At 38.6% G+C, this 247,306-nt stretch overlaps 5 protein-coding genes across 6 annotated transcripts; 1 reads left to right on the top strand and 4 right to left on the bottom strand.

Moving 5' to 3' along the window:
• Window positions 1–12,705: 12,705 nt before the first annotated feature.
• On the bottom strand, window positions 12,706–20,697 carry LOC148160909 (lactase/phlorizin hydrolase-like). The gene is made up of 13 exons (XM_088008399.1): window positions 20,555–20,697; window positions 19,887–20,481; window positions 19,143–19,791; window positions 17,495–19,048; window positions 17,132–17,397; window positions 15,962–16,252; window positions 15,689–15,887; window positions 15,304–15,506; window positions 15,112–15,218; window positions 14,827–14,958; window positions 14,449–14,672; window positions 14,018–14,284; window positions 12,706–13,351 (listed from the first exon to the last, which is right to left on the bottom strand). Exons 1-13 carry the CDS (start codon window positions 20,695–20,697, stop codon window positions 13,155–13,157), a joined length of 4,827 nt encoding a protein of 1,608 aa, XP_087864525.1. The 3' UTR covers window positions 12,706–13,154.
• An 8,592-nt stretch (window positions 20,698–29,289) lies between these two features.
• LOC106920698 (lactase/phlorizin hydrolase-like) lies at window positions 29,290–38,501 on the bottom strand. Its single transcript, XM_088008393.1, has 16 exons — window positions 37,526–38,501; window positions 36,964–37,233; window positions 36,797–36,890; window positions 35,978–36,062; window positions 35,258–35,873; window positions 34,514–35,162; window positions 32,865–34,418; window positions 32,511–32,776; window positions 31,775–32,065; window positions 31,505–31,703; window positions 31,111–31,313; window positions 30,919–31,025; window positions 30,639–30,770; window positions 30,283–30,506; window positions 29,889–30,107; window positions 29,290–29,501 (listed from the first exon to the last, which is right to left on the bottom strand). Exons 1-16 carry the CDS (start codon window positions 38,225–38,227, stop codon window positions 29,290–29,292), a joined length of 5,823 nt encoding a protein of 1,940 aa, XP_087864519.1. The 5' UTR covers window positions 38,228–38,501.
• A 19,108-nt stretch (window positions 38,502–57,609) lies between these two features.
• Window positions 57,610–183,004, top strand: hdac4 (histone deacetylase 4). Of its 2 annotated transcripts, XM_088002372.1 has the most exons (27): window positions 57,610–58,003; window positions 67,572–67,677; window positions 118,881–119,081; window positions 119,932–120,077; window positions 120,524–120,674; window positions 122,670–122,790; window positions 126,199–126,317; window positions 137,048–137,176; window positions 139,522–139,628; window positions 140,388–140,507; window positions 140,806–141,019; window positions 141,801–142,021; window positions 147,165–147,446; window positions 150,041–150,227; window positions 150,587–150,720; window positions 151,759–151,861; window positions 153,856–153,902; window positions 158,105–158,212; window positions 159,440–159,495; window positions 159,574–159,661; window positions 162,713–162,832; window positions 162,906–163,003; window positions 167,922–168,040; window positions 168,644–168,777; window positions 176,870–176,954; window positions 177,894–178,035; window positions 178,463–183,004. In XM_088002372.1, exons 2-27 carry the CDS (start codon window positions 67,656–67,658, stop codon window positions 178,500–178,502), a joined length of 3,294 nt encoding a protein of 1,097 aa, XP_087858498.1. In that variant the 5' UTR covers window positions 57,610–58,003; window positions 67,572–67,655; the 3' UTR covers window positions 178,503–183,004. The 2 variants fall into 2 exon arrangements, with proteins under 2 accessions (XP_087858498.1, XP_087858502.1); XM_088002376.1 differs by lacking the exons at window positions 57,610–58,003; window positions 67,572–67,677 and adding an exon at window positions 110,518–111,302.
• Window positions 183,005–192,492: 9,488 nt separating this feature from the next.
• Window positions 192,493–196,638, bottom strand: twist2. Its single transcript, XM_014991869.2, has 2 exons — window positions 195,888–196,638; window positions 192,493–193,164 (listed from the first exon to the last, which is right to left on the bottom strand). The coding sequence occupies exon 1, from the start codon at window positions 196,421–196,423 to the stop codon at window positions 195,917–195,919; it is 507 nt and encodes a 168-aa protein (XP_014847355.2). The 5' UTR covers window positions 196,424–196,638; the 3' UTR covers window positions 192,493–193,164; window positions 195,888–195,916.
• A 12,248-nt stretch (window positions 196,639–208,886) lies between these two features.
• Window positions 208,887–211,922, bottom strand: LOC106920701 (protein Fer3). The gene is made up of 2 exons (XM_014991870.2): window positions 210,833–211,922; window positions 208,887–209,117 (listed from the first exon to the last, which is right to left on the bottom strand). The coding sequence occupies exons 1-2, from the start codon at window positions 211,416–211,418 to the stop codon at window positions 209,080–209,082; spliced, it is 624 nt and encodes a 207-aa protein (XP_014847356.1). The 5' UTR covers window positions 211,419–211,922; the 3' UTR covers window positions 208,887–209,079.
• Window positions 211,923–247,306: the final 35,384 nt, after the last annotated feature.

The following is a 247,306-nucleotide window of genomic DNA, read 5'->3' as shown; positions in this document are numbered from 1 at the left end:
TCTTCCTGCAGATCCACCATATTGTAGATTTAATGTCTCGGATGGAGGCCCTGGGTGTCCTATTCCGTAACCATTGTAGCTCATGAACTGTACCCCCTCCAAAAATAGAGCTGCAGGGGAAGCCTGGTGGGTTGATCTGGAGGTCATAACTCAAACTGTTGCCCCTGTGTGCTAATTTTTACTCTGGGTTAAATAGATATATACTGGAGAATTACCAGGTGTTAAGTTAATATTTATACTGGGTCATGTTGTTTTCAAGATTACAGAAGAAAGCTCCCCTACAAAAATGGGATTTGAAAAATAAATTCCAGTTGTTGTTACAAAGAGCAAACCATTTCTAGCAGAGATGTTTTTATTATTTCTTCTACTTTCTTCTACATTGTTTATTTAAACAAAATTCCTCACATATCGCAAACACCTTTTAGGCCAACATTTTCATCTGGTTGTTGTGGATACCTCTCGACTTCCGCCTGTTTGTGATTCAATGTTAGTGGAATTTTAGCAGAACTTGACTCCACATGATTCACCTTTTGACAGAATTATTTTGTTGCACTTATCTAAAAATATTTAAGAAAATAGCTGACACACTATTGGCTGGTGGTCACAAAGCACTCCAAGAGGTCATTCATTTTCCTTGGGGCTTATTGACTGTACCCCCAAAAGCGGAGATGAGACAGAGAGATATGTGGATGCAGGCTTCTGCAGTAGTTCTAAGACCTATTATATTAATAATGCTTGTTAAGGTTTGGCCTTTTAACTTTTAAAACAGGCAGGTAGCTATTCATCGGTGCTTGTAGTTTCTAACAACGTTACATGAATAACCAGGGACCTTGAAACACATAAAAGGGATGGACAGCACCTTGCTACTGGTTACATAACTTAACAGATTAGAAACAACCAATATATTTTCTGTTGAGCTAATATTTCTGCTGTATTTATTCAATATTTTGGCAGTAAATAGAGTAAATGGTAGTAAATAGTAAATTGTTTTTTGAATGGAAAATGTTTATTTTCTCAACGTGTGGATTTTGATTACAATTTGATTAACTTAAACAGGAACAATTATATTTGTTGCTTCCCTCATTTGTTTATTCAATAATTTAGCAGCCAAACAGGTTTTTGAATTATATGCTTGTTTTGTCGATATAGGTGTAGCAAAGAGAAAAATGCATTCCATCAAAAATCCATCACTTGTTAAATTTATTTATGTATTAATTCCTTAATTTTATTGTCTTTCATTGTTATCTTGAAATTACTATTTAAACAAATTGTATAGTAATTTAGGGAAAGTTTAGTTATTTTATTTTTGTGTCCATAACGTGACGCCACTTCCTATGTTTTTGCACTTCTGCTTCGTGTTCGGCTCGGTGGCTTCCGGTCTATTGAAAATGGCATTTTACACTAGGTGCTTGCAGGGCTTGCCCAAGGTAACAATTAATGATGTACATCTATCCGAAGCTCCAACAAGTCAGCTGGAGAAAGGTTTTAAGATGTACGCCTCGTTATACATTCACGGATACAAAGGTGAGTTTTACTTTCTTTAAACTTTGTGGCTAACATTAACTTTAGCTTATGCTAGTAGGCAATATTCTCGGACATTTTTCTTGTAAAAATGTGCTATTTAAGTATCTAAACATTTTAATCCATTCTGACGGACACTATTTTTACCTTTTTTGTGCTTCTTCTCAAGTATATTATGTGTGCTTATTGTCGTTGGTGTCAAACAGACGAAGTAAGGGGGGAGGTTGTGGTTCGGGCTTTTTCCCTCCGAAGCATGAGGAAGCACAAAAAGCCCTATAGCTTAAAAGTAGGGCAGCACTGGTGTCAGAGTTTGAGTTCAGCTGACTGTTCAGGTTCAGAGTTGTTGTTTTTAGAAAAATATGGCCGTGTTCCTTAAGGTCTCAGTGTTATTTAATTTGATTACTTTTGCATGCTTTTTGTTTAGAGCTCAAATAGGATGGTGTTTAGTCTGCTCACTCATTCCCATACACTAACTCTTTCAGGGTGAATACTGAAGTGATTCCATGGAAATAATACAGGGACGGTTCCTTTATTTACCATCCGTCTCCCCCCGTCCCCTGTTCCCTTAGTTTTAGACTGAATAGGCTGATCCCGAGTGAAGTGAAGGCCACAAACTTTGCTGTGCAGAGTGAGCTTTAACTTGTAACAACGAATATTTACAAGCCACCAACTTCTTAATTCAGGATCGCTTAGAAATCCATGAAACTTAAAAGCCCATTATATTTGGAAGATAACAGTCTTCATGGTATTGCTTTATTTGCTTCTGAAATATGACTTTGTCTTTTCTAGCTGTCACGGTAACTCAAAGTGGAAACAAGAAAACCAGATTTCGCTTTTGCGGATGTGACATCAGCACCCTACGTGCATAGAGCCCATTGGTGAGTTTCTCACAGAGCTTATGTTTAGTTACGATCAAGAAGTTGTAAAGGACGAAATGTTTTATAGTCTTTTAGCTAACGTGCTTGTAAGATGTTCGTTTAACTTTATATAGTTGGGAGGAGAATGGAATGTTTATGTTGACCGTGAACAAGCCAACTGCTTTTCCCGCTGTGCTGCAGGGTTTTTTTTCTCTCTCCATTTTGTTAACAGAATTGTTCTACCATGGCTGGACAACTACGCCTGGCATGTAAAAGAATAGTCTTTTTGTCTTCTAGAGTTGTGTGCAAACATGAAATTTCCAGATGTAAAAAAAATTATATGCAAGAAGTTTATATTTGCTATATATTCCCTTACCACTTGTGCTGCATTCATAGTTCAAACCGTAGTTTTCTACATGCATTCTGACACCACCATAATGTTAATATGTACTAGTGGACATAAAATGTGACAGACAGACTTTGCGGACAACAGTAGTCTTCTCCAGATTGTTTTTCAGGCAAAAATGAATTGTTTGCAAATTTTGCATGTGCGTCAGATTGATGGTTGCACCGAAACATGTAAATACAAAGGTATTTATCAGACGTTTGTAAGTCAAAAAAAAAAAAGAATAAATAATTCTTAATGTGTTAAAATCTAAGTAATTAACATCTAAATATACTTCACTACAGTTTTTTTTTCCTGGCTTTTTGTTTAAGATTTATTTTCTTTGTACATAACTTTGTTCATTCTTTTATTACACTGCATTCAAGAAAGTCAAATTCAAACTTTTAATTATTTGAAATTAACATGTTACTGGCCTTAGTCTTATTTAGGCCCTAGGACTTAATCTTTATTCCTATTGGTAACTCTTCATTTGGTTCTTGTTAGGGGAGCCTGGATGCCTGTAGAGAAGTATGGATACTTTTCTAAGTGCCAGTTAAAGAAAACAGGAATATGTGGTAAATCAGCTGCTACTGAGTGGTTGAGATAAGTCCAACCAGTGAATTTAGGCTGGATAGAACAACAGCCGATAACTGTCCGGTTCATCTGCTTCTCCCCTCATACATCAGCAAGCATACAGAGAAAAGACGACTCCTTGTGTTTTGTTCTGAACAGTGCAGAGACAATGTAATAAAGTGCAGCAATGGGGTATCTATTTAGGACACCAACCATGTATGTTATAAAATGCTATGTATCTGTTTAGGTAAGGAAATAACCATGGACCTAACACGCTGTTTAATTTTGCTTAACATCTTTTTAAGATATATAAGTAAGATCTGAATGTTAGATCATTGCCTTTACAACGTGAGACTGACCTTTGACCTGTACCACCTGCTGCACATAAATGTCCAGAGAGGAATCAGCAGACTCATGTCTCCTGAATCAGGAAAGAACACACAAAGCTTTTGATTACAGAGCTTTTTTGCCCCTCGGTCTTGGGGGTTGTCGACGTGAATGTTGAAATCACCGACAATTATCAAACAATCGTAATCAATGCATATGAGAGATAGGAGTTCATTCAAATCTGTAGAGAAATTTTCCACATATGTTGGGGTTTTGTATAAAGTTAGTGTCATAGTTCGTTTGTGGCCTTTTACCTCAATTCCAAGATATTCAAAGGACATAAAATTACCCAAAGAGATTTTATTTCATGGTATTCTTAAATATTGAAGCCAGGCCTCCTCCTTTTTGTGATTTCTATTTTCACTTAAAAAATTGCATGTAGGAGGCGCTGATTTCAATTAGTACGATTGCTTCATTATTGTCATTCAGCCATGTTTCTGTCATAAATGGAACATCAATATTATGCTCAGTGATGAAATCAGTAATTAATAGAGCTTTAGCACAGAGATCTAGTATTTAAAAGAGCCAGTTTTAGTGACTTGGAGGCTGAAAGTTCTTCAGCCTTAAGTTCCTTTAGGCAGGGGATCATTATGAGATTTGAATTAAGACAGTTGTTTTTGTATTTCAGTTTTTTGTAACTTGTCTTGTAGTGATCCTGACAGGTATTGTCCTGCTATGAAATGTCGGGGGGCCAGACACATTCTGGTGGATGACGGTTGTAGAGATAATATCTGGACCCTGGTCTCAGACCTCAGAAACGCAGAGTGCTGGATCCTCTGGGAAGTCAGAGGCAGGTGGCTTAGATGAAGTGAGGTCTGCTATGTTAACCCTAAGGAGAGTCGTGCCAAGGCGAACCTGTTGATCCATACTATCCTGCTGGGAGGAGGAGGAGTCCGTCCGCCTTCCTTTCTGACCTGGATCCTCCACCAGCATCTTCAGGAGGCTCAGGTGCAGCCCGACTCTCCTTAGTGATTGACTTCCTGAGAAACTCTGTTCTTGTGAGTGAGTGTAGGAGCAGAGAGGGAGGGGGGAAAGAGGAGGGAGGGTGGAAAGATTAGGGAGAGGGGAAGGAGGAGGGGAACCAGTCATTCTGTCCCCAGCACTTTGTTTTAGGACACTGTGATTCTGATAAGCGGAGGGTTCCATCCTAGTCAGACATCCTTGAGCCTGTTCTTCTGAAGCGATGGTCACATTGTTGTTCTTGTTGATAAAATGAAAAATGTTTGCAGCGAGTAACTTTATTCCATGTTTGTTAAGATTGCGTCCTCCTCTTCCAAAGAGGTGAAAGCGCTGCCAGTAGATCCAGAGGTTATCGATGAAGGTCACTGAGCTGGCAGAGCAGGTTTTAATCAGCCATTTGTTTATCATGTCCAGCCTGGAATGTTTTTCGTCTCCCCATTGAGGCGATGGAATTGGACCACTGAGAAATAACTTCATTTTTTAAGTTTCCCACAGTGTCCAGAAGAATATTAAAGTCCTTTTTCAGAATCTCCGATTTTTGCTTTGCCAGATCGTTGGCTCCAACATAAACAACTAAAGTCTCCATGTTTGGCTGATCAGTGGTTAGAGAGAGCACTTTGAGAGTCAAATCAGACACAGTGTCACCAAGAAAAGAAACCACTCTGGTTTTCTTGGGATTGCAAACATGACTGATTCCATTTACTGTCTCATCTCCAACAATAAGCACTCTTGGCATACCTTTTGTTTTCCTGGTGGTCACTTTGTCCTTCGGAGCTTTGTGGGGTGGATGTGTTGGTTTAGCCTCATTGCTGATGTTTGAAGGTGGGTTTTCACTCAGAGGCTCAGACTGGAGTACAGAAAATCTGTTTTTCAGTGGGATTCCCACGGAGTCGGAATGTTTTGAGGCTTGGCTGGTCGCTTTGACCTTGGGAGCGGGTCGGTGGGGCCGTTTTGGCTCCAGCTGCTTATTTGCTATTCTTTGGCGGAGCAGGTGTTGAAGTTGAAGGTGGGTTTTGGCTCAGAGCTGGCCACACTGTTTCGTCCAGGTGAGGGGTTCTTGCCGTTAGTCGTCTCATGGGATCTGCAGTGTGAGACTTTTGTTTCGGCTTGGCGCCCTGAGCGATCCAGGGTGAGCTGCTTGGTGCGGGGCGTACGACCTCTCCGCTGATTTGAGGAAGAGTTGTTTCATTTCCACAGGTAGCGTTGATCTCAAAGTTCACCTCCAGCCGTTGAGTCTTTGTTTCTAAAAACTGAAGTCGTCGTAGAATACTTGGGGTCGGACGGGGGCATTTTGCCCTAGTTCAACTTGGAGGTGAAGAAAAGTAAGGTAAAAATAAAATTGAGAAAAACTCCCGGTCCTTAGGTTTGAAGTAATCCAGTTATGATGTCGATAATGTAAATATAACCATAAAAATTGTGACTTTAAAAATAATTCATAGGCAAAGTTATCAGTAACGACGGAGAGAGCAGGATAAGCTGTTCCTCCTTCAGCTGCCAGATTCAGGTCTGGCAGCTGAAGTTTCCCTTTGAAAACAAGGGACACAGAATAACAAGAATTAAAGCTCTGCGGAGCCTCAAGCGGCCCTCGCAGCCAAGCACTGCGAAGGCTTGGCCACCGCGGATGTTCCAGCACCGTCTCCCCTCAGCAACACCTCCCCCCAGCCACCGCTTCCTCTCAGCACCTCCTACCCCCCAGCCACCGCCTCCCCTCAGCACCACGTCCCCCCAGCCACCTCCTCCCCCCAGCCACCGCCTCCCCTCAGCACCACCTCCCCCCAGCCACCGCCTCCCCTCAGCACCTCCTCCCCTCAGCCACCGCCTCCCCTCAGCACCTCCTCCCCTCAGCCACCGCCTCCCCTCAGCACCACGTCCCCCAGCCACCACCTCCCCCCAGCCACCGCCTCGCTCTCATGGAGCTGCCGAACCCGCCCTTAAGATGGTCACTCTGTCATGTTCGACATTGCTCCCAGACAATGCACAAAAATCTGGTGCAGATCGGCTGATATCGCAAGGAGACACAGCTGTTTGATTAACCTGGGTGCGCAGTGGAGTCAAATTACAATGTAATGCTTTTGGACTCTGTAGAGGTTCTCCAGAGTCACCGTTAAAGCAAGACATCCAGCAGAAAAAATGGCTACTTTCTGTTGGATTGTGGTGGGGCAGAGTTGATGTCATCACTTGGCCTTTGTCAGTTTGATATTACAGGCATTGATGCAATTTATTTCTCTGAAAACTAAGCTTCTCCCTCAATCTCTTTCTCATTGGTGGAGTAACGGTGACCCCTACTGACTTATTTTACATACTGATCAATTTATTTATCATCTTTAGCTCTGTGATCCAATTTAATGATCCTAGAATTCCATCAACCCATCCATGTATGTGTCATTGGTGGAGCAATACTGACATCTGTTGGAGAATTACTGAAATAGCTTCTAAAATAGCGGTTCTCAACGTGGGCGGTACCACCCCCCAGGGGCGTTCAGAGGACAGCAGGGGGCGCTAGCGGGCATTTTTACAAAAGGGGGGCGCTGGGATGCCTTTGGGGGGCGTTTGGTCAAAGGTAAACTTTACACCTTAAATACACAACAATGCCAGTTTAGACTTTGAGCAACTTGGTAAAACTGTATTGTGTAACATTAAAACATGGTTGGCTGCAACTGTATCGATGGCAGCTCTCCTTCTATTCAGTGTTTGTAGCTTCTTGGCGCAGCTCCGTTCTGCTGCTACTGGTAGCTAAAATCACCTCACTGTGTGTCCCTCTGAAAAATGACCCATTTAAATAAAGAAATAAAGAAATCCCTCCATGGGTGATACCACGATAGAGAGCGTTCATTTTATAGCGTTAACACCGGTGCTGTAAGTGGTCCGGTATGAAACGGGTGTGATGGAACAACGGTACCACAGCACTTTTAAATTTCAATAATCAGAATACCGAAATTGTTTCCGTTGCTTTAAAAGGTTTATGTCAGTCTGCCTTTTCCCCATCGATACGTTTCCCGACCGCTGTGCACCTTTGGGGGCTAAAAAAATAAATAAAAACAACACGCACATTGCACAAAACTCTGAAACAGGGGAAGCGGGACATAAAACGGAGTGACGAACTAGATGTGAATTATGGCATAAAAACAGAGAATCCGACGCTGGACAGTGAAAAAATTAACACATGACGTGAAACACATGACGATTAGGCGGCGCAGCAGGGGATGAGTGAAGATTAATGATGGTCAATAAACGATAAAATAAATCTAGCAACAGGAAAGAAACTAAAGTGGACATAGCAATAAACCAAGAGAGGACAATATTAATCAGAGAAAACTAAATAGAAATGAATGAAGAACAAAATGCAAGAATAAACTAAGAAACTAAAGTAAATACAGAGGAATAAACTGATATGGCAAGACCTTTCGAGCAATAATTAATACAGAGGACTGTATGGCAAGAATAAACAGACACTATTTCCAGATAAAAGGTAAAATAATATTGTTGAAATGTCATGGGTTTGTTGAGACCATATTTGATACTGAGAATAAATATATGTTAGACCATAACAGTAAAGAACTTATCACTTATGTTTTTAATTAGATGATATATTTCTTCAATATTATTTTTCATGTCAGTGTTAATGTCATGAGGCTGATGACTCCATGACACTTTCAATTTGACTCATTAGGATTTGATTAAGAACCAGATTTGTTCTTTGTAATTTCTGTCCAGTAAAACTATTAATCTTTAAATCAATAGACAGGTCTATATAAAGATATAATCCATGTTTCTGTTTCATATTTATACGGCATTAAAAGGATCTGGAACTTTTGTTTTTCCACTGAAAGCTCTGGTTTGCACACTAAATGCCATGTGGGTGAAGTTTTATGGATGATACTCTGATGTCCCATTCTCCTAAAGGCAGCACAGAGCTGCACCACCAGAAACTGACAAACACTGAAGAGAGGAAGAGCTATGATTAATGTAGTTACAGTTCTATCCATGTTTTAATGTTGCAGAGCTCAGTCGTTTTGCAAATAGTTCAACGTTTAAACTGGCATGTTGTACATCTTTTATCTGATCATTTTGTGGAAGATTTAACAACTAGAAAATGGCACAAAATAAGAATATTTTTCCACTGATTGGCTGCTGTTAGGTCTACTGAATTTAACTTGAATGTTCATTGCATTTTTTGTAAACACCTGTGAAAATGTCTATTCCCATTACTTTTTTGTTCTTTGGGAAATAATTTTTGATGATAAATACAGAAACAATCATAAAAATCAAAACATCTACAATAGTGACAGTAATAATGATAAAATAATGGTCAGTGCAAAGTAGCCTGCAAATTCTTTGGTTGGGGGCAGTGAGGGACCTGGATAAAGGCTAGGGGGGCACTGGCCCAAAAAAGGTTGAGAAACACTGTTCTAAAAGGTGACTTCTGATGAATGTTGTACTTCATCTTTTTTTAAACCAAAATTAGTCAATTTTTGTACTCTAACTGAAAAAACACAATTATTTAAAAAACCATAAATCATATAACAATGTATATTTTCATACATATTATGTTAACATGGCCTGGATGGATACAAGCCATGTATCCTAGCCTCCCAAATCCTTTATGTTTAATGATTTGGGAGAATGTATGTGTATCTGAACAGCTGGATTAATGCTTTATCTGGTAACATAAGTTGCATTCTTTTCAGCAGTCTCTTTGTCATTGGTGGAGCAATACTGCCCCCTTCTGGTGAATTAGTGAAAAAACTTCTAAACAGTTGACTTTTTATTAATGACTTAATCTTATTTTTAACCAAAATTAGTGAATCTTCGTACTGTAACTCATAAAAAGACCATCTGTAAAAAACAGGAAACATAATTTATATTTAAATAATTATTTTCTTAGCATAATAATGGATGGATACAATGTTCTGTATTGCATGGACTGTTTTTATGTTTAAAGTTTTGGGAGTATATATGTGTATATGGACAGCTGGACTGATATTTTATCTGGTGACTTATCTTGACATTATCTGAATTGTCTTTTCAGCAGCTCTTCTTTGTGAAGCACGCAATATCTTGTGCAGATTAGGCAATATAGCAAGGAGATACAGCTCTTTGATCAACCTAGGGGGCACAGGAGAGTCAAGTAATAATGTAATGCTATTGGGCTCTTTAGAGGTTCACCAGAGTTGATCACATAAAGTCTGGTGCAAATCGGATGAAGCATGTGTGATTTAGAGATGATCGTAGACATGGCGAGCATTGCTATTCGCTATTTAGCCACCCCCACATGGTTCAACCAGCAGCCAACATTCACAGAGGGCTTCACATGTCATTTTCTATCAGTTGGCACAGGATTTAACCCATTTCAATCATAGAGTAATAGTACGACATCCAGCAGAAAAAAACAGGTGACTTCCTTTTGGAGGGGGGTGTGGTTTAGGTGACCAGCCTTGATCACATTCACATGGTCAATTAATGAATTGACCATGTGAATGTGATCATGGCTGGTCTATAATGAGACATGGAAAGTCTGATTCAGCTCTGACCTGTCCTGGAGAAGTTATTCCATTCTAATGTTTCATGGCACAAAGCCAAAGTTTGACGCTTAGCCACGCCCACATGCTTTGATGTACGAGGATTCTTTTGATAACATTTCACCTTTAATGTCTCACCTCTCTGCTGAGTGAGTTTGGAGTCTGTATCTCAAAAGGTGTGGGAGGAGATAAATCAGATGTGACATCTATGAAATAGGGGAAATTATGGCTGTGATCCAAAATGGCCGACTTCCTGTTGGGTTTGGACCATGGCTCCAAGAGACTTTTTTGTACTTTCTGAGAAGCTAGACATGTGTACCAAGTTTCATAATTCTAAGTTAAAGCATGGCTTGGGGCTGATCATGTTTTGGGTGAGAAGTGTCATTTCACAAAGCCAAAGTTTGACCCTTAGCCATGCCCACATGCTTTGATGTACAAAAATTCTTTTGATAACTCTTCACCTTTAATGTCTCAACTCTCTGCTGAGTGAGTTTGAAGTCTGTATCTCAAAAGGTGTGGGAGGAGTTAAATCAGATGTGACGTCTATGAAATAGAGGAAATTGCGGCTTTGATCCAAAATGGCCGACTTCCTGTTGGGTTTGGACCATGGCTCCAAGAGACTTTTTTATACATCCTGACAAGATACACGTGTACCAAGTTTCATAATTCTAGGTTGAAGCATGGCTTGGGGCTGATCATTTAAAATATGCTAGGGGGCGCTGTTGAGACATTAGGCCACGCCCACCAAATATTGCACTGGATTCCTGTCCGGGGTTGGACAAAGCTCCATCCTAGTGAGTTTGGTACAGCTGGACCCAAAATTGTGGAATTCAGAGCCAAACGTATGGGCACGTTCTGACAGGTCACTTCGCCATGCTGCCACGGCCACCTGCTACATCCAAGCCAGATGGGGTTGGAATCCAATACACACCCACTTGTCTTCTGTCTCTGGACACAGTTTCATGTTCATTAGGTCAGAGGGGTCAGATAGCAACTGTTCACAGTAAAACATGACACTTCCTGTTCTAAGGGGGCGTGGCTTATGAGATCTGAAAATTTCACTATACCATCTTGTAGAGCACTCAAGGATGATCAAACACAGGAAGTTTGATGCCTCTCTGACTTTTTGTGTAGGAGATATAAAAGTTTTATATTTCTTGGTGAGTCGGTGAACTTTGACCCCTGGTATCACCCCTTCAGCATGCACGAAAACTCACCGTTTTGATAACTTTGAATCGGGCATGCCTTATGAACCAACTGACCAAGTTTGAAGCCGATCCATCAAAATCCCTAGGACAAGTTCGATCAAATACGAAGGCTGTAAACAACCAAAATGGGCTCAAATTCACATCTTCAATCCAAAATGGCCGACTTCCTGTCATACTTGCACTATGACATTAATTGTAAATTCTGAGCATCTTGGTGAGCTCTACCAGTGTACCAAATTTCATGTCTCTACAATGAACTAAGTGAATAGGAAAGGGTCTTTTGAAAAATTCTAGGGGGCGCCGTTGAGCCATTTTTTTGCGATTTTTGCGTCGACCTTAAAATACGTAAATTTTAAACAGGATCTATGGATCTGCCAAGTTTGGTGACTTTTCACATATGTTAAAGCCCCCAAACAGCCAATTCATTTGACGGGAGAAAATAAATAAATAATAAATAAATAATAAATAAATAAATAATAAATAATAAATAAATAATAATAAATAAACATTTGAAAAACAATAGGCCTTCACAGCACTTAGCTGCTCGGGAATAATAATTTAACACTTCTCTCATGCAGCACTTTAATGCAATGAGGACACAGAGTGCAAAAGCCCTCAAGTGGATGATTACGCGACCAATCAATCCCAGAGAGGTTTACTAGCTGCCAGGTGGTTTACAAATCGCAATTTCCTTAAATGAGATGATGCAAATATTAACACAGGAAAATTAATAACTTTTCAAGAAATTTCCCACTGTATTTACATTTTTTAGGAATATACCCAGTAGTATCGATTAATATTTATTTTAAACCCCTTTTTACAGTCAATTATTTTAATGTCAACATTTTTAATTTGACATTGACTTACAAATACTGCACTGGAGGCATAATAGTCTTCCAATCTATCAAACTATCTAGCTTCAAAAATACTACGTCAAATTTTAAGAAATATTTGGAACATGGCACAGTCAAACGAACAGAGCAAGTCCCACCAGGTGGTGCAAAGCAACACAGAAAGCTGGACTTCAGTGTAAAACAATTATGTGTGGTAAAATAGCAGAAGCTGGTCAGAAAGTAAGTAAATGGAGAAGATGCTAAACTTAAACATGGTTGACATTTTTATGCTGTGGCAAAGGAGACTGTTGTCTTCAGCTTCTGAAAGTAACTAGCAAAATAACTTCTAAGTTACTTTTTCAAAGGGTAATCAGTTACCAGAAGTCCAGGTACTTTTCCAAGATAACTATGCCGACACTGTTGGAGGGGAACCGAAAGGCACAAAATCAAAACATGAACAGTGTGATAAATTACAATATGTTTATTGAACAGAAGCTTCACAGGACAGGCAACAGAAAGCAGACAATAGTTGGCTGTTTTAAGTTACTGGTAGACACAAGAAACATTTTATAATAGGTAGAACAAGTCGAAAGTTTCACAAAATGGGTTTCCCCACTGGTGGACTTCAGTAAGCTTAATATTTTTACACAAACAAACTTTCATTACAAGGTGGACAGAATGGTTTAAAAAGCATAAACAGCAGTGCAAATCAAAAATTAGATCCATTCATCTCAATGTCACTGGATATACATTTTTCATTTTTAAATACAGTATAACTACAACATACATTGTTGGTGAACTCTGACTTCTTTGTTGAAGATTGTTTATTGCAGAATGTTTATCATCCTCAAATTTAAATATGGACTTCACATGTTCATATGTCTGCATTAAAAAAGTAAGCCAAACTGAAATCAGGGTCTCTTGTCCAGCTCTACATTGTCAGTTTTTTTGTTTTTTTTGGGGCGCTTCTTTACTAAAAAGAAGCCAATGGACAAACAAATTGCTCCAGTGACTGCTATAATTAGCAGAGCAAATGTTGCATTAAATCCGGTTGCGGCATCTTCGGCAGAGAGCTTCATACCCAAGAAGTTCACATTGTTTATTGGCTCTGTGGAAAACATAAACACATTTATTAGTAATCTATAACAGGTTAACTGTAAAATTAACTTTATACTTCTAACAATTCATTCTGAAACATTTAACCCTTCTAGGCGGGATGTGTCGGCGCCGACACATCGAAATTTGCAGTACCGTAATTCCGCCACACGTAGCGCTATCTGAAAAATTCCAACGGTTTCTGAAAGGGGAGGCGTTGCCCTTTCCAGCAAGTATCGGGTTAATACGGCAACTTCACAGCTGCAGCTGCAGAGAGGTAATTAATCCGGGGGGCACTCGTTTTATAGACGGCATATTGCGAAAATAACTTGCTGGATATTGAAAGTTCCAGTTGTTATCGATACATGGGTAAGTATATCATCTCACAGGACATTTAACGAACTACTTACAGTTAAAATAAGGAACGTTTATTTAGGCAGACGCTTGAAACTCCGGCGTAAAAGGGTTAACATATGCTTTTGCATAAGTTAGTTTTCTAACTAAACTAGCTTGTGCTAGAACAGTTTCTCACTTCTGTTGTTGGGTTTATTTTGAAAAATTAAAGTCAAACATATCAAAGTTGGATATGTCTCGATTTGTATTTTTATTTTTGAGAATTTTTTATCTGACCTGGAATCAGAGACACTAAGGTTACTTTCCAAGAAGTGTATCTTTTTACCTTCAGGCTTAGGAGTAGGAGTAGGGGTAGGGGTGGGGTTAGGGTTCCAACACTCATGAGGTCCAGTTGTTGGGTCGGGAAACCCGTTGCAGCTGATGATGGAGGAGTAAAAGGACACAGAGGCTTTGGGGGTTCGAGGGAGATCAGGGTCTGAGCGATTGACATAGAAAAGTCCAAATCTCTCTGTATAGCCAACAGCCCATTCCAGGTTGTCCAGCAGAGACCAAGCAGTGTAGCCAATAATATTGACATTGTCAAGCAGATAAGCTGCAGAAAACAGAAAATGTAATTAAGCACACAAGCTGGTAAAAGGTATTAATTTATGCAAGTTTTCAGGTTTGAACAACTGAAGAATGCTATAACAGATTTTATTGTAAACATGATTTTCTCTCATTTTAGATACTCTATATTCCACGAAGTTGTTTTAATACCTTTGAGCACTTGGTTGATGTACTGTTCATAATAGTATTTCCTGTGAACGTCATTGAGATCAACTGGCCCATTTTCAGAGACACCGTTCTCAGTGATGATAATCGGAGGATTTCTGTACTCATCCTTGATGAATTTCAGCAATCTTCGGAGACCAAATGGTGTCATCCTCAGCCAGACAGAACCGGTTTCCAACCAGGTCCGATCACTAATAACCACCACACCCCTGTGACAAGTGAATAATTATGTAATTTAGAGTTTAAATTAAAAACATGGACACTTTTTAAAAGAATATTTAGGAAAAATGTAATGAGCATATAGTCATGATTTCCACATGAAGTTAATTTTAAATTGCTTTGTGACAAAGCTAATGGCCTTACCTGTCTGCCTCAAAGTGTTGAGTAGTTCCAAAGTCTACAGGGAATGCCAAGACACTGCAGTAATGGTTTAATCCGAAGTAATCATAAGTGCCATTAATTCGCTTAATTTCCTCAGGAGTAAACTCAGGAAGCCTTAAGAAGAAAAATTTGAGAAGAAATTATATGAGAGAAAACATCAGTGGATGTAATAAGTTGAAAATAAAATTGAGAAGAATCTGCAGAGGGAGGCATTCGTTTGGCACAAACTATAGTCAAGGTATTTCAAGATGTACCCAAACATTTTACCTGGATTTTGTCAATCCACCTGCAAGACTTTGCTCTAGAACAGATTTCTTCACCAGTGGGCTGTAATCACCATTAAAAATGGGATGGACCCACCAGCCAAGATAAAACTGTGGACAGAGTTTGACACACAGCAATCGTCAACTACATCACCACACAAGGTTTTGTGTTATACAATCACAGGACAATGTATACCTCAACCACGTTTCGCGCAGCTTCATAGTCCTCTTGCTTGTAGGGGTTTCTGGGTTCTGCCCAGTCTGAGTTTACAGTGATGGAGACCAGTCCTCCCTGTGAGGCTCTGTATTTGTCATTGTAGACATGCCAGGCCTCTGCATGGGATCTGATTATGTTGTGGCCTACAATGTATGGAAGAGTATCTGGTCTGTCGTTGAAACCTGGAAAATATAAAATTAAATATGGTGATACAGAGTTTATCATGCAAGTATAATTAAATATACATGTTTGAAAATGCAGCCTATTTTCTTCCTTAGACTTATGGACTTTAGTCAATGCAAAACTCCTGACATCTACCATGCTTAGCATAAAGTATAATTCCAGTTAAAAATACCTTACATACCTGGGGCATGTGCACCTTGGACATGGCCTAATACAGTTATTATGAAGGGCTCGTTAAAAGTGATCCAAAGTTTCACTTTGGGACCAAGATTTTGAAAGAGGACATCCGCATAATCCCTGAATCGTTGAATGATGGTCTCATTTTCCCAACCTCCAACATCCTGCAGAGCTTGTGGGAGATCCCAGTGGTACAAAGTGACCTGATCCAAAAGAAAAACAGTTCGTAAAAAAGGTAAAACATTTTTCCGAATGATTATTTTTGAGAAATACTTACTTGAGGATTAATGTTTGCTGCAATGAGGGAATCCACCAGTTTTTTGTAGTAATTTAGACCAGCCTGATTGATGTATTTGGTAGTACCGTCAGGCAGGATCCGTGGCCAGGATATGGAGAAGCGATAGTGAGACACCTTGACTTTCTTCAGTGCAGCAATGTCATCTTCCATCCTATTGTAACTGTTACAAGCCACATCCCCAGTGTCATGCTCAGATATTTTTCCAGGGGTGTGTGTAAACTTGTCCCAGATACTGAGACCTTTTCCATCTTCTCTCCATGCCCCTTCAATCTGGAAAGAGGAAAATCGGATAAGAGGTTATGTATAATTTCTTGTTGCTGGACTTTTGGAGGAAATGTCTTTTTTTTTCCACAGAAGGAGCTAAAAAACAAGGACTTAAACTGAAAAACTTAAATTAATCGATTTCATTTAATTTTTTTTTAAAAATATTAACCATTATTTGTTATTTTTGTAAAAACAATAGAAATGAAAAATATAAAATTAAAACTATTGTTGACCATAGCTGTTTAAATCTCACATTTTTTCAGTTGAACTAACAACTGAGGGAAGAAACTAAAGTATTTTGGGTATTGAAGGATAGATTTTGTTCATGTCGCCAATTGAAACCAGAGATTAAGACATCGGCACATACCAGGAGGCCTGAATGATTTTAACAGGAAGTTGCTCTGTTTTGTAAGTCTGGGATTTGACTGCATTGTCCAACGGGAACAAAAACTGTTTCAGTAACTAAGGCTGATCTCACTTTGAGCTGATAAATGGGTATCTCAATCACTTTAAACTGTAAACACTGACATGTTTGCATTTGGTTTGGAATAGTAGTACAGCCATTAGAACAAAGAGATGTTTTGACTTTCCCTTTGGCCCTAATATTAAATGTTAGTCCAAAGCTAAAACATGGAACAAAATGTCATCAATTATAGCTCATACAGAAAAATTGGAACTGATTTTTTTTAAATTTATTTTGCAACATACTAACTCTTCTGTAGCAATTTTCATTAAATAACAAATATGTTAGCCATGACCAAACATCTTGCTGAAACCACCTGAGCGCAAAATCAGTTTGTGGATTTAACTTGACCTTAACTTAGATTGATCTGAAAATAAATGATCAAAACATTTGGATTATATTTGTCATGTAAGCTTTTTTACCTGGTATGATGCTGTTGCACTACTCCAAATGAAATCCTTTTTGAATTCTCCATATATCATCTTTTCATCTTCTGGCAACGGGAAACCATTGTCTTTGATAATATTGTAGTAGAAATGAGCCGAAAACTTAGGTGTTCTGGGTCGGTTTGGGTTATTGAAGTCTACGTGGTGCAGACCATACCCAAAGAGGTAGCCATAAAGGAACTGAAAAGAATCCATGAGATATGTTGCATAGCCTTTTACCTTGACTCCATCTAGTTCATAGGCTGTTAAGATAGACATAAGAAAATAAACAGAAATTAGTTGCGAATGATATTGAAATATACAAAATATGTTTGTTAATGTTTGTTTATAGTATTGCACCTTTAAGAGCCTCATCAATGTAGGTTTTGTGAAGGAAAACTCTGTCAATTTCATCATAAGCCCATTCCCTGGGAGTGGCAACTGAATTTTCAGTAATGTAAATATCTGGATCTCCATATTCTGCCTTGATCCAGTTGAGGAGCCTTCTCATGCCAAATGATACAGCTCTTGTGAATCCAATTGGTGTAGTCGGTTGATCAAGTATCTCTTCTTCTTGATAGTCCCAGTCACTTAGATAAGATGCTGGAGAAAGTGCACCTGTAACATGGGTTACTAGCCTGGAGGTGTAGTGATTGGCACAGAACATGTCAGCAGTTCCTTTGATCAAGTTCTTTTCCTCGTCTGTGAAAGATGGGAGTCTTGACTGTTTAAGACCTTGAAGTTCACTTTTGACCAAAACTTGGGCTTTCAAGGCCTCTGGATAGTCCCCATTCTTGAAGATTGGGTGGGCAAACCAACCCACATTGAACTGCATTGCACGGTCAGCAGCAACAAGATCACGAGGGACATTAATATCTTTAGGTTCAACCCATTCAGCATTGAGGGCAATGGAAACCATCCCTCCTTGAGAAGCGCGGTATTTGTCATCATACGTGTGGTATGCTGTAGCGTGAGCTTTTATTAAGTTATGTGCAACTTGGTATGGTGCTGTTCCTGGCTCCCTAATTTTTGGAGGAATTTGTCCAGTCCCATATCCTAGCCATGCAAGTCCTTGAGGGTCATTCATGGTCATCCAGAATTTTACTCTGTCACCAAAGGTGGCAAAGCAGAAGTCACAATAATCATTAAAAATGTCAATCATCTCTACATTCTGCCAGCCACCAATGTCTTGTAGAGCTTGCGGGAGGTCCCAGTGATAAATTGTGACCATTGGGGTGATTTTTCTGGCCAAGAGGCCATCAATAAGTCTGTTGTAATAATCGACACCCTTTTGGTTCAGGGATGCACGTCTACCATTGGGAAAGATTCTAGACCATGACAGAGAAAATCTGTATGACTTCACTTTCAAGGCTTGCAGCATGTAAAGGTCTTCATCAAGTCTATTGTAACTGTCACATGCATCATTTCCATTCACATCTTCAGGAATACCACTACCTGGGTTATTACTGACTACATCCCATACACTGGGTCCTTTCCCATCCTGGTTATATCCACCCTCAATCTGGTAAGCTGAAGATGAGACGCCCCATAAGAAGTCTTGTGAGAAATGACCATAGTGATACATTTGTCTGTCTAACCTTTTCTGTGGTGTGAATTTTTCCCAGACAGCCTTTGATGCTGATGGGACCTCTGAGGGTGGCAGTGGGGTGGAGCGGCGAGGTGGTGATATTTTCACACCTTCAAAATAATCTTGTTTGCGTGAAACAAAACCATTTTGCTCAATGATCTGAGCAAAAAAATATGCTGATTGTTTTGGTGTCCTCGGTCTGTATCCATCTACAAAATTAACCTGGTGAAGTCCAAATCTTTCACTGTACCCTTTGTTTCCCTCAAATCCATCCATAAGTGATTGCACTGTGAATCGCTGCACATCCACTTTATCGGTTTCAATGGCTGTAAAATGAAAACAGAAGACAATATTAAAAAGTTATGGTTGGTTTCTTTCTGCTAAGCTATGGCAAATAATACAGAAATTACAAGCACTAACCGTTTAGGGCCTCACTGATGTAACCCCTCATGTACTCTATTCTGCTAACATCATTCAGGGTGTCTCCACTGTCATTTGTTGGCATGCCATTCCCAGTTATGTAAATGGGCACATTGTTAACGGCTAGATATTTTGTTTTAATGTGGTTCAGAAGAGACCGTAGCCCCTCCGGCATGGAGTAGATCCAGTCTGATGCTGTAGCAGGCCATGAGGGGTCCACTTTAGCCTGGAAGTCTCCAACTCCTTCAGGACCAGGGGTGCACCCACCTACACTGCTGCTCACTAAACGGGAGGTATAATGATTCAGACCAAAAAAGTCAGAAGTTCCTTTGATCCTCGCCTTCTCTCCTTCAGTGAAAGATGGAAGCACTGCTGGTGCAGATGAGGGACACTCGTTTCTTTTCTTTTCTATCTGTGTTTTGAGAACTTCAGGATAATCCCCATCTATGAAGATAGGATGGGCAAACCAGCCTAGCATAAACTCAAGGTAGCGCTCTGCAGCTGCCTTATCTTCAGGTTTGTTAGGATCAGCTGCCTCTGCCCAGTCAGAGTTTAGTGCAATGCCCACTTTCCCTCCCTGTGTCTTTCTGTAATTGTCATTGTAGTCATGCCAGGCTTCAGCATGGGATTTCAGTATATTATGAGTGACCTGTAGAAATAAGAATTAAAAAGTGAAGGGTTATAGCCTAAGCAAAATTTAGACATGTTTAAAAGGTTTTGATGTGGTGATACCACTATGTTTACCTGATAAGAAGTAGTCGCATAGTCTTTTATTCCAGGAGCATGCTCACCAGTTCCATGTCCAGCATGGCTCACCACCCAGGGACTACTGAATGTGTTCCAGCTCTTGACCCTGTCTCCATATCTATGGAAGCAGAAGGCTGCATAGTCTTTGTAAGCTGCAACAATGGACGGGTTGGTCCATCCACCCTTGTCTTGGAGAGCCTGAGGCAGATCCCAATGGTAGATAGTGGCAACAGGCTGTATGCCAGATTCAATAAGAGCATTGATCAGATTGTCATAGTAGAGAGCTCCTTCTTCATTCAGGCTGTCTTTCTGACCTGAGGGGAATATACGGGCCCAGGAAATGGAGAACTGGTAGGTATTGACTCCAAGACCTCGCAGGAGGTAGACATCTATATCGACCTTCCTGTAGCTGTCAGCAGCTGTGTCAGCAGTATGATTATTAAAGGCTTGGTTTTCATGACCAAAGCGATCCCAGATGGTCTCGCCTTTCCCTTCTGCTGCCCATGCACCTTCAACCTTGAAAGACTCTGTGGATGTAGCCCATTGGAAGCCAGCAGGGAATGCTTTAGTGAGAGCATCTCTCTCTCCACTGCTTAAAAACAGACATCAAATATAAATAAAAATGAAAAAGCAGTCAATGTATGTGTTACTTAAACAAGTCTTACCTTTCACTGCTGGAGGTTCTCAGCTCGGGTTTTGCCAGGGAGCCTGCAAGATGCACAACGTCATCCTGTCTTTTCACCCCCCTACCTTGACTTCCAAGGATGCACAGAAAATACAAACACCCCAGCCACAATAGCTTCTGCATCGTGACCCAAATAGGATGCACTGAGGATTTTCTCTGATTGGACAGCTATTTAAAGAATAAAGCTCCTCCTTTTTGGCATTTTCTCTATGGCTGTTATGATGGTTATGAAACCCAGTTTATCAAATTTTACTGTTTTATTGCACATATCTGATATCCTCAGGAACACTATGAACTCACACGTGTAAAAAACGGCCTCCTTATCATATAACCATGGTTACTTTTATGGTGAACAGTCCTTGTCAATATGAATGTTTCGGAAGGAGTGTAGTACACTTCACTAAAGATTAGTGTTATAGAACCATCAGTGTGGAAGTGAAACTTCCACATACATTATTCAGGTTCACAATTACTGGATTTAGTTTTTTTTAGAATCAGCTTTAAGTACATTGTCTCTCTGTTTGAAAACATTACAAATACACATTTAAATATATCATCACTTCCCGCTCTTTACTGTATGTAAACACCACCTTAGATAAGTAGTTGTATAGCATGTTTGTTTTGTCCAATACTAGACAAAAAACAAACAAAAAACATTTGAAAACGTCTTTTGCATTGTAACTTAAAGCAATGTTTTCATTACCTTTTTTATAGCAATAATTGTATGATTTAGCTCTGGCATTCTTCTGAATTGTTATCACCTTGTTTTTTCATCTTCCTCACCCTTTTTATTTGATTTTTGCAGTCAGGGATTATTGTCTTTTTTCATGTTTGAGCCAAGCCACTTTGAAAGGCATCAGCCCCTTCAGCCATGTGCTATAGCTCATAATGTATAGTTCATATAGGGTAGTATGACTTTGTTAAGGATAAGTGGATGTAGGCAATGAATAGATGTTTTGAAAATAGTCTCGAGGTTTAGTCTTTTCAGCTTTGCAAACATACCCTAAGAAAAGTACACAGTTTCTGCTTTACCATTATCCATTTACTTTTATTATAGTTTAGAATATTTCCGATGACTGCTGTGTCTTGTGATGTAGCTCACATGTTTTAGGCTGGGTTGTTTTTAAGCAACTCATGGTCTGATTTTAAGTTGAATCAACCTCAAGAGAAAGGTTTATACTATCAATATAATGATACTATTTTTCCTCCTTGTATACACATGGTAATAGTTTTATTAACTTTTACACATCAGTCCATCTAATATTTGTTAAAGTTGAATAAACCATTGATTTCATTTACAACTCCTAGCAGCTTTTTAACATTTTCTTTATCACCTCCCATTTTGGGATTCTTTAAAGGCAATGAAATAGATTTGTCATTCATTATGGATTTAATATTTTGCTTCATTTACTTGACTTGTAAGACATCTGTGATGTGCATAAGGGATTTAAAAATAAAATATTCGGATATCCTATTGTCCATGAGGGGCCGAATGCACTATGAACATTTCAGGTATGAACCACACAGATCTGCTTACCTGATGCTCCCAGGAACTAAGCTTGGAACCAACTGAATGAAAACCTATAATTATGTTCTGAAATCATTGGTAATTTTAAATCAGGTATACAAACCTCAGTGTTTACTGCCTATTTCCTATAAAGGACAGTTTTATCTGCTGACCTATGTTCTATTAGATGTAGAAAAAAATAGCAATTGTCCATATTTCTTCTGTAGGAAAAAATGTATAAGAATACCTAATGTAGGCCATAGACCACAGGAGTTGAGTAGAGTGGACTGTTAGCACTGATGTAGTCATGGTCAGTTTCCTCGATTATGATTAGCTTTATCCCCAGGAGTGGCAATAAGGAAGACTGTGGATTTTATCCTCTGCATTGTTGCCAAGATAGTTTTCACTGTTCATGTTGGTGCATATTAAGAAATATTTTATATCTTAACTGTTAAAAGAGGCAGGTATAAGTGTTTTTCAAGGTGGTCTAAGGTACTGGTGAAAAATAATGCTCACTTTAGTATGAATGTGGAGGACAGAAATAACGCATAAGGCATCCAATTCCCACTTATTTTTACTTTTTATGAATGTACTAGAGTTTGCACTGGAGCACAGCTAGGTATGAAAGGACTTTAGAAAAATGGAAAATTTTAAACTATTTAAAATTACTGCTTTTAAATAGTGCCAGCTTTGTGCCAGCTTGCAGGAAACACAAGCTGGCACAAGTTGTGAAATATGGAAATTTTGTATTCTGTATGTCTAAATACATTAGTTTTATTATTTTAATCTTGTCAACAATATGCTGGGCAGAGTAACCGTTTCCCAATGCTAATTTGATGAATGTAAAGGGTATTTCGATGTGAAAATAAGCCAGCACCATTACCCTATTCTATTAAGTACGTAGGTTATCTCTTGCAGAGCAAAACGTGAACACATTTCACATGTTCTAACAACACTGGCTAATAAGTGCGGAAAAATAACTTCCCATTTACTGCCGTCAGGCTGTGATAAAGCCTCACATGTCTTTGTGAAAAACATTTTAAAAACTGTTTAGTCTACCTTTATGCTCAAACAGGGACTCAATGAAAATGTACCCGTGAGCTTTTACACGTCATTACTAAGAGAAACTTTCCAACATATAGATATCTTCACTAACTCAGGCTCCTTATAACAATGTTTTTTATTTACTTGAGTTATGCCTTCTGTGATTAACCAAAACCAAACACTTAACACCTATTCTAGAAAAATAATTTTGGTATAATTTTTTTTGTTTTTACATAAGTTTATTTGATTACTTGGCTGTAATCAGTATGGTAAGGTCAAACTTTAAAGGATTTTGTTATCTTGTTTGCGTAAAGATCGTTTCCTTGTTGCCTGTGTTCATTAGCAAGAGTAATAAAGGCAGTATTTTATAAGTATGATAATATTTTTCATAACCTTTTACTACAGACCCAAAGTTCACTGTAACTGAGATAAAAGTGACACAGCCCAAGAGACTTTGATTTATTGACTCAGATTTCGAAAAAGAAATGTTTAATTAGATTTATTTAACACGTTTTGAAATTTATAGCAGGACGGTGTTTTTTTTAAAGTCTAAGAATTTTCTAACACTTTGCAAATTAAACAAACTCACTATGAACACTGAAAATATTGTTTGAGAGGACTTGGGCTAAAAAAGAATATCTCTCTAGCACAAATGCAACATACCAACAGATACTCAAATATTTACCGAACTAAGATCTGGGATCATGGAATCAAGCAAACACATTAATTACATTTATCTAGATATAAGCATTTTTTCCCCACTTGTAAAATGCTTTAGGAAGAACATGAATTTACATCTTTATAATGAAGCTAAAATTATGAAACTTTTTCTTTTTCAAATGTCCTAAAATTCTCAGCAAAGTGTAAAGAAAAAATATTTACTACTTTAGTTTTCAATGGACACTAATGATAAGACAAATCTAATTACAAAGTTGTAAATTGAGTCACAATTTGAATTGAATGCCTTTATGGTCATTGTCTGGTTGACATACAGTGAATTTGATTCTCCAATGAAAGGGGTTGTTGTCTTTCTCACTCTCACTTTAAGACACACACACTTAAACAATGGAGTAAAAATATAACTTAGGTATAGGAATAAATCAAGAGTAAAGTGCAACTTTTACTGCGAGGAATCCACAATACCTGATGAATGGAGAGCCATTCCCATTGGATCTTATGCTGCTTTAACTGTCACTCATGGAGGTTAACATGTTATCCAAATGAAAGCAGCAAGTGATCATCATGTAGCGTAACAGCAGATCACTAAGAAGGGTTTAGTTTAATTTAAGTTACAGGTGGACTTGCACTGTTTACTTGAGAATCAGATGGATAGTTTTAGTTTGGAGGGTGCAGTGGTCTACAAGGTTTCTTTTCAATATGAACTCAGACTTAAAAAGGGGCAACAGTTCCTCAGGAATTAAACGATCTGCTAATGATGGCCATCATACCCTTCTGAATTATGAGCATATTGAATCAGCTTAAGATTCCCAGCCCTCCATTGTACACAAATATTGTTGTGGATGAAACATTGACAGTTAGATCACTTGGAACTGAACAATTCCATGCTGCACATTAGGAACTTGAACAAAGTTCGATACTCCTTTTTGGGGAGGCCAATGAAAAATCTGAGGTGTATCTTCATGCTAAATGTTGTAATATTTCATGGAGAAAGAGCTTCAGCCTTTGCTATAAATGCAATATTGCGCAGACAGCAGATAAATGGTTCAGGTGTAGCAGACATGCCAACAGTTTTTGTGAGAACCTTTATTGGTAATGTAACCTATTGGTTTCCAACCTCTTTCGTGGATTGCTCCAATTCTTGCACCTACGCAAATTCTTGTTTATTGTTAAAACCATTTTAAAAATGTTTCTTTTGTATTTAACCTGAAAACTAAATTTATCATAGAGGATGTATTTAGTGATCAGGCCTACTTAGTGTAAAATCAGTAAATCAGCACTCCTTTATAATTCCTGTTTAAATGACACAGGAAACTGGTTCTGAATAAGGCACTTGATTGGATTTTCTAGTAATTTTCTTAATTTCGTCCACAATGTTTTATTTGGGATGTTTCGTCTTAGTTTCCTTTTAGCTATATGACTCTTTTCTAATAATAGAACTCTGCGGGTGTCTTAATAATTATTTGTGAATGGGACATGTCTCTCACAATTGAAAATGATTTGTTTGGACCTTCCCAATATTTACAATAAAATAATAATATTGTAAATAACATTTACAATATTTTGAACATTGGGAATGAGGAAAATGGGCTCTTGATAGAATCATTTTACCTGTAAAATTCCTCTCCTGGCTCTTCTAGTTACCAACAACTCCTCACTGCACAGTATGCCGTTAATGATAAATACATGATATCATCTTACAGGTGGTTACAGTTGTATTGTGTGCTGAATATGGCCCATGATAACTTAATCACAAGATTTAAAGGTCATAAGGGAGATAAAATAATGCACTGTATCAGAAGGGCCATAAATTACAAACTGAATTAAATTTGCTCAGAGAGATAATCAGTGGGGAGAGGACAGCAATATTTATATCTCCTGCTGCATTCAGCTTCTGATTAAAGGTCAGAAACGTAAAACAAACCTCAAAAAACTAAGTCTTGGTTTGTGCTACAAGATCTATCTTTAAAATGCTGTCTTATTGTTGTGGAGACATTTCTAACAAATGAAGAGACCATATTATCCCTGAATTAAGTAAGTATAGACCCTAGGGCTGAAACGATTCCTCGAATGATTCGAGTACCTCGATTACTAAAATTCCTCGAGGAAAATTTACCTGCCTCGAAGCTTCGTTAATTTATGTTTTATTAGTTAGCGCACCGTGTTCCGGTCGGGACTTCATTTGCGTTGCGCGGAGCTCTCACTTCCGCCTCTGAGTTGTTGACAAAAGCTAAGTCTCAGCGGCATAAAGTCCAATCTTCAAGATTGGCCCGTGGGGATTTTATTGATTGATGATAATGCCGACTTTTTATCGTTTTTGGGGAACCAATAAGCATCCTTAAAATGACTGGGGGAATGCCTGGAGTACGGCAGCATTTCTCCTCCGGGGCTGCTGGTTGAAAGCGAACGGCGGGAAGAGCGCTGAGGTGAGCGGATAGCCTGAACAGGGCGGGCGGCTGAGTAGCTGATGCTTACCGTGTAAATGTAGCTTTACCGACGAACCGCACAATAAATTTCATATCCCGGTCTGAAGAAACGGGTGGCGGAGCGCATCGTACATGGCTGGTAGATGAGTTTCTGAGTGACCAGTGAAGGTGTCGTAAATATCCCGTATTGCTTCCCCCCGTGTTCGTCCCCCGGTCTAACGGTTCGTCAGTCCCCTGGTCTATTTCCTCCCCTCCACCCCATCTTACGTTCGTTCATTTGCCCTCTCCTCCCACTCCAGGCACATTTCGCGTATTTTCAAACCCAAAGCGTGACAGGTTAGGTGGCAAGGTGAGTTTAATTAATCTATTAAACTCACTGAAGATTAATACATAAACTAAAAGCTGGATTGTAGACATTTTTATAAGCATATTTGTGAGCCTGCCTCTTTGTTATTACATTCAATATAATTTCAGATTTTTCTATAACTTTTCTTCTGGTTAACTTAGAAAGTGAGCTATTATTGTTACAGGTTAGTTTTCTAAACTACAAAAAAAGCAACTGTTAGGGATGCTCAAATATGAAAAATTGGACTGATACTGATATCTGATAGTAACACCGGTATTATGCCAGATTTACCAATATTTCATTTTATAATTTTTTTTATCCGATTACTCGATTAATCGTAAGAATAATCGATAGATTACTCGATTACTAAAATATTCGTTTACAACAGCCCTAATAGACCCTAGAATTGGTGCCAAGATAATGCAATTTAATAATCTCTATGATAAACTTAATAAAAAAGGTAGGTATATTGCCCACATCAAACAGATCAGTGCCTTATCCTGAAGCCAAGCCTGTTGGAAAGATTTGGCAGTGAGCACCTGCTTGTTGGCACAAACAAGCGGACTTTCCTCTCAGTATCTCATTCCTTGACCACTGTGGCTCATGAACATGCTCCCTTGTCCTTCTCCAAATCATTAAGCACTTGACTGAAATTTTCTACAATGCATATTGTGAAGCCACCAATTCTGGGAGAATATTGTTTGGACAGATGAGACAAAACTGGAACTTTTTGGCACCTCTATGTTTGTAGATGCAAAATTGAAGCGGAACAAGAAATGAAAACTCCCCCTACTGTGAAACATGGAGGAGGCTCATGTTTGAGGCTCCTTTGCTGCGTCTGGCGTAGGGTGTCTTGAGTCTGTCCAGTGTTTGATAAAATCGCATGACTATCATAGCATTCTGGAAAGACATATGCTGCCTAGTGTCAGAAACTGATCTGTCACGTCTTCCAAAAGAACAAAAACCCAAAGCACACAGTTGTGAATGCCTAACCAAAATATTAGGCTATTTTGAACTGGTTTTGTATGAACTCTGTTTTAAATCCTATTGAACATTTTTGAAAGGAGCTGCAACATGCTGTCTGGAGAAGGCTCCATTAAAAATGGACACAATTGGAGCAGTTTGGCCATTAAGAGTGGGTCAAAATACCTGCGGAAAGGTTGCGCAACAAAATATTAAGTTACAGGCACTGTCAGCTTTATTCAAGCCTGTTCCACTTGTTTCTTAAAATGAGTTTGTTGACCATAATTCAATCATAGTACCTGATTTTTATTCATTAATTTCAAATTTGTTTTATTTATTATTACCTTTGTAAGTTTCATGTTATATCAATGACTTGTGGGCATTTCATTAACAGAAGGGTACCACCCTTTTTGTCTGTGTGTGTATCATTGGCAAAATTTAGTAGCTAGTGATGTCACACAGCTACATTAACAGGTTCTTTAGATTTTATAGCTGACAAGACTTTGACCTAACCTTTGACTGCTTTCTCCTACATGTTTTTACCTTATTCCCGTATTTGCTAAAGCGTTTAATTCTTATGTTTTAATGTTTTAAAACATTAGTGTTTTAATGTATTATTCTCTGTTCTGAAAAGTGAAATTATAGCTGTAATGTGTGTGTGTGTGTGTGTGTGTGCGTGCGTGCGTGTGTGTATGCGTGCGTGTGTGTCTGTGTGTATATATATATATATATATATATATATATATATATATCTTAAAATGATACTGCGCAGAACCCTCAAGCTCCCAGGTCTCTGGTAGAGGACCCGAGCTCAGAGGATGAGAGAGAGATCACCTGCGGAGGGTGAAAAGGGAATTTTTTTTTTTTTTTTTTTTTTTATATAGAGTATTAATTTAGCTCATGAGCTGTTCACAAATAAAAGAGGCACAAGAGAGAATCAAGTATGAAGATCAGAAGGTGACTTATGGATATAGAGCAGTAAAAAAAGAAAATGCACAAACTCAGAGGTTCTTTCAAAATAAATAAAAAATAAATATAATTGGAAGAAATGGATTAGTACAAAACAGTTTGGTTAATTTAAATATTTTTATTTATTAGAAGCTTGATAAGCAACACAAATCTGATATTGGTTGGTTGTTATGTTGTGCTTTGTCCATTTTGTCTAACAAAGATTCACAAAATTGTTCTAAATGTTACAATAAGTTATTATGACAGTAACTTTAACAGTCGTCTTTTTATTTGACAGTAAAATTTTCACACACAAAGAAAGCTTATAAGCTAACATTATTTTACTTTTATATTACTTTTACCTACACGACACAAAAACATCAACAATGCAGTTAGTAGAATGAATCTGAAGTTTTACACAGGATTGAAATGGATTACACCATTAATTTACTTAAGTTAGCTTAATATTTTTCACACCAAAAAATATCATTATGAAGAGGTAGAAAATTGTTTGAACAGCACAAACAGCAGGGCAAATGAAAACCTGGTCCAGTAATCTCAGATGGTGAACCTCATCTCCAGAAAGCTCCTAGCAAGAGATAAGCTCTTCTCCGCATATGATTATTAAGCAATATAATTATTATGTGATTATTATATAGAATAATTATGTTTATTATTTTAAATATAGAACTATATCAGTGTTGAACTGTGGCTTCTCTCTTGAAGATGAAGTTTTTAGCAGAATTTACTCCTTTAAATTTAAACTTTGATTTCACATGTTTCTATGTTTGCGTTAGCTGTTATCACAATTTTCCGTCCAACTCTATATTTTCAGTTTTCTTGGATTTTTTGGAGCGCCTCCTAAATAAAAAGAAGCCAACAGTCAAACAAACTAATGCGGTCTCTACAATCAGCAAAGCAAATGTTGTGTTAAATCCAGTCTCAGCTTCTTTGATGGAGAGCCTCATACCAAGGACGTTCAGACTGTTGATTACGGTGATTGGTTCTTTAGTTACTGCAGGAAAAGATAAATACATATTTTAATTAATAACCTTCAACAGACCTTTAACAGTGAAATATTTCTAAACTTTGCAACGTTGCATTCTGAAACAAATACAGAGGCTTCCAGATAATCTAGCTTGTGCTAGTAAATTTGCCCAAACCTATTGTTGGGGTTATTTTGATCAGTAAAGTTGATATCAATCACATGTCCAACTTTGCATTTTTATTTAAGAGCATTTTGATCTGATCTGGAATCAGATCACCTTACCTTCAGGTTTAGGAGTTGTGGTAGATTCAGTGGTAGATGTAGTGGTAGATTCAGTGGTAGATGTAGTGGTAGATTCAGTGGTAGATGTAGTGGTAGGGGCAGAGGTAGGGATAGCTGTAGGGGTAGAGTTCCAACATTCGTGAGGTCCAGTTGCTGGATCGGGAAACCCGTTGCAGCTGATGATGGAGGAGTAAAAGGACACAGAGGCTTTGGGGGTTCGAGGCAAATCAGGGTCTGAGCGATTGACATAGAAAAGTCCAAATCTCTCTGTATAGCCAACAGCCCATTCCAGGTTGTCCAGCAGAGACCAAGCAGTGTAGCCAATGACATTCACGTCATCAAGCAAATAAGCTGCAGAAAAAAGAAACTTTTATAATACACAAAAACTAGAAATTGATATTTATTTATGTAAGTTTGAATATTTGATGAAGGCCTTAACAGATTTTATTCAGACCATAGATTTGCTTTCTTCTTAGACAGAAGTATCTTAGATGTCCTTAGATATTCCATGAAGTTGTTTTAATACCTTTCAGCACTTGGTTGATGTACTTTTCATAGAAGTATTTCCTGTGAACGTCATTGAGATCAACTGGTCCGTTTTCAGAGACACCGTTCTCAGTGATGATTATTGGAGGATTTCCGAACTCATGCTTAATAAATCTCAGCAATCTTCGGAGACCAAATGGGGTCATTGTCAGCCAGTGCGAACCTGACTCCAACCAGGTACGATCTCTAAGAAGTACCACGCCCCTGAAACAGGAATTAGTCCAGGATTTAGCTTATTAAAAATCCTGGACACTTTTAATAACAATTTTAGAAAATTTGGATAAAAGTATATGAAGTCATTATTTAATTGTAAAGCTGGCTTTTAAAATCCATTACCTGTCTGCCTCAAAGTGCTGAATTTCCCCAAAGTCTACAGGGAATGCCAAGACACTGCAGTAATGGTTTAATCCAAAATAATCATATGTGCCATTAATTCTCTTAATTTCCTCAGGAGTAAACTCAGGAAGCCTTGGAAAAATGTAAGAAGTTGTATGACAGAAAACATCAGTGTATGTAGTCAGGGTAAAACAAACTTAAGAAGAACCTGCATAGAGATTCCTTTGGACAAACTTTATGGTTTGTCCACAGCATTTAAAAATAGAACCCAAGTTTTTACCTGGATTTTGTCAAACCACCTGCAAGACTTTGCTCTAGAACAGATCTCTTCATTAGTGGGCTGTAGTCACCATTAAAAATGGGATGGGCATACCAGCCAAGATAAAACTGTGGACAGGGTTTGACACACAAAAATCGTCAAAAACATTACTTCACAAGGTTTTCTGTTAAACAGTGACAGAACAATATATACCTCAACCACACTTCGTGCAGCTTCATAATCCTCTTGCTTGTAGGGGTTTCTGGGTTCTGCCCAGTCCGCATTTACAGTGATGGAGACCATTCCATTTTGTGAGGCTCTGTATTTGTCATTGTAGACATGCCAGGCTTCTGCATGGGCTTTGATTATGTTGTGACTTACAATGTAAGGAAGAGTATCTGGTCGGTCACTGAAACCTGAAAAAACACAACAAAAAAAAAAAAAAACCGAATGTTGATTTTCTAATGTAGATGTAATTCAGACATTCTGCCAGTAAATGCAGAATATTTTCTTACTTAGAAGTACTACATTGACAAAAGTTTGACCTTCGATATGTTGAAACTTTCTAAAAGTAAAGTGCAATTCTGGTTAAGAATATTATACATACCTGGGGCATGTGTGCCTTGGACATGGCCTAATATTGCTATTATGAAGGGCTCATTGAAAGTGATCCAAAGTTGCACTTTGGGACCAAGATTCTCAAAGAGAACATCTGCATAATCCCTGAATCGTTCAATGATGGTCTCATTTTCCCAACCTCCAACGTCCTGTAGAGCTTGTGGGAGATCCCAGTGGTACAAAGTGACCTAATCCAAAAGAAAAACAGTTCGTAAAAAAGGTAAAACATTTTTCTTAATATTTTAGGAGAGATACTTACTTGAGGCTGAATGTTTGCAGCAATAAGGGAGTCCAGCAGTTTCTTGTAGTAATTTAGACCAGCCTGATTGATGTATTTGGTAGTACCGTCAGGCAGGATCCTTGGCCAGGACACGGAGAAGCGATAGTGAGACACCTTGACTTTCTTCAGTGCAGCAATGTCATCTTCCATCTTATTGTAACTGTTACAAGCAATGTCCCCAGTGTCATGCTGAAGTATATTTCCAGGAGTGTGTGTAAACTTGTCCCAGATGCTGAGACCTTTTCCACCTTGTCTCCATGCCCCTTCAATCTGTAAACAGGAAAATCAGAACTGAAGATGTGTCTAATTTCTTGTTGCAGAATATCTGGAAGGTTTTTTGTGTGGGGTGGCAAAAACAAGGACTAAAACCAAAATGCAAAGCTTGTTATTTGTGTTAATGCAAACCATTAACACAAATGGTTTGCATTTGTGTAAAATGAAAACATAAGACAACCTATCAAATTTATGGTTGGTTTCTTTCAACTAAAAGTATGCCAAAATAACCTCTTGAAAAATGGAAAAATAACTTGAAATGCGTCTCTGATGAACAGAACATGAATGAATGATTGGAATACATTTATTGACCTTTTAACCTCTGGTTTTAATTTTCAGATCACCATTGTGATATCAGTCTGGGTAGTTAACCTGACATGAACTTGATTTGATATAAGTGATAATAGCATTTGGATTATATCTGTCATGGAAGATTTTTTACCTGGTATGATGCTGTTGCACTACTCCAAATGAAATCCTTTTTGAATTCTCCATATAACATCTTTTCATCATCTGGTAATGAAAAGCCATTATCCTTCATAATATTGTAGTAGAGATGTGCCGAAAACTTAGGTATTCTTGGTCGGTGTATGTTATTGAAATCTATGTAGTGGAGACCAAACCCTAACTGGTACCCATGGAAGAACTGAAAAGAATCCATGAGATATGTTGCATAGCCTTTCACCTTGACTCCATCAAGTTCATATGCTGTTAAGATAGAGGTAAAAATCAAAAATTAGTTGTGAATGATCAAGACATTGTAATATACTACATCTTTTGATATTTATTACTGTACCTTTAAGAGCCTCATCAATATAGGTTTTGTAAAGAAATACTCTGTCAATATCATCATACGCCCATTCCATAGGAGTAGAAACTGAATTTTCAGTAATGTAAATATCTGGATCTCCATATTCTTCCTTGATCCAGTTGAGGAGCCTTCTCATGCCAAATGATACAGCTCTTGTGAATTCAATTGCTGTTGGTGGCTGATCAGTCATCTCTTCTTCTGTATAGTCTCTGTCATTTTGATAGGATGGTGGCAAAATTGCACCTGTAACATGGGTTACTATTCTAGAAGTGTAGTGATTCACACAGAACATATCAGCAGTTCCTTTGACCAAGTTCTTTTCCTCCTCTGTGAAAGATGGGAGTCTTGATGTTTTAAGACCTTGGAGTTCACTTTTGACCAAAACTTGGGCTTTCAGGGCCTCTGGATAGTCCCCATTCTTGAAGATTGGGTGGGCAAACCAGCCCAGATGGAACTGCATTGCACGGTCAGCAGCAACAAGATCACGAGGGACATTGATGTCTTTAGGTTCAACCCATTCAGCATTGAGGGCAATGGAAACCATACCTCCTTGAGAAGCGCGGTATGTCTTATCGTACGTGTGATATGCTGTAGCATGAGCTTTTATTAAGTTATGTGCAACTTCGTATGGTGCTGTTCCTGGCTCCTCCATGTTTGGAGGGATTTGTCCAGTTCCATATCCTAGCCATGCAAGTCCTTGAGGGTCATTCATGGTCATCCAGAATTTTACTCTGTCACCAAAGGTGGCAAAGCAGAAGTCACAATAATCATTAAAAATGTCAATCATCTGCACATTCTGCCAGCCACCAATGTCTTGTAGAGCTTGCGGGAGGTCCCAGTGATAAATTGTGACCATTGGGGTGATTTTTCTGGCCAAGAGGCCATTAATAAGTCTGTTGTAATAATCAACACCCTTTTGGTTCAGGGATTCACGTCTACCATTGGGAAAGATTCTAGACCATGACAGAGAAAATCTATATGACTTCACTTTCAAGGCTTGCAGCATGTAAAGGTCTTCTTTAAGTTTATTGTAACTGTCACAGGCAATGTCTCCAGTCACATTATCAGGAATACCACTACCTGGGGTCTGAGTGAATGTATCCCATACACTGGGTCCTTTCCCCTCCGCATTCCATCCACCCTCAATCTGGTAAGCTGAAGATGAGACGCCCCATAAGAAGTCTTGTGAGAAATTGCCATAGTGATACATTTGTCTGTCAAACTTTTTCTGTGGCGTAAATTTTTCCCAGACAGCCTTTGATGCCGATGGGACCTCTGAGGGTGGCAGTGGGGTGGAGCGGCGAGGTGGTGATATTTTCACACCTTCAAAATGATCTTGTTTGCGTGAAACAAAACCATTTTGCTCGATGATCTGAGCAAAGAAATATGCTGATTGTTTTGGTGTTCTTGGTCTGTTTCCATCTTCAAAATTTACATGATGTAGTCCAAATCTTTCACTGTACCCTTTATTTCCCTCAAATCCATCCATAAGTGATTGCACTGTGAATCGCTGCACATCCACTTTATCGATTTCAATGGCTGTAAAATGAAAACAGAAGACAATATTAAACAGTTATGGTTGGTTTCTTTCTGCTAAGCAGATGGCAAATAATACAGAAATTACAAGCACTAACCTTTTAGGGCCTCACTGATGTAACCCCTCATGTACTCTATTCTGCTAACATCATTCAGGGTGTCTCCACTGTCATTTGTTGGCATGCCATTCCCAGTTATGTAAATGGGCAGATTGTTAACTGCTAGATATTTTGTTTTAATGTGGTTCAGAAGAGACCGTAGCCCCTCCGGCATGGAGTAGATCCAGTCTGATGCTGTAGCAGGCCATGAGGGGTCCACTTTAGCCTGGAAGTCTCCAACTCCTTCAGGACCAGGGGTGCACCCACCTACACTGCTGCTCACTAAACGGGAGGTATAATGATTCAGACCAAAAAAGTCAGATGTTCCCTTGATCCTCGCCTTCTCTTCTTCAGTGAAAGATGGAAGCACTGCTGGCGCAGATGAGGGACACTCTTTAGCTTTGTTTGCAATCTGTGTTTTGAGAACTTCAGGATAATCACCATCTATGAAGATAGGATGGGCAAACCAGCCTAGCATAAACTCAAGGTAGCGCTCTGCAGCTGCCTTATCTTCAGGTTTGTTAGGATCAGCTGCCTCTGCCCAGTCAGAGTTTAGTGCAATGCCCACTTTCCCTCCCTGTGTCTTTCTGTAATTGTCATTGTAGACATGCCAGGCTTCAGCATGGGATTTCAGTATATTATGAGTTACCTGTAGAAATAAGAATTAAAAAGTGAAGGGTTATAGCCTACACAAAATTTAGACATGTTTGAAAGGTTTTGATGTGGTGATACCACTATGTTTACCTGATAAGAAGCAATCACATAGTCTTTTATTCCAGGAGCATGCTCACCAGTCCCATGTCCAGCATGGCTCACCACCCAGGGACTACTGAATGTGTTCCAGCTCTTGACCCTGTTTCCATATCTATGGAAGCAGAAGGCTGCATAGTCTTTGTAAGCTGCAACAATGGACGGGTTGGTCCATCCACCCTTGTCTTGGAGAGCCTGAGGCAGATCCCAATGGTAGATAGTGGCAACAGGCTGTATGCCAGATTCAATCAGAGCATTGATCAGATTGTCATAGTAGAGAGCTCCTTCTTCCTTCAGGCTGTCTTTCTGACCTGAGGGGAATATACGGGCCCAGGAAATGGAGAACTGGTAGGTGTTGACTCCAAGACCTCGCAGGAGGTAGACATCTACATCGACCTTCCTGTAGCTGTCAGCAGCTGTGTCAGCATTATGATTATTAAAGGCTTGGTTTTCATGACCAAAGCGATCCCAGATGGTCTCGCCTTTCCCTCCTGCTGCCCATGCACCTTCAACCTTGAAAGACTCTGTGGATGTAGCCCATTGGAAGCCAGTAGGGAATGCTTTAGTGAGGATAATATCTTTTTCCTGAGCACTTTGTTCACCATTTCTGCTGAAATGTGCTGTACCACTTTAAAAAATTAGAAGATCAAATATAAATAAGAATGAAAAAGCTCTCAATGTATTTGTAATTGTTTTACTTAAACTACTTCTTACCTGTCTACGGCATCCTGCATCTCCAGCTGCAGCAACACATCCTTCATGTCGCATCCAATAATATTCAGATCATCTTTCCATAAGACTGTTTGAGAGAATGACCGTCTTATGACATTGCAATAAATCCAAGAATACTTTTCCTCAATTGTGATATTTTAAGGTGAGTTATTGCACTTTTCACTTTATTCAAAACATTTCATTCACTAATAATCCTTTACAAATCCTTAATTCTTAAGCCTCATTAAGGTACTCTAATTATGTTGTCATTTTTCTTTTATTTCATGTTTGTTTTCAGGTGTCATTACATTATAAAATAACATCTGGAGAGAAATACTGAATAGTAGATACATTTCAAGATAATTCTATTGCCTTTCATATCTAATGGTCTTTTTTCTTTATCAAGTGTGAACGTTACAACATCAGTGTTGTAGTAGCTTTAGAAAATATGGCCCTTATAATTGTAAATGGTGGGTTGCCATTAAAAAAGAAAAATTTTGTACATATGTTGTGTAATGCTTCATAAAAAGTTGTTACTCCATTATAAAAAGTAATTGTAGCAAAATTGTTTTCACTGATTTTAATTATGAAATGAATTTGTAATTTTGACTTCTCTGCTCAAGTTCTTTTACTTTTTGCCTTTACACAATCTTGTTTTTAATCTGCTGATCTTAAGGTGTGATGCTGATACAAAGACCCATTTATTACATTAAAGGTAATGATTTACAAACTAAGCAAAACAGCTCAGTTATAATTTTTGGACTAAACTTTTGTTGAGCTTTTTTGTTCATGTCAGCCTGGTTGGTAGTGAACACCACATACCATTCAGCAAGTTTCCAAGAGGCTCTTGTTCATTGTGTGAACAGTCGTGAACTGTCAGCCTGTATATCAGGATTGGCATGTTTCCAGTGGAAATCTACAGCATAACAAGAGGCTGCAGTTTAGCTTTAATGTAAAACATAAAAAAACCCTCTATGAATGTAGTTTACCTGTAGGTTCTTCAACTCCTGTGCAAAGTTTGCAGAAGAAATGCAGCTGAAATCCATGTCCACCGACAAGAAATCAACCTGTATTGATCCGGAGATTAATACAGCAATGATAATTAGCATGGGAAGTGAGGAGATAACAGGGTTGCAGTCATAAAACACAGAAGTTATGTTTTTCCTGAATAAGTTGGCAAAATGCATCCAGTTTTTTTTTCTTTTCTTCTTTTTTTGCTTGCTTTCAGTTTTGGATTTCAAATAAAGACACAGAGGAATTCACACCTACGACGTTTATAAGAAGTGCAGACATCAAGTAAAGTTAGTCACAGCAAATTATTTCTTATTCACGTCTAACTCATATTACACTATAACTAATATTAGTTGCTCACTTCTAACTAACAGACAACTTACAGTTGTTGAACCTTTAAGTTGGGAAAGTGCAGCTTCATCTCTTCCTTTCAGCACAATTGACAGACTTCTCCCTGCACAAATGCAAATGCATTGAAGAAATACTTTTAAATAACTTTGACTGTAGTCAGTAATACAATAAGAAGCATGGATAATTTGCAATTCTTTTTCGATCTTTCCTTGTGATAGATATTAAGTCAATATAACTGTAGTGCATGTCATTTTTGTAAACAAATAACTCACCATTCCCAGGAAAGTTGTGATGGTAAAACTGGTAAATCTTCTTGTTGAGCTGGAGGATGTTTTGCAGATTGTGGTCACCTGCAGCCTGGCCCGCATGCAAAACCTCATCCAGGTCACTAAATGTCACCCATGACTGTGCCAGTGGCCCAAACTCCTTCAGAGCGAACTCGGCATACTGCTGAAACATCTCTAGCAGCCACTGACTTTCCCAGCCGCCATACCTGGACCTCAAAGACTCTGGAACATCTGACCCGTGAAGGATGACGAGTGGCTGCAGTCCTTCCTCCAGCAGCTGCTTCAGGAGGGTCTGGTAGCATCTAACTACGCCTGGTTGGGGTTTGCTTGAGAGGCCTGTTGGAAGGAGCTGGACCCATGACAGCGGGACTTTGAAGTGTGTCACCCCTTTGCTCCGGAGGTACTCAAAATACACTTTGGAGTTGGCTGGTATGGGCTGACTGCAGTCAAAGGCAGTATGTTCCCCATTGCTGGAGGTTCTCAGCTCGGGTTGTGCCAGGGGGCCTGCAAGAAGCACAAAGTCATCCTGTCTTTTCACCCCCCTACCTTGACTTCCAAGGATGCACAGAAAATACAAACACCCCAGCCACAATAGCTTCTCCATTGTAGCCTGACAAGGATGCACTGAGAGTTTTCTTTGTATTGCTATTTAAAGAAAATTATCTCTCAAATTTATGACATCTGTTTTTCTAAAGCTCTTCATGATGGTTGGATGGTTGTTCAAGTTATCTAATTTTACTGTTTTATTGCACATGTGTGATATTCTCAGGAACAATGCACTCACACGTTCAAAAAATTCCTCCTTATCAGTTATAAGACCATGTTTGAAGGTCTTCAAAGGTGAACATGAGTACTTGGTAAAAGAAACATTCAGGAAATAATGCAGCACATCCTTTAGGAAACGATCAGAGTTATATAGCTGTTTGTGTGGAAGCATAAGTTCCACATAGATTATGTGTCTTTACAACTCCTGGATTTAATTTATTTCAGACTAGGTTTCAGATCAACTCTTTACTGTTTCAGGGTTTTATGTACGAGTAAAAACCCTGAAACAGACTTTGCAATTCTCCAAAGTCTGTAAACACAATATTAGATGAGGTTGTATATCACCTTTTACAATAATTTAAAGCAATGGTTAAAGCAGAGGGGATAGATCTTTTACAGCGGTTGCCTCCAGTTTGTGAAATGCTTTGGAATGTCTTGATCCTGTTGATTCTTCCAAGAAGCAGTAGACTACTCATTTAGTCAGTGTGGCTTTTAACTAGTTTTTATACTGTATCATGTTATGTGTACTCTGTTTTATCACTGTTCTTCTGCATTTTCAAGTTTGTTTTCATTGTAAAGCACTGTGGTTTCTGACCCATTAAAGGTGTCATATAAATCACGTTCATGCACATACTTACTAATTAATTATTTTATTTCAGTCTTGTATCTTTTATCACAATCCAGAAAAAAATGGTCTTGGTATGTTTTTTTTGTTTGTTTTTTTTTTAACATAAGTTTTATTGCAGTACTTATCTGTAATGAGTGTGGCAAGGACACATGTTAGTTTGCAACCATGTTTTGGTGAAGACTGCTTTTTTTCCCCTGCTGCCAGTGCTTTTTAGCTGTGGAGTGATATAAGCAGTGTTTTATAAGTTTGATAATAGTTTTCATAAACATTTACCACAGACTCAAAGTTCATGATAACTGAGATAAAAGTAATGCAGTCCAGGGAAGACTTTGATATGTTGCATCAAATTGGAAAAAATGAATAAACTTAAGTTAAATTTATTAAAAGCATGTTTTGAAATTTAACATAAGATGTTAAAGTTCCTAAAATCAAAGCCTTTCTAAATCAACTACATTTTTTCCCTTTCCCACATTTTAAGGTTTTTGCAAATGGTGAAATGAGCTGCAAACACATGAATGATGCAAGAAAAAAAAAAGAATGCTCCAAAAAATTAAATGCTGCAATTATGGAATGCGGAAGCAAAACTCTTAGAACCAAGAAAAACAATTACAAATTAAAAATGTTGCAAACCACAGATGAAATCTGCAGTCACAGGAAGTAGAAACATGAAGGAAAATTGCACAAAAGGATGCACAGAATCTTTGCATCCTCAGTTTGAGGATGCATGCATATATGTACACACACACATCACACTGCAGAAGTCTGGCTTTGAACTTTTGTTACAAATACAAAAGAAGAGATAAACAATATGATGCCTGTGTTTGCCTTCACTGTGTTAGATATTTAATACTTTCAGTATTCTTAATAAATTGAATGTGTTATTATCCTGCCATGTACCTGTAACTATTATAGATTATCAGACACCTTTATTATGTAATTGGTGAGTTAGGTAAATTTAAACATGAAGGCTGTCACTATTAATTCATGCTGTAGAGAAGGTGCTTCAAATTCATTTTCATTTTGTGCCATATCAAGATCATGGATGTCATCAAATGGCCAGTTATGCCTAAATATATTGATAAAACTACTCATTAACAAACAGTTACAATACTCATAGTTATCTGTCTCTGCATTCAATGACTACTTTAATAGTGAAAAAAATTTCACATTGATGTAATTTGGCACTATGCAGAAAAATTCTGATTTGATTGATAAAATATCTAAGCACACAACTTATCTTGAAGGATGTATTTATGTGATGCAGACAAACTCACAGCAGGTTGTTTGGCCCTGAGTTTTACAAACGTGCTGGAGAGGATTATAGAGTGGGTTAATGTTTACTGACTGTAATAAACTCTAACACGGTTTATGGATATAAAGACTTTTAATCTTTGCAACCAAATAACTTTCTCTTCTGTTATCTTTTTTATTAGACACTAAGAATGGGATCTTTTAGTTTACTTAACATTACCATGTTTTACAAATAAGCAAAAAGGTTTTTCTGTCTCACACCAATAGAAAGACAAATCTAGAAAGTGAGAGTTTATGCTTTACATAGTTACATCATAAGAAGATTTAATACTTCACATTGTTGGAAATGTAAACAGAAGAAAACGTTCTCCCATTACAGTTTAATTACAGAGGAGTGTCAGAAATGAACCTAATCTAGATTGTGATTAGGTTGTTAGGACAGATATAATTTGGAAGATAAGATAGAGATATACCTTTGAACTATAACGCTTACAAATTCCTTTTCACATTAAGTATCATGATTTAAACTTAAACCATGACGATTCAAAACTTATAATGTGTCATGCTTCCTGTTCAACCCAAAACAAATACTGGAAAAACAAATATGTGGTTCATCTATGTGTACACTCATAAACTGTTACATGGTGGACAAAGGTTGTTTTTATTTTAGCATGCATTCTTGAATTTACATAATTATAACTATGCATAACCAGAAATAAAGCTCAAAACTCAGTAGGCTTTAGCATTTGCTTATTTGCATCCATTAATAGAAACCAACTTTTGCAGAGTTATTGAGAGTGTGGTGCGAAAAAACAAAACTCAGCAGTTTATAATATTTACCATAGAACAATAAGCATAGTCATTGACAAGCTGAGGAAGCTGAACATCCACAAGATTGCAAAACTTGAATTTTCTTACAAAAATGATGAAAATAATGAAAGGAAACTGCCCAGGTGGGGTCCCAGTCGGTCAAGAACAATGCTGAACAATTCGCAGGATATTCTAGCAACTAATTTAGTGCAATGTTCATATGTTAAAACAGAAGAGTGGATTGATTTATTTAAAAAAAAAAGTAATACAGGTTGGTCGTTATTCTTCCAAAACTTTATTTACAGTAAATGGTAAATGCATAATGCTTTTTCTTGTTCAGAGGACATCAGATGCTTTGCACTACATTCATTCATTCACCCATTCATGCACACATTAACGCTCTGCTGGTGTAATGACATCAAATGTGAAGTTTTTCATCGCAAAGACAACACTGGTTAAAAGAAAACATATTGCTCTATATAATTATTAACTGTTCTAAACACCATAAACAGGCATTTTGCATGACTTTGTAGAGCAATTCCCTACAGATAAATTATTTTATCTGTACTTTTATTAAAACTGCTCTTCAATAATATCTTCTGAAATGCATCATAGATAAATATTTTTGTGCTTGCCACAGCAATAAATGCTTTTATTGTGCCTGTTAGTTTTGCTGTGTCATGTATCTGTTAAATGATTAGTCATCAGATTTTTTGCTGAGTCTTTGAGCCACAATTAAAAAAAGTTGACACCAGCACATGGAATGTGATTATCTGCATGAAGATAATTTTTTTTTTTCACTGAAGTGTACCGAGGCTCTAAAATGATTACTTTGTATTCATCTATGTATCATTACTTCAGTTTTATTCTGTTTAAGTGGACATATATTTATAGGGTGAACTTTCATTTTTCTACTTTATAGTTTCGTATACTTCTGCTTTATAGTGTTTCCCTCTTACATAATTATTCTGGTTTTGGTTTTTTTGGTTTTGATTTTTGTATCAGTTCATCAAACACATTTTAATACTGGATGAAACTGAGTAAAAAAAAAAAAACACTTCAATTTTTTATTTTAAAAGAAATCCAAAACTAGTTAATCCAATGTGAAAAATCAGTTTCCACACAAATATAAGTACTAATGACACAGCCAGCAGTAACGGCTAAGATCAGGAGTTTGAAATAATCTGAAACTTTTAATTTTAATACAGAAAGAAGACTTGTAAAGCAAAGTAAATCTGACACTTCCTCCACATACCAATAAATGGTAGTAGGGGTTCTTATATGATTATGAATAGTAAATAGTAATAGTATAGTAAAAAGTTTGACTAGTAAATAATAGTTTTTATTTACCTGTGTTTGGATTGTATAAATGTTTTATTTTTTTTATCACAAACCTGCCGCAAATGATCAAATTCATTAAAACTATAATCCACAAAAACACATTTGGTGTTCTCTAAATCCTTTGTCTGCAGCAATTTAAAAACCACCTGCTGCTTTCCTAACACTAAACCCAAGTTGGAACCCAACCTGTTGATGCTCCTTGTACCTAACATCAGTAGAACTTTGAGGAACTGGGTCCATGCTAACTTTCTTTAAGGTTTTTAGATCTGCAAAGTACAAAACAGCTTTGTTGGGAGATACATAGTTCAATACTCACTGAGACACCGAACATCAAAGCAGATCAGTAACGGGCAAAACCTTCAGAATTTCCACTTTCATAGCGCTGGTGTAATAATCTGACCTTCTAACAACATTTTATATAACTTTATTGCCCTCCTGAAACATGATGGTTGACAAAAGTTCCCTACATAAAAGCAGCGATGATCAAAAGAACACGAGTACAACTTAAAAGATCTTAAACCATTTTCATAGTCATATAAAACCACATTAAATGCCAGTGACAAACAAGGATTTTAAAAAAGTTTTAAAAGCAACAAGACAGTGTGTAAAGATGGAGCAGTTCAGGACAGAGGAGCTGATAAACCCACAATAAAAGATTACATCAGGTAATAAAACAAATTATACCGCCATCCGGTGGAGCAGGGCCAAAATGCAAGGAATATACTTCTGTTTACACATTCTGTTTAAAAACTGAACTGCAGCTTTTTGTGCCATCTGTAGGCAACCATCAGTAGTCCGATGTTAAGTTTGTTAAAATATTTTCCTACTTCTCCACACTATTAAGTTTGTCGAAGAATTTTGGCAGCCGAAGAGGTGTGGACGTAAGAGTTAAAGGACTTTAGGTAGGATACTGTGAACAAATTTATGGAACCAGTTGTTGATAGAGGCATGGTGATTTCTTGGTAGATTCAAAACAAGAGAACTGGAGAATCTGACATCAAATCCTAGAAAACTTTAAGAATTACTTATGATGATTCTGTTACCCAAAGTCCAGCAAAAAGGTTTTTGGCCCCAGAATGTGACTTGTAGCAATTGACTATTTAAAACTGAATATTTTTAAAGCTGACATTATGGTTAAACTTCAGAATAAAGTTTATTCTGAAGACAATTTGTAAATGAGTCGGATTTTTAAAAAAAGTGTGTTTCTGTGTTGTGATTCCGTTGAACGGCCTCTGGAGGGCGCCAGTATATTGTTTTTAGAGGAGACAAAGCAGGTAATTGTACGGATGCACTGATTTATATGACAAATAATACAGTGCTTCATATAAATTTCAATACATAATTTTGCACATAATCTTTGCAAATATTCTTTGTGCTTTCTCTACTCATGCACCATCTCTGTAATCCTGTTTTTAACCCTCCAGCCTTGGAGAAGTAAAGTAAGTAAGATGATCCACATAAATGAGAGCTGACAGCGCTAACACACATCTCCCCAGCTTCCACCTGCTGGGCTACCCACTTCATGGTCTGCAGGTTGACCTGCCTTCCCAACAGGACGCAGCATTATCTCACGGTGGGAGTCTGTTCTGCATGCCTCCTCCTCCCAAGTCCTCAGTGCCTGCGAACAACAAGGGGCCTGTGCAATATCTGAAACTGCAGAGGCTGCTGGGGTGGGGTGTGACTCGAGCTTCAGGGAAGCACATTTGTTCCAGATTCAAGAAAGGTTTTGAGGTCAAACTGAAGAACTTGAATAAAAGTTTGATGAGTTGCACATGTAGCAAGGACATAGCGTAAGAACCAGCCAGACGGATGATGTAACTTGTATTCTGTTTATTTACTTAATATTAGGTTTATGTCAAAACATAAAACATTGGGTCCGTATTCCACTCAGTCATTAAAATGCTGCAAAACCAAAAGTACAAATTCTTTGTGTCACTCTGCAGTGTCAGTTCTTTGTTACTTTAGTTAAAAGGTGGAATAAAGGAAGAATGCAAAAGTTTTTTGGGAGATATGTGTGACCAGAATCAGCAGTCATTCATTAGGAAAGCCTAAAACCTCAAGAAATAAAAAGAAGTTCTAACATTTAAATACTCTGTTTTATATATTTGATCTGTAAATTTAAATTAATATGAAGTACATAAGATGCAGAAATTTGGGGTGAAAATATTTTCCTGTGAAAGAATCTCGAGTAAAAGAACCCAGCTTTCAAAACACATAAACCAGAGACACTCTAATTTTTAACACATTACATTTCTTTTACCATTATAGCCTGTTAAAAAAAAAAGACAAAATGAAAAACATTTGCTGATGACTTAAAGTCTGCACAATAAATTATATTATTAATCAGCCAAGAGGCTGATGGTAACTGTGTGGGAGCTGCAATCAGGCAGGAGACGGAGCAAACGTGGAAGATGATGTTCCGGACAATTGAGATCAAAGTTGATCTTTGCGTCATACACAGAAAATGACCATTTAGGAGAAAAACACACCATCACCATGGTGAAAAACAAAGGTGGTAGCAACATGCTGTGAGGATGCTGATCTCATTTTAAAGTCGTGCTTTCTCAATCACTTTTATGTTGCATCTGGAATCGTAAGACCCCCGGTGTTGGTTTAGAGACCATAATGGACTGTGACTCCTTAGAAACTACTCCCTATTCAGGCCTTTGTCCAAAATGCCTGAGGATGAGTTACTTCTGATACATTTTTTTTATTATTATTATTATTCAAGTCGGGTTCTTCCAAATAGATCTTGTTTGTGCTGAAAGTATACACTTGATTTATTAGATACACCTTACTGTCTTTGACCCCTTTTCAACTTCACGAAGGTCTCATTTCGTTGTGGATTAGATTAAATAAAAATTCCTTAAAGATTTTGCTCCAAATTGACATGACAGCATCTCATCATTTTGTCAACTCCACAACCACAATGAAAAAAAAATTCTCCTGGTCAAGGTTGAAAATCCCAGCAGATCAGTAGTTTCTGTAACACAAACCAGCCCATCTGACACCAGCAAACATGTAACGTTTGCAGTTGCAAGCAGATGTCGTCTTGATGGACTTTGCGAGACTGAAGGATCTATTCTGCATAGATTAACATTATTTCAGTTCAATGCAGTCAGGTGTAACTTAAATCCCTTTTTATAATCATTTTGATACTCAGTTTGAACTTTATCAACTAATTTTTGCCACTTAACTCCTGAATTGAGCTACCACCACTTTGTTGGCCGTTTTGCTTGAACAACGATTAAACAGCCATACCTAATAAAGTGGCTGCATGGTGAGTAATTTCTCCTAAATTCCTACCAATCTAAGGTCTTATAACATTTTCCCAGGTGTGCCAAAATGACTGCACCGTTTCTTTGTTTTCCAGGATTGTGCAACAAATGCATCAAAATCACGATTCTGGGTCCAATTATGGTTCAATGATCCAAATGTCAGCTGAAACTTTTTGCATGCTGACTTCATCACAAGAACCATTAACTTAACAATAACACACCAGGTCATTTCTGTTTTGCAACCTTTTTTTCCTTCTTATTGTAAAGTGCAGCAGATGGAGTGAAGTTCCTCATTATGTCTATATTAGCCTCATATGTACAAATAAATAAAACGGGGAACACATTTGCTGCTCTGCAGAACTCCATTCTGCACTGATGCAAAATTCAACTTGATGCTCCACTGTGGCTTTAATTAAATTCTTGCTGGGTGAGAGTCTCCCCTTTGAGCCATGAAAGGAGAATGATTGTGATTGCAAACCACAGCGTGCCATCTCTTCTCTCTGTAACCTCTGCTGAGAAACCTCATGATGGAGCACCAACTCTGGTGAGGAGTTGTTTTTTTTTACCACACAAAATGTCTGCTGTTCCTGTGTTTGTTAGTTTTGTTTGTGATCAGATCAAATTTTACACATTTGGATCCAGATCAATCTTTTAAAATTCAAAATGGATTCAGGTCATTAGATGTTGTATTTACATCCCAACTCAGGAGGAGGTTATTGTTTAAAGTAGATGGGATTCTGGAATTAGTTCCAAATAAAGTAAGAAGGATTATTTTTGATCCAAAAATTGAAATGTGATACTTGAAGAATGTCTCCAGCTGAGCTGTTGGAACCAGAGCTTTCTGCTTCATAGATCAGAAAGGATGTTGTATTCTAGGGCTGTATGTAAGGCTAATAAACGTGGGAGAAATACTTTATGGTAGGGCTGTCCAGTATACCAAAAATATCTTGCTGTTTCAAAACATCTTCATTGCAATATCAGTTTGTGCAATATTCATATCAGAAAGTAACTGTTCCAGTCTGAACTTGTATTTATCCAGTTTGAGAGAGTTTTAAAGCAGGAGATGTTTACACCGGTCACTAATTACCCAAAATGCTGAAGGCCACAGAGTGATGGAAGCAGATGAGAAGGAGAGGAAAGAAGAAAATAAACAAGCAAGGAAACTGATATTATCACAATAGTTACCAATATTATTACCAGTGTAAGATTTTCTAATATCATGCAGCTCTACTAATAAGAAACATCAGTGTTAGAGCATCATGGCTTATCGCTTTCATTGTGTTTTCACATTCATCTGCTTTATAGACAAGCCTTTATCTTGTTTGGTAAAGATGCTTTTCTGAAGACATTTTTGTAAACTTTCAGCAGTCTGTCATGGTCGCTCAGGTCAGCCTTGGCAAATATAAATGACTTTCAAATCCCTAAGTCTAACATGTTGGCAGAGACTATCTGAACTTTTGATCATATTTTATAAAATAAAACCTTCAAAATAAATGTGTTTCTTGGATCTTTTGGCTTTATGCTGATAACCATTTTTTGTATAATTAAGAGTATAATAAATGGTTATTTTCTAGTATTTTTGTATTAGTCATATGTTCCCTTTAATAATGAAATATATGCTGAGAGACTTAGAGTGAATTACTGAGAAAAAAAACGCTTTTTTTCTCTCAGTAAAAGTCAATTATAAGTTAATATATTACATCTGTGATGAAAATCTACATTTTTAATTCAATGCATTTTGTTTTTAAATATTTCTTCTGGTTCATGGCAATTGACAAACTTCTGGTGCCATACCACCCCCTGGTGGCAGCAATGCCACATTACATCCAGGTGAACCCACAGGCAGCCCAACCAGTAATACGAAAGTCTTCCACCCCTGCAACAAACTTTCACTTGCCCAGGAAATGCTTTGAGCTCTGTACAAACCTAGATTAATTAGTTTAAAAGAAAAACAAACAAACATCTCAATTATTTTTATACCCAAACTGTCCAAAGTTGTCACCTTAATGTAAAAGAAAAGTGGTTACAAGACTGCAATTATATTCACAAAAGTATGTTTGAAGGAGTTAAATTTCAGCTTTCAGGATTGGCAGCGTATAGCTGCAGGGCTCAGTGTTCTGTATTCCCATATTGATACACAAATCACAAAAAAGAACTTCTCTAATGTGGATAAAATGACAAACGGCATGTGTTGTTCATTTTAAAAGCCAATTTGCATCTAAATGTAACAGAACCAGTAAAGTCTCCAATAATGGAATGTGTGTGAGTGTGTTTGGGTGAGTATATCTGTAGTGTAAAGGGTTTTGAGTGGTAGATCACTGATATTCAGTCCTTTAATATCACAACAGAATAGTCTTTTGTTTTTAACATTTATTTATTTTAAAAAATTGTTAACTTTTTATTTTTTCTACTATCTTTTGTGTTTTATCCTGTTTTATTTGATGTATTTTAGATGTTTTATTTTATTTCACCCGATGCATTTCACCTTGGTTATTGTAAAGGTCTATATAAATAAATTTATTATTCTTACAAAATTAATTTTTAAATATATTCCTTTAATTATTGAAATCTGAGTTTGGCAGAATGCTCCATGTTATGAGTGGGAATCATCTGCTGTTGCAAACAACTATCATAGTGAAAGATATTGGCTGGCATCACTGTTTCCTTTTTTTTCCATGCAGAGTAAGTGGTAGCTCCGCTAACAGGATGTTGTTCGGCTCCAGTTTGAGGCCACTGCTGCGTTAGGAGGCACACCTCCAGAGGGAATCCTTGCATGCATGTCTGAAATCCCTCTATGCTTTTATTGAGATCATTATCGCAAATATTGCCTCTGACAGAATCAATTTCCTTGTTTTGAGCTCTGCAGCACCGTATCTGTTAAATGTCGGCTTCTTCCTCTGAGAATCCCGCTTTGCAGGCCTCTGCGCAGAATAAAGCAGGAATGGAAAGTGGAGCAGGAAATTGAAAAGAGGGTTCCTGTTGTGTTGTGGAGACTGCTGTGCCTACTGCTATTTCCTCTGAACATGCCAGCATGGTGGATTTGCCAGATGTATGAGTTTGTGCCCCATCTAATAACCCTAACGGCCCTTGAGGGGAAAATTCTGGTCAGAGACGTTCTCCTGCATTGTTGCCGTTTCAAAGCTCCATTACATTTTATAGCTGTGGCACTGACGTGGTGTGTAATTTGGCATCTTTGGTCCATCTTGGCTGCTTCTGTGCAGGCTGGTTGGCGGCGGCACTTCAAAGGACATGAAGGAGGATGCACAGAGCAGCTGGCGTGCAGCTTGGTGTTTCCATGTGGCTTACAGGGAGCTCACAAATGTTTACCGAAGGCCACAAATGGTTTAGAGCTTCTGCTGATTATAACACTTCATTTTTAGAAGTGGAAAGATGAACTCGCACAATCTGTTTTTGTTTCGGGTTTTTAAGCAAACAGAGGCAGCCACAATATGAGAACCAGAGTGAAGTCGGATCAGACGAAGGAGAAGTGTTTTATGCAGAACTCATATAAAAAGTTAAGTCTTGTGTGAGGCTGATAAAACTCTCCCTGAAAATCGCACGCACCGAAAAGGTCTGAACAACTTTGTCTGGAAGGTCGACTTGTTAGACACTTCTAATTAGGTCTGGCTGTTTGGTGTGCCGCTGGTCTCCAGGAAACAATTTGCAGCAGCTCCACCATGATAGGATGTAGACCTCTATTCTCCCACCAGGCCCACTCACCCTGCTGGGTAAAACATGTGCTCCTGGCTCCTCACGTTGCAAAACAAACCAACAAACAGCGGCTTCCAGGCTCACCAGGTACATCCAATTCATTCCTGCAGCCTCAACTGAGGAACATGCAAAAGTTTTTGTAATAAAACAACAATAAACTATTTGTTTCCTTCATGACCGGGCCAGGTAAAATAAAATCATTCCAGTCTTTCCCTCCTGTTTTATTCTTTATTCCTGTGTAAATAAATATGTATTAGCTCATCTCAAATAAATTGAATGTTGTGTAAAAGTTTCATAATTGAGGAGGTGACACTCATGTATTATGCAGAATCATCCCTCATCGTTTTGCTGATTGTTGCTTACAGATGAAGAAACCCTGATATTCAGTGTCAGAAAATTAGAATAGTGTGAAAAAGGTCATTAATTGAAACTCATGATGTCACACCTTAATCAGCTAATTAACTCAAAACACCTGCAGAGGTTTCCTTAGCCTTTAAACTGTCTCTCCCTCTGTGTCGGTAGGCTACATAATGATGGGGAAAACGGCTGACTTGACAGTCATGGACCCTGTTCACAAGGACTGGGAGCCACAAAAGGTCATTGCTGAAGAAGCTTGTTAGTCACAGAGTTCTGTATCTAAGTGTATTAACAGAAAAGTTGAGTGTAAGGAAGAAGTGTGGTAGGAAATGGTGCGCCAGCAATAGGGAGAAGCACAGCCTTGAGAACACTGTCAAGCGAAATTGACTCCAGAAACACAGACTAATAGAAGACCTGGACAAATGTCAAATTCTCCGTGTCAAGCACTTAACTGGGCTTAGGAGAAAACGGACTTGGATTAATGTAAATTCTGCATTTTATTTGGAAATCAAGGTCCCAGGGTTATTAAATTTTGGGTTTCCTTTCACTGTAAATCATTCTTTTAAAATAGCAAAATTTAAAAGCTTAAGATATTTCTCTTCATGTGTGATGAACATCTGCAAAATGCCCTTTTCACTTTCTGAGATGACTGGCGAGAAATATTGCACTTTATTTTTAGAAATGTACAAGTACGTATCCAGTGCATGTCAACAGTACACACATTATTCTCAGTGGGACATTAGTCTAAAAATATGTTTATGACATAAATTGCTCCTATGCTTGTATAATAACAGAAACACAAATAAAAATTTACTGTAACAAGAACTACTGACACTTCACATTAATGTATCCTATTTACTCAGAAATTTGATCCAAATCAATGCATCAGTTTAATAAAACAACATTCACTTGATTATTTCTTTTATGTTGTTTGAGGTCCACTCCAGAACAAGTGCAGGCAGAAGTTGAGTTCTCATTTTGCTAACTGAAGCACTTATTTAATCAGCAACAAAAGGTGGAACCTGCAGGGAAACTTTGGATGAAATTTACTCGAGTGGCTCTCAGTTTTATAGGTCAGATCTCAAACCAAACACCTGATTTACTGTGACGGCTTTTACAATTGAAGCGATAGATTCTAAAATGCTAAATACTGTCCAGTATGTTGATACAAACAACAACAAAAAATAAGATTTGCATAACAAAGGTGTTATTCTCTCTATTAGCTGCACTGTTTTCTTGCAAGTTCGGTCTCAGTCTGGGATCCCTCTGCATGGAGTTTCCATATTCTCCCCATACCTGCACTGTGTATCTCAGGGTACTCCGGGTTTATTCCACAGTCCAAAAATATTCATGTTTTCTTTAAGTTTCCCTTAGATCTGGATGTGTCCAGGTATTTAAACATATAGAGTATATGGATTTTTAAAAAAAAGTCTAATATTCTGCAAATATTTTTGGAATCCCCCTTTAGTCTAATGAGCATCTAATTGGTGTGTAATAATCTCAAATGTTTACGGAGGTTTCTGAATCCGACATGAAAAACCCAATTCCTCCAAATAACATCAAATGAGGCCCGACAGGCTTTCTCTGCTGACCTTCTGATGATGAGCAGGTGAACAAAAGTATAATCCTTCTTAGTTCTTGGTTTCATACATTTTTTATTTTATTACTTGAGTCATCCATCAGTGAGCTATTCCCTATGAGTAAAACCAGCACAATGTGACTCCTTATTCAGCGAAAGTTATGCAATAGAAGATAATCCACTGCTTCCACAGTAATGCTGCTCACGCATAGTGTGGAAATCACCTTTTCCACCTGGCTGTCGTTCCTCAGCTTCCCTGTTGTTGTGTGTTGAAGCATTAGAGCCGAATTCTGTTTAGCATACAGTCGGAGGACTTTGAGCTCACATTTAATTCACTTTCAGGTTTTTCAAGGGGGATTATTATGCAAGTTTGAAGTCTGGAACCCAAAGCTGATTGTTTCAGGTTCCATGAAATATTAAGTTTTTTGGGGAGACAGAGCCCCAATTTCAAGGTGCTAAATTGTGGAGTCAAATTTCCTTTAAGTCACATTTGACATATACGGCATTTTAATAACATCTGAAGGGAACATAGTTACTTGATTGTGCTATAACATGGAAGTGTGTGGCTGAAACACATGTAATGCTGCCCCTTTAAGCCTAATAAGTAAGAAACTGACAGTTTACAATTTGTGATTAAAAGAAGGATTTGCTTCATGACTTTGGAAGAAAACCGAATCACTTGGATCATTGTTATCTAAATGTAATCACTCTTGTGACATGTGTATGACTTGGACATATGACCTGGCACATTCAAAGCAACCCTTGTTGTCTGGAGACTGTTGGAATCCCTGAAGTTGGACACATTTGAGCTCCTGCAGCCATGGTTGGCTTGGTTTAACAGGATTGCCAGGCGTTTTGTTCCTTGGATACTGATAATCCTGCTTATCCATTCGCTGCACCTGAAGCTTTGGTGGAGGGATCTTCAGTACAGCAAGCTGTTGCTGTCGTCTGTTGGTTACGCCTCCTTTAAGCCTGTTGAGAGGCAAAAGGAAAAGGAAATATTACAAAATTCTACATCCTAAAACACTTTTTCATGTTGCATGCTTTTTTTTTACTTACAACAGACTGGAGAATGGGTCTGATGATGAAACCTCATCTACACAAAAGCACTAATCCTGTGGTCTGTGTACATATTGGTTGTACGTCCCTCTACATCCAAAATGGGCTGTCAAAGGCAATGCAAAACTTTCAGTCGGTCAGCTTTATCACCTTGTTTGACTAACCTGAGATGTTTATGAAGGATTCCTTCAATGCTGTTAACATGTCTGAGTGGCTGGTCTAAAAATGCTACCACATTATAATACCATTTTGCTTGATTAGCTGGCAATAGAAATGGTTTATCTGTCATTATCTCAAAAGATGACTTAGTTTAGTGTTTTCTTATTTTCCTATTGCAACTAGAAAAAGTAAAAAGACCAAAAAGTAGACAGTCAGGTAGGCAGAGTAGTTGCAAGAAAAGGAAATCCTCAGAAAGTTTGGGGACAACAGAGAATCCAGACAGAAAACCAAAAGCTTAAAAACGTAAGAGTCATGGTCACTGGAAAGCTTCACAAGTGGGTTAATTAACCCATTTGGGGAGAAAAAGGCTAAAGATTCAGGAAACTTGACTAGAAGAAAACATGCAAGAAGAAATGGAAATGTCTGATAAGAGATGAATAACCAGGAATACAACTAAACACAATGAAACTCTAAGAAAACAGAGATTCCAGAAAACACAGATTCCTCATGATGGTAACCTTTTCAAACCAATATAAAGGAATCAGGCACATGGCTCAATATGCAGCACATTCCCACTAACATCTCATAGCTCCGGTGGCACTACACCTGGGACCTCAACCTGGCATGTTTCAGTCAGGAGGTGCAGCCATCAGGCCGCATCAGGATAATGCTACCGCCGCGTTATGACAAACCTGAGACATGAGGCAGTGGCAGCAGTGTTGGAGCTCCTCTGAACGTCTACAGGGATTTTCTTCATGATCTCCTAAACAATTTCAACTTTCATCTTATCAAAGTTGGAAGACCTTATTCTAATTTCAGGCCTGTGTGTCATCATGCACAACTCGCCACATGTTCTGAAAAGTCAGAAAACTGTCACATATACAGGAAGTAAGTTCCATATGACTCATAAAACTTGATACTCCTAAACAGACAATAACTTTGGGCTGTCAAAATAAGAGCATACCCTACAAAAGAAAGGCCTTCATATTTTTCACGTCAGGTAATTCCTGTTTTGGGTATTTTATGACGGTTTAAACCAACTGCTGCTACACATGGGATTAGTGTGGCCCTTTAAAATGAAGCTTACTAAAATTTCAAAATAAAAGTCTCAATATCCCTCTCATGTCTCAATATTACCCTTCTCCATAAAATAAGCATTTTAGCTATTTCCTTCTCCCAGGTTAGTGTATTGGTGCATTAACACTAGCAAAAATATTCGCATTTCACTGCTTAAGTAAAACTTAGCATTTCATTGCCCCCCACTAGTGAACTTCCTTGCAGAGCAAGCATTTTAGCAATTTTTTTTTATTGATTTACTATGTTTAGTATTAGTTTATACACTGAATGGAATAAGTCCATGTTAGTCAACATGGTTGTAATTCTCCACATAGTATTGAGTATAGGTTAGCTAAGTTTAGCATCAATGCTAATTTTTAGCATCTGAACCTCTGATTCGGGTCCAGCCGACAAGCATATTTTGGCAGGCCCTGTTTAAAGTTCTTCAGAAATTTTCTAGTATTACTTGTTATTAATTTATTAATTAATGTGTTAAAAGATTTGCGTTTTGTTCTGGTAACCAAGTGCCATGAAGTATAAATCAGATTGTTACTTTTGTGTTGAATGTCTGTTTTTGTTTACCACCAATGGCAATGTTAGTATAAGACAGTGTTTCAAAAGAGCAGGAGAAATCTTATGTTCTTTGAACAATAACAATATTTGTTGTTGATCTGTTGCTAAGAGATAAGTGTGTTTTCTGGTAACCAAGTGCCATGAAGTAAACATCTGATTTTTACTTTTGTAAAAAAAAGAAATGGAGGAAATCAATAGAAGACAACATGTTAGTGATATCCCACATGCCACTGGCAGCATTTTGGCCAACATTAGCATTTTGGCTAATTTTAGCTTATACACAAATTTTAACATAGTGAATGGAGTAAGTCCATGTCACTCCACATGCTTGTGACTCTCCACATGCTATTGTAGCTTACTTTAGCATTGATGCTAATTTTTAGTAGTAGAACAGTGGGTCCTATGTGACATTCACACTTTGGCAGGCCCCGTTAAAATTTTTTCAGAAGTGTTCTTGTTTTATGTTTTGTTCTTACTGATTTAGTTGTTTTTATTGTTGTTGCTTTTACTTTTTGTGAACCACCTTGGTCAACATTGTTTTTAAATGTGCCGTATAAATACATTTGACACTTGCAGAGCACAATGTGTTCTTGATGCACCCCACAGGACCCTTATAAGACCCCACAGACCCCATCAACACACATTTCTGATGGATTCCTAATGTAATGGTGCGCTCTTGTTGCCCCTCACACAGGAGTTTCCAATCTCTTGATAAAGAAAATGTTAGAGGTACTTCTGAAAGTGCAAAAACAAACAGTTTAATTTCAACATTACTTTTAAATTGTATTACAGAATATAAAACACTATATTCTTTTAGACTGCATTACTCTTATGTTGCACTCTTCATCATACATTGGATGCCAAATTGAGCTACAATTCAACATTTCAGCATCTTGGTGGATTTGTTTGGCTTGATGGAAAATTATCTCTGTGCTGTACAACTTAATTTAATCAATCGGCGGACAAAAAGGACTAAAACCCTGGGCGCTAATTAGGTTATCTGAATGCACAAACACTCTCAATTGTAGCTTTTTTTCCCTTTCTGTGGGTGGATGAAATCTTACAATTAAATAACATAATGGAAAATAGGAAGATTATTCGATTATTCCTAAAGGATACAAGTAAAGCCCTGTTGTTCTTGTTGCAATTTGCGGTTGTTTTCACCATTTCCCCTGTTTATCATCATATGTGCTGCATTTGCATAACACTAGAATTTAACCTCAAGCCTATCCTTCCCATTTTCATTGCATTAGCTTACAGTTTTTCACAAATGCGCTAACGTTGGCTTATCTCCTGAAAGATAATGCTGTGCTCTCTGGAGTATGTTCTGCTATCACTTTGCTGGAAGAATGGGATCTTCCCGTTATAATGTGCAGGAAATCCATCCTCTGCTGTCAAAGCAGTTTTACAATGGGGGCACAGAGTGGGTGTTTCCTGATGAACTTGGCTGACTGAGGCACTCAAACAATTTAGGTGAGAAACAAGCATGCTAAAACTCCTGTGATAATGAAGCTGATTTATTATCAGAATCGTAAATTATGTATTTGTTGATAAAAGATAATAACTGGTAGTTCTCTCTTTCCATCCATCCATCCATCCATCCATCCATCCATCCATCCATCCATTTTCTTATAGCCTTATCACAGTGGGGTCAGGAGGGGTGCTAGTGCCTATCTCCAGCTGTCAGCGAGTGAGAGGCGGACTGGCGCCCTGTGATGGACTGGTGACCATCACAGGGCGCTAAACATATATATTTATTACTTAATTTTTTAAAATGTGAAACATTTTGGTTTTAGGTAATGCAGTCAAAAGACAGAAATATTCACACATGAACATAATTTAAAATAGATTTCCAAATAAAGAGTAAAATGCACATTTTCCAAATGAATGTTATGTGGCTCCAGTGTTTTAAACCGTCTGGCTTAACACTTTAACTCCAACAGAACGTTGGCCAGACGTGGTTTTGTTAATGTGGTTTAGATTAAGTCAACCCAATCATTTGAAAGAAGCCCGATCTGATCACAAGCCCTCTCAGTACGCATGCAAGTGGAGTAACATTCTGATGGGGCTCAAATACACCGAGTAACTGAATTAGAATGCAGTGTGTTGATGATATTTGCTTCACAATGAGCACAGAGGAAAGCTAATTTGTGTTGTGGTTAGCACTTTAGCCAAGAATGTTTATGATTCAAATCTTGGGCATGCGGCTCTCATTGTGTTGGTTGAGCCTTTACTCCAGAATCAAACATGGCCAGTGATCAGGGCTTTCTGATTAGCTACAAAACTGTCTTGTCTGTCTTTGTGCAGCAGTCAGACATTTTAAAGACAATTCTAACTTGAAGCAGCAGATCACCTGAAACCAGAGAACAGTCACACTTTCCAAGACATGTTGGTGCAAGTCATGAATACTCTGCGGGTGAAACGTGCAAGACAATGTCTGAAACTGCCTCTTACTAACTCTGGTTGCTGTGAATCTACTAACAACAGATTTAGAACAAGGAAAACACCAAAAATAAACCAGCTGGGTGAGAAACAAGCTCAGAAAATGGTTTGATTTGATAATGTTCAGCTAATGATCCACCTGCAACAGTTCGTCTTTAGTGTCTACTGAAAAGTGAGAACATTACCCATTAAAACCAATCAACCCAAATGAGATGACCTGACCACACAAGTTTGTAATCTACCAGATAGTTTCACATTTGTGCTCAGAAGCTGTTTAGCTCGCTGTGTGCCTGTTCCAACAAGCAGTTTTAGTCTTGCAGCAAATACAGTCGGGGAATTTGTTTGCAGGAGTGTTAAATCAGAGACAAGATTACACTCTTTAGCTGCCCTGTTTTACAGAGCTGTAGACAAATTTGGAACAATACTAATTATGTTGTCAGCAGAACGTGTTGCTGGGTCGAGCCGTCCCATCGTTGGCTTTCTTCTGCTGCGAATGTGGACAGGCTCAGCTGAGTGGATACTTATTAAACTGTCAGTGTGTGTTTTTTCATCCAGAGAGCGTTTACACAAGGCTGAATTGCCCCATTTTCTGTTCAGATGAGTGCCGGTGTTTATGTAATCTGTGTTTTACTGCTGCTGCATTTCTGCCAACATCAATTCCTTCTTCAGGCCTGATGGTAACTAGTCTGGTCACAGGTGGTTAACCCATCTACCTCCTGGCTTGAAATAATCCCATTTGATCATCATGCTTAGCTATTTTTAAATGTATTATCTCTTTAAACTTGTGTGACTTAATAAAATCCAGCTACAATAAAAGAGGACACATTTTTAGTCTCTTTAATAAAACATGTCTGGATCTGTAAAATCCATCTGACTTTTGATGGACATGATTTTTTTTTGTTGTTTATATGAGGGAATAGTTAGTTATAATTCAACCTATATAGTAAAAGCTCTTTTATTGCAATTAAAGTCTTTTAGGTATTGAACATAATTTCAAATCAGTAGTACTGCCAAGATCTGCGCAAATTAAGATGTAAACAAACTATATCGTAGGTTATATTAGTTACATTCTAAAGTTTTTTTTTTCTTACTGGTTCAGCAAAACATTAAAACAAGCAGAAAACCAAGCCTATCCAGAGTGGACTCAGACTGACGGCCTTCATTCATGGATCCTGTGTTACATTTTTCCTCCCAAACCATCTGTGGACCCCGCCCACTACGGAAGCACTGGAGGCTGTCAGACACGTGATTGATTCAGTATGGAGGAGCTGCTGTCTGAATGAGTTGATGTTTTTGCACCGACGGCTCCAGTATCTCCGCGGATGCTTCAGGAGAGCAGCGGGGTGGAAGCGCCGCGCAGTCCGCCTCCAGGTGTGCCCCGTCCCGGTCTCCTTCCGGTCTCTGTGAATCCGCCAGGCGGCTGTTGGGCTGACTCTCTTCGTCCGCGCTTTGACTTAGGCTCGAAGTTTTCATTGCCCTTTCAAAGTCAGCAGAAAGAAGGCAAACTTGTTGCGAAATAGCCCCGCTGTTAAAAACTAAAGAAAGGGTCGGCCGAAATGAAACAGCTTATCTGTACGGCTTAAATTGAACGCATTAGTGAAGCTCGCCGCTTTTTTTAAGAGGTGTGCATTTTCGGGACAGTTTCCCTGACCTGTCTACTCGGTAGGTTCTTCTGTTTTGTGAGAGAAGTTTGACAGTGGTTGTTTGGGATTCACAGCACGCATTTCTTCTCCTTCATGTTTGCCCACCGTGCCTGTGTGTGAGGTAGGAAGCTGTTTGTGTTGCGGAGCTTTGGGTGTAAACTTGTGCCTTCATGCCGTGTAAACACAGGGCTGTGGCTCTGCTCTGTTATCGCGCCTCTTTAACCCTTTACAAGCGGAAAAATGCTCACAGACTCCTGCTTATAAACTCCAGACCCCACAGGAACAAAAAGTCACAGCAGACCTATATGTCTGAGTCCTAATTTACTGGCTGCAGATGTTTGTTTTATAGATTCAAACGAAGGGTAATTGGAACCAAACATCGACAAAACTTCAGCTCAGTCTGGAATATTATCTAACTAGTAAATTCTTTTCCTGGTCAGTTCAAACTTCTCTGGTTTTCTTGTGAGGTTTGACCTGTTGATTCCCTGTTTTATTCTCTTTATTCTGATGATTAATAGTAATAGGAACATCAAATAGCTATTTAATAGAGGTAACTTGATTCAGAAGATTTTACATAGTGACACTTTTCAATCATTCTTTTTGTTAGTTTTGGTGAGTTAAAAATGAATCAGTTACCATATAAATTTTCGCCTGGCTGTCGAGGGAGGTGGACACTTTCTTCTTATTTTTAGGGCAAGAAGTTAAAATCTATATGAAATGGAAAATTTGAACTACAATTTGAACCAAGCAGCTTTTACTCCAAAGCAAACCTCTGTGCTCTCAGTCGTTAAACTTGGCCCAGAAAGAAAACTGCTTTTAAAGAGTGATTAACTCATATTCTGCACTGGTTGCTGAGCAAAAAAAATGGTTAGAACAGCTTGTGTTAGTAGTCCAAACAGAAAATACATATTAAGATGCATTAAAAAATGAAATAATGAGAAGTTTAAAATTATGTAAATCATATAATCATAAACTTAATATCACAATTCTCTAACAGGGGAAACCATCTTGGCATTTACATTTGTGTTTTGATATGTTCTAAAAAAATAATAATTTGGAGTTATGTTCTGCAGAAAAATCCACAAATCTCAGCCACAATTAGGGGGGGTCCACTGTGTCGTGCTCACCATTACTTTTTAACTTAGTGATTTAGGGTGCGTTCACACTGCAGTCTGAAGTGACCCAATTCCGATTTTTTTTGACGTAATGTGACCTCTATCCGATCTCTTCATGGCAGTGTGAACAGCATCTTTTTCGAATGTGATCCATATCCGACGCGTATCCGATTCAAATGCGACCTAACGTTCAGGTCGCATTCATCCGAACTGAACATCACTGATTCTCAACAAATCTCACTATTCTGCGTCCTGATAGGCGCAAGTGGGAATAAAAACAACAACCATGACGGAATATATGAGGATTAAGTTGTTAATATGCTGCTCTGGTTGGACAACAACTTCAAATATGTAAGCTAAGCTCCACCGTTGTTTACTTCCGCAAACATTGAGCACTTCTTCTTTTTATGGCAGTTGGCAGAACACTGAGAACGCTAACGCTATTGCGCCCTCTACTGCGCACGCGGGTCACTTTCAGGTCGTTTGCCCGTTCACACTACAGAATGCATACAGGTCGCATTTACTGATGGTGTAAACGGCCCCGGCAAAAAAATCGGAATTGGGTCACTTCAGGCTGCAGTGTGAACGCACCCTTTGGTCCACGTAACAAAAATGTAAATGCCACTGGTCTTCAGAACCATAGCAACAAATCACTTACCAGACAGCGACGAGGAGATTGATCCGAAGGAAGGAGAGTTAAAGGCCAAAGATGAAGTGAGAAAAGTTGGTGCTTTATACATATAACATCATAATGTTCAAGGACAAACCAAAGAATTAGATGAAACTTGAATTGCATCAGATGCTGCTTTTATGCTCAAACAGAGATGAAAATTGGAGCAATAGATATAAAGCAGTAAAGTGAGCTACAAACTGTAGATTTAGCTGCAAACCTTGTGTTACTGATATTGGCACCAAGTTTCTCTGTCAGAAGAAATGTTGCACTGGGTCCGGTGTGATGAATTCACCCGTTTTTAGATCGAGTTAAAGTGAGAAACATCTCCAGACATTATGGCTCATTGAAGAACACATTGATTCTGATTACATGCAGAGAATCAAGGTGGTAAAATATCTGAACGTTTTCACAGATAAATCATCAGTTGGCCTACTTTCTGCATTTATACACACACACACACACACACACACACACACACACACACACACACACACACACACACCTACACACACACACACACACACACACACACACACACACACACACACACACACACACACACACACACACACACACACGCATACATGTTTACTGTCTGATACTCAATACCCGAAGGACAGCAGCCACAGTTTTTCAGTTTCATATCTAAGTCTACGGTTAGTTGAGACCTTAATGTTTTGCTTGGAAAGTTTTTTGTGACGGCTTGGAACTAAGAAAGGAGACCAACTTTTTCCACCGGTTGCTCAGTATCTAAAAGTCACATCTTTAAGAAAGAGGACAGAAAGTCCATTAGCTGTGTCATCCATCTAATGTATGCCAAGTTTTCAGCTAACAGCTCTTTAGGAATCAACCTTGCTGATGTCTGGCTGTCTTAGCTTTGATGTTTTAAAAATGCTTAACTAAAATATTGGAACAAATTGTTTGTGCTAACGTGACTGCGGTTTGCGATTTGCATTCCTGGACGTCTTTGACGAGTATGTAAATCACTTCCTTATTTTTGTCTGGTGATCGTGCTATTTCTGGAATGTGAAGTATGTCTTGCAGCTGTGGTGCAACTATTAAGATTTCTCTAGGTGATTATTGAGTTGATTTACAGAACTGAGGTGAATGCATAACCCACCGCACACACTCTGAGATCTGTTCCATACTAATTTGGTATTTTGTTCAAACAGGATCTTCTCCTGTGTTTTAATCTCATCATAGATGTGTAAACAGAGTTTCTGGTCATTGGAGGTTTTTAAAAACTCACTTCGTTGTGTGAATTATACAGAGATCACAAAAAACCACGGACCTTAAGGCCTCGTTCAACCACTTTCTGCTTTACACACCCAAACTGCACGTCAGCTTGTCCACATCTTTCTTTCTCTTTCTTAATTCTAATCACTGTTAAAGTTTAGATGCAAGCTGAAAAAGCTAAAAAAAAAAAAAAAAGAGAGCAAAGAATAAGTAATGTCATGAGCTACAATCTTGGGGAGATTCCTCTGCCCAGCCCACATTTCAATTTTCTTAACTTTGACAGAATCACAGTTATTACCAAAATATTGCAAAAGTGTCAATATTACTTCAGAGATGCAGATTGTTTTATATTTGCTTAAATTTACTTCAGCATGAACTATTGAAATTATATGTACTGCATAATTTTAGACGAATACATTTCTGTTAATAGTGGATCTATCAGTGTAAAATCTCTTGCCCCTTTTTATCATTGGCTCTTCCTTCTTTTTAGATAACTTCTTATTTGTAAAATATGAATGAAATGCATTTTTCAGTGCATGAATTTGTTTAATTGCTAAATCGAAATCTTCCCGGTGGACGCTGTGTATTTTATTGGACAAAATTAGCTGAAGATTCAGAACCTTTACAATGACTTAGTGGAATAACTTGGTTTTAATCCGGGACACTCATGTAAGCATAACCTACGACATATTTGTTGTTGTGACATATGATGCCCACTGAGCAGTACAGTAAAACTGATTAAAAAGGTATTTGTTTTTAACTTGATCAAATTTTAACCTGGATGTATTTTAATGTTTGTACAAACTTCAATAAATTTCCACACATTTTTCTGCTTAAAGCTCTCAAACATATTAAAATTAAGTTCAACGTTAGTTGTTTTAAAAAATAATTTTATTTTTTTCTAATTTTGCTTCAGTTCAGTTTGTTGTGTTCTAATTCCATTAACAAGATAATTTAGCTCAGTTCCACTGTGTTTGGTCTGGCCCAAGCTGGCACCGGGGAGGTTTACTTGTTTGTGGACAGTTTGTTGATGTTATCACACTAATGAACTCTAATGGGGTCCGTTAGTGCCAGTGTTGTGGTCTGGGACAAAAAAGGTGGCGAGACTCTGTCACCCAGCAGGAATTTGTAAACAGTTTGGCGGGGTCTCCCATTCAGCTCACCATGCAGGATATTAAAGTACTTTTGTTTTTCTCTCTGTCTGTTTGTCTGCCCCTCGATTACACACAGTACTTTAGAAGACAAGCAGGAGAGTCTGTCGAGTACCTGCAACTCTTCCTGGTGGTATAGACACGTGTGTGTGTATATATATATATATATATATAAAGGTCAGCAGGAGCAAATTCTCTTTATTTCTGTTGGTTTTTGGATTTGGCTTTCATCCAAGTTAGTGAAGAAAAGGAAGCTGGACGTCAGCCAGAGATGCAGTAAAATTAGACGAGAGGAAGATCCAAGCAGTAAAACGGTCTCAGACCTCTCAATGAGCAACTATACAGACGCTCTCAGCCTCAACTGATCTGATTTGGGGCCTGATGGGTCCTTGTGTCAATCCTTGTAGGCATCCAGTGAGTCCGTGGCTGCGAATCATTCTCCCACGTCCAGCTTCTTCCATCCTGTTGGACTTCACATCCTGAGTAATAAACCCATTTTGGCTCCTTTGTGCCCTGTCCTGACTTTGAACCCACCCTGGAGCTGTAAAATCAGTTGGTGTTTTTGGGGAAGGTTTCCTCACTTGGATGTGCAGAGCCTGCTGTCACGTCTGCTTTAGCACTTTACGGTAACCAGAGCAGACATGAATCTACACGGTGATTGGTTTTTACTCATCTGATTTTAGAGATGATGTATTTTTAATGTAAAAGTAGATTCTGATTAAACCAAGTAAGCAAATGATTTGATTTTCTTAAGAAGCAGATCTTCACCACTGTGTGATTGACATGAACTCATCAATATCGTTTGGATTTTGTTCCAAAATCTGCCTGTGGCCACCAAAACACTTAAATGTAAGTTACTGTACTACAGTGGATCTGTAGAAATCTCTGGCTGAAGATAAACTTGTGTAGAACAAAGTGTGAATGTATAACATTATAAGATCAGCGGAAGTTGGAGTGATTGTTGCTTTTCTGTTTTAAATAAGATTATGTCGTTGCTATAGTTTTTGTTTTTGTGTAAATACTATATTTTCACTGTAGATGAGAAACCTGAGAGCGGCTCATGCCTTGCTTCACATAGTTTTATGCAACTCCCTCTGTCAGCATTTAAGCTCCCAAGCAGCAAGAGAGGCTCACAAAACAATTCCACTTCCTCATATTTAAAATGTTTTTGCTGTTATTGGTACTCATAGTATTCATACTTCTGATTTTTACTCTTCTCAGTGTCTTGGACTTGAATTCTTTTTCCCTGCCCACAATAAACGGATCTTACAAATACTGATCTCTGGTCATTAGAAGTAGTGGAATCGAGTGTTTTTACCTCTTAAAACTGTCTGTCATTGCAGATTGCTGTGTTTGCTGATGAAGGCTGTTAGATATCAGTATGAACAAGAGAAGAGCTCTTGATTTGAACTCGGTATGGGATCCGTCTGTTAGTTTCTTTTTATCAACAACTGATTCCTGAGAATTCATCATCGATCCTGTGAAATCCAAAATAGCAAAGTTATTATCACTCTTTGTTATCCATTTTTATTCTTTTATCACATATTTCACTTTGACTTTTGGCATCTAATCAATAGTTACTCTGAGGAATCTTTATTCTTTCATTTTAGGTAGACTATTCTCCGTTTTTACTTGCATAAAAGAAAAATGAAGAACAATTCAGTCCTTGGCACACGACCAGTCTTCTCTCACCATCTGAATAATTCATACTCAATCAAGTCTGAGAGGCTGAAGCAGTCTTCTTGGCATACACGCGTTTTCAATGATTCATTTCTCAAGCTTTGCAAGGGGTGTGCTTAATTGTTGTTTACTTCTCGCTATCCGACCGCACGTTATTTTTATGCCATGGAGATTACTCCCGACAGCGCTTGGAGTGCCTGGGAAATAAAGTCCATTAAGAGGTCCTCGGAGCTGTTTTTCTGTCGAGCATCATGAAACTTTGCTTCAGAGGAACACGATAAACCACATCCAGTTTAAAGTCTCAGCCTGTCAAAATGGAGAGTTTGAAGAGACGCCGAAGATGTATTTAATGACTCAGTGGTGCTGGAAAAAGTACTTCTACTATACTTGGATGTGATTAAACTGCATCCATTCATGCAGTGTCTACACCCGCCTATCCGTGGAAGGTCGTTGGTGGCTATCTCCAGCAGTCATTTTACATCACAGGGCAAACTCTATAAAATAAATAAAACCTACGCATGCATGCATGGGCATCGTGTAGCAAATAGAGCCACTGAATGGACTAAATGTCTGACGTCAGCGCTGACATATTCCTGCAGGTTGTATATAATAAGTCTGTATTCCTTAGTGGGAGATTGTTTCTTTGATAATAATGGACAGTGTAAAAAGTGTAATATCAAGATTTCAAAAGTGAAGGCAATCCTTTTAGAATGCCAGCTTTTGAGATCAAAATAAACAATTTAAAAACTTTTTCAAAATCAGTTTGAGAATAGCTAAATTAAAAAAATGGAGTAACTTTGTTGGATTGTTATTCAGCCTTAAACTAATTCTTTGATGAAGCTGCTGTCGATTTGTAAAGAAAGTGCTTCAATCTGAAAATAAGTTTAGCTAATGTTGTAGGATTTCTTATGCCTTTATTTGTTCTGTCATTAAAGGCACAGTTTGTACAAGAAAACTGAAGATGGAAAACATTTTGTAATAATTTATCATTTTCTTTTGTCTCCTGGAATCGTGTGTTCACTTTTGAGAGGTGCTGTATTTGGAAATACATTTCTGACAGTTTAATTATAGCCTAAGTTAAAAAATTTAGTGTTTTCATTGAAGAAATTAGACCTTTTATTTGCTCTTAGACAAAAGCACATATATGAGGAGGCTAAATTACACGACGGAGTAAACAAGCAGCTGTCGTCATGTCCAAGACCTTTGCTCTTCATCAACAATTTCCATCTGTCAGAATATCTCACCAATGTTTGCTTTGACTTCAGTTGCCTAAAATTCACTTTTCTGTTTGTTTCTGTCTTTTTTTGGTCTCTTCTTGCGCATGAAGAGACCAAACTTTATTCATTTTTATTTCCATACAGACAGTACTCGTGTGACAACAACTTTCTTCTTCCTAATAGCTTTTTTAAAATCACCTTGTTGGTGCTACAATCACTTCATTGCGGTTGACTTTATTTATATGATGTCAATTTACAACAAATGTTAGCTTAAGGTTCATTACTAGACAAACTTCCAACATTAACTTTCAATTAAATTGACTTGATTTGAGTCTGAATGTAATTCAAACTGACCCAGTTCACTGCAGTGCAACCCAGACTCAGATCTAATTATAAATACTCCTATTCAGTCTAGTTATAATTTAATACTGTCAATTAATACATTTATAAATTATCACCAGAGCTACAATCTGGCACAGTTCATCTTTCCTCCTTGCAGTTCATGTATTGTCCCTGTTTTAAATAAATCAAAGTAAAGGTAAACTCATCCCTACTGTACTCCATGTAAAAAAAAAAACAATGGCTGGGGCGAATATGTGCTTTACAGCTCTGGAGTGCCAGATTCACCTCCTTTAAATCCTGTTTCTTATCTTTTTAATGACATGCCTTGGAGAAAAAGTTCCTCAGTGGGAACAGATCACTGGATTGAAAGAAAATTTCGTCAAGACAGAAACTCAGTACTTGGTGCTCAGCTGCACATGGGAGATTCTCAGCCACAAACTGCTAAAATCTGCTTTCATGCAGCTCATAGTCTTGTGGTTAGCCTGATAAATGTTCTGTAGAGACAGTTGGTGCTTAATCAAACACCCTGTCTGAATTCATACAGTTAAACAGCAATTATGATTAATTAACCATAACTCACAGTAAACATAACCCCCTGATACTTTGGGCCTGTTGAACATAATTTTGAAATAGTTGTGATGAATAATTCTCTGACAAAGCTTGTTTTTCTCTGCTGCATCACAGGCCAACAGTGATATTTGCATACAGCGGTCTCTATGCAAACTTCCAGAGAAATACATTCTGCAAAGAAAGAAAAAATCCCCAAACACTAACTTTTCCTGCCCTCTGCATCAGCAAACATGAGCTGCCATCTGCTGCAACATGGAAAGGACAAACAGAAAGCTCTGAGCCTGCAGCACTTTCTAAAGTATCAGAACAGGGAAAGAAAGGAGAGGACACCAGTGGTAATGACTTTAATTGCTCTAGTATAAATGGTTAAATTAAAATGTGGTCAGGGTGTGCTTTCTGTAGCAAAGAAAACCAAGTGGTTAAATAATCGGATTCCTCTGAAATCCTCAAAAACTAGAATAAATATAAGCAAAAGAGCATCAAAATGAAAACCTGTGAAGAGCTTTCTGGAGAACTGTTAAGACCACTTTAAATAAAACAAAGTCTGGCTCCTTGGAAGAAAAATATGAAGAAATGCAAGATGATGTAAAAAGAAAAAGAATGCAAGTTCATTCAAAGTCTCAGATTATTTCTCAGACTGATGATATACTGAGAAATATGCAGGACTGATTCGATAATAAAATTCTATTGGAATGATGTTAGTCGTGTTTCTGTTGAACTCTTAGATTCTTTGATATATTGTAAGTGAATTAAGCAGCGAATGCCAGAATCATGTGTCTGTTTTCAATGAAAAGGTTTGTTCATCTTTTTGGACTGGGATTTTGAAACATTAGATGTCTCAGGCTTCAGGAAGCCTGTTTATAGATTTAATTACGCGATCCACTACACATAAGAGCCTTTTAGTTCTGCACTGACCTCCAAAGCTGACCTCTGAGGCTTTATTGGTTATGCGATGGATGCAGAATCCATAAAATTTTACAAATCCTACTTTGTAATTCGATGGCGATTAAAACAGCTTCAACAGAAACGTGCAGATATGTATAATTATTTTGTTCATGTGGATGTGAGACTTTTCTTGAGCAAACCTTTTCTCTGTTGGGTGTGGTGCAGCCAGAGCAGAATTGAGTGCTAGAATAACAAACTCTGACTTTCAGTAAACCCAGATGTTTTAAAATGAAACCAGATTTGCTTAATAAATAAAACAGGCTTGCAATTTACTTCTTATGGTTGTACTATTTATTAAAAAATTCTGTCACACAAAACAAATATAAGTGAAAACGTCTAAAACGCTGCCCTGTTTCTCTGCTCACAGTCCTGAGAAGTCTCCTCTGGAACGGGTAGAACATGACGATCGCTCCATCCACTGAAGAGGTGCATCGAACGAGCCTGTGAAACAATGAACTCTCACAGTCGCCAAGGTAAGATCTACTGTTCATTTATATATTTTTTATTTATTTTTTACCTATAAGTTATTGTCTGTGACTCGTTGGAAGTGCGTGCATTTTACGAATGGGTGGAATTTTTGCATGACAGATTATACGTCATGCAAACAATTCAATCATAATTCGCAGAGCCAGTGTTGATGCTTTCGTTTTGGAGCTTTGGTTTTAATGAAGCAGAAGTATAATTATCATATAGTGTTTATAGTAGGAGGGAGTTACTGCTGTGTTGTGCATGTTGCTGTTTTTGTGTTAACAGAGCTACATTTGAACTGAGTGCACTATAAACTTTTTAAGATTGTAGTGCACTCACTACACTGGCAGCCAGTTATTTTGTAGTGGTTTTCAAAACTCCATCTGTAGTTTTTTATTTACCATTTACTGCACCAGAAACTGGTCAAAGCACACCGTTCTGCTCAGTGGCCTACGTGCAGAATGGTGTGTTGCGTGATCCACAAGAGCTGAGAAATTACCTCATTAGAACAGATTTCAACATGCTGGAGTCGTCATCAATGCTAATTTAGCTGGGTAACCTAATTGGTTAACATCTTTATAGATTTTGTGTCTGGTCAGCGACACGCTGCAGTATTTATTTATATAGATAAGTTGAGAGGGATAACGTTTGAAGCTAATATTCTGGCAGATGTGTGAACCAGAAGGGATTTACAGATTTACAGTCTAATAGCGTTCACAGTTGAGTAGCTTCCCTCAGTTTAACATTAGCCTGCTAATTATTTTTATTGCTTTGTTAAAAATACTTGAACCAGTCGGTTGCTGTGGTGGCGCAGGGGCAAAGCGCGACCCACATAAGGAGGCCTTAGTCCTGGTGGTGGCAGCTGCAGGTTCGATTCCCGGCCTGGCGACGTTTGCCGCATGTCTTCCCCCTCTCTCCTTACCCTGTTTCCTGTCAAACTACATTCATACAAAGGCCACTACAGCCAACAAAACCTTTAAAAAATATATATATATTTGAACCACACATTTTTTCCAGATATGATAAACTGTTAAACTGCTTATCTCATCTCCTCACTGAGCCAGTCAATTTGTATTAAAACTTTATTTATGCTTTATTTTTGTCTCCAAACAGTTCAAGGTATGTCATAAATTAGATTTTAAGCAGCATGAAGTGCCACAGCATTCAAGTAGAGTTCACAGTTGTGAACCTTCTGGCTGTCTCAGAGTAACTTCTCTGACTGGAAAAGAGACAGAGAAGGAGTGAATATTTTTTATTTTGTCTTTTCATTTTCAGTTTGAGTGTTTGTGGACGTGGCTGAGCAGATTCAAATCCAGTTGCTTTTATTTGACTGAATGTATGACTTGGAGCATCTCAAGATGACGTTTCAAGGTTTTTCTCCAAGTCTGCTTTTAAATATTTGACCTAACTTACTTACTTGCAACCATTAAGAGCTGGATTTTCCACAAATTCTTATCTAAATAAAGACAATGTTGAACAGATTCTTCCTCTCTGTCGTGCTTTGGTTGTTTTGCTCATGTTCTCCAGATGCCTCAGCTGTTTGTTACTTGTTGGTCCAATAACGATCCTTGCATAGCACAGTGTAGGTTGCTTGCACCATTTTTTTTTCTTTTTTCGCTTGAACTGTGCTGGGAGTTATGCTGTCAGAGTTTAAAGCATTTGCGTCAGAGGACGCTGGCAGAGGGCAAAGATATCTTCAATTCCTGTCATTATGTTCCTCTTATTTATTTCTTGAATACATCATGTTACATAAGCGGAACGACGATGTGGCCATATTTTCCTCTTTTCATTTCCCTCCCTGTACTGATCACTTCCATGCTTTCCCTTTGCACAATTCTCACAACTGATGCAACTTTAGTGTACATTTTAACTTTTGATGTTATGTTTAATAGAAATAAGAGGGCAGTTTCCACAAAAAGAGAATATCTGCCACTACTTTAAGAGGCCTCTGCCTTTCAAGAAGTGAAAAAAAAGTTCAAGTTTTTTTTCACTTAACCTTTATGTTGAGCATAAACCTCTAAACCCTCTGTTCTATTTTGGTAGCTTGAAAACTGGGAAAGAAGCTCACTTCTCAGTTTTCCTTCCAGTTTGTGGCTCATTTTCTCCTTGTCGCCTTTTAGTCTGAGCAGTATTACTAAGCCGTTTTTCCACATTTGACAGATCATAATTTCCTTTTCCAAAACCACCATGTCATAGCACTGAAGAGCCCTTTTGTCTGATCCAAACTTGGGTGGCAGTTGCTACCATGTTGTCATGCTTCTTGGTATTTTGGAGAAGGGTTTATACCCCTGGAGGCAGCAGTAAAACAAAACAGAAGGACTCTCTTCCCCATAAGACCCCTGCCCTTCTGTCCTCTGCCATCATTGGCTCATCTCCTTTCTCCAGCAGCAATAATCGCTGTCCTGTCCTGCCTGAGTGGGGAAACTTTGTCAGTGAAGAGCTCATGCAGAGCGACTTTCTGCATTAGAGCTCGCTGGAGGCCTCAGTTCAGAACTTGTCTCGCCCAAATAAAGTACTGTTGGCTTTTACGGGTGTTTCTTTTGTGTCTTTGCATTTTAAGGACTTCAGCAAGTTGTTGTACACTGTAGCTCCATATACATTGTTACAACTTTTTTATGGGTGTAATATGTCATGTTTTGGTGGCAGACTACCTAGAATTGTCAACACTACTAAGAAATGAATCACAGTAAGTCCTCTCACTGATTTTCATAGCTGACTTTTTAACATCCTTTCTTCACATGATGAAAACCTCCACAAGGTGTCCTTCATGAACCAGAATCTACGATGTGAACATGTGTCACCTGGAACCATAGAGCATGATTGTCCATTCTTTTAACTACATTTAGAGCGAATGTAATGAATTGGCATCAAAACATGTTGTTTGAACACAGCTAAAGTGGTGTCCTAGTTGATATTTGTGCCTCCCATACAAAGTAATACATTAGTTGTGTTTTATAAAGAAAAGTTGAGCAACTCCAGTTCTCGGGTGCTACTGTTCAGCATCTTTTGGATGCATTCCTACTTCAAACCACCTGAACCAAATGAGTGATTAATGAATAGGTTTTGGCAAATCTTGCCGGCATGCCAAAGAGGTGATTCAGCTTTTTAATTCAGATGTGTTGGAGTTAGTGCATCCAAAAGTTGCAGGAATGTGACACGGGAAGGAATGCACTTGGGTGAATATTTTGGGAAATAAACTCAGGAAAATGTCATAATCAGAGCTTCTCTAATGTCTTCTTCTATTTGTATATTAAAAATGCCAACATGTGAAAAAATCTGGTTGTAGTTTTTGGTTGAATACATTTTTCTGACATTAGGCAATGCAGTAAAAATGAGTGATATATGTAATAAAATTGTAGAATTTGCAATTGTGCATGCTAAGTGTTATTATGAGAAGCTAGATTCACCTGGGGCTGCAGAGTAAAGGGATTACTTAGTTGTACTTGAAATACAGTCATATTGAAAAAGCATAGCATGCTCCAAACCATATGTTATAGTCCAAATTGAATGTTCTGTTTGAGCAATAGCCACATCATTGAAATAATCTACATAGTTCAGATTAGTAATTCTTTTTTGAGTTTTGTTCCTTATGTCCCTAATGTTGCTAATTAGCACCATACCCTAATGTGCATGAATTGTTTATGTAATATTTAAGTTATCAATGCTTAATTCATTCAGAGCTTGACTGACAGAAAACATTCTTTCTGCATACTTGACATAAATTCAGAAATTATGGCGTTAAATGGAAAACTGACTTAAGAATCGTTGTAAGTGGCTTAATGAGAATCGTTGTGATGCTGAAGGCGGAGTGTTAGTCAAGTCATGTTTGATATAAACAGCATTTTTCTAAAAACTCAAGGTAACATATCTATTTGATTGTGCTATAAAATGGCACTATGTTCCTGAAAAATACATAATACTGCCCCTTTAAGCACCAAGTCTGCTGCTTAAAAGCTGAAGCTTTAATTTTTTTTTTTTCACTTGACCTTCCCACACTCTCCTCTGTCACTCTCAGCTCCCAGTTTCAATCAGTAGCTATAATAATTCACGGCGGGAGCTATCAAAAGCCTGTGGTGGTAGATTAAAGGAGTTAATGTCTGGAAAGTGTAGCATAATCTTCAAAAGGAAGTTTAACACCTGCTGGCCCACAGTGAAGGCTCCTCATTCAGAAAGGCCAGGCAAACGAGGAAAACGCAGGATGTTAAATGAGAGGTTTTAGTCTGAATGTCTTAAAAGCTGGAGGTAAGAATGATTGAAGACGACGGAGGTGAAAGGCAAAATGAAGTTGAGAGGAGAACATTAAGAAGAAATTAAGAATTTAAAGTCAAATGTAACACTGCTGGATTCTCTCTTCTCTACCCAGTCGCTGCTTTTTTCATGAGGTTCCCCCCCCAAATTGCTCGAGCTGTACAAATCATTTTCTCCTATCTGTGTTGGACTATGGCATAAATATTATCATTCTGATTCATTCTTGGCACAGCAATTATTCCTCAGTGGAGAGATGGATTGGAAGGAGTTGATTCAGACCAAAAAGAGGCCTTTCTGAGAGAACAATGGAAGCTGCTGTGGTTAAATTAGATTACTGCTTCATCATTGTTTTCCTTTCCACAGTTTTCCAGAAGATTCCACTCAAGTAATTGCATTGTCAGATGAAACTGTGCAGCGGAGTCTTTGGAGGAATTTATGAGGCACTGAAAGCTTCTTCGGGAAGAAAAACTCAGAACTGAAACATTTGCAGTTAAAAAAACAAAAAAAAAAAACTTCTTTGTCATAAACAATTGTAAAATATTCTCTAGTTGGCATTTTTATAATTGTTTGGCTTCTTGTTCCTGCATTTTATTGAAATCAGTCTGGCAATCTATCTTTCTTGACAACAGTCAGTGCTATGTGGAAATGAAGAAAGGCTTTGAGTACTTTCAGTGCCTTCCTAAAATATTCATAACCCTTAAAACTTTTATGTTTCGTCACATAAAAACACAAACTTCCATGTGTTGTATTGAGATTTATTGTGGTAATCAGTTCTTAATTACTGAAAGTGAAAGAAAAAGGCTGAATGTTTTCAACGTTCTTTATGAATAAAAATGTGGAAAAGCCTCTCTGAGTCAATACCTTTACAACCACCGTTCACTGAAATGACAGAGTATTTTGGGGATACTGCTACCATATTCCATCTTTCCACATCTAGAGACTAAAGATTTGCCTATCATCTTTGAAGAACAGATTGGAAATGATGGTCAGTTCTCATGTGTTGCCACAGATTTTCAATTGGATTTAGTTTTGAACTGTTATTGGGACATTTTAACATGTAAACATGTCCATGTCCATAAACATGCCCAGCTCGTCATAGAACGAGGTTACAGTTAAACATATAAGTATTTGCATCTTTTGTCTCGCTTCAAAAATCTCATTTTGCCAAACCTCATTGGTAAGGTAAAGCAAAAACGAAAATCACTTCACATTCCTGCATTTCCCCCATCTGGCTAGGAGGTTGCAGTCAGCCGTTGGGGTTGATCACGGGACAGTGAAGGAGAGAGAGAGAGAGAGCCTGGTCAGGTGGGGCTCTGAGGGTGTAATCCTTCTGCTTCTATAAACCAAATAAAATCAAAAGTTCACTGCAGTTACACAATCTCTGCGAGGAAGGGCTCAGTACAACATGAATCTCTGAGGCCACAATGAACTTTCGCAGGATTAATCCGAGTTCATGGCTTCAAACTGAGACCTTTAAACTCCCCCTGCGTGCCACATTGTGCTAAAATGCATAAATGCCCCTTGGAACCGCTGGGTTGACTACAGCTGGTGTCTCATGCTGGTTGCGTGTCAAGAAAAGTAATTTCTACACAAACTAAATGTTTTTAAATGTGATGTTTGTGTGAATGAATCAAGTTCAAAGATAGAATTGAAGTTGGCTCAGAGGAATAGATATGATGTAGGGTCTGAAAATAACATTTTAGGGTTTTCCTACTTGAAAAAGCACCATTCATTCTTTTTTTCTTTTGTAGCATGAACAGAGTTAAGCAACAGAGAAAAGATAAAAGCTGGATTAAAATATTTCATAACATTGTGGGACCGTTACAGAATCGCATTATGCCCTCTGAAGGTTGTTTTTGTTTAAAACCTGTGTAGCAGTCGTGACCTTATCAGATTCAGCCCTGCATGCTGTCAGCAGAGAGAGAATGAATCTTACTGCATGTTACTCATCTCCATGTTACTCATCTCCATGCAGAAACTTCATAATATCGTCATGATATCTTTCAAGCTTTGCTTCTGCTCTTTCTTCTATTGTACCATCCATACCTGCATCCTAAACTTGTCTTTAGTCTAGCAGGTTTGAATGGTTTCTTGTTCTTCAGCCTGCTTGTTTCAGAGCTGAAGATCAGCTTCCAGCTCACACAGAAGCAGGTTTTGTCGCAGGGCTCTCTCAAAAATCCAGTCAGCTTTGCTATTGCTAGATTTTCTTTGTGTGAACCAACGCCTCCACCGTATTCACTACTTCTCTGTCTAGTTTGTTTTATTTTCTAGAGTTGTCTGCTTTATCATCCTTTCTATTTCAACCTATTCAGGCTGCTGCACTCTTGTGGATTTTGTTCAGGTGTGATCAAAGCAACATGTTTCTGCTTACAAAATTTACAGAAGTAATTTATTTTAGTCATTTTTTTCAAACTAATGAGTTTCAGTTCTGAGTTTGAAAACGAAAAAGGTGAAATTAACCTTTTTTCATGTTTGTATTTTTATACCATTTTTATCACACATCTGCTCACTGTAAAAATGACTTTATATAATAGTGTATAATAACACTTCAGAGCTAAATTAAATTTTTGGGTAGTGCTGTTCTTGTTGTTTCTCATTTTGTGTTGCTTACTTTTGCAATATTATGGTTGTGGGCAGTTTCAAGGTCTGAAACACAGACTTAAATTAAAATTCAGCTAGTGGTTTGACAGGCACTCCATTTGAACAGCAAAACCCTCCCAGGCAAAAAGCCCAAAAACTCAACAGCAACAAAAAAAAAAAAAAATGTGTGAAGCAAACATGAGAAACTTTAGAAGCAACCATACATAAGTTAACTTTGCGTGAGAAAGTTAACTGGAATAAATGCAAAGAGGAACTTTTTATATAAAAAGAAGATGGGAGAGAACCCAGAATGTCAGGAAACTGTGAGAAACTTTGCTTTTAAAGAATATCAACATTTGAGTTTCCTGATAGGAGAGTTTTAAAGCATTAAAGTTTTTCTGGAGTCAGCTCTCTCTATGCCAGAGTCAGCTTTTTATTTTGGAAATTTGAACTCCTTTCCTTCCTTTCCCCACAGTTGACAGTTTATATTATTTAAAATCTGCTCTTCTGCATATTTCTGCATAGTTTAAATGACATTTATCGATTTCTAAGTTATAACTGCTCTGAAATGATCTGATGTTATTGCTTTGTTAATCTCATTTTACCGACTTTGGTTCAATTTTAGATCTGCTGTTGATTAAAACCTGAAAGCGCCTCTCCTACCTCCCAGTGTCAGCTTATGTAATTTATGTACACAGCCTTGTTTTGGACCCCACCATGCAAACACACAGCTGATGGCCGGGTTTAAAATGGAAGGTTCTGGATAATTAAGCTCCAGGTAAAAATATGTTTTAAGTTGCGTTGTCGAAAGACACTTTTAAAGCTTTAGAAGTTACCAAGGAAACAAAGTTCTGAGGAACCTGAATTAATTTATTGAGTATATTCTTGTACTTTGAAGGAACTTGTAAACTCAAAACCGTTTATTTGCTTTTTGTGGTTCTACATTGTATTTATATTGAGTCTGCAACTCAACCTGCCTAATAAACATGAAGGGTCTGAAATGTACAGACATGGATGACCCATAGCAAGACGGAGACATTATCACTGTTTTGGATAAACACGCGTGCTATTTTGGGTCTTTACTGATAAGCAGGTGGGTGTTTCCTTCTCAAAATGCCAAGTTTATGTTTCAGGTAAATTTAGACTGTACTGTAGAAGACCTCTGAACTTTTAAGCAATCAAATGAAGATAAAAAGCACAAACGGAAAAGATGGTTTACTTGGTTTATCAGTTCTTGTGATACATGTAGGAGAAAGCAAAGCAAGGAGAAAAACATGCAGAAACCTCAAAGAGCATGTATTATTAGGCATATGAAATATAGTAATTATTGAGCTTTTTATGCCGTATTTGGTGATACTAATGATATTTGGCAACCCAATTTTCTGTGGTCTACCACCAATGATTTATTCATGTAAGCTCAGCAGGACATATTTTCCCATTAAAATAAACTGCTTCATGTTGGGTTCTTTTAAAAACAGCAGAGTATGATGTTTGTGGTTTCAAAGTATCAACAGTTTAGTGACTGGGTTAAGGACAGAAACCAGCTGATTGTGTAATCACATCCTCAGAGAGATTTTAAGACGGAAACAAAACACAATTTTAAATCCCTTGATCCTCATTTAATTTGGAAAACACAATGATTTAATATCACTAAGGAGATTTATAGCAAACTTCTGGCAGACGGTCTTAATTTAGAAAAAGATGGCAGTCAAAAAAAATGACAATATGTGGACACCACAGGAAGGGTTGCAGTAGGGGCATGCAATAAAGCTGTAAATCAGCTCGTTAAATACTGTGATCTGAGTTTCAGTCTAAACCAATATTCCTTTCATTTACCAGAAATGTCTGCAATGAGTTTCTTTGCTAGTTTGACACCCAGAATTAAGCAGAGCTTTGATGCAGTTCTGCATCCCTGGTCATGTTGTTTGTTCTTGCACAACATGCCTCAATAAAAACTATTCATACCATTTCTTGGCTTATTGTATTCATGTACATATATTGAATTAATTGCTGCTATCTTAGAAGTTGCACACAGCCACAGTTTTATTCATTGTCAGTGCTTGCTCTATGTTGGCATTACAGAATCAAACCTGGGAACTTCCGTTAATGTCTCTTAATGTGACAGCTGCGGAAACAGTAATGTTTACTATACTCACTGTGGGATAGATGATTGGAGCTCAAATGGAACGATACATCAGTGTTTTACTGAGATACACTGGTCAGTGTGGCTATTTTAGACAATTTTCAAATCTGTTCTGTCTGAAGCTTTGAGCTGCCGACATCAGTTTCAGTCGGTTCTAAATTCTCTTCAAGAATTTCCTTACCAGTTAATTCTTTCCAACCTTCTTGCCTTGAGTCAGTGTTACTGTTACTTATATTTATATTAGATGCAGAGGTGATGTCCCACTGTGTGAGAAAGAAGAGTCACAATAGTGAAGGGTTTACCAGTTTTCTAAAGCAAATACTGTCAAAAATGACTGAAGTTGACATTTTCAACTTCAATTGGACACACAGACACAGAATCACTGAGGATCAATGTTGGTCTTTTAAACTGAATTGTGTGTTTCAGTCCAAATTGTATCCATCACCCAAAGCAGTGATGCAAGCTGTGTTTTTATCAAATTGATCTTTTTTCCTGTTCCATGAACTTTCCAAGCAGTTTTTCGAAGGTGCTTTGTATAACATCATTGTTATTCTTTATTCTTGCGTAGCCTTTTGAAAACCAGTTTAAATGAGACATTTTATTTGCTCAGCTCTTACTTTTGTAGACCTCTGTGTTGCTAAAAGCCCTGCACAGCCACTTTGACCTTTAGAACCCAGGTTAGAAACCAGCATTGTGCAAAAAGTGAGTGTCCGCCACCTTTATTCATTTTGTTTTTTGTGGTTCATGTAAAAATTTCCAGTGAAAAGCCCTGAATTACTGTAAAAATCTATACAAGATCACGGAGTTCAGTTGCACTTGTCATCAGTCAAATGGCAGGAAAATTAGGTTTGTTGTCCTCCCACTTCGTAATTTGCCAGACTTCTCCTTCATCCATTAGCACAACGTAGTGAGCTCATTTCTCCAGCTTTCAGAGGCAGTGGCCTCTCAGATGGATTAAACAGCAGACTTAATCCTGGGAAGAAAGAAAAATGAGGTGGAACAAAACAAGTTGCAGGACTAGAATAGATATAGCTTATTGTGAGCTGTAATTCTAGAAACTTCTCCTCAGTGATAATTGGGATTTGTCGTATGCGGTTCTGTCAAGTGACCAGTGCAAAGATGACGATACTTTTTCAAACTTTAATGGAAAATAGACTTTAAATTCCTCGCTTTTCCCACTGGCGGCACATATCCCTGATGACCAAGCAGACCTTTGCACACAATTGAACTGGGATCTAAAACTAATGAGCATCCGTGCAATGACGATGGGCTGCACAGCAAGCATCTCGGTCTCATGGAAATGGAAGTTGCTGACACTCTGTTCACGACACGCAAACACTGGTCCATCCGTGGGAATGTTTATTTGACCTGACAAAGATGCACGCTCAGGAGGTTGGATTGAGTGGCACACTGTGGGTGCAGAAAGGAGAAGCAACACTTGGGATACTTCTGCAGCCTCAGTAGAGTGTATAAAAAATATACTTCAAGTGCATGGCATGGTGTCATAATGTCACTAAATGTTTCTGAAAAATAATAAGAATATATATATATTTTAATCTCTTTCCCATCAACAGTGTTTTAGAAATATTAGATATTAGAAAACTGAACCTCCTCTAGCATCTAAAAATTAAAATGTGGACCACTTGCCAAAGGTTACCATAATTCCTGTTGAATATATTTGTTAAATGAACAATAGGTCACGGGGTCATCAGAGCTGCTCCTCCAGTTTCATCCCTTCCATCCTCTACATCCTCGTTTGTCACGCCAGCCTTCATCTGCCCTCTCACCACGGCCAGCGTTCATGACTAATTGCTGGGAAATATTCATGCTTTCAATCTATTTTTAGACACTATTAAAAGATGCCAGTTCGTTCTCTCCCGTGTTTTCTTCTCACAAGTTTATACTATTTGGAGAACAGAGGAGATTTTGTTGCAGGCACTGATCTAAAAGGGCCCCCGTCCTCTTTTTCTTTTTGTCTGTAGCAGAAGCAGGGTTTCCTCTACTGCCAAAAAGATACAAACATACTCACTTCATTTTTTTAATTTTATTTCTATTTGGATCAAGTCATTGTCAGATTTTAGAGTCACTTTCTCTGTTTTGTTGCAAAAGCAATTAGATGTAATGGCTGTGGTGCGATGCACCTTATTTTTGGGAATACAAGTTTCTTTTTTCATAGTTTGGGTGGCCATGCGACTTGTAGTCATGTGCGACTTGCTTGTGTTTTTTCCCTCTTCATGTCACATTTATTGACTGATGAATCAATCAAATTTTATTTGTATAGCTCCTTTCAGCAAGTGCTTTACATCACAGAAACACAACAATACAAAATCATAGAACACACAGTCAACATTACATTTTGCACATCAGATTATTGATTGTTTCGTGATTAGGTTTTAAAAGCAACTCTAAGCAGCTGAGTTTTGAGTCTAGACTTAAAGGAACTCAGTGTTTGTTGTTTTGCAGTTTTCTGGGAGTTTGTTCCAGATTTCTGGTGCATAGAAGCTGAATGCTGCTTCTCCATGTTTGGTTCTGGTTCTGGGGATGCAAAGCAGACCAGAACCAACTTAAGAGCGGGGATCTGTGCTATCACTGTCTGTGCTACCACTTGAAACAGCGGAAATCCCTGTTGAGGCTTGTGAACGGCACAGTTATGTCTCCATGCCCAGGTAGTTGCCAAGGAGATTAATATAATATGCATGGAGTTGCATAATTTGTTTTATACGACTCCATGCAACTCAAACGCCTGACTGTCACCCCGTATTTACACTGCCTGTGTCTCTGCTTTGCTGTGCACTTCGCCAGTGGAGGGAAGCCATTCCTGACCAACCGGAGTTAAAAACATGAACATCAGCATGTCAGAAACTGTCAGCAGCTTTCCAAGCCAAAGTTGATAGTTTCTTTGAGTTTGTTGAAACTAAGCTGAACACAATGTGTCACCAGATCATAATATTAACATGGACAACTTATGCTTCTCCCAAATTTCTACGCTTCATTGTTTTTACATACATTTTAGGACAGCAAATGTGAGATCCTGAACTCTGGCGTGGCAGATGTTTTAGTACGCAATTACATACTTTCAAAGGAATATTAACATCAAAAAGTGCATTTGTTTGGTGATTTTTTTATTTTATTTTTTCATTTTCTCCTGTGTTTGACACTCATTTACTGCCACTCATTGATTTTTAAACATCTGGCGTATTACCTTTAATGTCATACAATTCAGATAAACCTAGTAGTTTGTGCGATATATCATATTTACATTGGACATGCCAATTTCAGGCTGATTTTTTTTTCCTTTTAGAAAAAAAGAGGCCTAAAGGGTTAAATAATTTTAGCGAGAACAAATAAATCAGCAAGGCTTATGAGCTCAAACTTTCCCTGAATCTCCTGACCTTTGTGCTGCGGTGACTCGTGCAGCATGGTGCATTTGAACCCGCAACCTCTTAGCTCCTGCATGGCATGCTGAACTAATCTACTAATATTCTGGCCAGAGAAGAAACGACTCTCCATCTCCGCTGACACGGGCGCTTGCTATTGAAAGCCCTTTTGTCATTGTGACCACAACAAACAAGTGAGCCATTCTCAGCCTTGGGGTTGCTTTGCTTAGACCGCATGAAAACAAGCGTGACTATTTTAATTGTAATCAGACAGAGGGAGTACTGATGTAGATGCAGAGCCAGCTGTAGGTACTGAATTATTGTATGTGTGTATGTTCGTTGTGTTCCAGAGTGTGTGTATTTCAGTGAGGATCCATTTTTCTGTGTGTTTTTCTGGGGCAAGTACAGTCACAAGCCTGCGTTAACCTTTTATGTGAATAATGAAGCTATCATGGCCCACACTTCATGAAATGGTACTCTAGAATCTCTTAGTCAAAGGCTGTAAGTGTTGCGTGCTTAGTCATAGGTTCAATGCATTACTGAATGTGAAAGTGTTCCAGAGGGGTCTGTTCTTCCTTTACTCAATTGCTGCTTGTTAAGCATGATTCATTTTAACATTTCATCAACCGTGCAACAACTTGCTGTGACAGCAGAGACACGTTCAAGACGAGCCTAACACCTCAGTAGAGATTTTAGCAGGGTTCTTATCAGTGTCTCATTACATCCATGTCTGTAAACACAAGTGATTACTGATATTTATGGTTCTTTTTAGCCTCCCTGTTGATACTATTTTTTTTTTTCAAAAGGCAAACCACTCACCACCTTACAATGAATGCTTATTGTCACCCTAAAATAAATTCATCTGTTGATGTCACTGTTAGTGGCAGTACTTTCCACAACCCTTTCACCAAAATGACAGCATAATCATCTTGTTTCCAAATGTCACGTGGTTTCCAAATACAGAGAAAGGGATCCTTGATTGCTTTTCTTTGCAAAATCTCTTTGGATGATCCAGGGTCGTCTCATATATTCTCATCTCATCAGTGTCTCTGTGGGATGAGCCTTTGTTGCCAATTCATCCAATTGCAAATAATTTAACTGCAGCACAAGTTTCCAGAAAAAGTTCAAGCAGAAAACGCCAAACATTTATAACTGTGATGGTAGAACAGGATGTTTTTTTCGAGCATATTTTTTTCAAACAGCTGGTTGGTTTCTAACTACCAGCTGGTAGAGAAACTTAGTGACCCCAGAATATCACTCTTTAGGCATATTTCAACATTTTTTTTCAGAATGTAACTCCCTACAACATTTAATACCTTGGATGTTTTCTAGTGTCTGTTTTCGTTGTGGGATCTGGAGGCCCTGCTGTTCCTGGCTGGATTGGTGCTGTGTTAACTTCGATTAATAAGGACAACATGCAAGTTCAATATAGAAAATCTCCAGCTGAGAATTGAATCCACAACTTTATTGCCATGACACAACAGTAGTAACCGTTTCATGCACGTAGCAACTGTGGCTAAATATAGCTATATTTCCCATTTGATTTATATTTCCTTATCAAACATAAGATATTTTTTAGAATCTGTTTTTTTATTTTGGAGGTTAAATCTGTGGAAATGTTGTGTGCATACTATGAAAAAGGACGCAGAAAATGTTATATTATTCTGTTGAAGAGCAAAGACAAACTGTACCAAATGTGTGAGCTGCTGAATTAACTTTACTGTATTGCTGTTTATTTACACAAACATTTTATGCTTCTAGAAGTGACTATTGACTAAAACTGCTGTTCTGCACCGTTTATCTCCTACCCTCTGAATATTTGATAACGTATTTTTTCCAGGAAACTATTCATTTCGCTTTTTACGAAAGACAAAACATGAGCTTAGTCAACCCACATCCCTACAGTTTTACTTAAGTCAAACGATTTACATCTAATTACCGGGTATAGGCTCTGTTCTTCCTCTGAAAGGCTCCATATTAGAAACCAAATCTTATAATTAACCCATCCGCTCACATGATGGTAATGGCAGAGCTTTGGCTCCGTCAGAGGCCCATGTTGACAGTTTTGACATCTTAGCGCAGCCCTCCCCGGTACTGCCACCCCAAATATGCCAGCAGTTAAAAGAAAGATGAGCTCTTAATGGACTGCTTACCACCAGGAAGGAGTGAAGAGATTGACCTTGAGGGATTTTGATTAGATAAGTTGTCTTTTAGACTGCAAAGGTGTGGGCTTTGGTGCCATAGCTGCAGATGATCTCGTTTCTGTTTCCAAATTTACATTTCAGATGACTTTGGTGTCATATTATTTTCACTTTTATCTCCACCTTTGAGGACAAATTTAGCCTCATTTAGCTTTACGTAAAAATAAACGTCAGTCAATGCACAGCGCAGTTCAACGAGATAAAATAAATGAGCTTAGTAATAAATTTTCTAAGTTTATTGGACAGCACTTCTGTAAAACTTGGCAGCTTCTGTTTAGTGCACTGCTTACAGATTTAGCAGAGTTTTAGAGATGGATTAGTGTTGTTGAAGCAGTTTGTTGACATCAGATGGCATGGAAACTATGAATCTACACACACTCTGTGTTAAAGCTAGGGCAAACCTACACTGGGCACGGAGAGAGATGGAGGGGAAAAACAAATAAAATAAGCCCGAAGTAAGTACCCCCACAGTTGGCCCGTTCCCATAGACATTTGGTCAGGAAAGAAGACGAGTAAGAGGACGGTCTGCTTATCAGTGAGAGTCCAGAACAAAAACCCTCTAATGGGAACAGTATGAGCAGATTTATCATAGAATACTTAGATTATTTAAGCATTATATCCATTATTAACATTAATAACAATTCCAGTTCTTCCTCTTAGTTTTAAACTGGTTTCTAACAGTCTTGAGGTAGAACCAGTTGCATTTTTGGACCAGATCTACTGTAGTAGATCCGCTATGTATCTACTGTCTCTTTTAATAGCTACAACTTTGCAAAATTGGACATATTTTCTGCCTACATCCCCCAGAATGCTTTGTGGTTCTGGATCAGGGTTCAGTGAAATTACTTAATAGTTTATCAGATGTATTATCTATTGATATTGTCTGTATTGTGATACATTATTGATTTATTGTCCAACCCTACCTATTGTGTTTTGTGCTAGATGCCATGACAATCATCCAAGACATGCACATTTTTAAAACCTTTATTCTGACAATGTTTCCAAGGTGTTAGCTGTGCTGTTTCTTTTTCAGGCAAGCAATCCCAGAATACTTTGATTTGAGAGGCTGGTGCAAATGGGACACTTGGTAGAAATAAACACAGTGTACGCCAGAGCTCAGTATGAATATTAATAACCAGCACTACAACACAATCCACTCAGCATCAGATTGCTTTGTAATCCTACTGTAAACTCTTACTAAACCCAAAGTGAGTCACTATTATTATAAATAATCCCTCAGTGTGGTTTGTGAGACGTGTTGGCAATTGCCTGGCACACACACACTAACGCTAATTTTTCTGTTTACAGACTGATTTATTATCAGTTATCTCCGTTTCAGACGCCACACAGCACAATGCTGATAGCAGCTGCTGTTTAGCATCGAGTTTTCTGTTTTCGCCGTGTTAACCTTCCATCTAGCTAGTTACTAACGAGCGGTAGCCCACAAAGTAAGCCTCTCCCAGTACTGACCTTTGACATGCACTCGACCCATTACTTTAATCATTACCAATTAACCTAAATAGCTTAGATGTGCCTGGTAAATCCCCATCAATTCAGAAATTACTTTTTGAACATCGACCAATGGAGAAAAACTTTTCAACTTCTTCCTAAGAAGTTATTTAAAGTTTGTTTTTTCAAAAATAATTTTCCAATCTGCTTGTTCCACATCTCTGTAATGTTTTTATTCTACGTTTTTCCCCCGAAATGTTTTTCTGTTTACCAGGGTTGTAGTTTTTCACATGAGCACAAGATGGACATCTAATCTCAGTTCTAAACTTCATCTGGAAGTTTCCCTTATCCCTACATCTTTGGGATTTTTACACTAATATTTTATGGCTTCCACTGGCTTATTGCCAGTATTTTTTTTATGAGAAGCGATTTCTAAGTAATTTTCCAATAAATGGTTTGTTGATATAGTTTATGCTGGTTCCAAGTAACTCTTTCCTTCCCTGTATAATTTAGACTTTCCTGCAGGTAAATGCTCCTTGGAATGAGGCTCGATTTAGAGCACACAGGCCTCATCTGAGCTTTATAACAGATGATTGCCTGTATTGTACTACCAGCTGTCTTGTTGGATAAAAAAGTCATGCATCTATTGCAATAAATAAATGTCAGGGAGTTTTCTTTTTTGCTAAACCTTAAGCTTACTGGTAGACCATGCACTACATGCATGTTTAAAGGTAAACTCTTGATGTTATGCTTAAATAACAAGGTACCCACTGTGAATGAAATATTAGTCAGTTTTAAGGCAAGGCATGATGAACCAACTAACCATAATTTAGCTTCTTCCACACCAAACCAATTTGGTTTATGGAGACAAACAACCATTTTATAGGTTCAGAGCTCCATGTTTCAGTTTTACTTCAAATCATTTGTGCTTCTTGTAATTTCTTTGACCAAGTGGCAACTATCCCTATAGGTTACTAGTTAAACACTTTAGTTTTTACTAGGTTTGTTGTCATTGATCTAAGAAACCCCTACCTCCTACCTAGAGCTCTGGTAGCACACACATCCAGGAGGTATGCCAAGAGCAGCCAAACTCTAAACACCCTGGGAGCCAGAGCAGAGAAAGCAAACTCTGGGAAGGTACAGGATTGACGTCAGAGGGAGCCACATGTAAGAGATTCCTTCCTAATTACCGGAATGCCCTGGCTTTATCGTCTAAAAAAAATCCCTGTCATATTCATCTTTGAGTGTGTTCCCAGGTTTTATTCTCCGTCTACCTTTGTGTTGTGTCAGTTGTTTCTGTTTCCACAGATTATCAGTGCAAAACTTTAAATCCTCGTCATTTGTCCTTTTTTCTTCTCTCTCCTTTCCTTCCACCCTTCCAGCTCACCTTTGTTTTCCTTCCTACCCATGTTTCCTACTCTCCTCTGCATCCTTCCTTCCTATCTTTTCCGCTCCCTACTTGTGGCAGAAATGTTAAAATGACCCTCGGCTCACTTCAGCAACCCCTGCTTTTTCTTGTACCGCTATAAAACTCGTGCTTGGATTATTTTTGCTGACCTACTGAAGTTGGATTTAGTTTCTCTTTCCAGGAATGTTCTGAAAGGAGCAGATCTAATCTTTCACTACTTTCTGTAACCTGGCTAATTTTTTTAAAGTCCTCTGAAACTTTTTAAGTCCAAGTACACCTCTGTTGTACCAGTTTACATTACTGTTACTTTAACAAGGCAGAATCCGGTTCAGTTGATAAATAACTGGATCGGTGACCTTATGGCAGGAAATGAGCTCTCTGTCAGTTCAAACTGCAATCATTCTCCACATCTGAGTCAGTAATTAATCCTGCAGGATAAATAGTTTTATATGGTGCTGAGTGCCTTCGGCTGATTCTCATTTGTTTGACAAACTACTTGACATGAATTATTTAGAGCTAATCACGCTATTGTATTTTCCTGTTACATATATATTTCCTGCCTCACTCCTCTATGTTTTACAATGCTTCAGTTTTTTCTAAATATATATATAATATTTCAGTCTTTTTAAAATATGCTTCATTGCATGTACTTTCTTAACTAATTCCAACACTTTTATATTCAATAGTTGCATTTTTACTAAAACTGCAAAGGAAGCAATCATACACCTACTGGCTGACGGAGTAGTGAATGTGCTCTCATGTTTGTTGTCTTAGATATAGCCCTAAAACCATCTGGATCTTTTTGGTTTTAGTATTTGAGGGTAGGCCTGTCACGATAAATTTCGCTGGATGATACATTGTCCTGGTAATTCTTGTGATAATTGTTTACATTGTTTTGAGACCATTTTTACTGCATGTTTGTACTCTCAAAAACCGGTAAATTACATTTTTGTGAAGAACACCTAACACTGAAACTAGAAGATATTTTAAAAATCCAAAGTAAAACACAACCCAAAACAATAAATACAACACAAATTAGAAGCTAGGGATACACCAATACCAAAATTTGGGCTGATATCAATATTCAATATTGATATTGGTCTTATGGCCAGTAATGATATTATACTGTTGTAACAATGTGCTGATATTTTGTGAACCCTGTAAAAAAACCCTTAACAACCAAAACCATAAATAAAATTGATTATGACGTCTCTGTTAACAACATTGCCTTTCAAACCACAGTCAGGTTTAAGGCGTCTGTAAGTGAGAAAAGTGGAACTTATTTTAAGGATTCCCCTCATAAGATAGGGTTAAAAACACAGCAGCTTCTCCCCACCCCTCTTTCCCTCTTTCCCTCCCTCTCTCTCTCTGTCTCTCTCTCTCTCTTTCGCATGCATAAACATAGTCTATGGAGTAAGAGAAACAAATCACAGAGCTGAACAGCTTGTACACAAACACTCGCATGATTCAACAGGACTCGACTTGCTTGGAATCACACCCTTCTTTCAGGGATCAACATACAATGAATACATTTCTTGTAAATTGCCAGTTTAGATTCACAGTCATCCAGGTTGCTGTAATCCTAATTGCTTGCATACGTACATTACATGGCAGCTGGACTTTTCTTTTTAGTCTATGATGACATACTCAAACTATTTTATTTCTCCACCCGCTTACAGATGTCTGCTGTTTTTGTTTCTTTTTTTTATCACTTAGATATTCAAGCAAATGTACAGATCCTGCAAAAATATTCAGAGTAAAAAGGAACTGCAGGTAATCAGTTATGATTTATTTTAGCATTGGAAAAAGTCATTCAAACCAACCTGACCCTATGTGTGGGGTGAGAAAAATCATGACTTAACTGTGACTGAGCACATTTTTTGGATAGCTAAGCAAATCCAAGTCTGATCATTTCGATTTAATCTCAAAAATCTGCATCATGAAGAGAAGAGATAACAGTAAATCATTTTTGGTACATGCTGCCACAGAAAACATAGGTAAACATTAAAAATGAAGGTATTACACATTTAGCTGTAGTTATATAAAAATAGGATCATATTTGCTAAATCAGGAGTCTACTACTTGTTGCTCTGGAGACTTTTTGGCTTTTTTTAACATATTGACCAATTAAATATAATCCTGTTATTTTTTTTGTTTTGTTTTACTCTGTTGTTTTGTCTCCCCCATTAAAAACCGTTCCAAATTTAGAAAACATTAAACAGTGGTGAACCTTTCCAAGAGTGGCCAGCCTTCCAAAATGACTAAAGAAGCACACTGACGGCTCATCTCGGAGCTCTCACAACAGCCAGGAGCAACATCTAAAGCTTTGCTGGCTTCACTTGCTGTAGTGAAGGTCAGAGTTCATGGTGCAACAACAGGAATAATACTGACCCATGCACGGGTTTAGAACGTTTTTTTTCTCTGAACTAAGCTAATCTTATCTAATCTTTTGGAGCCACGGCACGTATATCCACTTAGAAAAAGCACAAGGCACAACATCACACAAAAATGATACAAACTGTATTGAAATAAAATATAGTCTCAGTTCACTCAAGTTATTTTCTCAGCGTGAAACCTGGGTGTGTTAGTTGAACACAAAGCTGATATTTGTGCAAGATTTGAAGATAGACACACGGAGACCTTCCTCAACATTTCTGAGTTTTTTCATCTTCGTAGCAGTCATGCTTGAAAAGCCCGTCTTTCATAGATGTGACGTGGAAAAACGGAGCAGAACTGAAATAGCTCTGTTTGCCACAATGGGGAACTCCTTGGCAGCAGTCTGCCAAAAACTGTCCAAAGGTAGATCAGCAAAACTTGGTTTTGGAGCGTGATTTTATCTCGGTTCAGTTATTTTCTTCCTGCCCAAAGTCAGGGCCTTTGTAACTGCAGTTCAGCTGTTTGGCTTCTTAACTCAGTCGAGGCAGTCAGAGAAAATTTTAAGGGAAATAACATGACAGCTTCTGCTCAAGACTTTTCACATTTGCCTATTGTCTCAGCCAACTGTTGACACCATGCCACTTCTGGGTGTGTGGGAACATGTTAAAGTTGGCACTTTTGACATATTTCCAAAACTGCTGCTGGAATTTGCCGTCATTTCCTTTTTTTAACCTCCCTCACCTTCAACCTGATAGTAAAATAAACCTCTGGCTTTGTCCAAGATTGCATGCCACAGTTTGAGTTGTTTAAAAGTATTTTAAGCAAGTCTACATGTATTCCTGTCTTTCCTGTTTTGAAGTGAGCCTAAGAGAAATTGACTAATTGTCAAATCTTGTTTATGCTCCAGGAAAACATGAAACTATGGAATACTAATTAAACAAAAAACCCTCTACTTCAAGCTGAATTACAAAAATGTTTCTGTTACATTTAATTTGTATGCTTAAAATGGTTATAAACATTGGACTCCATACACCAAACTGCCGAGGTTCTGTTGGTTTTATCTCTGGGTTGAGCCGGTGTATTTATGGCAGGTTTAGAAAACACCAGGAATGTTGTGTTTGGAAAAAGAAAATTAGAATATTTTCAGTATCTGTTTCATACGTAGAACAAGTTTTTCCTGTTTTTGGGTCTTTACTTTGCATATGTTTGTGAGCGTTTCCTCCTTTGCTTTATTCGTAGCCTGACGGTTTAGCGCTCTGAAGAACTCGTGTTATTGTGGGTTCTGTAAGTGGAAAGGAAACTTGACATATCCAGGGTTACTTTTGCATACAGCTGTATAAATTGAGATTCTTGCAGGGCATCATGTAACCTTTAGCTGTGGTCTTTCAAATGATGTTCACATGTGATACCCTCACCAACAGAAAGGTCCTTTCTCTCTGCTCACTGATCCTTTAGATGTCTCAGTTTCTTTTATTACATTTTCAGACCGTTCCCGTCTTGTGTGTCAGTGGGATCTCCCGTCTCCCAGTGGACTCACTCACGCGGCCGGCCTGCTGCCAGACCACATGGCCTCTGTTATTGTGATCAGTGACTGTGACCATGTGTGGGAGGCACAGGGAGAGTGATAAATTGTAAGACCATGTTATCTGACTTAAATCAAAATGTTGACCTTTAACTACGAATGTGAGCCTGAATGTAATCCTGGTGGTGATTTCATTCCATCTACTGGGAAGGCTCATAAAAGATCTGCTGCTCCTCCATATGTTGAAAGAACTTATTTAAAGTAGTGCTGATGTGAACCAAAGATAGTTTGCCAGGAGTATTATTTGCCTCTCTATGCCTTTTTTAACGATTCAACACAAAGGGGGCGCTAGAGAGCTCTGAAGAGGCACAAGTTGCATTACATGAACAAAATAACCCAAATTCAGCTCATTTAAAGGTTATTTAATTAATTAAAAGTACTTAAAAATAAACAAATGATGGATTCTTATTAAAACTTTAATTTCTTCTGAAATACTGATGCTACAATGAGACCGACCAGCAGATGCCTTTGCTCTGAATCGAACATTTAGCTACAGCAATGTTATGTGGAAATCATGAACAATTCAAAAAAGGGTGGCAGGTTTATGGCAGTGTCTGTTTATCCAAATAACCTAATGTCATTAACATTAATGCAAACCCTGTTTACCAAAGGAATGAGGTGTTGCATTGTTTCACCTGGGAGGAATTCACACAAAGAAGGGATGCCAGGAGAGTTTGGTTCGGAGAAAGCTTGGGAAACACTGAGATTAGAGATTTGCTGGATTCCCCATTAAGAATCCAGCATCAGGGTTGGGTTGCAAAGCGTCTGGAAATGCTGAAGGATAATTCAGGTCATGCAGATATTTAGAAGCCTGAGCCTTTTTTAATAAAACAAAAATGCTGTAGGAAACAGTCCACACGGAGTTTCAGACTTGTATGTTTATCTTATCATCTGTTGCACCAATTATCAGTGTAGTTATTTTAAATGTAGTTTGCAGCTGCAGCATTTCTGAAAGTCAATGATTCAGGTGGATCTTCCATGAATGTATGAGTGTTGACTTACAAATCATGTTGTATGTTTATCTTATTGTTTGCACATAAGTCTTGTAAGCTTTGTGAAACTAATTTGTCTGCATAAATTCTTTACAAAGGTTACCGTTTTAAAGAATATATGCTTTTAATAAAATACTTATAATGGTATTTATACTCCAGACAATCTATGGAAGGCATCAGGAATCATTTTGTTTTTCACTATTCACATTATTTTAGATTAACCCTTCTATATATCCTACATACAGTGCTCTTCTACCCAGTTTTTGATATTAAACATATTTTTCTAAAAGGCACAGTGTGATTAAACTCTTCCTCTGTGTCCTTAATCCGATTTTCCTTCACTGAATGTCAGTAAAGTCCTCTAGTGCCAAAAATCCAGCCACCCAGTGCCAGCCACCTTCTGATTTTATCTGATCTGGTTTCTGTGGACGGTAAATATTTTAATTTCTGTTGGTCCTACGAATTTGTAGAATTTTTGTCCTTATAAATAATGACTGCCATTAGCTGTAAAAGCTCTTAATTGATTCACAGCCAATTATAGACACTAAATTATCTTTTAGAGAATGCACGGTATCCGTTTGAACTTCAAAGAACAGTCATGTAATTTAAGTGTCAGTTATTTCGGCAGTCAGTGACATGCATATCTAATTTTGGAGTGAATCTTCTCATATGCTGGCTTCCCCGGCAGATTATCTTGTGGTTTAGAGTTGCAGTGACAGGTTGGTGTTGCTGGCACTCTCTGGAGGCTGGCTCCGAGTTTGGTTGTAGCAGAAGGACAATTTTGGTGGAGCCTCAGCAGACAGGATGGCATAGTTGGCAGAGTGGAGGGTGGCAAAGCTCTGAAGCTGATACTGAGAGCTGGGAATACACCAGACTGGGTTGTAATGGACCAGACAGGTTGGCGTGGCCCGCTGTGTGGTGAACTGTTGGTCGTGTTGAAGTACAGGAGGCCCAGTGGGAAGCGAAGGTGTTTGCTGATTTACGTGTCTGATTGTGCTTCACTTTTTTTTTTTTTTTTTAAGACAGCTCTCACAAACATCCATCTGCTCCCTGTAATCTTGTCTTTTATGACGGAGGGGATTCTCCTCTGCTTTGTAGGATGGGGTTTACATCCACTGAACCAGACACTCCTGCTTCCTGCAACCCTCTGAGCCAACTTGTCGTCTTGCCAGCCATCGGTAACTTGGCGTCCCCGCTCTTCCTTTTTCCATGCGGCGATCACGTATGTCTATCCACAAGGAAGTCTGTCGACGTAGCTCGGCCTTTTCAAATGAGATGTGACACATGGAAACGAAACAAGTCCGTTTTCCTGCATGATCTCAGAAGAGCAAATAATATTTAGAACTTAAATGTATATTTAGAGGCCATATGCGTGTTTCTTCATGTCGCTGGGGAATCCATGCTGAGAGGCTTCCATATGGTGCCGGTCACAGAGGTCAAAGCATTAAAGTATCCATCACATGGTGCTTTCCACTGTTTCTGACTTATGCATGTCCCCATAAAGCAAAAACACACACTGCAGGACATTTCTTACTTTGATAAATAATTGTAAATAACATAAAGCACAAACAATATGTGTTCTAAACAGATTCCACCAGTTCTTTATGGAAACGTTTTGTATCTCATGACAGTTTTCTGTTCTCATACATTTGGTTTTAGTTTTGTTTCCTGCTGACTTATCCAATGTTCCTCTTTTAATTTCTATATCTAACGAAATATGTGACTATAGCTCAGTGCACGTGTGCAGTGAACTCCCCAGCCTCATTTCTCCATTTGCATGGATGGCTTCAAATCAATAAAGTGATGTAGAGTAATGCATTTAAAACATTATTATTTTACAGTTTTTTTTTATTAAAGCTTACAATAAAAGTTATTTTTTTAGAATATTGCATCATTTTCAAATTGCTACGTTCAGGTGTACTGATGGAAAATTGAGTGAAAGAAAAACAGAAAAGTGGCATAAGTGGTACAAGTTATTCACCTACTACACACTGACGCAGTAATTCAACCAAAACCAACCCAGACTAAGTACTGAGTACATGTACTGGGTTTCAGTATATATACGAACTGATATTCCTTTCAATTCGTCAACATTTCTGTATTAAAAGGGAAACAGAAAGTCATACTTATGAGACACTCTCTTTAACCCCAAAAGCACCAGATAAATCAAACACATAGATATTTTGTCATGTTGAAATTATTCCTTCAAGCTGTGAAAGTTAATATCTACAAACAGTTCTGCTTTATGCTGGAAGTACATAAAGGGAGGATGATGTAAGTTCTCCTGGGGGAACTGTGTCATCTTCTGTCTTACTGTAAAACGTGTTAACATTATCCAGCCCTGCGACCACATCATATTTTTATTGTATTTATTCAGGGTGTAGGGCTGCAGTGCTAATTTTAGTGCTGCGAGGTTGAAAGGAACATTATTCTTCAACTGTGGAAGAATGTGCTTCTCCCACTCTCTGGATATTTGTTTATTGTGGTTCCCATGGAGATTTTTTCACATCGCCGCGTGTTAAAGCTCAGAGCACTCGACCTGGCTCTCCTGCACAGGAATTACACATGAAGCTGCACGGATTCCATGAGATATGTTTCATCAACAAGTGCAGATAAAAAAAAAAAAATTTTTTGCAGTTGATTTTGTTTTGCATTTCAGTGTTTGAAAAAAAAAAAGCATTTTGCAAAGTGCTTTGACCAAAGTGGGAAAATGGGAAATGAGGACGACAGAGGGTAAAGGCAGGACGCGCGCTTGCACTTCCAGCTCTTCCTTTGTGTGTGTTTGAGTGTGTGATTCCTTGGCTTTGTCTTGCCCGTTAAGTCTCGGTGTCATCTTTCTGCCATCTGCTGCTGCCACCCTACTAACACAAGCTGTATCATTTATAATACTCGGTCAATTCAAAACTTCTCTTCTCTTCTCTTCTCTTCTCTTCTCTTCTCTTCTCTTCTCTTCTCTTCTCTTCTCTTCTCTTCTCTTCTCTTCTCTTCTCTTCTCTGTTTGTTGAAGAAGACCAGCAAAAGAAGCCTCATCTACAGTAGAAATTTCAAGAAATGCATCTGGTGCACATTTTTGTATATGTCATGAATTTTTAATTGTGCCCCGCCCCTCTGTCATGTATTAGTCATGGAGCAGTCTGCTTTGGCTGAAAATAGAGCCTAGCAACCCAGAAAAACAGAATGTATAGTAGGTGTGGGTACGCGCCGCAGCTCGTTCAACTGTGACACAGCACGCACACGCCGCCGATTTCTTCCTCCGTGCAGTGTTTTCATTTCCTCCGTTGTTCCCTCTGATTTAAGAATAATGACAATTTCCTCATGTCTTAGTAAAACACGCTGCAAGCCATACTTTGACATTTGTTTTTATTTTTCACATCAACACTTTCTTCACTTAGGTAACCTTTTTATGGGCACCACATAAACACCAGGACTCTGTGTTTGAAACTGAAATATAAAATCATAAATTCAGCATCGTAAAAGTTTTTTCCTGATGATTAGAGAATCACTGGTAGCAAGTAACATTTCTACAGACAACCAATGGGGTTATATTTTATAATTTTAGAAAATCGATAAAAACAAATGTCAGGAAGAACTTTTTAAATGGAAAGTATTTCAGTCAGTCATAAGTCATCTTACTTTGTCCCAACAGGAATCAGGACCAAAATAAATATAAAGTGCCATAATTTATTTTCCATGAATCCCATACGATTGAATTGAATAACTTACAAACTTTGACAATTTTTAAAATTTTATTTCCATTATCAATGAAAATTTGCAAATAAAGTCATGAACAATGGTTGAAGTCCATGAACAATAAATGGTTCGTATACCCAAGTTGTCAAGGTCTCAAGAGTCTTAAACACAGATACAGCAGGTTGTTCTTATAATAGCACTAAATTATTTCCTCAGATAGTCACATGCTGAAAGAAACTTGATGAATCATTTTGTTTCAAAATTACACAACCTGGATGTAAATGAGAACTTTATCCAAATAGAAATTTGAAAAATACATTCATTAACTTTTTTTTACTTCAAGGCTGACTCCTTTATCTCTCAGTTGGTGTTCCTGACAGAAAGTCTGTATCTCTTAGTGATAGATCTAACAGTTTGTCAAATCATGGCATAGCTGGAGATGACAGTATGCATGCTAGATTTCCAGATTGAAGAGTCGATGCTGTTTTGTTAATTTCTTACAGCCACATACTGTGAGTTCACCTGCCAGTCAAGAACAAGGTAAATACGCAAAATGTTTTTTGCACAAATAAGATGTTGATCACTCATTTTCAGTAAAGGTTTCTATAAAGGACATATTTTTTGATCAGATCATGTTGATAGTTGTACTTTTCTCATCGCCATGACCATCTAAAATACTCTCCCAGTAAAACGTCCAAGGCACCTTTTGTTTTTTTTTGTGTAATGCGCCACAGATGATTACAGAACTTAAGTGCTCAAATGGGAATCTGGTATTTGTGGTTGCCTTTGCTTGCTAATGTATGGCTTAACAACGGAATCTGTCAACGTCTGTTCGTGAGCAAACTTATTATTTGGTTCCAGGCGTGTAATAATGTCCACCTTCTGACGCTGCACGTTGTTTTTAACACCTGACCATGTATTATTCAGCGAGCGACTCAGTTCAGAATTAGCACCCTGCATGTCGGCGTGCATGTGCGTCTGCGTGTCCAACGGGCAGATTTTGTTGGAACTTAATGTTCTTGTTGACAGGAATGTAGGACGATCTCGCCACATCAGCCGGTCATCAGCCCACAAGCGGCATGTTTGTCCTGTGTGGCCAGATGAAATGCTGATGCATCAATGATGTCACTCTCATGGGCGCTGAAGACCTGCAGCTCCGGTCTGCTAATAACATGTTTCACCGCCTGCATAATGGCATAAACATACAGTCAAATGTGTTCTGCACCGTTGGGCTGACTGTTTCATTAAATTGGACTGTGATTCATACACACTCGTGATAATGAACTCTATTTTTAAATTGCACATCAGAGACAAAAACGCTAATCAGAGCGTTGCCATACCCCCCTCCCCTCCCCTCTCATTTACATTAAAATTTAAATCAGCTGATGTGCTTTTAGTCTTTTCCAAACACTCAGTAGGCTGGTGTTGAGTCACTCTTATTGTCTGGTTGGTGAAAACACATTAGTTTAAATTTAAAACTATGATCATAAATGTAATATGCTAATTAAAAGTCCTCTGTCTTCATGCCTGCAGTGAGGAGGGGCAGAGCAAGATGTTCTCTCCAGAAAGGTGCTAAAGTTTGTTCAGTGACTGGTTAAAAGATTTTCTGGGTGTTTCTTGTTTTGGTTTGATAAATGACCAAATGGAAGGAACCAGTGTGAACTACGTGTGGATTTTTGATGTTGGTGTAAATGTTCAGTCATCTGGCACATGGCAGTCCTAAAATTCTCTAGTTTCTCCTCTCTTGTAAAAGGCCTCTCCGGTCAGAGCGGACATGTTTTTAAATAAGAGCTCAAATGTCTACAGGGAAAGAGGTCAGTTCAAGAATCACATTTTGTTCTATAAAATTAGGCTTTTATGAAAACCAAAGATAATTCTTGTTAGGAGAGACATTTATGTGTTTATTTTTAATAATTAGTTTTTGAAATTCATTGGGGTTGAGCATTAATGCACCACTTTTATTCTTACACTTAGTTTTGTAAACCAAATACTCTCAAACTGGACAGATGCTATGCAGCTATCACTTTAACAAGTAGCAACATTTATTGATCTAGCTGAATTGTTTACTTATTTAACACTTCTTGCTTATTAAACGTCAGTGTCATCTTTAGAAAAGTTTTTAGAATGGACAAAAAAAATAGTTGAAATAGTTTTGCGGCTAAGACGGACAGAACAAGTCCTTATCATTAGAAACGTTCCTTTGGAGAGACTTTGAGACAGAAATAGATTTAAATATGTTGGCATTTAGAGAAGATCTAACTGACTCCCTACTGAGAGAGAGAAAATGTTAATGCTGATGTGTAGGCGAATGAGCATATTGAGGGAAAATAAAGTATATCTTTATTTTTTGAAGTAAAGTCGTCTTATACTGTTCTTTTTGCCTTTTTAGAAAAATCTGTAACCCATTGTGTAGTCTATGTTCTCCACTGGAAGCACTGTAATCTTGCCCTGAGTACGAAAGATCTTTGGGATTTTTTATTACCATTTCATCAAAGTTCAGAGCGTTTGACATAACTATTTCAGCAAAATCTAAAAATCTGAAAAAAAGAGAAAAAAACTACAAAATATCTGAGGTATTCTTGGGCAGGAAAAGGAAATTTGGCACAAGAAGTAAAGCAAATTTGTGTCTGGTGTGTTTTTTCTGTGTATAACAATTTATTTTGGCAATAGATCTTCCAGCATTGGAAAGCCTGTGTATCTGCTTTTAAATATTGCAGCATTAGTAATAAAAATCAATTGGAGGGTTGAGCAGCAGAGATTAGTATGTGGGTTGCTCCCATGAAAAGTGGTTGAGGCTTCTTAAGTGCTTTTGTAACCGAGTTTTGTTGGCGAGTCAGACAAGCTGCCTTTTTTAGCCAAATCAAGAATTATTTCCTGTCTCTTCAAAATGAGCGTCTGAAAACTAAATACACTTTGACTAGAGATGCCATCATGAGAAATCCTCACACCTCAACTTCACAGCATTATAAAGTTAAACTCCCTAAATTCTGGTGCTTTGGGTTTATTCCACACAGAGATCTGAGAGTTTATCCAGCTGCAGAGCTGAGCATGGGCATTTATCGTATTATTTATCATTTATCATGATAAAGTTCCTATCATGACGATAAGTTTGGTTTATCAATGTCATGACAAATTCTAGTTAATGATGTCGGGATTGTTAGTTTTACTATTTTATCCAATATTTGTTCAATGAAAACATTTGTAAATATCAATACATTTGAAAATATGATTTAATGCAGTTACGCTTTTCAGTTTAAGGATATGAATCGCACTTTGTCACTGGTGTCCTAAAGTTACAAATGGGAATGTTTTCCAACAGCAGTATTTGTGTTTCTGGGTTTCACAGTCGCAGCCATACAGTTACTTTAAAAATGAATTGAATAGTTATTATTGTCACTTTTATTGTTATCACAATTGTACCACAAAATATTGTCATACAATAAAATTCATTATTATTATGTTTCTTCCTCTTTCTTAAATAATACAGTCGTATTAGAATATTAAATAAATATCACATAGCTAATTATAAAAACTATGGAAAAAGGTTCATCTATCTGCAGCTGCTGTTTTGAGAAACATTAGCAAAAAATACATATTAAATACATAAGTGTGTTGTGTGATATATTTCTGATGTATTGTGCTACCCATGAACGTACACAATGAACTTACATGTAAAGAAACCCAGTTATATTATCTATTGTGGACTTTAGTTAATTACTGTTAAATCTTGTCACTTATTCAGGAAAAACAAATCCTTCTTTCTCAGCTCTAAGAATAACTAAATGTTTAAATACCTGCCAAAAAAAGGACAGCAGGGTTTTTTATTGGACTAAACGCTCTGAAATGCTCTGCTAACACATTCATATTATGTGTTAGAATGAATTAACTGGGTGCCAACAGCAGCACTGACACTCCCTCTGTGTGTTTAGTCATGCAAAGTCCATTTTGACTCAGACCTTAATGAGACATGAGCGGCTGCAGTTGGCAGAGCTGACCTTAAAGCTACCAGTCAAGGAGTGCTAGCTTCTTTTTTTTTTTTTTCTTTGTTTTGTTTTTGCTCAAGAAGTTCGGCAGACAACTTGACTGAGCTTGAATCAAAGGGAATGATTCATGGTGCTGAAATTTAAAAATGAAGGATAAAAGCGTTGAGGCTGATGAGGAAGACTGATGCAAACAGATTTGAGTGCATATTAATTAGGATGACTAAATTGCGCTCAGGAGGAAGTACCGTAAGAGGAGGAACCTTTCAGGAGCTGAATGTAGGAATCGAGCATCTGCTGCCATCTGAATACATGTGACATTAGGAGATGGGGTGAGAATTATGTACTAAACAAACATGCACAAATAGGAGCGCGTTTGCGTAGCAAGGCGGTCTGTGTGTCTCTCCATCCATCCATCCTTCCATCCATCCATCCCGGCGCACAGGCTAAACTGAGCTTTTTTGCCTCCACGAGCCAAAACAGCTTTCTCCCACTCTGCACAAATTAGCAGCAGCCCACGCTCCACTCGCACATAACTGTCAGAGCACAGACGCTGCAGGAAGCGAGGAGGAGGGAGGGGAAGGTGAGAGAAGCAGTGATGGGAGGAGGAGGAAGAGTGGAGAATGGTAAAAACAGCGGAGGAGAGTGGGAGAAGGAGCAGAAGTGACAGTTACTGAAGACCACAAGTGGTTTTTGTTGCTCGCAGAAGGGCTTCGTTATGGATCCTTGACAGTTGTTGTTTTTTTTGTGTTTTTTTTTTTTTTTTTGTGAGGCTTTGAGCGCAGAGGCATATTCTGTCTGCAAAGTGTTGATATGAAAGGACGGAGAGAGAGTGATTTAAGGTGGAGGCACACCACTTGGCCAGCTCCTAAGCTTTATCTTATAGTTCTACTTGTCAATAATCTATGAGCACTTAAAAACCTACGAGTGGGTTAGACGGAGAGAGCAGGAGTGGGTGTAAATGTGATGAATGGAGATGGGTGGGGGGTGGGTGGAGATGCTAAAAGGAACAGAACTGCAATTTTAGGAGGAGAGGGTCTGAAAAAGCAGGGAAAACGGAGGAATGGCACATTATGCAAATATCATCAGCCTCATTACCATTTCAAAACTCTGGAAAAGGAAATCACAAAAGTGGGGAGAAACATTTCTTTTGACAAAACCAAACTCTTTCACATGCGGCGCCTCCATTTCTGAACACGCTCTGATCGCTTCTGAGTCACATTAGACAGGATTTAGACGCGAAACTTGATTGTTGAATCCTTTCGGAATTCATTCCCCGTATTGAAACATCAAATGTGACACATGGAGAGCAGAGCGAGGAAGTGCAGAGGAAGAAGGGACAGCAGGAGTACTGAAATGACAGAGACGGACAGCGAGGTGTGTTCCAGAGGACAAATGTTCTGGAGGTCACTGCGACCAGACTCTTGTCTTCCGGCCAGACCCCTCCGCCTCCCCCTCTTCATGCTGAAACATGTTGGACTCCTCATGTAGCCGAATGCTGGACCTTAGTCCAGATTTAGTTAACCCTACATTCTCCTTTTAAGCCTTTTTATCCAAAATTAGAAATACATTATAATATGCAAATAAATATTAATTCAATTCCTATTTTAAATAAGTAAAAAACAAAAACATTTTGTCACCAAAAATGCAGTTGCGTAGCATTCCTTTGGTAATATGTAGCAAACGATGCATCTGTAGTTAAAAAACCCACCTACATGTGAAAAGTTCAGCCCATTCTGATCGACGTAACGTCATTTCAGATAAAGATGCTAAACAGTTTTTTTGTACAGCATTTGAATCAAGCGAAGTTAAAATTAGGCCAGTTAAGGAATTCTGGGTAGAAAATACTTACAGACGATGTTTATCTATCATGAATAGAAAATGTACATATTTTTATACAGTTTTGGTTTAATCACTTCTTTAAGAGTGTTGTGGCCTTTAGAGTCTGTATACTCCAGTTAACAATGAATTGATTACCAAATTAATTGACAATTATTTAAATAATCGATTCACCAGGATTAAGTTGACTAATCGTTTCAGCCCTACTGTGTTGTCTTGTGCTCTAGAAATGTAACGTCCTCTCTTCTTTCGTCTCCTATTTTCTTGCTTTGCCGTTTTACTCCAGTTCATACTCAGACGATCACAGATCGAGCAGAGCATTCCAGAAGAAATGTGTTTTCAGAGTGAGGTATGCTGCCTCTGAAGCATTAAGCATTAATCATTCATGTTAGAGATATATTATTTACCAATATGACCACATTGCTAATTGTCTATATTGAATTTTGAGCTCTGGATTACAGCAGTGACAGCAGTGACAATCCTGAACTCAAACTCACTCCTTATCCCTAATGGAAGACCACCTGTTTTGTACACATGCTCATCAGGGAGCCTTTATGGCTTCCAGATGGGCTACATGAACCCAGGACCAGCCCCCCACCCACTGTTACTCCCTGACCTGGCATGGGCACCTCCACTTACTGCCAGTTTGGTATCGACAAGAGTTGTTGAGCAGCTGCCACTTTTCTGTTCAGCCACATTTACACATACGGACTTGCTGGGGGAAAAAAACAAACAAGGTACTCTCTTTCTGAAACGGCGAGGTTCAAGACGGAATGAAGAAATCAGATGATGCTATTTAAATGTAATTTATCAATTACTTCTATAAAAGCTGGAGCTTCATAAATTGCCTGGTCTGGAGTATGGGTGTATGAAAGAAAGAGAACAGAAATCACCTCAGAGAAGCAGTTTTTGCTGATCAATGTGGGATGGGTTTTCATACCTTTTCCAAATAACTTGGGGCTCATTCACACCAGCTCTGTTTGGTCTCCTTTAATCGAACCAGAGTTTGATTGTCTAGAAAAACTGGTTGGTTTGGGGAGTTGTGAATGCATAATCAAACTCTGATGCCGACCAAAGTAACAAACTTCAATCTGCCCACCAAACTAAGTCTCGGTTCAGGTGAAGTGAGGTCTGGTGCGTTAAGAATGCATATGTGAACGCCAAACAGACGAAAGACTGCTCGAAAAGCAGGAAGCAAATGTCATTTCATGGCAATACAAATAAAGGAACTAGTATAGCTCGGTTGGAGTAGTGCCCTTTGCCTGACTAGCTAAAGAGAATGATGATGCAATTGATCTAATATTCATTAGTAAAATTGTGTTAAACTGTGTAGGAGTAATTCTATTAGACTTAATTTCGATGTCAGAAAGTCCTTGACTTGCACCTTATGAAACCATAACTCTGCTGCAGGTTTCACCACAAACTCTGCTACAAGTTTGTGGTGAAAGTAAATTAGATTCTAGCAGATAACAAGCGGAGCACTTTCTAATTACATTTCAGGACATAACCGTAGACTGCGGCGGTCATGTTGAGTCGTTTAAAAAGGGACACCACTCTCACATTTAGGTCTTAGAAAGTGAGGCAGTCTCTCTGGAGTCAGACGCTTTTTGTGTTCCAGTAGAGCAGACAGTGTTTTAACCTACTTTGTCTGCCTGGGGTCCATTATCCCGATGGATACAGCAGGTTCTGAGACCAAGTTTGTCTGGATCTGGTGGATGGGGGAAGATTTTACGATGTCACCGGGTTATAAATATTGCATGGGGCCTGGTGTGTTTTGCTGTTTTGGCTGCCAGGATCAGCTTTCACAAACGTATTGGGAGTCAGCAGAGAGGGCTATTGTTAGTCTGTGTGCTTCAACAGAGAGTCTCTTATCGGGGTTTTTGTTAGACAAACAGGTTTAACAAAGATAGAAGTTCACAGTTTCTCACACAAAGCGCTTGATAGAGTTTTTTTTTTTAACTGGTTTTAATAGCATTTTAACTGGATATGATTTAAATGTTGATCTCATTTCAAAACTTTAATTCTAAGTATTAATATAAAATTTTACCAAGTTATGCTACTTAACATAAATATAAAACAACATAGTTTAGAATAGTGTAAATAGCAATTCACTGTGAACTTTTAAAGTCTGTATTTTACCGTTTTATGTCTTATTATGGGCATTATTTAATAGCAGTTTTATACCATTTTTGAAAATAAGAGGTATTTTTACATGAATATTATTTCCATGTTTACTGTATAAAAACTGCACCAGCTTCAACCCCAGTCTGTCATTATAAAGTGCCTAAAGTGAGGCTGCCTCTGTGACTGAATGACATAAAGTTAAGAATAATCATTATTTTTGTCTTAAAAAACATTTTTGTCTTAAAAAACAGATCACCAGTCTGTAGCAGACTGGTGATCTGTTCAGGGTGTACCCCACCTCTCGCCTAATGGCTCCTGGAGAGACGCACCGGCTCCCACACCTCTGCACAGACGATGGATGAATGGTCAATTAGCATGCTAAATTCAATTTCCCACCAAAAGATTCAAACAAATTGTACTTTAGAAACATTCCAGCTCATTTTTTAAATGGTTGTGGTATTAATCCGATCAGAGCATGAAATACCACTCATGCTTTGCCTTCCTCTTAAGCTCAATTGCTTATGCAGAGGTGAACTTTGTAAAGGCCTTTAAAAGCCTTACCATGACCAAATGTGTCCACAAGAATCTTGTATCTATTATAGATGACTCCTTATAAGTTCAGACCCATTGCTGTTTGCTCGAAAAGGCCCTGACACCATCTGAACCAGAGACTAGCCTTCCCTAATCCGGGAAGGGGGAGTTCACTACACACACACTGATAGCCTAATGGTTATAACATAGCTTTCAGTGTGTTTCACCACAGTCTCTTTTAAAGAAAGAAATAGACAGCGGTTTGCCAACTTATATTGCCTCTAAGAGTTTTCTAAGTCAAGTGCATAAGTTCAGACGGAACGAAGGAGGGAGTTGGATGTTTATGCATCCATCTTGTCATGGTTTGTGTCTTATCAGAGTGGCTTATTACTTCAAAGGAGACCTAGACAAGTATAAACATTCCTCGCAGGATAAACTGTTGCATGAATGATGTTCAGATTTTGTCTCGGATGCTCTTATTCACAATCGGAACGTGATCTTTTCTTAGTGTTCGTCTGCCTCACACAGATGCTGTGAAAAAGTATTTAGCTGTCCAGATCAATCTGGCCCTATGTAAAAATATAATTTCTCCCTAGAAATGAGCAAGTTTGCCACTGTTGGAAGCAACAGATGCGATTAAGAATGTGTGGTAACTAGTAATGAGTCTTTACATCCTTGCACCACTCCAAAACTTCAGTTCAGGTCATTATTTCAGAGATTGATTTGTTGATGTGGATCACTGTCCTGCTGCATTTTAGATGCTCTTAATTTTTACTTTTTGATGTAAGGAAGGTTCCATGTTTGGGATTTCTTGAATCTACTCGTCTAGGAGAAAATAGACTTGGGTTAAATTGAACAGATGTGTCTAAAAATATGTATTAGGGGCATTTATTCATAATTTAATAAAGGGGATAGGTAGATTTTCACCAAGGTTGAGGTTGGCTTGGATAATTTAAAGCTGGGAGATCCACGGTGCATCCCTCCTCCCTCTGCAGTTCTGCTCAGTTTAAGTGGTTATAGACGATAGACCGATCTGAAAAATTCATCTGTGAAAAAAGTAAAGCGCAGAAATCTGTAAGTGGGGAAATGCTTTTCCACAGCCCAGTCTGACTGGTTTCCTATGGAACTGGAGGTTATGGGCTGATGAGTTGATCTGATTCTGTGACCTCTTAGATTTGAAGAGCGCAGGCAGCACTGTGGTGTGCTGACATCTCTTATAAGTTCAGTTTCGCATCACTCACAGTTAATGGCTCTGCGTCTGCTGCAAGCTGCGCTGCAGTCGGGAAAGGCATTACCATTGAGATGGAAGGAGAGGATGTAAAATATGAATGAAAGGAAGCCCCCGCTGCAGGCAAACGACTCAAGTATTCTCATCTTGTCATGTTGTCTGGGTGTTTGGAAAGCCTTGATATTTCAAGGTGCTCTTCAGACCCTGAGCGTTGTTGGTTTTATTGAATATCAAGAACAAAGCTGGATGCTGCAGTGAGGCGGGAGCAGCTTCAAGCACAAATTCTGTTTGATTTTATTTAATTTTTAAAAATGTTTGGTACCTTTTAAATTGCATCTGAATAGCACAGGTCAGATTCTTACACCACAGTACCTTACCTGGTAAAGGATTTGTAAAGTAGATGCTGTCAGTATGAAGTGGTCTGGTTTTATAAATCTGAAGTATTAAAATATTTAAGTAATTCAAAGCTACCTTTTAGTTCTTTTTAGTCAGACTTATGAGTAAACTGTGGTTCTTTTTGGTCAAGCAAATGATAACAGTAAATTTATCCTTTTAAAAATTAGCCATGAAATAATGCATTTGTTAAAATTAAAGAATAGTGTCTTTGCATTAACCCTCCTGCGATCTTAGGAGACAGTGTCATTTAGAGCCCACCAGCTTTTTACCCTGTGCTCAGTTCACTTTTACAAGGGTTTTTTTTGTGTGTCGTTTTGGGAACTGATCGTCTGACGGGACAACCCCCACCGCTTCCCCCCAGTTTTGGCAATGTGTTTATTTTTAGAAAAGATTATTTTTGAGTTGAAGAATCATATTTAGCTTTTGCACTCTGACAAAACCAAAATACCAAAGTGTGTGTGTGCGTGCGTGTGTGTGTGTGTGTGTGTGTGTGTGTGTGTGTGTGTGTGTTTGGTTTTGTGTGGGAAAGGGGGAGTAGTGAGTGTCTGTATTATAAATAACCCAAATCAATAATAAACGACACTGATATTTAGAGTTGGATCTGGGGTCCTCTGAGGAGATGGATGAAAAAAGCAGCCCTCCCCCCCGTTTCCCTCACCCTCCTCCCCAGGCGCAGTGAGGCAGAAGACAAGAGCATAGGAAGCTGAAAACATTAGAGGTGCCGTCTTCTCCCCCCACAAGCCTCGACAGACTTGTGGTTATGAAGTGCACGCTCGCCTCATGTGTGTGTGTGTGTGCGGGAATGTATGTATATTACGAGTTGGACGCTGTGCATTACTTATTCATCAGCAATGTCTGCCTGCTTGCCACAATGTGTATTTCAGCATGCCTTGCAATCATTATGCCACATGTATTATTTAAGGCACACGTGTGCGCGCTGACTCCAGTGCAGATTGCTACACGAACTATTTATCCCGCATAAAAAGTCCCTCAGAAAGCTGAGAATTACTGCAAAAAGCGTCTTTCACACACCTATTACCTTTTCTGTAAAGTCTTTGTGGCCAAAACACCAACATTCATTCAACTTTTTTCTTCTGCTCCCATCTTCAAAAGCTGGAAGACTTTTCTTCGCAGACTGCTTAGTGTGTCTGTTTGTTTTTTGTTTGTTTGTTTTTTTCTGGTGTAGTTGACATGCTTGTGCCTGTAAGATCTAGAAGTTACCAAGATGTGGAAAGCAGCGATAGAGCAGAGTGAGCTTTCATAATGTTTTCTGTTCTGCTTTGGTTTAGGAGTCAAACAAAGCAGTGCAGCTCCAAATTTGTTGAACTTCTCCAAACAGTATCAACATTTTACAAGCTGCTTGAAGGAATTTGCATTTAGTTGAGGATTATTCAGTTTGGATTCGATCAATCTAAGTGGATGGATGCATTACTTAATGACAATTCTGTTGCTTCACGATTTAAGAAAAATACAGATAATAAAACCCAGTTTGTTGATGTTTTTGATTTCAGTTTTTGATTCATTTGTTTACTTTCTCATACTCAAGTGTTTGGGGAAAAATAAATTATGTCCAGTAAAGAAAGGAATTTGAAACTTTTAGGAAGTCTGAAATTCTGCATGTAGATTTACATCTCACTACAGATTTTATGTATCAAATGTGTGCTCTGTGTCATGACTTCTGTTGACGTTAGAAGGCTGACCTTCTCTGTATTCATGTTTGCCCCCAGCCTTATAAATGCAGTAGCAACTGCAATTAAACTTTTGTTGGCCGGACCAATCGGCTTTTATTAGGCCACATAGATTTTTGAGCCTGAATGGGTGTTTTCACACTGGATGGCCCGGTAGACTCGCTTCGATTGGGGACCAAAATTGTAACATTTGACTCACTCTTCTGCTTATTGTTGAATCAGGAACACTGACCTTCTCTGAAATGAGGCCCTCAGTGCTTAGATGTCATTCTGGGGTCTTTTGGGGCCTCATGGATGAACTGTTGATGTTTTTCGGAGGGTGGCACCTCCTGGAAATGTTTACCACTGCTCTGCTTTTGCTCATCCTGTTTAATTATTTTAAAATTAAGACATGATGTGTGTGTGTGTTTTTTTTTTTGACTACTTTTTCTGACTAGCAGCACTTTTCTTTCTTTATTTTCTTTTTTTTTTTTTTTTACATAGGATCAAGTTAGTTTGAATAACTTTTTTTCTCCCTAATTAAAGGGTTTCGTTAGCGAAGTAAAAATACACCAGTACACAGTGTGCTTAACATACCTGAACAGTTATTGGTCAGTTAAGTAAATGCTACTCCAATGAGAAGTCCTGAACAGGTTCTGACCTTTTTTCAGAGGAAGTGATATTTCTTTGCGTGACAGGTTCCTGCCTTACCTCCATGGGTCTTTGACTTGCACACCACCCTGTGTGCATGCATTGATTTTTGTTATTTTTTTCTGTGCAAAGTTCACTTGGTTTGCTTCTGCTCTGCTTCACTGCCCTCCCTGGGGGTGATTCTCCCTGATCTATAAATGAAAGATGTGTTTGCCTTTGTGTGTTTGTGTGTGCCATTGTGGTTTGGGATCACCAGCATTAGCTGTTGCCGGTGTCATGGCTGCATGGAGCTCAGCTAAGCCTTTGACGTCAATGCCGTACAACAAGCTGATAACACAGACCTTTATCACAGCCAGGTGTGTGGGTGTGTTGTCAGATCAAACAAAACTAGGCTTCCTGGATTCTGCGCTATACTTCAGAAATAGCTACCGCAAACATACACATTATCAGACCACCCAACATGCATATACCCACTAAAATGCACCCACACACAAAAAAAATTGTGTGCGACCTCACTACTTGCTGCGTTATCATCATATCTATAGGTTGCTTTTCAGAACGTTAGTTGATTTCGAGCAGTTGCTTGTTGAAAACTCCTGAATCATTGGTTCCACCTCATTGAAGTTGCAGTCAAATCTTTCTGCAGCATCAGAATATGGCCAAAATTATCCGTCTTCCATTTGTTCTTTCCACTTGTTGATTTCTTTCACTGCTCATTTCAACCTTGGCTGCAGCATTAAAGCCCCATTACTGCTTGAGATTTGTGTTAATATATTAAACAATCACCATACTAAACACTTGTGCTAAAAGTGTTTTTCCTAGCCACTGTCACATTCAGATAGTGTTATTTTCATCCTTTGAGAAAAAGTAAATGAAGTAACATAGAAGATATATCAATTTTTGAAAAAGGGAAAAAAAAATCTGTTGTTTTTGGGGTTTTTTGGCATGCTTTTATTTGCAGTAGATTAGACAGGAAATGGGCAGAGAGAGAAGGGTGATGACATGCAGCAAAGGTCTCGGGGTCGGGAATTGAACTCCGGACGGCTGGCGGCGCTGAGGACTCAGAGTCTCCATATATGTGCAGGTTGTTCTCCCTCTGCACCACACAGCATCCTATTTGTTGCTTTTTAATAACAGATGTCATTTGTAATTTAAGCTTAAACTATTTCCTCCAGATTTTATGATTTACTTGGTAAAGCTTTATTTGAAGGGGGGTGAATAAGACTGTCATGACACTGTCATAAACATGACATAACACCTGTCAGAAATCATTACTGATATAAATTTGTTATAAAAGTATTACTGATTGCACTTTAAAAATTAGGTAACTTTTGTTATTAAAGGTAAAGTTTAAACAGTAATGATTTCTTGGTTAATGTCAAGTTTATGACAACAGTCATAAATACTCATGAAGGCTTATTCATGTTCATGACATGTGTTATGTCATGTTTATGACAGTGTCATGTTAGTCTTATTCACCCCCCTTCAAATATTTACTTTAATATATTTTATTATTACAAATTCAGTTTTTATCCGATTTAAATCCTTTGGACTGATTACATTATTGATACTTCCCCCCTATTTTTATATTTCAATTATTTTTTATAACTTCTGTAATTAAAAAAACATCTTTACCTGTATCACTGCAATAAGTCCCATTTAATAATTGCTGATTGACTTTTTGCCCGTTTTGTCTGGAATTGTAATGATTTATATTTTGTGACAAGCTTCAGGTCTTTAAGGTTGGAAGGTCTCTCTGCCATCACCCTAATTTTTAGCTCCCTCTGAAGATGCTTTACCAGATGAATGACTCAAAAATTGTAACATTACTTCCAGTTATGCCTGCATGATATGAATACATTTTTTGATGGCGATACTGATACAGGTGCTGGTCATAAAATTAGAATATTGTGATAAAGTTCATTATTTTCCATAATGTCATGATAAAAATTAAATTGTCATATATTTTAGATTCATTGCACACCAACTGAAATATTTCAGGTCTTTTATTGTTTTAATTTTGATGATTTTGGCAAACAGCTCATGAAAACCCAAAATCCCTGTCTCAAAAAATTAGAATATTATGAAAAGGTTCTCTGAACGAGCAATAAAAATAATCATCTGAATCAACAAAGTAACTCTAAACACCTGAAAAAGATTCCTGAGGCCTTTAAAAACTCCCAGCCTGGTTCGTTACTCAAAACCGCAATCATGGGTCAGATTGCTGACCTGACTGCTGTCCAGAAGGCCATCACTGACATCCTCAAGCAAGAGGGTGAGAAACAGAAAGAAATTTCTGAACGAATCGGCTGTTTGCAGAGTGTTATATCAAGGCACCTCAGTGGGAAGTCAGTAGGAAGGAAAAAGTGTGGCAGAAAACGCTGCACAACGAGAAGAGGTGACCGGACCCTGAGGAAGATTGTGGAGAAGGGCCGATTCCAGACCTTGGGGGAAGCAGTGGACTGAGTCTGGAGTAGAAACATCCAGAGCCACTGTGCACAGGCGTGTGCAGGAAATGGGCTACAGGTGCCGCATTCCCCAGGTCAAAGGTCAAGCCACTTTTGAACCAGAAACAGCGGCAGAAGCGCCTGACCTGGGCTACAGAGAAGCAGCACTTTGGACCACTGTTCAGTGGTCCAAAGTACTTTTTTCGGATGAAAGCAAACTTTGCATGTCATTCGGAAATCAAAGTGCCAGACTCTGGAGGAAGACTGGGGAGAAGGAAATGCCAAAATGCCAGAAGTCCAGTGTCAAGTACCCACAGTCAGTGATGGTCTGGGTGCCATGTCAGCTGCTGGTGTTGGTCCACTGTGTTTTATCAAGGGCAGGATCAATGCAGCAGCTATCAGAAGATTTTGGAGCACTTCATGCTTCCATCTGCTGAAAAGTTTTATGGAGATGAAAATTTAATTTGGTCTGGAATCGGCCCTTCTCCACAATCTTCCTCAGGGTCCGGTCACCTCTTCTCGTTGTGCAGCGTTTTCTGCCACACTTTTTCCTTCCTACTGACTTCCCACTGAGGTGCCTTGATATAACACTCTGCAAACAGCCGATTCGTTCAGAAATTTCTTTCTGTTTCTCACCCTCTTGCTTGAGGATGTCAGTGATGGCCTTCTGGACAGCAGTCAGGTCAGCAGTCTGACCCATGATTGCGGTTTTGAGTAACGAACCAGGCTGGGAGTTTTTAAAGGCCTCAGGAATCTTTTTCAGGTGTTTAGAGTTACTTTGTTGATTCAGATGATTATTTTTATTGCTCGTTCAGAGAACCTTTTCATAATATTCTAATTTTTTGAGACAGGGATTTTGGGTTTTCATGAGCTGTTTGCCAAAATCATCAAAATTAAAACAATAAAAGACCTGAAATATTTCAGTTGGTGTGCAATGAATCTAAAATATATGACAATTTAATTTTTATCATGACATTATGGAAAATAATGAACTTTATCACAATATTCTAATTTTATGACCAGCACCTGTATATGTTGCAAAATTTAGAATTTTGATCAATGTCGTTTTGTCTGGAGTGAGCATCGGCTGCCATGAGACTTATTTATCAGTCACAATAAATTACAATTGATTTTGTTTTGTATTTATTTTTAGATTATTTATGAACATGTTTTTCATGCATGGCAGACTCTGCAGCCTAACTGGGTCCTCATGATTCTGATTATCATCTTTAGTACTTCGGAGCTGAAAAGCTCTTGAATTCAGTAGTTTTATTTTGTTTGTGTTGTTTTACATTCACATCTTATAAAGTGGAGGAGAAAAGCTGCCTTCACACCTCTTTTCTTCACCATGAGAATGAAAATAACCATAATCAGCTGCCACTCCTTTTTATTGGACAACATTTGCGTAAACTTTCTATGTTGCCCAATTTTCCGCTGTGCAGCTCTCTGTCCGCAGGAACATGTGCATTTCACATGTGTCCTCTGACTGTCACATGACAGAAAGCCATCAGAAAGCAACCACTTGTCAGAATGATGAACGGTCAAGTTCTGTGAATTTTGTCACAGTTATTTCACTCACTGAATAAACAGCCATTCACGCTGCAGCCAGGCTATTTTTCCTAATCACTTTTTTTCCCCAGTTCAGATGGAAATGAAGAAACATTAAAATATCAATCATGAAAAAATTTACTTAATTTGAAAAAAAAAAGAAGCACAGTTATGAAAAAAAGTACATGAGAATAATCAATGAAAATTTTGTTCAAATTTAAATATAATAGTGGAACATTATATGGAGAGGAATTGTATTTTCTAAATACAATATATATTTGTATGTATATAATATCTCCCGTGTTTTAAGACGCTCACATATTTCAGTCCTGTTCCTGTTGTGATTCATCCTCTGAGTTTTCTTTCTGTTCCTGTTTTCTAAGAATTGCTTCATTGAATTATTCAGAGTAACACTTCCCTCAGTTTGTATTAGAAGAAAGTTGCATAAAGTCTCACCCCCTATTTATCTGTAAAAGAATTAGCTGGAGCTCTGTTTGTGATGATTTTTATCTTCAGTGGCTGCAAAATGTTTCGCTTTCAAGCTGCATCTATTGTCGAGTCAAGTTCACAGCAGCTATCTGTGCGAAGAGTTCCTGTTGTGTAGGAGGTTTTTAAAACAGACAAAAGCCAGGAAGGTGTGCGTGTATGTGTGTGTGTGTGTGTGTGTGTGCAACAAGTAGAAGATTAAATGTGAGCAAGTGCAACTGCTCAGTCAAAACATGAAGAGGCCCTGTACAAAAGCTCTGGTTTTGTTTGGCCAGAAGCTGACGCTGCCTCTTTTTTTTTTTTTTTGTCAGCCGGTGAATTAGGAGGTAGGGAGTTAGTGACGCTCGTAAAATCCTTAACATGCCTGAGACTGCCCTGTGATGTCACTGAGAGAGGGAGGGAGAGTGGGAGGAGACCAGACCAACGGAGAGAGAGAGAGCGAGAGAGCGAGGCGGCTGGAGAGCGGAGCAAAACGGGCTCAGTGAGAGGAGGCAGAGAGACGAGACGGACTCTGTCAGAAATTTCTTCCTGCTTCGCGTCTGAAGTGGAGGGGGACGCTGCTTTCTGTATTTCTTTCAGCTGATATAAAAAGCAAACTAAAACACTTTTTAAAAAGCTCCTGCTCAGATCTTCAAACACACTCTCACACCAACGTGCAACAAGCGGACAGCACGGCACAACTGATGGGTGAGAGCTTTTTCCTGCAGTTTGACTTCTCTACAAGGAGTTCCTGTATTAAATGCTTTGCAAATGTCTTTTTCTCCTCAGCAGCCTTTCTTAGTTTATACTCTTATGCTGAAATGTGTTTATGTCTATAATGCAGGTGTGACTGTGTGTGTGTGTGTCCTGTTGAGAAGAGAGTTTGTGGGTGTGCGGCTTTGAGTGGTGACGGTGTTTATTGAATGGTACTGATGTATGGACGCTCAGCAGCCTTCAGCTGAATGGAGCAGATGGCTGCGCCTGTCCCTCCATACAGTCTGCTGTGAACACATGAGGCTGTTTGTGTTTGTTCCTCAGTGTGCTAAGATGCATATGAACGGTTCAAAAAGTTCATCCTGTCTACTGCCTGCTTTAGATTGGAGAAAAGTCCACAGAAACGGAGATTATTTTGCACATTTTTCTTGAGTGTTCTCATTTTTTTTATGTTTGGTTTTGTTTTGGCTGTTAAAATAATGATTGTGAATGTTTACCCAGCTGCAAATATAACAGTCTTAAACACCTTTCTGACTGATCCACTTGAGTCAGACCTTGGGAGTGCAGGCTCGCTTTCGTCACAAAAAAGTGAAAACAGATGAGGAGAAAATAAAGAGGCGGCAGCGCACCAGAACACTCACCGTCACCAAGTACCGTCCCAGGCTTTTAGGTGCCTTCAGGAGCTTATGCAGCACATGCAGGCTGATTGTGGAGTTGAACCAGCACCCCACCATCATTGGTCAGCCGTCTTCCTCAGGCCCCTCCCTTACTTTGCTGTCCAACCAACCGCTGGCTACAACCCCACCAGTCACCATGGCGTTTGCCTCCATCCTCCCTCAGTACCTGGGGTTTGTTTTTTTTGAGTAGGGGGTAAGATGATGGGGGGTCGTTATGTCAGCATTTTGTTTCTTTTTAATTCTCAACTTGCAAGGTTTTTTGCACACATCGCTGTGATTAAGTGTGCAGACTCAGTTTTAGAGGCGCGGTGTGTAAACATGCAGGGATTTTTCTGTGAATGCAGGGAGACCCAGAGGGGCGAGGATCTCCCCCCTGGGAATCCTGCGCTATAAATAACCCTGCCTGTGTGATCCATAGTCTTCTGCGGAGGGGAACGTGGGATGGGCTGAGTCAGAGCTGGACTGATGGATGAACAGACTAATGAGAAGGGCCCTGACATTTCTCTTGATTGTTGTAGTTTTACTCTCACTGACTTTGGCTTCCTTTTGAAGCAGCTTCTTGTCTCTCACGTCCTCCTTCATTTCTTTATTCATCCTCCGGAGTTTGAATACTCTTAGCTGCTCACACACATGCTGAAGCTGCTGTTTACGTTCTTCGAGGTGCATATAAAAACATTTGTACATCATCAAAGATATTTAAGTCAAAAAAGTGAAACTCGTACACAGTTTCATGATAGTCACACAGATCATCTGTTTATTCAAGTTAGTTTGGATGATTACAGCCGATGAAAGCCCACAATTCAGCTGGTGTTGCATGTAACACATTTATTACAAAAATGTTATACTATAGTTTTTCAAGTTGCTTCATGCAACTATATTTGTGGAAAGTTAAATGGATAGAAAAAGTGTTCTATTGGGGACCAAAATTGCAAAATTAGTTATATTTTCAGCTGGTGCGGTTCGTTTCCTCAGCAGCTGAATGATCCAAACTAATTGAAAACACTGTTCTTCCTCCTCCTGTCTTTTGGTGGCGCTGCACTAAGAACGGCTGAAGGAAGCCACACAAAAACCTCAAAAGAAGACATGAGCATAACTTCCTTCTTCACAAAATGTAAACGAAAATGGAGTAGAATCACAATTTTAGCGGTTGTAGAATTTCTCTTTGATAAAAGAGCATGAGGCATTTCCTTCTTGTTTTGGTTGTATTTACCCAGAATGCCCTGGGCTGTTTTCCACTTCCTGCTTTTGAAGCTGTCTCTAGTCCACATATGCATTCAAACTGTGCCAGAGTTCACTTCGACCAAACCGAGATGTAGGTTTGCGTGGACCAGAGTTCATTGTTTTGATTGGTATCAGGGTTCGATTACAGATTCACACCTCTACAAGCAAACTGGACTTTATAGGCAAATTAATTAACCATCAAACAAGATGGTGGTTCTTGGAGGAATTAATGTCACTGTGGAAACCCAAAAAGTGACTTGTTAAATAAAAAAATCTTATTTTCCAAAAATTAAATCCTCAAAAACAGAATTTTTTTATGAGCCAGCCCTAAATAATTGTAATTGATGTAATTGTTGCAATTACATATTTTGTTGCATTTGTCATTACCTGTCAGGCACGAACCTTTAAATCATCAATCACTCTGTCATGAACCTAAGTTTCACTTTTTAAGTTCAAAATATTTTTACTGAAGTTGGCATGTCTGACTCATCATCAGACAGGAAATGACTTTTCCACAATACTCTAATATATCGACTTGCACCTCTAATTTGAGATCACCAGGTGTTAATCTGCAGTTCTGAGCTTTTCCTGCAGCAGGAGCGTTTAAGCTGTGCACCGTCACTGTGAGTCATCTTGTGCGACCTCCTGTCCTCGTGTTGGCACAGCAACATTAACCTCATGTCACTTTCGCTGAGGGTTTGTAAACTGGGCTAATTCGCTCCCAGGTGCTGGTCACCCTGCATGTCTGCCGCCTTCGCTGTGTTTACTGAAAACGGCTCCTTCAGGTTGTGTTCTGAGAGCTGCTGCCTCTTTTAACATTACGCACAAATGATACAGATGCTTCCTGTGTGTTGTTGAAACACAGCTTGTCCAGATTTGTAAAACAAACAGTTCAACAGTTGTGCAACTATATGGAAACACAATTAAATCAGAGTTTGTAGCTGATGTTGAACTGCAGGTTTGGCACTCTGCATATCGTAAGTTTCTTCTTTTTTTAGAGAGAGAGAGTTCTTGGATTACGTCTCTGTAGACAGCATTATCTCTTGGTCTTCATTTCTGAGCTGTTGTGGTTGGCCTCTGAGTTGCTGGAGCTGTGATTACTCCATCTTACCTTTTTTCTCCCTCTCTGATGCTTCCTGTGTTGCTTTCTTCGCTTTGGTTTAGCCTTGTAGATACTCACTGACCACAGCTTTGTTGGTCACTAGTGATGTTTAAAAGAAGCTATTCTGAATCCTTGATTTGAAAAGCAATCTTAATTTAGAGACAGTATTTAATAGAAAATATCACAAACTGAGAAGAAAATATGGGTTAATTATTGTCTTCATTGTTATTGCAGTTTTCTTCAGCCATAACATAATTAGTTTTCTGAACTGAAAAATGCTAAAAAAAAATCTTGTCTATTTTTTTCCACCTGTTTATAAAATGCATCAAATTGTCAAATCCATGTGTTTGAACTCATAGATTAGCAAACAGCATTTTCTTTGACATTTTGTATTTATAAAGCTGCATTAAAGCTATGCTCATATGGTTTCCAATACAATGCTGTGTAATCCCTTCATTTTGAACTGAATTCAAACATACTGCCTCTATCAAGGAACCTCTACATATTTTCTTAATTTCTTACGGTTTGTGACATTTATTTGACAACTTAGAAAAGAAATCTTGCAAAAATGGTTAATAGCTACGGAAACGTATGTAAATAATGTGTTTGGTGAGTCATTTATTAGAAATTGCAGCCTATGCAACGGTGCAAATTTTTCAGAACTGTAAATGCCGGAGTGCAGATTACTGTGCAAAGTAAATATTGTAATTTACTAAAGTACAGGAAACATCCAAAAATAGGATGGCGGAAAGGATGTATGTCATTTACAGGCAGCTGGTAAACAGTTGCATGTAAATTCCAGTCAGCCATAAGGAAATATTTTTGTTGTCTCTCTTGACAGGAAGTTAAGTTTTGCATTTTTCATAAGCTCTAGCCCTAGTTGTCAATACGGTATAACTCCGTCACTGAACTTTCAAGATACAATTCATGTTTTCATTAGAGCATGGCAGTGAGACTGAGTGGGTGAATGGAAGATTACAATAGGTGTTTTCCATGCAGAATGCATCTGCATTTAGTCACTCCAGCATACTGGAGATCCTTTAAAAATAGCCTTAAAAATACCCCAAATCATATATTTTCATCATTTTTCTTTATTGTATTCTTTGACTCCACTGTGAGTGTGAGCCTCGTGTTGACTCTGATTTTCTGAAGTTAGATTCTCTGAAGTTATTACTGGTAATGGTGTCCTTTATCTGTGGTGAAAACCTGTCATCTTTATTATCAATCTGCCTCATCACCTGGATTCACACATCAGCAGATCATGAGATCCGTGAGAACTGGACAACACAGGAATGACGCACCTTTAATGGTTCTGCACAGCTGATGCAACGTCTGAATGTTGCTCCATACATGCGAAAGAAATTGCACAACAGAAATTTGTAGCTGATTTTGCTGATTGAAACACCGAGCATGCAACACAAATCTTCCGCAACCGAACAAAACAGCACCAAACGTAGCAACTACCTGTTGTTAAGGTGTGGACTTTAACAACATTTTTTATTTTCCACCGATGTGAACAGTTTCGGTTTGAGTTGATTTAAATTGCCAATGTCAGAAAAGAAGGAGCTGTATATTTGACTTTTAGCCATTCACAACTCCAATAACTTATTCAAATTCCATCAATGGTTAAAATGCAGGTTTCGGAAAGAAGCTAGTACAAATAATTACACAAAGTAACCTAATTTTCCAAAAATCAGGATGAATCCATCATTCTGATGTGATGGATGGTATAATAGATATGCACCTCCAACAAGGGTGTGTAAATATCCCACAAAGTTAAAACACTATGTTGATCAAATTTTTGTCTTTTGTGAAATGGTGTCCAGTTGCAGTCAATATGTCCCTTTGTGTAGTGAATGAAGTGAGTCTTGGGAAATTTCAGGCCCAGACATTAAGTTGTGTCTCTTTTTTTGTAGTAAAGCGGGAAGTAGTTTCTGCAGTTGCCCTGTTGCATTGGCAGTCAGCTGATAAAGACTTGTCATCGAGCTGGCCTTGGCTCAGACTTTGTTGCTATATTTATCGAGCTTTCCGACTCGTCTAGCAACAGTTTTTTTTTTTTTTGTTTTGTTTTGTTTTGCTTTTATCTAAAAGCACGTTTATCCACTTTTTCTGTGGCTGCCCATCAGTCAGATGTGAAAACATGATGCTGTTCTGAGCAATTCGCCCCACCCCAAGCACTCACAGGTGTAACAGTCTTTCCACTGGAGTCCCTTCCAGCTGTAGTGAGAGCAGCAGATGTTCATCGCTTTAGCAACTGTACTGCAAATGAACTCTATATCTGCAAAGCTGTCACTGATTGGATTGTTGTTATGGTGGACAATATGTACCATAACAGTGACCATCATGCACAGATTGGCACTCAGCCTATGGGCAAACAAGGTTTTATCTGTTTGTTATTGATGTTTAATATCCATTAGCTATCTAAGTGAACACTTGGCTGGCATATGTAGATGAACAGTATGAAGTGGTTATAAAGGAATGACTGAAAAGTTCATGTCTTTGTCAGTCGAGCTTTTTTTTTGAAAGGCTGTGAAGTCTACAGAAGTGTCCTCCAAACTTTCCTAACTAAAAAAACCAACCCCTCTAATGTCCAGCTCTGAGACGGGTCCGAACAAGCACAGCGATACGCATCAGCAAAGCACCAGCATGTCTGGCCTGGCCACACCCTTTCTTCTCTCCCTGCCGTCCCGTTGGGTGGTGTCAAGTTTCCCTTCACTACTAAAAACCTGCCCGGTACCAAAGATGTCATTGGCTACCTCAGCAAGTTGGCTGCCCCTCAGTTTGCCACCTCATTGGTCACTGGGGACAGCAGGACGTGCATGATAGGCTCAGGATGCTTTGCATTGGCTTCGGCGTATCGATCCCTGGCAGAGGGCTTGGCACGGTGGAAGGTGGTTCTCCATGGAGCAGATATTGATCAGGAAACGCTGACAGCAAGACAAGACTTTGAGTTTGTGAAATTAAAGATTACTCTCAACTTGCACTCCTAACTTCAGCTTTGGCCATCATGTTTGTGTAAAACTCCTCTACATATGCACTTTTACTAATAAAACTAATTTCCAGCTGTAGTAAAGGAAGTTGCTAGTGCATGCGGTAAGACAGCGTACAGCAACTGTTTCATGTTTCAAACATGAAACAGCAGCACTTTAAGCTGCTGTTTTACTTGTTGGAGTGAAATAATCTGATTGCATCAGTCCTCTAGCTGTTTGCTCCTTCTATCCCTGTTGTATGGATTATGCCTATAAAGCAGATTAAATGTTGCAGATTGAAAGACCAAGAGGGGACAGAACATAAACTCTTTAACTATTCTAAATCTGTATTCTGCGTCTGACTTTGTGATTTCTTTTTGTACCTTTTATTTTTTGATCCTTAACACACAAAAAGATTCTTATATAATGCAGCTGACTTATTCTGAAACATGTCTCAGTTTATTGTCTTCCAGCCGTTGGTGTCACTGTCTCTCTTTCTGTCATTTGAGTTTTCTGGAGCCATATTAAGTATGACAAAACACAAATATTTGGAGGAAAATTATATCCCCAGTTTTGCCCCCCGCATTCAGTGTTTGTCTTTTTCAAAAAGGTTTCATCTGTGAATGTTTCTGAAACGCATCTTAAGGTTGTCATTGCCATAGCTCTCCCCAATTTAGTAAATTAGTAGTTGTGTGATGGCTTGCCCTCGTGTTCCCTGTCCTTATTGGGTTTTAAAATATTGTTGTATTTTCCCAATGTTTCTTATACATCCATTGAGTTTTGAAAACTATACATTACTTCAGTTTTTTGTGTCTTCAAGTAATGCTAATCAGTGTTTACTTCCTGTTATTTTTAATTGACATAAACATTGTCAAAGATAACATATTGTAGGAGATTCTCTTGGTTTGGTCTATTGCTTTGTCTTTTACTGTTTTTTGTTTCTTCAAATGCATTTCAAATTTTCTTCACATCTGATCACATTATGAATGTGATTTGACTTCTGACTTATTTATATTTTGCCTCATAGATCCTTTACTCTAAGGATAGGATCATATCAGTTGTGCTGAGATACATTAATTGTTATATTTTAAGCTTCAAGAGTTAATTTTACCAGCCTCAACATAATATGTTCTTTTTGCTTTGAATGCTGCAACCCTTAAAAGGCATCATATTTTATGTGCAATAAGAGCATCTAACTTGGATCCATGTAAATCCTCTCAGAGCTGTTAAGCAGCCTAAAGAGGAATAACTTTGCATTTACGATCATGTCACACGTTATAAGTGACAAATTACGAAGACTGAGCCTGCATGAATGTCATCAAATTTCTACTGCAACACTAAAGCTGCGGAATATTTTTGTTCCTTATGATTTCTGTCAAAATCATACACACATTTTATGTTTTGGTGTTAAGCTAATGCTCTTATCTTCAGTGTACAAATATGACACAGATATAAATCCCAAGTGGGCCAACGCTCCAATCGACCACTCCACTGCAAAGTCTAACACTAAGTGCTGCTGCCAAAGCTGCTTTTTCAGTTTGTTTGTCGGATTTGGTTCAGATGTCAGGTGTTTAATCTGCCAACGTTTCTGTTGTTTGTTTAGTGGATGTGAGCACAGCGGCGCTCCCCTCGCAGGTTCCCTCTGCCGCCTCTGCCATCCTTCCCATGGACCTCCGCGTTGTGGACCACCCTCACCACCACCACCAGCAGCCTCCCTTCGGCCTGGTGTCCCAGCCCCATCCCACGCCAGCCCCCTCCACAGCCTGTCCTGCATCGTCCGAGCTGGGCAACGGGCCGGTCGCTGGTAAGTCCTGGAGGTCTCCTGGCTGATTTCACCTAATGCAACCTTACCTTCGCCCTCAGAGTGATCCGCTATTCAGTGCTTATACTTCAAGCTCCCACTGGCTTAGGTTATAAGAAAAATAAGTTTAGTTACTGTAACTACACTGATAAACTCATCCAAGCACTGAATAGATGCTCAAAACAAATTAATGCTAGGTGTGCCATATCTTTCTCTAACTGAACAGAAACAAAACTGAAGTTATTATCTTTGGACAAAGAAACAATTTCGAGTCAACGCACAGCTTCAGTTATTACAGCTAGAAAGTAGTGACAGGGCCTGAAACCTTGGGGTAGCCTTCAAAGATGCATAAAGACAATTACAAAGTCAGCCTTCTATCACTAGAAGAACATTTCTAATGTTCCAGCAAGATCCAGAGGAACTCATCCATGCATTTATCTTTATTTGCATTGATTACTGCAACCTTGTCTTCACAGATCTGCCTAAAAATCCTCCAGCTGCAGCTTCTTCTCTATCTTCCTAAAACTAGGAAGATAGAGCACATCAGCCCGGTACTAAAGTCCCCACACTGGCTCCCTGTAACTCAGAGGATAGACTATAAAATACTTTTGTTAGTTTTTAAATCACTAAACAGCTTAGCACCACAATACATTAAAGCTCTGCTGCTGTTGTATCAACCTTTCAGACCTCTCAGGTCTTCTGGTGCTGGTTCTCCTCTGCATTCCCAGAACCAGAACAAAAGATGGAGAAGCGACATTCAGCTTTTTATGATGTTTTTTTCTTATGTTTTATACACCCTGAACTGCCTTGTTGCTGAAACGTGCCATACAAATAACCTCGATGTGACCCGCAGGCCGTCAGGATCAGCACCTGCAACAGGAGCTGGTGGCTCTGAAGCACAAGCAGGAGCTCCAGAGGCAGCTACTGATCGCTGAGTTTCATAGGCAACACGAGCAACTGTCGCGACAACATGAAGTCCAACTCCAGGAACATATTAAGGTAAGAGGATGTGTGTGAGCCGCCGGCGGAGAGTGAGGTGGGATCTGTTCCTCCACTGTAGTCAGCACCTTGTGAAGGGCAAAAGAAAACAAATGTATGTGTACGATTTAGAGGGTACACAGGTGTAATTTGATCTGTTGGCAGCAGAAGAACGTTGGCCCCATAAACTCGCTCTGTGCAAATGTTATAAAAGAAAAACTCCCATTGGGTTTACTGCGACCAGACAGCCGTGGAGCCAGAAGATCTGATCGGTTTAGGCTGGAAATAACTACAATGTGTCTTTTGAGTCCCTTGAATTTACTGCTTTCATTACTGCACCCACACTTTGCTTCATCCCAGTTGTTTCAGCTGAAATCTGTACCAGTTATTTGCTTTCAGCATCCCATAACTCCTTTATCTTGTTTTTTTTCCTCCTCCTGTAACCCATTTGCGCCTCTCCCCTCCAGCATCAACAGGACCTGTTGGCCCTCAAGCATCAACAAGAGCTGCTGGAGCATCACAGGAAGATGGAGCAGCAGCGTCATGAGCAACAGCTGGAGAAGCAGCAGCGGGAACAGAAACTCCAGCAGCTGAAAAACAAGGAAAGGGGACAAGAAAGTAAGTGAAGAATTCAATCAAAACAGCATTTTTAAGCGCAGAAGCATAGGATTTAATGTCCTCTGCCCTCCTGTTAACATCTGTGCTGAAATACTGTGGCCGATGATCACAACAGGTGTCAGACAGCTCGGCTCCTCTAGCCCCTCTGTCCCAACACCTGCAGCCATGGCACAGCAGTCAGAACAGTCTGACCTCACACATTCACCACAGGGAGGATCAGGATCCTCTAACCAAGGCAAGGTTAGAGGAGCACTGAGGCAAACACGTCCTTGGTTTACATGTTTAAAATCAGGATAAGAGTTAAAATTCAGTTCAGATTAGATTCAGATTAGATTTTATGTTACATCTGCCAAACAGTCAAGATGTTAATGTTTAACCAATTAATGCTTAATATATATATATATATAGAAAAAATACAGGAAGACTTAGTCATCTGACTGAAATCTTATTGCATTTATACTTTCAGTGGAAACAGTTGTAGGCGCATGCTTTCCAGTCGGCGCAGGAGTAACTTAAAGAGATAGCGTTTTTATTTTTTCAGTGGACTTATGAAGAGAAATTGTGAGTAGTCAGTATCATACTTCTGCTGCAGATGGCAGTCAGAGAGATCAATAAAAGAATCGTCTTTCACAAGTCAAGCTCAGAACTCATCAAGTTAGATTCAAGAACTCAAGAACGTTTCATGTGAAAATTAGTTCTTTCTTAGATCGGGTCACTTGAGTGGCTCAGACTTTTTCATTGTTATCACTCTTTCATCTCCCTTAGTTGCCTCAGATTCCTGTAAGGAATTGTTTGAATGATGGAAATTTACTTTTTTTATAGACATGCGACTAGCTTGAATCTGGGGAAAATTCTCCCTCATGATCCAAACTTTGACTTCTGCTAAGATAGTGACTGCTCCTACCTTCACCACACAACCCCTCTGTAAAAAAAAGAAGATAAACGGTGACCTTAACAAACTTTTTCCTTCTTACTTTGTGAAAGAAAGTGGGACCAAAAAAGAATTTCAAAAATGTGATGAAATCCACAACAAAGTCTATGTGCTACTTTTCTTTCCCATTTCAAATTGTGTGAAATCCATTGCTTAATAAGTCCCAGAATTCCTCAGCCGACTTTGTCAATCTATAAAATGAAAGTAGTAGTTTTTGTATCAGTCATGCTGATCTGACTGCAGAGTTCCCTCACTGTACTTGGATTTACAGGATAAATGTGATCTGGAATAGACATGTAATGGTGCTGTTGCTTTTATTTCCAGTCGGAAAGACGTGTCATTCAATATTTTGAGTACACTGTAGTTAATAGATTTTGCCAGTAAAGTCTCGATTCTGCTCTAGGCAGAGAGAACGTGCTGTTTGACGTCTATGGAAAGAGCTTTGGGTTGTAAACAGGAGAAGCTTTGTTAAGTACTGCACTGAATTGCATGGAAGGCAGCCTCATAAAAGCCAATTTGCTTCAGTGGGGAGGCGTTCGTATTGGGATGTCAGCACTTACAGCTGCAGCGTGATTTAGAGAACATATATTAGCCCTTGTCACTTTCACATGCTGAATTTACCACTTCCTCTCTCAAGCCTGACACATCACCTCTCGTCACTCCCACTGTCATTTTCCCATAAAAGCAGCCCTTTTTCCAGCTTTTCCTGCTCTCGCTGAGATTTCCTCTGCCTATTTCTCAGCTTTTCCTCCCTGTCTCTCACTTCCTGGATAATTTGTTTGTAAAGCTGTGAAATAAGAGTGGAAACTGAGGAGAGCACAAGATGGAAACGCAGCCCCTGATTTGTGTGTAGTATGAATGGGAGCTGCTAAAACCTTCATGTTTGTGTCAAACACTGAGGCAGAGGTAAGATTCAGGGGCAGTAAATCCTCCTGCTGCCGACATTGATTCATTTTTGCTAAAATCCTGGTGGTTTTGGACTCATATTTTGGGTACTTAACCCAGACTGCCACTTACTCCGTCAGGACTCATGTACTTTTCTTTCGGTGATTATCTCTGTCCAGGTGCTGTGGCCAGCACGGAGGTAAAGATGCGGCTTCAGGAGTTTGTCCTGAACAAGAAGAAAGCTCTGGCTCAGCGAAACCTAAACCACTGTCTGCCCAGTGACCCTCGCTACTGGTATGGGTAAGTGTGACTGGTCGCCTCATTACAAGGGATTTTTTCAGATTTGCTTTGATCACTTGTTTTGTCTGAACAATGTATGGCAAAGCAAAAATAGCTTAATAGCACAAACATTTAGAACCAAAATGATCCATAACTTTTATTTGAAATAATAAAGCATCAATTATTAAATCTAGATTACTTCAGATGTAGTAGCAGCTACAGTATTTATACTTCATGCAGAAGTGACTAAACTAGAAACATATAATAAACATTTTTGCAGTTCTGCTCTTAATAAAGTTTCTCAATCATAACAAGCTGATATCAGCAGGTTAGTTAGTCAGGCCATCTGCTCCACTAGCCAGTTAGCAGTCAGCAACTTAACAGACTCCTCATTATTTGTGACTTTGTTTCCCTAATATGAGTGATTGGTGACAATATCTTCAGTTTTTACTCTATTACTGGTTTTTCGAGACCAAAAAGGTTTGTAACCTTCTCCAACAAGCCAAACTATGTTGCAGCAACAGGTTGGGATGGGGGCAGATTGAAATTTCTGTGGTTCTGGAATTGTAAATTTGATTTGCCGTACCTGCTGTAGACAGAAAGGCTTTTCAAATAAAGTCAACTTTTAACTGAATCTTTTTAAACTTGTTATATAATGGTGGTGTAAGTCTTTACAGTTTTGTATGAGATGGTTACTTATATTGTTGCTGTTTTTACATGAATGTTTGCATCCAAACAGCAGAAGGAACAGATTGTCATTGTGCAGACTAGCCAACGTGATAGCTGTTGTTGCCAGATTTTTGATGATGCAAAAAGGACATTTGTTTAAGGGTGTCATGAAATTTGTTTAACTTTTTTTCTTTCTGGACTCTGTTTTGGTTTTGGATTATTATCTTTTCCAAAATAAATAAGTTATTTTATCTGAAAATCAGATAATCATACGGTTAATATAAGAACTTTCAAGAGTTGGATATAAAAGGAATCAAAGTTTATTTGGACTAATCTATTTAGTGTTTTGTAAGTATTTGACATTATTTGACGTATTGTAAAAAACGAACATCAGAATCCCCATTATAATGGCAATATAATGCAGATTGAGATACATGACAGGATCCACTTTATTCCTGCAGTTCTGCTTTTAGACAGCAGGCGTTTCTGCAGAGGAATCTGACTATGCAACATATATTAGCAGAGGAAGTCAAGAGGAAGTGCTTTATTTGTTTTGCAACCTTAGCTACACAGATTCACCTGTTACGTGGCATTTTTGTTGTTTTTACTTTATGTAACCTTGGCAACTCTTGGTGATAAATATACTTTTGGTCTATATTTTGCTGTCCAAATCCATCCATCCATCAAACTTTGTCTGTCCACTTGGTAACAACAGGGAGCATCCTGATCAGACGCTCAAACTGCCTCAGTTCACTCCTGAACGTTGGAGTTTTACTCTGTTCCTGGATGACAGAGCTACTCTCCATATTGCTAAGTTTGAACCTAGCAACTTTAGAGTAAATCTAATCTCAGCTTCTGATTGATGACTTTAAGAACCAAGCAGAACCATGTCATGTGCAAAAAACAAATATGAGTCTGAAACCACGACCACACCATGAGGTCCTGTCTGTCACTGCAGACCGGATCGGGACACTGAGGCAGTCTTGGCAGAATCCATGAGTTTATGTCAGGCGTTGGATAAACAGCCCTTAATAGCAAGCCAAGTACCCCAAATCCTGGAGCAGCCGCTGCAGTATATCCTGAGGCACAGAGATGTAAGCCTTTTCAAGGTTCGACACTCGACCAGAGCTGCTTTTCCAAAAGCCTAACAGTATCTTTACCTGAAAAAATGAGCTTGCTCTGGAAATCCAGCCAGCTGGCGAGAAACATGTTGTCTGGTTACAGAGAGCAACTTCTATGACAGGACATTATAAAGTAGGGGACGAAAAATGCTATATTGCTTCAATAGATCTATTTTTTTAGTTAAAATTATCCTCTAATCCACGAGTCAGTACTTTGTAGAATCGCCTTTTCCTGCAACTACTGAGGCAAGTCTTTTGGGATTTATCTATATCAAATGCTCGACTAAAAGCACTGAAAGTGTTGCCCATTTTTCTCTGTAAAGTAACTCAAAGCTCAGTCAGATTGGATGGCGAGTGTCTAGGAACATGAGTTTTCAACCTTTACCAAAGTTTCAAAGATGAATTTAGTACCGTAGAAAGGTGCTGCCACCACCGTGTTTCACAGTGGATCACATTGATCACTCAAATTCCACCTTTCTGTTTGTTTTCTACAGAAGTAGAAGAGCACTGTTTCTTTTATAGCACAGAGGTTAACATAAAACTTTTGTATGTATGAAGCAGGTGTGATGGAAACTCTTTGTTGCCATGGTGCATTATGGAGCAAAACAAGCAAAATTTGTCAAAATGTTAGTTTTTGCATCAATAAAATACTAACAAAGGTAAAATCTACTGGTTTATTCTCATGTGTGATCCACCCATACAGGTTTGTGGTTCAGCTGTTAAAACTAGAGCATAAAGAATAATTTTATAGCAAAACACATTTCCCTGAAACTTCAAAGCCTTCAGAAATCTGTCAAATCACGCACCTTCCTTTCATCAAAGAATTCAGTCCGAGTCATAATGTGTCTCATTTGAGCGTCAAAAAAAAGTCCCTCATTGGGGAGAAATATCAAACGTAAAATCTGTCGATGGCAGAGAGGCAGAGATAAAAGTCTCTCATCTTCATGGCTTTTGGAACACAGTAAGCAGTGTGGTGTTCCAAACCCCCGTAGTGTAGGCGCCTGTCAGCGCCGTGCTTTTGTGTGTACATCAAATTGCCAACATCATCGTTAGTCTCCGAGTTTAAACGACAGAGAAAATGTCTAGGCTTTTTCTGTGTGCCGGTTGGCGGTGATTGACAGCCGGCTCTGTCTGAGGTGAATGTTTGAAGTGGGCAGTTAGAAAAAAAAAAAACAGTGGTGTCTCTTTTGCTCTTTAAAGACGCTTTAATAAGTCAAAGATTTTGCCCATGCAGGAGATTTGAGTGGTTTTGCATCATTAGTTTAATAGAGTTCTCTGTGTTTTTCACCCTGTTGTGACTCTCCTCACTTTCTGGTATGTCCTCTCTTCATCTCCCGTCCTCCACCTGTCTCATACAGCCGAGTCAGGAAACCGAAGCTTCACTTAAGGTGAATTAGTCCCTCTTTCTTTCTTCATTGTCACTTTTTCTTTTCCACCTCCCTTAGCTCCTCACAGTCTCCTGTGTTTTTAAAAATCCTGACCTTGAAAAAGAAGATAGAAGCTGTCTTTTTCACTTCCTTAAGTGTGTAGGCGTGTGTGCATGAACTAGGTGCAATGGTTATTGTAGTTCTAAAAAAAAGTAGCAATATTGCATAATATGCTGTGGGTTATAAGACTTTTTTATTTGTATTTGTTGCAGGAAAACTCAGCATAGCTCTTTGGACCAGAGCTCACCCCCTCAAGCGGCGCTGTCGGCGTACACGCATCCAGTGCTGGGAGCGTTCGACTCAAAGGACGACTTTCCTCTGAGGAAAACAGGTAAAGAAATAAGACATTTTTTACTCATACAAGAAGAAAATTGGCCTTCGAGGACCAAAAGCCTGAATTTAGAAGAGTCAGACGCAGGAGGATTAATGAGGACGGCTGAAATGTTCTTAACTGGAGATATGAAAAATGTATTTAATGGCCTCTTTTGAACCATTTTAATGTAAATGAAGGCTGAGGGAAGATAACAGTGCCCCTCTGGATTGGATAAGTAGAAACTTTGAGACCACTGAAAGTGTTTTAGAAGAACTGCTGCAAAAATAAATAAATGGTTTCGTCCACCACCCACAAACCTTATTAGCAAGAGATATTTTTGATGATAAAAGACATGTTTCTTTGACTTTTCCACGCCTAGTCAGGTTAGAACTTCAAACTGATGTGACAGCCCAATAAGTTAATACATAATTATGTAGTGCAATACAAATTATACATTCTATTCAAATTTTTTATTTATTTATTTATTTTTTTTTCAAATAAATAGCTGAATAAAGTATGCCATGTATTTATGTCCAACTCCCTTTGCTGCAGTTAAAGCCTCAAGTCCTCTTGGGTTTCAATCTACCAGCTTTGTGCATCTAGACATGGAGATATTTTTGCCCATTCTTCTTTGCAAATTTTTTCAAGTTCAGTCAGATTGGATGGAGAATGTCTGTGAACATCAGTTACCACAGATTTTGAAATGTATTTAGGTCTGGACTTTGACTGGGCCATCCAACACATTATGTTTTAAACATGGCGCTGTAGCTGTGGCCGTATGTTTAGGGACATTGTCCTGCTGGAAAGTGAACCTCCACTCCATCTATACCACACTCTACTTGCCGTTTACTGATTAGGTGTCTGCTGAAGGCAGTTGCATTTTATAGAGGTTTTTAGTGTAAGCTTGGAATAAAATGTCATTATTGTTTAAATTTGTGGTTGCAGTGTAAGAAAGCTTTTATGAGGTAACACTTATTCATGATCACTGTTCTGTTAAACAAAATGGTTCCTGATCGCCCTGGTGCCCTAACAGGCGTGAGAAAACGATCATTCTTGCTATTTGGACTCATCGGCTCGGTCCATCTGCTCGCACCAAGGCCGGCCAAGCTGCGATGACTCAGTTAGCGTCAGCAGCTGCTTCGGCTGTACAGCTGTCTGTTTTCACCACTGGAAGCCAAACCCTGCGCACGCCGCGCTGAGGCCCACCTGCTGAGATCTGCAGAGAGAAAACTCAGAGTTTGGACTTTTAGGAATTTTTCCTCTGAAATTTGTTCATAACACACATGGTATCATTCTTCCTGGACGAAGAAGGAGGTCTGATACGTACAAGTGCTCTTGGAAGACGTTTGCTGCTGATCTGTGCGTCAGTCAGTTTACAGCCAGCTGTTGAGGAACTACTGTGTAAATAGTTAGCAGACTGTGATCGTATTAGGCTGGCCTTCAGAGATATGAATCATGTTGAAGAGGAAGTGAGTGACGGCACTCGACACATCAGTGCTCTCCTCGCGTCATTCATGACGCTTTTCCCCCCAAAGTTGGTCTTTTATCTATGCAAACTCTAAATGCGCATTGAATGCTCTGCGTCTGTGCAGTAAGATGATGCGTACGGTTTGTTACAGCAGGGCTTTGTCATAACGGTGCACAGAGGACCACTTTGAACGCTGTGACAGGAAGTCTGCAAGGCCTTCATTACAGAGGCATGCTTGTCATGCTGACCTTCCCTCTGCTTCTCATACATTACATTATTACACACAGACATTATCATTCCACACTTATAAAATGAGCACTAAGATCATTGAAGACTTTAATGTTCTTTAATGTTCACCAGTTGATTCAGCAGCAGAATAGCTTCACATTTTTCATTTATTATTCCACCTCTGCTCTGGTTTTAAGCCTAAACAATCCCAGGTTTGTTAAATCCACCCTATTTACGTATCCTTCTTACTGATACAGTCACAGTCTAGCTGTGCTAAACCTAGAATGTTTTTATATTCTGTTTAGTGTGATCAAACTTTAAAACTACTTATTCAAGAGTTCAGAGTTCACGAGCTGAACTTATTCAACTCTTGAAGAAGTTTAAGTAAGAATAAGTTTAACACAGCTGTCAATTTTCTGATAAGTGTTTGTTCTAACAAATTCATTCAGGTCAGATTGGTTGGGGAAGTTGCAAAAAATCCCAACACAGCTCCAATCTTAGATCATGCAAGTTTCAGTTATCAGGTTAAATGCTACAGCTCATCACTGATTAAGAATTGCGTGCTAGGAAAAGTTAAGTTATATGACAGCAAAGTTTAAGTTTGCAAAATTACGTCTGGATAAACGGGACTTCTGAAACAGTGTTGCTGATACAGACAAGACCAACACTGAGATGTCTGACCATAATGCAGCATGATATTATGAAGTCTTACCGGTAAATATAGTGGTTATGATATCAGTGGCGATAAATCAACGTTTTCTTCACTCTCCTCTCTCTGTACGTTCAGCTGACCATCTGATATTCAGCATCTTGGAAACTGTAATCCGCCAGGTGAATATCCTGATAAAAAACTGTCTTTTGCAATGTTAGTATAGATGACACGATACATCTAGAGAAAATGAAGTACACCATGTCAACACCAACATCTTGAACCGAATGTTAAGCACGGTAGTGGAGTTGTGATCATGTGGGCTTTCTTTACAGCCACAGAACGAGTGCATCTTGCTGTTATTGAATGGACTCTGAGCTCCATAGAGCAAAATAATCTATGAGGCCAGGTGTCTGACAGCGGAAGCTCAGTCTAACCTGGGTTTGAAGAAGGACATTGAACCCAACGTTTGTAGCAGCAAATCTACAACTGGATGACTAAATAAGTAAAGAATCCGTATGGTGCTGCGGCCCAGTGTTTAGGTGTCGGTATCTTTGTTTATGAGTGTCTGACTGGACCCAAGCTGATTCACACATGTAAAGCTTTACATAAGTGGCTGTGCCTCAGGGTAAAGAACAAGTTGTCTTCTAATAACAGGGTTTGGAGTTCAGTTTACACACCCTCCATATGTTTTTGTGGCTTTGAACAAATACAGTGAAATCCAACTTAGTGGCCAAACTCCAAATTGCTTCTTTCTGTGAATGGGTGGTTGAGTCACACTTATTGGACTTTGTTTTGCTGAAAGATTTGACTGGACATATATATAAATAAAAAAAAAATAAAAAAAACATTTGGTATGTGATGCATTCACTGCAATAATTTTTCACATTCAACTTTGTCTCAAAGTGGAACCACATGCAGCTTTTCATGCTGAAAGTTCAAATTAAAGTTTATGTTCTGTTGAGGAGGATTTAAAACCCTGGAATTAGGTCTAAAACAAATAGCATTTATTGTGTTTTGGCACTTTATACCAAATTAAAATCTAATTTTGTGCAATGAGGATGTGAAACCATTATTTTTAGCTTTTTGCTCCATAAAAGAAGCAACGTGCTATTTATTACAACAGTGAAGTGCTGAAAAAAAAAATCTTAAAATGCTTGCAAATGCTAGATTTGGGGAAGTCTTAACCATGCAACCTAAATCTGTTGCCGGCTCTGGGTGTGAACTTCATGGTGTACTGTTGCAAATTCCCCTTAAGGCTGCAGTAACACAAAGAAACACATGGGAAAATAATGAGAACCTTTGATTCAGCGCAAAATCCAGGAAGTATCGTTCTGTCCTGTGGAGCGTAAACAAAAAAAACTGCATGTGAACTGTGGCTGTCTTTCATCACTGTCCTGCAGATGTCTCAACGATGCCGAGTGACTAATGTCAGTGGCTCAATGGTGTCACAATAAAAGGAACAATAATTTAGTGGTAGACAAAACAGGCCTGAACTTGAATTTTATTGAGACTTCATGTGTCAGACCAAAGGAGACGGCACCTCAAGCTGTGGATTTGATGTACTGTCTTTTGCAGCTTTAAATAGATGATGAGTAGAGCTAAATACAAGACAATCCTGGAAGAAAACCTGTTGGAAACGACAAAAGGTTTGAGACTTGACCCTAAAGATAAAGGCAGAGAAAAAATAGAAGTTTAGATTAAAACAAATTCATATGTCAAAATCTAAATCCACTGGAGAATCCAAGACTTGAAAATCCTCTATCTGGTCTGAATGAGCTTAAGATGTACTTCAAAGAAGAATGGACAACCATGTCTGTGTCTAAACACACAAAGCTGGTAGTGAAATCTGTCTGCATCAAAATGTGGTTCCACTACATATTGACCCAACAAATGCATGGCACACTTTTCCCATTTTTAATTGTAAAGTTTTTTTTTTCTTTTCACTTCCCACCATGTTCATCACATAAAATCCAGATTAATAACATAAGTTCATATTTGAGATAAATCTAAACAGGTTTAAGAGATAAAATACTTTTGTAAAGTTCTTTAAATAATCAGTTGTTTTCACTGTTGATTGAATTAATTTAGGACATGATATAATAAGACATTATTTGTATTATTAGAGTCTGATTTTGACCTTACGTCATCTCCAGTAGGGGGGGTCGTTAGCTGCAAGCCGTCTCCTCTTGGGACAGATGATTACTTTTACTTATGTTTAATCCTGAAACTCGTGTTTTACAGTAATCTCTTTAACTTTTATGTTTCGAACACAACGTCCAGATAAGACCACGTGCATTTCTTCCAGCTTCTGCGCCCCTGATCCACTTATCTAATGTATCTCGCATGTACAATGTTTCTCGGAAGCTCTGCTGATGAGCTGGAGCAAATGAGCCTATTGATTCCCATACAGTAAATCTCCTTCCTTCCCATTTATTGGCAGAGCGGCACGACTTTCCCCATCACGCCTCCAAGGAGCTCGGGGCTCCGTCCTGTCAAACAGATGAGCAGCTGATCAATATGTTTTCTGTCAAAAGCAGTTTCCTCATCAACTCCCTGTTGAAACATTCAGGAGCACTCAAACAGTCATTTAATCTAAACATCATATCCTCTTAATGGATTTATCAAAGTGTAAGGATAGAATCTTTTTGAGCCTTTAATTAAAAAAAAAAAGAAGTTTAGCTCTTTCTAGGCTTTTCTTACTTTGTCCCAGCAAAAGGACCACAGAGGAAGAGGACATAAAGTTTAAAAATTCTACTTATTCTGGGTCATAAAAGTTGCAAAGTGGGACAGTGACCTTTGCTGTAATGAAGCGCAGCACCCGCCCTTGCCAACGGCTGCTCACAATGTGCCCATAAAGGCCTAACAATGAAGGCGAGAGGAACTAATTCCAGAATAAAAGAGAGAAGTGGGAATTTTGAGGAAGTGAGAGAAAGGAGGGCATAGAAGGAGGTGAAGAGGTGGAGGAGAGAGAGGGGGATCTGCAGCGAAATGCCAGCATCAGCAGTAAAACCAGTCTGGGCTCTCTGCAGCGAACATGTTTGCACGTGTGCAAACTGTCGCGCTTCTGCCCAGTCGGCATTAACACCCTTCAAAGTCACTCTGTCCTGAGGTGAACGCCCCACAGTGACCGGTGCCCTTCAAGCCCACGCTGCCATGTCTGTCTCCTTCGCTCTCCTTCCATCGTTCTCCTGGTTTCAGCTCATAACTTGTTTCTCCTTCCACTCCATCATTTTTTTAACCCATAAATGTTTATTTTTATAACTCTAAGTTGTTTAGTGAAAAAAAAAAACGTCATGAGAAATTTCACTTTTTAATATTAGTTGTAAGAATATTTGTGTTAAAATATAATAAATGTGCTCAGACTGAATCCATTAATCAGATTGTGTTTAATCAATTATTAAAATACTCATCAACTAATTTAATAATCATTGACTGGAGTATTTAGACTCAAAAGAAACTATTTGTCAAGAATACCTATTCAGAACAGTAATTATGCCAAAACTTTACAAAAAATATTTTCACTTTTATTTAAGATAAAAACAACCTTTGATTTAGCCAAAACTCCTCAAGTTGCATGGTTTTAGTTTCACTTGGTTTATGTTTGTTTGTTTGTTTGTTTTAAAAATGAATTGATTTATTTGCTTATTTGCATCATTGCATGCATTCCTAATATAAATAGACTTCAGTGCTTAAATAAAAAATGTGTAGAATGTGCCATTCTTTAAAAATCTTATTAATAGTCAGGATAATTGATAACTTAAGCAATTACTAAAATATTCATTAGTTGCAGCCATAAAATATGCAAACATATTTTCAAACAAACAGCAAAGTCACTAATATACAAGTTTTTTATGCTTAAAAGTTGAACAAAATGCAGAAAAACCTTTTCTTCATAAGACCTTTCCTTATCAAGACATTGAGTCACTACCAGATGTGGCTATGCAGCTGTTTTTGATCAGCTGATTACTGATCTGCAAATGTGGCCACCTGAACGAAAGCAAACATTTTGGCAGTTTACTGATCTGGCGCGCTAAAGTGTGTGTCAATAAAATGCCAACCAGGATTTTAGTAATGTTTGAGCAGCTTCTGTGGCTGCCCATCAATCTGGAAATGTTTAAAAGTCCATTTCCAAACTATTTGGAGTCAGTCTGTTAGGCGAGATAAAGATTATTCTAAAAGGGAAAATGTGAAGCTGTTGCAAATCTTTCCTGGTTGAAGTTTTAGCCAGTTCACCTGGAGGTCAGAAAATTCAAGCTCATGGAAGTCTGACTGGATAAGCAGTCTAACTTTTTTTGGAGCGGTTGTCAGTAAAACGCCTCTTCTCTCTGAAATGGAGGTGACAGCGCAGACTTGGGGTTGTAAAGTTGCATCAGGACGAACCACAAGACTTCTCAAACAATTTCCTTTGCACCACGGCGCCTCTAATTCACAGCAGGACAATGAGCTAACATACAGATGTGAATCCACAAGAAAAAGGCTGCAAAAGAAAAGCATTATTGCACTGGAGAGTAGCCTAATAAATAAATGATGTCACCTTTAAGAACTTCCATAAAGATAAAGCTGTGTTTTGAAAAGTTGAGGAAAATCTCCTCTAACAGTTGGACAGTAACAGCTCTCACACGGATGCCGCCCTGGGTAATCCCCTTCCTCTGCTGCTCCCAGAATATATTGGGAACACAAGGAGATTTTATAGGTCTTAAATTAATAAAAGGTGTTCATGGCAAAAATATGTTAAAAATACATTTTTATTTGAAATATAAAAAATGTTTTATAAAAATCTGTCTCATTTCAGGAAGTAGCTCTTGGGAACTGGACTTCAACACTCAGTTCAGATTTTCAGTTTATTTTTATTCTTAACTAGAGATGATATAATATAGTTTAGACTCCTTATTAATAAATCTCCAGTAAAATAACCTTAATCTTTACTGCCAAATAAGTGATCAGATTAGATACAAACATCAGTGTCGTTAACCAGCCAGTCAACCCCAGTCAGCCATCTTTACTCACCTCATTTTGTGACTTAGGAGAAGAAAAAGATTTAAACTCGTGGCAACAGCATAACTCGTTGGAATAACTGACTTATTTTTGTGGGAATTACTTAATTACAACAAGTCGTGGCCACAAGTTTTATTTTTTTTTACTCCCATGTCAGACAGGCTCTGTAATGTTGAGATGTTCTATAGGATTTGTTTATACTGTATGTACAGTTCATGTTAACTTGACTAATATATAATTCTTCTTCTGCCCTTAAACAAATCCTCCAGACACGATTTTCAAGAGACTGCTCGGAAATTTTATTTACACTTTAAATGTTAACTCTGTTGAAATCTTTTTTTTTTGTTTGTTTTTTTTTTAGGGGGGAAGATTGTGTGCATCCATTTTAACTTTTTTGTAAGACCATTTTATAGCAAAAATAAAGTTTAATAAAAGTTGTAACTTTGACTACCACTACTTGAAAAAGGTGTAGCAAAATCAGTAACTTTAGGCTGCAACAATAAAGAAAATAAAATAAAATGTTGCAGCCTCCTTGAAGGAATGACTTTGGGCCAGATGGACAGAAAGTATTTAAAATTTTCCGAGCATTGATGTCACCCCATAAGGCTGGCGCCCTGGGCAACAAGCCATATTCTCCGTATCCAAAGCCGCCACTTCAGGTCAGAAGATGCTTTCTTCCAAGCTCATAAAATCGGTTGTAGAGGTTTATAAATTCAGAGTCTGCTGTTTTCTCACATGCTGACTTTTAATGTTGACTTAAATAAACGTTGACACAATGATATTTATCGAAGGTTTTATTAATCTAATTTAAGACCCTGATGAGAAACAGATGTTTTTTTAATGATGTGATATTTAGGATCTGAGAGAAAGTATACAAAATTATGCCAGTACAGTTATGAAATCCACTTTATAAAACATGTGTTGTTGATCAAATAATTGAAAACATCTGTGTTGCACAACAGCCAAAAAAACATCTTAAAGAAAGTCAGTACATGTTGTGCCTGCTTTATACTGCAGGTTGTAAAACATATATTTTCATATGCTGTAGGTTTTATTTGCTTCTAATAAAGTAAATAAAAAAAAAGATTTTAATTTATTTTTTCTAATTAGTAATAATCTCCATAGTCTGATTCTGTCAGTAATAAAATATCTGACGTGATCTTCAGTGTGGACCTATAATTTTCTCCTGGTCTCCCACAGTCGGACCCGATGCTGCTAATGCATAGCGTTTTACCCCGACTGACCTCGTCCCTGCTGACAAAGACACCAGAGGAGTGCACTCCACTTATCAGGAAGCCCTTTTATTAAATAATAATTGAGTCTCACAAGTTCAGCTGCATTGTTCCCCGAAAACTAAGTGTGTATTTGTAAAAGCACTTGGACATGATAGGTTCACAATAGGTTTTCTCATCCCCTCTTATGTGAAGGTATAATGAGAGCTTTGCACTTCTTTGAAGTACATAAAAACTTTGGTGCTTCTCTTCGATTTTAATGACCCAGAATAAATCTCGCAATGCTGAATAAATCACTACTGTACACAAAGAATCAATTGCTTCCACTTGGTTGTACCAAAATGCCCCACCTCCTGCTCTGAGGCTAATGAACGTAGCAGAGTCTGCTTCATACAGGGTCATGGGACGAGCATTGGGTCAGCCGTGGGTCAGCCCTCCAGCTTTAACTGACTGAGGGGAAACCCGTGGAGGAGGGGAGGGAACTGCTAGTGTTTGCCATTGTCTGGCAGAGAGACACCAAAGCAAAGTTTGTCCCAAAAAGGCCTTGCCCTGTCCATGACACGACTCCCAGAGTTTACCCTTTGCTTACCTCTCCTGCCCTCTGTGTGCATCTTGCGCCTGCCGCAAAGAATCTCCAACAAGATCCACCATCTGCAGTTTTAAACCGAGAAATCTGGACCTCAGCTTCTCTATTTCTTATTTGTACAAACCCTAGTTTTTTTTTCAAAGTAATTGGAAGTGTCTGGAAACTAGCAGTGTTCATTAGTAAAGCATGAAGGTGGCATCATTAAGCACCGGGTCAAGAAAGCTGCCAGTTGGCTGCTTCCTCTATTGTTGCCGAGCCTCCCACTGTCACATGAAGATGGTTAACCTCTGCTTCTGAATCTGTTGGCCGGCTCATACTCGATGGCCTATAGGGACAAGCTCATTAGCACCAATAGCTGCTAACAAACAGGATCCCATTTATGCAACCCTGCAATCTACAATACATCTGAGTAGCAGACCAACAAGTTCAGAGAGGTTGCAGTTTTTTAACACTTTTGTGGGGCGTTCACAACACAGAATGAGAGCATGAGATGGAAATGAATCCACCTCAGACGCCTTTGTACTCCTTTTTGACAGTCTGTAGGTTTTTCTAGCATATTTGTATGTTTGGTGTTTGATTTTGACTGATTTGAGAGGATTAAAACTCGTCATAAAACATTTCACCCCTCAGCATTTGCATGGTTGAGGAACCACAACTGCCTGCAAATATCTAAAATCCGTAAATAATTAAAACTCATTCTAAGACACCTAAGCTGCCTACTGTTATAGTTGTAACCCCAAATACGCATTAACCGTTTTAGTATCGATGTAGAAGCTTTCCATTGTACACAGTCTTAACTACGCTTTTGAGGGATAGAGCCAATCAGTCTCAAGGGACATAAATGCTGCTGATGGATTGGCAGTTTCAGTCAGAAAGGATTGGACCTACATATTTCAGCTTCCCAAGCTGCATTTCTTTCAATATTTGTACATTGCGGTCTGCGCAGTGGCACAGTTGGTTGTACTGTTGCCTTGCAGCAAGAAGGTCCTGGGTTTGAATCCCAGCCTGGGGGTCTTTATGAATTGATTTTGCATGATCTCAACGCTCAGCTTTCCTCGACCTTAAAAGAACATGGCCCCATGACTTCTGTTAAGTTTGAACTGAGTAAAGAATAATAATTTTGTAACAATGTCTTTTGGACAGAGGATACCAAATGAAATAAGTTTGACCATGAAGCAGTTGGTATCAGTGTAACTCATGAACCAGTTGACTTACATGTAAGTGTTTAAAAGCTTTGCAGAAATAAGTGCTTGCAAAGCAACATTGTAAAGAAAGTGGGGCAGTCATAAAGTCAGACAGAATATAACTACTTCAAGTTATTGCTTATAAATGTGGTTCTCCAATCTAGAGAATAATGTAATAATATTGATGCTTTATTTGTGTCATTTGTACAGTTGTGGTTGAATACAATCTTAAAGCCAACTACAGACTATATATTTTGAATAATATTCTAACCTTAAAGTTTAAAAATGTATAAACTTTAGTTTCACTTCTTCTTCCAGTTAGTTTGAATTACAGTGAAGTTTTGAGTTTTTCTACGATGTTACTTCAGTTTTAAAACGTTTTTCCTCATTTGTGTCCCATCAGCATCTGAGCCCAACCTGAAGCGCCGTTCATGGCTGAAGCAGAAGGTGACGGAGCGTCGAAGCAGCCCTCTGCTCCGCAGGAAAGACGGGCCGATCACCACTGCCAAGAAGAGATCGCTCGACATAGCTGGTGAGACACAGCACAGTGCAAGAAACAGGCTTAAGTATTTCTCTAAAAACATCTAATGTGCTTCACATTTATGTGGATTTTTTACAAAAATTAATTTCTTTTAACATTAAAAATAATTTTTTTGTTTTATTTTTTTACAAAGCAATTTCCTTTCATGTTGACTTGACTGAACATTATTTCAAAAGAGCACAGCCTTCAAATGACGTATTTGTATTATTTTGTAAGTATTACACATATGAGCTTCTACTGTTACTTTGAGAAAACTTTCAGCACTGATGCTCTAATTTGAAACAGTTCTAACTTTTAGAGGAACCTCAAAGCTCACTTAAATTGCAGGTCTCATCTCCCAAATTTGCATTTCTTTTTATTCTTTATAACCTTAGAAGAAGATTTACATCTTCTTCTAAGATGTAAATCTTAGAAGATTTACATCTTCTAAGATTTAAATCTTAAATCTTTTGAACAATTCATGCTTTGGTTTTGATTCAAAATGAACAAAATTTCACATAAAAATAGCTGAACAGCTAGAATAGGGCATTCCATAGTGAAGAGAAGATAGGCCTGCTGATAAACAGCGACATAATCGCTTCCTGTGGTTAAGATAGAGAGGAAGAGAATTACAGACACAGTAATTCACTATACCATGAGGATTTATGGGGAGAGAGGCAGTAATACTGCTGTCAGGACACATGAACGGGTTCAGCTGTACGTCTGTGAGCCTCGACAATAACGAGCCTCCTGAATGAACATCATACTGCTCAGCGGGTTGGTATGTTTTGTGTCCTCTAGGGAACTTTAGACTATGTGAGATGTGATGGGCATTTCATAGGTAGGAACAGAGAAAACTGCTGTAATTTCAATGGATGCCAGCGTTGCTTTGGTTAGTTGACATGGCAAATACTGTTAGGTTTTATGTATTCTCACAGGTCCTCATGTTTCTACCAAAACACAAAGTTTTGGCTCATTTCCAAGAAACAAACAACTGAACAAAATGGAAAAAAATATGGTTTTAATGCTAGTTGAGGGAAAAAAATCACAACCCACACATCACCATGCTGTAGCAAAGTAGGTTTTTTAGACTTTCCAACATAATTTTTCATTTTATATATATATATTTGAATATGTACATCTAGCAAAAAAAATGCATATTTGTGTTTCTGTGCTTCTGTTCATTTATACATGTGTTTTGGTTAAAAAAAAAAGATTTAGATACAATCTTAAGGAGGAAAAATATGTATTTATTTCCACATACAGCTAAAAATGCCTTTAAATTCAACTTTATTGTTCATTTCTGGCCATTGCAGGTTTGTAAAAAAAGAAAGAAGTATTTTTTTTACTACTGTGATTAATGTTGTATCCATTTCTTTGCAAGTCTTAAGTGCAAGTTTGCAAACTGGCAATTATTTAAAAAAAAAAAAAACATGTTTGTATGAGAATCGTGAACAAACACGTTCCCTTAAGTTGATTAATCAACAACTAAATAAAAATTCCCACTGTCTTCAATGAACTCAACTCGTGATTATCTGTCTTAAATGCCAGCATTTTACAGATAATTGAAAATTAAGCTCATATTTCACTTCTGCATCCATTTAAATTTTTCTGCAAGAAACTTGCAGAAAAAAAAGATTTTTCATGCTTGATAAAAGAGGCACTTTGTTTTGAAAGTCATAAAATTGAAGGGCTGGTGTTTGAGCTGCTTCCTGTGTGGGAATATACACTACTGCAGCACACATGAAGGAGAGCTGCAGCTACCAGTACGGTCTCACTTTCTCTTTGAATATCTCTGTAAAGTGTGAAAAACAGTTTGCTTGTTGAATAAAACACAATTCTGCAAGATGGTTTTTAAAGCGTTGGCTGCCACATGGCTTGTTAAAAAGTCTGAATCCGAGCCGTAGACGTCACCATGCAGGCCAGTTTTTCTCATGGTAACCAACTGCTAAACCTGCATGTTTTAAGATACCAAAATAAGTTGATGCTGTATGTAGGTGATGTCACTGTAGTCATTAATATAGTTTATTATCTTTATTTATTGCTTTAAAATGATGACGTGAAGAGGAAAATCACTAAGCAGTGATAACATTATTAAAGCTGAACAATCTCTGCAGATAGTCCACAGGGAAACTCTGTAATTAGATTCGCACTATCAGCATGATATCCAGTGACATATTGTATTAAATTGAATCCTCTTGTAAAAGAAAAAAAAAAAACATACAATGAATTATTTTATTTGGCTTTGGCTTCTAAAAGTCATATAATTTCCTGGTAGACTCATTAGTCAACAGTTAGCTGCTTGTCAGCATATTAAACCATTCCTGTCGTGTGTTTCTGTGCTGTGTGTATTACAGACTCTGCATGCAACAGTGCGCCAGGCTCCGGCCCCAGTTCCCCCAACAACAGCTCCAGTAACATCCCCAGTGAAAATGGGATCCCGATCTCTACCAGCCCAGGAGAGGTGAGCAGGATGGCTGCACACGTGTGCATCCCTCTGACTGCAGACACACTTTCGTCTTCCCGGTATATGCAATGCAATATCGTCATAGTGACCACAGAGTCATTATAACCTAGGGTTATGATAAGATTAGATTTTTTTTTACCAAGCCATTGATTTGTTCATCAAGCTTTATAATATTTGTAAAATTCTCTTTTGTTTGCCTCAGTAAATGCTTTTATAACAATTTTCCCTTTTAAAGACAGTTTTTGAATGAACTTTCAGTCTAACATCTCCTGCTAGGATTTTTCATGTTTTCTTTTCAGCATAGCCATTGATACTGGTATCAGTTTTAAATGAAACAGAAAATAAAGAAGTGACTCATTTTGCCCATTCACACATTGAAACACTTGGTCTCTGACCTTTATTTGATTTTTACAGAAACAAGTTGCTTCACAGAAATTGCTGTTTATTGACGAGCGGGAAGTGAGTTTTCACTTCCACTGCATTTAGTGAACATGACAAAATACAATTCAGAATTTTTTATATTTGACTGGCAAATAACCAGTGACTTCTCAAGGATGTAATTAAAGCATCATTTCTGAACTCTGTGTACAAATGTTTTCATTTCTCTGGAGAAAAAAAAAGTCTCATAGAGGAGAGAAAAATAAAGCAACCTCCAGTTTTTGGTTTCATGTTTCAGAACTCTAGAAAACAAAAGTCAGTGTAAATATCTGTGAAAAGGTTTCTGTTAACAGATTGTTTTGGTGCATGTGTGCTCAGGCCTCTCTGATTCAGAGGCTGGCTACCAGGGACGGTCCGCTCAGCCAGCTGTCTCTCTACACGTCACCTTCTCTGCCCAACATCACTTTAGGACTGCCTGCCTCTGGCCCTGCAAACTCTGTGAGTAAACAAGCTAACCAGCATTAATGACCCACACTGTCCTGATTGTTACTTTAAGGAATAAATTTAAAAACACAGGAAACTGATTTAGTTTGATACAGAATTAACGGTTGCTGAAACAGGCGCTGAGTTGTATTTTTGGCAAGTGGGTGTACAGTATATCAGATTTTTGGCATTACCATCTCTCTCCATCTCTCTGCCCACGTGTCACTTTTTGACCGTTCTCCCACTCCGACTGTCTGCCTCCCTCTTTTCTTCTCCGTCTTCTCGTGTCTTTCCGTCTCCGTCTCTTTTGTAGGTGGTATCGGGACACCAAGATGGCGAGAGTCATCTGGCGCTGCCAGCGTTGCAGCCGGGCATTCCACTGGCCCCGGCTTTTCTGCCCACCTCCCACCTGCCGTCCTACTTGGCCTCGTCGGCGTTGGACAGGGACGGGCCTGGAGGGGGCGCAGCTGGTCACAACCCCCTCCTTCAACACATGGTGCTAATGGAGCAGAGCCACAGCTCAATGGGTCAGCAGCCACCGCAACATTTATATAAACCTTCTTATCTTCATCTTACACTCCCCGCTTTTTTTTCATTAGCATATTTTTATTTATTTCTCTCCTATAAATGGGATTTCAAAGAATTGGAACGATCATTGAAAAGTCACATATTTCGGATATTTATTGTTGTAAAAATGTAAAATTCAGTTTCTCAGAGAAAATAATTGTTATATCAGGACAATTAAAAGCTGAAAGGCTGCTAAACTTTTAAGGAAGCTTATTTTTACTTCATTGGTTTTGTTGGATCTTCTTCTTGATAATACTCCATAGATTCTCAGATTTTGCCAGCAGAGTTTTTGAAACAGATTTTCTTCAAATTTCTCTCAAGACAATCGATTATATGCTTTTTTGTCCTTCCACTTAACTTTCCATTTGTATGTTCGGATGCAGAGTTCTGGAAACAGCCAGCTTCTTTACTAATGAACTCTTGTGACTTATAATTCTTCACTGGTTTATTGATCTTTTGTTCTGTTCTTATTTTGTGTGAAACAAATTTTTGGTTTTAAGCCAAAAGCATCAAAACTTATGAATTTGGGAGAAGTTAACTTACTCATAAAATGTTAAGTTCTTAAATTTATTTACTAGGCTTTGATGATGATATTTTAAAATATTAACAAGCACTGTTTGGTTGTTGCCTGGGAGGAAAGTTAATAGGTTGCCTGTTTTATGAGCCTTAGTCCATCTGTAAGCTTGCAAAATAAAATTCAACGCCGCTCAGCAATAAGAGCATTTCTTGGTTTTTCCACAGTCGGTCTGGGTGGTCTGCCTCTCCCGTCTCCCACCGTCTCCAAGCTGGTGCGGGGCCACCGTCCCCTGGGAAGGACCCAGTCGGCCCCTCTGCCTCAGCAGCCGTGCGGACAGGCGCAGGCCCTGCAGCAGCTGGTGGTCCAGCAGCAGCATCAGCAGTTCCTGGAAAAGCACAAGCAACTGTTTCAACAGCAGCAGCAACAGCAGCACATCATCAATAAGGTATCTCACCATGTCCAATGCGCACTTTGTCAAAAAAGCATTCAGACACCTGCCTCAGACCCAAACGGCAGCACGTTATAGTGGTGCAAATAGGAAATATTTTAAACCACGGATAATATCTAATATCTGTGTTTTCAGACTAGTTCTCCAGACTGTATGAGGAAAAAGAAACCTGAATGAAATGAAAAGCTCTGTCTCCTCTGAAGCAGCATTTGAATAGAATCGACTGGAGATTTTTGCTCAGTACTTCATGTACAAGTGCATTTGAATCACCTGCAAATGATTCAGTTAATGTGCTTGAATCTCGTTTGCCGTCCTCAAGCCGGATGAATCAGCCATCAATCAGCAAGTCTTTAGTCTTGTTTTTTATTTTCTGTGTGCCCGTGTCCCTGCTTCCTGCCGTCGCCGTGGCAACCAGGCGTGCGGGGCGGGGGAAAGCCTCTACCATGTAAGGTCAAACAGGAAGTATGACTCACCACATCGCTGTGGAAGTCTCTGTTTGTGCGATCTGAGAGAGATGCGGCGTGACGGGAGGAGATGCTTGTTTGTGGTGTAGATGCGTTTGTCTGTGCGTGTGTGTGCGTGTGCGTGTGTGTGTGTGTGTGTGTGTGTGTGTCTGAAGTTCCTCAAGGAATACGGTCCATCACTGGCTGCATGTTGCTCCCTGCGCTTCCACACTCAAGGTTAATTAAGTGAAGCTCAAGTGCAACTTAAGGTTGTTTTTATGCTGGATTAAAAGTTGCTCATGTTTTCTCCCAGGCAGTTTGTTTTCTTTCTTGCGGAAATCAAACTTCAGTGTCTGATTTCATTCTTCTTTAAACTTCTCCAAAACTCCCTTCCTCTTTTCCTTGGTCTTCTTGATGCTCTTTGTTCATTTTATCCTGTGGAGACTAATTAGGCCTCTTCTGGTTTTATTTAGGGGCACCAGAGTAAACAGGAGAGACTTTCAGATTTGTAAAACTTTTTATTATTGTGGATGCATGTGTCATACTCTCTGTTCACAATTATGAAGTGGTTTTTTTGTGTGTGTGTCTATCTAATAAAATCCCTGTAAAATACAAAGTAATTGTAAAAGACAAAATGCAGAAAAGTTCAAAGAGTGCGAATACTTTTGCAAGGCGCTGCATTCAGGCTAAGTCTCATAATGTAGTTATTCTAAAACAATAAGCTAACTTTTGCCTTACTGTAAGTCATCTGCATGGCAGCTTTTTTTGTTGATTGCTTTGAAACTGTTGAAAATATCTTCATGGAGGAAGGATTCCAAAATCCATAAACCACGACCTCTAATCAGAGCTTTTTTTGAGTGCATACTTCAATTTTACTGTCCATGTGTGAAGTGGAATCCCTTCCTTTATTCTATGTGACGGTTTGACGCAGATGAGTGTTAATTAGATTTTTACGACAGGCATTCATTTGGATACCAACCTCAAATATCCGCACATAATCCAGTCCAGAGTAGATCATGCCATGTTTGCTTTCCATCTGTTTGGAGTGAACGCGCATGCCTTTGTTCTGGATGCAACAAGGGTTTATGTTTTGGTTCTTTCATAGATAATTACTACTGTGATATAATTTGTGCACATCAAAAGTTCATGTTATGCATAAAAGGAAGCTTTTTGTTTGTGAACTGTAGCTCAACAGAATGGGCAAAATATAAATGAGTGAGAAAATACACGACTCAGTTATTTTCTGCTAATATTTCAGATCATGGTATGAATAATTGTGCAGTTTGAAGTTATATGCTGCTTCCTTTTTGCTAGCTATTCTCCCTTATTGTGTAACATGTTTAAACAACAACCAACCTTTATTTTTATTTGCATTTTTCATGTTTCTCTCTTTAAACATGACAGTAGAATGACATGTTACAGCTCTGCAGGAAGCTAGTGATAATAGTTTTTAAAAAAATCATATATTGTCTAATACCACATTAAAACCAAATATTTCATTGCATAGTTTAGTATGTGAGTAAAAAAGAATAAAAGTAATAATCTAATTATTAATTATTCTGGTATAGAGGGTATATTCTTGACTCAATTTATTTGGTAATAAACAATTCAATGTTCATACTAGAATATTTGTTATAAAAACTGGAAATATCATAGTTGTAAAAATTGACATTATTTTGATAATTTACTGTTAACTGTGGATTATGTTTTCAAATTTTATGGGTTATTTTCAGCCAACACAGAAGTCAAACATGGTACTTTCTCCATCATATTTTTTTTTTAATTTGTCCCTTATTCTCAAATCCTATTTTAGAGATAATTATGACATTTCTAACTGAGAACACATTATTCCTGGGGAACAAGCATAGATAACATTCACAAGATAATGAAGAAACATTTTTTCCCTGTTTTTTTTTCTGCCAATGACAAATTACATACTTTACAGCAATATGTCACTTTAAGCCTTAAGTATGTTTTTTTTTTTCATGACACAGCTATTTTTCTTTATTAATTTATAATAATTAAACATTTTAGTTACAAACATTATCCATAATGCTGGTACCAACATGTTCATCAAATTAGCTAGAAGGTGATATTTTTGTCACTTTATTGTACAAAATTATAACATTTTTATGAGAAATTATTACCCCAGTGCTACTGAAAACTAAAAACCTGAAATCGTCCTTGATTAAATAAAACCAAATAAAAGTTTTACTTGTTTGTATAAATTGTGTGTTAAAGTTCTACACACAGTGTCGATCACTTTAGGTTTGGTCAGAGTAATGACATTAGATTATAAACAACAAACTTTATATAAGATGGAAACAATATTCTCCTCTTGATTGACACTTTTTCTGTATTTTTTACTTTTGTAAAAAAAAAATTCTGCCTCACAGATGATTGAAATGATGTCATGGAGAACTTTTATTTCCAATTTAATTAGTTATGCTAACAATTGCTGAAAACTTTCTTGTTAGTTAAATTTTGTTTGTCCATTTAGGACCAGAGAACTAAGAATTCAACCTGTTTTACAAACAGGTTGAATTCCTACGCAGCTACTTTGAATCAAATTTGGGCCATCTTACATTTAAATTATTCAAATTAATTTCAACCCTGCGGTTTCTACTGGATTTGCTTTGCACTGGCATTACAAACTTTCATGTTAGCATGTTACTCCTACTTTCATTGTATTTCACAGAACTTAAAGCAAACCTTATGTGCAACCTCTTTGCTGGCTGGGCCACATTTTAGTCAAGCCAGCAATAAAAAAGGGTGTGGGGGTTAGAGGGAGTGAGTTGGGGGACTGAAGCAATCAATCCTGGAAAAACTCCAACACGAACTTGCTTTCCACTCTTAATTACATGAAAGGGCTAAGGCAATACAGTGATATATTCAAGTGATATTGATGTGCAAGTACAGGCCTGTTAGGGAGATGGATACATTGAGTCAACAAGTGTCAAGTGTTTGTGTATAAAATCACCTCTTCTTTCCGCTGCATGCTGTCCTCATCTTCCGGCTTACTTAACAGGCTTATTTAACGCCTGCCCCCTTTATGCTCCATACCCCAGCAATTATTTTTTGTCCAATAGGAAAAAAAAACTGGAGTAGAAAGAGGGAAAGAGAGCAGAACATGAAAGAAAAGAAGAGTGAGAATCAGTGCAGCAGGACTGGTTGAGTGTTTTGAGTTTGTTTGGAGAAAAGGGACTGGGATGAGGCAAGAGCCTGTTCTCTGACGTCAATAGACTGTTCCCTGGGCAGCATGCCAGCCAAGTGTGTGTGTGTGTGTGTGTTTATGTGGATGTGTGTGTGATCCCTGCACACAAACTGGTCCAGTCCAATCATGACCTGCACATCAAGGTTGAGTTCTCTGACGACAGCGACGGGGACAGCTGCCACAACAAGATTACAAGAGTCACCCCTCCGCAGTTCCTGCGATCTCCCTGCGTCTCTCCCTCGTGCCCCTTAGCTCAGTTTTTCTGGGTTCAAACAAGGTGACCTTAAAAATGAAATTACAAGCAGGCAGAAGGATTCTGTCACAAGGTTCAGAATAAACAGTCGCTGTGGTCCAGAAACGCATTTGCCTTTAATTACTTCTTAGGAGTCTTTCTTCGCATATTATGTCTTTTTGGAGGATGTGTTGAGCACGTCCTCAAATGTTTCATATAAACAGAATGAAGTATGTAACTGCTAAGATTCTTGAATCTGCTGCATAAGCTACACCCTGTTCTAGTTTTCCCAACTTTACCTTCTGGGAGTTCTCCATGTTCCGACTCTAGTCTGCCCTCTAGTGGCCTCTTGTAGTAAAAGGGTGAAGCACACACACAGAGTGTTGATCGAACCCGGGTCCACGAGTCTGGGGTTATAACGGAAGTATATTTCTGGGTCTGGTTCAGAGTACAGATCAGGTTTATCTGTGTCTGGTTAATGTTAGTTTTATGTTTATTTAAACTCAAGGTCTCTTATGTTGTTTTTGAGCTTAGACTCATCGATCAGTTATTTTGGGAATGAAAGATTACTTTTGGACACAAAGTTGTGGAATATATTTTCTTCATGCAATTTTATTTCAGAAATCCACTTTTTAAAGGTTTTTCTATTGTTGCCCCTCAGATATTTGGGGGATTTTTTTTAGGTGTATCAGGTTTAGTTCAAGTGCCCTTAGAGGGGCAGTATTGTGTCAAATCGTCTTTTCCGAGCTTTTCATCATATAGTGTTGTTTTGATTCTTTCTTGCATGTTTGAGAAATCTTTTCATCTCCTGTGGCAACCATTCAGCTGTGCAAAATGCCTGGTGGCCCGAGCGCCGCCTTCAAGGATGAAATTCCTCCAACGCAGTTTGCAAACCTCCCAGCCTCCACCTCACAGAGCACCCCTTTCCCGTGACTCTCCCACTCAGGTCCTTCAGACTAGCCAGCATCAATTAGCAAACATCTGGTGGAACATCTGCTGAGCTTGTTACACAAGCAACCTCTCGGTATAATGCTGGTAAAAACATTGTTAAAGGCTTTATAGAGGAGCCATGTTGTGATGACTTAATGAAGGCAGAGTTTCAGAAAGAACAAGAGTTTCTTAAGGAGACAGAGACTCAATTTCAAAGTGTAAAATAGTTACTTGATTATGCCATAAAAGGCACTATGTGGCTGGAAAACTCATATCACTGTAAGATCCAAATTACATCTCTCTCGTCTCCTCGTTCTCCAGATCATGTCCAAGCCTGGCGATCCGGTGTCAGCTGCCAGCTCTGGAGCCTCTGTGCTGGGTAGGCAGCACCAGAGTCACCCAGAGGAGACGGAAGAGGAGCTCAGGGAGCACCAGGGACTCACCTCATCCTCGTCATCATCATCCACTTCGTCTGGGCCGGAAACGGGGTTGATACGGGGTCTGGTCATCAAGCAGGAACCGCCAGACCTCCAAGAGCAAGAAGAGAGGGAACAACGGGACCAGAGAGAGAGACAGGCTGAGCAGGACTTCATGTTCAAACAAGTAAGATGGAAAACTAAGAAGACAGAACATCACAAATCATTTAAAATGTTTCTGTCTGAATTTATTTGAAAGTGATCATAGTTGAAAGTAGTCAGTGTCTCATTACATGAAGCATATGGTTGATTTTAGTTGCAAAAGGAATGAATTAGATAGGATTATGAACAGTTGGTTTTGTTTTTAGATTCAGAGTTTGATTCAGTAGTTGGTTGATTTGACTGGATCCCTCAAACTGTTCTAAGGAAGATCTACGGTATTTCAAAAGAGCCCTAAATGTTCTATGACTACCAGTTTAGTTGAGTTCAGTGGGCCTCTGGATCCCAGTGGTTGTGGACCACAACTACCTCCAAAAATCTAAAATACATACTTAAGACCTCCTCTAAAATCTTGTAACTTATAACTGCCTACTAAAATATATTAGTGCATAGAGTGGAAACCATCTTAACTCTGCCACAGAAGCTAATATCTCCGTTCTTCCATATCTCTGCTTTTGGGGTTTCAGGTAATCGGCACCAAGGAAAATCAATAACGTTTGTTCATTGAATGCTTTGCAAACTCCATCCAATGGCGCGTCGAGTAGCATTACACTGACGTATTTCAGCTTCCCAAGCCGCATTTTCTTTCAAGTATCTTTTCACTTTATGGGGAAAAAAAGGGTGAATAGGTGAACCATTTGGAAATAATTTGGTTATGTTCCACATAAAAAAAAACATGAATGCTGAATAACAGTTTCCACACATATTTCAAAGCTATTATACGTTGCATCACCTTATCAAAGAGTTTAATTCATGACAAACTGTTGGATGATTCATTTCAGAAGAGTTTTATAACTTCAAACCTCTTTCAAAACACTAAATATAGCGAGCTGGAAAAATAAACCAATCTTTATTTCAAAAGCGCAACTTGAACAAATAAGTAAAACCCGAGGTGCATTAAAGTAAGCCGGAAAATACAAGAATAAAAACAAACCATTCCCACCGTCACCACAACTGATCACTCACAAAATCACACCCAGAGACCTCAGATGAAAACACTGTGTGCTCAAGTGTGTGATCTCAAACTACACCTGTAGACATCATGTTAAAATGACCCTAATCCCTAATATTTCTGAAAACAAAACATAACATGATAAATTTCACAGAATTAGTCAAATGCTTGAAACATAAATGTATTAACTTAGTTATAAATAACGGGAACATAGTAATAAATAATATGTAAATAAAAGTATTGGCTAACATCTGAGATTAATAACTAAATATCCAAAAGTTACTACAAAAATAAAAGTAAACATAGTGATTACATGAAAACTACTAACTAAAAAAGAATGTGGCGTAAAATAAGTTAAGTCCAAGGATGTTTTAAACTAAATCCTGAATAAATAATGTTTATCTTTTTATTGAATTTTTACTGAAAATAAAACCTGTTTTCAATATTTATACTTTTTACATAGCTTTTTTGTTTTTTTTACAAACTTCTTGGTTGAATGAAAAGAACAACTCTAAATCTGCCAGGCTTGTGAATAATTTCTCCTTTGCATATAAATAAATTAAACTGCCCCCACCTTGTCCTCATAAAGACCATGGAGGAGCTAAAAGATGCATTTATTTAAGTTTTTCTCCTTTATTTCAAGAATTACTAAAAAAAAAGAAAAAAAAAGCTGCATCTGTTGATCTCCAGCGTTCCTCTTTCATTCTTCCACCAACTTTTAATTGCAGCATTCTTCTCACCCGAACAAGCCATGGTGTGAACATTCTTTAGAGCTCGTGAACATGGTGGCTTATTTTATTATGGAAAATCTCACCGATATAAGCAAGGCACATTCCATCTGATGAGATATTTTATTGCTTTTTACCATACGTTTAGCAACATTAATTCTGCTGAAGTACACAGAAACAGCTAATTGTGCATGCCGGGAAACTAAGATAGTAAAATTACCACACATTCCGCTTAGGTTGGTCTCAGACTTAAGCAAGTTTGGAATATAAATACTCGCCACCCACACAAAACACTTTTTTACCCAACCATTAAGGTTTCCCGCTCAGCATTGTTTGTTCTCGGATCTCTCCAACGTACGCTGCTAATCTCCGTATTACTCTGTCTGTTTGTGACCGCGCTCCCAGGCAATCAAGACAGGGCGTCCTCATCGGTCCAGCCCATCCCTGTTTCTGCTCAGCCAAATTCAATCAGGCACTCCTCTCACTGTCACCATGGCGCCCGTGGAGTAGTGCAGGCAGACACACCCATCAGTGCGATGCAGCACTTAGGCTCAGTAAGAGCGAAAAATGGGAACTAAAATGTTTGCATGAGGTGAATCTCGATACTTTTTAAACACTTTGATCCAAAGCTGTCAAATGTTTGATTGATGGTAACTTAATGCAATTTCTTTGGTATGCGTTCACACTCTCAGTGAAAATGGGTATAGATTTTGCTTGTATGCGAAGCCAAAAACTTATTTCATGAAAACGAAATCCATGTTTTCTGTGCAATATTACATGTAAGAAGTGGAGGTGTTTGGTGCCATCTTCTGGTATCAGAAAAGTATTGCAGTCCAGCTGTTGTTCAGAGGCTTAACGGAGTGTGTTTGTGTGTGAGAGCAGCAGGCGATGCTGTTGGAGCAGCAGCGGATCCACCAGCTGCGCAGCTACCGAGCCTCCATGGAAGCGGCCGGGTTACCGGTCAGCATCGCTGCTCACCGCCCTCTGTCCCGGACGCAGTCATCCCCAGCCTCCGCTTCCTTCCCCATTGTCGTCCCGGAGCCTCCAGTGAAGCACCGATTCACCACAGGTCAGTGGGAACACACAGTTACACCCAGAGGCAGGTGGAAGCAACACAAATTAAAAATAATGTGTTTACCTTCAAGTGTACAAAAACACGAAAGGTTTCACTGTAATTAGTGCATATTTCTGCTTCCACACAATATGACTGAGAATAACAGTCAAGTGATACTTATCAACAACCACCTCTGTGGAAAAATTTAAGAAAATTACAAATTCATGCCAACATGTTTTTGTAAACTTAAGGCTCAGGTTAGATTTTCTCAGAACCTGTTAAACCCAGAAGATTGTTTTGTGTGTGTTCTGATGAGTATTACTTCATTCATATCATTAATGGAGAGTATTTTACGGTTTTTATCTGTGTTCCAGGTCTAGTGTATGACTCCTTGATGCAGAAACATCAGTGTATCTGCGGCAACGCCACCATTCATCCCGAGCATGCCGGCCGTATTCAGAGCATCTGGTCCCGGCTGCAGGAAACAGGCCTGAGGGCTCAGTGTGAGGTGAGGCCACACTTACATTCAGCAGAATCACCAATATGTTATTACATAAGAAAATAAATGTTAAAATATCCTAAAAAAATTATAGCTTTGATGTTTTCTAATTTGGTTTCCATCTGAATTGATATCAAACTTGATGTTTTGGTTTAAATTGGTGGCTCAGGTCCAAAATGGTCAAAGTGATCGAAATATGATGAAAAAAAACTGAATGAATGAAATAAATCTTAAAAATTGCTATTAATTCATTTATTTTTAAAAATGAAATCTTATTTTAATCGGTGAGAAGAAAATGTTCATCTATTTTTCAGTTTGATTAATTTTGGCATATCTGTGTTCAAATCTGGAATAAAATTAGTTTTCAGAATCATTAAAAACTGATTCAGTTGGAAGAAGTGGGTCCAATTTTGTCCTGAAAAAGTAGAAAACAGTCTTTAAATATTCCAAATGTGAACTCCTCCTTCAAATTATTGAGTTTAATTACTTAAAACTTATGTTCTTAATTAGCCTGTTTTTTGTTATTTCAACTTAGCATACACATGTATGTATTTTACCATAGAAATATTAATACATTTTAGGTTATTTGTTTTAACATAAAAAGATAAGGATGGTTTTTGTTTCACACAGTTTCTGAATAGACTGTGTAAAAAATAGTTTGTAACCCTGAACAAAGTTCATCACATTCATAATGTTTTTTTCTTGTTTTTAAAAGTCATGTTGAAGCTCAAATAGAAAAAAAAAAAAAAAAAGCTAAAGGCCAAATTTATTTCTTGTGCTTCTCCGATATTTCTTTGCTGTTGCAGCTTTTTGCCAGTAGAGGGCAGTGCTAATCTGGTTATCTGACATTTGGCTTTAATCAGACTACCTCAACTTAAACACTTTAAAGTTAAGGTTGTAATCATATCACTCTGAGTGCCTCATACAATTTAGTCTTCCTATATCTATACATATTTGATTAATTGAAGAAATTGAAGCTGCAGTGATCTGCTTCCTGTCAAAAATCAGAGGCTCTGTGTCCAAACTCGATTCCTCCTCTGGTTTCAGTGTATCCGTGGAAGGAAGGCGTCACAGGAGGAGCTGCAGACGGTCCACTCTGAGCCCCACGTCCAGCTGTACGGAACCAACCCGCTGAGACAGAAACTAGACTGTAAGACATGCATCCTCACCAGTGCATCCAAACTGACCCACATGCTGAACCTAAACCTGCAGGTTTAACCTTTGATTAGTCCACTTACTGGATAAGTTGTGTCTCTAAATCCAAACGATTTCTTGTTATTGTATTTAAGTGTAACATTTATTTAATAAACAGTCAACCATCATGTCCTGTAACTTTGTCACATAGATGATTTTATACCTCCACTTGTTGTAAATGTTATTAATCTGTGACATCTGCTAAAGGAATCTATTTTAATGCTTAAACCGTTCTGAGGCAAAAGGCCCAATCTAATAAAGTGGTGGAGGTGTGACGATAAAGTCGGGACTCTTAAAGGCTGTTAAATGGAAAGTCACATAAGCTGCTTTGTCACTTAGATCTGGACTCAACGTGCAGATGGAGCCAAGGAACTTGGTGTGTGTGTGTGTGTGTGTGTGTGGGGGGGGGGGGGGGGGGTTTGTGTGTGTGTGTGTGTGTGTGTGTGTGTGTGTGTGTGTGCGTGTGCGCGCGTGCGCATGCATTTATAATCCCCAAAATGATGGGGCAGATCCCAGTGGTGATCTTAGCTTCCATACCAAAAGAGAGTTAAGATCTGGGTTTAATGGAAAAGATAGAGATGCAAATGCTGTGATTAAAATGACACAGTCTGCAGAAAACAGGCTGATTTTGGACAACAACAGGTAAAAGTACCTTCCAATTATGATCTTAAATACCTAATGGTAATAGAGTTGTGTAAAAAAAACATAAAATAAATGTTTTGTTTTTTGCAGTAGTATAATCTCACCATTAAAAATGTAAAAAAAAAACAAAATGAACCTTTAAATGAGTACATTTAATCAGTGGGGATAAATCCCTCTTTAATTAATTAATATGTTTTATTCTAATTAACTGACAGGACACTCACTGGAACTCTTAAAGGTTGATGTAAAATATTAGTAAATGTTTTCTTTTTTTTTGGTTATATGTTACTTTTTTAAGTTGATTAGAGTATCAAGAAACTTCAAAGTCGTACATGATTTTCTGCTTTTAGTATAAATGTGACATAAACAAAAGGGGAAATACAAGAAAACAGGATATTTTAGTCTATTAGGAAGTGACTGAAACTTCCAAGGCTCTTTAGCTTGTCCTTGTCAACAAACACAGCAACTCTGTAAAGTTTCAAACCCAACACTCAAAGTGGGTCTGGTATACAGAAAAGAACAATTAAGATGAAAAGCACATGATGCACATTCTCAAGAAATTATCAGGTCACTTTAAGTAGTTGTCTTTCTGATTCTATGAAAAGACGGATTATTGTTCATCACTGGGTCTTTTACTGAGCTTTTCAGCAGAATAATAATTCTAAATATCTTTATAAATCACTTCAGAAATGCTGCAGTGAAACAAAATCCCTGGTTTTCTGTTGTCATCTCAGCCCGCAAACTTAAATCATGTAGAAAACCTGCAGGGTGAGAAGACCAAGGCTCTGGATGATCTAGAGATTACATGTATTTGCCCCCTGGCTTTAAATTACATGTCAGCTTCTTAAGTGTAAGTTAATCGGTTCTGCATTAAAAATGAATTTAATTTTACACACCATTATTATTCGTGCCAGGAAGTGTGGAAGGGAAGTTTTGCAGAAAAACTGACATACAGAATCAGGGTTGTTGAAAGAAACTGTCGTCGTCCCAAATGTTTCTTTGGAGTACAAGTAAATTAGCCGGCTAATCTTTGTTTATTGACCTTCAGTGGCAGAACAGAACCCGTTCTGGCCTTCTCCCTGAGGAGACCGTTGATTGTGAGGTCAATGAGATCTTTTTTTCTTGTCCTGTTCAAATTAAAGCATCCCCCCCTTGTGTACTCTTGCTGTTAGATAAGGTCAGAAAGTCAAATGTGAAGTTTTAGTGGGTCATGTGCTCATTTGGGCCTTCGTGGCCCCGAAGTTTTTCCTTTCACCTGCCGACCTTTTACCCCCGTCTCAATTCTTAAATCTATTTCTTCTCCTTCAGGTTCCGTGAATCCCATGTTTGTGAGGTTACCATGCGGAGGCATTGGGGTAGGTGACTCATTTTTGCTTGTGAAAAATAGATTTTACAAACATTCGCTGTCTAGTTAAAGCATTTTTAACTCATGTGGGCGATCTTTCTCGAAAACCTGGGTTTTTATAAGCCATGCTGCTTGACTTAGAGGACAAGCTGTCATGTTTGTAATCATGTAATCGCCAATCATCAAGTGCTTGTTGGACTTCGTTGGAAGTAGTTTCAGTATCGAGGCGGTATTAGTGAAACAACAGAGCGGCGGTCGCCCACGCTCTCCGTATCGGCCCACGGATTCAGAAACGCTCCCATTTCTCTCACAAACTCACACACACAAACACACATAAAACCACCGCCCCTCAAGGACTTAGAGGCAAACAAAAGCTGTTGCTTGCCTTTCCGCTGCGCTTAAAATTATAACCAGATGTTCTTTCTTTCTTTGTGTGTGTGCTGGTGGAGGCGGTGATTGTGTTTTTCTGGATGTTTGTGTGCTCTCCTGGTGATCTTGGTGCCCATTTACATCTCTGAGAGCTCCCTTCCATACCCGACGTAATCACAGCTGGGTATTTGCTGGTGTTTTTCACACGGTTAATAATTTTAAGGCCAATCAAGCCCGAGCGTACCTCCAGGTTATCTCTTCCTAAATTTGACTTCCTCTCTACTTTGGGAGGAAAAAGGGAGCTGGAGTGCGGCGCAGATCTGCTCTTTATAATGGCAAATGGGACCAAATTGTTGTCTTCCTGTTATACAAGTTATACACACAAATACACACATGCTTACAGAGGAAGGAGGGGGTGTCTGAAATTAGACTTTCAGCTTGTGGAGATTCGTCGTTTCATTATTCCAGCACATTCCCGCTCCTTCATGGCTCTGACAAATCTTCCCATTTCAGTTTTTTTTTGTTTTTTTTCTGCAGTTATTCTCTTAATTCCCTGCTGAAGGCAACATCAACACGGGAAACAATAAATTGTCTGCACCATTCAGCTTCAGTACAGCATCATTACTCTGATTTGTGTTTTAAATTCACTTCCCTTTTTACTCACTTTGTTTTTCACTCTGTCATTGTCTGGACTAATAACACACACAGACATCCTGCTTCCATAGGCTTGAAGAGGGAAGCGAAGAGTCAGGTGCTGCTGTTCGAATGCATGTGAATAATTGGTCGTCAGTTCAGAGCAACTCTATAAAAGCAGGAGTTTTGGTGCTTTTCTGCTCTGAAGCTTACAGCTGAGGGTGGACACGACGCCAAGAGGGAAAGATATCAATCTGGAAAAGCTTAGGAGGTTATTTCCAAATACAGTTGCCAGGAAGGGCATAGCAACACATCCGACTCATGACAAGATTTCGATATGGAGTTTGTGTGAATTAGACGAAATGGAAAAGCAGGAATCCAAATATTTTCCTCAACATAAAAGTAACAAATCACCAATGACAAATACCTTTCAATTTCTGTTCAGTGTAGAATTACCCAGTTCAGGTTTTAACGGTGAGGGAATTGTTGATTTTGCACCATAAGGTATCAAATACAGAACAAACTTCTTCGACTTAAGTTAAAAAGCTTTTTAATTTAGCTCCAATAGTGCAACACTAAGAGAAATGCATAGAATCGACACATAGAGTATAATTATCAGAACAATGTCTGGACAATTGATAATGTAATGCATCAATTGACTATTTCTTTAGGACTGGAACAGCCTTATGGACTAACCTATTGATGTGATTTTGTTGACATGTCATTGAACCGTATCAATCTCATCATCACTGTGAATTTAACGCCTTTTATCCCGAGATAAAAGGCATTATCTCCGGATAATACCGTTTACTCTCCAGTGGCCATGTTGTGACCAGTCCCATTCCTCTAAGAAATGAAAAGAATCACCAGGCTCCCATCTTCCTTACATAAATGAATCAACAACGTTTTTATATCTTAACAATACAAAACACAGCATATCAGCGCAAGCAGCCTATATAAACTGTCAAGTGGGTGTTGAAGTGCTAATGCTTTGGGTTGATGTCGCAGCCACAAGACCTCAGCTCCTTGCATTTATTGAGTCGACCAAAGATTCTAGACTCAAATGAGATTTTATCTTTCAAATAGCTAAAGCTTTGCTGCTTTGGAGTCATGCAGACAATGACACAGTGATGTATGAGCAACAGTTGACCAAAATTAATCTTCAACCATTTAAGAGCTGGCAGTTGAAGGCCTTTAAACTTACCTAATTGTTCTCATGGGCATAATGTTTCATTCACTTTTGTAGACATTAGATTCTCCCCAGCAGTTCCAATCTCTCGCTTCTTTCTGTTTTTGTTTCTTTAGACTTCAGCAAAGGCTTTGCAGTTTTATTTCATGATGGAGTCTTTCTTGGCTCTTGCTGTGGATGTTATTATGGAGCAATCATCCACACTTGACGAGTCCCGTCACTGGAGAAAGGAGCAAAGACGGACCAGCCGGCTTAAATGCTGTCCGCTGATTGGTTGTTGGACTAAGTAGTTGAATCAACGGCAAAGACTCATGTTCAGCTACATCTATCAACTGACAGGTTTAAACTAACATAGTGAGTTTAGAAGAGCTTACATTAGTTGGTCTTCCCAGATCTCCTCCTTCAGCCACTCTGCACATGTGTGACACAAAGACCTCCTGTTTTCTTCTTTTCCTCTGCCAGCGTCTTCTCTCTGTGTTTATCACACGCTCCATCTGCCCGCACTATCTGCCATGACTGATGGAGGGAGTATATATTATCCTCTGTGCAGCCCTGTGTACAATCAATCACCGAACGCATTGTGCTCCACTTGGCTTGAGAAGCGAGCGTGTGTACATGCGTGCGTATGGGGGCTGAGGGCCAGACGTGCCTCAGCATTAATCAGCCCTGACCTCTGCATGGTGAACCTGAGGCTTAGCATCCTCCAACACAAACACACAAACGTGCTGCACGAACAATCAAGCTGGAGGACTTTTTTTTTTTCTTTCCAAACATAAAAAACCAAAACAAATAACTGCATCATTTTACAGCGGCTCTTATAATTACGCTCTCTATACAGTTGTAGTAAGTGGCGATGCCAGGCACGCTGTAAATTAAGGACAATGTCTCTTATAGCAGTAACAGACAGACTTATTTTGTTATTTAGCTCACTGTGCAGTGTTACATTATGGCTATGAGTTATTGCCTTCAATTAAAACTCTGCAAGTGCCTGAATAAGCTTCTAAATATATGTTTATGAGCATATTGTTCATTGTATTCTCCCAATAAATGCATGTTCCAGTTTCTCCAGAGCAGACACACTGCACGACTAAATGCGATCCTTAAATATGACGTAAAATAAGTGATTTTAAATGTGTTTTCAGTTGTTATGAGTTTGCGTCCTGAAGTGTTTGGGTATTTGTGTAAAATACCCTTATTATATATTTATGTGTTTCTACAAGCCTTGGATATACAAGTCGGACCCCCAGTATTCACGGGACCATAACCTCCTGTGAAACACTCCAGACGTCCTCTAAAAATGCTTATGATTTTGTATTTTAACAATTCAAACACCACATATAACTAAATATGCATCTCAGCACCATCACAGAAACTAACAGTCACAGTTGAACTTATCACCACTTTTGGGGGTTCAGCCAATCAGCACCAAGGAACATGAATAGTGATCCTGGCTTCTTTGTAAATAACAACCAATAACGTATCAAGTAACATCGAGAGCAAAGATTCATATTTCAGCTTTTCAAGTTACAATTTATTTTGAATATTGTAGATATGTTCTAGAAAAAAATGTAGGTAATTTTTTCCACAAACAATTTGGACTTATGTTTGACAGAAAAATATAAAATAAATCCACAAAAAGTAAACTGCATGAAACACGGTGGTTCCACTATATGCTACTCTCTTGATAGAGCAAGTGTGTATGTGTGTTTGCAGGTTACAGTTAGTTTATTATCCATGTGTTTGCTCTTACATTGCTAATCCAATTGAATGTAAACATTTCTGTCATTCAAATCTTATTTTCTGTTTAGCATTTTTACAGCTAACAGATTTAAAGTCTGACCTCTGCAGAAATATGGACAATAAATTAATGTCCTTTATATTTATACTGAAAATCAAATGATAAATACGGAAGTTTGAACTGGATAAAGTGTGGAACTTTGAAATGAAACCCCCGGTATTCTTTTTCTCCTGTTAAAATGTCCTTTAAACAACAAATATTTTTTGTATTTGTGTGTTTGCAGGTGGACAGCGACACAATCTGGAATGAGATCCATTCGTCTACGGCTGCTCGACTGGCCGTCGGCTCAGTGGTGGAGCTGGTTTTCAAAGTAGCAACAGGAGAGCTGAAGGTGTGTTTAGAGTCAACTTCAACCTGACTGCTTGCTGACGCTTGCTGTCACAATGGTTGGTTTTCAGAGCAGGGTTTAGTAGTCTCTGAATGTAAAGAAGAAGAAAATTGGGCATAAAGCAAAATTTGTTGAGATTTCTTAAAAATGAGAAACCAAATTAAATGTTATAAATTTGCATCATGCCCATGGGAACCTGGTCCCAGAATCTTTTCAGAAACAATGCTGCACCCCGTCACACCTTTGCTTCATCATTAGCACCTTCCAGACAGACATCCCCACCCTGCGATGCTGCACCCCCGTCCCAGCCAGCCTCCATGCGTCGGAGGGAGGGGCTGTTTGAACGCAGCGGGGAGACTCGCGCTCAGGCTCTGCAAACGCCAGCAGGCCCCACTAACAGGCCTCCTTTATTAGTCTTACACCAAGGCCACCTGCGGAGCAGCTGACGCACAGGGTGTTAACTTAGCACCAACACACCGCAGACTAATGACATTCCTTAGAGTGAGACAGTAGCACGCCATGCGGATACCCACACAGTTCTCTCCCTGGGACTGAGATCATTCAGACATCGCCTTGATCCGTGCTTCTGCTCGATACTTGATGATATCTGACTGAAATGAAAGGAAAAGTTGTGTTTTGCTTGAAAGGGAAACGGCTACATTTTTAAGTTCCCGGGTATGGACTTGGCAAACTGTCAAACTTGTGCACACACATTCCCACTTAAGTTTCCCTCAGAGGATCCTCCACTACCAAATTAACGACCAAGTTCCACCTGCACCAACAGCTTCTCAGAGAGCACACACACTCTCCAGCCTTCACACACGTCTTTTTCTGTCAATAGTCATTCTCCTGTCTTGACTTGGCAGTGGGAAGGAACCCCCTTCTGTCTCATCATTGCGCTTACTCTCACTTTCATGCAAATGGTAAAATGTCCTGAAACCAGCTGAGGCTCTTGTCACCTCAGTAATCATCCGGCTGGTTGCTAATGCGCAGCAGCTGACTCAACATCATTAGTCCAGCTTGCATCGCTCTGCATCAGCCCAGACGTCTATCTACTGTCCCCCGTAAGCAATGCAAGACTCCTAGATCCGTTGATGTGAGTGCTGCATCCAAAATCTGACCCAAATCAGCCTGTGTTGCATTATGTGTGTGTGCGCACACATTTCTCCTCTCTGATTCGAGGTCAGGATCAAACTCGTCACTTCCTGACCTCCTTGCTTTTGCTTTCAGAACGGTTTTGCTGTAGTTCGGCCACCCGGACACCACGCTGAGGAGAGCACACCTATGTGAGTAGTTTTCAGATTATATAAGAGTTTGATTTCAGATTTTAAATATGATAACACCGTTTTGTTTTTATTTTGTAGGGGCTTCTGTTACTTCAACTCTGTCGCCATTGCAGCCAAGCTCCTGCAGCAGAGGCTTAATGTCAGCAAAATCCTCATAGTTGACTGGGTGAGTCAAATTAAACTGGTCTCATTTTTGTTCCCCGTTTGATTTACAAAATCACACCAGTTTAAAAATACTCGGCAGCCGCCTACCTTCTTTTAGTCATGCATTTTGCAAAAAACGTTTCTGCCAAAAGTTGCTGAATTGATGACACTCCATGTGAAACTTAGGCATCCTATTGGCCAATAAGAATCAAAGGAGTGGAAGCAAACTGTCCAGGTTGTGTGTGTGTTCATAAGTGAAAGATTTATGTGGGGAAGACCAGGAAGGCAGGAGAAATGTCTGAGACCTCACAGATCAGCACCCCACCCAGGGATTTAAAAGATATCTGTGGTGAGCTTGATTTACTTGTAATTTTCCATTGTGGTAAATCATGACTTGTGATGAATTTCCGGCAACATTCAAATCAAATTGGTTGTCCTGTTAGTACAGGCAACAATTTTTCAACAGAATAATTGCACAAAAAATCCACCAGCAGTGAAGAAAGATGGCTAAAAATTATATATATTTTTTTCAAATAACTTCTCTTAGTTTTACTTGTCACATTTGTGAATTAATGAGGATTAAATGCTACACAATTTCTGACCTGATAAGATTCCTGCTTTATTACAATTGCTGCTTGTTAACCTCTTTAATTATCTGTCATGAACGTCCCTCATTCTTGGGTTGTAAATGTGTGAGAAGCTGGATCTTTGGGGAAAATAAGAGTATTAACCCATTTTATATGTTATAGTTAAATCTTCTTATTAAAAATACAATTTATCAGCAAATGGTCCAATGTTTTCACTTTGCTCCATCTCAAAAATGTCCCATTCTTGCAGGAAACCATGGAAAGGCACATTGTGAATTACTGGTAGTACTGTTGAAATATGTACTGTGGCTTTTTAAGCACTTAGATATAAAGAAATATCCACTTGATGAATGCCACCAAATAACATTTGGTGTTTAGTTCCAATGGGACAGCTTTAGTTACCGTTTCATTTCACGTCTCATGATTTGTAGGTACATTTTCCACCACTTTTTGTAAATTTATCTCAACACTACAGAAAAATAAATTGAACCTTCACTTCCTGTACGCTCTTCAGGTCAGATCCTCTCCTTCCAGTGATCTATGCGACAAAGGCCACCTCATGTCCAGGAGCCTTGCTCCCCGGCTGGTTGTGGTTACTCCCTAAAGCCCGTCGAAGGTCCCTTTCATTTCCTCCTTGTCCGTCACAGACGGAGCAGAGCGTCGTCGTCGAGCCACTCTCCTCCAGCTGAAACAACATTTTTTAGACTCTTGTGTTTCAAATCATTCTTAAATTCAACAGATGAGATCATTTAATTGATGCCATGTTGTTAGTGAGAGTAAGCAGCTATTAACGATGAGTGTTTTATTGAGTCTTTTAAGACCGTTTCAAAGCCACAGCTTAGTTGCAGTGTGACATTTACTCTCTCTGTATTCGGTTAGTTCAATGTGACGGAGCCATCACGGGGAAAGTTTGTGAAAACTTTATTTATTCGTTTAGGGTGCCGACACACCTACACCGGGAGTCTGTCAATGCTGGAAGACATTTCTCTGAAATCACCACAAACCATCCAGTGTGCACAAAAACCTCTAATTTACTCCCATTACATTTAAACTCTGAATTTTCCCTTCAAAACTGTCGGTAAAAGATTTATTTAAGCTGTCTGATCTCCAACATAATAAACTACAGATAAAAACAACAAAAAATTCAGCCTCTTATAATTTAAGAATGGTTTCTGGATGTTATGGTTTGTGTCAGAGTAACTAGTCATTTTAGACTTAGTGTTTTGTTTTTGTTTTGTTTCTGCCTGACTAATAAAGCGTGTTGTGCAATGTTATCCTGTAATAACTAATCCCGGAAAAGGGCGGGAACTACCATGGCAACCGTTAAATAGGTTCCTTGAGCCACACTTGAATTGAGCCCTGGTGAAGTTGTTTAAACAATCTCAACATAAATAGATTTTTTTTTTAAACTTTATTTTTATATAAAGTTAATTCACAGTTCAAGCCTTTATATAAACAAACGTTCTGGAGTTTATACAGTCTAACAAGTTTCCCAGGGTCTTTTGAATATAAATAAGCCCACATCCTTTCAGATCCACCGTACATGCATGATTTTATATGGTCATCCTGAGTCGACTGTTATTGTTATTAATCACTTAACGGTGGTTTATTATATAATTCACTCCAGTTATGTCGCTTTTTAAACATCATTCATTATGTTGCCTGGTCCCACTTAAATAAATTAATAAAAGCATTAAAGGTTGATTAGTGATGCATCGATCCACTCTTTTCACTTCCGATACCGATACAGATTTTTAAGGTTTCGTACCAGTTCATACCGATCCGATACAGGAAATCAGTGCTGAATTGACTAAAAATGTTTTTTTAAACACAGATATAATAGTACTAAATTACAAATTTATTTTAAACTTCACCAGTATAGCTCACTTAAATAAAGCAGTAGTTCCATAATCTTGGTCAAACATGCAAAAACAAGACAACTTTAATTTGTCCAGGCGGTGCCATTATGAATGTAACAGCCAGTATAAAATAAATAATAAAGAAACTGAAACTGATGAAAACAAATGGTTGACTACCTTGTTCAAACATGTCAAAGTAAACTGCAGCAAACCTTTCAAATGATTCGGAAAGTACAAATAGGAATTCTAAATATAATGTAAAATAGAAGATAAAACGTGATGTTGCTCAAAGCACAGAATTACACTGAATAGATCTTCGCTTATGGATCGAGCACCGATACTCAATGTAGAATTTTTTTACAATATCGAGACTGATACTGATGTCATTATCAGATTGGTGCATCTCTAGTTTGGGTATTTTAAAATATACATTATGAGATTATGATGCTATAGTCAAAGATTATGTTAACTGATGTATTTTGAGTTCTTTTTCACAGCTTAAATAAAGATGTCAGTCAGTATGCAGAATGCCATATCACTACAGTTATGTCATCTCATAATGATGCTTTTATTTTCAAAAATGTGTTTGCGATTGCTTTAGCCTGCATTCTTTTGTAATCATTTTAGGATGTTCACCATGGCAACGGGACCCAGCAGGCCTTCTACACAGACCCCAGTGTTCTGTACCTCTCTCTACATCGCTACGACGACGGGAACTTCTTCCCCGGCAGCGGCGCTCCAGATGAGGTCCGTCATAATCCTTCATCATCCAATGTTTTATTTATATTTCTGCACATTGAAACATGTTTATGCCTCACAGGTGGGCAGCGGTGCAGGTGTGGGCTTCAACGTGAACATGGCATTTACCGGGGGCCTCGAACCTCCCATGGGGGACGCAGAGTATCTGGCTGCCTTCAGGTAAATCGACATTACCATCAACTTTAGCTGACAGTTGCTTTGATCTTTTCTTTTTTGTTTTTTTTCTTCCTGGATCTATTTCTGAGAAAAACAAAGAAATGCCAGCTGTAGTGTTTTGTATTTTTGGCTCTGGCTTTAAAAAACTGGCCACCAGTTATAAATATATTATCTGCTGGGAGCCGTTGAGTAGGCAGGGGGCTTGTCGTCAAGCCAAACCTCATGGCTTCTATTTGGACTAAATATAAAACTTCTCCCACTCACCCTCAACACTTCCACACATGCCGACACACACCCACTCAGACACACACTGTACATGTCGCCTACCCGATTTTGATTCATGCATCTTGAACGCGGCGGGACTGGATCCCTTCCAGGGCTCTTTGAAGACGAGTCCGTGTTCTCAGCTGTGCGTCCATCTGGTCTGAAGCCGGAGCATCAAACTGACCGGCCTGACCGTCTTATCACAGCCGTCGGCACGCAACCTCCAGGAAGAACAGCTCAGCCTCCTAATGCACATCAGAGCTCTGCTTGCTCTCAGTCACCCGCTTGTGTTTTTACTCTTCCCTTTCAGCCCTTCTGTCTGCATGTCAACAGCTGACAAGCAATGTATCTGATCATTTATGTCGGTAACTTGGAACACAAAGCAAAAAAAGCCATTTCAGGTTATCACACTGCAAAAATACAAAATCAGATTCTTGCTCTAGTTTCTGGTACAAACATCTTAGTACATGTGAAATAAGACAAAACTAACTTACAAGTAAGTTTTCAGCAAGATAGATCAACTTGTTTTAAGTCAATAATTTCCTATTATTGATTTTTAAAAAACGTGCTTTTTAAGTTATAAGAAGATATTTTTCCTATATCATAAGTGACAAAATCAGCCAGTGGAACCTGATAAAAAATATATATATTTATCAATAGGTATTACGGTATTATAGACTTAAAACTTGAAAGTTAATTTTGTCTTATTGTAAGTGTACAGAGATATTTGCACTAGGAACTTTGTGATTTTGCAGTGCGTACATATGCTCAAACAAAATCAGGATCATTTAATAAAATTAGATATGCATTTCTACTAAAGGTTTGGGTTTAAAGTTTGTGTTACAGACGTGTGCTTGTATTATTGTTCACAGTGACTTCAAAAAGTATTCATATTCCTGGAACTTTTTTGCCTTTTTGCATTTTGTCATTTCGCAGCTACAAGCTTACAGTTTGTTGCGAAATAGCTCAAAACTGGAAATTGTTTCCAAAGAATCAGAAAAAAAGTCTTTCTACTTTACTTTGAGGAAAAGACTGAAGCTGCAGAGATGCTTTTCCTCAGCAGGAAAAATCTGTAAGGGAAGATGGATGGAGCTAAATACAGCAGAAAACTGGAAGAAACCCCGTAAAAGGCTGCAAAAAACTTTACCTTCCAGCAGGACATTGACCCTAAACATACATCCACAGATACAGTGAAATGGTTAAGATGAGATTATAGTTTCATGTTTCAATGGCCCAATCAAAGTACAGACCTAAATCCAGTTGAGAATCTTTGGCAAAACTTAAATACTGACGCTCCTCATCAAGTCCAACTGAGCTTGAAAGAAAAGTTGTAGTGAACAATGATTGAAAATAAAAGCACATAAAATTTAAAATCCCCACAGGAGAGCAGACCAAAGGGGGGTGGATATGTTTGTGATGCTCTGTACAACCACAAACAGAACACATGATATTTTCAGTCCCATTTTGTTAGAGCAGTGTGTCTTGGTTCTCCCGCCTCTCTCCTCCCCCCTCTTTCTGCCGGATGGGGGTGCATGCCCTGCAGCCGGCACCTTTCCATTCCTCCGCTGGCCTGCGCCACGTTGCATTTGCAGGGGATCAAGTGTGAGCCTCCAGAAAGCACAGAGAAAAAAAAAGATAAGAAAATTGGTCCTAATGAAAACCAGAAGCACCGTCTCTCTTTCTCTCTCTCCGTTTTTTTGCCCCCTTCCCCCCCAGTCCCTCTCTTTACCATGAACTTGGAGAGAAGAGAGAGAAGGAGAATTAAAGTTAATTCAGAACAGCTCTCTGCAGCAGCAGATGACAGGGCTTTGAAGTGTAAGCGTGCGTGTGTGTTTTTCACTCTCTTCATTCTTTCTCTTCTGATTTTTTTCTTCTTTTTTTTTATGAACGAAGAGGGAAAGCCTTCAACCTCTGCAATTTAACCTTTTATTTGCCGGTTTGATGCAAATGACTGCATCTACTTGACAGTTTATATTTCCTTCAGACAACATTTCAAAGGGTGGGGGAGTCTGAACGTATCTGATAAAAATAATATGAGACTGTAGCTTCAGTGATGTCATCGTTTTTATCTCCTTCTAAACCTAAATCCTACGGAACTAATTTTAGTTGTTTTTTTTCTGTCTCATCTAATTAACTAGTAAACATTATCTTTAAATTTCTAAGCACAAAAAACAAGCCACAGACAACTATTATTCACCTGTTGCTAGGTAAAGCAAACAACCCCAAACAATAGATGACGCCGCATATCTGACAAGTGACTCTAATCGCAGTAAAGTCGGATTGGACCCGAGCCGACAGCTCTGAATGTTCTAACCGCTTTTCTCAGGATGTCCCGTCGCTTAAGGCTCAGTCGTAAACTCTCCCCTCCCCTTCATTAACAAACCGTCGTTTTTTCATCTCTGCATACGTAGCCTCTGATTCACGCCCAATTAGTGCTCCTCAGAAACCGCTGGCTTCCTTCTTTGCCAGTCGTCTAATTGTTTACCCCGGCTTTTTATTTCTCTAAATGTCAGGATATTATTCTGGAGTCGGGGGAGGGGGGGGGGGGTCAGGGGATGACACCAGCAGTATTTCTCTTCAGAACCAGACCTGTTTCTGTCTGAGCTCAAGGCTGAACGAGGAGGAGGTGTGGAAGCCAATGGTGGTTTAGGTGTCCTTGGTAGTCAAGGTTTCCCTCAACTGCGTCTGTGGCTGACTGCCTTTATTAAGTGTGGGGTCCTTCATGGCTCAGATCCTAATAACCAAGGCTGTGGATTTAAATGGGATGATTATTTTGCACATCTACAGGACTTACATCAGTTTCGTCTGTGTTCTCTTTCCAGATAGTCTATCTCATTGAAATGTATTGATCATCTCTCTCTCTAAAATACTGCTACATGCTTGAAGGAGTAGAGTGACACTCGCTGCACATATTCCTGCTGTCTGTGACTCCCAAAAACCTTGCAATGCTACCTCCCGCCTCTCCTTCAGACAGCTGTGTGCGCGTTAGCTTTCTGTTGTGGTGGGGGATCGAGGGGGCGCGTAGAGCTCAGGGTTATAATTTGGTGGTGAGCAAGAGATGGAAAAGCCTGTGGTCTACGGAGTTCAGGGCGAGCTGCCTGCCCACAGCCAGCTAACCAGCACCATGTTCCTGAGGTCAGCAATGTGCTGGGGCCCTACAACAGAACCCTGTGGTACTCCATCAGTCACAGACCTCATCAAAATACGACTTGGCCAAATATCCCAGAAACCTAAAAAAAAAAAAAAAAAAACGTCAACAATCCCACAGTGATCTGGGGAGAGACACTTGTTTTGCCATCTGGAAAGCCTAGCTGTTTATGAGCCAAATAATACCTGCTAAATGCTAAAGCCACATGCTCCCAAAGGCAGGAAGTGATATAGGCTGGCAGGATGTGGGCCTTGCATAATCTTTTCTAATAATTTCTGGATATCCAATAAACAGGAGCTGGAAAAACAGTGAAAAATTCCTCCTGTTGAAGCTCTGCCCCATCCCACGCTGACACATTTCAACTTCGAGATCGTTTTTTTCCCAATTGGTGAGAAAATGTTAGACCCATTCTACCTACTCTAGATATCGGATATTGTAGAGAAGACTCTGAGGAAATGCTGGTATGTTCTCATTGGCTCAGACTTATGATTTTGTCTCCAGCCACTCACTTTAACTTTGGCACGTTCCAGTGTCCTACTGCAAGAAAGCAGCATGGGTGAGGTTATTTGTTGTTTGCCAATTGAATAGTCACTTTGCATGTATTCGCTCTTCCCTTGTGCCAGTTCTCTGTTTCAACCATCAGAGTACCAAATCGGAGCAAATCATAGTTTGCTCTAATAATCTTTCCAGAGATTAGAAGAAACTAAAAGAGGGTGTGGACGTTGTGAAAGGTTGAAGTTATCCAATTTATTGAATTCATTCCACTTGGACGCAGATTTAAAACAAAAGCTGTCTAAAAACACTCAAAAATGGAGATTAGATTAACCTTCTTTTTGCAAAACTTTCCTGTGCACATAATGCATCCCCTCTTCTTCCAAACAGGATCAGCATACAAACCTCCCTGGACTTTCCAGCCACAATTTGCAGTGAATCATTGCACATTTGCCCCGCTGTTGATCTCATTTACGTCTGAACACGGGGAACCCATGCTAACCAGTTGTTTAGTGAATTAAATTTATATACAAACAGCCGTCAATCACCCCACCCATGCAGTGTTAGATGCATCATACATAATTAGCACGCATATAATTACATCTGTCCTCCTGTTGCTGCTTTTGACTTGACCGTGGGGTTTATTCCTGCCACCAAATTTCCAGAATCTCCACTTCAAACAGGACGTGTGGTAATTATTCCTGTCACATTACTGTACGTCCAAACAGACTCTGCGAATGTTTGGTCTGCGGAACCTGTAAATAAAAGAAATGCGTGTCTGCCGAGAGGAGCAAAGGTTTCTGAGTCTTACCAGAAATGTTTTCGCTGTGATGTTCACTGTGGACTTCACCGCAGTTAATACTGAGCTTTCATGGATCCCTGAATTTGTTTTCATATAAAGCTAAAAGCTAAATTTCCATGGGAAGTGAAGCAGAACATTGCAAATTTAGAACTTGCCATTTACTCCAAGCCATCAGATTTTCTTTACAAAACTGTTGTTTGGTTTTGTCTCTGCAGAACGGTGGTGATGCCCATCGCCAACGAGTTCGCTCCAGATGTGGTTCTGGTGTCCTCTGGCTTCGATGCCGTCGACGGACATGCCCCGCCGCTGGGAGGATACAAACTGACAGCCAAATGTAACTATTGATCACAATAATGACTGGTTACTTTACTAAACTCTATTTTTTGTCAACTTAAATCTTAAAACTCTTCTTTGACTACCTTTTTGCGAGGAAACACTTTCTATTTGTAGCTGAATTTCTTTGGTACTCCAACAGATGTTGCCGTGCCAAGAAAAAGCTTTCCTGTGTTCACACTGGATATCCTAAGTAAGAGCAGGGTTCCTGCCTGTCAAAGGGAATAGGATGGGTGGTTTACAGAGGATTGCAGAAAGAGGAGATGAGGTAGAATTTGGGTAGAATAAAGTGTGTTTGAATAGATTTATTCATCTGCTCTCCTACTTCTGAGAGGAACATCAAAGGCTTTGACCACGACTAAATGCAAAGCCGTGTTTATTAAAATTAAACCTGGCTCATATTAGGGCTAGTTCTTGGCCTCCAGTAATTCCACAGGGCTCTCTTTTTCTCCGCTCTTCTTCCACCGTCTCATTCAGTCCTTCCTTCATCCATTTTTTTTTTTTGTCTTTTTGCTTTTATCAGAATCCCAAAAGGAAGTTGGAAGCTCAGCAGCGATTCATTTTTTCCCTTCTCTGTCTTTGCTGTGATTTCCTTTGTCTTCAGGCTTCAGCTACCTGACCAGGCAGCTGATGGGCCTGGCCGGCGGTCGCTTGGTGCTTGCCCTGGAAGGGGGTCACGACCTCACGGCCATATGCGATGCCTCTGAAGCCTGCATTTCTGCTCTGCTTGGCAATGAGGTAAGTCTTGCTCACCTGCTTTTGGTAACTGCTGACATTTTCTCCCAGATTATTGTGAAATGATCAAATATTAAGTTTCAAGGTGTCTCGTAGAATTATTCGTACCACTGTTTTCATGTTACAACCAACAACTTTAATGTGTTGATGTTGTAGACTAACACAAACTGGTGCATGAGTATAAAGTGGCAGGAATAGATAGGTTTCTTTTTTTAAATAACAATCTAAAAAGTGTGGCATGCATTTGCATTCAGTCGTCCAGACACAGCTAGACTCTGAATATTTTGCACATTCTTTGTGAAATTCAGATCAGATGGAGGCAGTTTAAGTACATTTAGTTTTAAGTTTTGTCTCAGATTATCAATTGAATTTTCATCTGGACTTTGACCAGGAGTTCTGGCTTTTGTGTTCTGATGGAAGGTGAACCTTGACCCCAGTCTTTTGCAATCTGACCGGGATTTTTCCAGAATTGCCCTTTATTTAGTGCAATCTTCACATCATAGAAACATCCCAAAGCACGATGCTGCCTTCGTCATTGTGTTTAACCATGAAGTTTATTCAGGCTGCCATATACAGTGTGCAGTCTTGGTTTCATCTGACCGGAGCTCCTTCTTTAAAGTTTGCTCTGTTCATTGAACAGCTTCATTTATACTAAAAATACTTTACACAAATTGGAGAGCTAGGTATTATTTTCCTTCTGTAGTCATAGAGTATGTTGTGTTGGTCCATCAAATAAAATACCAAATGACGCATAGCTATTAAAGTTTGTGAAATGAAAAAAATAAAATGCCTCAGGAGTTATAAATACCGCTGCAAGGCATTTGTCACAAACAGCTGGTGAAAGACCACATTGTTTTAAATAAATTAAATGCATGAAACAGAACAAACATAAAAAAAATAAGCTTTCTGCCTAAAACCACATGAAAAAAGATCAATATTAGGTTCTTCTGCTGTATAGATATTAAAACAAAAACTGAGAAGAGCCAGAAAAATCTTCCCATTACTGCATCTACCTCTTTAAGTTAACCGCATCTCTTCCTGGTGTCATGATTGTCTGTCTACACCACCTCTGAAGCAGGACAACAGCGTACGCACGCTGCACACAAGCACGTCACGGGGCGAGGATTTCCAGGCAGAAAGAGTAATTGAGGGAGTGTGTGGGCTGATCTGTGGCGCTCAACAAACACTGGTGCTTTGTGACACAGAGCAGAACAGTTTCTCTTCTAAGATCACTTATTTGGAGCCGCATTTAAAATACGTAGCCGTCTATTTATCTTCAAAATGTAGCTTCAAGAAGGAATGTTGATCTACAGAAGTGTATGTTGACAATTTACAGTAATTTATCTTTACTGAACTGTATTTGCACTGGCAGTTTGTACAGAGGCAATAATCAGAATAACCTCGAATATACGTGCAGAAAATGGCCGCTCTGATGCTGCTGGACGAGCTGCGTATTCATGCTGTCATGCTCCTAAAACTGTTTATTTTTTGTTTTGTGTAGATTGTGATTTATAAAAAAACCATAAGCATGTACAGTTCTTCTAACCCTCACATGACCCAATATCAGTGCTTATGATGACCATGTCACATCACATCATAAAGCCCAGATGTGTTTTTGTGTTTTCCAGCCTTCATTTTAAACCAAACTTTGTTCATATTGATTAAAAAATTCAATTGTACAAGACCTATCAAAATATTATCAGCTTGAAATCAAATCCAATCACACTTAAAGTCATATCTGTGCATCTTAGGACAACTTGTTTCCTTCCTGCAGATTATTTGAGCTGAGGTTTTTGGCATTGATGGGAAAAAAAATAACGTTGTCCCATGCTGATCTTGGAGTTCAAGCAAAACAAACAGAACAATAAGGGGATCGAGATTTGTAAATCGTAAAAACTGGAACATTTGGATCGTCAAGTTACACTGGAGTTACTTTGCTTGAATTGTTTTATTATATGAAAATACTCCTTTGTGTCAAACCTGTTAAAGAATACAGAACTTAATGGAGCTGTACACATCACTCACTCGGGGTTTTATTGAGTGAATGATTCAGATCTTCATAAACGAGAACGTAGCTGCTCACCTAAACGTGACGTATCTCCAGTTACAGCCATAATTGAAAAGTTTAACACAACAAACTGTTAATAGGCTATGATTGGAAAACCCTTCTTTTCACCTACCATAACAAATGTAAACGTGCAAGACTTTGCGAAACCCAGGAGACTTCAGATGGAACTGCTTGCATCAGATGAGACCAAGACTGCTTTTACACTAGAATGGTTTGCTTAGTTCACTTGAACTGGACCAGAGTTTTTCCTTGCACAGTCACTCATTTGGTCAAGTGTAAAAGCTCACAAAGTTGGTGCAGACCTAACAAGTGAACTCTGGTCTGCTTGAAAACATGTCTTAGTTCACTTGTACGTAACCCCTCCCTTAAAGAGGGAGTGCAAGACTATCGAGCATCTATATTATCTATAGCAGTGATATCCAAAGTCAGTAGTCAAGAATCTATACCCTACATGTCAAACAGGGTCTTTCCTTAAACATATGATTGTTCATTATCACACTCCTGTATGTCTAAGTGACATGTTCAGGAGATAATTCAGTCATTTGAACCAGTTGTGCAGAAGCAGCTGCATCTGAAACCTTTGGGAAAGCAGCCCTGAGGACTGGAGTTGGACACACTGATGTAGTCAACTCCACTTTGTGTATGCTTATAAAAAGTTATGGGAGAAGATTTAGAGTTGCCCTGCAGACCAAAGGGGAGTTTGCATTAATAAAATGTTCAAAGCAGGACTGCAACTCCAGTCCTCAAGTGCCACTGTCCGGGAACTTCTGCATGCATCCCTGCTCCAATACACCTGATTCAAATAAATGGTTAATGACCAGACTGTTGCAAAACGTGCTGATATGTCAAGGAGGTAATTCATGTTGAATATGTTGAACATGAACTCCTTGTTTTAAAGATTTCTTTCCACCAATGATCAATTGTCTCAAAAGATTCCCAAGATTTCTTTGCACATCTTCACCAGGGGTTAGGGTTAGTCAGACCTATTGTAACATGGCTTCAGCTCACAACAACACTATGACATCTGGAAAGGTTTCAGAAACTCGAGGACATCTCAGAGGGCTGGTTTCTTTTTGCTGTCATAGTTCTCTTCCCTGAACATCCAGTTTGAGAGACTGGTTTCTTGTTTCTTACCATACCGCCCTACAGCCAGATAATGAAATGTGCCAGAGGCTTTGCTTCTAATGTTTCAGCAGCCTGCAGGACACCTCTACCTGCAGGAGTTTGAAGGAGGTCTCTGGGTGGTGGCCATATTGAGCTGAGAATTTGAGAATGGGCAGGAGGCAACAGGGGGCGTCCAGTCCCCCTTCCCTGCAGGGCAGCGCTCGCCCACATCTGAAAACGCTTACCCTCACACCTCTTCCAGCAGGGTCAGTCTGGGTCCAGGGATCAGACAGTTAAAGGAAACCGAGCAATCATTTGAAGCTGAGAAGGAGGAAACTATTGTAATTCAGCAGCTCTGTAAACTGTTGTACCTGTGGAAGAATGAAATGGATTGAATTCAGAATGAATCCAATGTAGGCTATCATTACTCAAAATGTGCATGTGTTGAGATTAATTTCTAGATTAATTTAATTTGAATAGGTTGTGATTCAATCTTCTCCAGAGAGTTCGTCTGGAGAATGTTATAGGAATTCGTTGATAAGTAAATACCACAGCATTTTAGTGCTGCATTCTAACGTTTTCCCGACTTGTCCAGCTGGGAACAATGACGTCAGCTGATTGAACAAAAGCAGATCTTTTTGTTGTTTGGATCTTTGATTGCTAAGGGCGACAGTAAAAAAAAACAAAAAAAAAAAACTACTTAAAATCAGATTGAAACACCAGGAAGAAAGCATTTTTATGCTCCCCAGTAAGGTCCCTGTAATGACTTTGGAATGTTGCTGGGAAATGTTGGTGTAGAGCCGAGTGAGAAGACAAGAATAAAAACCCACTCTTTTTATTTTAGTTTTGATTCACCGGCTAAAGCTGGGTTTTAGCCTCAAATAGCAACTCCAAAGTTAAATTTAAACAAAAACAGTGAGTGACTACAGCCTGCCTGGCCATCCAGTGGACGACAGTTTTTTCAAGCTTATCCAGTAAGCGAGTTTTCCCTCCAGAGTAAACTTTAGTTCTTGGCTAAATGTGGGCCTGTGTGTGGTAATGCCGAGTGGGTCCAGGCATTAAACCACAGCTGGGTTAACTGGTCAGCTGTGCTTGTGTTTGTGCTGCATCAAACCATCTGAGGTTCTGTATCGTCTGGGAAGCTCCTCGACCCACAACATTGCCGTAATAAAAATCTCTGATCCAAACATGAGGGCTGAATGTCCTATTCTTCGCTTTACAAGAAGGCAGGTGTGGTGCCATGTTACACGCTTTATGGGATTTTTGCAGTTTTAATTTAAACCGATGTGATGGGAGATACAAAAATCATAATATATATATTATATATGTTGTTATTATTATATACATTATAAATATATTTGTAACATATTTAGCCTTCTTGTTATCTGCTAATAGCTTGCTCTCTCTCACTCCCCTTCAATCTAAATGAACCACCAACATCTCTCGACATTGTTAAAATTTCCTGTTAAATTGTATATTTTGTGTCTTTTTTGACTTTATTTTTAAACATCTAACTAATGGTTAGCTTTACTTTGATTTTGTGGCAAATTTAGCAGGAGACGTGTCCTCAGACATGTTCATTTTTCCCTTTCTGTGTTGACTTGTAGTGTTTTGTAGCTTGTTTGTGAGCAGTATAGCAATGCTTTGATAACAATATCCTCTGTGTTTAAAACCACTTATTCGAGTTTGATAAAATGAAAAAACAAAAAAAAAACAAATGTCCGCTACGGACCCTTTTTTTCCTCTTTAATGTTTAATCACCAATACTTTGTTCCTTTAAATAGCTCATGAATGATGCATTTCCATCTATGCCAGTGAACTCTGACCTCTGTACTAATTGATGATTGCTCCAGTACAGATGTCGGCCAACTCCAAACCATGGTTGTTAGCAATTATTTGATAAACAACTAGCTAATATGCTAATTGCTGCCAGCCGTCCGTGAGGTCATTAAGCGTGTTTGCTCTTCAGTTACAGTAAAATTGCTCAGCTTCACTTGTCGCCCTGTAGACCCGACTGTTCCTCCCCCCCAAAAGAAAAACAAAATCCAAGAAGAAACTTATCTGAAAAGGTCGCCTGCTTTGCACAATGCATGTGATTACCTTGTTCAGTTAGCATAACATAATCAGACGATTTTAGCAGCTGCTAGCATGTACACACAGACAAAGCGGTAAACAATGGATGCCTTGTGCACTTTTTTATTTTGCTGAACAAGTAGAATTCCTCATCTTTCCACTGTTTTGCTTTGAGCCTCCCTTAGGAATGTTTTTACCGGGCCACATTCCTCTCACTCAGCTCATGGCTTGTCTTGGTTTTGTTGGCCGGGACGTAGATATCCTCAGAGATCGGTTAAATCCAACATGTCTGTCTGACTTTTTAAGACCGCGACACATTCACTGTGCAGGTAAAAGCAGCGAAATGTGTTCCTGCTACGGATGACGTCAGGAACAAATGTAGGCTTGTTTACAATATTCCTTCATGTGTCCTTTGCTCATTCATGTGCGTCTTTACCCTACCTGCTGAGTTTGGGCCCCTGGGGTACCATGACGAGAGTCATTAAAGTTTACAAGTGTGAGGCCCGACTGTCAATCAAACTGACAAGTTGCCCCCGTCCAGCTCTGCTCTGAGCTGAACTCCAGCAAACCCCGGAGAACCCCTGACCTCGCTTTGACAGGGAGCCGAGGAAAGCTGGAGCAGCATGGGCTGAACCTTTGGAGAAGTGCACTTTGACTGAAAGATTGATGATCTGAGTCCCCCAGTGTGGAAACATTAGGATGCTAAAGATCAATCAGTTCTGCTTTCTCTCACTTAGCCACAGTCACAGGAACGTCGTGCCACTTTCATACAGCATCCATTTCATTTGTGTCAGTTTCTAATTCATGGGTTTTTCCTACCGTTCTGTGAACAGCCTTAGAATTTATTTATTTTTCTTAAGGCACCAAATATCATAATGAGAACAACCCATTATTTCACATATTATGTTTGTAGAAACAGTTTGCATTCCCAGGTGCTTGGATTCCTACACCTGTGATCTGTGTGACTGGAATACATGAATTCAATGATTTTTATAGTGGAGTTTATAGTCGAGACCTGTGAAGACACTATTGCAGAAATCAATGCAACTAAAAATAAATGCATGGATGAGTTTCTCTAGATCGTACTGAGACATTAATCTTTTAATTCTGGAAGTGTTCTTCAGGTGACAGAAGGCCGACTTTGTAAATTGTCTTTATGTGTCTCTGGGTGTCGGATTTCATCACCACACCCAGATTACAGACCTGATCACTAGTTTCTAGCAGTAATAGCTGAAGCTGTGTGCTGACTCAGTTATTATCTTTGGACCAGAAGTTTCTATGTTCAGGTCCAAATATAACAACTTCAGTTTCGTTTCTGTTCAGCTGGAGAAAGTTATGGAAAGTTGTGGCACCAATGCATTTCTTCAGTGCTTGGATGGGTTCTGAGTCAACTGGTGACAATATAAGGTAGAGCTGTGTGTCATCTGCATATTTATGATAAATCATCATATTTCTTGTTATAATATGAGCTAAAAGGAGCATGTAGATATGATATAGGAGGAGTCCCGTGATAGAACCTTGTGGTACTCCACATGTGACTTCTTCCTGTTCTGAGGAGACGATACCTGTTAACACAATAAGTTCCTGTTCTTATGTGAGCTCTGAACTAATTAAGTACTGGACCAGAGAGTCTGACTCAGCTCTTCGGACGCTTCAAGAAGCGCCCTGATTCTTATGGCAATAAAAAGTATATTCACGTTGCAGCATTAATGGGACCCTTTTATTTGAAAAAGAGCCCGTCGTGTAACAAGTTACTTAAAAGAGCTGTGCACGAGCTGAATGCGTGCATACTCCTCAAGTGCATGATGTAGCCTGTCGTGCCACAGCAGGATTAAAGTATCCATCTCTCCCCGAAGTGCCTTGCTCCCTCGGCCCAGTGGACCCCTCCCATACTCTATTTACTTTAATTAAAATAAAACTCTTAGTCTTGGCCTCGCCAGACCGACCATCCCCTCTTTCTTTCTGGCATCGTGCTCTCCAAATGTCAAGCCAAACCTTTTTTTCTTCCCCTTCTTTCTAACTCTTCATGTCTCCGTTTCCATGTTTCCATGTTGGCGTGCTGTTCCTCTGGGGTTGTGACAAAGCAGAACAAGGATGTGTGCCGTCTGAGGAGGAATGTGGAGCTCAATGAGGCTGTGTGCCGAAACGGGATGTGAAAGTGTCGAACGAATCGTCGGCCAAAGGGGAAATTAAATCATTCCGGGTTAGGAAGGCACCTGAGGGAATAGCTCTGTTTGCTCTGAATTGTGGCTTGGAGGGGTTTTTTTTTTCTTCTTTTTTTTATAGATTTAGCCGTTCTCGCTGAGGTGTATGTATGAACTGGCCGTTTCCAAGTATGTGCATCTGCGTATACCCATGTGCTTCCTTCGAGTGGGACTCAGAACAAAGCACACAGTGTAGTTTATGTCAAAGAGTAGCAAAGCTGTCGAGGAGAGGGAAGAGGCGTGCATCTGCAGACGGGATTTTTTTTTATTGTGTCAGCAGCTTGAGATTGTTCCCAACCTCTTGGATTGACTTAACAGTGGGTTGTGGTCAGCATTTCAAAAATGATCCTGTAAACCGCGCTGAGACTGCATCGGGTCAAATGGGGTTTTGGAGAAAACTCTCTGAACACCTGCAGAACTCATTCACAGAGTATTTATCAAGCTGCAGCTATAATACCAACAAATAAAATGCCTGGATGTTGAATGAGGCTCGCTGTAGATGTAATTTATGCATCTGTTCCAGAATATATAAATTAAATTGCAGTAAAAGCACATTACATAGTGTCAGAGTTGTCTGGTGGAGCTTGTAGAGAAATGAAAACATTAAGCCAGAAATGTTTTTAATCTAATTTTCTGTCTGTTTCAGTTGGACCCCATTCCTTACGAGGTGCTACACCAGAAACCAAATGCTAACGCTGTGCGCTCTATGGAGAAAGTCATCGAGGTTCAGAGTGAGTAGATCACTCACACCGCAGCCAGTAGCTCATACACATCTCTCGTTTTATGTCAATTTCTTTTAAATTAGGCTTTTCTAAATCGAAATGCCTCCACATATAACCTATAAAATCACTGCTGTTGAAAGTTAAGTCAGTAGTTTTACAGATCATAGGGGAGAAAGAAAAGCAGTGATATTATCACCACTTTTGGGTTATAGTGAACAATAAAAAACAATTGAAGAACCAAAATTGTCATTATTTATTTATTTATTTATTTTTTGCATCTCTTCTTTTTAACAGCTGATCCCTTTTTAAAAAGATTTGACATGTAACGCTTGTTTAACCATCATTTTGGGCTCCACCTGGGTCATCCGTGACAGTTTTAACAATAAAAACTGTTTTTTTAGATATTGAGTAACTAAAAAAAAAAAAAAGCATGCCAGAGAAATCATATATATTGAGTTATGCAAGTTTAATTCGTTTATTACAGACCAAAAACATCAGTCAGTGATTACATAATATATTTTCTCCAAATTGTTTTATATATGCTCTTATTAACTTCAGTCCTCACCATCAATAACAAATATTGTTGTATTTATTTCATTTATTTATCTTTGCCATTTTAAATGCCAGTTTTAGCAAAGATGATCAGATTTTTTCTTTGTTTTTTTGTGAAAATTATAACAATAGTCATTCAAATGGACACCATATTTGAGGTTTGGTAGATTTAAAAAATGTTCACTTGATATAAAACAATGAAATATAAAATTTTGTCCCTTTTGCACAAAAAATGCCAAAAGGGGAAATTTATTTTTACAGGTTTTTCAAATCTGTAGACACTGCACTTCACATCCAAAATCTTTTAATTTAATTTATTAAACTCATGCTCATGGTCTGCAGATCTCTTCTAGATGGACAGCTTTTGCATCCTGTTTTTATTTCTGTTTGTTGCAGGTAAATATTGGCCCTCTCTGCAGCGTTCTGCCTCCACCCTCGGCTGGTCGTTGAATGAAGCGCTGCAGCGTGACGTGGAGGAAGCTGAAACCGTTTCAGCCATGGCTTCACTGTCTGTCGCCAACAAGCACATTGGAAAAAGGTCTGTGGCGTGACGCTGTACGGTCGTCTGAGACCCCACTTCCTGTGTTCGTAAAGAACTAGTTGCGATTGTATTTATATATTTCACTAAAACACAGTTCATTATTATGTGTTTGCTTTCTGCAAATATTTCTCTTAGATAATGTTTAAAGCTCTGGATAGTGAGATGTAATTGTTTTAAAATGAGCTGAAGGTCATATGTTCTCTGGCTAACATGGCCAGAGAAATAAATGCATGAAATAACAGCGTGAAAATAAAACAAAAGATCTCATAAGACTTAAGGTCTTTATATCTTAAAATTAAGAAAATGATACTGTAAAACTACAAAACATGCCTGAAATATGACCTTAACATGAAAGATTATAAGTTCACAGAATGTGACAACGCTGTGTGTAACATTTCTCTCCTTATGGCGTTCTCTGTCTAAGGGCTGAAGAGGAGCCGATGGAAGAGGAAGCTCCCATGTAAAAGAAACAAACATGGTTAGCCTTCGACCACTAAGACCAGTGTTCAGCGCTGAATCAGTCCTCATCCTGGATCCCTCGTAGATTCCTTTGTCTCACCGTCGTTGGAAACGATCAGACCTTTTTCTCCCTGGGACAAAACCAGGAACTGACAAAAGTGGCTCTTGCAGAGGAACCAGACGGCGGATGATGAGCTTACGCCAGTTAGTTGCACACAGGGCGGCAGCATTAACCGTGTCGGACACAAGAGCCAGTTATTCTACAGCGACAGCCTCCAGTGCTTTTTAAAAACACTAAACTTGTACATTTTGACTGCCAGTCTGAACCGTACCAGACCTACAGCAGTCGTCTACTTCTCATGTTTTATTTGTTGTTTTTTTGTGATTTATCAAAACCACCTTAGCTGTTAATGTGACTCTGCACTAAAGGATGGACTCCTGCTTTTTCAAGGTATCGGTGTGTTGAATATCCTGCATTTTTCCGAGGTAAAGTTACAGAAGATTCAAGGATTCAGAGAGTAACAGATGTCTGTGCCTTTTTTTGTTTTGTTTTGTTTTTTAATCAGTGGATTTTCTGTTGAGCTCCTCATAAAGAGCTTTGCCTTAAGAATGGATTTTGGATCAAGGAATCTTCTCCGAAGTTTCTGTCCTGGCAAGACGTGACGTGCCTGCATGTTTCCGGCACATAGACTCCAGGACGTTAGCATGTTGGCCTTTATTACTCTGCTGCCAGTCTACTGTCTGTCCCTCCATTTCTGCTTTTTTCTCTCCCTTTGTTACATTCGAAGGTAGTCCTCACCCAGAAGTAAGAGATGAGTGTAAGAAGGCTTAAAAGGAGAAACTGAAATGTATTTTTTTCTTGTTTTTGGACCATAAAATCTAAAATCTTCTTTATTATACAATACTGGAGCCAAAACTGTGTAGCTTCTGCTGTTTTCCACACCGGCAGTGACAGTTTCTACGGTAGAATTTGTGTCACTTTTTAAAGATTATTGAGGAGTGTAATTACTCTCGACTGGGCCAATTTGTTTTTACCGTCCCACCTGGGATTTTCCAGAGGGGTGATCTGCAGCTGCCTTTCCTTTCGCAGCTGCTTTAACATCTTTAGGTCCTTGTTAGAAGCACATCTGCTCTCCAAATGTCAGGTGCCGTGTAGCAGGTTGGTGAACATCTCAGCCTGTTCATATACACTGAAACACAAGTTTTTCATCATCAAGATGAAGCAGTGCAATAATGATTGATCATTATTAAGCCTGTTTAAATATTAATTGGTTTAGATATTATGTTTCCTCCCACCATTTTTTCACACCTCTAAGAATCAATGCCATGTGGTAAAACGATGGTATAAACAGGTAAACTGGGATTCTTGGCTTTAGTTGCTTCAATATTTTCTCGAATAGTAAGAAGCTGTAGACTGAACACCACTTTAAGGCCAAAATGTTTTCTTGTTTAAAAGCGATGAGGAAAAAGTTCTTCACTTAATCTGCTGGTTGCAATCTGCAGATGGAGAATAAAATCGACCTCTACAGCAGAAATCCAGGATTATGTTTAGTTTTAGGATCATAAATATGGGAATATTTTTAAATGACTACACTTCACACTTTCTAATTTCAAACACCATGCTTGGTTCAACTTTTCTGTATCAGTTTTTAATCATCCATCTTTTTTTTTCTCTCCTGTCTTTTGGAAAACCTGACGCGTTTTGTTTTTCTAACTCTGACCTGTGGCCGATCTGCTGAGGATTCCTGCCACAAACATCAACAACCTCACTGGTTTTGTTGCTCCTCTGTGACCTTTGATGACTTTTTTGTGCTCATTATTCACAGTTTCTCTCTGTTACTTTGTAAAGCTGACATACTTCACAACAGGTGAAGGTTCAAACTGTTTTGTAGTGGACGTTGTATGAAAACATTTCTGGGTTTATGGGTTTTTTTCGGGGGGTGGGTGGGGTGGGAACGTTGGGATACAAATGTTTCTACTTTGTAAAATGATGGATAATTGTGTATTTACTGTCTGTTTATAGTAGATTTATATATAAAAGAAAGTATATTATATATCTATACATACTGAACACTTTGATCTTGTTTAAAAAAACAACACTGATGGTTTCTATCGGTCGTATGTGCAGCCGACCCGTTTTAACGTTGTTACTGAAGCACCTTGGCTGTCCTTGGTCACTGTTGACGTTTCTAGCAGCGTTTTCTGTCTGTTTTACTCGTCTTTCACAAGTGATGATTTATCGCTTTTATTTATCTGATGGGTACCACAAACACTGTTACAGTATGCCTCACATATTCATGCACATATCTGTACCATTCCATGTTTCCGATGCTGTTTGTTTGGCTGTAGTTGTAGATTTTCAATTTACCTTTCTGAAATGATCAGTTAGAATTTAGATTTTTTTTTTGGCCCATATTTTTCCTCTTGTTTTTCTAAGCATTCGTTTTTTGATACGCATGAGCGGTCAGTCTTACCTGCAGTAGACAGAGCTCAGATTTGAACTTTTATGTTTGTAAAATGAAGTCAGTCTAAAAAGTGGAAACTGCTCTTAAAGCGCCAGCACCTTGATGAGCCCTTTAAAAATGTATTCCAACTTTAATATGTTGTACAATCTGAAAATATAAGATAAAATCATATATGTTGGGGAGAAAATTACCTGCAGAAATGTGCTCACCTATAAATGAGATCATTCCAATTTATTCCTCTTCTGCACAAACTAAATTTTTCTTATTTTAGTTTGTGTTTGAAAGTAAAATCCCTCTTCATCTGTCGAGTTGACACCTGAACATTTTGGTATTTAAAGTCGTTCATTCTTTCATCCACTTTGATAAAAACCCCAGTTTTATGTGAGGAATAGTAATTCCACATCATGATGCTGCCGCCACGTCTCATTGAAGATATGGTGTTATTTTGGTGATTGTATTTTTGTGCCAAAGACATTGCAGCTCAAGTTTGCCACTAGATTCAGGGGTTTTAAGCAGGTTTGGATGTTTTATTCAAGATAAAATGAATTCATGGAAATTCCCTCAGCTTCTTCAATGACACTGTTAGTGTTTGTGAGCAGTTTTACTTCTGCATTTTAAATATATATATTTAAAAATGCAGTGAATTTTCTTTTTTTGCTCTGCTCCTGACTGATACCTTTGTAAAAGAATTAGGCCATTTTGATTGCAGAACATTTAAGCAACTCTCAGAAATATCTCACCAGGACATCTGAGCTTTGTTTCAAAATCACCAGATTTTATTTATAATTGTTGGGAACTCAAGAACACAGAATCCTGAAATTAAATCAGTAAGAGGTTTGGAAAGTATTAGATATGCACATTAATGTGACTATGTTGTTTTCACCCTGATAGATTTGTTGGTTTGTCTACAGTGAAACTGATCACGACATATCGCAAATTAAAGGTAGAAAAATGTTGAAAATTATAATTGCTTCATTTTGTTGGGATACAAAAACCTAAATGACACTTTTTAGAGCCACTAGTTTTTTTTTTGTTTGTTTTTTGATGGCACAAATCCACTTTCTTGTTGACTGAGCTGTAGACTCATCTGTATGGTTGGAATCTTTTTATCACTTAAACTGAGGTACTTTAGAGAGCCGTCTGCTGTAGGACAGACACTAACTGCTCATAAACTGTCCACAGAACCCCAATGGTAAAACTCTGAACTGACCCTTTAAGGTTTATAGTGTCATCCTGAAGACTGAAGGGTACATTTGTCCTCCTGTGTGATTCAGTGATTCTTTGTAATAAGTTTTCTTTTCTTACCAGAATACTTTTTAAATGACTTATGCTGATTTTGCAGGCATTCATTTCCTTTGGTTGGATTTATAGCTCTCCGGTCTAAAAGACCAAAGCAGAATATTTTTTGTCTTAACTAGCAAAAACCAAAAAAAAATAACTGTCAGATATAATTTTTTACAAACGTATTACCTTGGGATAATATCTGCTGATTAGCAACATTTCAGCACAACTTCTCTCTTTTTTTTTTTTCTTTTTTTTGCTGAATGTATTTGATCTCCAGGGGCCTGAATCATGTCCGATTCTGGAAATTAAAAGCTACACGGTTAACAAGAGGAATGAAATCAATACATATTTTTATTTAACCTGCTTATAAAGTTAAATGACAGTTTAAATGTAAATAGCTTTTTATAAACTAGAAGCGGATCTGACAGGACCTTTGCAGCAGGACGTTGGCTGACATCAGTTTTTATACGTCTCTTTACATTCCCGTTTTTTAATCAAAACACACACTGTTGTGAGCTCTTGTGTAGCTCTGGGCCTGCTTATCGAGTGCATATCGAATGTATACAGAGGTGACCGAGGTCGGGCTGAGGTGAACGTGACCTCACGCTGGATCCGAGGATGTCTCTGCACGCGTTGACTCACTGGAGGAGAACCTTCCCAGAACTCCTGTGGCTTTCCTGCTGCTTTATGTTTTGGTTTCTCGAACGCAGCCAAAACTAGCGCCGTCTGTCTTCACAGTTAGTCTTAAAAACAATGTCCAGTTACTGAAAAGAGAAGGAGAAAAAAAACACGACATTCCTTTTATATTAGAGTGACCATTTATCCAGAGGCAGACCTGCTTTTATTTTGACTCTGACGGCTCAGAGAACTGAGAGTTCATTCGGGTGGTCTCACCGAACTTCACTCCATTCTTCTTTTCTCTCTGCATGATGTTTGTCTGCATGTCCGTCCGTCCGTCCCGGGTCACATACCAGCACTGAAGGACATTAGTACTTTCACTGTATCCAAACTGTCTGATGGCTTTTACTTCACGTTCAGGTGGACTTTGGGTGCTTTTTACCTGTAGCATATGGAGTCATCACACCTGGAGTTGTAGAGTCAGTATCTAACCTTAGATTTGATTGTATTTATGTAGAAGCTGTTCCAGTGGGGCGCTTTGTAAACCGCAGCAACAGAAGGAGGCTTTGTTATAAATCTGGGTACGATGTGACATTCAGAGGACATTTTTATCCTTTTTAGTGCACTTTGGTGATGATTAGGGTCTTTGTCACATCTGGACTTTTTTTTTAAAGCTCCTTGTTACCATCGTCCATTCCACTAAGAAACAAAACACAAAGCCAGTTTTCTGTACATGACCACTGTGCTTCAAAAACAAGCTGTTCCAGGTTTACATATGTATAAAATGCATACTCTTTGTTTTTATTATTATTATTATTGGTTATGTTTTTGACTTGTTCTGCCGTTGTTACAGAAATAGTAATTTTTTTTTTTTTCTGGGAAAACCTTTACTCTAAAAAAATTGTCTTTGACATGTATAATATAAAAGTATTCTTTTTGGACAAAAAAACCAGACTGCACTGTGTGTGTCTTTTTCTTTAAGTGATAGTTATGTTGAAAATGTGAATATCCTGAGGAACATTCATCTGTTACACTCACATTTACATTTTTCAGATGTCAAAGTTAACTTTAGTGAATAAAAAATGCAGTTCCAACTTTTTTCTTTGAAAGAAAAAAAACCCTCCTCCCTTTTTCTCTATTTCCCACCTGATTACTGCCAACAAAGACCACCAGCACCTCAAATCCAAGAAAAAACACTTGAAACCAACCTGGCCTATGAAAAACAATTTGCCCCCCAAACGTCTATTGGCAGCAACAATTGGCATCCAGCACTTGTAAAAACTGGTGAGCAAACTATTACGTCTCTTAGTAGAATTGTGACCCACTCTTCTTTGCACTTTTGTATTTTTCTTTTTGTTTTAGTACAGCTGTTAATACTGTCCTCAAGTCCATCCTTGACATTTGTTTTGTTGGCCTTTTTTGCATTCTTTTCAGTATTCACATTGGGATCAAATGGCTTCCTATATTCACAAGTTTGTTTTAAAATAATTCCATTTTGCTCTGAAACTGTAAATGAATTATTTATATTTGAATTTCTGGATAAATATGCTTCACTTCTCTATTTCTTACTCTCTTTCAAGTTCTCCTCCCAACTATTGTCCTCATGTGAATTCATAGTAAACAGATTTAATTTCTCCACCGCAAAAAGCTTAGATGCTTTAAGAGATGACAACTCTTAAAGATTATTTCACCAAAATCACCCTGGAGAAACATTTAGATAGGAAGGGAACTTAAAAGATTATTTTCACCATGCTGAAGGGAAGTGGTGGAAGTCCACCCTCCTGCTTACACAACTTATTGTGTCGTTTCCTTCAGTGGTTCTTGGTGTAGCGCCACCATAGGCGAGGAGGGGAACAGCTGAAAATGTAACAAATGTTGCAATTTTAGTCCCCAATCAAACCAAGTCAACCTGACTATCAGTTGTGAAAACAACCCAACTTTTTTATATCTGAAGCTTGACGAGAAGAAATGTAGTTTTTGAGTTTAACTCATTGTACAAAACTACTTTCCCCCTTGAGACCCATAAAATGTTGTTTACATATAAAACAGAACATTTCTCCACCAGGAAGAATTATTGGCAACACAGTAGCTGTGAGCAGGATCAGCCCCACATTTGGAGAGGTCAGAGGTCAGAGCTGGTGTCCAAATAAACAGCAGTGAACCCCTGTTGGTGGCAGAGCTGACGCTGAGACAACAGCCGAAAAGCAAACAAAACCAATCCAGCCCTCCTTCCCCTCAAATAAACACATTTCTCAGCTTTCAGTCAAACGCTGAATTTGGTGCGTAACCGTGTAAATAAGGCAGCCGCTGACTTTTGGTTGCTTTGTCACAATCTCCGTAAATCATGAAGATTTGAGACACCAGCGCAGCGTCGAAGGCAAACGAGGAAGGGCACGTCTCGAGGTCTTCAGGTGAAAAAGGTTAAATTGGCGACCTTAGGGATAATATTTACCGTCCGGGAGAGTCTGCAGAGCTCTGGGGACAGTAAAGCTAGGTATGCGCTCTTTTTATGGTTCCTCTGTGGCTGCAGATGCTCTAACGACAGCGAGGTGACACACAGACTGCCCGCCACAGGCTCCCCCAGTTAGCTCAGGTCAGAGAAGAGATGGAGCCTTCTTGGTTGGAAATTCAACAGGCAAAAGATGGCTGCCTCACTCCCCACAACAAAAAGGCATATCTATTTTATCTCTGCTCTGACTGCAGTGACATTATGGTTTGTGGCGGCGCTGCTCATCCTCCTGCAGCGTCAGTCGCTATCAGTTAGCTCTGTTATTACCCGGCCGCTCGGGCGCAGGGAAAAGGCCTCGATCCCCCAGATGTGCTCATCACCACACGTCTTAATTGCAGGTTGGAGTAAATCCCTAAAGGGCCTGTGGGGCTTCGGCCAGCTGCGTGAATGACGAGCCAAAGTAATTATAGAAGAGTTATTAGGATCAAATTTGGATCATCAACACTAGTAAACAGATTCTTTCGAGGAGAGATGTTTCTAGAGGAGTCAGACAGCAAGCAAATAAAAACTGTTGGATTTTAATTTTCAACACAAAGTTGGACTCAAGTAAGAACAAATTTTAGCCATTTTTATATTTTTTGTCCTGAATCTGGCTCAGTGGACCGACCGGACGTTTGATGCTCAGTAGCAGTGAGCTGGACTAAACTTGCTCATCCTGCCGGTGTGGGTGTTTGATTCAACATCTGCTCTGCTGTGGAAAGTCTTCACACATCCACTATTTCTTCATATTTGCCTTCCACTTCCACTCAGTTTTAATCTAAAGTGGTCTTGGTTGGTGCTTCTTCAGGCTTTCTTCAATGACTCTGACTGCTGTCTTACTTACATTTAGTCCAGTACCTGACCATAACTCAGTCAGCTGTAAGGGAAAAGATGATGAACAACTGTAAAACCTAACAAGACGTGGCTTTAGACCCACACAGACAAACCAAGAGCATAAATGAGGATCATATGGACTCTTGGAAGTGCAAAGATTCATATGTCAAGTGGAAGAATATGAACAACAAATACTTGTACTGTGAGTTATAAATAAATAATAGCACTAATAACTGAGTACTGTTAGGTTTTAGTCACCAACCTAAGATGCTCTCTAGTAAAAAGTTTTTTTTTTTTTCAGCTTCCAGTGGCCAAAATCAAGATAATTTTGTGAAACCAGGTTTCCCACCTTGACTGTAACATTATTTTCTGGGTTTAGTCAGGCCTTCACCCAGAGGTGTTTGGGTTTTTGCAGTCAGACGGGCGCTTCCCAACGCTTCTTTTAACTTTGTTGGAAGAATCATCTTTTTTTTTCCTGGCATTGTTCTTTTCTATGAGTTGCTTAACAGGGTTTGTGTCTGTTTTGACTTTGGCTATTTTTACTTATTCTCTGAACGTGCAGCACTTTAGGGAACCATTTGTTGTTTTTGAATGTGCTTTTTAAATAAACTAGATTAAATTGGGTTAGTTGTGCACACCACAAATCTGGCCTTTATTGACAGACTGTCATAAAAAGTAACGTTTACAATCTGCAACCAGGGGACACGTAGAAGAAACTGCTCTGAATCAAACTTCCTGGCCTACATACAAAAACAGTGTGTGGCAGAAAACAAGATGGTGGTGGGAGCATCATGCAGGGGGGACGTGGTTCTTCAGCAGGAACAAGGAAGCTGGAGTTGTTTAAAAGGTTAAAGAGCTAAATGCAGGGAAATTATGGAAGAAAACCTGTTAAAGGCTGCAAAGTCTTCAGACAGGGCTGAAGGTTGACTTTCCAGCAGGACAAGTCCAGATCTGAATCTCTTTAAAACTTTGTGGACAGACTTGAAACATTAATGTTCATTCAGACCAGCTGAGCTGAGCTATTTTGGAAACAAATATCAGTATAATTGTCCAGCTGTTCATTTGGAAAGCAGGGAGAGAAATTTCAATGTTAAGGGAAACAAATGCATGCCACACTTTTTAGATTTTTTTTAATTTGGAAAAATCTCTCACTTAAAACAAAAATACATAGAAGTTTTTTGATATAATGTAGTAAATGTCAGATTTTTTTAGGGATGTAAACTTTTTGAAAGACGTTTTTATATAACACCGGCATTTCTGGCTTTTTTGTTTGTGCTTGTCTTCACACTTTTCTTTTTTTCAGCAGAGTTTGATTAATGCTCTCATAGCCAGGTGTTATACTGGTAATGAGTAAAAAAACAAAACAAACAAACAAAAAAACCCCCCTGAAAGACTATTGACTTTTAAATACCTAATAGACAGCCTGACTTTTGAAAAGTACTAAGGAAACTTAGGTGGGTTTGAAATTTTCATACGTTCCCTTTAATTGGAAAACATTTGATGTTTTGTTTTCTCTCTTGTCCTTTTGATGCTTAGGACTAACCCTCGTTTCATGGACACTGAAAAACCTCAGCTCCTTACAGAAGTAAAAGATGAAAAAGGTAAGTATGAACATTCACGCCTTCTATCAGTTAATCACATCCTGCGCCACTTTCAAATGTCAGAGTATTTTCAGTGACATTAAAGATCTAGTCTAAATGCTCCATGTTCCAAGCTCTACCACTAGGGGGCTTTCAGTAGAAGCCTGGAACCAGAAACTGCCTTCCGACTTTGGCTGAACCGCCCAGCTGTGTCAACCCTTTGCATTCGATCTGATTCTGGCAGCTCTGTCCATCTGCTGGATCAATAATTCAGCAGCTACCTGAATCCGCCCCGCTCCGCTCCTTTCTCCCATGAGGGAGGTGAAGCCTTCAGATTCCTGGACCGGCGTGACCTTGGAACCTCTGGTGACCCCTGCAGTCATCACTTGTGTTAATGACCTGCAGCGGAAGACGAAGGGAAAGGCAGGCTGTTACTTTACAAACAGACGCCCTCCCTTATACCCCCACCTGGGCTAAAGTTCTGCCTCACTAGTGGCAAATACTCTTTCTTGCATTTTCTTTTATTCTACCACTAACTTTTGCATCAGAGTGGGATTTGTCCCACAGAATCATCAAAACACTGCATGCATGTGAGAGACTGACCACAGGCTAGTCAGATTTCTTGTATATTCTGTGTTGTTCTCCTGTCAAACAGTGAAGACCTGGGAAGGTTTTGAGTCGTAAACGTTTTCCAGCTGTCCTTCCCTCATTTGATCCCTTCTTTCCAGCTGCATTTATTTCTTCGGTCACATCACTGCAGCGTAAGTCACATGCTCTCTGTTTGTGCGCGCTGACATGTGGTCATGTCAGTTTTGGTCTTTGATTCAACAGAAAACATTAAAGTGATTCATTTATTAATTACTGAAGGAGATAAAGGGTTTTGCTTTTCTACTATCTCCAAATAATAAAAGGCAGTCTCGTACAGAGATATTAGAAATGCACATTGTTATATGTCACTCAGATATAAAAAGAAATATTGCTCTCTTCATTCACATTCTTTACAGCTACATAATCCGACCCAGTCGCCTAAAGAATCCCCAGATGAGGCCTTAAGATGAAAGAATGACTTTGTATTACAGCATTCAGTGATTTCATAGAGTCGGCTTCAAAAGGCGGGGGTGATGTGAAAATAGCAGATGTTCTCTTGGGAAAGCATAAAGATATAGATCAGCTCTCAGCACGAGCGGAGGGTAAATTTCGCTCCGATTCTCTCTCAGTTTCTTGCATTTTTTTGTCACTTTCTCAGCATTTCAGTTCATCATCAAGAATGTTTGCATGAATACTGAGAACAATGAAGAATCAAAAAGAGCCACAATAAACGTGAGACTTGTTCATTTACCTGGATTAATGCTAAGCAATATTTGCAGCATTTGCTTATCAGCAGCTCTTTGAGGTCTGAGCTTTGACTAGGACTTCACAACATCTTGATTATTGTATTTTTAAGAGATTCTACTATAAATTGTTGGTTTGTTTGGGTTATTATCCTGTTGATGGCCTACTTTGTTTGACAGGTCCACATTTGACTGTAAATACAGGAGTACCAGATTGCTTTTGCAGGTGAAAGACGCTCCAGTCCTGTTGAAAACAAACCCATGTCATCACTCTTCCACCATCATGCTTTACAGGTGATTTGCTGTGTTTTGTTTTGTGCATTTTTTCTAATTCCAATGGATATTTTTCCATGATTCCTTTAGTTTGTAAAGAAAACCTGAACTGTTCTGCTGAACATTCAAATGTCCCTCCAAAGAACTTAGAGTAATTACACAACACCAACATCTCTTCCATAAATCTGACAGGATAATAGTTCTAGGGGTCTAAAAACAAAAATTGAATTTATTTTGGATTGCCTAAAATCCTCCTAGGGTCGTGAGAAAAGCAAGAGAAATGCACTAACAAATCAAAAGCGTAACAATCAAATTCTATTAAGAACCTCCATCCACCTACAGATTCCTCTGAGACCTTTGCAACTCTTTATCTTTTTTGGCATGATATTGAGTATCTATCATGCTCCAGAAAGAAGCTAGTGAAATCCAGAACCTGTAGGTAGACCTCAGGAAATGACATTGTCAGTTGCAGAAAGAACCCAGTAAGTTCCAGAAGTTGTTTAAAGAAACCCTGTAAGTTTTGGAAAGAAATCTGCAACTAAAAATAAGCAAACTCTAAGTTCAAAGGAACTGCTGTGGACCCTGTAGGTTCTGAAGAAGTACCTATAGGTCCTAGAAGAGTTCCCTGTAAATCCCAGGACAGTAAAGTATGGAAGGCTTTAAAATTCTGAAAAATAAACTCTATCTCTCTGAAATGCACCTTTTAAGCTCCAGGTAAGAACACACTGTCTATTTCTCCTCAATCTTTTTTTTTTTTTATGATTGTGGCATTTGTAGTCATAGATTCTTGAAAACATGATCCTCCCAGAACAAACAAAAAAGGAAAGTAACGAGGAGCTCGTCACTTCGGGTCAAGCCTGCGTGTCTCGGGCTCTGTGTGCTGAAGCAATCGCAGCCAGCACAGCTGACTCTCGGCTCTGCCAGCACGGCACACTAACAGCGTTTCCTCAGGCTCGCATCACCCTCCAAAGTGGTGGTAGGTTAACCTTTGGGGGGGTTTTTCACCCAACCAAACGAACACAGAGTACCATCGGTGACACACAGAGCGTAAACCTTTACTTTATTCCCCTGTTTTTACTGCAAATTAAAGTTTTGTAGCTTTTTCCGTCTGATTTTACGGGAAACATCTGGATCTCCCGCACCACTGGAGCACTGGCCCCAGGGTGATTCTGAGCCGCTCAGCTGTGCGGGCCCGGGATAATGAGCAGGTATCAAACGGGCTCCTACGGATGAAGCCGGCCTTGGTAGGAAGGGCTGCCTGGCAGCGTCAGAGACCACCAAGCTGAGAGTGACTGCACACTGTTGCATCTGTTTGTCTTTAACGAGCTATTGTGAATGATTTCATTGATAATTTTTTCTTCTTCTTCCAGCTTCAACTGTAGTAGAAAATGCAAAAAAAAAAATCACTTCCTATTTCTGAGGAAATCCCTTCTTTTTTTAAGTGAAAGCGCTTGACCACATCTTCATGCAGCATACACTTGGAAACCCCTGCTCCTTCACGCTCAAATATATCACTGATAAATTTGTAAATAACGTGAGTTATTACATATGGCCTATAAGGAGCCCAAGAACCGAAAGAGGCCCCCGTTACCATGACAATCTGCAATGCAAATAAAAAAAAAATCGTACAATAAATCAGAGAAGCACTGCATTTCAGACCGAGTTTTGAAATAATAAAGCAAGAATGTCGGACTCCATTCCTAGGACATACTAAAGTTTAAATGAGCTGACCATCAACAGGGGAAAACTGCAGAAAGTCTGATCACAAGCAAATAAATTCAGGTGTGCTGGAGCAGCACTGGAGTCTTTTCAGCTGTGAGGCTGTGCAGCCAGAAATGCTCCCAAATGACTGACTGCAAACAGAGAGCAGGAGCACAACATGCAGCATGCAGCTTATTTCGGCAAGTATTCTCTTCATTATGATCTCCATCACCTTTCCTTAGTCACTGGACAAGGTTCCATGTCGTCTTTACATAAATATACTTTGATATATATTTGTGTTTCTATATATGGGATACGCTAAGGAATTGTTTACTGTTTCCATCTGGTCCTTGGAGATGAACTGATTTTGGTTCACATCAGCAGGATTCAGTTTCACTGCATCCTATTGGATCTGACTGACATGCATTGGAATGGTTTCAGCTGCACTGGTTAACTGGAGGTGAACTGGACCTGTTGGCGAACTCCCCTGAGGTGACATCTGTTGTGACTTGGCGCTGCTGCATAGACTGAACTGAGCAGAAATATTCAAGCATCTGAAAGCTGAAGGACAGAGTCTGACATCGCAAGAGAGATTTGGAGTCTAAATGTTGCCGTTTTGACCAGCAGCTGATATGAATAACGTGTCAGATGCTGTTGATCTGCCAAGAGAGCATTAATGTGTTTTAGTTGTTCTACAGAACCACTTTGAAACCCAGCTTGCTTATGGAGTTGCATTTGGGGGGAAACAAAATGCATTTAAAGCAGCTAAAATGGTCAAACCTGCAGAATATATTTCTATATTTTACAGCAGTAGTTTGGCATACTGCTGTCAAAAAATAAATAAATCAGTTTAATGTGTAGGTCTTGGAAATTTTAAATTATTTAAGCTTTGTTGGACATCAGCATTCTCACGAAAGCAGCAGGTGGAAAAAGTTTGGTGTTTCCACTCTGGGGCTAAAACACATTTTGGTCCCAGCTGGACACTAAATGATTTCAAAGTAGCATTATTAATGTATTTAATTCCCAAATGACCTCATACTACAGCTTCAGTGTGTGTGTGAGAGATAGGAGTTTTATTTTTGCTTCAGTCCCAGAGCGTCGCTTAGCTCCGACAGTCCCTGAAAGCAGCAGCCCGTCGTTCACAATGAGCTCCTGTTTTACGCTCAGATTGCATCTAGAACCACGTCTGGGAAAGCTGGATGTAAACAGCTGAACTCAAAAGAATTTATTCAGTCGTAATTTTGAGGTCTTTTATTTATTTTTCTTTTTTAAAAACCTTAGGCGGAGTTATTGTCCTTATCTGCGGTCGAAGGAGTCGCAGTTTAAACACTGATTGCCTGGTTTTAAAAGCGCACAAACACTTTATGTGGCTGAACTTTATTTCCTGCGCTCTTAATGAAGCTGGATCTTTATGGGCTCTGTTTTTCTTTTCTTTTTTTTTGTAAGCGGGGTTTTCTTTCCATAACAAGCGCAGAGGGGAGGGGAAAGGGCAACTTCTCACACCCAACACACAGAGGGAAAAATCCCTTCAACGAGAGCCAGTTCTACTTTGTTATTCAAACTTATTAAACCGAACATTTTAATGAGTTTTTAAGTATATGTGAAAAAAACACAGAAGTACATTTTTTGTTGTTGTTGTTTAGAAAAAATACCCGTTTAATAAATAAGCAAAAACAACAGTGGAAACTGGACGGAACTTAGAAGGAAGTCGTTGGAATAAACCCCATGCAGCGAGAAGACTCCGAATTGCATTGGTCCCTTTACAGGATATACTTACACAAATATGTACAATATGCTTTCATATATCTATATATAAATTCATAATCTGGCTTAAAGTCTTTGAAAAACAAAATAAATCTCCATGTTTGTTTTAAGGCTTTAGTGAGAGTTCAGGCCGTAAATGCGCACATCTGGCGGATCTGTGTTGGCCCGCTGCGCACTTTGCACAGTTCTATCCTCCGCGGTGTGATGAATCTGCGTCCACACACACTCACGCAGGGACGCACACACTTCGTGGGCCACATCACGCCTCTGCTCCATCCTTGGCCTCTGAGGTCAATCAGTTCTTCAATAATCTCTTTTACATCAACAGTCTGAAATAGAAGAAACAAAAGAACAGAGAAATTCTCATTAAGGCGCACAAATCACTGAAATACACACAATCTGAATTCTGAGAGAAAGCGGGAAGTCCTTAATGAATCAATTATGAACCCCTGAACTGAGTAAAACCATATGGGCTGGTTTTTTTATGTGACTGGTCCAGCTGCATATTTATTAGAAGGCACCTGAGGCACAATCCTAAAACAATAGAAAGCACTTCCTGCGGGGTTTTAATGGTCTCACTCAAATAATATGCAAATGCGCTCAGAGGCCTTTCTTCTGATCAGAACAACCTGACTGGTTTGATTTTCTATATTTGAACCCAACAAATTAAACTAACGAAAAATAATGTTTTATGTTTCACTTAAAATATATATTATTATTGGACTTGAAAGGTTAGCTCAATTTCAGGTTTCAAATAAAATCCGCCTGTAAAACATATTTTATCTCCATGTGGATCGGATCAGATGTGATCATCACATGTGATTTTAGCCTAATGCGCATCTCATGCGACACTTTTTCAACCTTAACACGAGCAGAAGTTGTAAAAAGGCCTTTAGGTTATTTCCCCTTCGGTCTAAAAGGAAATGTAAAGTGGAAGGTCTAACTACATTCATAGTTGATGTCTGCATGTGTCTGTAAAGTGTTTTTATTTAGACCCCATTTTTTGTCTTGACATGGGTTAAAATATTTTCAGCTATTTTTGCCTGAATATAACGACCAACCTTAAAAACCATAATGAACGTCTATTTGTGTGACAATTAAAACATTTCCTAAAAAGTCACCGCAGCAACGAACAGATAAGTTTAAGTTTGGTTAAAAGGGAACAACCAGAACATAAAGCAACAAGGCTGCAAATCTACATTTAAAAAAGTCCTGTGTAACCGCAGGCTGGCTGCTCGTTAATGCGTTCCTCTGTTTTTATTATCTTGCACCGGCTTGAACTTTTCATGTCCAGCCGAGCTGCCCATTCCTGCGGTCTGCGCGCAGGAAAAGCCTCTATTGCGGATATATATTAGCCGTGATGGCACCACAGCTGCTGCGCTCCTTTCTCGGCGCACTCCTGCATTTCCAGTCTCCTCCCTCCCCTTTATCACCCATGTCAAAAAGAGAAGTACAAGTCTCAGGTTTAACGCGATCTTCTGTTGGAAACAGGACGCATAGCACCTTCACTATCTAGACATCTGACCCGAGCGTCCAGCTGGATGCTCAGTGATGGTTCTGTTCCGCCTGAAGATCAGAAGCTGCAGCATTCAGCTGCAGACCCGTTACAAGATGCCAGTGCCGGTCAAAGGTTGTGTGGGGCCTGGAGCACAATTTGATTTGGGGGGGAGTCCTTCACCCACCAAGCACCACAGAACCGCTGATTTCATATTGTGTGTTTCACATTGAAAGCAATATATCTCATAGTTAAGTAATGTTAAACAGTCACATTGTTCACTAAAGTTATTTATCTTACTAATTTGGGCCTGCTGGTTGAGGCCAAGTTTAGCCAGTACAGTAAACTATTATTATTATTATTATTATTATTATTATTGAAATCTTAGGAGTTTGTTAAAAACATATTTTTTCTCAAAATAAATAAATAAAACATACAGAAAGAACATCACTGCTGTTTTTTCTAACATGCTCCATGTATTTCCCACCGGTGAACACTGAACATGAATCTCTGCAGCCTTTTCTCTGTATTTTTGTTTTTAAAGCGACAGCCGTCAAATAGACAGAGATGTTAAGTTTGAATGAAGATAATTCAATCTGAATCCGTCTGCAGACACTATGTGACATTTTATGTTATTCTGCTTATTAACCCCCCTTTTTGACTATTTAACATGCACTGACAGGATGAATATTAACTTTGAATATCTATATATTCATTACTTTTGTATGTGATGAAATCAACACACTGAACATGATTAATTGTTCATTATTTTTCCTTATTGTTTGTTTGTTTGTTTCAGTCATTTTTTTATTAATACATTTATTTATTACTGTATGCAGAATTTTAATTTTGTATTATAAATTCATCATTCTTGTAATTATGTAATTTACTTCCTGTTCTCCATATTCATACATTTTGATTGAAACAGTCATTTTAAAACACTTTCATGTTTTCCAAACCTCTTAATTTCTGGTAATATAAATTAATTAAAAGTAATTAAAAATAAAATACAATAAAAAACCCCACTAGAACTAACTAAAGAAATATTTTTCTTTTGCTATTCTAAGCTTTCTGAAAATCCTAATGAATTTAATGCAGATTTTCTTTTGAAGTGACCTGAAGTTCCAACCTGCTACATGCTTCTCTGTGCACAAAATCAAATTATGGCCGGTAAGCTACCTATCAAACTGTTTTTAAATTCATAACAATAAGCTGCTTTTTAAACTCTGAGTGAATTTAAAGAAGTGTGCGTTTTTGAGTGTGAGAAGGCCTGCTGGGGACCCAGGAAGTTTAGAGGCCCTAAGTTGCTGCTTAGCTCGATTCTGCCTCGGGCCGGATCTACAAAACCCTAATCAGAAACTTTCGCAGCTCAGAGATTCATGGGAACAAATCCTAAAGTTGTTTTTTTTTAATTCACTCCATAATTTTCCTTTAATATCTACTGTCAGCTGGATGCGTGCGGCTGAGCATATTTTAGTGAAAAATATGGATGAAGATGATAGAAACGGTTACATTTGGAACCATAAGCTGAACGCTCGCAGGTCTCAGTGTACCCACCGCTTTGGCATTGTGTTTGTCTCTGACTGCTAGTGGGATGCTGACATGGACCAGGCGCCCTCCATCCTCCACACCGAGAACGCGTAACTGAGTCTCTCGTGCGCTACGTAGCTGCAGCTGGACATCTTGCTGTCCATCTCGTCGCTCTGCAGCACCTGGCACAGGAAGTCTATGTACCTGGAGGCCAGCTTCAGAGTCTGGATCTTGCTCAGTTTGTCCGACGGCAGCGTAGGGATGATTTTGCGCAGAGACGCGAAGGCCTCGTTCAGAGACTGAGTCCGCTGGCGCTCCCGGACGTTCGCCAGGACCCGCTGGTTCTGCAGCTCCTCGTACGACTGGCTGCTGCTCGGGCTGGGCTTCTTGCCCCGCTTCACCGGCCCGGGAACGGGGCTGCTCCCGCTGCCGCTGCTGTCCTCTCCGGACTTCTTGCTGTGCCTCCTCTTCCTGGAGAAGCGCTTCTGCTGCCGCTCCGGCTCCTCCTCGCTCGTCACCAGACTATCCACAGGGGAGACCGGGGAGCTGGAGCCCTCTTCCATTTCTTTCTTGAAGAAATGTAGAGACAGGGAGGAAAAAACGGTGTCCACCTTCGAAGCCGTGGTTACAGGATAAATGTAAATCCTTAGAAAGGAGGAGAAGAACTTTTAGAGATGCTCTCCTTCTAACACGCCGGAGCTCACTCTGGCGGCTGGCCCGCGTCTACTCTCGCAGAAAGTATTTTTTTCGTTCTAAAAAAAAAAGTTTTTTGGAAATTTTGTCCCAACTTCAGATGCTAAATAGTTTTGAGGGTGGAAGGGGAGGGGTTTGGTGGGCGGAGGCGGAGGGTGAGTCCTGGGTGCGCCTCTCTCCGATGAGCAGGAGGCTGCGGTGGTTTTATGTATCTGGAGATTATTCACTGTCACAAACTAAAGACCCTCCTGCTCTTATTTCATTTGTCCTCAGCAATAAAACAGAACTTATATACTTTTTTAATTTTCTTTTTAAATCCCACAATCAACCAAAATGGATTAAAAAGCGACAAATTAAATTATTCGGCTATCTAAATTGATGTTTATTGAAAAACATAACAAATATGAATCATTAATTTTATTTTATTACATCTAGTTTCTTCTTAAGATTTTATTCAAAAATCCTCCATGAATACCAGGCCGGTATCGATGTGTTTTAGCCGGACGCTGCGCACCTTGGAGAGCGATTTACGCGCCGGTTCTGGGGAAAAGCAGCCAGCTTAAAATCCAACTCAAATCACGTGTGGGGGTTTTTACAGATCCTAAAGCGATAAAGGGAAACAGGATGTTTTTTCACCAAGCAGCCCGCTCTCTCCGGTGTGCGCGCCACGCTTCCAGACTCTCCCTTCACCCGCGTCCTGCGTCGTTTATCCACGCAGGAAAAACGCAGCGCGCAGGTGGCTTACATTAGAACATCTGAAGAATCTCAGCACATGTTCTCCAGGTTTTATCACATCAGCTGACTGCACCTGTTTTGATTTGAACCCTAACTTGCTCAGTGGCGTGAAGGTGAAAAGACTTAATAAATATATCTCCTCCTGCGGGAGCGTGGTCCCACGGAAACGTTTGATTTGAATTCATTAGTTGAAAAAGAAAAAGAACAACATTAAGAATAAATTGCTTTGAACAAAAAAAATCACTAACCATTCCTGTTCAACATTCAGCTAAAGCATTTTGTTATTTTCTTAAATGTTGATCAAAGACCTTTTAATAACTCATTGAAAACGTCTCGTTTTCCGATGGAGGCCTGTTTCTTTAAGTAACTCTTCAAAACCGGAAAAACAAGAGAACATGATATTCAAGTAAGATGATTTCTGATCTTGGTGAGTTATGGCACAGCTACAAGGAAACAGCTGGTTGCCTGAACCTAAAAAGAAGTTAATTTTATGTTGTAAGCTTGTTTTCCCTCTTTCCTACCTTCACAGCCATAAACAGAGGTTCATCTAATCAACAAATGTTTCTAAGAAAAAGTAATGCATGAGTTGAACTTCACTGGTTTCTCCTTAAAGACAGATTATTACCTGCAAATAAATTAATTATTAGTCAGAATTGTACTGAACTGTCTTGTGTTAGGAAGTCATTTAACAAAACTGAGACTCCAGGAAAAAATACGTGAAAAAGATCAGATTTCATGATCAGCGTTGTTTGTTTTACCCATCCAGGAGAAACTGCTCGGCCTCTGCAAATGAGGTGGAACCCATCACCTCCTGCTTGTTGTGCAGCACAGTTTGAACCCATGAAACGCCCGCTTGTTTATGCTGGAAAAGCCTGGTCTGCTTTGCGTTTCAGGTTCCACTTACTGTCACAGTGTTTTTCACGCAGCGCCGGAGCCGTGATCCAGACTGCGGAGATCTGCAGGATACAGCCTGGTGGTGGAGACTGTAATGCTTCACATGTGCCAGGAGGAAAGTAATGCTCAAGTTTATGCACACTTGCAGCATGAAAGAAGGAATGTGAACTCTCGGAATCACACACACACATCCAGACACACTTTCCCTGATTGTGACCTCTGATCTTCAGCTCCACCGCTCAGCTGCAGGAGGCCTCTGCGCTCGGGGGAGAAGGTCCTGACTTTGTGGAAAGCAAAGTGATCCTGTGCAGCATCTGTGAGGTAAGCTGACAAACACACACACCGATGACAAGGGGGTGGGTCAGTCATATTTTCACTAGCAGCCAGCTTTTCATTATGGACAGTGGGGATTATTAGCATTATCTGTTTGCTAAAAGCCAGAGTAAAGAGAGAGACAGACTTGGTTTTGGGAGAATTTTTATTACTTCCTTTAAAGTCAGTAACTTACATACACTAAGTGTGTTTTCACACCTGATAGTCTGATAGACTCAGTTCGGCTGCAGCAAAATTGCAACATTTGTTACATTTTCAACTGTTGTGGTTCACTTTCACACTGAACTGTGTCCAACAAAAAGTATCCCTTTAAAAACCTGGTCCCCTCCACTGCACCAAGAACCACTGGAAGGAAAACCTCTGAACAAGATGCTGAGTGTAAGTGCAGCTTCCGTTTTCATTGGATGTGAACAAGAATTTAGGATCAGATTTTAAAAACCTGGGAAATAGTTCCACTCTTTGTCTTCTGTCAGTTTTTATAAGTGCTAACTTAAAAACCCTTTTTTACTCAACTCTTGGAGATAAGATAAAAATTAATAAAGTTAACTTACTTCTGTAATTTTGTCTTTCACAAACTCGCACATTTAAATTCAAAATCTAAAACTTGGGAGATTTCTGTGACTTTCAGAGTAGAAGTTAGTTTGACTCATCTAAATGTGGATCAAATGTCTTACAGTCTACTTGCTTCATGGACATCAACACTGATAGTTCAGCACTTTCCTGTTCATGATATTCTTGTATATAAATTATTCTTTGAGTGTTTCTGATCTATTCATAATAATAGATTTTATTAAATAGAGACCCAGCCTTTGTCTTCATGATAACCTCAGCAAAGTCTGTGAGCTGTTTATTTGTGACAGCAGATCTTCTTCAGTCCCCTGTGGATGCTGGGAGATGATTCATGTTTATCTCACATGAAGTTCTTTGGAGTTTGGAGTGAATCTCAGTCTGCGAACCCCCCTCTGAGAGGACTGGTGGGAGATAAAAAGAAGAATATTTACAGAAGAATGAGGTGAGACAGAAGAAAGAGAGGGATGGCCTTTCTTCGCAGATCAAAGATGAGTCTTGGCTGTAACTCAGCGGAGCAGGGTGACGTACTTCTGTCTTGTCTGACACCTCCGAAATGGGCTCCACATGGGTCGAGGGCACAGCCTCTGTGATTCTACATCCTCTGCGTTGTCACAGAACCACATCCTGGCTACACGCACCGCCATCGGCCTCCCGAAGACAAGACAGGGAGATGACTAGTGAGACGGAGAGGTGATGAGAGACAAGAAACAGGTTTGGCACGGAACGAGGGAACAGGACCAGAACGAGTAAAACCCGGCCAAACGTGTGGAGCTGCGATGATTTATAAGACGCTTTGATCTGACACTAACGTGTGATTTGTTGGAGGAGCTTTACTGTCCGTGAGGATGCCAGGACCAGTCACCTTTGACTTCCACCACCTCCGCCAGAGCGCGGCTCACCCCGGATAATTTTAACGAGGAGAACCAAAGCACACGTCTGCTTGTATCTGCCACAAACTCAAGCACAGAGTTCACCATCACTTTCTCATCGCCTACATCAATATGTCTTATGTTAGTCTCCCAGTGATTCATATTTAAGCTTTTTCACATTTTGTCACAATTATGTTGAGCTTCAAAATATTTTATTGGGATTTGATTTGATGTGGTAGACCAACACAAAATAATCCGTAGCTGTAAAGTAAAACAAAACACACATGGTTCGAATGAAAAACTAAATCTGAAAAGAGTCAAGTGCATTTGTATTTATTCCCATTTAATCCAAGAGCTCTAAATAAAACCATTCATAAATCACATGATTAGTAAAAAGAGTCAACCTGGGTTTGATTTAATGGGGCTGAGATTCACAACTCTGGTGGGAATGTCTTTCAATATTATCTATGAACTTCATAAAACAGTTGGTAGGAATAATTAGGGAGCTAAAAAGATGCGAATCCTGACAGAAAACATTGGGGATGCTACAAAACAGATATAGAATTAGGATTTTATCACAATATTTAGTGGTACTATTATTATAACAGTAAAATTGATAATAAATTAGTTATTACTTCATTTCTGTAGGTATGACTGTGAACAGCAATGATAGCAACACAAATATTGATTTTGAAAAACATTCCCATATGAAATTTGCTTCTTCAGGATCCCATTTACTTTAAATAGGTGAGATTTATATCACTAAGCTGTACCCAGTAACAACATTTATTAATATTTTTACATTTAATTATTATTATTGACGTGGAGAAAATAGTAAAAACATTATTTCTGATAATTCCGTCAGTTTTTATAACGTCACTAATTGGGATGTATCAAGACAACAATAAACCAAAAATGTTATTGTGATAAAAATGATCCAATAAATGGCCACCCTAAAACTGGTGTTCAACTTCCAGCAGGAAAACAACCATAAACAGTCAGAGCTGCAATGAAATGGTTTAGAATTAGAGTTAGAATGGCCCAGTCAAAGTCCAGGCAGAAGTCCATCACTCTGCGATGCTCTCCATTCAGTCTGACTGACTGAACTTGAGTCATTCTGAAAGAAAGACACTGGCATCTGCAGCTGCCAGTGTTCGACATGGGGGCTGGAGCCAAGTGCAGTTTTATCATTTTCCTTTTAAATACCATTTAGTTTGAATTACTCTACTACATATAAATAAAGCTTAAGTGTGCTGTTCAGCGTGAACATAATTAAAAATAATTCAGCGAATTCTTGTGAAAATTGAGTGACTGCGCCTGCACCTGGTGTTCAAGATGAACTGAAGATGATCTGTAAACTGAAGCACAGCTGGTTTCTATTCTATGAATAATAATCTATTATCCACACAGCAGCACGGCCACTTTAAAGCTCCTTGAAGTTTTAAAACATTTACAGGACAGTACCCACCTCTGAAGAACACAACGTACCTGTTCTTAAAGCAAACAGGACTGAATTTCTGAAAGCTTATCTTTCAATATATTATCTTTGAGTCAGAGTTAGCTTGAGCAAATTTAATTAGTGGCTGAAAGTTTGTCATATTCAAGTGTTATACCTTATTGTCAATGAAAAGATAACATGCTGTTTAATTTGTCTGTTCAATAAAATGTTCCGAGCGAATTGATGCCAATATTTAAAAGACAAAAGGGGAAAAACTGCACAGTATGTCTGGTTTATTGCACAGCTCACTTCCAGTAAATTGTGAAACTGTGACTCATGTGACTCCACGTCACACACAACAGCAATCCACGATTAGTGTTGAATTACTGCATAACACTGCTCTGCACAAAAATGGTACATTTCTACATAGTTTGCTTTCAATGAGCCAATTTCTGTTGTTGTTGAGCAAAATCTTGTTCTTCAGGGTTTCTGACATTTAGATTTACAATGATTCATATGTCCTTTTTCCACAAAAATCATATAATTGTGTTTATTTCAATAAATCCACATAATGCTGTGTGATTGGAGATGGGAGTTTGCCAACAGAGGCCAAGTAACCATTAAAACAGGTTTGTCACTGCGTATTTATCTGAAGATTACACAAGGCTGTGCTTTTGTTTTTGACTGTTCCCCCAATAACCTCCCAGGTTTGTAATCCAGTGAGATGTTCTAACCAGATAACATCTGTTTGTGCACAAAATCAAAGTCAGAAATACTCAACATTAGAGACTAATGATACGGAGTTAAAATTTTATCACAGTATTTTGTAATTTGTAGGATGAGAACTTCAGAAATAGCAATGGTTTAACTATTTGGTCTTGACAATATCAGTTAAATAGTAGGTTTTTCTTTATTGCAGGGTAAGGAAAATAATGTTGTTTTGTTTATCTCAGCACCTAAATTTGCGTCAGTAAAGAAGTTCTTCGTGCTTAATGGTTTCCTATCATTACCTCACTTTCCATAAATGGTAGCAATGAGAGTTTTGAGATCCCAGCTGAAGGTTTCACACGATACCATGAAACAGTTCCTTTCTTTGCTTCCGTCAATATATTACCATTTATTTCAATTATATCTGCCATTATTCAATATAGAAAATAAAGGCAGGTATAGTTTTAATAATTAATAGTTCTTAGTAAGTGAGGCATTAACAAGTAAAGGACAAATAAAAAAATGAGGAAAAAGATTCTAATGAAAAAATGTTTAATAAAAAACCTCTTGAGAAACAGTGAGAACCAAACCAGACAGTTTTAAAAGAGTAAAATCTGACTTCCTATTATCAGAACATGAGAATAACCGGTCTGACTCAAAGATTTAAACAGAGTCAGTAAAAATACCTCCATGGTGACAAATTGCACAATAACCTTTATATAAATTAAGCTGACTATTCCTCACTCCCAATAAATACCTCGGTTTATTTTTGAGGTAAGCGTTCGGTTATAAAACCGTAGGTATACCTGCAGTCATAGAGTCAACCTGAAACACCGAGAACCTGCTAATGCATTTACCCACACCTCTCCATCCTGCTGCCCTGGGGCCGATGACAACGTGTTTCTGAAATCGCATTAGGGGCCCTTTCATAGAGGTTTCACCAGGGAGTGTGTAACAGCTTGAAACATTTAGACTTTGTTTAATGCAATGCAGGCTCGTTGCGCAGTACTTTGTCTCGTCTGTGGAAAGGGGGCCCGAGATGCCAGAGACCCCCACTGTCAGAGTTTGCTTTGATATCTGAAGGTGGAAGGAAAACAGGGCACAGCTTACCCCCCCCCCCATTCCTCAAAAACTGTAAGCTCAGTACCTGAGTGTGCTCCACTGCCATGTGAAGTTATGGCTGTGGGGCTTTGAAGTGCAGCCCTCTGAGGTTTTATGCTCTGGAGAAGTGCGTGAAGACAAGATGCCATGATTTACAGCTATGGGTCTGTTTCAGCCAAAACAAAAAATCATGGATTTTATAAAGGAACCAAACAGTTTTGTTTTCTCGATTGCCCCTGATATAAGTGTCAGTACTTATGTCTTATATAAGTATACTTATAAGTTTTATTGTATCAGTTAAAGACACTTCAGCATACAACCCAAGTTATGTAGAAATGACATCCTTTTACAGGATGTTAGGAAAAGGTAAATCTGCAATATTATTAATGACATCAATTGTGATTAAACCACATTTGCCAATTTTTTTTCTGGTGTAGCCCACTCCACCTGAGTGGGCTATCAAACTGAAAATAGGACTTCTTGTCATTTTCTTGAAACAATATTAAAAGATTCTCCCTCGTCAGCCGTGAATTTCTGCAGCTCCACTAGAGTTACCATGGAGAAAAGGCAATAAGAGACGACTCTAGACTTTCACAGAATAAAAATGCACAACTGTTTTTGGACCAGGTGTTGATTTGAAGGTTCATGGTCGGTAAAAAGCAGCTGAAGCTCCGTTCAGTCACACTTCTCCTCAGCTCTCTTCACTGACTTGACAGTTACAAACAACAGTGTCACCTGAGCAATTACATTGGTTATAACACAATTAAATTCATTATGCACGTGCTACTTCCAGAATCTGGACTTCACCAGGAGAAACGGGTTGGGGAGGGGGCTTGGTCGGTGTTGATGGGGGTCAGAGTAAATTTGCTGAACAAATGAGCAAAGCCGTGCACTCGGGTGCTGATGGACCGGCCTCTTCCACAAATAATTCAGAGTAATTAGGGCTGCACTTGTGACCCTGGTGCCAAGGTTAGCAGGAGGGTTAGTCCAGGTTCACAGCGATGTTTCAGCCAGGTGGCCTGGCTGGTCCCAGCCTTTCAGGGCTTGGACTGAGCAAACAGTTGTGTTTGTTCCTCTGATTGGGTCGGAGCAGTTTGTGGTTGTCAACAAGAAGTGGGTTGTTTACAGTCTTACTGTCACCTGTGTAACCAGTAACATCCCCACCTCTCCACTGGACACCACTGATCTGACTTTAGAGACTCAACTCTACCACAGCGGGTTTAATCCGACCTCTGGAGGGGGGCTGCAGGTCTAATGACGAGGAAGCATCTGACTGATCCAATTCACATCCGAGAAGGTTTCAAATATTAAAGGGTCTGTTTCAAGTTTGGGACACACTCACACACACACTCTGATCCTAATGATCCACTGAGAAGATAAAAGAAAAAGATCCTCTGAAGCTGAGCAGAGATGAGAAAAGCAGATCCGGATCACCATGAGGATGAGAGCTGGGTGGAAGAGTTTTAGAGGAAGGACGGGTGATTATTCTGCAACTTGGTCAGGTCACCTGGTTGGCAGATCAAACGCTCTGTCAACCAGGTAAAAGAAACCTGATAAAGGTTCATTTCTTAAACCCCATCAGCCAGACTGACTGGTCTCAGGGTGAAAACTGCAGCCCAGAAAATCTTTTCTCTCTATATAGATGTTTGTAGAACTGTACATTTCCAGCCAACCTGTCTCAGCAGGTAACAGTTTTATCCAAATGCCTGAATGACATTCTTGATACATCCTGTGTGAATAATTATTAGGTTAGTGGAATTTTGTGGATTTATTCTACTCTCTCAGATCCAAGGTTTCATTTGTTTTTGACTTTCTTAGGAGAAAATTGTGATTTTCCACAGCAAATGTAGGAACAAGTTGGCAGAGAACAAACAGAGAAAAAGAAGAAAAAAACATACATTTCTGAGAAAAGAAGCAGGTTTGTGAAGAAACTTTGCAATCTGTTTTTTTTTTCTGAATTTTAGAGTTCCAACATTCAAATGGTCACATCTCATTAATTTCTCTTTTGATTTCCACCTATTTGACATCATTCGATGGCTTAGAGTAGACCTGGTCCTGCTTTTTCTGTGGTCAGTCACAATTGTTGGGCAATTATGTGCAGAATTATCATGCAACTATGTGAAAAATTACAATTTTCTCTTCTCACTTATTTAATTTTCTGATGACATTTGGAGATAAATTACACTGCAACAGATTAATGAGCTTAAAGATCCCATGTCAAATGTTTTTTTTTTTTTTTTTAGGACAATGCTTCAGTGAAGCCCTGAAGGACAGATTGAGTTAATGCTGCTCATGAAAAGCTGGGAAGCTGTGTACACCGTGTATTTTTAGGGGATTACGCATCTGGTAATATTGTTTTTAAAAAGTTACACACCCAGGCCGCCCAGCCCTCTTTCTTATATTAATGATGTCATTCTGCTGTGAAAGCTCTGTGGACTTAACCTATAAAATTTGACCATAAAACAGTCTCTTTCCCTTTACTATATATAAACATCATTGAAATTTGTATTTTTTTTGGGGGGGGGAGGTGTGGGGGGGGGGAGTTACTGAGAGGAACAGAAAAGAGACAGAGAAACCGCATGTAATAGATTTCCTGTAATATAAAAATATAAGCCAATCTAGCGCCCTTCCAAATTTAATGGCACCTCTGGTCATAAAAATAAAAATACATAAATGATGCGGTAAAATAATCTCATCACTGAAATAGTTTGAAAAATTTCAACACTGGGATATACTGATGAGGGAATTATCCTCTTTCAGAAATTTCATCAACAAGTCCAAAACAATAAATGCAACTGCAGCATTTATGTTTTGTTGAAAGTATTTCCCAATTTTCCTTCACAATATAAACTTCAGTATCATCCCTAAAAAACAGCCCAATGCTATAATGCTTTCCCATTTGACATAAACCTTGGAGTCTTCTGCCCCAGCATGGGAACCCATTCCATGAAGCTGCATAACGGGGGTCCAAGTCCAGTTGAGAGCTGCTGTCCTGCAAGGTTTAGATGCATTTCTACTCTGAACTCCCTCATCAGCATGTCATTCAGCTCCGCCAAAGACTGGAAATACAAACTAGTTATTTAAATTGGGTCACATATTTGCTTTAGTTTATCCAAAAGTTGCAGGATAGGATTGGACTTGTTCAGTAAATCTGAAGGCTGCATGAAGTTTGAAAGTGTGAAAGCGCCTCATTGGCTGAACCTGCTTAGTAATGTTGTGCTGAGTTTCTGTCACACCCAATCATTTCCACTTTGTAACGATGCCAGTGACGTTTGACTTGTGAAGAGCAAGTAGACATTGACATAATGCCTGGACATATTGCACAAGTTGTCTTCCATCGTTTTATAACACTGGAAGTCTGCCAAACTGGGAGAGACCCATTCTTTTACAAATGTTTGTAGAACCAGTCTGCATGCTGAATATTGTCCACCAGTATTATGGGTTTATAGAACTGAACAATTTGGATGGATGAGCAAATACTTTTGGCATTATTGTGTTTATTTAATGTTTTCACTTGATAAAAGTATTTTGGAAACGTATTAGTTGTTCATAGCTTCCTGTTTCCCTGGGGTGTAGAAACATGTCGTACAAGATATTGAAACATCACAATATTTACCATCTCATCTCTAGCTAGTTGCAGTCGTCCTGACTTCATTATAGAAGATGCCCCGACAAGTCTTAAATCAACTGTTTGGCAGTAGTTTGGGTTCCCAGTAAGAACGACAAAAAGCAAGAGTGAGAAACGAGACATGAACAGGAAGTTGTTTCTGAAAGCGGCAGAAAGCACCACTATCGCAACTTAAGACCCGACCCAAACCAATGAAAATGCAGAATAAGAGGATTTTTAAAGCATACATTTGATATGTGAAGTTTTCTTTAAACTAATATTCTTGTGAACTCAATACCTTGAATCATCTTGTGTGTTTTATGTATTGCTACACCTCTAATATAGATATGATCCGAGACTGAAGACTTAAATAGGAAAGACAAGTAAATATCATTCTCGTACTCTAGGTCAGAAACTGACTACATGGAAATAGTAACTCTCCTAAATTTGCTCGCTGCTCAATCTCACACTATTACTACTGTAATAAAATGTCTTTTTTAAAGTCATCTTTAGGTATACCACTAACTGTAGCTGCACAGTTTTATCTAAGCAGTTTCTAAAAGATCAAAATCAATTAATCTCTGTTCTGGCTGCTGCGTGACCTTTACACAGAACTGTTTTAGATTTAAATTTAGCCCACTCCCTCACAGGATGCAATGCACTGATTATATTTACAAGTCCAACGCCAAGGACTGTAGAGCTCCTCTGACACGATAAACACACCTGCCAGCCGAGAGTACAGCCTCTCGGCGTTTGTCAGAGCAGGTCGGTCGGAAGTTAAATCAATAAACCACCTCGGTGCAAAAAACAAGAGAAAATAAATAAATAAAATACAGACCCTGATGTAAGCCCCAGACTGGAAGGATCTACTCCTTCTGGCCTCCAGAATTTCCGCTCAGATGACTAATTCATATCTCAGACGAATGGTATTCTGATGGGTTGAGATCCCCCTGTGAGGATTAGGAAACACTGCAACAATAAAAGTTTTTTTGGTGTTCTTTAGAATTTGGGAAATGCAGTAAAAAATATAAAAAGAAACAGATCAAGGGATTATGAAATATTTTTAAAAGGAATGTTTGAGATTTAGGGTCAGTGTTTACAGCTGATCATCTTTCTGGTCTCCTGTTATCTGTTCTGGATTAGGGTTAGGTCAGTAAATCTGGCAGATTCTAAACATCTCTGATAATATCTGTGAAGTGTAGGAAAAATAATTATTTATAATCCTTACAGAATCAGAGTGATAATCCCGCATTAGTTTCCCTCCAGTGAGATTTGAAGATAACTTCCCCTGTCCTCAGAGTTCCTTTTAATATCTATTTTCTTTGAAATAATACGCTTATATTAAATCTCAAGCAAAGAAAATAATAAAAAAAACAGTGAAAATGCAATGTAAAATAGTAAGGCAGCATTTTTGTCACTTGACTTTTTTCCAATCAGCACAAATTGCAAACATAGTTTGATGGTTTTGAAAGATGTTTAAAGATGTTTAGCATTTTAGCCCAACTGCTCAGAGAGCTTATAATCTTAAAACGGAAGCGGAAAACACATCTCCAAGACAAAATAGTCACATTTCATGATTAAAAATGTTCTTAATATTGAATCACCTTCCTAAAATAATGGCACAAGTCATTTTTTTCCAAAAGTGTTTTTTCGTTTTGGCCTAAATCACTTCTGGCAAAAAATGACTGAGGCCATTATTTTAAAAAGGTGATGATATGTAGTCTACATCTTTTCATGGAAAGCAATTTCATAATCCGGTTTATTTCAAAATACAAATGAAAAGCTTAAATAAAACACAATTAACAGCTATTTGAGTAATTCAGTTTCTGCTGTTTGGAAGCAGCACCTGACCGTCCATTTCGATCTTTTATTTACAAGATGAAGGCTGTTTTCAACACATCGACTGCAGCGTGATGAAAACGAGTCCAGAAAACCCTTCAGCTCCGTGTGCAGAAGTTTGAGTCCTTTGAGTTTGATGCCAGCTTTGCCTCTCCGTGACAAATGGCATCCGTTTGGGAAAGCTGTGCTGTGCCAGGACTCCTTATTACCCCAATTTCTGAAACAATGCCTCTCAATTACCAGTTAATAGTGAATTAGAATATTAAAAGCTACTTGGAACAAAGTGGCGAGGAAGGCTGATAAAGGCGGAGGTGTGTGACCTGGTGAGAAGTCTGCAGATGTCTGTCAGCAGGCTGCACCACGCCAGCAGGTCTGTCCGTCTTTGACACATAGCTGCAGCCGACAGACTCAGGATACCATCGTGTTTCCCAGCTAATCCCACTTTATCCAGGAGAGACGGGCTGTCAGATCTGGGGGGCACAAAGGGACAAAAACGGAGCAAAAGCATGAGTTTTAATACATTTTAATGACTGTTTAACAAGTCTTCAGTGTGGGCTTTACGAAAAGAGGAGCACTTACGCATGAAAAGCTACAAGAGCTTTCAGAGTCCATTCCCAAAGAATTAATTAAGACAAAGAAGCTAGTATGAATACAAGGAAACCGAGGCTCATTTAAGGCCGAATGCCTCTGGGAACCACACCTGGGAATAAAGTGCAAACCGAAGGCAGAGAAAGCTGCTCAAGGCTGCATTAGCCTCATGGGATTCACCATGATCCGTCCAAAACCTGTCAGACTAATTAAAGAGCACTCAGAAAATATTCACAGCGCTTCGTTCTCCTATGGTTTGTTGTTACAGACTTACTCCAAATGGATTGAATTAATTGCCTTTCTAAACACAATACCCTGTAGTGGGAAAGTGAAAAAAGTTTCTTTGACATTTTTGCAAATTAATATAAAGAAATCATTTTTACAGCCTCAAGTTAAGTTAGGACTCTCTCTGCAATCTTGGCACACCTCTCTACCATTCTTCTCTACAGATCCTGCCAACCTCAGTCAGATTTGATGGACAACGTTGGTAGACAGGCAAGTTTAGATTTAACAATTAAATTCATTGAACCAGGTTTGTTTCATCAGCCCAGGTGATATTGTTTCTCTAAGGTGTTATTCTGAAGAATTTGAGTGGCACTCGGTGCTAAAAGCCTAGTGGTTTCTGCATTGTCAGTGGTTGACCTTGAGTTGTTTCTCCTTTCACATGGGAACACTGGATTTCTTCCTAAGTGATGACTGGGTTCTTGATCATATCTCTGACCAAGACAGTTCTTTAGAATTTACTCCATTTGTTCAGGGAACCAGATCAAGGGAGAGTTTGATTCCAACATTGTGCTTCTTCCAAATAACGAAGACCAGAGTGTTCAATGCTGTCCTTCAGATTTGCGCAATCTGGTCTCAGAAGTCTGAAATGAAGTCAATAAAGATGTGTTTCTTTCCAAATCACGTCAATTCTTCTGAATTTAGAACAATTGGACTCCAATCAGGCTGGAGAAACATCTAAAGGATGAGCTGCAAACACACAATAGATCTGCACTCAATTTTGAGTCGTGGCAAAGGAAGAAAGGGAAGAAAACCTAAATTTTTCAAGCCTCTGACGTTATGTGTGTTATTTTGATGGAAACCTGTTACAATCTATTTTTGGATTAAGTTTGTAGCATAACAAAATGTGGAAATGAAGTGTTGTGAATAGTTTCCAGATATGTTGTTGCAAGATGACAGTTTTAGATGACATCATGATTTGACTTTCCCCAAAAGTCAAAACCAAATCTTTAGTTGTTTTATTTCCCAATGACAGATTTAACTGCATCAAGTGTAAATCCACTTACTTAAACATATTGACAGCCAATGTGCAATTATTCAACTTGAAGAACCCTAGCAGTGAGTTTATTAAAACCTTTGTTCAAAACCTTGGAAAAAAAACAGCACAACAATTAGTTCTTGATTAAAATCATCTGCTTAATTTTCCTTCAACTTCAAAAAGACCTTTGCATATGTGAATATGAAAATCAAAATGTTTGATAAATATATTTAATCAGAGGTTTACTTCAGTAATATTAGATCTTTACTATCACATATTTAAGCTGCAGTTTCTGAAAGAGAAGTAATTGGCTTATCTTATCTTATCTTATCTCACCACTTGTGTTCCAGATTGCATTGCTTTGATTCTTGTAGCCGCTCTTCATGCACTCATCAACGTAGGACTTGGGGTCAGAGCCCGACATGAGGATCTCCCTCAGCAGGGCGATGTAGGCTATGGCCAGCCTCAGAGTGTCTATCTTGGACAGTCGCTTCTCATAGGGAAACGTTGGGACATGGCAGCGCAGCTCCTCAAAGGCAGAGTTGATGCTCAGCATCCTCTTCCTCTCCCGGATGTTGGCGGCGTGCCGTTGGACCTTGTATGGCTGGTGGACCACCAGGCTCCGTGTCCGGCGCTTGGCCGCCTCCAGAGGTTCATCGGCAGAGCATCCGTCGCCTTCAGCGCAAGCGCCAAGTCCCGGTGACTGTACGTCCAAGTCGGTGAACGTCAGCTGTGTGTCTGAAAACACAGACTGACAGCCAAAAGAAGACCAGGGGGAGAGCTGACCGCTGGCTGCCTGGCAGTCCATCAGGAAGGAATCCAGCTGGGTCTGAAAGTGGAAGTTTTGGTCCATCTGTCCCCAACATGCAAAGTCAGTGGAGCCGTCCGGATCAAAGTCTAAAAGGAGTCCAATATCCTCCATGTTTTACCCCGAATAAGATCTGATACTGTAAAGAGGTTAAGGGCAGAAAGACAACAGAGAGTCTGAAATCTACCTGAGAGGATCTGGTGTGTGTCAGCTTCCTGGGAACATCTTGATTAAATACTTCAGCGCCTTCTCGGTTCTCTGTGGGTCGCTGTGGCCAAATTCTAAAGGCTGAAAAGAAGCTCTTCAGGACTCCTCACCCCTCGTCTTCGATTGTTCATCGCTTCAACAACAAAAAAAAAAACAAAGAGATGAACTGAATAACTCAAAGCTCAGAAAACACATGTCTAATTATAAGCGTGCTCTCATGTAGTCTCTGACACAAAAACAATCAGGATGTGCAGCAGTGGAAGATCTGAGTGTTGTGGCGCAGCAGGCCACGCGCACCCAGTAGCTCCTGAATAGGATTGTTTCATCTATTGAAGCTCAGCTGACAAGAACCACTGACAGAAACACATGAAAGACCTTCCTCAGTTTCACAGACAAAAAGATTTTGAAGTAAATTTGGCATATTTAATGCTTTCACTGTACCCTTCCAATGGATTTTACATGCTGAGATTACAGCTTTCAAAAAGACCTACAAAATGCAAAATATTCAAACAAAATGAACTCAATTCAACCAGTATATTTTGGGTAAAGGCCACATTAATACATCCCTAATTTGCAAATGATATGACTAACTAAGCGGCAAACGACCGAGGAGATGCACGCTGTAATTATGCTGCAGCTTCATCACATAAACGAGGTCGTTCTTCAGGGTTGGTTGGGGGACAGAGCAGGGATAGAGTCTAATTCAGCAAAGATAAATGTTTGCAAACACATGGTTTTGATTTCAGAAAGTCCTTCAGGATGCTAATTTGAAGGGATCCGGCTTGTTGCAGTAAACACAGACAGCATGAGGCGCTTTGATGCAGAGGGAGGCTGCAGATGATCAGCTCCAAATGATCCACAATGAAACAGGTGAATCATGTCTGAAATTTATTTTTGGAAAAATTGGTAAAGAGGTCTGTTTGGTACTCAACAAAAAACAAGTGGATGACTTGTTTTACCTTTTTGCAGGTTTTATGTTGCTATGGCAGGATTAGTTAGTGTTAATCAAGTCAGAAGATGACAGTTAGGCCAGTTTTCACGTCTCTGAACCTCTTTAGTAGAATCCAAAAGGAAAATTAGGTCATATATGCCAAGTTACAGTGTTTCCCTGGTATTCACAGCGGTGCATTGTGAGTACCAGACTGCCTGCAAACTGCCTATAAATTGCTAAAATCCACGAATACCTGAAACAAACTGTGAAAATCTCTATATTTCTGATGATGATGCAGATAATGTAGCCTATTGAAGATACAAACTGCAACTTTACTAGATCATAATTACCTGGTAAGTCTAACTATTATCTTTATTAGACTTAAATATTGTACCATAATTGAACCTAATCAGTGTCTTGGTCTTCTAATTAATAAGACAGTTGTCTCCTGGACGGCCGTCCCAGGACGTTGTGCCGCCTGCCAGGAGCAGATCCCGCCCAGCTGACGGCCACAGTTTGGTCTGCTGCCGACTCAAGAGACGCGCCTGTCAGATCCAGACCCACCTTATTCTTTACACAGGCACTCAAGTGGTCTGGACAGTTTGAAAAGAGTGAAGGGACTCTTAAAGGCTGAAACAAAAGGGAGGGCGGATAAATGTCCTTAGAACCATCAGCAAAGAAACTTGCCCAGTGCTTATGGTAATTTAAAATGTTTTACATTGATTTATTGAAATACATCCTATACTGGATTTGTGAGATCCTTTCCAGAAGTTGAACTGAGCCTGGAAAAGTCCAGCATGCCTTGGACGCTGTGCAAAAACACATGCTCCCAATTAGGCCTGTGGTTTGAAGCCGTTCCCCACCTGGGAATTACAGTGTGGAAAACAAGGATGTTAATGAATCTGCAAATCAAACAGACATAGTCGGAATTGACCCACACACCTGTTCTTTCATGTTCTTTGCAATATTATGATTTGTTAATCAGTGACAGACTGTGTCACTTCCTACAGATGATTTGTGCTGCTGAACTCTGACAGGGACTGTAGAGTCAGAGCCAAAACGCTCTGCAGCTCCTGCGCATCTCATCTGTCTTCCACTCTTATTCTTTTTATTTGCTCAGTTTCTTTCCCCTTGAACCTTCTTGCCTATATATTGACTTTCTTGTATTACTGAAAGTAATTTTAAACCGCTTAGTGCCACCTCACTAACTGCAATGTTTTTCAAATAAGATACATTAAAACAGTAGCTTCTGACGTGACAATGAGCTAAACGTTGTGTCATGTAGCTGTTAGTTTCTGAGTGTGCAGCGAAAAATAGCCCAAACTTTCAACTTCTGTTTGTGGACATGGTTCTTTGGACGCCTTTAATGAAGACAAGATATACACTTTTTACATACAGGTAATTGTACTGTATTGCACTTTTAACAATACAGTGTATTGTATTGTTAAAAGTACTTTAACAATACAAGACACTGATCATTGAGTATAATAATCTCAGATCTGGTTTACTCTCAACTGTTTTGATTTCTACTGGGAGTTTGTGAAATATTAACCACTTTACCTCCTTATAGCGCTGGATTCATTTAAAGCAAATGGCAATGTGCTTTAACCACTTATACGTGTTGAGATTGGACTTGTTAACGCTGTATAAAAGTTATTTTGCTTCATTTTTATATTGCAAGCAGGGCTGTCAACGTTAACACGTTAACGGGTTAATGAGATTAATCTAAAAAGTTTAACATGTTAATATTACATAATGGAGATTAATTGCTTTACTTATTCTGACCTAAAAGTGTCTCTCCTGCAGAGGTCTAGTTTACAGCAGCGTCTACTGCAGTCACAACTGAGACTGAAACAATGAGCGAGGAGAGTCAAACAAATTTTGCTTTAAAAAGTACTCCTGAGAGTTATCCTAATCATCTTATTATGTACAAAAACTTCTACATATTGCAACAATTAATTACCCTTCCACCAAAGAACCAGTTTAGCTATAGTAAAATTAACGTTTGACACAAAGTCACTTATTTTAAACCTTCCTGAATATGAGAACTTGGAAAACTGACAGTCTTCAGACATGTTTGATGTGAGACAATAAAAGATTTTCTTAGACACATTCCAAGTTTACAAAGTAAAGAATAGATTAATTGTGATTAATCACATCACTACAGAGTAATTCATCTGATTATTTTTGTTTTAAATAACTGACACTCCTAATTGTAAATAATTCATATAAAAGTTTCCTCTGTAGTACTAGTGATACTTGTACCACAGTTTGAGAATCCAGGCCATAAGCTAAACTTGTCCTCTAGTTCTTGTCCTTGTTTAATCTCTGGAGACAGATTTAGGTCTAGGAGCACAAATGCAGGCAACAGACACAATTTGAACCATGCATAACACAAAGAAAGATTACGTTTGCATGACTGTGTTCAGTGATGTGCGTCTTGTTTGTTTGGTACAGGGCCTATAAACATCTGGGATTTGAAAACCTCTGGGATCTGTTCTGGCTGCTATGAGGGAATGGCACAGCGGCCAAGTGTAATCTCCATCCCTGACCACAAACAGCTCTTTGATCCGGCCTGGGACCGAGCCATTAGAATGTCACGGCACATTGAAGTGATAACTCAGAGCAGAAGTTAGCCTTGACCACAGATCACCATCCAGATCGCTCCAGGCATTTTTACCTTTAAAGGTAAGCTGCAATCAGCTTTAATGCAATGTACAGTATGTGCCCCGGCATCAAAGGGCATACCAGGGAGCAAAATGAAAATAATGCAGGAAATACCTCCACCAGTTGCATACAAATCTCTCTTGCATGAAAGGAGTTTTTGGATCTTAAGGCGACATTCGTCGGTTAAACCAACACGGCATGGTCTGTGTGAGGAAAACAACATCCAAACCATGTTTGGTGCATCTAAGTATAGAAAAGAAAATATGGTTATCTCGTAAAAACAGCAACAAGTCATCTAAATTCTGAAGAGAGGAAGTGGTTTACAAGTTTTGTGCCACTTCTCTGTGTTTCAGCCTCAGATCGTGTCTGGAATAAGCATCATGACTATAAAATGAGGCTTAAGCAAACACCCCTCTGGGAACACCACCCCTCTCCTTGGACTTTTAGGAGACTCGAGCTGAATCTCAGCGCTCAAATTGATAAAAAAAAAAGCCTTTTAAAAGACTGGGTGTGTTTAGACTGCATGACAACAGGTGTTACTTAGATAACATGACTTCATCTCATATGCGTGTGAGGAAAATTTAATCGTAAGAGTACTTTTTACTGCACAACAATCCCAAACGGTACATTAATTGAGAAGCATCTAAGAAAAAGACCACAAAACTGAAAATGGGTGAAAACAAGGCAATGTCTAATCAGCAGCATTTAGTGGCAACGCCTACAGAGCATAACAACACAACCTTTAACTATCTGGCAGCGGATAGCTGTTATGGATATATCGAAGAGCGAAATGATTTCAGCACATTTCTTCGACCCGAGGACAGTGGAACTCATTTCAATCCTGAAAAACACATTTAAACATTCAGAGCCAAAAAGACGGACCCAAAGAATGTGTCGAAGACTCGGTCACATTTTATTTTAATGGCAGGTGAGGCAGAACACAAATAAATCATTCCTTTTAAAACAAACTGACAAGACCTACTCCTCTAATGCATTAAAAAGAACCTTTGCAAAAGCATGACTAATCAAGTTAGTGTCTTGAACAACAAAACTTTTTGGATGAATATCAATCTCTTTTTGTGAAATTTATTTATTTAGTCTTCAATAAATTGAATTTTATAATCCTTTGACACACCATCTAACTTACAGGAATGATAATGTGGTGGGAATCTCTGGGATGGTTTAAAAGCAGTTCAAATCCAACCTTTTAAACTGAAACTGTAGTGAAATCTAATATGTGGGATACCCCAAGGCACCTTTCCTGGACCCACTTCTTTTTACTGTATGTACACCTTCTTGGACAAATCATAACTTCCCTGCACTGAACTGTGAGGAGACTGAGAGTTTTTCCTTACATCAGAGAAGATGGTTTACATGTTTAGTCATTTAAAGTCCTGTCAGCCCTAATTTTAGGAAACTAGGTGTTGCTTTTGTCCAGCCTTGAATGTAAATAAATTATTTTGAATAATTTCAGAAATTTCTCCAAAGTTTGGTGTCAAAACATTCTAGTAATGTTCCCTCATCTAGATTACTAACCCACTTTTAACGTGTAACAACAGAAAGTTTAGTTAAGTCTTTGAGACAGTTTGTAACAGTCGTGTTTCAGTGAATTTGCACTGGTCACCTGTCTTAGAATTCAATTCAAAACTTTAATTTTCAGGGTCCTGCAAATTCAAGCTCCTTCTTAAATTACTGGATTGTTAAAGCCACATGCTTCAACTCAAACTCTCTGAGTCTCAAATGAAGTTCTATGTAATCCCAAAAGCCAGATACAAAACTAAGAGGATCAGCCTTTTAATACTGTTTTACACTGGCTGTGAAATGATCTTTCTTTAATTTGCAGATGAAGACTTTCCTGCTCACTGTGCTTTGATTTAATATCTTTTTGAAGACTTTATATGTATTACTTATTTTTTTTATATATTTTACTTTTATTCACAATTTAATTTCAGATTTTTTACATCAATACAAACAATGCATGATGTGTGACAGATGCTAAACTGTTACTTCACAGCAATGTCATTCTAGTTCCATACTTGTTCTTGTTTGTCAAAACACTGAACTTAATATTTGAACAGAAGATGCCTAATACAGCAAAACCTTTAGTAGACCACTTAACACCATCTGGTGGTGACTTAAAGAGATAACAAATCATCTTATTAGAAATATTACTCTTTAACTTCCATAGAAGTTTTTGTAAGTGGAGAAGTGTTGTATTAGTTGTATTAGTTGTATTAGTTGTAGTGCTGTTCTAGAGGAAAACTGATGCAACAATAACACTTGAAGCTGGATCTTCTCTTACTTTTACAGGCTTTTGTTTGTTTTTTTCAGTTCAAGTTTTTACATGGCAGCACAGCAAGCTACTGCAGGAATTTGGAAAAGTAGCTGCATAAAACTCTCAATAAGTAGCGATATATTGGAGCTGGATTAAAAAAAAACAAGTTTGATAGATTTAAAATGAGGTGCAGAAAGTGGCGTCTGGACTATTAATAATACAGCGACAATGTTAGGCAGACATCATGAGTTTCTTCAAATTAGTCACTGCACAAAGTGAGTCACAGATGTGTAAAATAGAACTCGTGCTGGATGCTTTTTTATGCAGCATGTCTTTCTTCTTACAGAAATATAAAACACCAATATTAAGTTATAATTTTTGAAAACAAGTTCAACAAAGTTTATTTGTATATTTTAATTTATATTATTACAAAGCACACAAGAGGAACAAAAAGGCAGAAAATGCATTTGTGGAGCCATTCATACATCTTAGGCTGACCAGTGGGTATCACATCAATTTAATTAGCATAAATGGAAAAATATCAAGTATGAACTGATAATAAATGTCTTGGCACTGTTTTATTACTTCAGTTGGAAAGGACAGCAAAAATAAGTTAAATTTTTCCATCTTGCTGTGTGACTCCACAGACGGGTGCTCAGTAAGCGCGAGTCATTTTGGAAAGAAATTGCCCATGGATGACTCACCCTGGGCAGTAACTCATTCTCAGTAATGGAAATGGTCTTTTGAACAACAAATCCCAAATTTCTTACATTTCCCTTTGTAAATTAAAAAATCAGATTACCAAAACCAGCATAAGTGTTGTTTCCTCAGAGCTCATATGATGTGGGTGGAGGGGATGTTTTATTGCTTGTTTCACAGACACGATGGGACCCCGGTGGCCAGTAAATTTAACATACATTTGAGCAGCCATGTTGTCTTATACCAACAGATGCTGTGCATGATTTGCCAGGTACTGTAATCAGCAGCTTCTCTCCAACAGATCATTTTGACCTTTGCTTGGTGATTTTGTTCTCTAAATCTGCGTACCAGTAACACTCCTGCTCAGAGCAGATGTTATATTCTCCCCCTGCCAGTCCACATCCTTGGAGCAGAGCACTATCAAGTCCATGGAGACGCTCACACACAGGCCTGATGGTCAGGAGATGGTCTTAACAGGCACAAGGCTGTCTTAGGTCACTGCACAGATATGCCTGTGGATGGGCTCTTAGCATAAACACCAGCTGTCTTTAGCTTTGCTTGCAGCGACCTTCCTGTATACGTCAGCTGATCTGTTGAATGTATTCCCAGTATGACTAATAGGAAGTTGAAAAAAAAAAAACATAATGCTTGATTAACAGTCCAAATTGAAGCGCTGAAAAAAATTGGCAATGATTGAACAGATTTGCAATACTGTGAAAAAAATGAATTTCACCCCCAATTTCTTTATCTTCATTTCCCAAACAGACAGATTTCCCTGTGTCTCCCGGGCTTTTTAAAACATGATTTTCTTTGAATTTGGCTGTTTTTTCCACTCATACTTTGTCCTGTTCTTGCCCTGTACCTGAAAATAACTGAACATTGTCCTTAAATTCAACAGTAGTGAAAAAGTGGACAGAGGGGTATTAGACGTCTTCAACAACCAGTAAAGACATGTAACAACACCGCAGTGAAATAAGGAAATATGGGATATGGCCATGTTGTCTGTTCATCCATATAACTTATCCCTCTTCTTTTCAGTGATTAAATGCTCAGGTTCTGGAGTTAAAATAAGTTAAAAAGCAGGTAAAGTCAAAATAAAAATGTTAAAAGACCTTCAGAAAGCCAAACAATATTCATCCCTCACCTTATTACATAAAAAATAACCTTTTACTCTTTGAAAGCCATGCTACGTGGTAATGAGTTATATTTGGTTCATGGTAAACAGGTAACATCTGGTAGCTCCTATATCGTGGTGAAAAAATACTTGCAAGTTAATTTTGTCTTATTTCAAGAGGACTAAGATATTTACACTAAAAACTAGACAAAAACAGATTTGTTTATTTATGCGGTGTGTCTTTGTGTTACATTGGGGGGATTTTATTAGTTTACATTTTCCCCTGAGTTACATGGCACTTGTTAAGTTTACTGACAGGCACATGTGTAATGTCAGTTTGCTGTCAACTCGGTTGGAATCACTCAGTTTTGTTTATTTAGATTTATATAAGAGGACACTAAAACCAGCTGCAAAATGAATCTTCTCATTGGTCGATGCATTTCCCTACAATCATTACCTTCTTGTGAATGAGAAAGTTGAGTTAGAATCATTTTCCACTTTGATCTGCAGCTAAAACCTTGATTCCACATGGGACAGTGGATGAGCACCATGGGCCAAAAGAGAGGAAGACGGGCTGCTTCAACCAATGAAGACCTCCAGGAATTATTTTACTACTTAAAGAACATGTATTTATTTATAAATGCTTTTCTATTAAAAAAAATCAGAATAGAAAACAAACAGGATAAAAAAAACAAATTGTTCCTAGAAGGACATCAAACAGAAAATGAAAACATATTAACAAGATTAACTAGTCACGACCCATAAAATCCCAGGAGTTTATATGTAATGCAATTAAAAATCTCCCGGGAGAAGCAAATGCCAAGTAAAACAAATATGGTTCATGTCTGAAAAAAGAAAACAAAGTCCATCAAAGCAAGACTAAAGCATGCAAAAAAAAAAAAAAGCCTTTAAATATGGGGTGAGAGTGAGTGAGTGGACGACACCAATACTGAGAATATTGCATAGTTTATTTATGATCCAACAGAAGTAAGATTCACACTGTGGTTAATAAAGTGACCAATTCTGTTTTAGTGCTTGAATGAAAAGTTCAGCAAACAGTCAGAAACTAAATGTCTGGGGAAAAATTCCTGAAGTATAGTATAAAAAAATCAAAAGACTTATTCCTGAAATCTTCAGTTTGAGGTCAGCGAGGGATTGGCCTCTGATTATGTAGTTATATTCAATAATCAAAAATAATACTGAGTTTCTTTATGTCAGTTAACTAAGTGAAACATGTAGATTGATTACACACAGACTAAAGTTCTGGTCCTGGTAATTAGGTGATGTATGCAAGTTATAGCAAATGAAAACACAACTTTTGACAGTAAAGCATTATATCACATTGTCAAAACAAAAAACACAAAACATAAATATAGTCTTATTGAAATGATATTTTATGTTATGCTACAGCTGCATTAGAGAGTTCTGAGAAAACTATGAACTTGACAGTTTGAAAATGCACATATTACAGATTCCTCTACGCTCCTCCACCACAGCGACGCCTGCAGTGAATGTGAGAAATTGGCAGTTTTTCTGTAACGTTAGGTTGTTCCTCTGGTTGAACTTAGGCTGAACCTGTATAGTGGTACATGCTGTACTGGGGGAGAGTGTGAACAGCATGATTGACACTGCTGACATTCCTCCTGGCTCTGATTGGTTGTTCCTGACTGTGTATTTCTGCAGATGGCAGTAGGACTTCAGGCAGGAGCCAAATATACTTGATTTTTATTTTCTACTGTCAGAACACAATGACAGTTTGAACCAATATATAATGCATTTTATAGAAATTATCTACTGCAGCTTTAAACTTTACTAAGGCTATGTTTGAGAAAGAAACATAAAAATCTGCTTAAATTTAGCAATGGATTATTCTGAAATAAGTTAGTTAGAAAATGCCACTTATGAATTTTAATCCCACCCATTTCTAGATTTCAGCCGTAACTCATCAAACTCACCAGCTCACACCTTCAACAAAGTTAGTACAAAACTGAACACCAAACTAACAAAATCAAGAAAATTACAAACAAACATTTAAGCCCACCGACAACTAATTTGAATAATTTATTAAAGTTTGGTTTAGACATGCGTTTAGGTTTGAAGATTAAAATCCCTGTACCAAAGATATCAATACTTTATCTAGGAACTCAAATATCTTAAGACTAAGCAGACTAAGTAGTTGACTTTTTATCAGTAAACCTTTAATGATGTGTGGTGCCAGTGATTTGATTACCCTGACTTTTTTTTCCTACAAATCTAAGACCTAAAGTAGCACACAGAGCTGGAGTTTGCAGCATTTTCAGATTGTTTATTGTTTTCCACTAGTCCAAACCACAGATTTTTCTGTCACACCATCCAGCCAGCTTTCAGACATGCAAAAACCTTTCTCAATTCATTTCTTAATCAGTAAAATCACTTCCACAACACAATGCAAATAATTGAATAATATTTAAGATGAATGTGGGGCGATATGAGGCTTATTAAATGCTGGTCAGTTGACCGCTGTCCAAGTTTTCTGTTTAATCCTCAGTGGTCCAAACATTTCACTTCTCTTTGTTGTTTTTGTTCTGATTCGTTTGACCTTTTGATCAGTCTGCGCTCATGTTGATTCAGACCTCGAGCCGTCGAGGCACGCAAGCATTTCTAATCAACAGGCGCTGAATTAATCCAAGCTTAGAAGAGAGCAAAGTCACACCAAAAGCTTCAGCATCTGAGAACAATTAAATGTCTGGTTTTCATGAGAGCATGATTTGCCAGTTGACAGTTTGAGTTAAGGAAAAGGAAAGGGAGGAGGGGGATCATTCACCCCTATGCGCCCCACTGCCTGCTGAAGTTATACCACCAGCACACATTATAAATGAGGCCTGACCAACTTTGAATCACAATGTCAAAGAAAACAACGTCTGAAACGAAAAGCAACAACCCTGCAAATATTCAGATCCATTTACCAACGTGAGAAGCACATTCCTTCCTGGTATGCAATGTTGCCACTCAAATGGCGCCGACTCACAGATATTTTGTTTATTCCAAACCAGGACCGTAAAGCGGAGAACTTTGGCATTGTGTAAGACCTGGGAATTGCCTGATTTTATAGTTCAGTTCCAGTTTTCATATTTTTTATGTATCTATGAAAGTAACTGCGTTATAACTTTTTTCTTACACACTTTTCACAGAAAGAATTTAGAGAAAGATGATTATTCTTCAGTTATTACTTCTTGTTTGTAATACTGTACAGTTCTTCTTTAATCACTCTAAATGGTGGTACTTTTGGTCTGGGAATTCAATGTAGTAGACCGACAAGAAATAGCTGAAGGCATGAAATAAACTAAATGAGAAATCTATCAATTTTCTGCATCTAATCATGAAATGAAAGATTTGGAACATTTTGGATTCGCCGGCCTAGGACAGGTTGAACACATGATAAGCAGGCACATGCAATTAACCAAAGGGCAGTTTGGAGTTGCCAATTAGCCGAACATGTGAGAGCGTAACTGTTAGCCAAAATAAAGCCAAGTGTGTACAGAAGAACATGCAGACATTAAATGATTTACAGTAAGGACCTTTTTCTATAAGGTAGCAACATAAACACTATTGTGTCATGTCCTGATATGAAGGTTTCAGTTCAACCAAATGTACATCCAGATTTCTTCAAGTTTTAAGTCCAGGTCTTTTACCTGAGGCCAGAGAGCTTGACCTTTTGACACAATCTTTGCTTTTTCTTTGAATTTGCTCTTCTGGACTGAGATCTCAGAGGCACTTCCTGCTTTCTGCTCGATCCACTTTTATGGACCTCAAGGACCTTGATTTTTCTTTTTTAGCACTTTTTCCTTATTTCTGATGTTTCTGTTGTTTTAGATCGACACGTCTGTCATGTCTTCTCTTTTGTCCACTTTGTCTTCCCTCACTTTCTGAATCTGAAGGTCTCCTTGTATCTTAGCGAGAAATAATCATTTGGATCTTGTCTTGATGGTATCTCACACTTCTTGAGGTTTACAGCCCCAACTCATGCCAAAACATTCAGTTACATGTTCACTGCATTTCCTGTACGGCTGCCAGATGTTATGTGCAAGACTCTTGTATGGACATCCTTCTGCTACCTGCATCTTCCGTCCTGTATAAGGTGACAGACCCTTGTATCTGCACTACTGTTACCTGTCCTGTCCTTGTGTCTGCTTGTTCATGAACCTCCTAAATATGCTGAAGATGCATGTTGTGTAGAGGAAAGTCTTTCCATCTTTGGTTCTCTTCTTCCAGGTTGAGTTTCTGCTGCCTGAGATCTTCATTCAGCAGTTCATAGGTGGGAATCTTTTCTCACCCAAAACTCTTACTCTAACACTTATTAGCCATTGGCTGACCTCATTAATTCCTTTTTATCTTTGAGGTTTGCATTTTGGATCATGAGAAAGTAGACTTTCGAGATATTTGAACTCCTTCTGTTGTGATCAGCTTGCCTTTCTTGGAAGCCAATGGGCCAACACAGCAGATTCTGTAATACCAAGTAAACAGAACAAAGAAAACCAAGTTGTTCTCTAAACGAGGAATAAAGTTATGGTTCAGTTTGAAAACACTTTAAAAAAACCAAAATATTCATTGGACCATTAAATCTGTTATTAGGACTGGAAAGAATCTGGTACCACAAAAAAAAAAAATAAAATCTGTCAAGAAATGGCAGACCACCCAAACTTACAGACCAAGCAAGGCGTGAATTGATCAGACAAATAACAGAGAGGCCAAGAATAACTTAAAGAGCTGCAAAGTTTCACAGAAGAGATTGGAACTTCTCTACATACAAAAAGAATCAGTTAAATAAATATGTTGCCTTCCATCAAGAAATGTTGGAAATCATTAAGAAAACAGAATTGAAATTATAATTTTTTTAAACATTTCTCAGGAACTTCTTGTGCGGACTCTCTTCTGGTGTCTTGCTGCCTCGGTCAGCGCTGTATTGGTGATCTGGACACCAGAGGTTGATATGGGCCATTTGGGGAAGGATGGGTTTAACCTGTACCTGAAATAATGTACCACTGGAGTTAATACTTTTTCATCCACACTAAGGAAATATTGACTTGAACCAAGATCTCATTTCTTGCTAATAAGTCACTTGTAAGTTAGTTTTGTCTTAGTTCAAGCATCTTAAGATATTTGTACTAGAAACTAGACCGAAATTATTGGTAAAATTTTGTGTTTTTGCAGTGAAGAAGCACCGGCTTTATCTTATCCTTTAATATTTTTTTAATAGCAGGTGAAATGACTGAGTCAAGTTAAAGCTGTTTTCACTGAACACTTGTCACTTTCATTTTGCCCTTTTGTCATCTTTCAAACATGATTTTTGGACATTGTTGCCAATTTGATTTTTTCAAGAAAAAAAAAGAATTAAAGCCTTTATGTGTATGTTGGTTTGAAGGTTTGAATTTAAAACATGCTTTTTGCGTATAGAAATGTTTAGATGAATCATTATTTTATTAGGTCTGTAGGTTATAGAAAGCTGCGTAAAAATTGGCTTTTACAAATTTGTCTTTACTAGTTTTTTAAGACGAATGTGAGGAACACTGAGGAACAATGCACTCTACTCCAACATTTGAGTCAGACTGAACTGCTCATCTAGTTGATGTTACCGTTTTATAACTCATGTAACTGCTGCCAAGGACAAAAATCCCCTTGTCCTTGCTCAATCTTGGGCCATTTCATGGAGACAACAAAGAATTTGGACAAAGTGTGTTTCGGGACAAAGAGAGAATTAATCCTACTGCAGAAAGAAAGTTTACAGATTGGAAACAGATTGCTAAACATAACACAAACCCTTTGACTAGAGCAGAAAAAGGAAATTAGATTCACAGGAGATGCAGGAAGGAGTATTGATGACTCATTCTGGTAAAGCTGGAAATGAATGGAGGTTTGTTTGGAGGCGTTACATTGATCTGTACATGGAGCCTGTTGTATAAATCAGGACTAGTGAGTTTTTAAAGAAAAACTGTTTCATTTCCTGTCCTGGTCTGTTAGCTTGCTTTCCATAAGAGTCATTTGTAGAATCAATACCTTTTAATCAACAACACAGAAACTTGTTTTCATTGCATAAGAATTTTTTTTTTAAAGGATTTTAAAAAAAATGTTGCAGCTTTAGTCATCACTCACAAATTCTGCAGGAGGAAGAACCTGTAAGAGCTACCCGAAAGGTCTGAGCTTCAGTTCTGGTAAAGTTTAGTGTCCTGTCCAGAAAGAACGTTGAATTTCTATGTTCTTGTGGAAACTGTATAGACTTTAACAGCTTCCTTTGGCTGACTTCAACCTCACCGGTTTGAGTGATCAGTAATATTTGCATTCATGCTTATATTCTGAAGTTAATTTTTCTCATCTTGTGTTTGTTCACCCTTAGAGCAGGCGTCTGCAAGTGGCTCTTTAGGTCTTCAACAACGGCTTTTTTTTTTTTACAATATAATTTCTTCTCAAATATTAACATCCCATAGAGGGAATCCATCCATCTTCTTTTTGCAAAGGTTTTATCCATCAATCCTTTTTCTATACCCACTTGTCCATGCAGGGTCATGAAGGGTCTAGTGCCTTTCTCCAGCACTTATTAGGTCAGAAATAAATAAAAGAAAAGATGATTCTTTAAAAACTGCAACAAATTTCCTGAAGCAGATCTCTTACTAAAACTAAAGTTGTCTTTTTTAAATAGATTATGAGACATTTGCAGCTCTAAATAAGTTATATTAAGATATTCTGTTGGGTAAAAAGCGTCTCTTTGATTGTAAATCTTCCAAACCCCTACCTGAGGTTATAAGGATTAAAATTTTACTGTAAATGATTTCAAACAGACATGGGCTGCCTATTATACCCTCTGTAGTATTTGATATTAGATTAAAGAAAAGTAAAAATGACTGCTCATCCCTATTGCTGTTTAACAAGTCACAGGTTTTTTATAAAGCTATTAAAATCTAGGAAAATCTTCCACAAAGAGGATTTCGGCTCATTAACATCATGACTAATGTCAGCATCGTTTTGGACAAACAATAACAGTGACTAACATAACTCCCAGCCTGACCCTTGGCTCCTGTTGCCCCCCTCCTCTCCTCTGTCCTTGTCGTTCCCTCTTGCAGAAATAAGCGTAATATTTTGGACTACCAACACATTTCTTTGATCTCTGGTTTCTGCGGATTTCCTGCTGAATCACTTGAAACACTGGAGCCATGTAGCCAATTTGATGAGTCACTGCGTTCTTGAGGCAAAAGTCATGACATGTCACACAGTAAATTATAGTGGATAACATCAAACAGAATCTAATTCCACGACACCAAAGAACGGTCAAAAACAAACCTTTAAAACGTTCAGTGTGGCTCATAAGGAAGACCACAAAAACAAGAAATGTATTTTTCATTACTTCAGTTCATTTTAAGAGAATATATTGTTGGTGAGCCCCTTTAAATCATAAAATGTTCCGTCGAGAGTAAAACGTTTAACCGATGGAAAATGAAACAGAATTAAACAACTGAATAACACATCAGGGAACAAGAACGTCTGCTTCTACAAAGGATGAAGGTAATCAAGTTTAAAACAGGCTTTCCCTGAAGCCCGAACATTTAAACTATCCAGAGAAACCATCACCTGACAACCTGGAGGCTAGCTCGCTGCCAAACTGATAAAGTTGCAGTGTTTTGGGGCAATGGAAAATAATTTCCTCCTGAAGATGGGTCCCAGAGGGCCCAGCTTGGACCCAGAGTCGAGGAACATGAACCATGCAGGAGGAATTCCAAGGCAGGGTGAACGAGAACGTCAGAGAGAAATGTCAAAGACAGACGGCTGCTCAGCCCTGAGCCTGTTTACTTAAAGCCTGATTAAAGCGAACTGTGAAAGAATTCAACATCCAGAGTGCTGAATGAATCAAACTGGGTTTAAATATTTGACGTGCTGTCGAAATCTTCTCATAAGAGTTTTGCTGATCTGATGCACATTTAACTATATTAAATGACACGAGACGAAACTGAGCAGCGGTGCATTATGGAGGTGAACATTGATGGAGCTTTCTTCCTGCTGATATTTGCTTAGGCGTTGATTTTCTGTTTTAGTTGTAAATGGCTGTAAAATGGTGTGATGCTCCATGTTACTCTGTTGCACAAAATCCAAAGATCACTTCAGATTTTGGAAGATTTTAACTCAAACACCTTTGACTGAAATGTCAGTGATGCAGTGAAGACTTTAAAACAGTTGGTTGGCACAGGACAAAATTTTACTTCGTAACAATTCGTCTTCATTTGTTTAAAATATCTGACACGTTGGGGTTTAAAATGACATGAGAACATTTTGCACATCCATGCTTTTGTTAAAAATATACTATTTAAAGCCTCAGTTGCACTTATTTAAACCTGAAGGATGTGGTGTTGCACAGTAACAGTTTCTGTACTTCAGTAACTATAGTTGGTCTGGAAATCTGTTAATGCCACACAGCTTGTGCATTTTATCTGAGTTTAGTCGGTTCTGTGTTACTGGATTGAAGTAACACAGAATATCTCAATACTCAGTGAAGCACAAAGATATCAATTTTTTTTTTAAATTACCAAAGTTAGAACATTTTCTCATTTACAATGATAGTTTGATAGTTTTTAATTGCATTATTATTGCAAGTAAAAAAAAAAAACTTTCAATAAGTTTTTACTTATCGCGAGTCTTTTTTAAATTTTCGGATTAAATTTAGATTAAAAAAATGTTCCCCCTCAAATATCAATGCCTGTCTTTTCAAAATTAGTGAATTATTGGTAATCCTACTGGAAATCATTTTTCCGTTCTTTAAGGGAAGTTCTTTTCAACCTTGTAAAACACTAAAATCTGATGATATAAAAATGAAGCTGTTGGGAATGAAGTTCCAAACTGGCCTATGGCTGCATATCACTGACAATATTTGAAGTCTTGCATTCTTGCTGCAACTTTTGGCTCTGTAGATGAAATACTGTAAAGAAGAAAATGTGTGGCCGTGACCTTTACAGAAGGCTGCACCCTCCCAAATTTTGTTTTAAGTTTTCACTTTCCCAGACATTTGTTTTCACTGCCCAGACTTCAAAGAGCAGTTGAAAAGGTAGTGATATCTACCAAAACACTGCATTCATTCCCATTTACACAGGAGGTAAGTGGAGCAATGTGGTTCATATTATGTGATAAGCATCCTATATTCTCAGAGGTATTTTAATGACCTGCAGCCAGTGTTTTCGTGGTACTGGTGTTTACTCTCCTTTGCCACTAAGCATTAAAATGGCAGTGGCTGGGGAGGGTCAGTAAGATCTTTATTACACAATGACACCCCAGGAGTACGACGAAAACCCAGATCGGTTTTCCTTTTACTCAGAACACTGGTATTCTTTGTGTCTCTTCTTTTTTCCCCCTCTGTCCGTTTATTTTTCGCTGTCTGGAGATGTCAGGGCGAGCGTACGTTCTTCCCCTGCCGTGACTGTACGAGTGTGTACTGATGGCCGTCAGGAGGGACGGGTTGTGTATTGTTTCAGGCCTTGTGGCATGCCAGCTGTCATGGACGGCCTCGGCTGAGGTTTTCCCCGGGCCTCCGTGTTGCTTACTCCTGACAAGTGCAGTCTGTGAGGTCTTTGGCAGCTACGTCAAACCATCCGCTGATAAGTTTGAAGCAGAAACGAGGTCCTCGCCGCAGATGGATTTTCACTAATTCAGGTTGGAGATTCATCTGAACCGGAGTAAACCGAGAACTGCCGCGTTTGTGAAGGAAACGTTAACTGCTCAGACTTCTCATACTGATTTCATACTTATATTTATGCTAAAATGTATATGTTTTTCTGAAATCTTACAGATTTCTTTCAATAATGCACTCCTGAAAACAGTTAACTCCTTAATGTCAGAAGATATAAAACGACAATATATGCATAAAGTCTGGATAAATATCCTTATGTAAGTTCTAGAGAAGTGATGCAATCAACAAGCTCCTAATGCAGCTTATTTACTCAGTCTACCTGAAGTCGACCTGGATTTTGAGCATAGTCTATACATTTTGTATAAATTGAGCATAGATTAAAATGCAAACTTTTAATAGACATTGCACAAATGTGTATTTATTTATTTCATGGTTCCAAAGTACCTAACCCCCACAAATACCAGTGATTCACTGTCATGTTTTGTAATTCTTGTCTTCTGGAATCCCCCCCCAACTGTGTCCAAACTTCAGCAAATTGCAAACCTCACTGAAACAAAAACCGATTTGAAAACAAAAACTGATCCATCAATGGTCTGCTCTATCATAAACTGAATGTCACTTTTCACAGTGAAGGCATTTTGTCACCAACATGGACCTGGAGGATGCCAACCAAGAAAGAAAATCCTGATCTAAAATCTACACCATGGCAAAAATTCACAGCTTCCTACAGGAGCAGGCTAAACCGAGTTATAGCCACAATAACAGCAACTACACAGACAGGAGTCAAAGTGAGGCTTCCCGACAAAAAAACTGCACCGACTGTCAGACGTGGCTGCACAGCACAAACTGGATGAAATATTAAAATAACTAAATTCATCAGGTTTGCCTCAAACCAACAACAAGGCTTAAACTTGGAAGAATGTGAGTTTCTGAATTGAATTGATGAATTCATTTCAGAAAAGAGAAAAGTAGTGCTTACATGTAAATCCTGTTTCCTGTTACACATACATAATTACACACAAATACACCACTTACTTTGTAACTACGTCTGAAAAGGAGCATGAAGACGTTTTTCCACAGATCTGAAATGACTGAGGAATAGAAAAATACAACTACCTTCACAATACAAAGTTATTGGCAGAACTTTGTAATTTTGGACAGAAATGTTCTTTTGGCACTTCAGCGTGATGTTTCATCTGCTCGTCACCATAGAGCTTCGTTGTTTGCCTTCATCAGGCGACACCACAGAAGCCAAAGTCTCTCTCTGTCTGAAGGCTTGAGCCTCTTTAAATGCATCAGTTTGTTTATTTGGATGACTTTTAGACTTACTTTGCTGCTTGCTATGTTCTGTTCCAGTGATCACAAAGGCCAACGCAGTGATGGAAAGCTTCCACAAAACAGTCACACAGAAACTTCTTTGTTCAGGAGAAACCTTTCAAGAGGTGACTCTTTACAAATCAAACATCCCAGTTTCAACAACCCTCACTGTTGTAAACCTGCCAGTTCTGCCACTATACCCCACCGGCATCGTAAGAGTCAAACAAACAGGACAGACACAAGGTTTTTATTGTTAGACCAGGAATATGGACTTCTCACTTGAGTTTGTTTCATTTCCTGGAAGTAATACTTCTGAAAATCCACATTTTCCTCTCTTTTAGTGAACAGCTTGAGACGAGTGAGGGGGATTCTAGTCATTCTGTGGCTTTTAATGCCAAATCCTAAATGTTTCTGGTGTGCTTTGAAACAAACAGCACATTATCATAGCGAGTACCCATGTCGAGTGGTTAAGCTGGTCAGATTTTTTCCCTTAATTTCTCCTTTTCTCTTAAGTGTGGGTAGATGTTTTGTGGACTCCCAAGCTGTAATGTGTTTTAAATTGAGTGTAAGATGATAGAACTCTGAAAATGAAAGAATTGGGTGTATTGTGATTTAAAATTGCATCCCGTGCGGATACCTTATTTAGCTTCTCCACTGTTTTTCTATTTTAATGCAGTCCCAGCTTGAGGGAGGTGCAGCTTCTGTCAAAAGCTCCCATCCTCACATCTTGGTGCATGAATCTCAGAATGGTTTTGGACACATTTTGTTGTTGTTTTGCACTTGAAACGTTCTTTCTTAATTTGTTGTGTTCTGGGTGAAATGGTCATTTACACAGACACACGCAATGAATTTAAAGAAATTTACTGCAAAAGTTTGACATTGATGTGTTTTTTTTGTAATTGGGAATCCAAAAAATATCCATAATTATACAAAGAAGCTAAAATATACCCCTGCTATCATTGTTTGAATGCTCCATAGCAAGTTATACTAAACCACACACTATGTTTGCCTTTGAAACACTACTTACATAATTGTGACTGAACATTTGACTGCTCCTCCTGGCATTGGTTTGGTGACAACAGCTCACCTTTTGGGCCCAATCCATTGTTTCAAATACATCTTAAATTTATAGCCAGAATGAGTGTTAAGTTGTGGCCTTTATTGTAGGGGTGGAAGACAAAACAATGAAAACATCAGATTTTATTTTAAACGTTTGACCTAATACTGGTTAAAATAGGAAAGTTCTCTCCAGAAGAGCATTTTAAGCTACAAATGTATTTTCCTTTCTCAGTGCTTCCCTGTAATTAATGCTAAACCATTGTGGTAATAATTATTCCTCTATAAAAAGCTGAACTTTGGGACACAGTTTCTCAATATTTTCCTAAAATATCCATGAAAGTGAGTCAGCCCACATCTATTTATATTCCCTGTGAAATATACAACGTGACTTATCTGCATGTTGCTGAGCTACCATCATCTTCTCTGGCTGTATATTTTTGCACATTATTGAGTCATTGTTATAAAAAAGGGTTTTCAGCAAGCATTGCTCAATGTTTTTATGCAAGCATCTTCCTGTTTATCACAGAAAAACATCCCCCACTGATGCTGCCATCACCATGTTTGACTGTGATGATGGATTTATGGGGTGATGCTCCGTCTCTCTCCTCCGTTCATGGAAAGGCCAAATTCAGAGCCTAAAAAAATATTCACCCTCTTGGACATTTAAATCATTTTATTCCACTCACAAATCAGTGGTGATCAATGAGTGTTAAAGTGAAAAACGGATTTCTCACCATCATATCACTGTGTGGCAAGGATGAAGGCTGGAATTAAGTTTTTTTTCAGCAGCTACTGGAAGGATTGGAAAGGTAGGCAGAAGATACAGATCAAATAAAATGTTAAATCCTATGAACAAGTTATTTCTTATTTCAGCTTCAGATAACATTTGTTTTCCACTAAGACAACAACCTGAAGCATCCAGATAAAGCTACTCGGAAATAGTTTAAAGATAACAAGGTGGATGTTCATGATTGGCCTAGTTAAAGTCTAAACCTTAATCAAATAGAGATTTTGTGACAGGACCCGAAAAGAGTTGAAATAATTTTGCAAGAAAAAACATCAAGAAAATTGCAGCGTCTGGATGTGCAAAGCTGATTGAGACTTATCCACCCAGACAGAGTGGAAAGATGCATCAATAAGTATTGACATGAAGGGGGTGAATATTTATGCAGTAGATTGTTTTGTGTTTTATACTTTCATTCAAGTTGTCATTGTTTTGTAGAAATCCTTTTGTAGTTTGACATTAACCTTCACCTCAATCCTACTGTCAAGTCTTAGGCCTCACCTCAAGCCTCTCCTCTACCCTCAACCCTCACCTTAAACCTCACTTCAACCCTTTCCTTACTCACTCCTCGCCAGAACTGTAACTTCAACCTTCACCTCAAACCTTAACCTCATCCTCAACCCTCACCCTTACATGAACCCTGAACCCTTGCCTCAACCTTCACTTCAACTGCATCTTCAGCCCTCTAATCTGAGGATTCAGATATTTCCAAAGATGCAGACAAGAGGGATGTCAGCCACCTGCACTTCAGATCATGTGGGGATGGGAAATTATTTAGGTCATGTGACCTTAAGCCAGAATTCAAAAACAAAATGATAGATTTATATAAAGTTCAACATGGCAGACCGGATGGACAAGGACATGCATTGTGAGGTAAAACTTGTTGTTTTTCATGTAATGTGAGAGTACTTTTGATTTGTAAAATTTTCTTCTTTAAGTGATTTATTTTTATCAATTTGAATTATAAAACAGAACTTAGTTATATTATTGAATTGAATGGAATTCTTTTCCAAACTGACTTTTGCAAAATGATTGCAATTAACAAACTTGTTCACTTTTGGTATTTAAAAAAACTATGCAAAACATTCAATAATAGGACTGATTCATTGCTGAGATTGTTTTTAAAATGTGTCTCATAACTTATGACAAACATGCAAAAAATGTCATTTTATATCCCAAACAGGCAAACATATCCTGGGAGATATGAACCCAAACTTTAAAAATAGAAACTCTGTTTAAAAGAAGAAAATTTCAAAATGTGTTACTTCAGCCTGGATACACCAGAAAACAGAAATGAAATAATTTTCAAATAAAGATCTATTATGTCTGTGCCTGTGGATTTAAGGGTTAAGGTGGGAGACGAGGTGAAGGTTAAAGGTTTTTGTTTGCTTTCGCTTTTTTCTGTTTTTCTTTCTTTTTAATTTAACTTTTGGAAACTTTTACTGTTTTATAGCATTTATGTTTTGGTTTATACTTTATATTAAAAAACAACAAAGGAAGGATACTTGATGGCTTTGTTGTTATTCTCACACCAAACTATGAATGACAAATCTGGAAGTTATTTTTGAGTTTCTTAAATGACTACTGATGTTTTGTGTTAGTTTTTATATTTACATAAACACACTTGTGAACGTTTTTAGTTTTCTTTATTACTGTTTATAATTTACAATTAAATTTAAGCCAATGCATTTTGGTGAATTAGGTTTGAATGTACAACTTAATTTGATCAATCTGAGGAATAAATGCGTCACATACCTGTTTGAATTTTTTGCGCAGAACAAAGGTGGGTGTCATCAACAAATGGATGAATGAGAGAAGTGAAAAAAATGGCAATAAAACAGAGGAGCATCAATCACACAGCAGGAGACAAAGCTGATGACCCGTTCAAAAAGATATTCAATCTGTGCCTTTACCCCTCCCCTCTTCTTTTCTCTTTCTGAGCGTTGCCATAGCTGTCTTCAGCTTCACTTTGTTTTATGCAAAAGTCGCCGTGACCAGAAGGAACAGATTTGCAGAACTCCTTTGATCCTGTTATGATTCTTTTATTTGTTTCAGCCACATCCTCTTCTTTCTTTCTTTCTTTTTTTTTTTTTTGGAGCTCCAGTCGTTCCACAAGATGCTTTGAATTAGGATGAAGGATGGAAGGAGAGGTGAGGGAGGGGTGGAGGAGGGCAGAGGGATGCCTCAGTCAGCTGTGAAAGTTCGAAACTGGTAAGAAAAAAAAACTGGATCAGCTTTTTATAGTTATTTGTTTGCTTGTATTTATTTCATTTAAATGAATTTTCTCCTTTCATGTAAGGATATTCATATTATTACTCTCAGATGGGAACTTGCCACTTAATTTGGGTTTGGATAAAAATATTGTTCGACCAAAATAGTTTTAGGTATATTCAGATCGCCATGGTAACGTCACCCTCCAACAAAAAAGGTTTGTGCAATTTTACTATTGTTTTGCCTCTTGAAATCAACACGACATTGAGTTTTACTTTTAATCTGCAATGCTAAATGTAAGAATTGCATGAAAAACCTAAAGATATTGAAAGTCCTGGATGTCTGAGTCAGGATGTAGCAACACATCTGAACAGAGATTGTGGCTGTAAACAGGTTGGTATGAAACGCTCCGTGCCGAGAGCTTGGAACCAGCTTAATCATCATAAAAGAAACATGATTTTTTTTTGGTTATAGATCTCTAAAATATTTTATAGTAGTAGTTAGACCTCATAAAATAACACAATTAGAAGTTTATGTACTTTATCCAGGAATCCTTGTTATTTTCATGAGTTGCAACAAATTATTTAGCTCTTTTTTCTTGATTAATCCAAAGTTAATTATAAACAGCCATAAACATTTGTTTTGTTTTTCTCTTTTTACATGTTGCCCCTCGTCCTTCCCCCCACTGTGCTTTTTATTTTGTTCTGTTTTGAAGCTGTAGGTACTTACAAGTACATTCTTTATTTTCAGTGTCAATTTTGAGCCGAAAATTGAACTTAATTATGAGATATAATGACATCACAAACATAAAACCTTTAGTGAGCTACACTTAGCAGTCAGATATGAGTTTAAGAGAAATAATTGTGAATTATATGTCATTGATGGCTGATAATTAGAATATTTTAATTGTAGAGCTCAAAAAATTGCTCCAACAGAGGCTTTTTATTGGTCAGTCTGTCTGTGGAAATATAGAAAACATCTTAACACAGTGAGAGAAGAATAGAAGTTTGTTTAAATGATCTCTAGAGCTATACCAATAACCTGCAATGCACATAAATAATCCAAGCTGACAAATGGTTAATATCTCACTGATCACACGGCTCTTTATTAGCTTCCATTTATCTTCAAGGGGAGTATTTATTTTCTAATTTGGTTTGGGAAGTAATGGCGAAGAGGAGAGGAAGTGTAAATGGGTTTAGATCTGTTCCCACATGTGGGACATATTTGAAAGTATAAACACAAGCACACACACGCACACGCTTGTCACTACAGTCCATCAAACACCATGCAGTTTAGACACACACTACCTACAGCTGGTATTGTATATGTACACATTCACACAGATTCCCTCTTATCAACAACCTCCTGGCAGATGCAAACACAGCACAACCTTTTATTCCAGGAAATGTGGCGGCCATAGCCACGGGATCTGGAAGTGAGCTGTGATAAATAAAGCTGGATCAGAACTTGAAATGTTTATGTGGTACAACAAACCAGGGAAGGCCTGCTTCCTGCCTCTCTTTTCAAACAAAGACCAAATTAAACAGAAAATGTAATTAGCAGAAACGCATATTGTGGCGGACTGATTACATCACATGCACTTACACAATTACTCACACATAAACACGTTTAAACCAAATTGTGTCTGCATTTTGTTTCTAGGTCTATCTGGAATTTTTACTTTACCAAATGTCCATTATAAGGCAAAATGGACAGCTGATGCAAATTTGGTGGTAATTAGTTTTAATAGTCATAGTAAACCTACAAGCTCCTGTGCTGCAGGAACCTGAGGTTGTTTCACATTAATGCTTCATCCACAAATTCATTTTTTTATATCCACATGCATATTTTTGCATAATTTATTACAAAACTTTAATGGGTAAACAGAAACTATTGTGTCTGTTTATTCTGACTTTCATGTTGTAATATTTCATCTACAGAACAAATTAAACTTAAATTCAACGTGAATTTCAGCTTTATACTTCAGCATGGAGTGACAAATAGCTGTAAAGAGCAACAATAGAGACAGAAGTTTTTCTGTAAGTGAAAATGCAAATGAAAATGTTGCGAGGGGCAACTCTTTCATGGAATAAAACAGAAATTTTACAGGAGAAAACAATTTTCACAGAATCTCCTCTTGTTCTTCTGATATAAGTGGTGTTACAGTACAGATAAATACAAGAAGTTAGAAAAGCAGACAGTGGCATTATAACAAGAGTAACATAACCCATCCTGACACACCAACAGATTAAAGAACAGCAGACAAACATCCATATTCAACATCCCTTCTCAGATATCTATTATATCCATCATACTTTTGGCCACTTCCTATAGAGATTTGATCATGTTCTGCTTTGTTCGGCTCTGTCCTCTTTGTTTTACTTAATGCTACCACCTCCAAAGTATCATGACAAAGTCTCTCTTTCATCTTGTAAGCAATTTCACTCTTGCAGCCATGCTTCTGTCAAAGATGACCCCTGACTCTCACTCTGTGTCCTCTTCATATCTCTCTTGTGTGCTGCCCATTGCTTTGAATGGTAATACATCCTTTATTTAAAAAAAAACTGTTTTTGCTTTTTCGCCTGTCATTTGAAGATATTCTTTCATGATTCTAGTGAACCTCCTTGCTCTATTCTCTAAGTAATTATGCTTCTAAAAACAGCATTCAATGTTGCTAAAAAAAAAAAAAAAATGCATGGCAAATCTTACCTACATGTATTTTTAGTTGACCAGTAGTTGTTTGAGTTTCTTTCAGACTTTGGCGTAAAAGTTCAGATTTAGTTGGAAGGTGTCAAACTTATCGTTTGGGTGACAATTTTCAAGACACAAAAGAGTTTCAGTGCCAGCCTCTTGTGGAAATAAGTGAAACTGAACCTTAACCAAACATTCACAGTCGATTCTCTTTGCTGTGTCCATGTTTGTTTCATGTAAAGCAAAACCAAATTGTTCCAATAAATGCCATCGTAAATCTGAGCAAAATTATGGTTTCTGTATTTTAAGACACAGTGAGTATTTATAAGCAAGCCAAGAGTGGTTTTGTGTGTCTTTTCTTCAGCTTCAGTTGCACCAGCAACTTGCTGTCCCTGTCACTCTTGTTTGCCCTCTTGAACTACCACCTGTCCACCTGTCAAGGAGGCTTCACCAAATCTCAGGGCTCTCCCATAAAGTGGGTGTGCTAGTGGTGGAGAAAATAAAAGAGGAAACATACTGCGGTCAACAGAGCATCCCACAGTACCTCCGTTAGGAAACTGATTAAAGAGATGGGCTTTCCTAATGGCTGCTTGGCTCTGGAAACCACAGAAGGGGACACGGATAGCTTGGAGAGGAGCTGGAGGAAGAAAATTTTTCCTGTAGATATTTATCTTTGGGACTCATTTTGGGTTTTGGGTTTCCTCGAGCAGAGAGGTAAAGGTTGTAAATCAACTTAAATTTAGATCTTTCTATGTAAAGAAAAAAAAGGGTTGTATTTATTGTAATCATAAATCCAATACTAGATTGTATGGGTTTTAATCTAATGTAGGATTGGAGAGATCAAGGTTTAAAAAGTTGACGAAATAATAACAACAATAATAATCTTGTCCACAAATATGGAAATTTGTCTTTGGGTTTGCATGATGATTAAAACACTCACAATGCATAATCACAAACTTTCAAACCAGCAATGGACACAACTTCACGTCTGAATAATGGTCAACAATTGAGAAATATTATTGCACTTGGGATAAATCTTCTTATAAATGTTCCTAGTTGTTCTTCCTGCTTTGTACCACCTATGAATACTGTAATACATAGAAACTAACTCATGGTAGCCTGGCATTAGGACACACTGCAGAAAGTTTTCACTCTTTTCTTCAACTTTGATCTATTTTCATCCAAATTAGGAAAAATCATCTAATATGTTTATAGTAATAGCTGGTTTTCCTCACACACATTATTGAAGAGTTTGGGGGAAAATGCATTATCTTGTATGTGAGAATAAGTCCAGCATTTGACACCATAATCCCCAAAACCTCATTCTGTAACTGACTGCTGGACTTTCTCAGTGAGAGGCCACGAGTTCTCACTGGCAACAACACCTTTAGCAGCACCACACAGATCACGGGGGGCACCCCAAGGCTGTGTACTCAGTCTCCTGCTCTTCACCCTGATGACGCACAAAACCTACAGCACTAATCACATGGTGAAGTTTCCAGAAGACAAAACTCTGTAGGGTTTCATCACCAAGAAAGAACAAATACAGGTTTTATCCCATTAACTTGGCTGATAACTGAAAACCTCTAATTAAATTCATTATATTTAAATGCCTCAGGTGGCCAAACTTTAAACACATTTATAATCTCCCATAATCTGCTCCTAATTCCCTTGGAAATATGTTTTCATTAACAAAACGTTCAGAGAATGAATGGATGTATTTTTAAGACATGTTGCAACACTTTCACTAACAATAAATCTTGTCATAAAATGTTTCATGGATGCACAATGAAGTCTGGATAACTATTAATCTACTCAGTAAGACAGCCTTTGTTCCTCTCAGTATAGTACATTTTGTTCTTTGTTTGTCCTTTTGCTTAGTTCTATGTCTAATTATTGCATGTAAATCCACATGCAGTTATTTTTTATACTGTGGTTTGATAAGAAAGTCATAGCACTGAAAAATAAATTAGGTTCCTGGTCTTTTTGAAAGTAATAACACTGATCCTTCCCTGGGAAGTTAAAAAGTTTAATTTGAACGTGATTTCAAATTAAAGTGATTGGCCTAATTATTTGAGAGGAAAATTAATACAGTGCTAGTATCTCTTACATGCTTAATTTTTTTGCCCTTTTGCTTCCCGTTGAGCCATATGTGAAGGCTGGCTAGGATTTCGCAGGAATAACTGCATATTTTGTTTGTCCATCCTGGTTATCTATTTCTCTCATATATTATTACATCCAAGTGTGACTGAAGTCACACCCAGATTTTAAAGGCAACTGGGGCAGTTACATCAGTTCCTGTGCATCAGTAAATATACTGGCTGCCATAACCTCTGACATTAGTCTCTCTGGGATGTCATGGAGCAAAAGATGTCTCCTGCAAACATAAATCAAGTCACACTCACACAGAAATTTCATTTGCCTGCATGCTGGGACTGGAGAAGAAGGACTAAAAACCGACGGAGCCGCACACTTCTCCGTGGAATTCACTAAGGACAGGAAGTTGGCTTCATGGTCACGCAAATCTGAACTGATCCAGGCCTATGCTCTCTATTCCCACCACACATTTATAAATCGTCATGCATTAGGATGAAGTTCTGAGCTCTTCAACAATGGACTCATTTTCTGCAAACTGAATAACAGCAGATTAAAATAGTTTCATCTGCATCAGCTTTGCATCAGTTTGACATTTGAAAATAAATAAAATGGGGGAAGAATGTAAAAAAACAAAAAGGTAATTTATAATACAGCTTCAGGCCTCTTTTAAATATGCAAAGAGAACTATAGCTCCTGAACTGTTCACTTTTCAAAACTTTCTTCTATCAGATTATAGTATATTATGCAAAGATTAATATATTTCTTCTATAGTTAGTTATCTTTAAACGTGTACATTTCACAGACCTCTTAATTAACCTCTAACTTAAAGAATGTCATAAATATATTCTGCTGTATATCCTCTTATTATATGATCCTTTCAAACACGCAAGTTGCATGACCCCAAAACAGGGGACCAGGCCCTGAAGCAGATGTAAAAGCCACATACCACATGAAGAATATGTCATATATGGCCCTCAAATCTTTCCCTATATGCTTATCTTCTCCTCTCCTTCTTGTTTCCGTAGATCTGGGAGTCTTCTCAGCTCCTGGGAAATAGTGGAGTTTTTCTAAATGTTCCCCCAAAACAACCTATAAAAGAAGCATGTAAATAAATACACATTTAAGTTGATATTAGTGGTTATCATTATGCACTTATTAGAATCCTCCAACATTCAGCAGCCCTTTTTGTTAATGTAAACTATTTAACATTACTTAAACAGGCTTTTATTGGATATCTTCCAACTTTGTTATTTCAGAGTCAGTTTGTGATAACTTAGTAAAATTTCTCAAGCAGTGAAAGGTTTTCATAACTCAAACTTTTTCAGATGTTGTCATATTGAAATGTTTTCATTGAACAGAAATTTCAAAACTTACCAAACAGTTGTTCACTCTAATCACTGCGCCACACGATGCCGCAATATTTTTAATTTAAAAAATAAATAAAACACCATAATGACGGACCAGAAAGGGTTGGACGAGGGGATGTAATGAGGAACAGCAGCATCTGCAAAATAATATACATTCATAAGAGTTGAAAACTCACCGCTGTTTAAAATTAGACAAAATCATGCCTAATTTTGCATGATACCTTAGTTATTTACATTTAGAACAATTGTATATGTGTTATTCAAATGAGTGCTAATAATTTTTGATGTGATTGATGGCAAATATGCAGGTTTTGTATTTTTATAAACTCTTGGGTCCTTCTTCAACCACAGCCTCAAATCCTACATGGTCTTAAATGCAGTGGTGAACAGTTACCTCTGGTGTTTCATTTGAATTAAAACAACCTTTACCTCTGAGCACGATGGTACATAAATACATAAATAAGCTTTGAGGTTGTGTTATTATTGAATTGCATTACAAAATATAGTTAGCTTGTTAGCATAGTTAGCATCATCATTCCTAGATCCAAGTTCCAATGTCTAAGTGGAATTGAATGTTTAACTTTTGACTGAAATCTTGTGAAACTGTACTGATAAATTTACTTTTTGGCAGAAATATTTGAACAATTGGAGACATTAGACTAGGATTTCATACAACATCCCCTGTGGCAAGCAGAGGTTAAGCCTGTTAGAAAAAACTATTTCCGATTCTTCCTTCAGTCTATCACCAACTCCTCCTTCATGTGGTTTTCATGACAGATGCTGGTCCAGGATTATAAATTCATGTTGGTAAGGTTAGTTAGGGAAAAAAAATCCCTGCAGGCTCCAGCAGCAATTATTGTTTTTGGTTTTTTTTTATGGCTCACTCAACAAACCTATTGCCTGCATGCTGGGACTGAAGTAGGTTTAACAGAAAACAAATAGTGTCACTCTCATATATATATATATATTACTAGTGATCAAACAGTGTTGTTTTCAACCTCTCTCGGGGGACGCAGCCCGTTTTCCATGCCCGCAGGTTCCAGCTCTTGTGTGGGATTCCCAAGGCCTCAGGAAAGCACAGTTTACAAGATTCCCACAGTGGCGAATGACTCTCTTCCTCTTCGTCCCTCTTCTGTTTGAACGGGGTTTCTTCTACCCAGGCTGTTGTCAAGCAGTGGTTTGGGAAAATGCCTGATGGGTTTTGGTTCATTTTGTGGGGGTTGGGGACATAAAGAAGGCGGAAGACGAAGAGGAGGAGTGGGACCCCATGCCCACCCCCGACCACAGTCCCCTCCAACCTCATCGGCCACGACAGCTCCACAGCTTTGTTCCTCATCCAACACAAGCCCATTTCCACTGGCAGCCACGGGATGTTCTCCATGGTGGAAAATCCTTCCCATGAGTAGCAAAGCCCTATGGAAGCAATTCATCATGGATGGTTAGGTGTAATGGCCACTGTCATGGTGCTATGAACTGACCCACTCAGATATCCACCGCAGTCATAAATAATAGACAAAACCTCTGTTTGGACATTTACAGGAAATCTACATTCATTGTCCAGTCCAATAGGGACTTGGATTTACAAATTAAAATAAAACAGACAAAACATGCATTATATCCTGCAGCCATTACTGTGAGAGGCTGATGTGTACGGAAAACAAAGTCAACAGAGAAGTACATAAGCAAGCCCACCTCAAATGGTTAAACAAAATGAAAGTTTCGAATTGGTCTAGTCAAAGTTTGAACTTAGAGCTACTGTGGCGTGATGTTAAACAGGGCATTTATGTTTAATAGGCCTCCATTCTGCAAAGAATGAGCCAAAATTTCTCCACTTAATGCTCAGTCAGTTATTCCATTGCTTATTCTGATGATTACTCTGATGATTACTTGCTTTATCATATGAAAAAATGGCACATTCTGCAGATTTTGAATTTAATCAATTTAGTAAAGTTTGCTTTTAGTCTCATCTGTATTTGGAAAAAAAATAAATAAATAAAAAAACATATGACAAATTCCACCATCATTCAGGTAATAGTTACAGATAATAAAATTGAAATAATAAAATATCTCAATATGTTTAACTTTTGACTGAAAAGAAAAAACACTGTACTTCAAACACAAAACAGCTTAAATAAGCATTGAACATGATCATTTTTATTTCCAAACCACTCATAGTAATGTTATTTCATAATGCGTAATTAGCAAGTATTTTTACCCTGATCATTACCCTCTTTGTTTCTTCCCCAGCATCGCTGCCTCTAAATAAATCAGTAAAAAAAATACTTGTAAAAAAATACTTGTAGAAAAGTAACTACCCCTATGAACTGATTGTGCAACTGCTATCAAGTGTTTATGGTACCAGACTATAAGTTTTTACATCTCTGTGAAAGAATTGTGTCTTGTCCTTGCATATTTGGTTTAGTTCAGGCAAATTAGAGGACTTTGTGTTTAAGATCCTCCCACAGCATCTCAACTGGATACAAGACTTTGACTAGGCCACTCCAACATCTTTTCTTTTAAGAGCATGAGCTTAAGGTCACAGACAGATGATGAAGAGTTCTCTTTCAGGACGTTCTGCCAGCGACCAAAATGGCTGCATCCAATACTACAAATCATCCAGGTCCTGAAGCAGAAACTCAGTCTCCAGTCATGTTTAGGCCCAATGTTCTTTTTCTGAAATTATTCATTAGTTGTAAGTCAGATGTAATTGGAAGTACACCTTTCAAAAAGTTCCACTTTTGTCTCATCCATCCACAGAAATATCCTTCAGAGGTCTTGGGACTCATCAAAACGTTTAGTGCCAATCGAAGCATTGCGCTCTTTCTGGTCAGCAGAGGTTTTCACTTTGAAACTCTTCCATAGATGACCAGTTTTTTCTTATTGATTCATTACTTCTGACCTTAACTGACACAAAGTGAAGTCTGAAGTGCTTCAAATGCTCTTCTGGGTTGCTTATGCACTTCAGTTATAATTTTGGTTGGCTGTCAGTCCTGGTAAAGTTCCGCATTGTGACTTTGTTTCTCACCTGTTCTTGATGAGCATGATGCGTTAATTTTTTACCTTATCTGCTTCTTGTTGTCTCACAAGTTCTATTTTAGTGAGTTTTGGATCAAGCCTGGTTGTGGCTCATGAAAATGAATTAGTGGCTTGGCTAGCATTTTTCTACTGAGAAATGAAATCATTGTTTGTTTGTTGGGCTTCTTGGGCTAATTTTGTAAGTGTAGCAAAAAAGCAAAGACAAAAGACATGTTAAATGATTTTTCATGGCACTGTAAAGCAATATGACTTTCTTGGAGATCCAACTCAACCTTTAAATATTTCTCAAGCCAGATGCTTTCGGCTTTCCTTCGTTCTAGAGTTTCTTTACTCCTGAAAAGCAGATCCAGCAGTTCAAGCTTTAACATACATACACAATTACTAAACATGGCCCAAATGAGAGGGAACTAATTAAGTATAAGACCCCAGTTACAGACTGTGACAGTAATTACAGAAGCAATCACTTCACATCCTTCCTGGCTTTGCCACATTTCACAACTACCGGCTCCTTTGGAACTCAGTCAGATTAAGGGTCATTAAGCCCTTCTGAGGTCTTTAATTAAAGCACACTTTTATTAGTGAAGATTCTTTCTGCATTTCTAACCATATACCTCTTAATTATATCTGTAAAAGCTGAAGGAATTCCCTGTTTGTGTTGCGCTTGAGCACTGATTGAGTGGTTTATAGAGCATGACGGTCTTAGAGGAGGAAAAGCTCTGGCTGTCATGCGTTGTGGTCCACATGTGCTGCAAAGCAGCAGCGCGAGGAAAAATGAAAAATGATCAATATATTCAGGTTCAGCCATCCACACCCAGGCTTTCCTGTTGGACTGATCACGGGTGAGCCAAAGCGGAAAAAGACTGCTTGCTTTGGACCGAGAAACACCAAACTCAGTTTAATGTCTTCTCTGCGAATCACGTTAATCTTCTTTGGTTTTGATTCCACTTCTGTTGCTGTGTGGTTAAGAAAAAAAAGATGAAGATTCTGTTGCACAGGATAGAGGCACATTGTGCGTGCGTGCGTGCGTGCATGCGTGTGTGTGTGCGTGGCAAACACAGAGTGATGTGCTCATTCAAGGTAATTAGGACTTCCGGGCCGCCTAAAGAATGAGATCATCCAAAACACAATGTTTGGCAAATCCTAACTGGGCAGGGGAGCAAGTCTTCATGATAAAGTTTTTAATCTGACCTTCTTTATTCAAACAAGAGTATATAAAATATGTTACGGCGTCTACTTTATGTCTCTATTGTAATTTGCTTATGTGATTTTGGGTTGCACTTCTCCAGATTTTAAGCTATGTCTTTGGAACAATTTCTGCGATTTTTATTATTCCAGTCTTTGCATTTGCGCATGGCAGCATGTTGCTTTAAGCCATCAGGAAAGAAGCCAAGCAAAATAAAGAGAAAAGAAGAAATGTCAGGTTTAGAAACCATCTCTGTTTGAATGTTTCTTTTTTCTCAATGACGTTATTCACAAATATTATTTATCTACCAAAAACCTGATAGAGGATCTCACTGATATAAATTCATCTGATCATGTAAGATTTTTTTTAACAGGAATTTGACAGGAAAGGTGGAGGAGACAGAAGAAGACATGCTGCAAATGGCCTGGGACCAGGAATCGAACCACAGCCTCTGCACATGGTGCCCGCTCTATCACTTATGCCACCCAGCAGCCTGACAAACATGCCTGTCTGTGGGCTGTCTTAGATTCAGCATAAGAAAAAGAACCAAAATACCACAAAACCAATTCTGCTAAAACTGTCTTTTTTGCTGTTAAGCTGCTAGGTGACTTTTTATGCTTTAAAAAGCAGTTCTTAATTTTTGAGTGAGTTTTTGTGGAAAGGTCATGTTACCTAACCTGCAGTAAGGAACTCTTCGTCTACAAAAAGTTGTTACTCTTTTTAAATTGTTTTTATAATAAGACACACATGCATTACCAATGGCAATTTAGGGAGATAATTTAAAACAATTAAATCCAAGAAATAAACATTCCTAAAAGCAGACAGGTGGGAGAAAAAGGAGCTAAAGTCCACAGAAAAACTTCAATGTTTGCAAACTTTTGTCCAATATGAGAAGCACTGTCTTCATGAATGGAAAATATAAAGAAATACCCATACTATATGCTAACCAGACACCTGCATTTATAGCCTGACATAGGGTTTTATATGGAAACACAGAATCAGAGGAAACGTACCTCAAAGTTGTGGTAAGGTCATGAATCAAGCCGCAGTGCTTTTAACATGGACTTGCATGCAGAGGCGGAATACTGTGCCGATATTAGCGGAGCCTGTTGAGACTTTGATTGCAGCTTGTGGTGCACATAAACTTAGGAATGAACAACAATATTCAGCTTTTCCAGGCTCCTGGTGATTTCGAGAGGAAGCAAACCATTTACCAGACCTGTTTCTCTACGTAATCCAAGATAAACTCTGCTCCAATAATCTTAATAATGTACTTCTCCAGCACAAGTCACAAACAAAATTCAGCCTTCAGACCGGGACTCATCACACGATTTTGTTAAGACTCTGGGCAATATAAGGCTTTTATGTGAAACCTCTTAAATAAAAAAATACAGCACACCAGGGTGCCCTCTAAATAAGCAGTAATATAAAGAAAATTGGCTCTTGAAACGAAAACAGTGGTTTCCCCAACGATTCTTCTCTCATTCAGTTTTTAAGTGTGAGTTCTGCTAATAAAAAACCTGCTTTTAATGAGATCAGAAAGGATGAGGCTCCTGAAGGCACATGCTGAGGTTCTGCAGTCATGAGACAACAGGGAAGATGGAGAGAGAGGCAGAGGGAAGGAGATGCGGCGCCTGCCATGCTGGAAAGGAAAACAGTGCCACCTAGAGACCTCAGACATATTGTTTAATCTAACTGGCATTTCCATGAATGTACATCTATTGTTAGGACTCATTTGAGAGTTTGACTAGACGAAAAGCCTAATTTTTTTCCAAAAAATATTTGCAGAAAATCTTTTTCCATCCAAGATAGATGCAAAAACTTCTACATCTCATCTTCCCTGGTCTGAACATGACCTTTTTAGGTCTTGGACCTTCAATTTTCCTCTGCTGTTTTGCCCCCTGCTGCTTTCATTCGGGGTTCCCAGGCTGATCCTGTTGGGCTTTTACTAAAACAGGAGTTTTTCATGGCTTTTTTCCAAACAACATGACACATTTATCAACTTCACGACAATATCAAATGTCCTGATGCGGATCTCTCTCACGCTTGTGTTAAATTGGACCGTGTTCCCAAAAGATTATGAACGTTGCATGTTGGTTAAGATAAACACAAAAGAGAAACTGCCTTGCGTGCAACATAAAGTGTTACCCTAAAAGGACAACATGGTTAAAATGTTTCTACTTTAATTTAATTTGCATTAATAAAACTTGAGGTATGAAAAAGAAGTTACCCTTCAGTTTTGACAATAATTTAATTATTTAAAGCTATTGTCAATAATTACTCACAATCTGTTGTTGGAATATGTGGTGACATCTACAGTTACTAATGCTCACCAGTATGAAGTCACTCAGTGTTTTTCGTTTTGGTCACAGTTCTTAGCCAATCCTATGTCATGATAAATTCAATGTTAGTAAAACCTTTAGAAGATAATAAAGTATTAAATTTTATTTCATATGAAATTTGAGAAATTTTATATGTCTAAATTCAAACAAAAATACCATGGATAAATAAGCTGACACACAAGCTTAAATATGCAAGTAACAATATATACAAAATGGAACAAAATGGCAAGAATTGAGTACAAAGCCAGGGTGCAAATTGGCAAAAGGGTCAGTATCCTGCATTTAAAACAGGGCTGCAATGTAACTAACCCTCTACGTTGAAATAGTGCAACTAATTCAACGTAGAAATACCTAGTAATATGTCACATCTATTACTAAA

This window comes from Poecilia mexicana, unplaced genomic scaffold (assembly GCF_051168715.1).
Source record: "Poecilia mexicana isolate PSO_F unplaced genomic scaffold, ASM5116871v1 scaffold_2, whole genome shotgun sequence".
In the NCBI taxonomy this organism is placed as follows: Eukaryota; Metazoa; Chordata; class Actinopteri; order Cyprinodontiformes; family Poeciliidae; genus Poecilia; species Poecilia mexicana.
The sequence above is the reverse complement of the archived record's forward strand: the minus strand, read 5'-3'. Positions and strand labels throughout refer to the sequence as shown.

What these genes read in the sequence shown, in the direction of transcription:
- hdac4 (XM_088002372.1), top strand. Translation starts at nt 67,656, where the DNA reads ATGAACTCTCACAGTCGCCAAG. An exon ending in AGGACTTCATGTTCAAACAA is followed by an intron (nt 147,447 to 150,040) that starts GTAAGATGGAAA and finishes GTGTGAGAGCAG; the next exon opens with CAGGCGATGCTGTTGGAGCA. An exon ending in GCTGAGGAGAGCACACCTAT is followed by an intron (nt 159,496 to 159,573) that starts GTGAGTAGTTTT and finishes TTTATTTTGTAG; the next exon opens with GGGCTTCTGTTACTTCAACT.
- LOC148160909 (XM_088008399.1), bottom strand. Translation starts at nt 20,697, where the DNA reads ATGCAGAAGCTATTGTGGCTGGGGTGTTTGTATTTTCTGTGCATCCTT. An exon ending in CCAAGGTGCACATGCCCCAG is followed by an intron (nt 15,507 to 15,688) that starts GTATGTAAGGTA and finishes TATATTTTCCAG; the next exon opens with GTTTCAACGACAGACCAGAT. An exon ending in CTGCGCGAAACGTGGTTGAG is followed by an intron (nt 15,219 to 15,303) that starts GTATACATTGTC and finishes CTCTGTCCACAG; the next exon opens with TTTTATCTTGGCTGGTGGGT.
- LOC106920701 (XM_014991870.2), bottom strand. Translation starts at nt 211,418, where the DNA reads ATGGAGGATATTGGACTCCTTTTAGACTTTGATCCGGACGGCTCCACT. An exon ending in TGCAATCTGGAACACAAGTG is followed by an intron (nt 209,118 to 210,832) that starts GTGAGATAAGAT and finishes TGTGCCCCCCAG; the next exon opens with ATCTGACAGCCCGTCTCTCC.
- LOC106920698 (XM_088008393.1), bottom strand. Translation starts at nt 38,227, where the DNA reads ATGGAGAAGCTATTGTGGCTGGGGTGTTTGTATTTTCTGTGCATCCTT. An exon ending in CCAAGGCACACATGCCCCAG is followed by an intron (nt 31,314 to 31,504) that starts GTATGTATAATA and finishes GTGTTTTTTCAG; the next exon opens with GTTTCAGTGACCGACCAGAT. An exon ending in CAGCACTTTGAGGCAGACAG is followed by an intron (nt 30,507 to 30,638) that starts GTAATGGATTTT and finishes TTCCTGTTTCAG; the next exon opens with GGGCGTGGTACTTCTTAGAG.
- twist2 (XM_014991869.2), bottom strand. Translation starts at nt 196,423, where the DNA reads ATGGAAGAGGGCTCCAGCTCCCCGGTCTCCCCTGTGGATAGTCTGGTG.